The sequence below is a fragment of the Podarcis raffonei genome, chromosome 7, assembly GCF_027172205.1.
Source record: "Podarcis raffonei isolate rPodRaf1 chromosome 7, rPodRaf1.pri, whole genome shotgun sequence".
NCBI classification, from domain to species: Eukaryota; Metazoa; Chordata; class Lepidosauria; order Squamata; family Lacertidae; genus Podarcis; species Podarcis raffonei.
The window spans coordinates 92,218,903-92,507,260 of NC_070608.1; positions in this window are offsets into that span (position 1 = coordinate 92,218,903).

Genomic DNA, 288,358 nt, shown 5'->3' on the forward strand with positions numbered 1-288,358 from the left:
TCCTAACTCACTGAGGGTTTGAGACCCATTGGCTACCTTCACCTGGTTTATCCAGCCAGGGTGTTGCCAGGGTGTGGCCACCGTCGCATGCTGACAGCTTCTAGGAACCACAAGTGAGAGCTGTTTGCAGGGTGGAGACCAAAGATGGAGAAACTACCCCTAAAGGAGCATGACACGTCCCTCACCAAAGGTACTACCCTTCTCTAACACTCTTCATTGTATCACATACAATCACTGAAAAATCTAAAAATCTTGAACTTACCGGTAATTAGGGTTGCTTAAAGTTGGGTTCTGAAACTGTGCTGCATTCTGCAGTTTTTCAAAGTAATCTTTCACTCACCAAGTAATTGCAAATATTGTATGATAGCCCCATATTTTGAAACATACATCATCAGTAATCATTGCAGAGTGCTTTTCCCATGAATGGAAACCAAAGTGAAATACACATTCAGTGAACTTAACACTTGATATCACAAAACAAGTGGGCAGCTTGTTTAAATCAAGCTAACAAGGCCCGCTAATTTAAATATTATTAATAATAATAATTTATTATTTATACCCCACCCATCTGGCTGAGTTTCCCCAGCCACTCTGGGCAGCTCCCAATCAAGTGTTAAAAAATTCACTGCGTGTTTTCAGGCTCCAATGATTCTTAATTAACTTTCAATGACAGTTCCCTTAAATCAAGACTAAGCCTATACAGGAAACAATTAATTGAAGCAAAACTGAACTAGAACAGGCTTGATGGCTGATGGGATTACTAAAGAAGTAGAAAACATTAATACGGCATTTAAAGGATGCTTGTTCAAATCTGGATCTTGTCTGAAGTCGTTAGCAATTATTATCAATTGCCCTGCACAATTGCAGTGGAATGGATTGGTGGTTCAAGGACCTGAAGACTCTTGTTTCATTTTGACGATTCCAAATTCTAGGGTTGAAAATTTCAGCTTCTCATAATAATTTCTGATATAGTTCAGAAAAGGGCAACCGAAATAATCAAGGGACAGGAATTAGAAAAGGATGCTGAGATTACTAAAATCCAGCAGAGTTCTGGTAAAATGGCTGGGTGAGGTAACTATTAGGTGGGTTTGTAGCTGGTTGACTGAACCCAAAGTGTACTCATTAATGGAAAAAAGTGACAAGTGGGGTGCTGCAGGGTCCTGTCCTGGGCCTGTTGTTGTTTAATGTCTTTATAAATGACATGGGTGAAGGAATTGAGGGGATGCTGATCCAATTTGCAGATGACACCAAAATGAGAGGTGCAGCCAATGCCTCAGAAGACAGAATCAGAATTCAAAAAGATATTAACAGATTGGAAAACTGAGACCCAGCTAACAAAATTAATTTGAATTGGGACCAATGTAAGGTTCTACGCTTAGGCAGGAAGAGCTAGCTGCACAAATATAAGTTAGGGGACATCTGGCTTGTCATGTGAAATGTGAGAAGGACATGTGAAAAGGATCAAGGGGTCTTAGTGGACCACAAGCTTAACATGAGTCAATACGGTGATGCAGTAGTAAAAAAAGAAAGAAAAACTAATGCTATTCTAGGCTGCACCAACAGAAGTATGGTATCCTGATCAAGGGAAGTAATTGTACAATTTCTAGTCTAGTTGTGAGCGCCACAATTTAAGAAATATATTGATAAACTGGAACTGGTGCAGAGGAATATTTGAGGGAGTAAGGTATATTTAGTCTGGTATAGAGGAGACTAAGAGTAGATATGATATGCATCTTCCAATATCAAAAGGGCTGTCACATGGAAGAGGGTAGGACCTGAACCAATGGCTTCAAGTTACAGGAAATGAGATTCCGACTACACATCAGGAACAACTTTCTGATTCTATTTTTTTATATATATATAAAATTTTTATTGGCTTTTCAACATATATTATAAAACATTACAAACAACAAACACAAACAAACAAACATATAAACATGTATAATTTCATGAATTTTTTTCCTTGTACCCAATTTCAACGACTTCCCCATGCCTCCCTTTACTGCATCCCTGTTTTAAACTTTTTCAGCAACCCCTGATCTAAATTACTTATAAAATCCTTTCTTTAACCCTTTTCTTTCCACTTGTCCAATCATTTATCACTGCAAATCTGCTATGCTTTACCCATGACATTTTAACACTCACTAATTTTGCAACAATTTTAAAGATAAAATTTAAATTTCTTCCAATCTTCTTCCACCGTCTCTTTCCCTTGATCACGGATTCTGCCCGTCATCTCTGCCAGTCCCATGTAGTCAATCACCTTCGTCTGCCACTCTTCCAGCGTGGGTAGTTCTTGTGTCTTCCAATACTTTGCTAGTAGAACTCTTGCTGCTGTTGTAGCATACATAAAAAACGTCCTATCTTTCTTTGACACCAATTGGCCTACCATGCCCAGGAGAAAAGCCTCTGGTTTTTTATGAAAGGTACACTTAAGCACCTTCTTAATTTCATTATAGATCATTTCCCAGAAGACCTTAATCCTTGGGCACGTCCACCAAAGATGATAGAAAGTACCTTCAGTTTCATTACATTTCCAGCATTTATTATTGGGCAGATGGTAAACTTTTGCTAGCTTGACTGGGGTCATGTACCACCTATAAATCATTTTCATAATATTCTCTCTTAAGGCATTACATGCCGTAAACTTCATTCCGGTGGTCCATAACTGTTCCCAGTCAGCAAATATAATGTCATGTCCAATGTCCTGTGCCCATTTAATCATAGCTGATTTAACCATTTCATCCTGTGTATTCCATTTCAACAGCAAGTTGTACATTCTTGACAGATTCTTAGTATTGGGTTCTAACAATTCTGTTTCTAACTTTGACTTTTCCACCTGGAAGCCAATTTTCCTGTCCTGTTTAAATACTTCATTTATCTGGTAATAATGAAGCCAATCTCTTACTTTAGACTTCAGTTTCTCATAACTCTGTAATTTCACATTTCCACCTTCTTGTTCTATAATTTCCCAATATTTTGGCCATTTAGATTCCATATTAAGTTTTTTGACTCCCTTAGCCTCCATTGGTGACAACCACCTAGGGGTTTTATTTTCCAACAGATCTTTATACCGAATCCAAACATTATATAGTGCTTTCCTAACAATATGGTTTTTGAAACCTTTGTGAGTTTTTACCTTGTCATACCATATATATGCATGCCAACCAAACCTATTATTGAACCCTTCGAAGTCCAAAATGTCTGTGTTCTCAAGAAGTAGCCAGTCTTTCAGCCAGCAAAAAGCTGCTGCTTCATAGTACAGTTTTAAGTCCGGCAGGGCAAACCCCCCTCTTTCTTTTGCATCAGTTAATATCTTAAATTTTATTCTGGGCTTTTTGCCCTGCCAGACAAATCTAGATATATCTTTCTGCCACTTCTTGAAACAGTCCATCTTGTCCACAATCTGCAATGTTTGAAACAAAAACAGCATTCTTGGCAAAACATTCATCTTAATAACAGCAATTCAGCCTAACAAGGAAAGTCTCAGATTTGACCATATTTCTAAATCTTTCTTAATTTCTGTCCAACATTTCTCATAATTATCTTTAAATAGGTTCACATTCTTAGGTGTTAAGTTAACCCCCAGATATTTCACTTTGTTTGCTACCATTAATCCAGTTTCACTCTGAAACTTCTCTTTTTCCACCACTGTTAGATTTTTCCCCAGTACCTTTGTTTTTTGTTTGTTTAGCTTAAAACCTGCTACTCGACCAAAAACTTGTATTATCTCCAAGACTCTTTTAGTACTAGTGTCTGGCTCTTGCAAAGTTAGTACTAAATCATCTGCGAACGCTCTCAACTTATATTGTTTAGCTCCGACCTGAATCCCTTTAACCAGCTGGTCCCCTCTAATCATATTTAATAGCACCTCCAGAACAGATATGAAAAGTAATGGGGATATTGGGCACCCCTGTCGTGTCCCTTTTTCAATAGCAATTTCTTCAGTAACCACGTCATTTACAATTAGTTTTGCTTTTTGTTCAGAATAGATTGCACCTATACCATTCTCAAAACCTTGGCCTACCCCCATTCCTTTGAGATTCTTTTTCATAAAACTCCAAGAGATATTGTCAAAGGCTTTCTCAGCGTCCACAAATATTAATACTGCCTTAGTATTAATATTATTTTCAAGCAACTCCATAATGTCTATTATATTTCTCACATTATCAGATAAATGTCTTCCTGGGAGAAAGCCAGCCTGGTCTTTATGAATCTCACCCACCAAAACCCTCTTCAATCTTTTTGCCAAAATGTCTGCAAAAATTTTGTAATCCACATTGAGCAATGATATAGGGCGGTAGTTCTTAATCTGGTTCTTTTCAGTCTCAGATTTTGGTATAAGTGTAATATATGCTTCTTTCCACGATTCAGGTGCCTTCTTCCCCTCTAAAATTTCATTGCAGACTTCCTTAAACGGTTGAATCAACCAATCTTTCAAGACTTTGTAATATCTGGAAGTCAGACCATCTGGTCCTGGAGATTTTCCCAATTTCATGTTTTGAATGGCTCCCTCTATTTCTTGCTCAGTTATTTTCTGGTTTAGAATCACTTTACTTTGATCAGATATTTTTTGTAGTCCATGTTTTTCAAGAAATTCTTCTATCTCTTTTTCATCCGCCGGCCCTTGTGCATAAAGTTTTCTGAAATAACTCTGGAAACAGTTTCTAATTTCATTTGGCCTAAAAATGTTCCTTCCTTCAACCTCTAAGCTTGTAACCATATTCAGCTTTTGTCTTTTCTTCAATTGCCATGCCAGAAGTTTCCCACATTTATCTGCCGATTCAAAAGTTTTTTGTCTCATTTGCCTTATTTTCCATTCTATCTCCTGGTTCATCAATTCCATATACTGTCTCTGGTAAAACTTTATTTCTCTTAGAATTTCATGAGACTTTGGCTTTGATCTCAATTTCTTTTCACCTTCTTTTATTCTTTCCAAAATCTTATCTTTCTTTTCATTCTGTCTCTTCTTTTTTAAAGTATTCTGCTGTATCAAAAATCCTCTCATAACGGCTTTACTTGCGTCCCAAATTGTTCTTTTCTCCACCTCTGTTTTCAGATTTATCTCAAAATAGTCCTTCATAGTTTTCTGGGCCTTTCTGTACACCTCTTCATCTCTAAATAGGGAGTCATTCATCCTCCATCTGAAGGAACCAGCTGTTGTTATGTTCATTTCCATCTTTACAGCGTTATGGTCGGAGCAAGTCTTTGGGCAGATTTCCACTTTTTTTATCTTAGGTGCCATCCCACTAGTTACCCAGATTTGGTCGATTTTGGTCCAGGTCATTTTTGCTTCTGAGAAGAAAGTTCCCTCTCTCTCCAGAGGGTTTCTTGTTCTCCAAATGTCAATCAAGTCCATATTATCTGTCATTTCAAAAAAAGTCTTAGGTAGTCTCCCATCCTTAGAAACCACCTGTCTCAGTGCTTTGTCCATATTTGTAGAGACCACTCCATTCATATCTCCCATCATAATTACATTGTAATCCAAATAGTCCATTAATGTCCCATGTAATTTCTTAAAGAACTCTGACTTCCCTTCATTCGGAGCATAAATCCCAATTATCAATAATTTTTCTCCTTGGACTTGTATTTCAATTGCCAAATATCTTCCTTGTTCATCTTTAAAAATCAACTTAGGGGCCAATTTTTCCTTAGCATAGATCACCACTCCTCTTTTTTTCACTTTGTCTGATGAGATAAATTCCTGTCCCAGTCTTTTATTAACAAGTAATTTTCTATGTATTCTAGTCACGTGGGTTTCTTGTAAACAAATCAAGTCCAATTGTTCCTTTTTTAAAATATGAAAAACCTCACGTCTTTTTCTGGGGAGGTTCAATCCGTTACAATTCCAACTTAAAAATTGTAAAGCCATCTTGTTGTTTACTTAGTTGCTCCTCCAACTGCCCCCAACAGTTGTTCTTCCTTTGTCGGAGTTTTAAGTCCAAATGTCAAGTTCGAAATGTCAGCTAAATCCTTTACCTCAGTAGTCAGGTCCACCACTTCCTTCACGAGGTCCTCTTCGTTTCTTTCCAGAAATTGTTCTTTGTCTTGCACTGTTTTTATTTTAATTTTTTTCCCTTTGTAATTAAAAGACAGGCCTTGTGGGAACTCCCATCTATATATTATATTGTTTTTCTTCAACAAAGTGGTCAGGTCCTTGTAGTAAGTTCTCGCTTCCAAGATGTATTTAGGAATATCCTTGTAAATCTGCACAAAGGAATTTTCAATCTCAAGAGATCTTTGATATTGTAAACTTAATATTTTGTCTCTCTCCTCCTTAGATCTCAAAGTTATCAGGCAGTCCCTTGGATTCTTTCTGTTTTGTCTTCTGCCCAGTCTAAAGGCCGTAACTATCTTGAATTCCTCCTCTTTCAAATTTACTTGCCAAAATTCCGAAAATTCTTTTGTGAGGAACTCTGCCAAATTGTCCTGTTCGCTTTCTGGGACTGATCTCAATCTCAAATTCCTCTCCTTTCTCTGAAGTTCCAATAAAGACAGGGCCGCCTCATGCTCCTCCAGTTTTTTACAAACTGGTGCTAACTTTACTTGTGTGGATTCCGCAATGGTTTTTGCCTCTTCAGCAGTCTTACGAATTGCAACATTTTCTTCAATTAGTTTATTTATAGTCTCTGTATTAGATGTAACACTTTTGGTATTTAGATCTAACTTCTCTGATAACTCTGTCAACTGTTTAGAATTTTCTGTACCTTGCGCGGTCAGAGCTTCTAAGGCCTCATTAATTTTTATTAATGCTTGTGTCACTGGATCCATCACTTTTTCCTGCCCATCTACACCTGCAGGGGCTGAGCCTGATATAGAACCTCTTTTCCTTTGTGCAGTTTTTGTTTTAGCTCTTGTTTTTATCTCATCTTCTTGGCCTCTCATGTCCCAAGGTCGTTCCCACAGGAATTATTTCCAGATGGAAAACTCCACTGACTTGCTCTTTACACACTTGTCTTTATGGCTATTTCCCCACAACCCTCTAGAGGGAGCAGCTCACAGTTCAAAGTACAAAGAAGAAGTCAAAAGAAAAATGGCTACAAATCTTCCAGTAAATTTCCACTAAAAAGGCTGTCAGTTTGTATCTTCAACCAAACTCTTAACAGTAGCAAATAAAGTCCCAACTTCGTATCAAACAAGCAGTACACCAACTTTGTATCTAGTTTCAAATGACAGTTTCCAGTCCCGGTGACTTACTCTTCTTTTAAAGCAGTCCTTTCCCAAGGGTTTAAAACGGCAGAGAAATCTTTTTCCTTTCCCCTCTTTCAAACAGGTAATACAAGTTCAAACAGGTAGTACAAGTTCAAACAGGTAGTACAAGTTCAAATTCTAAGAACTATTTGATTGTGGGACAGACTCCCTTGGAAGGTGGTGGACTCTGCTTTCTTGGATGAGTTTAAGCAGAGGTGAGATGGCCATATGTCATGAATGCTTTAGTTAAGAGTCCTGCATTGCAAGGTGTTGGAATAGATGATCCTTGAGTTTCCTTCCAGCTCCAGAAGTCTTTGATTCTATGATTCTGTGATTCCTTGTAAAGGACCCCTGGATGGTTAAGTCCAGTCAAAGACGACTATGGGGTTGCGGTGTTCATCTCACTTTCAGCGAGACAGCTTTCCGGGTCATGTGGCCAGCATGACTAAACCGCTTCTGGCGTAACAGAACACTGTGATGGAAACCAGAGCGCATAGCAATGCCCTTTACCTTCCCGCTGCAGCAGTACCTATTTATCTACTCACACTGGTGTGCTTTCGAACTGCTAGGTTGGCAGAAGCTTGGAAAGAGCAATGGGAGCTCACCCCATCATGGGGATTCAAACCACCAACCTGATCAGCAAGCAACACCCCTCCGAGTAAAGGTTACAATATTTGGGGCTTCTTAGTTTGGAGGTGGAGGAATTGCACAAGGAAGGACATGACAGAAGTGTATAAAATAAATATTTCCTTCCACTTTCTCCACACCATTCACAATTTCTTCATAATATTCTCTCATAATACTAGAACTTACAGACATCCAATGAAGCAAACATTGGAAGTTTCAGGACAGACAAAAGTACTGCATGCATAGTTAAACCAAGGAATCTGCTCCCACAAGAGTTAGTGATGGCCCCCAATGTGATTGGTTTTAAAAGAAGATCAGACAAATCCATGTGGTATAAGACTATTGATATCTTCTACCCACAATGTCAGTTTTGTCTCCACTGTTACACTTTGTAGGAAACAAAGCGATGATAAAAATGTATTTTGCATTACAGAATTTGATTGTGATCCAGTTTAGGATGGGGGTAGAACTATGTACATTTATAAAACTGACAAAAGATACATTGGAGAGTGCAGGATATAAATAAAACTAATCAATCAATCAATAGAATAGTAATCAAAAAAGAAAGCCAGAGGGAGGGGCCCTGACTCATGTCAGTGGGGAGGAGGAATGATTTTGGGTTAAATGATTTTGAGGGAATCAGTAGCTACAAATAGCTACAAGTAGCTACAAATAAGGCTGGGAAATAATTTGTTTTTGAACAATGAGGTGTAAAATTACGGAATCAGAGTCTCATTAAGTTATATTTCTCCCTTTTACTTTCTTGCCTGATTCTAGAGAAGAAACTTGTGCCACTTGATGCTGTCAGGCTTTGATTTGATCTCAGCTACTGAAGAACAAATTCAGGACGCGGGTGGCGCTGTGGTCTAAACCATTGAGCCTAGGGCTTGCTGATCAGAAGGTCGGCAGTTCGAATCCCCACACAGGGTGAGCTCCTGTTGCTTGATCCCTGCTCCTGCCAACCTAGCAGTTCGAAAGCACATCAAAGTACCGGCGGGAAGGTAAATGGTGTTTCCGTGCACTTCTCTGGTTCGCCAGAAGTGACTTAGTCTTGCTGGCCACATGACCCGGTAGTTTTGTTCTGACTTGTTCAGCTTCCTTGAGAAAAAGGCGCACGGCTTCCACTCCCCCCGCTTTCCCTGCTGGAGCAATACCGCTCCCACCGCTCTGTCTGACGCGTCTGTCTCCAGCCTCATCGGTTTCTGCAGATCCACATGTAAGAGTTGCTCTTCCGAAGCGAACGCCCTCTTTAGCTTTTCGAAGGATTGCTGAGCCTCTTCCGTCCACTCAAACTTCTTCTTGCTGCTGAGGCAATCGGTTATGGGTGCTGTTAAGTGGGCGAAGTTCCTGATGAACTTCCTATAGAAGTTGCCAAACCCCAGGAACCTCTGCACGTCCTTCCGGTTCTTGGGGGTCCTCCATTCTAGCACCGCTTGCACCTTGCCTGGGTCCATGGCTAAGCCTTTGTCAGACAACCTGTAACCCAGGAACTCCACCTCTCGGGCATGGAATTGGCATTTCTCTAATTTGACCCACAACTGGTGCTCCTGCAGCCTTTTCAGGACTTCCCTGACGTCCTTTATATGCTGCTCTTCGTTCTCCGAGTAGATTAGCACGTCGTCCAAGAAAGCTATGCAATTCTTGTACAGTAGGGACCCCAGCACGTGGTGCATGAAGGCTTGAAATGTGCTTGAGCCTGATTGTAATCCGAAGGGCATAACTAAGTACTCAAAGGCCCCCAGAGGGGTGAACATGGTGGTTTTCCATTCATCCCCCTCCCTCATCCTTATCAAATTGTATGCCCCCCGAAGGTCCAACTTGGTAAAGACCTTCCCTTTCCTTACTCTGGCCAAAATGTCGTCAATTCTGGGCATTGGAAATGTCACTGGTTCCGACACCAGGTTCAACCGCCGATAGTCTACGACCAGCCTGGGCTCTTTAGAGTCCTTCTTGTCCACAAAGAACACTGGACTGCCCCCCACCGCCCTTGATTCTCGTATGAAACCCCTCTTCAGGTTCTTGTCAACAAAGTTCCGCAACTCCTGCATCTCCCTGTCCGACATGGCATATAGCTTACCCACAGGCAGCTGAGCTCCAGGGAGTAGGTTGATTTGACAGTCAAAGGGCCTGTGAGGGGGTAGTTTATCAGCCTCCTTCTCACTGAAGACTTCTTCCAGATCTGCGTACTGAACTGGTATTCTACCCTTTTCTCCTACCGCCATCCCTGCCACCCTTGCTACTGCCATCCTTTGGGTCTCTCCCCCCTGGCAGTGCTCCACGCAGTAAGCAGATCCAAAGGTGACTGTCCGCTGGTGCCATCCCACCACTGGGTCGTGCAGTGCCAGCCAACTCATTCCCAGTATGATTGGTGGTCCTGCTAGTGTGGCTACATGAAAGGCAATTGTCTCACTGTGTCTGGCAACCCTCATTTTCATGGGGGGGTCTGGTGGGTCACTTCCCCCCCCCGAAGTTCTCTACCATCAATGGTCGTTACTTGCAGGGGGTGTTCTAGAGGCACTACTTGGAGCTGGTGCTCTAGTGCAAAATCCCTGCTAAAAAAGTTACAAGAGCTGCCAGAGTCCAGCAACGCCTTCACCTTCATAGGATGTCCGTTAGGGAGTTCTAGTATCACCTCTATGGCTATGGCAGCTCGGGGAGGGTCAGGTTTGGGCACCTTTACTGGTTGCTCGCCTGGCTGCTGTGCCCACTCTCGGGCAGACAGGCATTCCCGTTTCCCTGCTCTTTATTTCTTTCCTCCTCCCCCTCCACTGCCCCCACCATTCCTTGCCACGCCTTCTTCTGAGGGCAGACTCTGGCAAAATGTCCCGGCTGCTGGCAGAGAAAGCATTTCTTTGTCGTTTTCCCCTCCTTCTTGCAAGCCTCGCTGGAGTTTGAAACCCCGCGCGCGCGCGCTCCTCCAATCTCCATTGGTTCCGCGGGCGGCGCTGGTTGCTCAGGCACGTCCGGAATGTGGTTGTCATACCAACGCTCTGCTCTCCCTTCCCGTCTTTCTAGAGCGCGCGCCTCTTGGCGTACTCCCACCGCCAACGCCATCTTGGTCAGCTGGTCCATCGATTCCGGACGGGGCGCGCGGGAGAGTTCATCTTTAACCCAAGGGGATAATCCTTCCTCAAATAGCATTTGCACTGGCGCAGAACTAAGTTCCCACCCAAGTCTATGAATCAGCATCGCAAATCGTGACCAGTACTCTCTCACTGATTGGTTCCCTTGTTTGCACCCCATCAGTTCTTTGCACGTCACGCTCTGCTCCACATCACTCGAGAACATATGGTCCATGGCGCTAAAAAACCTTCTCAAATCCTTCAAGGCAGCATTCTCTGACGCCATCAAGGGTCTGACCCAATCTCTGGCGCGCCCTTCCAGATGCCCCACCACGAAGGCTACCCTCTCTGCATCGTCTACAAAGTCCCCGTATTGCAGGTCCAGCGCATACTGCACATCTGTCTTAAATGCATTATAGTCTCTGGGATTGCCCCCAAACTTCTGCACTAGTCCCGGTACCTTCCTTGCGATGGGTGTGGGCTTCCCCTGGGCATCCTGAGTGTGCCTTTCGTCCAGCCGCGCCACTAGTAGGGCGAGTTGCTGCTCCAACTCTCTGTTTCTCTCCTCGAGAGTAGGTCCTCCTCTGCCCCCCAGTTCTCCGGCCCCGGCTCCTCCAGTTTGACTCATGATGCTGCCCCTGTTTCTCTGTGCACGAGCAACTCAGAGGACTGACGGATTGCTGTAATGGGAAATGGTGTTGCTCATGCGTAAAACTCCAAACTGCCCCCAAGCAGGTTATATAGCTCAAACTTTCCCTGGTTTGACAGCGCCTTGCAAACGCGACTGTCTTAATCACTGCTAGAATCCGTCAGTGGGTGTTTCCTGAACTTCTTCCAACATAAGAATTCCTTGACAGCCAGTCTCCGCCTAGCTTCTCTGCGCGGAAGCCTTCTGCGCAGAGTAGGCGTACCAAGTGGAGGTCCTGCGCTCTCCCCACTGGTCTCACTGGCAGAGTCTCTGAGCCTTCCCTCCGAAGTACTCTCAGCCTCCCCTTTCTTCCTGGTGTCACCTTGGTTTCCTTCCCCAGCGGAAGCTCTCCCTCTCTCCTTGCTGGTTCCCTCCCCTGCATCCTCGGAGCGTCTTCCCTCTCCGTTGATCTCTGATGTCAGTTCCCTGACAGGGACATAATTATTGAATGGCCAAAATCTTGTGACCACCTCACCATGGCCGCTGTTACCTCCTCCTCCTTGACTTTCCAGTCAAGGAGGTGTTGGTAAGTGTCAGAGGCTCAGGAGCAGAAGAGCAGGGGAGAGAGCAAATAGAGAGCGGAGGAGAGGAATCAGAGGGGAGCGTAGGGGAATATGAGTTTTTCTTTTAGAATTTACATGATCAGATTCAAATCGGGAAATTTCTGTTGAGATGTTTGAGGCATCCATTCCCTGTTTGTGGAGTAATGAAACCGTCCATCCAAGTTTTCGGTAGCTTTCCATTTATCAAACTATTATTCATTAGATCTTTCATGGGAAGAAATAATGATTGTTCTAACTTTTTATAGTAAATAGCCAGAAGACCATCTGGGCCCAATGTCTGTCCTAGGTTTGATCTTAGTATAGCTTGTTGCACCTCCATTGCTGTTATTGGCAAATTCAAGATTTCAGTTTTTTCCTTGGGAATTATTGGTAGTTTATTTTTGCCCAAATATTCAACTATTTTTTTCTAGATTCTCTGGACCTTCTTTATATAAATTTCCAAAAAAAAAACAGGTAAATTTTTTACTGATTTCCTTCGGTTCTTGAATCCATTTATATTCAACTTTAATTTTATTGATAATTCTATCATCCTATTTCTTCTTTATTTGCCAGACCAGAAGTTTGCGTGGTTTGTTTGCAAACTCAAAATTTCTATGTCTCAGCCATTTTATCTTCCACACTATCTCTTCATTTATTATCATGGAGAATTGTGTCTGTAGTATCTTTATACTTTGCTTGATTAATTCATCGTCTGGTTTTTGGAATAGTATCCTTTCCTTTTTTCTAATTTTCTCCCAGATCTCCATTTTCTTCTCCTTTATTTTCCTTTGGAATGTTTTTTGTTTTATGAAGAAGCCTCTTATACCTTTTAGCCTTTTCTTCTTTTCCTTTAAACTTAACCCAAACCGCATTATGATCTGAGATTGTCCTTGGATGGATTTCACCTTTTATAATATTATTTAATAAATCCTTTGTAGTCCAAATTGCATCGATTTGTCCCACTGATTTATGTGGCTCCAAATAATGTGTAAATTCTTTCTCTTTTGGATTCTTAAACCTCCAAGCATCGTACAAATTCAGGAGTTCTATTAATTGGAAAAATGTAGTTGGGAGTTTATTCTGTCTCCTTTCTTCTTTACTGTTCTATCCATATTCAGATTGACTACTCCATTAAAATCTCCTAATAATATTCCCCCCCTAAATACTCTATAACTTTTTCTTCCAAAAATTGATAAAATTCAGATTTTCTTTCATTTGGTGCATAAACTCCAGTAACTATCACTTTTTCAATATTGAATTTAACTTCTATAATCACTATTCGACCTTCTTCATCATTGTAAAGCAATTTTGGCTACAACTGAGGTTTTACATAGATTACCACTCCTCTCTTTTATTCTTTACTTGATGTGATAAACTCAAGCCCCAATCTTTTATTATTTAATACTCTTTTATGTTTTTCCACCACATGGGTTTCTTGCAGACAGATTAGATCATATTTTTGCTTAACCAGAATATGTTCAACCTTATTCCTTTTTTATTTTTCATTTCAATCATTTACATTCCAGGTAATAAATTTATAATTCATACTTTATTCCAAATGAAAAGTCAACAGGTTTTTTTTAAAAAAAAAGGTTTGTACATTCAAGGTCTCAATACATTTTTAATAATTTTTTTAAGTAAATTCCTTTCTTAGGTCTGTCTCCTTAACTCTCAGCTGTTTGTTCAATTTCCTCTGATTCTCCCATCAATTGCCTTTTCCCTCCAAGCTCTTTCCAGCACTTTCTCCAGAACTTGTCTGCATCTAATGCAGAGAAGCACTTTCTGCATTTCCCTTTGAAGAAAAAGAAGATGCCTTCAGGATACTCCCACCAATAGTCCACTGCCTTTGCCTTTAGTGCCTTGGCCAAAGGTTTATAGGTGTCTCTCTTTTTTATCAGTTGGTTTGGGATAATCTTGTGGTAGATAATATCATTTCCTTCCGTTTTTAATTTCTTCTTGTTACTAACTTGTAAGATTTTATTTCTGAAATCCATAGAATTAAAAGAGACTAAACAATCAGCCAGCCAGTTATTTGCTTTTGCTGCATTAGATTTGACTCTAAAAGCTTTTTCTATTTTTTGTGCTACTTCTGCTTCCTCTAGATCTAACCATGCTGCTAGTTCTTTTGAGATTTTTTGTTCAGTTATTTCCTCTGTGCCCTCCGATAGTCCTCTGAATCTTAAGGTATTCTCCCTTCTCTGCATTTGCAGCATCAAAATAGAGTCCAGAGTTGATTCCTGCTGCACTTTCAAATCTGCTGTTTCTTTCTTTATCTTATCGCATTCCCTTTTCAACTCTCTGTTTTCATTCTGTAATTTTTTTTGAGCTTCCTCTAGATTCTGTTTTTTACCTTTAAGGTACTGCACTATTTTCCTCAGTTCTGAATTTTTTTGTACTAAATTGTTGACCTGAGTTGATAACTCTGCTGTTATTTTCACATTTTCATCTATTTTAACTCCCATTGAAATAAGTTTTTCTTCTGTTGCTTTTGCATTCTTATTTACATGATTTTTAAAATCTTGGATGTCTTTCTTCAAACTTAAAATTAATTCTCTCATATCTAGTGGCTGGTCCATATCAATATCAGAATTTCTCCCAATTTGTGAAGCAGATGTCAAGGCAATAAACAACTATTTTACATTTAAAAGACAACTGAATGTCTGATGCTGTATTGTTTTATGTATTCGGTTGAAAGCTGCCCAGAGTGGCTGGGGAAACCCAGTCAGATGGGCGGGGTATAAATATTATATTATTATTATTATTATTATTATTATTATTATTATTAAAGCTGAAACTGCCGCAGAACCTGACATCACTATCAAATTCAATTATTTCACAAAGTAATTTGTCCTTTTTCTTTCTGTCTTACAGACTGGATATCAATTAAATGTAGCCTTTCTTTAATGCGATCACAACAATAAAACCAATCTGATAATTAATTCTACTAAATTCCGGCCTATATATTCACTGGTTCTTTATATCACCAATTCTAATTAACTTCACTGTATATGTTTAAAATTAATTATAAACAATTATCTAATTAATTACAGCCTATCTTCAATACAACAATATCACAAATTCATAGAATCAAATAAATATAATAAATAATTCCAATCTTTGCATTCATTTTCTCATTCAGGGTAATAGATCACACACACACACACACACACACACACACACACACACACATATATGTAAAAACAGGTTGGCAGCTTAATTAATCAGGCACCTAGCAACAATACTAATGACATCCAATGGTAATATCAACTGCAGCGGCAACTGAAGAAGAAAGAAAACAAACAAACCAAACAAACCGAAAACAGAACAAAAACACAAGCAAAAGGATAATGAAATAGGATTAAACCAACTTAAGAAGAAAAAGAGGGAGGAGAGAAAGGGAAAAAGAGGGAAAAGGGAGGGGGAAGAAGAGGGAAGAGAGAAAAATTAATAATGATGATGTTTATATATTGTAAAGGAATGAAAAAAGGGGGTGAAAATACAAAAAAAATAGACAGTAAAGGAAAAGCTGGGGAATACTTTCATTTAATAATGCACAGTGCAGTACTATTAAGATCTCGCTGGATATTACTCTTCCAGAGGTAACAGGAATGCTATTCCAGTAATGGGATATAAAGTCTATAAAACCATGTCGCTTTCAGCAGGTTATGGTGCAGCACTTTGGGATTTTCACTAGTTGCTGTCCTTGCAGTAATCACAGTAATTTGTCTAAGGAGTCTTATTGGAGGAGTGAATTTTTATTCACCAGCGGGTGTCGCTGTTTGGGAACCAATCGTTCATTCTCTGCAATTTTTGCTCCCCCTTTCAATCTCTTTCAGTTCTGTTCATTTCATTTCCATTCCTCAAACCAGGAAAATGTCGGACCAAGAAAATGTCAGATCGCATGAGTCAGCAGAGGCACTTTTAGACGCTGTTAGACTGATTTATACACCATTAACCATCAGTAGCTATCCGCAGCAAAAGTCAAACAGCAACAGGGGAAAATAGCAACGCTCTGTGGGGGGGGCAGGGAGAGATGTTTAACAGTCTTATAACAGTTTTATAACTTTGTAGCCAGTCTCCTCTCAATCACCACAGTTATCTGGGAGTCCCTGGTTCTTATGCCCCTTTTGCCAGAGTAAGTCTGCGGACAAACGCCGGCTCCCTCGGCCAGTAAAGCGAGATGAGTGCCGCAACCCCAGAGTCATCTGCAACTGGACTTAATGGTCAGGGGTCCCTTTACCTTAGTGAAGAACAGTAAAGTTTTCCAGGTTTCCATTAAGTTTTCTGGAGCTTCAAGATGTCTTTATCTCTGGGCTTTCATTTACAGTCTGCAAGCAGAATCTAATGTGGTAAAGGAGGATGTGATTTTTTCCCCCAGAGAAAAAGGAGAGGAAAGAACCTTGAGTTTAATTTTTTGGATATAAAAGAATTGAGTGTTTATTCAAGAAGGGATTTGAAGCCTTTTGTTGCTTCCTTTTTAAAAACCAAGATAAAGGCAATCCACACTGCTGTTCAATAGTGGTTTTACAAGCAAGCTCTCTCAGGAACCAAGAGCTGCTCCCCAATGGTTTGGCATTATTCTGTATAATTAAGGATATTTTTTCTCCTTCCAAAAATATTTTTTTCCAGAAGCTGATATTTCAAAGGCTTTCAATTCTGTGTGTCATTATCAAATAATCTGTTTTTGTACTTGGCTGTTTTTTATTGGATTGCAACAACGATAAAGCTGGGAGTGGGGGTTGTCTCCTTTGGTATGTTAATTAGCCACTTTTTCTTTGATCTTTCTCTTACTGAAAACAGTGAAAAGCTATCTCGGCAGGGAATCTTACTCATCTCCATAATCTGAGGATCAGAGAGAGAGAACTTTTTTTACTTGCTTTATCGTGGTGCCTGAGTCTAAATAATCCCCATCACTATTTATAAATGGAATATTGGAAAGGGTTTTGGTGAGAAAACAGTCTGAGCAAGATATGAAAGAATGACTAGACCACCCTTTACCAAGTTTAAACTAATAAATATACCACAAACTGTTTGCTCTTATTGTCAATTGGGTTTGGCTTCTGTTGTTCATCTCTTTTCTCCTCCTTTCTGCTGTTTTTTCATCATATGTTAATTCAAGAATACTAAAAATGAATTATAGGCCAGATTTGTAGGAAGCAAAGTGATGATAAAAATATATTTTGTATTACAGTTTGTGAGCCAGTTTAGGATGGGGAGGAACTATGTTCATTTATAAAACTGACAAAAGATACATTGGAAAGTGCAGGATATAAATCAATAGAATAGTAATCCAAAAAGAAAGCCAGATGGAGTGGCCCTGACTCATGTTGGTGAGGAGGGGTGAATAGTTTGGGGTTGAATAATGATTTGGAGGGAACCAATAGCTGCAAATTCATCAATAAAATTAGGCTGGGAAATAATTGGTTTTTGAACAAGGAGATATTAAATTATGGAATCAGAGTCTCATTAAGTTACATTTCTCCCTTTTTCTTTCTATATACAGTTTCCTGAAATGTAGGAAATGAGAAAGCAACCATTGTAAATGTGGTTTTTACATTGTAAATGTAAAAGGTGGCTTTTTGTTGCCACCTTTGCAAGCTGCAAGACAACTACAGCTGTTTCAAAAATAACATTAGTCACTCTAAACCAACCTCCTGCAATGCAAAAATTTCAGCTAAAGCATCCATGACCGATGGCCATCCAACCTCTGCTTAAAAACATCAAAGGAAGGTGTTGTAAACAAAACCTGCCTTTGTTCCCTTATGGGGGACACAAGAGCCCTTATAGAGTCCTTTGTAGGTTCTCCATTGGTAGGAGAAAATAACAGAGGCCAAACCAGAGCATATTGAGAAGCAAAGCAGCTAGTAAGCCTGATCTTTATCGAACTGTTGCAACAGGATGCTCCTCTCACATGCAGGAGAAGGAGGAGGACCCAGAACAAAGGTGTGCCTGCCCTTATATAGACATTTTAAATTGCCTTCCCTGGAGCGCAAGACCACCCCTCTATACATCATACATAAATCACAAAAGGGGTGTAACCCCAAACCACCGCCCACAAACATCATACCTACATCAGAGAAAAGGTGGTCTACAACAGAAATTTGAATGTTGTTGTTTTTCCTGTCTGTCAGGTTATCTGATAATGCCTTATCTGATTGCCTTTCCTGGTAGTCTGGCCATTCCTTTGAGATGGTGATTTCCCAATTCCTGAGACAATGGGAAGGTTCCCTCACCCCCTCCCTCCTTGCAGAGAAAACATTTGGTCAGTTTGTGAGTCTAAATTGTTTCAGGACAGTCTTCCTGTGCTGCTTCAGACATGTGGTCCACATATCTATGTACGTGCTTGGTTGGTACATTTATGAACATTATATATTTACATTACATTTACATTACATTTTTTTATTTTAAAGGAGAGTCCACCACTTCTTGTGGGAGTCTGTTTCACTGCTGAACAGCTCTGTTTTTCTGAATGTTTAGTTTGAATCTCCTTTCTTGTAACTTGAAGCCATTGGTTTGTGTCCTACCCTCCAGATCAGGAGAAAACAAGCATGCTCCCTCTTCCATGTGACAGCCCTTCAGATATTTGAAGATGGCTATCATATCTCCTCTCAGTCTCCTCTTTTCCAGATTAAACATACCCAGCTTCCTTCAAGCACTCCTCACAAGGCTTGGTTTCCAGACCCTTGATCATGTAGGTTGCCCTCCTCTGCTCACCTTCCAGCTTGTCAACATTAAATCGTGGTGCCCAGAATTGGACACAGTATTCCAAGTATGGTCTGATCAAGACATATTAGAGGGGGCCATTACTTCCCTTGACCTGGACACTATATTTCTGTTGATGCAGCCAAGAATAGCATTAGTTTTTCTTTTTCTTTTTTACTGCTGCATCACACTGTTGACTCATGTTAAGTTTGTAGTCCACCAAGACCCCTAGATCCTTTTCACATGCACTGCTAGTAAGCCAGATGTCCCCCGTCTTATATTTATGCATCTGGTTCTTCCTGCCCAAGTGCAAAATCTTACATTCATCCCTATTGAACAGCATTTTGTTAACTTGGGCCAGGTCTTGAATCTGTTAAGGTCATTTTGAATTCTAATTCTGTCTTCTGGGGCATTAGCTACCCCTCCCAGTCTGGTGTCATCTGCAGATTTGATGAGCATCCCCTCAATTACTTCATCCAATCATTTATAAAGATGTTGCACAACAACGAGCCCAGCACAGAACCCTGTAGCACCCCACTTGTCACTTTGCGATAATTAGGGTGCACATGAGATTTGATGGCGCATTAAACTTCAGTAAATACGGTAGTTGGAAGCCCCTCAGAGTGTCTGGGACAACCCAGTCAGATGGGTGGGGTATAAATAATTAAATTTTATTATTGTTGTTCAGTGTTCATTTCAGTGAGGTTGACATAGAGTGTTTTATACCACAGCAATATTTATCAAAGGAACTAATTGTATGCTCTGGGTAAGGTCACCTGTGTTCCTGGCTGGATCTAGACACATCAAAGAAGTGTTTCAGTTAACTGTGTTGTAAACTTTGTGTGGGAAATCGGGTTGGCAAAAACGGAACTCCACAGCGCCATCTGGTGTCACAATGTAATAATGCGTATACAATGCATATACAGTGGTACCTCGAATTACAGGCACTTCAGGTTACAGACACTTCAGGTTACAGACTCTGCTAACCCAGAACTTTAAGAACTTTGGTTAAGAACTTTGCTTCAGGATGAGAACAGAAATCGTGCTCCGGCGGCGCGGCGGCAGCAGCAGGAGGCCCCATTAGTTAAAGTGGTACCTCAGGTTAAGAACGGACCTCCAGAATGAATTAAGTTCTTAACCCAAGGTACCACTGTATAGCTGAATCCCCGTTCCAACATGGAACACATCATCTGAATCCTTTCAGAGTAAGCCTGGACAATTTATGATCTCTCAAGCTGTTTTTTCAAATAATTGCAGGTGCAGTAAGGTCCGCATTTGTTTCATTTTGGAACTATGATTTGCTAAACTCTTATGCTCTGTATTTTCAATGAATTGCAGCCAGAGAGGGAGGTACAACATGATAAGATCATGCCGGGCCAGCTGGCAGATGTTCCTGTTATCTGAGGGGCTGCCAGAGTATCTCAGGCCTTTATGATAAAGAAGTGCTAATGCACTTCCTTCCAGTTTATCATCCACCAATTGGCTTCATTTACTGCAGCACCTTTCCATTTGTTCTCAAGCAGATGGAGCAAAAATTGCTGATTTTGGATGCTGCTCTTCACCCCCACCCCCACCCGTGTTTTATTGAAGATTTTATTAGACAAACAGATTCTTAAAATACACACAATACCAACTAAATAACATTTTGGAAGCTGCTCTTAGGCATTTTGACAAGCTCTCAAAAGCTAGACTTTAAATGGGGTTGTTTGTTGTGATAGCAAATGTAGTCGCTTCTTTAGGTCACATCAAAAGCAATGGGATTGGATGTTGTTAATGGCATGTAGAGCTGAGTCTTTGTTACATTTCTAGCAGCAGAAAGATATGATGCATCATTCAATATAAGTGATGCTCAAGGCCACTGTTCCACTGTTCTATCAATTGTATTACATGTGGTAAATTGTGAGTCTTTGTAAGCTACTCTGCAAACTGATTGAAGGGCAGGTAATCAACATCTCTCAAAATGGAAATAAATAAAAATAAATTTGTGACCCAGCAAGCTGAACCACCAAGCATGTATGATGGTCCATCAGGGACTTAGGAAAACTTCTTGCTTCCTGGAACTTTACAGATTCTAATACTGGGCAGACTGCATTCTGTGGTTGATGTCATACATTCAGCATGGTATGCCAAACAAATTTTTCAGGCTTGATATAAAGACTGAGTTTACACACAGCGTAAAGGCAGAGATCCTCTCAGTGTGATGGACTGCACATTCAAGTACTGAGCTCCCATACTCTCCTCTCTTCTGCATATGCACCATATACGTAATACATTCCAGTTTTAATCTGGATGAGAGTGCCATTGCTTATGCAGTCCAAACATACCAAATGAAGGTATCAGTAGATGTGGGAGAACCCCAAGTCAGCAGAAATATAGAAAAAGATAAGAAAAAAAAGTCTAATGGTGCAACATCCAAAGCCATATAATGAGTACTGAGCATGCTCAGTAGTCACAAAACACTGAATCAGTTGGAAAATGGTGAGTGTGGAATTTTCTTGTAGTCTACTGGCCTCTCTTCAAGAGGAGCTGGAAGCCCTTATGGAAAAGTGAGTCCGGCTCTGGCACACCAAGCAGTGCAGCTGTGATGCCAACTGAAAAGCTCCAGAGTCTGTGTTTTGTCCTGGGGCCCTTTTAAATTAACCAGGGTTAGATGGATTGGGTTTCATGACTGAAAAGCAAATCTCTATCAGTTTTAGAGGTCTTGTTTGTCCAAAGACTAATGTTTTGAGTTCTCTGGGACATGCACCCATGGTCTGTCTCCTGATGAAGATAGAAAAGTCTTCATTACAGTCTTGGTCCTTAAAATTTGTTTTAATTTGTTAGAGTGGCTTGGCAGCATATAAATATATTTGTTGTTGTTGTTGTTGTTGTTGTTGTTGTTGTTGTTGTTGTTGTTGTTAATATTAATCTTCAAGGCCAGAGAAGGGTCTGAGGCTGGTTTGGATTTACAATTTTTAAAAAATTCCCCATACTGTGCAGGTTGCAGCAAATTGCCTCCTCTCAGGCCAAATTCAACAGTTAAAGGAAAGGTAAAGGGACCCCTGACCATTAGGTCCAGTCATGACCGACTCTGGGGTTGCGGCGCTCATCTCACTTTATGGGCCGAGGGAGCCGGCATACAGCTTCCGGGTCATGTGGCCAGCATAACTAAGCCGCTTCTGGCGAACCAGAGCAGCGCACGGAAACGCCGTTTACCTTCCCACCAGAGCGGTACCTATTTATCTACTTGCACTTCTTTGATGTGCTTTCAAACTGCTAGGTGGGCAGGAGCAGGGACCGAGCAACAGGAGCTCACCCCATCGCAGGGATTCGAACCGCCGACCTTCTAATCGGTAAGTCCTAGGCTCTAACCACAGCGCCACCCGCGTCCCTTAATTCAACAGTTAGTTGCAGCCAAAAGCCTCTTCTCTGTTGACTTGTATGCAGACTAGATGCACTTTTAAAAGTTTAAAACAACAACAATGAAATAACCCAAATTAGAGCCAGGATTCCTATCTTTGATGCTAACTTTTCCTTTTTTAGCTTCCTTCAGGGTCAGGTAGTATGTATACCCTTTCTCCTGGTTGAGGCTGCAGAAGAAACCTTGGCTGCAGAATCCTGCACTCTATCCTTATCAAATCTTGCCATAGTTCTTGTCACAGTCATACGATGGTGGCCACACAAACATAAACTACTTGCTTTCATTGGCAACTTTATAGTGAATTTTTCTGTCTGTCAGCTTGTCATGCTGTGTAATTAGCCATTGATATTCATGGATCACAAAGTCTTCTCTGCTTCTACTGGAGGCAGCTTGTCAGCTTTGAAACAAGCTTTTTTCATCCATACATCCATACAGCGTGGTGTTAAGAGCAGTGGACTCGCAATCTGGTGAACCAGGTTCGATTCTCCGCTCCTCCACATGCAACTGCTGGGTGACCTTGGGCTAGTCACACTTCTCTGAAGTCTATCAGCCTCACTCTCCTCACAGAGTGTTTGTTGTGGGGGAGGAAGGGAAAAGGAGATTGTTAGCCGCTTTGAGACTCCTTAGGGTAGTGATAAAGCGGGATATCAAATCCAAACTCTTCTTCTTCTTCTCCAAAGCTAAGTTTTAAGTGCAGAGGAGAATCCACATATTGTCATCAAGATGGGACAGAATCTGACTTATTTATGAGCATCATCTGCTTTCTCCAGCTGCTATAACCTTTGTGTAAAGGCGGGGGGGCAGAATACAACCAGATACCTATTTTGGAATAAAACAAAGTTGATATGCATTCAGTGATATGGTTGAAATGCAAAGTGTTGCCCTTGTTAGGGGATTAGGGAGGGGATATAGTTATGATATGGCAGTCACAAAACAAAGCATATTCATTTCATAGTAATTGACTTCCTTCCTGTCAGGGGTTCTGAGGCAAGTTTGACATGTTCGTCTAGAACTCTGTAGTTATCTTATGTTTACCCATAAAAGATAGGGTAGGTTGACTTCTGGCAATTAAAGCCTCTCTCGCAATTAAATTCTGAATGTGTAAGCATGTGTTTCTTTATGGTTTATTTCTTCTGATTCTATTTATTTTTAAATTTTCCATCTTACCACATGGTATAGAAGAAGCCTCACAATGGCTTGCAGAAGATAAAACAGTAAAACCACCTTCCAACCAGGAAAAGAAGAAGAAAATCCTCCACAGTATCCACCCAAGCAAAAATTGCCAGAAATTTACCATTACAGCAGGAAGCTCTTCTCACTATAAAAAATTAGTTAGATCTTTAAAACTCAGAGCTTTCCAGAACAAATATGGTTGCCCCAGGACTCAGCTACACTCATCATTTTATAATGTTATAACTGTATTATAAACATGTGAGACCAGATGACACTCTAGAGCACTGAAAATCACCTATGGGATTTTCCATTCAGAACTTTTTTCTTCTTATATATATTTTTTAAAAAATATATTTTTATTAATTTTACAATAAAAAACATCCAATTAATATATCCAATCATAATCCAATTAAAATAAAAAACTAAAACTAAAAAAACCAGATTATAATCTGATTTATAACTATTAATTTTTCGGGGCTCTCCATAGTCTGGACCTCTGAAGCATATCTCCAAATCTCAGTCCTGCCTCTCCTTGTTGTTTCCATATTTTCCACATCCCGATTTTAACACTTTAAAGATCTCTGTCCCTGGCACTGTGATTCTCAATCATGTCAGACATGATATATCTTTTTGTCCATCAAATACAGCTTTATTTGTGTATATATATTTTTCCAACTGTCTTTTTACCAGCACAGCTTCCCCTGACTCCATTCCAGTTCGGGCTGTTATCCAAGTCTGTTATCTGAAGTTTAATGACGCAGCAACTCCAAAGTCGTTAATCCTTCCACTCCGGGCTGTTGTCCAAACCTTCCTTTTGAGATTTAATAACACAGTACCTTCCACGTTGTTGAGTTATTATTATAAATTGTTGGGCAAACTGTTTGCAATATTACAATGTAAATAAACTGTATTCCATAGATATCAGTCATTTGGCAATCGGTCAACATTCCTGGAGACCACACAATCCCCCCTCCGGGCCCTAGAGGGGGGGCTGCTAGAAATCCATTTAGCCTTCTCTCTCACTCATAATGAAAAACGGCAAACAGCTGCACTGTGTATTGTCCCAAATTGTTATCTCAAATCATTGCAAAGTCAGTCAGCAAATAGCTCCTGTTTCCCTCGAAGAAGGGGGGAATTCACATTTTTCCATGCTGTGTCATATTAACAAGCACCATCTTGCCTCCTCTTCCATCTTTGTCAAGTCTTTCTAGTCTTAAGTAAAGCTGCACAATTGACAAATCGAAATGCAGCAAATTCAGCTTATATACTACTTTGGATACTTGACAGAAAAGTAGTTTATATTTGTCAGAGCTGCCCTAGGTCCCAGCTCACAAAGGACCAATGCCGCTTCGTTGTTAAGTATAAAAGTCTTTATTGAAGTTCAGTTTCACTTCCACAGCCGCAGCGCGCAGCCCTATGTCTCAAACTCTAGACCGCCGAAGCTCCGTCTGAATCTCCTCCCCCCTGACACCAGTTTAAGACTCTAGCCTTGCTCCACCTCTTCCTTTGTTCTTTCCTCCTCTGGGTCCGCCTGTCTGTCGGGGTCTCGCCCTTCCTAGACTCTTCTGACGCTGAGTCCCCTGAATCTTCCCCCTCCCTCCGGCGGGCTTTAGGACCTGGTTCCCAATCCGGGTTTCCTGCTGTCCCACGCGCGTGTACATTTAAACTTGGCGCGCGCGCCCAGCCTGCCACCTGCCCAGCCTGCTCGCGGCAAGCCGTGAGCTTTGAACACGTGGTCTATGAACAGCTTGGCGGTCTGTTCTGCTGTGGCCACCTTCGCGCAAGGAATAAAGTGCGCCATCTTGGTGAACAGGTCTACGACCACGAGTACCGCTGTTTTGCCTCGCGAGCTGGGCAGATCTGTGACAAAGTCCAGGGCCACTTTCTCCCACGGTTCGAGCGGCGTCTGCAGCGGTTCCAGCAGACCCGCCGGCTTCCTGTGTACTGGTTTGGTCCTTTGGCAGGTGTCACACCTGGAGACGTAATCCGTGACTTCTCCCCTCACCTTGGGCCACCAAAAGTCCCTGGTGACTAATTCCACCGTCTTGTCCTTGCCAAAGTGCCCAGCGCTGGGCGCGTCGTATAACTGCTGCAGGACTTTCGCGAGGAGTTCGTCTCCCGGTACGTAGAGAGCCCCTTTGCGGATGAGCAGTCCGTCGCTTATCTGGAACTCGTCGTCCTTCGCTGTGCCGCTGCGCACCTCCTTCATCTTGGATTGTGCAAACGAATCCGTCTGCAGCGCGCGACGCACCGTGTCCAGGTCCACGGCGGCTGAAGCGCACGCCCACGCTTTCGGTGTGAAAATGTGTTTGGCCGCCACCGGTGCCGCTTCCTCGAGATACTGCGGCTTCCTGGATAGTGCATCCGCCATGACGTTGTTCTTCGGACGCGAAGAGACGCTTGAGTCTCCGAAAGGACTGCTCCGCCTGGTCCGTCCAGGTGAACTTCTTCTTCTTGGAGCTGAGGGTGTCCGTGATGGCCGCCGTCTCCTTCGCGAACCCCTTGATGAACTTGCGATAAAAGTTGGCGAAGCCGACGAACTTCTGGACCTCCTTCCGATTGCGCGGGCTCTTCCAGTCCAACACCGAGCGGACCTTGGCGCTGTCCATGGCGAGTCCCTTGTCGGACAGCTTGTAGCCCAGGAAATCCACCTCCGTCATGTCGAACTGGCACTTCTCCAGTTTGGCGTAAAGTCTGTGCTCCCGTAGTCTCTGCAGGACCTCCTTGACGTCCTCCTCGTGAGCCTCCTGCGATTCCGAGAAGATCAGGATGTCGTCTACGAAGCAGACGCACTTCTTGTAGAGGAGTCCCGCTAACACGTGGTGCATGAAAGCTTGGAAACAATGGGAGCCATTTTGCAGACCAAACGGCATGACTCGATATTCATAGGTGCCTAAAGGCGTAAACATGGCTGTCTTCCACTCATCGCCCTCCCGCATGCGTATAAGGTTGTACGCCCCTCGTAGATCCAACTTGGTGAAGATCCGTCCCTTCCTCACCGTCGCGAGCAGGTCGTCGATCTTGGGCATGGGGAATGCTGTGGGCTTTGTCCTGGAATTGATGATTCTATAATCCACTACGAGCCTCCGTTCGGGCGTGTCCTTCTTCTTCACGAAAAACACGGGACTGCCCCCCACTGCTTTGGGTTCTTGGATGAATCCCCGCTTCAAGTTGTGATCTATGAACTCCCTGAGTTCTTGCATTTCGTCTTCAGACATGGAATACAGTTTTCCAGTCGGCAGCGTCGCCCCCGGCAGGAGGTCAATCTTGCAGTCGTAGGGCCTGTGGGGAGGCAGCTTGTCCGCTTCCTTCTCGCAGAAGACCTCCAAAAAGGCCTTGTACTTGTTGGGTACCGCCTGCACCATGCCTAGGTGTAGCTGCGGTTCATCCCCTTGCCCCTCTTCTTCCTGGCGGGTCCGGACGCAGTGTTCTGCTCAGTAGGAAGAGCAGAAGGTCAATTGCCGCTGGTACCATGCTAATGCCGGGCTGTGCCTATCCAGCCAACTCATGCCCAACACTATGGGCGTGTCTGACAGGTGGGTGACGTTGAAGCTGATGACTTCGTGGTGATTTCCAATTTGCATCACCATAGGCGGTGTTTGCTGCACCACCTCTCCTCCCAGTATCTTCCTGCCATCGACCGTGACGACGTTCAGGGGCATCGTGGCTGGCAGGAGTGCTATGCGATGCTGCTTGACGAAGTCCACTCCTACAAAGTCTGCATTGCTACCAGAGTCAATGGTAATAGGGACCTCCAAGAGGAGCCCATCGGGCAGCTGGAGAGATGCTGTGAGTTGCACCACTGGTTTGGGTGGGAGGGGGTCTGTGGGCTGCAAAATCTCTGGGGACTGCTTCACTGACTCGCCTGGTTGAGCCCCAGTGCTTCTGCTTCCAACCAGGCTCCGTCGTTTCCCTGCAGCTGTTCCCCTTGTTGAAGTGCTCCCCTTACTGTTGCTGAGGCTGCAGTGTGCTTCTGGATCCTCTGGGGACACTCTTTGGCCATGTGCTGTGCACTGTCGCAGATGTAACACTTCCTGCTCCCTCTAGGAGCCTTCGTCTTGACTGCTCCTGGTGTTTGGGCTCTGCTTGCTGTCTGAGCCCTGGCACCACCTATCTCCATCGGCTCTTCTCCCCTCCCCAGTGGAGGTGTGGATTGAGCGCGCTCTGTCTCTCTGGGTAGGAAGGGAGTTGTTCTGGCTAGCGTGTTTGCCCTACGTCCCTCCTCCCTGCTCCAAGGGCGGTCTTCCAGGCGCACCCCTACTGCGAGCGCTCTTTGGACTACTTCTGCGGTGCTTTTGGGTCTCTCTCCCCTTGCCAACTCATCTTTCACGGCCCCATTCAGCCCCTCCCAGAACAGATCCCTGATGGCAGCGGAGTCCTTCTGCCAGCCCAGCACATTTACTAACGCAAAAAAGCAGGAGTGATATTGTCGCACCGTTGCTTTCCCTTGCCTCAGCCCGTGCATTTCCCTCCTGGCCACGTCCACATCTACCGTTGATTTAAAACAAGCGTCCATAGCTTCGATAAATGCTTTTGAATTTGGAGGGCGGGATCATTTTCGCGCCATAAAGTGCGCAGCCACGATTTAGCTTCCCCATGCAGATGAGTTATTATGAAGCCCACTTTCTCCTCCTCATCTCTAAAGTCCTTCCGAAGCAAATTGAGCGCGAAAACTATGTCTGCTCTGAAGTTAGGATACTGCTGCAGGTTCCCATCGAAGTGGGCTACTATGCTGGCCCCCCTCTTCCCGAGGCCAACTCCCTCCGGCTTGGGTCCTGACAACCCCTCCTTGTCCCAACGGTCCCACCTGGTCTGCAGATCCCGGCAGAGCGCTGCTGCTTCTTCTTCTCTTTTCTTTGACGCTGCTAATTCTGCGTAAAGCGTTGAGACTGCATCCTGCAGTTGTGTCACCTTCTCCTCTGTAGTCATCTTTGCCTATCTTCGTGAGCTTGCAAAACACCAAGTTTTGCCCCTCGCTGCGCCAACTCACGCTGCGAGGGTTGAATACTTTTGTGAGACGGAGCTTACTGTCAGCGCTGCCCGAGGTCCCAGCTCACAGAAGACCAACGCTGCTTCGTTGTTTGGTATAAAAGTCTTTATTGAAGTTCAGTTTCACTTCCACAGCCGCAGCGTGCAACACTACGTCTCAAACTTTAGACCGCCGAAGCTCCGTCTGAATCTCCTCCCCCCTGACACCAGTTTAAGACTCTAGCCTTACTCCACCTCTTCCTCTGTTCCTTCCTCCTCTGGGTCCGCCTGCCCGTCGGGGTCTCGCCCTTCCTAGACTCTTCTGACGCTGAGTCCCCTGACTCTTCCCCCTCCCTCCTTCGGGCTTTAGGACCTGGCTCCCAATCCGGGTTTTCTGCTGTCCCGCGCGCCTGCACATTTGAACTTGGCGCGCGCGCCCAGCCTCCCACTTTCCTTCTGACCGTTACACTGCTGCTGTCACTGCTCCCCCCTTCGGGGAGGCTAGCTGGACCTGACCTCCCCTCCGTTTCCCCACTTTCCGATGGGGGCGTGGTCAGCCCTGACTCATCTTCTCTCCCCGCTGGAGGAGAGGCTGGTCCTGACACATGTGACTCTTCCCCCCCACTGCGCTCTGGTGGGGGAGCTGGTCCTGATCCTCCGCTGCTGCCTTTGGAGTCCCCGCTGGCCCCTTGCTTCTGGTGCGTCCCCCCTGGGACCCCCCTTGCCCTTACCATAGGTGCCCCCTTCTGGGAATCTTCTGATTCGCTGGAGAAGCTCATGGAATCTCTCCGGTCACTGTCATACTCCCCTACGCTCCCCTCGGATTCCTCTCCTTCGCTCTCTATTTGCTCTCTCCCCTGTGCTTCTGCTCCTGAGCCCCTGACAATACTGAAATTAATGAATAGCTGTTGGAAATCAATATGAAAGAGTGGAAGGATGAAAGCAAGCAACCTTGATATAGGGGGGGAATGGATTTCCCAACAACTAACCCTGCCTGCTTGGTGATCAACTCCCACCCGGAAACCTATGTCCCCACTGTGGGAGGATGTGCAGATCCAGAATTGGCCTGCACAGCCACTTACAGACACACTGTTAAGACCACATTCATGGAAGTGATTGCCAAAGAAGAAGAAGGATCATTTGAATGAATAGCTAGGCATATTCCAATTGTCAAGGCTCAGGGAATACTATCCCCTCCCCTGGTGGCAGCCCCCAAGAAGCAGATAACACAAAGAGTCCTTACCACATAACTTAAGTCCCCGGAGAAATTCCATCCCCAGAATGTCCCCGGATTTCATCTTATATCCCCGGGAAATGTAGCAGCAGCAGTCTCAGGAGCCCGGAGCAGTTGGCTCTAGCTGGCTTCAGGAGCTGCTCAGAAGTCCCCATTTGATGGTGGTGCAGGGGCTCTAAGATGCAGCTTCCGGGCTGCCTCCACCTTCCCTGACCCCAGCAACTAAGCTGTGAAGGGAGGCTTCATGCTGTCTATCGGAGCAGCCTCCTAACTCCTACTTGCATGCAAGCAGGAGCGGCGCGGGGATCTCTCAGCTCTGAAGGGAGACGTCACACTGTATCAGAGCTTGGTTGCAAGCAGGAGGGAGCAGGGATCTCTCTCTTTTTTTTAATGTAATTTTTATTAACAAACCAATCAAATCACATTAATTCCAAATTACAGAGCCAAATTTTTAAATTTTTGTTGGGGGTACCCATGCTTCGAGCTCAGAAAGGGATCCAATCATCTCTATTGCTGCTGCTTTGATGTTCACAGTTCTATCCAAATAATATTCACAGTTCTATCCATTCTTCTCTTTATTATTTTCCTCATCTTCTTGTTGCTATCGTATATTTTTCCTTTCTTTGTGACCTCTGATAGTCTCCACAAGCGAGTTGAAAACAAACGTTATTATAGTCCTGTGTGGATTTTTCATTCCTCCAAGAGCCATATTCAGACAGACAGACGCCATTTAAACACTTCCGTACAAAACAATCTTAACGTCTGCCCATTAATCCTCGCAGGCCTGTCACTCCCTCCTCGATCTTTTTAGGGGGTTCTGCCAGGTCAAACTCAGAGTCCAATATGATAACAAAGCCGTTGGCCTCCTCCCCCTCAATCGTAAATCCTGCAACAAAGCCTGCCTCATGTCGAGTCTCTTTTTATAACTACGTCATTCCAAAAGCCTTTCATTCCTTTCCAGATATTCCACAAAACCATGTCTTTGGTTAGTAATTCTTTTCCACACAGCTCTTAATCATCCCGCTTATAATCAATTGTTGCAATGGTTCTTCTTGGGGGGGGGATTGTTAGGTAATCACATAAGGGGGGGAGAAAAGTTCCCCACCCTTTCCGTCCCGTTCCGACATACCAACGTCTTCTTGATATATTTTCCTGTTGAATCCAGCCCGTCGCTCAACTTCACAGAGGTCACTTCACATAGCAGTCTAAACTCCCGTTCTTCACTCGAAACATGTGCATTTGCTGCTCTCTAATTGTTTATTTTGAGCTGCTGCAACCAGGCGCACTATCAGAGACAGCGTCCGGGAGAGCCAAAAACCCACACAAGGGCTGTGCACCTAGTGCCCTCACCCCCTGCATCTTTCGAACTCGGGGGTGATTTATCGGCAACCGCAGGCGAAGGCAGTGTTTCCCCATTCCCTGGGGTAACAAGGGAGGCTGCATACTCCCATATCTTTTGGGCATTAAAACCTGTCGTCCAGTCAGCGCTTCCCCTGCGCAGCTCTGCTTGGGGCTTGAGGCTGACCTGGGCAGGAAAACAGAGTTGCAGCGGTCCTGCCGTCCGTGTGAGATAGAGGGATAAATCAAGTCCAGAGACAGTTCGTTGCTATCTCTAAAGCGTTTATTTATACAGCAATAAATCCATCAGAACTTTCTGACATCTCTCCGTGCTAAAAGCACACACAGTCTCTCTCCTGCTTCTTTCAGTCAAAAGTGAAAGCAACTCTCACAGACAAAGCCTGTGACGTACGGCCCTGCGTCAGGCCCCTCCCCAGATACAGGACACCAAGGAGTTTTAATCCTGTAAACTCCAAACTCCACAATATCAGCCTCTTAATTACCTCGTGTGAGCCGGAGAGATGGTATTGTCGGCCATCTTCCAATGCGCCCCTAGCGGCCCCCTGGAGCAGGGATCTCTCAGATAGGTAATGGGAAGCCTCCCTTCCCAGCTGAGAGATCCCCGCCCCCTCCTGCTTACACACAAATTGGGATGGGGCTGCTCCAAAAGGCAGTGTGAAACATCCCTTCCCTCTGCCACTGCCATCGCTGCAGCATCAACGTCCCAAACGTTATTTATTTATTTATTTATTTATTTATTTATTTATTTATTTATTGTGTCCCCAGATTCATTGAAAAAAATCTGGTAACCTTAATGTAGTCTCTATGCAATGATGGCGTTGCTCCAAGTAAAGTCCCACCCACCCCCTTTGTCTTCCCTAATCTATGTCAGTCCTGCACTGGCTAATCTGAGCTTTTTGCCTCTGAGCTCTCTGTTCTACTACTCTCAACGCCTGTCTGGTCCTGGGAGAAGGGAGGTCAGGAATGCCTTCCAAGGACACTGAGTCTGTCAGCTGTCTCTCCCCTGGTGCTGCTTCTTCTTTCTGCTGTTCCTCTTCCAAAATTTCCCAGCTTCTGCCCACTGCTGCCTCCGAATTATGCCCTTCTGTAAACCACTGATCTAAATCTATACTGTTCTTCCTGTTCTTGGAAAGGGTCAGGAGAAGGGTCAGGAGAATGCCCCACCATTCCTCCTCAGTCCAGCCCCTGACACCAATGCAGGAAGATTTAAGACTTTTTCAGTGGATATATCAGGTTTTCTTGGTAAACACTGAAATTATTCAACAATTATAAACAAAGCATTCAATATGTCCATCAAATGCGTCTGAAACAGTATTGGATCCCAAGAACTATGCACCAGTTGAACGCATTCCTCTTCTCCCAGGTCTTTGGCTAAGTAAACAATCTATGGTTTTTAAAGCTGTGTGTGTGTTGTTGTTGTTGTTTGTTACTATGGTATGTATTTTTGGTATTTTGGTATTTTTATATCTAAGCCACCCTGTGATTCTTGGAAGAAGAGCAGTATAGAAATTTAATAAGAATGAAGGGAAAAGAAAATAAATTGAAAATAATCCAAAATACGGTTTTTTTGATGAGCATTTTGCTTCACTTCTATTTGTATTATTTTTAGCCATATGGAAAAGCTGAGTATTTGGTTTAAATAAAAATTAAACCAGTGGGTTTTAATATATTTACGGCGCATTATACAATATATATTGTTATAGATTTGGGAGGGGGGCCCACTTAAACCCTAGAAATTAATAAATGGTAGGTAATAAATGGTAGGGTTTTTATTATTTGGGGTGTTTGGGAATTGGCAATGGGCAATGCAGGAGAACTGTTCTTCCTCCGTGCCCTGAGGTTTGAACAGAGACTGGGTTTGGAAGGTTGCAGGGTAACTGAGAATGAGGTGACAAAAAGAGTCTTGAGCAAGAGTTGTTGGGATAAAGGTCTAGGATCAATCTTGGGCAATCTTTTTCAGCTGTGGGCCAGTCCACCATCCCTCAGAGCATGTAGTGGGCCGGATTATATTTTGAAGGGGGGAAATGAACGAATTCCTATGCCCCATAAATAACCCTGAGATGCATTTTAAATAAAAGAACACATTCTACTCATGTAAAAACACCCTGATTCCCAGACCATCCGTGGGCCGGATTTAGAAGGCCCACAGGCCTTAGGTTGCCTACCCCTGGGTGCAGACTGACTTCAAGAGATGCCTTGGACTCCAGGGCTGCACTGCTGTGGGGTACAAGCCCTTCTTCAAATGACCATGCTGTAAGACTCCCTCCATGCAGACTAAAGGCATAAATAGGTGAATAAACCATATTTCTTAAAGCTACTACAGTCTCCACCATGTCTCAATTATCCATAAGACCACAGACCCTGGATGAATGCCCAGAACCTCATGGGTTCTTGTCACCACTCATCAGAGAGGGGGGGAGGCACCCAACTTTTGTAACTATATACACACAAACACATATGTGGAGTCAATGGCTGCGCTCGTTTCTCTCTGGTCGGGGACAGAGGGTGGCGCTTGGGGGGGAATTGTCATCGCGCCACTCCTTGGTGTGTGGAGTACCTCAGGGTGCGATACTCTCCCCGATGCTTTTCAACATCTTTATGCGCCCCCTCGCCCAGCTTGTCTGGAGTTTTGGGCTGGGTTGCCATCAATATGCTGATGACACCCAACTCTATCTGTTGATGGATGGCCATCCTGACTCGGCCCCGGACACACTGACCAGATGTTTGGAAGCTGTGGCTGGATAGTTACGTGGGAGCCGGTTGAAGCTAAATCCTTTGAAGACAGAGGTCCTGCAGCTGGGACGGGACGATATGGGATTGGGGGGGCAACTCCCATCTCTTGCGGGGGCGCAATTAGTGCCAGCACCGTCCATTAAGAGTTTGGGTGTAATCTTCGACACCTCCCTTTCCATGGAGGCGCAGATTGCAGCTATAACAAAGGCGCCATTTTTCCATCTCCGCCAAGCTAAGCAGTTGGCTCCTTACCTCTCTCGCCCTGACCTAGCCACTGTGATCCACACGACGGTCACCTCCAGACTGGATTATTGTAACTCGCTCTACGTGGGGCTGCCCTTGAGACTGACCCAGAAACTCCAGCGGGTGCAGCATGCTGCAGCGAGACACCTTACGGGGTCTTCGCTGCGAGATCACATTCACCCGGTGCTATACCAGCTGCACTGGCTCCCGGTGGAGTACAGGATCAGGTTTAAGGCGCTGGTTTTAACCTTTAAAGCCCTATACGGCCTAGGACCCTTGTACCTACGGGACCGCCTCTCCTGGTATGTCCCACAGAGAAACTTACGGTCTTCAAATAAAAACATCTTGAAGGTCCCAGGCCACAGAGAGGTTAGGCCTCAACTAGAGCCAGGGCTTTTTCGGCTGTGGCTCCGATCTGGTGGAACACTCTGTCACAAGAGACTAGGGCCCTGCGGGACTTGACATCTTTCCGCAGGGCCTGCAAGACAGTAGGCTGTTCCACCAGGCCTTTGGCCAGGGCACAGCCTGACTCACTCCCTCGGCAATCTTCGCGGAGCTCTGGCCCAGTGGTTGCCAGTGGCTTGATTTGAATTAATTTTATAATGAATGATTTTAGAGTGTTGTTTGTGTTGTACTTTTGTACTGTTTTATTGTTGTTAGCCGCCCTGAGCCCGGCTTCGGCTGGGGAGGGCGGGGTATAAATAAAAATTACTATTATTATTATTATTATTTGTCAGCGCTGCCCAAGGTCCCAGCTCACACAAGACCAACGCTGCTTCTTGCTCAAGTTTAAAAGTCTTTATTGAAGTTCAGTCTCATTTCCAGACGTGCAGCGCGCAACGCTACATCAATCCGTCAGACCGTAGAAGTCCCATCTGAATCTCCGCCCCCCTGACACCAGCTTAAGATTCTAGCTTTACTCCACCTCTTCCTCTGTTCCTTCTTTCTCTGGGTCCTTCTGCTAGTCGGAGTCTCTGCCCTCCGAGATTCTTCTGACGCTGATTCTCCCGACTCCTCCCCCCCCCCCTCTTTCGGGCTTTAGGACCTGGCTCCCAATCCGGGTTTTCTGCTGTCCCGCGCTCCTCCACATTTGAACTTGGCGCGCGCGCGCAGCCTCCCACTTTCCTTCTGACCGTTACACTTGTGTCACTGCTCCCCCTTTCGGGGAGGCTAGCTGGACCTGGCCTTCCCTCCGTCTCCCCACTCCCCGATGGAGGAGAAGCTGGTCCTGACTCACGTGACTCTTCCCCCCCACTGTGCTCTGGTGGGGGAACTGGCCCTACTCCTCCGCTGCTCCTTTGGGACTCCCCTCTGGTTCCTTGTTTATGGATCGTCCCCTCTGGGATTCGCCTCGCCCTTACCATAGGCGCCCTCTCCTGGGAATCTTCTGATTCGCTGGAGAAGCTCATGGAATCTCTCGGTCCACTGTCATATTCCCCTACGCTCCCCTCTGATTCCTCTCCTCCGCTCTCTATCTGCTCTCTCCCCTGCTCTTCTGCTCCTGAGCCTCTGACATTATTATTATTATTATTATTATTATTATTATTATTATTATTATATACATACTGTTAGCTTCCTTGGGTTCTCATGTAAGCAAGGACAGGGGATAAGCAACCATTAACATTATTATATTGAATTTAGTAGTCTACATCTGTGACTTTTTGAGCAGTACTATTCAAATTAAAAACAAAAACACAAAAACTGACTTAAAATATGATATAATACACAGAAAACCAAACGATATATATTAAGATCATCACAATAAATTTAATGTCTACATTCCCTTAATGTCTACATCACCTGGAGTACTGTGTCCAGTTCTGGGTACCACAGTTCAAGAAGGACACTGACAAACCGGAACGTGTCCAGAGGAGGGCAACCAAAATGGTCAAAGGCCTGGAAACGATGCCTTATGAGGAACGGCTAAGGGAGCTGGGCATGTTTAGCCTGGAGAAGAGGAGGTTAAGGGGTGATATGATAGCCATGTTCAAATATATAAAAGGATGTCACATAGAGGAGGAAGTAAGGTTGTTTTCTGTTGCTCCAGAGAAGCGGACACGGAGCAATGGATCCAAACTACAAGAAAGAAGATTCCACCTAAACATTAGGAAGAACTTCCTGACAGTAAGAGCTGTTTGACAGTGGAATTTGCTGCCGAGGAGTGTGGTGGAGTCTCCTTCTTTGGAGGTCTTTAAGCAGAGGCTTGACAACCATATGTCAGGAGTGCTCTGATGGTGTTTCCTGCTTGGCAGGGGGTTGGACTTGATGGCCCTTGTGGTCTCTTCCAACTCTATGATTCTATGATTCCCTTTCTAAATTGTTCTTCACCCAATCCACTGTTCCACACCAATACTAAACCAAAGTTATTTGAATCAAAGCTGTTTTAATATAATTGAAGCCAGTGACACAAATGTGAACAAATGACTTCAAACAGTATTTACATTGCCCTATGTTTGCAATGCAACCATATAACTTGCATGCTATGAATGTAAATTCAGTTTAAAATTAGCTCTCTTTTATCCAAAAGACAGAACATTTAAAAGTGACTCATTCTAGACCGAGATGAAATGTTGGCTGGAAACAGATGGTCATTTTCTGAGCAGTGGAAGTGATAAGATAGAGTCATCCTTGCTTGGAGAGTGTCCACTTTTCTCTCATCTCTGCCAAACACTCTGTAGTTTATAGGACTGGAAAAACCTATTTTTTTATAGGACTGCAAAAACCTATTTTACCAGAGACAGTAGGAGGGCAAAATTAATAAGCAAATTCACACTAACCTAACATTTTGAAAACTTACTGCCTTGTGTGTCCTTTGTGAAATATTTCTTACAAATGAACATCTTTATAACAATCCCTATCTAAGGTTTGAACGGACGTGGGTGGCGCTGTGGGTTAAACCACAGAGCCTAGGACTTGCCGATCAGAAGGTCGGCGGTTCGAATCCCTGCGATGGGGTAAGCTCCTGTTGCTCGGTCCCTGCTCCTGCCCGCCTAGCAGTTTGAAAGCAAGTCAAAGAAATGCAAGTAGACAAATAGGTACCGCTACGGCAGGAAGGTAAATGGCGTTTCCGTGTGCTGCTCTGGTTTGCCAGAAGCGGCTTAGTCATGCTGCCCACATGACCCAGAAGCTGTACACCGGCTCCCTCGGCCCATAAAGCGAGATGAGCGCTGCAACCCCAGAGTCGGCCACGACTGGGCCTAATGGTCAGGGGTCCCTTTACCTTTACCTTTATCCAGGGTTTATGTCTATGGCTTCTGTGAAAGTCTTTTCCCACGTCAGTGTGTGTGAGTCCAAGTAAGGCCAGGCACGGTTTGGCTAGAAACCTGATTCTTTAATCATGTTGCAATGTCAGTGTTCCCACACAGCCACACAAAGCTGGTTTGTTTGATGAAATAATGAATAATAAACATGAGGCAAAAGAACCCACTGATAATCACACTTGCTTGATGGAGTAGAAAACCTCTACAACCTGTGACTCATGTGACCCAAATGCAGGCCATCTGCAATGTATCGACTTGTCATAGGCTTGACAATCCTCTTTCTCTTAGTCCCAGACAGGCAGCAAAAAACTGTTTTATAAAGTCCTTGGTAGACTATCATTTTGAAAGTGTGCTGTCTTTGGGTTGGTGTGCCAAAGGTTCTGCAGGCTTGTTTGAAATGTCATCCACATGTTCAGGTCATACTCTGGTTATTGTGAGAGATGGAATGGCTGAACACTGTCTGCGTATTTGGGAGGATGCTTGCTGCAGAGCAGTATGCTGAGCAAAAGTAGGCTGTCCCTATGAAGTGCAACTCAAATGCATGGAGAGCATTGGGGAAGACACAGCACAGGATGTGATCAGGCCGCAGGGGCAGGGGTGGTGAGCAAGCATGCAATTATCTTCATGCCATTATTGTGTGCCCTGAAAGGGCTTCAGACCAGGGGTCAGCAAGGTTTACCCTGCCTGGACCAGTTTACTCCCGCAGACATCGCTCTGTGGGCCAGGTCGTGCATGCGCCCACGATTTCCGGCTTCTGCCTCTGCACAGACGCGATTTCCGGCATTTGCCTCCACACAGACACGATTTCTGGTGCTGTGGAAGCGAGTCCCCCACCACTCTGTGCCAGTCTACGGCCCCGTGGGCCACTTGTGGCCCATGAACCATAAATTGCTGACCCCTGGCTTCAGACAGTTTCAAATCCAGGAAGAGTTAACATCTGTAATGAAGCTACTACCAACTCTAAACTAGCATTTAACTGCATGGCTCCATGGCCTGGCACCACCTACTAATTCCTTAAAGATTACAAAATGTCTTTCACGCCTAAATTCAGGTCACTATTGCTAATTTGAGATGGATTCCAATTAGTGACCTACGACAATGGTGAAATAATCTCTATCACATCCCTAATTCTCTAAGACATTCAGTTTCCCCAAAGCAATTTGATTTTGATTGATGCCCTATTCTCCCAACTCAGTGAATTTATATTCTAGCTGAGTAGCAGCAGGATTTTATAACTGAGTGTAGGTAATGGGTTTGTCTCCCTCTTCCCCCACTTTTCCTGACTGAAATTTAAACTGAGCAGTCCTCAGGAGAAATAATAATGACGACAATAAATGATGAATTCAGTCACAAGATTCAGACATGGAACAAAGCAACTTCCTCTGTTCTATTCAAAATTAAGCAGACAAAACATATAGTTACAAAATGGATTCTGCTTCTGAAAAAAATGTAGACTTTTGTGGAAGACCTGATTAACCATTATACCAAAAAGCCAATAGCAAAGTACCATAGTTAAAAAAGAACCCCAACAGTTGGTTTAATAGTATGGAATATTTTGTATAATGTTTGGAACCCTCCTTTTTCCTGTACCAGGTTCCATCAAAATTCCCTTGTAGTAATAATAATAATAATTTATTATTTATACCCCGCCTATCTGGCTAGGTTTCCCCAGCCACTCTGGGCGGCTTCCAGCAAAATATTAAAATACAATAATTAATCAAATATTAAAAGCTTCCCTAGTATGATATCTTCTAAAAGTCAGATAGTTGTTTATTTCTTTGACATCTGGTGGGAGGGCATTCCACAGGGTGGGTGCCACTACAAAGAAGACCCTCTGCCTGGTTCCCTGTAACTTCACTTCTCACAGAGAGGGAACCACCAGAAGGCCCTCAGCACTGGACCTCAGTGTCTGGGCAGAACGATGGGGGTGGAGATGCTCCTTCAGGTATACTGGGCTGAGGCCATTTAGGGCTTTAAAGGTCAGCACCACACCTTGAATTGTGCCTGGAAACGTATTGGGAGCCATTTTAGGCCTTTCAGAACTGGTGTTATGTGGTCCGGTGGCCACTCCCAGTCACCAGTCTAGCTGCCATGTCCTGGATTAGTTGTAATTTCTGGGTCACCTTCAAAGGTAGGCCCTCATAGAGCCCCGCATTGCAGTAGTCCAAGCGGGAGATAACCAGAGCATGCACCACAGGGTCCATACCCACCCGCCCCCTTTCTCCCCAAAACAGTACTTCTGTCTTGTCAGGATTCAGCCTCAATCTGTTAGCTGCCATCCATCCACCAACTGCCTCCAGACACTCACACAAGACTTTTATTGCCTTCACTGGTTCTGATTTAGAAGAGAGGTAGAGCTGGGTATCATCCGCATACTGATGAACACCCAGCCCAAACCCCCTGATGATCTCTCCCAGTGGCTTCATGTAGATGTTAAAAAGCATGGAGGAGAGGACAGAACCCTGAGGCACCCCTGAGGTGTAGAATCTGCAAATACTTTTTTTATTCATGTACTTATTAGGTCTTATTAAAGGTACCCCTGACTGTTAGGTCCAGTTGCAGACAACTCTGGGGTTGCGCGCTCATCTCGCTCTATAGGCCAAGGGAGCCAGCTTTGTCCGCAGACAACTTCCAGGTCAAGTGGCCAGCATGACTAAGCCTCTTCTGGTGAACCAGAGAAGTGCACAGATACGCCGTTCACCTTTCTGCCGGGGCGGTACCTATTTATCTACTTGCACTTGACGTGCTTTCGAACTGCTAGGTGGGCAGGAGCTGGGACTGAACAACGGGAGCTCACCCCATTGCGGGGATTCAAACTGCCGACCTTCCAATCAGCAAGCCCTAGGCTCTGTGGTTTAGACCACAGTGCCACCTGCACCCCATTATTAGGTCATTAGGTACCATCTAAATTTGAAATCACCTGAAGGCATGGGCGTAGCCAGGGTTTTTGTTTGGGGGGGCAAGCTTTTGTTAGGTTAGGGGGGCAGAACCTCAGATTTGTATTGATTTAGGGGGCAGCTACCCCCTGTCCCCTACCCCCCTTAACTACACCCATGCCTGAAGGACTCCAGCCCACACACTCCTGTATGAGCGTCTCCCCAACCAAGGGCTCTTGAACACCCTCCATTCTAGGCTGTGACACACTTTCGTTTACTCTGCGTGCAATGTGATCCCACCACTTCTTTGGGAAGCGGTGTACACACAATGCCAGCTTCAATCCATATCCACCCTGTATCTACCCTGTCATGTCTCCAGCCCTTCCCTCAAGATAAGCCAGTATCTTTGACTTCTCACTCAAGCAGCTGGATGCTCCCATTTGAGTTTATTTCTGGTGGCCAGCAGCTGCTAAAGCAAAGACTCAGTATGTCCCCCGGGAAGAAAACTGCTCATGATCACAGCCCTGTGAAGAACATGCAGGGAGTCTTAACATAGGAGTAGAACTCCTGTTTATTCAGTGGAGAGCCACACATGGTGACTTTTACATTCTCCCCAAAGGAGACTGTGTTTCACATGCACCTTGGTTCATGTAGAGATGACTTCTCCCAAGGAACAGTATGTGAGAACATCCACTTAGTGAGACAGGGTGAAATAGGAATAATCGTAGTCCCTCCAAAAGGGTTCAGTTTCTTAAGGAAGACTAGACCTTCAGAAGCAGCATGCTTTGAGGCTCAAACTGGTTGGGACATAAACAGAGACCAGAACAGGATTTACGGAAAGCAAAGCGGCTATCAGCCTGATCTTTATTAAAAATTGAACTGTTGGCAACAGGGTTCCCACTCACGTAGCAGGCGATTAAAATACCTTTTAATTTCCATAGACATGAATGACAGCAGAAGACATCAGACAAGGCGTGGTGAGAGGATTAGAACATGTGTTGGAAGGGGAAGAATCATGTTAATGGTTGTGTCATTGTTTGTGCTTGGTGTACACAAAGGGGTGTTTGGGCTGGTTCCTGTTTTCCAGCGATCCTGCTAATGGCTATGTTTTCCTTTATTTACAGGGAAACTGTAGAACTGCCCCAGTGGACTGACAAAGGAGATCGTTGACAGGATTTTATTTTGGGAGTTGCTTATCTCAGTGGGTGTGATGCCCTAGTCTGCATTTCTTTATTTGAATAAAATATATAGACTGGTATATGTGTGTGTTTCATTTCAGGCACAGTAGATGGCGCTGGATGTTTTACACTTAGTTTACATAGCAATATAAGGTTCGACACAAAGTTATAAAAACATAGTAAATAGCGATACAAAGTTATACAAAACTATATTTAAAATGCTTAGACGTTTTAACTATGTTCAAAGAGATAATATACACAAAACTAACTGTTTAAAGATACAGTGGTGCCCCGCAAGACGAATGCCTCGCAAAACGAAAAACGCACAAGACGAAAGGGTTTTTCGGTTTTTGCGTCGCTTCGCTAGATGATTTTCCCTATGGGCTTGCTTCGCAAGACGGAACGTCTTGCGAGTTCTTGCGAGTTTGTTTCCTTTTTCTTAAAGCCGCTAAGCCGTTAATAGCCGCTAAGCCGCTAAGCCGTTAATAGCCGCTAAGCCGCTAATAGCCGCTAAGCCGCTAATAGCCGTGCTTCGCAAGACGAAAAAACCACAAGACTCGCGGGACGGATTAATTTCGTCTTGCGAGGCACCACTGTACAGTAACATAGCGAATGGTAAAAGGCAATAGGCATAAGAATACAGTCTGGTCTGTATATAAATTTACTTAAAGATCCCCGCTCTGATCGTTGATTTTTCTTGCAACAAGGGCCTACCCTTAAAGAAGAGACAGGAAGAGAGGGAAATGCTGGAAGGAAATAAATGGCTGCTGAGATGGTGTCAAAGGAAAATACAGACAACCTGCATTTTAGGTGCCACGTATATGTGTGCAAATACTCACACGTGCACAGCACCAAACCTGGAAGTGTTTCCACCGAAAAACCTTTCAGGGGAGCATTTGCAACAGTTTGGCTCCATTTTTGAGTGAATTGCAGAACGTCAGATTTTGGGTGAAATTGTGACCGCACGGCTTAGACATTTTTTCAAAAAAATGTTTTTCCGCAAGTTAAGACGTCGAGGACTAATTGTTTGTCCGATGATAAAAACCCTTCTGTTTCCAACGAAAAACATTTCAGGGGAGCATTTGCAACAGTTTAGCACCATTTTTGAGTGAATTGCAGAACATCAGATTTTGGGTGAAATTGTGACCACGCGGCTTAGGGATTTTTTTAAAAAAAATGCTTTTCCCACAGCTTAAGTCATCGAGGGCAAATTGTTTGTCCGATGATAAAAACCCTTCTGTTTCCACCGAAAAACCTTTCAGGTGAGCATTTTCAACAGGTTGGCACCATTTTTGAGTGAATTTCATAACGTCAGATTTTTTGTGAAATTTTGACCCCACGGGTTAGGGATTTTTTAAAAAAAATATTTTCTGCAGCTTAAGGCGTTGAGGCCTGATTTCTTAGCCTAGGATAAAAACCCTTCTGTTTTTACCACCAAACCTTTCAGGAGAGCATTTTCAACAGGTTGGCACCAATTTTGAGTGAATTGCATAATGTGAGATTTTTGGTGAAATTCTGACCCTGTGGGTTAGAGATTTTTTCAAAAAAATATTTTCCGCACCTTAAGGCTTCGAGGCCTGATTTCTTAGCCTAGGATAATAACCCTTTTGTTTTCACCAACAAACCCACATTCTCAAACACAAACGTCATTGTAGAATGATTAGCTTTATGTCTTGCCCATCCACCTTCTTAGGAAGGCTGCCCCCACTCCATAAGCACCTCTACAACATTCCAAACCAAACATTCCAAACCAAACTATGACAAGCTCAGGGATGAGGAAGCACTGCTGATGGAGATATTTAGTGATCTCAACGGAATTTACCTCACCAGATTGTTATCCCCAAGATGGATGACCAGAATATCAGGGTTAGGCTTAGGGCAGGGGATAGGTCGATGTTCAGGGTTAGAGTTAGTGCCTGGATTTTTTTTCATGCTTTTTAAGCTTCTAATGATATTGCTTCATTTTTATGAGACTGGATAATTCCAAAAAGTAAGCAAACTACCTGAAACGTAGCAAAACTAAGAGAAATGCGAAAACCAAAAGTGAGATACCAGAAACCCAACAAGGAAGGAATTTGTGAAAAATGAAAATTGCCAGACAGAGACTTCAATCAAATCATTACCAAATTCACCAGAATCCCAAAACCAATTGAAAAGAAGTAGAAATGTGAGAAGCAGAAGAAATACCACCAGAAACCCCCAACAAGAGGGAAAAAGTAAATTGCGCAGAAACCCCAAAGCCAGTTAAACCTTAGTTTTACATGGTGTGGGGGTGATTTTGCTTTTCCCTGAGATGTTTACTGCGTGGGTTTCTTGGGGTTCTATTCAATTGGTTTTCTCATCTTTGGTGGATGTGGTTTGTTTCTGTTGTTTCTGGTTCATTTTTGGGATTATGTTGAATTTGTTTCTTTTGGGGTGGTTTTCGTTTCATGGATTCTTTTATATAAGTTACGACTGTGAAATATACTCGGAGTCCTGTATGTATTTCATGCTCTTTATTGCCCACCCAAACCTCAGGCTTTTATATACATTATTTACACAATGAGTCCCGTCTGACTGGCTAACTCTGCTTCCCTCCTGGAGCCTGATTGGCCAGGAGGAAAAGACCAATCAGTTGTTGCATTCTAGGATCCTACTTGCCTATTTTTCTAGGATCCAAGGTTAGTACATAACAGATTGGGTGCTGGATTTATGGTGAGTTTGCTTCATTTCTAGGTTTTTTGGGTTTTGCACCTTTGAGTATATTAATTTTTATGAGATCTGATAATCCCAAGAAAAAAAGGAAAACCACCCGAAATGAAGCAAAACCACCAGAAATGTCTAATCACCATTCCAACAATGAAGTCAACCACTAAAAACACAAAAACCTATTGAAAAGAAGCAGAAGAAACATGTAAAAGCAACATCAATGGAAACTGACAAAGAAGCCAACCAACCCCAAACAAAGCAGATTCTCCAGAAACCCAAGCATTCAAAAGTATTACCACCAGAATGCAAAAACAAGAAAACTTCTCAAAAGAAGCAATAAAGCAAAAGTCCAAAAAACAAGCGAAACCCATTGGAAGAGAAATGAAGCCAGCCACAAAGCACATTCACCAGAAACCCAAGACTAAGTGAAAACTAGTATGCTATGTTGGTTAATTTCTGTTGCTTGAAGTGCTTTTGGACTCTGTGATAGGAATTCTATGGTCTTAGATATATGGTAATGTTCATAACTGCACATACATAGATCAAGACAGGAAGACCAACCTGGAACCATTTTGATTCCTAAACTGACCAAATGTTTTCTCTGCAAGGTCAAACTGGAAAAGTCTCCCTATTGCCATAAAGTGCATGCTTGTTGAGTTTCTGGTTTTGCTTTTTAAAAATTGCCTTCCAGTTTCTTGTGGCATTGCTTTGTTATTGGTGGCTTTACTGCTTCTTTTTTGTTTTCTGCTGATTTGTTTAATTTGGGGTGGTTTTGCTTGTTTTTTGCATCTAATTGTTTTGCTTCTTTTACTTTGAATGGTTCTGCGGTTTTGGGTGAGATTGTTTCTTTTCCATTGATTTGGCTTGGTTTTCATTGGTTTTTGTGCTTCTGGTGGTATTTCTTCCATTTTATGCCCAAACACCAGAACACCAGAACTCAAACACCAGAAACACAGAAACAAATCACAAACAAAACACGAGAAACACAGAAACAAATCACAAAGAAGCAGAGCTACCAGAAACCCAAAGAAATACAAACCCATGGAAAGGCAAAATCATTGAGAACTGGCAAAAAAGCAAATTAATCAGAAATCCAAACAACCTATGAAGATGATGCAAATACCAAAAGAAACACAAAGGCCGATTAAAAAACTGCTAAATGAAGCAACACCACAAGAAACAAAGAAAGCATCATGACCTACAAAATGAAGCAATAACACAAAACAACACAAAAATAAGCAAAGTGTTTAGGATTAGGGTTGGGTAAAGGTTAGGGTTACAGTGAGAGTTGGGTTTGAGTTGGGTTTGAGTTGGATTAGGGTTAGGAGTTAGAGTTAGAGTTGGGTTTGAGTTACGGTAAGAGAAGAACAGCAGCAGGAGAAATATAATTCTATTACTTAGGGTTAGGGTTAAATTAGGTTTAGGTTTAGACTGAGGCTTAGGTTTGGGTTAAGGTGAGGGTGAGTTTTAGGTTTGAGTTAGGGTGAGCATTAGGGTTAAGGTTTGGTATTGGGTTGGATTTGAGTTAGGCTAAGAGAACAACAGCAGCAGGAGCAATATAATTTTATTATTTATACTCCACCCAAGTCACTTGTGGCCACTTTCAATAAAAGGTAAAAACATGAGCGCACTCTAAGTGAATGCTCATGAAGGTAGAAACTCTCAATTCCCATAGAATTCCCAAAGACGACCTTGGAATTGTAGCTCTGAGCTTCTTTGCAGAGGGTTGGACTAGATGACCCTTGGGTTCCCTTCCATCTCTACCATTCTAGGATGCTCTCTGTCTTTCTCTCACACACACTCACTCACTCCTCCTCTTCTTTTCATGGCAGGCTCATCTTTTTCTGCACGCCTAGCTCGGAAGAGCGGAAGAGGCTGTGCTGCCGCCATGTTGGGCGAGGGCACGGGTACCGGAAGGAGGTGCCGCCGGAGGCGAGGCAAGAGGACAGGAAGGGGAGGGAAACGGGCGGAAGAGGCTGTGCTGCCGCCATGTTGGGCGAGGGCAGGGGGTACCGGAAGGAGGTGCCACGGGAGGCGAGGCAAGAGGACAGGAAGGGGAGGGAAATGGGCGGAAGAGGCTGTGCTGCCGCCATGTTGGGCGAGGGCAGAGGGTACCGGAAGGAGGTGCCACCGGAGGCGAGGCAAGAGGACAGGAAGGGGAGGGAAATGGGCGGAAGAGGCTGTGCTGCCGCCATGTTGGGCGAGGGCACGGGTACCGGAAGGAGGTGCCGCCGGAGGCGAGGCAAGAGGACAGGAAGAGGAGGGAAATGGGCGGAAGAGGCTGTGCTGCCGCCATGTTGGGCGAGGGTAGGATTACCGGAAGGAGGTGCCAGCGGAGGAGAAGCAAGAGGACAGGAAGAGGAGGGGAAAGAGGTGCTGCGACGTTGGGCCAGCAGAGACGTGCCAAGCCAGGCTAGCTCTCTCTCTTTCTCCCACCCACTCTCTCTCGACCCCGCTCTCCCCAGGGTGCAGCTCTGCCCCCCGCCCCGCCCTCACCTGCCTTTCTCCCCCAGTGGCCTTCCTCTCGTGCCCCTTGGCGGAGGGATGGTGGGCCGCGGAAGTTTATATACAAGAATATACATGCCTAGATATAGGTGTGCGTTTGTAAATAGATATAAATAAAATGGATATATGCATATGTGTGTGTATATATGCAGTGCTTCTTTTCTAAAAATAATGTTTGGGGGTACTCTCATTTTGACTCAAGAAAATCACCATTTTATAGTTCTAACCGGGAAAAATAAATACAGTAAATGGACAAAAGTACATTCACAAAATGGTTAGGGGTATTCATTCCCCTGCGTCCTCCCAGAAAAAAGCACTGTATATGTTCTGCCAAGGGCAGGGTTATTTCTGGATCTGGAGCCACTAAGCACGCCAGTGGATGAAGAATAAGCAGTGCTTTAGTTGCATAAGGTTAAAAGATAGCAGCAGGCATACAAAACACAAATTACAGCATACCAGAGAGGAATGCTGTGTCAGTGCATATACAGTGGTGCCTCGCAAGACGAAAATAATCCGTTCCGCGAGTCTCTTTGTCTAGCGGTTTTTTCGTCTTGTGAAGCAACCCTATTAGCGACTTAGCGGATTAGCGCTATTAGCGGTTTAGCGGCTTAGCGGCTATTAAAGGCTTAGCGGCTTAGCGGCTAAAAGGCTATTAGCGGCTTAGAAAAAGAGGGTGGAGCGAAAAAAATCGCAAGACTCGCAAGACGTTTTCGTCTTGCAAAGCAAGCCCATAGGGAAATTCGTCTTGCGAAGCGCATCGAAAAACGGAAAACCCTTTCGTCTAGCGGGTTTTTCGTCTTGCGAGGCATTCGTCTTGCGGGGCACCACTGTACAGTCAAACCTCAGTTCCCAAACGGCTCCGTTTTGGAATGTTTCGGCTCCAGAATGCTGAAAACCTGGAAGTAAATGCTCCAGTTTTTGGAAGCCAAACTTCCAACGCAGCCTCTGCTTGAGTGCAAGAAGCTCTTGCAGCCAATTGAAAGCCATGTTGTCTAATGTTTTGGAAGCCGAACAGGCTTCTGGAATGGATTATGTTTGACAACCAAGGTTTGACTGTGTGTGTGTGTGTGTGTGTGTGTGTGTGTACACACATAAAATGGATTTGTGGATATATGTATGTGTATGTGTATCTATCTATATATATGAATGGATATATATATATAGATATATTGATATAGATATGCATGGACGCGGGTGACGCTGTGGGTAAAACCTCAGCGCCTAGGACTTGCCGATCGCATGGTCGGCGGTTCGAATCCCCACGGTGGGGTGAGCTCCCGTCGTTCAGTCCCAGCTCCTGACCACCTAGCGGTTCGAAAGCACCCTTAAGTGCAAGTAGATAAATAGGTACCGCTGTATATCAGGAAGGTAAACGGCGTTTCCGTGTGCTGCTCTGGTGCCGGTTCTCCAGAGCAGCTTCGTCACACTAGCCACGTGACCCAGAAGTGTCTGCGGACAGCGCTGGCTCCCGGCCTCTAGAGTGAGATGAGCGCACAACCCTAGAGTCTGTCAAGACTGGCCCGTACGGGCAGGGGTACCTTTACCTTTTTATGTATATAAATAAAATGGATGTGTGTGTGTGTATGCATATATATATATGTGTGTGTGTGTGTGTGTATGTATGTATATGTGTGTGTCCATAGATAGATAGATAATTTATATTGATCAACCATCTTCGGATGAAGGGCACTCTATATACAATGTATAGAGTGTCACAACAAGCCATTTGGAAAGCTCTGGTGTAAATATATATATTTACACCATCGGGCAGCTGGAGCGATGCAGTGAGTTGCACCACTGGTTTGGGTGGGAGGGGGTCTGTGGGCTGCAAAATCTCTGGGGACTGCTTCACTGACTCGCCTGGTTGAGCCCCAGTGCCTCCATCTCCAACCAGGCGTCGCCTTTTCCCTGCTGCTCTACTCCCTGCTGAATTGCTCCTTTAACAGTTGCTGAGGCTGCAGTGTGCTTCTGGAGCCTCTGGGGACACTCTTTGGCCATGTGCTGTGCACTGTCGCAGATGTAACACTTCCTGCTCCCTCTAGGAGCCTTCGCCTTGACTGCTCCTGGTGTTTGGGCTCTGCTTGCTGTCTGAGCCCTTGCACCTCCGATTTCCATTGGCTCCTCTCCACTCATCAGAGCAGGCGTGGACTGAGCGCGCTCTGTCTCTCTGGGTAGGAAGGGAGTCGTTCTAACTGACGTGTTTGCTCTTCGCCCCTCCTCCCTGCTCCACGGGCGTTCTTCCAGGCGCACCCCAATTGCTAGTGCCCTTTGGACTACTTCTGCTGTATTTTAGGGTCTCTCTCCCCTGGCCAGCTCATCTTTCACGGCTCCATTCAGCCCCTCCCAGAACAGATCCCTGACGGCAGCTGAGTCCTTCTGCCAGCCCAGCACATTTACTAACCCAAAAAAGCGGGAATGATACTGGCGCACCGTCGCTCTTCCTTGCCGCAATCCATGCATTTCCCTTCTAGCGACATCCACATCCACCGTTGATTTAAAGCAAGCGTCCATGGCTTCAATAAAAGCGCTTGAATCTTTGAGGGCGGGGTCATTTTCGCGTAACAAGGTCCGCAGCCACGACTTAGCTTCCCCATGCAGATGAGTGATTATGAAACCCACTTTCTCCTCCTCATCTCTAAAATCTTTCCGAAGCAAATTGAGCGCGAAAACTTCTTCTGCTCTGAAGTTAGGGTACTGCTGCAGGTTCCCGTCAAAATGGGTCACAAGGCTCGCTCCCCTTTTCCCGAGGCCAACTCCCTCCGGCTTGGCTCCCAGCTGCCCCTCCTTTCCCCATTTGTCCCACCTGGCTTGCAGATCCTGGCAGAGCGCAGCTGTGTCTTCTTCTTTTTTCTTAGACGCAGCCAATTCTGCGTAGAGCGTTGAAACCGCTTCCTGCAATTGCTTGACTTTTTCCTCTGTCTTCTCTATCTTCGTGAGCTTGCAGAGTTTTTTTGAGATGGGACTTACTGTCAGCGCTGCCCAAGGTCCCAGCTCACACAAGACCAACGCTGCTTCTTGCTCAAGTTTAAAAGTCTTTATTGAAGTTCAGTCTCATTTCCAGACGCGCAGCGCGCAATGCTACATCTATCCATCAGACCGTAGAAGTCCCATCTGAATCTCCTCCCCCCTGACACCAGCTTAAGATTCTCGCCTTACTCCACCTCTTCCTCTGTTCCTTCTTTCTCTGGGTCCTTCTGCTAGTCGGAGTCTCAGCCCTCCGAGATTCTTCTGACGCTGATTCTCCCGACTCCTCCCCCCCCCCCTCTTTCGGGCTTTAGGACCTGGCTCCCAATCCGGGTTTTCTGCTGTCCCGCGCTCCTCCACATTTGAACTTGGCGCGCGCGCGCAGCCTCCCACTTTCCTTCTGACCGTTACACTTGTGTCACTGCTCCCCCTTTCGGGGAGGCTAGCTGGACCTGGCCTTCCCTCCGTCTCCCCTCTCCCCGATGGAGGAGAAGCTGGTCCTGACTCACGTGACTCTTCCCCCCCACTGTGCTCTGGTGGGGGAACTGGCCCTACTCCTCCGCTACTCCTTTGGGACTCCCCTCTGGTTCCTTGTTTATGGATCGTCCCCTCTGGGATTCGCCTCGCCCTTACCATGGGCGCCCCCTCCTGGGAATCTTCTGATTCGCTGGAGAAGCTCATGGAATCTCTCGGTCCACTGTCATATTCCCCTACGCTCCCCTCTGATTCCTCTCCTCCGCTCTCTATCTGCTCTCTCCCCTGCTCTTCTGCTCCTGAGCCTCTGACAGCAATCAAAGCTTATTCGTCTTCTTTCTAGGCATATGGAAGCGAAAAGAGGGCGTTGTGTTACTTTGGTCTCATTACACACACTTTGCGATTTCTGGGTAAATTTGCAATAACACCAAAGAACACGAAATAAGCGAAATCAAAGCTTATTCGTTTCCTTTCCATGCATATAGAAGCAAAAAGAAGGTGTTGTTTTATATTGGTCATTTCACACACTTTGCGATTTCTGGGTCAATGTGCATTAACACCAAAGAACACGAAATAAGCGAAATCCAAGATTCTTCTTTCTATGTAGCTGGAACCAAAACAATCTGTATGGCTTTGTTTCGGCTTATTACACTTTGCTTTGCTATTTGTGGGGAATGAACACCGAAAGAACAATCCAAGGTTATTCGTCCTCTTTCTATTGAGATGGAACCAAAACACCTATGCTTGATTTGGGCTGATAACAAACATGTCACTCTGAGATTTTTCGGTGAATATGCATTCTAACCCCAGAAACACTAATTTGAAATTAGCGCAATCAGAGCTTTATCATCTTCTTTTTATGTAAATGGAACCCAAAACACCTTTTGGCTTTGGTTGGGGGTGATTCTGGTGCACACCAAAAAACACCATGCGGATAGAAATATGCGCAATCAAAGCTTATTCATCTTCTTTCTTCGCATATGGAAGCGAAAAGACAGCGCTGTGTTACTTTGGTCTCATTACACACACTTTGCGATTTCTGGGTAAATTTGCAATAACACCAAAGAACACGAAATAAGCGAAATCAAAGCTTATTCGTTTTCGTTCCATGCATATAGAAGCGAAAAGACGGTGTTGTTTTATGTTGGTCTCATTTCACACACTTTGCGATTTCTGGGTCAATGTGCATTAACACCAAAGAACACGAAATAAGCGAAATCAAAGCTTATTCGTTTTCTTTCCATGCATATAGAAGCGAAAAGACGGTGTTGTTTTATGTTGGTCTCATTTCACACACTTTGCGATTTCTGGGTCAATGTGCATTAACACCAAAGAACACGAAATAAGCGAAATCCAAGATTCTTCTTTCTATGTAGCTGGAACCAAAACAATCTGTATGGCTTTGTTTATTCTTATTACTTTGCTTTGCTATTTGTGGGGAATGAACACCGAAAGAACAATCCAAGGTTATTCGTCCTCTTTCTATTGAGATGGAACCAAAACACCTATGCTTGATTTGGGCTGATAACAAACATGTCACTCTGAGATTTTTCGGTGAATGTGCATTCTAGCCCCAGAAACACTAATTTGAAATTAGCGCAATCAGAGCTTTATCATCTTCTTTTTATGTAAATGGAACCCAAAACACCTTTTGGCTTTGGTTGGGGGTGATTCTGGTGACACCAAAAAAAACCATGCGGATTGAAATATGCGCAATCAAAGCTTATTCGTCTTCTTTCTTCGCATATGGAAGCGAAAAGACGGCGTTGTGTTACTTTGGTCTCATTACAGACACTTTGCGATTTCTGGGTAAATTTGCAATAACACCAAAGAACACGAAATAAGCGAAATCAGAGCTTATTCGTTTTCTTTCCATGCATATAGAAGCGAAAAGACGGTGTTGTGTTATACTGGTCTCATTTCGCACACTTTGCGATTTCTGGGTCAATGTGCATTAACACCAAAGAACACGAAATAAGCGAAATCCAAGATTCTTCTTTCTATGTAGCTGGAACCAAAACAACCTGTATGGCTTTGTTTAGGCTTATCAAACTTTGCTTTGCTATTTGTGGGGAATGAACACCGAAAGAACAATCCAAGGTTATTCGTCCTCTTTCTATTGAGATGGAACCAAAACACCTATGCTTGATTTGGGCTGATAACAAACATGTCACTCTGAGATTTTTCGGTGAATGTGCATTCTAACCCCAGAAACACTAATTTGAAATTAGCCCAATCAGAGCTTAATCATCTTCTTTTTATGTAAATGGAACCCAAAAGACCTTTTGGCTTTGGTTGGGGCTGATTCTGGTGACACCAAAAAAAACCATGCGGATTGAAATATGCGCAATCAAAGCTTATTCGTCTTCTTTCTTCGCATATGGAAGCGAAAAGACGGCGTTGTGTTACTTTGGTCTCATTACAGACACTTTGCGATTTCTGGGTAAATTTGCAATAACACCAAAGAACACGAAATAAGCGAAATCAGAGCTTATTCGTTTTCTTTCCATGCATATAGAAGCGAAAAGACGGTGTTGTGTTATATTGGTCTCATTTCACACACTTTGCGATTTCTGGGTCAATGTGCATTAACACCAAAGAACACGAAATAAGCGAAATCAAAGCTTATTCGTTTTCTTTCCATGCATATAGAAGCGAAAAGACGGTGTTGTTTTATGTTGGTCTCATTTCACACACTTTGCGATTTCTGGGTCAATGTGCATTAACACCAAACAACACGAAATAAGCGAAATCCAAGATTCTTCTTTCTATGTAGCTGGAACCAAAACAATCTGTATGGCTTTGTTTAGGCTTATTACACTTTGCTTTGCTTTTTGTGGGGAATGAACACCGAAAGAACAATCCAAGGTTATTCGTCCTCTTTCTATTGAGATGGAACCAAAACACCTATGCTTGATTTGGGCTGATAACAAACATGTCACTCTGAGATTTTTCGGTGAATGTGCATTCTAACCCCAGAAACACTAATTTGAAATTAGCCCAATCAGAGCTTAATCATCTTCTTTTTATGTAAATGGAACCCAAAAGACCTTTTGGCTTTGGTTGGGGATGATTCTGGTGACACCAAAAAAAACCATGCGGATTGAAATATGCGCAATCAAAGCTTATTCGTCTTCTTTCTTCGCATATGGAAGCGAAAAGACGGCGTTGTGTTACTTTGGTCTCATTACAGACACTTTGCGATTTCTGGGTCAATGTGCATTAACACCAAAGAACACGAAATAAGCGAAATCAAAGCTTATTCGTTTTCTTTCCATGCATATAGAAGCGAAAAGACGGTGTGTTATATTGGTCTCATTTCACACACTTTGCGATTTCTGGGTCAATGTGCATTAACACCAAAGAACACGAAATAAGCGAAAGCAAAGCTTATTCGTTTTCTTTCCATGCATATAGAAGCGAAAAGACGGTGTTGTTTTATGTTGGTCTCATTTCACACACTTTGCGATTTCTGGGTCAATGTGCATTAACACCAAAGAACACGAAATAAGCGAAATCCAAGATTCTTCTTTCTATGTAGCTGGAACCAAAACAATCTGTATGGCTTTGTTTAGGCTTATTACACTTTGCTTTGCTATTTGTGGGGAATGAACACCGAAAGAACAATCCAAGGTTATTCGTCCTCTTTCTATTGAGATGGAACCAAAACACCTATGCTTGATTTGGGCTGATAACAAACATGTCACTCTGAGATTTTTCGGTGAATGTGCATTCTAACCCCAGAAACAGTAATTTGAAATTAGCGCAATCGGAGCTTAATCATCTTCTTTTTATGTAAATGGATCCCAAAAGACCTTTTGGCTTTGGTTGGGGGTGATTCTGGTGCACACCAAAAAACACCATGAGGATAGAAATATGCGCAATCAAAGCTTATTCGTCTTCTTTCTTCGCATATGGAAGCGAAAAGACGGCGTTGTGTTACTTTGGTCTCATTACACACACTTTGCGATTTCTGGGTCAATGTGCATTAACACCAAAGAACACGAAATAAGCGAAATCAGAGCTTATTCGTTTTCTTTCCATGCATATAGAAGCGAAAAGACGGTGTTGTGTTATACTGGTCTCATTTCGCACACTTTGCGATTTCTGGGTCAATGTGCATTAACACCAAAGAACACGAAATAAGCGAAATCCAAGATTCTTCTTTCTATGTAGCTGGAACCAAAACAACCTGTATGGCTTTGTTTAGGCTTATTACACTTTGCTTTGCTATTTGTGGGGAATGAACACCGAAAGAACAATCCAAGGTTATTCGTCCTCTTTCTATTGAGATGGAACCAAAACACCTATGCTTGATTTGGGCTGATAACAAACATGTCACTCTGAGATTTTTCGGTGAATGTGCATTCTAACCCCAGAAACACTAATTTGAAATTAGCGCAATCAGAGCTTTATCATCTTCTTTTTATGTAAATGGAACCCAAAACACCTTTTGGCTTTGGTTGGGGGTGATTCTGGTGCACACCAAAAAACACCATGCGGATAGAAATATGCGCAATCAAAGCTTATTCGTCTTCTTTCTAGGCATATGGAAGCGAAAAGACAGCGTTGTGTTACTTTGCAATCATTACACACACACTGCGATTTCTGGGTAAATTTGCAATAACACCAAAGAACACGAAATAAGCGAAATCAAAGCTTATTCGTTTTCTTTCCATGCATATAGAAGCGAAAAGACGGTGTTGTTTTATGTTGGTCTCATTTCACACACTTTGCGATTTCTGGGTCAATGTGCATTAACACCAAAGAACACGAAATAAGCAAAATCCAAGATTCTTCTTTCTATGTAGCTGGAACCAAAACAATCTGTATGGCTTTGTTTAGGCTTATTACACTTTGCTTTGCTTTTTGTGGGGAATGAACACCGAAAGAACAATCCAAGGTTATTCGTCCTCTTTCTATTGAGATGGAACCAAAACACCTATGCTTGATTTGGGCTGATAACAAACATGTCACTCTGAGATTTTTCGGTGAATGTGCATTCTAACCCCAGAAACACTAATTTGAAATTAGTGCAATCAGAGCTTAATCATCTTCTTTTTATGTAAATGGAACCCAAAAGACCTTTTGGCTTTGGTTGGGGGTGATTCTGGTGACACCAAAAAACACCATGCGGATAGAAATATGCGCAATCAAAGCTTATTCGTCTTCTTTCTTCGCATATGGAAGCGAAAAGACGGCGTTGTGTTACTTTGGTCTCATTTCACACACTTTGCGATTTCTGGGTCAATGTGCATTAACACCAAAGAACACGAAATAAGCAAAATCCAAGATTCTTCTTTCTATGTAGCTGGAACCAAAACAATCTGTATGGCTTTGTTTAGGCTTATTACACTTTGCTTTGCTATTTGTGGGGAATGAACACCGAAAGAACAATCCAAGGTTATTCGTCCTCTTTCTACTGAGATGGAACCAAAACACCTATGCTTGATTTGGGCTGATAACAAACATGTCACTCTGAGATTTTTCGGTGAATGTGCATTCTAACCCCAGAAACACTAATTTGAAATTAGCCCAATCAGAGCTTAATCATCTTCTTTTTATGTAAATGGAACCCAAAAGACCTTTTGGCTTTGGTTGGGGGTGATTCTGGTGACACCAAAAAAAACCATGCGGATTGAAATATGCGCAATCAAAGCTTATTCGTCTTCTTTCTTCGCATATGGAAGCGAAAAGACGGCGTTGTGTTACTTTGGTCTCATTACAGACACTTTGCGATTTCTGGGTAAATATGCAATAACACCAAAGAACACGAAATAAGCGAAATCAGAGCTTATTCGTTTTCTTTCCATGCATATAGAAGCGAAAAGACGGTGTTGTGTTATATTGGTCTCATGTCACACACTTTGCGATTTCTGGGTCAATGTGCATTAACACCAAAGAACACGAAATAAGCGAAATCAAAGCTTATTCGTTTTCTTTCCATGCATATAGAAGCGAAAAGACGGTGTTGTTTTATGTTGGTCTCATTTCACACACTTTGCGATTTCTGGGTCAATGTGCATTAACACCAAAGAACACGAAATAAGCGAAATCCAAGATTCTTCTTTCTATGTAGCTGGAACCAAAACAATCTGTATGGCTTTGTTTAGGCTTATTACACTTTGCTTTGCTTTTTGTGGGGAATGAACACCGAAAGAACAATCCAAGGTTATTCGTCCTCTTTCTATTGAGATGGAACCAAAACACCTATGCTTGATTTGGGCTGATAACAAACATGTCACTCTGAGATTTTTCGGTGAATGTGCATTCTAACCCCAGAAACAGTAATTTGAAATTAGCGCAATCGGAGCTTAATCATCTTCTTTTTATGTAAATGGATCCCAAAAGACCTTTTCGCTTTGGTTGGGGGTGATTCTGGTGCACACCAAAAAACACCATGAGGATAGAAATATGCGCAATCAAAGCTTATTCGTCTTCTTTCTTCGCATATGGAAGCGAAAAGACGGCGTTGTGTTACTTTGGTCTCATTACACACACTTTGCGATTTCTGGGTCAATGTGCATTAACACCAAAGAACACGAAATAAGCAAAATCCAAGATTCTTCCTTCTATGTAGCTGGAACCAAAACAATCTGTATGGCTTTGTTTAGGCTTATTACACTTTGCTTTGCTATTTGTGTGGAATGAACACCGAAAGAACAATCCAAGGTTATTCGTCCTCTTTCTACTGAGATGGAACCAAAACACCTATGCTTGATTTGGGCTGATAACAAACATGTCACTCTGAGATTTTTCGGTGAATGTGCATTCTAACCCCAGAAACACTAATTTGAAATTAGCCCAATCAGAGCTTAATCATCTTCTTTTTATGTAAATGGAACCCAAAAGACCTTTTGGCTTTGGTTGGGGGTGATTCTGGTGACACCAAAAAAAACCATGCGGATTGAAATATGCGCAATCAAAGCTTATTCGTCTTCTTTCTTCGCATATGGAAGCGAGAAGACGGCGTTGTGTTACTTTGGTCTCATTACAGACACTTTGCGATTTCTGGGTAAATATGCAATAACACCAAAGAACACGAAATAAGCGAAATCAGAGCTTATTCGTTTTCTTTCCATGCATATAGAAGCGAAAAGACGGTGTTGTGTTATATTGGTCTCATGTCACACACTTTGCGATTTCTGGGTCAATGTGCATTAACACCAAAGAACACGAAATAAGCGAAATCAAAGCTTATTCGTTTTCTTTCCATGCATATAGAAGCGAAAAGACGGTGTTGTTTTATGTTGGTCTCATTTCACACACTTTGCGATTTCTGGGTCAATGTGCATTAACACCAAAGAACACGAAATAAGCGAAATCCAAGATTCTTCTTTCTATGTAGCTGGAACCAAAACAATCTGTATGGCTTTGTTTAGGCTTATTACACTTTGCTTTGCTTTTTGTGGGGAATGAACACCGAAAGAACAATCCAAGGTTATTCGTCCTCTTTCTATTGAGATGGAACCAAAACACCTATGCTTGATTTGGGCTGATAACAAACATGTCACTCTGAGATTTTTCGGTGAATGTGCATTCTAACCCCAGAAACACTAATTTGAAATTAGCCCAATCAGAGCTTAATCATCTTCTTTTTATGTAAATGGAACCGAAAAGACCTTTTGGCTTTGGTTGGGGGTGATTCTGGTGACACCAAAAAAAACCATGCGGATTGAAATATGCGCAATCAAAGCTTATTCGTCTTCTTTCTTCGCATATGGAAGCGAAAAGACGGCGTTGTGTTACTTTGGTCTCATTACAGACACTTTGCGATTTCTGGGTCAATGTGCATTAACACCAAAGAACACGAAATAAGCGAAATCAAAGCTTATTCGTTTTCTTTCCATGCATATAGAAGCGAAAAGACGGTGTGTTATATTGGTCTCATTTCACACACTTTGCGATTTCTGGGTCAATGTGCATTAACACCAAAGAACACGAAATAAGCGAAAGCAAAGCTTATTCGTTTTCTTTCCATGCATATAGAAGCGAAAAGACGGTGTTGTTTTATGTTGGTCTCATTTCACACACTTTGCGATTTCTGGGTCAATGTGCATTAACACCAAAGAACACGAAATAAGCGAAATCCAAGATTCTTCTTTCTATGTAGCTGGAACCAAAACAATCTGTATGGCTTTGTTTAGGCTTATTACACTTTGCTTTGCTATTTGTGGGGAATGAACACCGAAAGAACAATCCAAGGTTATTCGTCCTCTTTCTATTGACATGGAACCAAAACACCTATGCTTGATTTGGGCTGATAACAAACATGTCACTCTGAGATTTTTCGGTGAATGTGCATTCTAACCCCAGAAACAGTAATTTGAAATTAGCGCAATCGGAGCTTAATCATCTTCTTTTTATGTAAATGGATCCCAAAAGACCTTTTGGCTTTGGTTGGGGGTGATTCTGGTGCACACCAAAAAACACCATGAGGATAGAAATATGCGCAATCAAAGCTTATTCGTCTTCTTTCTTCGCATATGGAAGCGAAAAGACGGCGTTGTGTTACTTTGGTCTCATTACACACACTTTGCGATTTCTGGGTCAATGTGCATTAACACCAAAGAACACGAAATAAGCGAAATCAAAGCTTATTCGTTTTCTTTCCATGCATATAGAAGCGAAAAGACGGTGTTGTGTTATACTGGTCTCATTTCGCACACTTTGCGATTTCTGGGTCAATGTGCATTAACACCAAAGAACACGAAATAAGCGAAATCCAAGATTCTTCTTTCTATGTAGCTGGAACCAAAACAACCTGTATGGCTTTGTTTAGGCTTATTACACTTTGCTTTGCTATTTGTGGGGAATGAACACCGAAAGAACAATCCAAGGTTATTCGTCCTCTTTCTATTGAGATGGAACCAAAACACCTATGCTTGATTTGGGCTGATAACAAACATGTCACTCTGAGATTTTTCGGTGAATGTGCATTCTAACCCCAGAAACACTAATTTGAAATTAGCGCAATCAGAGCTTTATCATCTTCTTTTTATGTAAATGGAACCCAAAACACCTTTTGGCTTTGGTTGGGGGTGATTCTGGTGCACACCAAAAAACACCATGCGGATAGAAATATGCGCAATCAAAGCTTATTCGTCTTCTTTCTAGGCATATGGAAGCGAAAAGACAGCGTTGTGTTACTTTGCAATCATTACACACACACTGCGATTTCTGGGTAAATTTGCAATAACACCAAAGAACACGAAATAAGCGAAATCAAAGCTTATTCGTTTTCTTTCCATGCATATAGAAGCGAAAAGAGGGTTTTGTTTTATGTTGGTCTCATTTCACACACTTTGCGATTTCTGGGTCAATGTGCATTAACACCAAAGAACACGAAATAAGCGAAATCCAAGATTCTTCTTTCTATGTAGCTGGAACCAAAACAACCTGTATGGCTTTGTTTAGGCTTATTAAACTTTGCTTTGCTATTTGTGGGGAATGAACACCGAAAGAACAATCCAAGGTTATTCGTCCTCTTTCTATTGAGATGGAACCAAAACACCTATGCTTGATTTGGGCTGATAACAAACATGTCACTCTGAGATTTTTCGGTGAATGTGCATTCTAACCCCAGAAACACTAATTTGAAATTAGCGCAATCAGAGCTTTATCATCTTCTTTTTATGTAAATGGAACCCAAAAGACCTTTTGGCTTTGGTTGGGGGTGATTCTGGTGCACACCAAAAAACACCATGCGGATAGAAATATGCGCAATCAAAGCTTATTCGTCTTCTTTCTAGGCATATGGAAGCGAAAAGACGGCGTTGTGTTACTTTGGTCTCATTACACAAACTTTGCGATTTCTGGGTCAATGTGCATTAACACCAAAGAACACGAAATAAACGAAATCAAAGCTTATTCGTTTTCTTTCCATGCATATAGAAGCGAAAAGACGGTGTTGTTTTATGTTGGTCTCATTTCACACACTTTGCGATTTCTGGGTCAATGTGCATTAACACCAAAGATCACGAAATAAGCAAAATCCAAGATTCTTCTTTCTATGTAGCTGGAACCAAAACAATCTGTATGGCTTTGTTTAGGCTTATTACTTTGCTTTGCTATTTGTGGGGAATGAACACCGAAAGAACAATCCAAGGTTATTCGTCCTCTTTCTATTGAGATGGAACCAAAACACCTATGCTTGATTTGGGCTGATAACAAACATGTCACTCTGAGATTTTTCGGTGAATGTGCATTCTAACCCCAGAAACACTAATTTGAAATTAGTGCAATCAGAGCTTAATCATCTTCTTTTTATGTAAATGGAACCCAAAAGACCTTTTGGCTTTGGTTGGGGGTGATTCTGGTGACACCAAAAAACACCATGCGGATAGAAATATGCGCAATCAAAGCTTATTCGTCTTCTTTCTTCACATATGGAAGCGAAAAGACGGCGTTGTGTTACTTTGGTCTCATTACAGACACTTTGCGATTTCTGGGTAAATATGCAATAACACCAAAGAACACGAAATAAGCGAAATCAGAGCTTATTCGTTTTCTTTCCATGCATATAGAAGCGAAAAGACGGTGTTGTGTTATATTGGTCTCATGTCACACACTTTGCGATTTCTGGGTCAATGTGCATTAACACCAAAGAACACGAAATAAGCGAAATCAAAGCTTATTCGTTTTCTTTCCATGCATATAGAAGCGAAAAGACGGTGTTGTTTTATGTTGGTCTCATTTCACACACTTTGCGATTTCTGGGTAAATGTGCATTAACACCAAAGAACACGAAATAAGCGAAATCCAAGATTCTTCTTTCTATGTAGCTGGAACCAAAACAATCTGTATGGCTTTGTTTAGGCTTATTACACTTTGCTTTGCTTTTTGTGGGGAATGAACACCGAAAGAACAATCCAAGGTTATTCGTCCTCTTTCTATTGAGATGGAACCAAAACACCTATGCTTGATTTGGGCTGATAACAAACATGTCACTCTGAGATTTTTCGGTGAATGTGCATTCTAACCCCAGAAACACTAATTTGAAATTAGCCCAATCAGAGCTTAATCATCTTCTTTTTATGTAAATGGAACCCAAAAGACCTTTTGGCTTTGGTTGGGGGTGATTCTGGTGACACCAAAAAACACCATGCGGATAGAAATATGCGCAATCAAAGCTTATTCGTCTTCTTTCTAGGCATATGGAAGCGAAAAGACGGCGTTGTGTTACTTTGGTCTCATTACACAAACTTTGCGATTTCTGGGTCAATGTGCATTAACACCAAAGAACACGAAATAAACGAAATCAAAGCTTATTCGTTTTCTTTCCATGCATATAGAAGCGAAAAGACGGTGTTGTTTTATGTTGGTCTCATTTCACACACTTTGCGATTTCTGGGTCAATGTGCATTAACACCAAAGATCACGAAATAAGCAAAATCCAAGATTCTTCTTTCTATGTAGCTGGAACCAAAACAATCTGTATGGCTTTGTTTAGGCTTATTACTTTGCTTTGCTATTTGTGGGGAATGAACACCGAAAGAACAATCCAAGGTTATTCGTCCTCTTTCTATTGAGATGGAACCAAAACACCTATGCTTGATTTGGGCTGATAACAAACATGTCACTCTGAGATTTTTCGGTGAATGTGCATTCTAACCCCAGAAACACTAATTTGAAATTAGTGCAATCAGAGCTTAATCATCTTCTTTTTATGTAAATGGAACCCAAAAGACCTTTTGGCTTTGGTTGGGGGTGATTCTGGTGACACCAAAAAACACCATGCGGATAGAAATATGCGCAATCAAAGCTTATTCGTCTTCTTTCTTCGCATATGGAAGCGAAAAGACGGCGTTGTGTTACTTTGGTCTCATTACAGACACTTTGCGATTTCTGGGTAAATATGCAATAACACCAAAGAACACGAAATAAGCGAAATCAGAGCTTATTCGTTTTCTTTCCATGCATATAGAAGCGAAAAGACGGTGTTGTGTTATATTGGTCTCATGTCACACACTTTGCGATTTCTGGGTCAATGTGCATTAACACCAAAGAACACGAAATAAGCGAAATCAAAGCTTATTCGTTTTCTTTCCATGCATATAGAAGCGAAAAGACGGTGTTGTTTTATGTTGGTCTCATTTCACACACTTTGCGATTTCTGGGTAAATGTGCATTAACACCAAAGAACACGAAATAAGCGAAATCCAAGATTCTTCTTTCTATGTAGCTGGAACCAAAACAATCTGTATGGCTTTGTTTAGGCTTATTACACTTTGCTTTGCTTTTTGTGGGGAATGAACACCGAAAGAACAATCCAAGGTTATTCGTCCTCTTTCTATTGAGATGGAACCAAAACACCTATGCTTGATTTGGGCTGATAACAAACATGTCACTCTGAGATTTTTCGGTGAATGTGCATTCTAACCCCAGAAACACTAATTTGAAATTAGCCCAATCAGAGCTTAATCATCTTCTTTTTATGTAAATGGAACCCAAAAGACCTTTTGGCTTTGGTTGGGGGTGATTCTGGTGACACCAAAAAAAACCATGCGGATTGAAATATGCGCAATCACAGCTTATTCGTCTTCTTTCTTCGCATATGGAAGCGAAAAGACGGCGTTGTGTTACTTTCGTCTCATTACAGACACTTTGCGATTTCTGGGTCAATGTGCATTAACACCAAAGAACACGAAATAAGCGAAATCAAAGCTTATTCGTTTTCTTTCCATGCATATAGAAGCGAAAAGACGGTGTGTTATATTGGTCTCATTTCACACACTTTGCGATTTCTGGGTCAATGTGCATTAACACCAAAGAACACGAAATAAGCGAAATCAAAGCTTATTCGTTTTCTTTCCATGCATATAGAAACGAAAAGACGGTGTTGTTTTATGTTGGTCTCATTTCACACACTTTGCGATTTCTGGGTCAATGTGCATTAACACCAAACAACACGAAATAAGCAAAATCCAAGATTCTTCTTTCTATGTAGCTGGAACCAAAACAATCTGTATGGCTTTCTTTAGGCTTATTACACTTTGCTTTGCTATTTGTGGGGAATGAACACCGAAAGAACAATCCAAGGTTATTCGTCCTCTTTCTATTGAGATGGAACCAAAACACCTATGCTTGATTTGGGCTGATAACAAACATGTCACTCTGAGATTTTTCGGTGAATGTGCATTCTAACCCCAGAAACACTAATTTGAAATTAGCCCAATCAGAGCTTTATCATCTTCTTTTTATGTAAATGGAACCCAAAACACCTTTTGGCTTTGGTTGGGGGTGATTCTGGTGCACACCAAAAAACAGCATGCGGATAGAAATATGCGCAATCAAAGCTTATTCGTCTTCTTTCTTCGCATATGGAAGCGAAAAGACGGCGTTGTGTTACTTTGCAATCATTACACACACTTTGCGATTTCTGGGTAAATTTGCAATAACACCAAAGAACACGAAATAAGCGAAAGCAAAGCTTATTCGTTTTCTTTCCATGCATATAGAAACGAAAAGAGGGTTTTGTTTTATGTTGGTCTCATTTCACACACTTTGCGATTTCTGGGTCAATGTGCATTAACACCAAACAACACGAAATAAGCGAAATCCAAGATTCTTCTTTCTATGTAGCTGGAACCAAAACAATCTGTATGGCTTTGTTTAGGCTTATTACACTTTGCTTTGCTATTTGTGGGGAATGAACACCGAAAGAACAATCCAAGGTTATTCGTCCTCTTTCTATTGAGATGGAACCAAAACACCTATGCTTGATTTGGGCTGATAACAAACATGTCACTCTGAGATTTTTCGGTGAATGTGCATTCTAACCCCAGAAACACTAATTTGAAATTAGCGCAATCAGAGCTTTATCATCTTCTTTTTATGTAAATGGAACCCAAAACACCTTTTGGCTTTGGTTGGGGGTGATTCTGGTGCACACCAAAAAACACCATGCGGATAGAAATATGCGCAATCAAAGCTTATTCGTCTTCTTTCTAGGCATATGGAAGCGAAAAGACAGCGTTGTGTTACTTTGCAATCATTACACACACACTGCGATTTCTGGGTAAATTTGCAATAACACCAAAGAACACGAAATAAGCGAAATCAAAGCTTATTCGTTTTCTTTCCATGCATATAGAAACGAAAAGAGGGTTTTGTTTTATGTTGGTCTCATTTCACACACTTTGCGATTTCTGGGTCAATGTGCATTAACACCAAACAACACGAAATAAGCGAAATCCAAGATTCTTCTTTCTATGTAGCTGGAACCAAAACAATCTGTATGGCTTTGTTTAGGCTTATTACACTTTGCTTTGCTATTTGTGGGGAATGAACACCGAAAGAACAATCCAAGGTTATTCGTCCTCTTTCTATTGAGATGGAACCAAAACACCTATGCTTGATTTGGGCTGATAACAAACATGTCACTCTGAGATTTTTCGGTGAATGTGCATTCTAACCCCAGAAACACTAATTTGAAATTAGCGCAATCAGAGCTTTATCATCTTCTTTTTATGTAAATGGAACCCAAAACACCTTTTGGCTTTGGTTGGGGGTGATTCTGGTGCACACCAAAAAACACCATGCGGATAGAAATATGCGCAATCAAAGCTTATTCGTCTTCTTTCTAGGCATATGGAAGCGAAAAGACAGCGTTGTGTTACTTTGCAATCATTACACACACACTGCGATTTCTGGGTAAATTTGCAATAACACCAAAGAACACGAAATAAGCGAAATCAAAGCTTATTCGTTTTCTTTCCATGCATATAGAAGCGAAAAGAGGGTTTTGTTTTATGTTGGTCTCATTTCACACACTTTGCGATTTCTGGGTCAATGTGCATTAACACCAAAGAACACGAAATAAGCGAAATCCAAGATTCTTCTTTCTATGTAGCTGGAACCAAAACAACCTGTATGGCTTTGTTTAGGCTTATTAAACTTTGCTTTGCTATTTGTGGGGAATGAACACCGAAAGAACAATCCAAGGTTATTCGTCCTCTTTCTATTGAGATGGAACCAAAACACCTATGCTTGATTTGGGCTGATAACAAACATGTCACTCTGAGATTTTTCGGTGAATGTGCATTCTAACCCCAGAAACACTAATTTGAAATTAGCGCAATCAGAGCTTTATCATCTTCTTTTTATGTAAATGGAACCCAAAAGACCTTTTGGCTTTGGTTGGGGGTGATTCTGGTGCACACCAAAAAACACCATGCGGATAGAAATATGCGCAATCAAAGCTTATTCGTCTTCTTTCTAGGCATATGGAAGCGAAAAGACGGCGTTGTGTTACTTTGGTCTCATTACACAAACTTTGCGATTTCTGGGTCAATGTGCATTAACACCAAAGAACACGAAATAAACGAAATCAAAGCTTATTCGTTTTCTTTCCATGCATATAGAAGCGAAAAGACGGTGTTGTTTTATGTTGGTCTCATTTCACACACTTTGCGATTTCTGGGTCAATGTGCATTAACACCAAAGATCACGAAATAAGCAAAATCCAAGATTCTTCTTTCTATGTAGCTGGAACCAAAACAATCTGTATGGCTTTGTTTAGGCTTATTACTTTGCTTTGCTATTTGTGGGGAATGAACACCGAAAGAACAATCCAAGGTTATTCGTCCTCTTTCTATTGAGATGGAACCAAAACACCTATGCTTGATTTGGGCTGATAACAAACATGTCACTCTGAGATTTTTCGGTGAATGTGCATTCTAACCCCAGAAACACTAATTTGAAATTAGTGCAATCAGAGCTTAATCATCTTCTTTTTATGTAAATGGAACCCAAAAGACCTTTTGGCTTTGGTTGGGGGTGATTCTGGTGACACCAAAAAACACCATGCGGATAGAAATATGCGCAATCAAAGCTTATTCGTCTTCTTTCTTCACATATGGAAGCGAAAAGACGGCGTTGTGTTACTTTGGTCTCATTACAGACACTTTGCGATTTCTGGGTAAATATGCAATAACACCAAAGAACACGAAATAAGCGAAATCAGAGCTTATTCGTTTTCTTTCCATGCATATAGAAGCGAAAAGACGGTGTTGTGTTATATTGGTCTCATGTCACACACTTTGCGATTTCTGGGTCAATGTGCATTAACACCAAAGAACACGAAATAAGCGAAATCAAAGCTTATTCGTTTTCTTTCCATGCATATAGAAGCGAAAAGACGGTGTTGTTTTATGTTGGTCTCATTTCACACACTTTGCGATTTCTGGGTAAATGTGCATTAACACCAAAGAACACGAAATAAGCGAAATCCAAGATTCTTCTTTCTATGTAGCTGGAACCAAAACAATCTGTATGGCTTTGTTTAGGCTTATTACACTTTGCTTTGCTTTTTGTGGGGAATGAACACCGAAAGAACAATCCAAGGTTATTCGTCCTCTTTCTATTGAGATGGAACCAAAACACCTATGCTTGATTTGGGCTGATAACAAACATGTCACTCTGAGATTTTTCGGTGAATGTGCATTCTAACCCCAGAAACACTAATTTGAAATTAGCCCAATCAGAGCTTAATCATCTTCTTTTTATGTAAATGGAACCCAAAAGACCTTTTGGCTTTGGTTGGGGGTGATTCTGGTGACACCAAAAAACACCATGCGGATAGAAATATGCGCAATCAAAGCTTATTCGTCTTCTTTCTAGGCATATGGAAGCGAAAAGACGGCGTTGTGTTACTTTGGTCTCATTACACAAACTTTGCGATTTCTGGGTCAATGTGCATTAACACCAAAGAACACGAAATAAACGAAATCAAAGCTTATTCGTTTTCTTTCCATGCATATAGAAGCGAAAAGACGGTGTTGTTTTATGTTGGTCTCATTTCACACACTTTGCGATTTCTGGGTCAATGTGCATTAACACCAAAGATCACGAAATAAGCAAAATCCAAGATTCTTCTTTCTATGTAGCTGGAACCAAAACAATCTGTATGGCTTTGTTTAGGCTTATTACTTTGCTTTGCTATTTGTGGGGAATGAACACCGAAAGAACAATCCAAGGTTATTCGTCCTCTTTCTATTGAGATGGAACCAAAACACCTATGCTTGATTTGGGCTGATAACAAACATGTCACTCTGAGATTTTTCGGTGAATGTGCATTCTAACCCCAGAAACACTAATTTGAAATTAGTGCAATCAGAGCTTAATCATCTTCTTTTTATGTAAATGGAACCCAAAAGACCTTTTGGCTTTGGTTGGGGGTGATTCTGGTGACACCAAAAAACACCATGCGGATAGAAATATGCGCAATCAAAGCTTATTCGTCTTCTTTCTTCGCATATGGAAGCGAAAAGACGGCGTTGTGTTACTTTGGTCTCATTACAGACACTTTGCGATTTCTGGGTAAATATGCAATAACACCAAAGAACACGAAATAAGCGAAATCAGAGCTTATTCGTTTTCTTTCCATGCATATAGAAGCGAAAAGACGGTGTTGTGTTATATTGGTCTCATGTCACACACTTTGCGATTTCTGGGTCAATGTGCATTAACACCAAAGAACACGAAATAAGCGAAATCAAAGCTTATTCGTTTTCTTTCCATGCATATAGAAGCGAAAAGACGGTGTTGTTTTATGTTGGTCTCATTTCACACACTTTGCGATTTCTGGGTAAATGTGCTTTAACACCAAAGAACACGAAATAAGCGAAATCCAAGATTCTTCTTTCTATGTAGCTGGAACCAAAACAATCTGTATGGCTTTGTTTAGGCTTATTACACTTTGCTTTGCTTTTTGTGGGGAATGAACACCGAAAGAACAATCCAAGGTTATTCGTCCTCTTTCTATTGAGATGGAACCAAAACACCTATGCTTGATTTGGGCTGATAACAAACATGTCACTCTGAGATTTTTCGGTGAATGTGCATTCTAACCCCAGAAACACTAATTTGAAATTAGCCCAATCAGAGCTTAATCATCTTCTTTTTATGTAAATGGAACCCAAAAGACCTTTTGGCTTTGGTTGGGGGTGATTCTGGTGACACCAAAAAAAACCATGCGGATTGAAATATGCGCAATCACAGCTTATTCGTCTTCTTTCTTCGCATATGGAAGCGAAAAGACGGCGTTGTGTTACTTTCGTCTCATTACAGACACTTTGCGATTTCTGGGTCAATGTGCATTAACACCAAAGAACACGAAATAAGCGAAATCAAAGCTTATTCGTTTTCTTTCCATGCATATAGAAGCGAAAAGACGGTGTGTTATATTGGTCTCATTTCACACACTTTGCGATTTCTGGGTCAATGTGCATTAACACCAAAGAACACGAAATAAGCGAAATCAAAGCTTATTCGTTTTCTTTCCATGCATATAGAAACGAAAAGACGGTGTTGTTTTATGTTGGTCTCATTTCACACACTTTGCGATTTCTGGGTCAATGTGCATTAACACCAAACAACACGAAATAAGCAAAATCCAAGATTCTTCTTTCTATGTAGCTGGAACCAAAACAATCTGTATGGCTTTCTTTAGGCTTATTACACTTTGCTTTGCTATTTGTGGGGAATGAACACCGAAAGAACAATCCAAGGTTATTCGTCCTCTTTCTATTGAGATGGAACCAAAACACCTATGCTTGATTTGGGCTGATAACAAACATGTCACTCTGAGATTTTTCGGTGAATGTGCATTCTAACCCCAGAAACACTAATTTGAAATTAGCCCAATCAGAGCTTTATCATCTTCTTTTTATGTAAATGGAACCCAAAACACCTTTTGGCTTTGGTTGGGGGTGATTCTGGTGCACACCAAAAAACAGCATGCGGATAGAAATATGCGCAATCAAAGCTTATTCGTCTTCTTTCTTCGCATATGGAAGCGAAAAGACGGCGTTGTGTTACTTTGCAATCATTACACACACTTTGCGATTTCTGGGTAAATTTGCAATAACACCAAAGAACACGAAATAAGCGAAAGCAAAGCTTATTCGTTTTCTTTCCATGCATATAGAAACGAAAAGAGGGTTTTGTTTTATGTTGGTCTCATTTCACACACTTTGCGATTTCTGGGTCAATGTGCATTAACACCAAACAACACGAAATAAGCGAAATCCAAGATTCTTCTTTCTATGTAGCTGGAACCAAAACAATCTGTATGGCTTTGTTTAGGCTTATTACACTTTGCTTTGCTATTTGTGGGGAATGAACACCGAAAGAACAATCCAAGGTTATTCGTCCTCTTTCTATTGAGATGGAACCAAAACACCTATGCTTGATTTGGGCTGATAACAAACATGTCACTCTGAGATTTTTCGGTGAATGTGCATTCTAACCCCAGAAACACTAATTTGAAATTAGCGCAATCAGAGCTTTATCATCTTCTTTTTATGTAAATGGAACCCAAAACACCTTTTGGCTTTGGTTGGGGGTGATTCTGGTGCACACCAAAAAACACCATGCGGATAGAAATATGCGCAATCAAAGCTTATTCGTCTTCTTTCTAGGCATATGGAAGCGAAAAGACAGCGTTGTGTTACTTTGCAATCATTACACACACACTGCGATTTCTGGGTAAATTTGCAATAACACCAAAGAACACGAAATAAGCGAAATCAAAGCTTATTCGTTTTCTTTCCATGCATATAGAAACGAAAAGAGGGTTTTGTTTTATGTTGGTCTCATTTCACACACTTTGCGATTTCTGGGTCAATGTGCATTAACACCAAACAACACGAAATAAGCGAAATCCAAGATTCTTCTTTCTATGTAGCTGGAACCAAAACAATCTGTATGGCTTTGTTTAGGCTTATTACACTTTGCTTTGCTATTTGTGGGGAATGAACACCGAAAGAACAATCCAAGGTTATTCGTCCTCTTTCTATTGAGATGGAACCAAAACACCTATGCTTGATTTGGGCTGATAACAAACATGTCACTCTGAGATTTTTCGGTGAATGTGCATTCTAACCCCAGAAACACTAATTTGAAATTAGCGCAATCAGAGCTTTATCATCTTCTTTTTATGTAAATGGAACCCAAAACACCTTTTGGCTTTGGTTGGGGGTGATTCTGGTGCACACCAAAAAACACCATGCGGATAGAAATATGCGCAATCAAAGCTTATTCGTCTTCTTTCTAGGCATATGGAAGCGAAAAGACAGCGTTGTGTTACTTTGCAATCATTACACACACACTGCGATTTCTGGGTAAATTTGCAATAACACCAAAGAACACGAAATAAGCGAAATCAAAGCTTATTCGTTTTCTTTCCATGCATATAGAAACGAAAAGAGGGTTTTGTTTTATGTTGGTCTCATTTCACACACTTTGCGATTTCTGGGTCAATGTGCATTAACACCAAACAACACGAAATAAGCGAAATCCAAGATTCTTCTTTCTATGTAGCTGGAACCAAAACAATCTGTATGGCTTTGTTTAGGCTTATTACACTTTGCTTTGCTATTTGTGGGGAATGAACACCGAAAGAACAATCCAAGGTTATTCGTCCTCTTTCTATTGAGATGGAACCAAAACACCTATGCTTGATTTGGGCTGATAACAAACATGTCACTCTGAGATTTTTCGGTGAATGTGCATTCTAACCCCAGAAACACTAATTTGAAATTAGCCCAATCAGAGCTTTATCATCTTCTTTTTATGTAAATGGAACCCAAAACACCTTTTGGCTTTGGTTGGGGGTGATTCTGGTGCACACCAAAAAACACCATGCGGATAGAAATATGCGCAATCAAAGCTTATTCGTCTTCTTTCTAGGCATATGGAAGCGAAAAGACAGCGTTGTGTTACTTTGCAATCATTACACACACACTGCGATTTCTGGGTAAATTTGCAATAACACCAAAGAACACGAAATAAGCGAAATCAAAGCTTATTCGTTTTCTTTCCATGCATATAGAAACGAAAAGAGGGTTTTGTTTTATGTTGGTCTCATTTCACACACTTTGCGATTTCTGGGTCAATGTGCATTAACACCAAACAACACGAAATAAGCGAAATCCAAGATTCTTCTTTCTATGTAGCTGGAACCAAAACAATCTGTATGGCTTTGTTTAGGCTTATTACACTTTGCTTTGCTATTTGTGGGGAATGAACACCGAAAGAACAATCCAAGGTTATTCGTCCTCTTTCTATTGAGATGGAACCAAAACACCTATGCTTGATTTGGGCTGATAACAAACATGTCACTCTGAGATTTTTCGGTGAATGTGCATTCTAACCCCAGAAACACTAATTTGAAATTAGCGCAATCAGAGCTTTATCATCTTCTTTTTATGTAAATGGAACCCAAAACACCTTTTGGCTTTGGTTGGGGGTGATTCTGGTGCACACCAAAAAACACCATGCGGATAGAAATATGCGCAATCAAAGCTTATTCGTCTTCTTTCTAGGCATATGGAAGCGAAAAGACAGCGTTGTGTTACTTTGCAATCATTACACACACACTGCGATTTCTGGGTAAATTTGCAATAACACCAAAGAACACGAAATAAGCGAAATCAAAGCTTATTCGTTTTCTTTCCATGCATATAGAAGCGAAATGACGGTGTTGTTTTATGTTGGTCTCATTTCACACACTTTGCGATTTCTGGGTCAATGTGCATTAACACCAAAGAACACGAAATAAGCGAAATCCAAGATTCTTCTTTCTATGTAGCTGGAACCAAAACAATCTGTATGGCTTTGTTTAGGCTTATTACACTTTGCTTTGCTATTTGTGGGGAATGAACACCGAAAGAACAATCCAAGGTTATTCGTCCTCTTTCTATTGAGATGGAACCAAAACACCTATGCTTGATTTGGGCTGATAACAAACATGTCACTCTGAGATTTTTCGGTGAATGTGCATTCTAACCCCAGAAACACTAATTTGAAATTAGCCCAATCAGAGCTTAATCATCTTCTTTTTATGTAAATGGAACCCAAAAGACCTTTTGGCTTTGGTTGGGGGTGATTCTGGTGACACCAAAAAAAACCATGCGGATTGAAATATGCGCAATCAAAGCTTATTCGTCTTCTTTCTTCGCATATGGAAGCGAAAAGACGGCGTTGTGTTACTTTCGTCTCATTACAGACACTTTGCGATTTCTGGGTAAATTTGCAATAACACCAAAGAACACGAAATAAGCGAAATCAAAGCTTATTCGTTTTCTTTCCATGCATATAGAAGCGAAAAGACGGTGTTGTGTTATATTGGTCTCATTTCACACACACTGCGATTTCTGGGTCAATGTGCATTAACACCAAAGAACACTAAATAAGCGAAATCAAAGCTTATTCGTTTTCTTTCCATGCATATAGAAGCGAAAAGACGGTGTTGTTTTATGTTGGTCTCATTTCACACACTTTGCGATTTCTGGGTCAATGTGCATTAACACCAAAGAACACGAAATAAGCGAAATCCAAGATTCTTCTTTCTATGTAGCTGGAACCAAAACAATCTGTATGGCTTTGTTTAGGCTTATTACACTTTGCTTTGCTATTTGTGGGGAATGAACACCGAAAGAACAATCCAAGGTTATTCGTCCTCTTTCTATTGAGATGGAACCAAAACACCTATGCTTGATTTGGGCTGATAACAAACATGTCACTCTGAGATTTTTCGGTGAATGTGCATTCTAACCCCAGAAACACTAATTTGAAATTAGCCCAATCAGAGCTTAATCATCTTCTTTTTATGTAAATGGAACCCAAAAGACCTTTTGGCTTTGGTTGGGGGTAATTCTGGTGACACCAAAAAACACCATGCGGATAGAAATATGCGCAATCAAAGCTTATTCGTCTTCTTTCTTCGCATATGGAAGCGAAAAGATGGCGTTGTGTTACTTTGGTCTCATTACACACACTTTGCGATTTCTGGGTCAATGTGCATTAACACCAAAGAACACGAAATAAGCGAAATCAAAGCTTATTCGTTTTCTTCCCAAGCATATAGAAGCGAAAAGACGGTGTTGTGTTATATTGGTCTCATTTCACACACTTTGCGATTTCTGGGTCAAAGTGCATTAACACCAAAGAACACGAAATAAGCGAAATCAAAGTTTATTCGTTTTCTTTCCATGCATATAGAAACGAAAAGAGGGTTTTGTTTTATGTTGGTCTCATTTCACACACTTTGCGATTTCTGGGTCAATGTGCATTAACACCAAACAACACGAAATAAGCGAAATCCAAGATTCTTCTTTCTATGTAGCTGGAACCAAAGCAATCTGTATGGCTTTGTTTAGGCTTATTACACTTTGCTTTGCTATTTGTGGGGAATGAACACCGAAAGAACAATCCAAGGTTATTCGTCCTCTTTCTATTGAGATGGAACCAAAACACCTATGCTTGATTTGGGCTGATAACAAACATGTCACACTGAGATTTTTCGGTGAATGTGCATTCTAACCCCAGAAACACTAATTTGAAATTAGCCCAATCAGAGCTTAATCATCTTCTTTTTATGTAAATGGAACCCAAAAGACCTTTTGGCTTTGGTTGGGGGTGATTCTGGTGACACCAAAAAAAACCATGCGGATTGAAATATGCGCAATCAAAGCTTATTCGTCTTCTTTCTTCGCATATGGAAGCGAAAAGACGGCGTTGTGTTACTTTCGTCTCATTACAGACACTTTGCGATTTCTGGGTAAATTTGCAATAACACCAAAGAACACGAAATAAGCGAAATCAAAGCTTATTCGTTTTCTTTCCATGCATATAGAAGCGAAAAGATGGTGTTGTGTTATATTGGTCTCATTTCACACACACTGCGATTTCTGGGTCAATGTGCATTAACACCAAAGAACACGAAATAAGCGAAATCAAAGCTTATTCGTTTTCTTTCCATGCATATAGAAGCGAAATGACGGTGTTGTTTTATGTTGGTCTCATTTCACACACTTTGCGATTTCTGGGTCAATGTGCATTAACACCAAACAACACGAAATAAGCGAAATCCAAGATTCTTCTTTCTATGTAGCTGGAACCAAAACAATCTGTATGGCTTTGTTTAGGCTTATTACACTTTGCTTTGCTATTTGTGGGGAATGAACACCGAAAGAACAATCCAAGGTTATTCGTCCTCTTTCTATTGAGATGGAACCAAAACACCTATGCTTGATTTGGGCTGATAACAAACATGTCACTCTGAGATTTTTCGGTGAATGTGCATTCTAACCCCAGAAACACTAATTTGAAATTAGCGCAATCAGAGTTTTATCATCTTCTTTTTATGTAAATAGAACCCAAAAGACCTTTTGGCTTTGGTTGGGGGTGATTCTGGTGACACCAAAAAACACCATGCGGATAGAAATATGCGCAATCAAAGCTTATTCGTCTTCTTTCTTCGCATATGGAAGCGAAAAGATGGCGTTGTGTTACTTTGGTCTCATTACACACACTTTGCGATTTCTGGGTCAATGTGCATTAACACCAAAGAACACGAAATAAGCGAAATCAAAGCTTATTCGTTTTCTTCCCAAGCATATAGAAGCGAAAAGACGGTGTTGTGTTATATTGGTCTCATTTCACACACTTTGCGATTTCTGGGTCAATGTGCATTAACACCAAAGAACACGAAATAAGCGAAATCAAAGCTTATTCGTTTTCTTCCCAAGCATATAGAAGCGAAAAGACGGTGTTGTGTTATATTGGTCTCATTTCACACACTTTGCGATTTCTGGGTCAATGTGCATTAACACCAAAGAACACGAAATAAGCGAAATCAAAGTTTATTCGTTTTCTTTCCATGCATATAGAAGCGAAAAGACGGTGTTGTTTTATGTTGGTCTCATTTCACACACTTTGCGATTTCTGGGTCAATGTGCATTAACACCAAAGAACACGAAATAAGCAAAATCCAAGATTCTTCTTTCTATGTAGCTGGAACCAAAACAATCTGTATGGCTTTGTTTAGGCTTATTACTTTGCTTTGCTATTTGTGGGGAATGAACACCGAAAGAACAATCCAAGGTTATTCGTCCTCTTTCTATTGAGATGGAACCAAAACACCTATGCTTGATTTGGGCTGATAACAAACATGTCACTCTGAGATTTTTCGGTGAATGTGCATTCTAACCCCAGAAACACTAATTTGAAATTAGTGCAATCAGAGCTTAATCATCTTCTTTTTATGTAAATGGAACCCAAAAGACCTTTTGGCTTTGGTTGGGGGTGATTCTGGTGACACCAAAAAACACCATGCGGATAGAAATATGCGCAATCAAAGCTTATTCGTCTTCTTTCTTCGCATATGGAAGCGAAAAGACGGCGTTGTGTTACTTTGGTCTCATTTCACACACTTTGCGATTTCTGGGTCAATGTGCATTAACACCAAAGAACACGAAATAAGCAAAATCCAAGATTCTTCTTTCTATGTAGCTGGAACCAAAACAATCTGTATGGCTTTGTTTAGGCTTATTACACTTTGCTTTGCTATTTGTGGGGAATGAACACCGAAAGAACAATCCAAGGTTATTCGTCCTCTTTCTACTGAGATGGAACCAAAACACCTATGCTTGATTTGGGCTGATAACAAACATGTCACTCTGAGATTTTTCGGTGAATGTGCATTCTAACCCCAGAAACACTAATTTGAAATTAGCCCAATCAGAGCTTAATCATCTTCTTTTTATGTAAATGGAACCCAAAAGACCTTTTGGCTTTGGTTGGGGGTGATTCTGGTGACACCAAAAAAAACCATGCGGATTGAAATATGCGCAATCAAAGCTTATTCGTCTTCTTTCTTCGCATATGGAAGCGAAAAGACGGCGTTGTGTTACTTTGGTCTCATTACAGACACTTTGCGATTTCTGGGTAAATATGCAATAACACCAAAGAACACGAAATAAGCGAAATCAGAGCTTATTCGTTTTCTTTCCATGCATATAGAAGCGAAAAGACGGTGTTGTGTTATATTGGTCTCATGTCACACACTTTGCGATTTCTGGGTCAATGTGCATTAACACCAAAGAACACGAAATAAGCGAAATCAAAGCTTATTCGTTTTCTTTCCATGCATATAGAAGCGAAAAGACGGTGTTGTTTTATGTTGGTCTCATTTCACACACTTTGCGATTTCTGGGTCAATGTGCATTAACACCAAAGAACACGAAATAAGCGAAATCCAAGATTCTTCTTTCTATGTAGCTGGAACCAAAACAATCTGTATGGCTTTGTTTAGGCTTATTACACTTTGCTTTGCTATTTGTGGGGAATGAACACCGAAAGAACAATCCAAGGTTATTCGTCCTCTTTCTATTGAGATGGAACCAAAACACCTATGCTTGATTTGGGCTGATAACAAACATGTCACTCTGAGATTTTTCGGTGAATGTGCATTCTAACCCCAGAAACACTAATTTGAAATTAGCCCAATCAGAGCTTAATCATCTTCTTTTTATGTAAATGGAACCCAAAAGACCTTTTGGCTTTGGTTGGGGGTAATTCTGGTGACACCAAAAAACACCATGCGGATAGAAATATGCGCAATCAAAGCTTATTCGTCTTCTTTCTTCGCATATGGAAGCGAAAAGATGGCGTTGTGTTACTTTGGTCTCATTACACACACTTTGCGATTTCTGGGTCAATGTGCATTAACACCAAAGAACACGAAATAAGCGAAATCAAAGCTTATTCGTTTTCTTCCCAAGCATATAGAAGCGAAAAGACGGTGTTGTGTTATATTGGTCTCATTTCACACACTTTGCGATTTCTGGATCAAAGTGCATTAACACCAAAGAACACGAAATAAGCGAAATCAAAGTTTATTCGTTTTCTTTCCATGCATATAGAAACGAAAAGAGGGTTTTGTTTTATGTTGGTCTCATTTCACACACTTTGCGATTTCTGGGTCAATGTGCATTAACACCAAAGAACACGAAATAAGCGAAATCCAAGATTCTTCTTTCTATGTAGCTGGAACCAAAGCAATCTGTATGGCTTTGTTTAGGCTTATTACACTTTGCTTTGCTATTTGTGGGGAATGAACACCGAAAGAACAATCCAAGGTTATTCGTCCTCTTTCTATTGAGATGGAACCAAAACACCTATGCTTGATTTGGGCTGATAACAAACATGTCACACTGAGATTTTTCGGTGAATGTGCATTCTAACCCCAGAAACACTAATTTGAAATTAGCCCAATCAGAGCTTAATCATCTTCTTTTTATGTAAATGGAACCCAAAAGACCTTTTGGCTTTGGTTGGGGGTGATTCTGGTGACACCAAAAAAAACCATGCGGATTGAAATATGCGCAATCAAAGCTTATTCGTCTTCTTTCTTCGCATATGGAAGCGAAAAGACGGCGTTGTGTTACTTTCGTCTCATTACAGACACTTTGCGATTTCTGGGTAAATTTGCAATAACACCAAAGAACACGAAATAAGCGAAATCAAAGCTTATTCGTTTTCTTTCCATGCATATAGAAGCGAAAAGATGGTGTTGTGTTATATTGGTCTCATTTCACACACACTGCGATTTCTGGGTCAATGTGCATTAACACCAAAGAACACGAAATAAGCGAAATCAAAGCTTATTCGTTTTCTTTCCATGCATATAGAAGCGAAATGACGGTGTTGTTTTATGTTGGTCTCATTTCACACACTTTGCGATTTCTGGGTCAATGTGCATTAACACCAAACAACAAGAAATAAGCGAAATCCAAGATTCTTCTTTCTATGTAGCTGGAACCAAAACAATCTGTATGGCTTTGTTTAGGCTTATTACACTTTGCTTTGCTATTTGTGGGGAATGAACACCGAAAGAACAATCCAAGGTTATTCGTCCTCTTTCTATTGAGATGGAACCAAAACACCTATGCTTGATTTGGGCTGATAACAAACATGTCACTCTGAGATTTTTCGGTGAATGTGCATTCTAACCCCAGAAACACTAATTTGAAATTAGCGCAATCAGAGTTTTATCATCTTCTTTTTATGTAAATAGAACCCAAAAGACCTTTTGGCTTTGGTTGGGGGTGATTCTGGTGACACCAAAAAACACCATGCGGATAGAAATATGCGCAATCAAAGCTTATTCGTCTTCTTTCTTCGCATATGGAAGCGAAAAGATGGCGTTGTGTTACTTTGGTCTCATTACACACACTTTGCGATTTCTGGGTCAATGTGCATTAACACCAAAGAACACGAAATAAGCGAAATCAAAGCTTATTCGTTTTCTTCCCAAGCATATAGAAGCGAAAAGACGGTGTTGTGTTATATTGGTCTCATTTCACACACTTTGCGATTTCTGGGTCAATGTGCATTAACACCAAAGAACACGAAATAAGCGAAATCAAAGCTTATTCGTTTTCTTCCCAAGCATATAGAAGCGAAAAGACGGTGTTGTGTTATATTGGTCTCATTTCACACACTTTGCGATTTCTGGGTCAATGTGCATTAACACCAAAGAACACGAAATAAGCGAAATCAAAGTTTATTCGTTTTCTTTCCATGCATATAGAAGCGAAAAGACGGTGTTGTTTTATGTTGGTCTCATTTCACACACTTTGCGATTTCTGGGTCAATGTGCATTAACACCAAAGAACACGAAATAAGCAAAATCCAAGATTCTTCTTTCTATGTAGCTGGAACCAAAACAATCTGTATGGCTTTGTTTAGGCTTATTACTTTGCTTTGCTATTTGTGGGGAATGAACACCGAAAGAACAATCCAAGGTTATTCGTCCTCTTTCTATTGAGATGGAACCAAAACACCTATGCTTGATTTGGGCTGATAACAAACATGTCACTCTGAGATTTTTCGGTGAATGTGCATTCTAACCCCAGAAACACTAATTTGAAATTAGTGCAATCAGAGCTTAATCATCTTCTTTTTATGTAAATGGAACCCAAAAGACCTTTTGGCTTTGGTTGGGGGTGATTCTGGTGACACCAAAAAACACCATGCGGATAGAAATATGCGCAATCAAAGCTTATTCGTCTTCTTTCTTCGCATATGGAAGCGAAAAGACGGCGTTGTGTTACTTTGGTCTCATTTCACACACTTTGCGATTTCTGGGTCAATGTGCATTAACACCAAAGAACACGAAATAAGCAAAATCCAAGATTCTTCTTTCTATGTAGCTGGAACCAAAACAATCTGTATGGCTTTGTTTAGGCTTATTACACTTTGCTTTGCTATTTGTGGGGAATGAACACCGAAAGAACAATCCAAGGTTATTCGTCCTCTTTCTACTGAGATGGAACCAAAACACCTATGCTTGATTTGGGCTGATAACAAACATGTCACTCTGAGATTTTTCGGTGAATGTGCATTCTAACCCCAGAAACACTAATTTGAAATTAGCCCAATCAGAGCTTAATCATCTTCTTTTTATGTAAATGGAACCCAAAAGACCTTTTGGCTTTGGTTGGGGGTGATTCTGGTGACACCAAAAAAAACCATGCGGATTGAAATATGCGCAATCAAAGCTTATTCGTCTTCTTTCTTCGCATATGGAAGCGAAAAGACGGCGTTGTGTTACTTTGGTCTCATTACAGACACTTTGCGATTTCTGGGTAAATATGCAATAACACCAAAGAACACGAAATAAGCGAAATCAGAGCTTATTCGTTTTCTTTCCATGCATATAGAAGCGAAAAGACGGTGTTGTGTTATATTGGTCTCATGTCACACACTTTGCGATTTCTGGGTCAATGTGCATTAACACCAAAGAACACGAAATAAGCGAAATCAAAGCTTATTCGTTTTCTTTCCATGCATATAGAAGCGAAAAGACGGTGTTGTTTTATGTTGGTCTCATTTCACACACTTTGCGATTTCTGGGTCAATGTGCATTAACACCAAAGAACACGAAATAAGCGAAATCCAAGATTCTTCTTTCTATGTAGCTGGAACCAAAACAATCTGTATGGCTTTGTTTAGGCTTATTACACTTTGCTTTGCTTTTTGTGGGGAATGAACACCGAAAGAACAATCCAAGGTTATTCGTCCTCTTTCTATTGAGATGGAACCAAAACACCTATGCTTGATTTGGGCTGATAACAAACATGTCACTCTGAGATTTTTCGGTGAATGTGCATTCTAACCCCAGAAACACTAATTTGAAATTAGCCCAATCAGAGCTTAATCATCTTCTTTTTAGGTAAATGGAACCCAAAAGACCTTTTGGCTTTGGTTGGGGGTGATTCTGGTGACACCAAAAAAAACCATGCGGATTGAAATATGCGCAATCAAAGCTTATTCGTCTTCTTTCTTCGCATATGGAAGCGAAAAGACGGCGTTGTGTTACTTTGGTCTCATTACAGACACTTTGCGATTTCTGGGTCAATGTGCATTAACACCAAAGAACACGAAATAAGCGAAATCAAAGCTTATTCGTTTTCTTTCCATGCATATAGAAGCGAAAAGATGGTGTGTTATATTGGTCTCATTTCACACACTTTGCGATTTCTGGGTCAATGTGCATTAACACCAAAGAACACGAAATAAGCGAAAGCAAAGCTTATTCGTTTTCTTTCCATGCATATAGAAGCGAAAAGACGGTGTTGTTTTATGTTGGTCTCATTTCACACACTTTGCGATTTCTGGGTCAATGTGCATTAACACCAAAGAACACGAAATAAGCGAAATCCAAGATTCTTCTTTCTATGTAGCTGGAACCAAAACAATCTGTATGGCTTTGTTTAGGCTTATTACACTTTGCTTTGCTATTTGTGGGGAATGAACACCGAAAGAACAATCCAAGGTTATTCGTCCTCTTTCTATTGACATGGAACCAAAACACCTATGCTTGATTTGGGCTGATAACAAACATGTCACTCTGAGATTTTTCGGTGAATGTGCATTCTAACCCCAGAAACAGTAATTTGAAATTAGCGCAATCGGAGCTTAATCATCTTCTTTTTATGTAAATGGATCCCAAAAGACCTTTTGGCTTTGGTTGGGGGTGATTCTGGTGCACACCAAAAAACACCATGAGGATAGAAATATGCGCAATCAAAGCTTATTCGTCTTCTTTCTTCGCATATGGAAGCGAAAAGACGGCGTTGTGTTACTTTGGTCTCATTACACACACTTTGCGATTTCTGGGTCAATGTGCATTAACACCAAAGAACACGAAATAAGCGAAATCAAAGCTTATTCGTTTTCTTTCCATGCATATAGAAGCGAAAAGAGGGTTTTGTTTTATGTTGGTCTCATTTCACACACTTTGCGATTTCTGGGTCAATGTGCATTAACACCAAAGAACACGAAATAAGCGAAATCCAAGATTCTTCTTTCTATGTAGCTGGAACCAAAACAACCTGTATGGCTTTGTTTAGGCTTATTAAACTTTGCTTTGCTATTTGTGGGGAATGAACACCGAAAGAACAATCCAAGGTTATTCGTCCTCTTTCTATTGAGATGGAACCAAAACACCTATGCTTGATTTGGGCTGATAACAAACATGTCACTCTGAGATTTTTCGGTGAATGTGCATTCTAACCCCAGAAACACTAATTTGAAATTAGCGCAATCAGAGCTTTATCATCTTCTTTTTATGTAAATGGAACCCAAAAGACCTTTTGGCTTTGGTTGGGGGTGATTCTGGTGCACACCAAAAAACACCATGCGGATAGAAATATGCGCAATCAAAGCTTATTCGTCTTCTTTCTAGGCATATGGAAGCGAAAAGACGGCGTTGTGTTACTTTGGTCTCATTACACAAACTTTGCGATTTCTGGGTCAATGTGCATTAACACCAAAGAACACGAAATAAACGAAATCAAAGCTTATTCGTTTTCTTTCCATGCATATAGAAGCGAAAAGACGGTGTTGTTTTATGTTGGTCTCATTTCACACACTTTGCGATTTCTGGGTCAATGTGCATTAACACCAAACAACACGAAATAAGCGAAATCCAAGATTCTTCTTTCTATGTAGCTGGAACCAAAACAATCTGTATGGCTTTGTTTAGGCTTATTACTTTGCTTTGCTATTTGTGGGGAATGAACACCGAAAGAACAATCCAAGGTTATTCGTCCTCTTTCTATTGAGATGGAACCAAAACACCTATGCTTGATTTGGGCTGATAACAAACATGTCACTCTGAGATTTTTCGGTGAATGTGCATTCTAACCCCAGAAACACTAATTTGAAATTAGTGCAATCAGAGCTTAATCATCTTCTTTTTATGTAAATGGAACCCAAAAGACCTTTTGGCTTTGGTTGGGGGTGATTCTGGTGACACCAAAAAACACCATGCGGATAGAAATATGCGCAATCAAAGCTTATTCGTCTTCTTTCTTCGCATATGGAAGCGAAAAGACGGCGTTGTGTTACTTTGGTCTCATTACAGACACTTTGCGATTTCTGGGTAAATATGCAATAACACCAAAGAACACGAAATAAGCGAAATCAGAGCTTATTCGTTTTCTTTCCATGCATATAGAAGCGAAAAGACGGTGTTGTGTTATATTGGTCTCATGTCACACACTTTGCGATTTCTGGGTCAATGTGCATTAACACCAAAGAACACGAAATAAGCGAAATCAAAGCTTATTCGTTTTCTTTCCATGCATATAGAAGCGAAAAGACGGTGTTGTTTTATGTTGGTCTCATTTCACACACTTTGCGATTTCTGGGTAAATGTGCATTAACACCAAAGAACACGAAATAAGCGAAATCCAAGATTCTTCTTTCTATGTAGCTGGAACCAAAACAATCTGTATGGCTTTGTTTAGGCTTATTACACTTTGCTTTGCTTTTTGTGGGGAATGAACACCGAAAGAACAATCCAAGGTTATTCGTCCTCTTTCTATTGAGATGGAACCAAAACACCTATGCTTGATTTGGGCTGATAACAAACATGTCACTCTGAGATTTTTCGGTGAATGTGCATTCTAACCCCAGAAACACTAATTTGAAATTAGCCCAATCAGAGCTTAATCATCTTCTTTTTATGTAAATGGAACCCAAAAGACCTTTTGGCTTTGGTTGGGGGTGATTCTGGTGACACCAAAAAAAACCATGCGGATTGAAATATGCGCAATCACAGCTTATTCGTCTTCTTTCTTCGCATATGGAAGCGAAAAGACGGCGTTGTGTTACTTTCGTCTCATTACACACACTTTGCGATTTCTGGGTCAATGTGCATTAACACCAAAGAACACGAAATAAGCGAAATCAAAGCTTATTCGTTTTCTTTCCATGCATATAGAAGCGAAAAGACGGTGTGTTATATTGGTCTCATTTCACACACTTTGCGATTTCTGGGTCAATGTGCATTAACACCAAAGAACACGAAATAAGCGAAATCAAAGCTTATTCGTTTTCTTTCCATGCATATAGAAACGAAAAGACGGTGTTGTTTTATGTTGGTCTCATTTCACACACTTTGCGATTTCTGGGTCAATGTGCATTAACACCAAACAACACGAAATAAGCAAAATCCAAGATTCTTCTTTCTATGTAGCTGGAACCAAAACAATCTGTATGGCTTTCTTTAGGCTTATTACACTTTGCTTTGCTATTTGTGGGGAATGAACACCGAAAGAACAATCCAAGGTTATTCGTCCTCTTTCTATTGAGATGGAACCAAAACACCTATGCTTGATTTGGGCTGATAACAAACATGTCACTCTGAGATTTTTCGGTGAATGTGCATTCTAACCCCAGAAACACTAATTTGAAATTAGCCCAATCAGAGCTTAATCATCTTCTTTTTATGTAAATGGAACCCAAAACACCTTTTGGCTTTGGTTGGGGGTGATTCTGGTGCACACCAAAAAACACCATGCGGATAGAAATATGCGCAATCAAAGCTTATTCGTCTTCTTTCTTCGCATATGGAAGCGAAAAGATGGCGTTGTGTTACTTTGGTCTCATTACAGACACTTTGCGATTTCTGGGTCAATGTGCATTAACACCAAAGAACACGAAATAAGCGAAATCAAAGCTTATTCGTTTTCTTTCCATGCATATAGAAGCGAAAAGACGGTGTGTTATATTGGTCTCATTTCACACACTTTGCGATTTCTGGGTCAATGTGCATTAACACCAAAGAACACGAAATAAGCGAAAGCAAAGCTTATTCGTTTTCTTTCCATGCATATAGAAGCGAAAAGACGGTGTTGTTTTATGTTGGTCTCATTTCACACACTTTGCGATTTCTGGGTCAATGTGCATTAACACCAAAGAACACGAAATAAGCGAAATCCAAGATTCTTCTTTCTATGTAGCTGGAACCAAAACAATCTGTATGGCTTTGTTTAGGCTTATTACACTTTGCTTTGCTATTTGTGGGGAATGAACACCGAAAGAACAATCCAAGGTTATTCGTCCTCTTTCTATTGACATGGAACCAAAACACCTATGCTTGATTTGGGCTGATAACAAACATGTCACTCTGAGATTTTTCGGTGAATGTGCATTCTAACCCCAGAAACAGTAATTTGAAATTAGCGCAATCGGAGCTTAATCATCTTCTTTTTATGTAAATGGATCCCAAAAGACCTTTTGGCTTTGGTTGGGGGTGATTCTGGTGCACACCAAAAAACACCATGAGGATAGAAATATGCGCAATCAAAGCTTATTCGTCTTCTTTCTTCGCATATGGAAGCGAAAAGACGGCGTTGTGTTACTTTGGTCTCATTACACACACTTTGCGATTTCTGGGTCAATGTGCATTAACACCAAAGAACACGAAATAAGCGAAATCAAAGCTTATTCGTTTTCTTTCCATGCATATAGAAGCGAAAAGACGGTGTTGTGTTATACTGGTCTCATTTCGCACACTTTGCGATTTCTGGGTCAATGTGCATTAACACCAAAGAACACGAAATAAGCGAAATCCAAGATTCTTCTTTCTATGTAGCTGGAACCAAAACAACCTGTATGGCTTTGTTTAGGCTTATTACACTTTGCTTTGCTATTTGTGGGGAATGAACACCGAAAGAACAATCCAAGGTTATTCGTCCTCTTTCTATTGAGATGGAACCAAAACACCTATGCTTGATTTGGGCTGATAACAAACATGTCACTCTGAGATTTTTCGGTGAATGTGCATTCTAACCCCAGAAACACTAATTTGAAATTAGCGCAATCAGAGCTTTATCATCTTCTTTTTATGTAAATGGAACCCAAAAGACCTTTTGGCTTTGGTTGGGGGTGATTCTGGTGCACACCAAAAAACACCATGCGGATAGAAATATGCGCAATCAAAGCTTATTCGTCTTCTTTCTAGGCATATGGAAGCGAAAAGACAGCGTTGTGTTACTTTGCAATCATTACACACACACTGCGATTTCTGGGTAAATTTGCAATAACACCAAAGAACACGAAATAAGCGAAATCAAAGCTTATTCGTTTTCTTTCCATGCATATAGAAGCGAAAAGAGGGTTTTGTTTTATGTTGGTCTCATTTCACACACTTTGCGATTTCTGGGTCAATGTGCATTAACACCAAAGAACACGAAATAAGCGAAATCCAAGATTCTTCTTTCTATGTAGCTGGAACCAAAACAACCTGTATGGCTTTGTTTAGGCTTATTAAACTTTGCTTTGCTATTTGTGGGGAATGAACACCGAAAGAACAATCCAAGGTTATTCGTCCTCTTTCTATTGAGATGGAACCAAAACACCTATGCTTGATTTGGGCTGATAACAAACATGTCACTCTGAGATTTTTCGGTGAATGTGCATTCTAACCCCAGAAACACTAATTTGAAATTAGCGCAATCAGAGCTTTATCATCTTCTTTTTATGTAAATGGAACCCAAAAGACCTTTTGGCTTTGGTTGGGGGTGATTCTGGTGCACACCAAAAAACACCATGCGGATAGAAATATGCGCAATCAAAGCTTATTCGTCTTCTTTCTAGGCATATGGAAGCGAAAAGACGGCGTTGTGTTACTTTGGTCTCATTACACAAACTTTGCGATTTCTGGGTCAATGTGCATTAACACCAAAGAACACGAAATAAACGAAATCAAAGCTTATTCGTTTTCTTTCCATGCATATAGAAGCGAAAAGACGGTGTTGTTTTATGTTGGTCTCATTTCACACACTTTGCGATTTCTGGGTCAATGTGCATTAACACCAAAGATCACGAAATAAGGAAAATCCAAGATTCTTCTTTCTATGTAGCTGGAACCAAAACAATCTGTATGGCTTTGTTTAGGCTTATTACTTTGCTTTGCTATTTGTGGGGAATGAACACCGAAAGAACAATCCAAGGTTATTCGTCCTCTTTCTATTGAGATGGAACCAAAACACCTATGCTTGATTTGGGCTGATAACAAACATGTCACTCTGAGATTTTTCGGTGAATGTGCATTCTAACCCCAGAAACACTAATTTGAAATTAGTGCAATCAGAGCTTAATCATCTTCTTTTTATGTAAATGGAACCCAAAAGACCTTTTGGCTTTGGTTGGGGGTGATTCTGGTGACACCAAAAAACACCATGCGGATAGAAATATGCGCAATCAAAGCTTATTCGTCTTCTTTCTTCGCATATGGAAGCGAAAAGACGGCGTTGTGTTACTTTGGTCTCATTACAGACACTTTGCGATTTCTGGGTAAATATGCAATAACACCAAAGAACACGAAATAAGCGAAATCAGAGCTTATTCGTTTTCTTTCCATGCATATAGAAGCGAAAAGACGGTGTTGTGTTATATTGGTCTCATGTCACACACTTTGCGATTTCTGGGTCAATGTGCATTAACACCAAAGAACACGAAATAAGCGAAATCCAAGATTCTTCTTTCTATGTAGCTGGAACCAAAACAATCTGTATGGCTTTGTTTAGGCTTATTACACTTTGCTTTGCTTTTTGTGGGGAATGAACACCGAAAGAACAATCCAAGGTTATTCGTCCTCTTTCTATTGAGATGGAACCAAAACACCTATGCTTGATTTGGGCTGATAACAAACATGTCACTCTGAGATTTTTCGGTGAATGTGCATTCTAACCCCAGAAACACTAATTTGAAATTAGCCCAATCAGAGCTTAATCATCTTCTTTTTATGTAAATGGAACCCAAAAGACCTTTTGGCTTTGGTTGGGGGTGATTCTGGTGACACCAAAAAAAACCATGCGGATTGAAATATGCGCAATCAAAGCTTATTCGTCTTCTTTCTTCGCATATGGAAGCGAAAAGACGGCGTTGTGTTACTTTCGTCTCATTACAGACACTTTGCGATTTCTGGGTAAATTTGCAATAACACCAAAGAACACGAAATAAGCGAAATCAAAGCTTATTCGTTTTCTTTCCATGCATATAGAAGCGAAAAGATGGTGTTGTGTTATATTGGTCTCATTTCACACACACTGCGATTTCTGGGTCAATGTGCATTAACACCAAAGAACACGAAATAAGCGAAATCAAAGCTTATTCGTTTTCTTTCCATGCATATAGAAGCGAAATGACGGTGTTGTTTTATGTTGGTCTCATTTCACACACTTTGCGATTTCTGGGTCAATGTGCATTAACACCAAACAACAAGAAATAAGCGAAATCCAAGATTCTTCTTTCTATGTAGCTGGAACCAAAACAATCTGTATGGCTTTGTTTAGGCTTATTACACTTTGCTTTGCTATTTGTGGGGAATGAACACCGAAAGAACAATCCAAGGTTATTCGTCCTCTTTCTATTGAGATGGAACCAAAACACCTATGCTTGATTTGGGCTGATAACAAACATGTCACTCTGAGATTTTTCGGTGAATGTGCATTCTAACCCCAGAAACACTAATTTGAAATTAGCGCAATCAGAGTTTTATCATCTTCTTTTTATGTAAATAGAACCCAAAAGACCTTTTGGCTTTGGTTGGGGGTGATTCTGGTGACACCAAAAAACACCATGCGGATAGAAATATGCGCAATCAAAGCTTATTCGTCTTCTTTCTTCGCATATGGAAGCGAAAAGATGGCGTTGTGTTACTTTGGTCTCATTACACACACTTTGCGATTTCTGGGTCAATGTGCATTAACACCAAAGAACACGAAATAAGCGAAATCAAAGCTTATTCGTTTTCTTCCCAAGCATATAGAAGCGAAAAGACGGTGTTGTGTTATATTGGTCTCATTTCACACACTTTGCGATTTCTGGGTCAATGTGCATTAACACCAAAGAACACGAAATAAGCGAAATCAAAGCTTATTCGTTTTCTTCCCAAGCATATAGAAGCGAAAAGACGGTGTTGTGTTATATTGGTCTCATTTCACACACTTTGCGATTTCTGGGTCAATGTGCATTAACACCAAAGAACACGAAATAAGCGAAATCAAAGTTTATTCGTTTTCTTTCCATGCATATAGAAGCGAAAAGACGGTGTTGTTTTATGTTGGTCTCATTTCACACACTTTGCGATTTCTGGGTCAATGTGCATTAACACCAAAGAACACGAAATAAGCAAAATCCAAGATTCTTCTTTCTATGTAGCTGGAACCAAAACAATCTGTATGGCTTTGTTTAGGCTTATTACTTTGCTTTGCTATTTGTGGGGAATGAACACCGAAAGAACAATCCAAGGTTATTCGTCCTCTTTCTATTGAGATGGAACCAAAACACCTATGCTTGATTTGGGCTGATAACAAACATGTCACTCTGAGATTTTTCGGTGAATGTGCATTCTAACCCCAGAAACACTAATTTGAAATTAGTGCAATCAGAGCTTAATCATCTTCTTTTTATGTAAATGGAACCCAAAAGACCTTTTGGCTTTGGTTGGGGGTGATTCTGGTGACACCAAAAAACACCATGCGGATAGAAATATGCGCAATCAAAGCTTATTCGTCTTCTTTCTTCGCATATGGAAGCGAAAAGACGGCGTTGTGTTACTTTGGTCTCATTTCACACACTTTGCGATTTCTGGGTCAATGTGCATTAACACCAAAGAACACGAAATAAGCAAAATCCAAGATTCTTCTTTCTATGTAGCTGGAACCAAAACAATCTGTATGGCTTTGTTTAGGCTTATTACACTTTGCTTTGCTATTTGTGGGGAATGAACACCGAAAGAACAATCCAAGGTTATTCGTCCTCTTTCTACTGAGATGGAACCAAAACACCTATGCTTGATTTGGGCTGATAACAAACATGTCACTCTGAGATTTTTCGGTGAATGTGCATTCTAACCCCAGAAACACTAATTTGAAATTAGCCCAATCAGAGCTTAATCATCTTCTTTTTATGTAAATGGAACCCAAAAGACCTTTTGGCTTTGGTTGGGGGTGATTCTGGTGACACCAAAAAAAACCATGCGGATTGAAATATGCGCAATCAAAGCTTATTCGTCTTCTTTCTTCGCATATGGAAGCGAAAAGACGGCGTTGTGTTACTTTGGTCTCATTACAGACACTTTGCGATTTCTGGGTAAATATGCAATAACACCAAAGAACACGAAATAAGCGAAATCAGAGCTTATTCGTTTTCTTTCCATGCATATAGAAGCGAAAAGACGGTGTTGTGTTATATTGGTCTCATGTCACACACTTTGCGATTTCTGGGTCAATGTGCATTAACACCAAAGAACACGAAATAAGCGAAATCAAAGCTTATTCGTTTTCTTTCCATGCATATAGAAGCGAAAAGACGGTGTTGTTTTATGTTGGTCTCATTTCACACACTTTGCGATTTCTGGGTCAATGTGCATTAACACCAAAGAACACGAAATAAGCGAAATCCAAGATTCTTCTTTCTATGTAGCTGGAACCAAAACAATCTGTATGGCTTTGTTTAGGCTTATTACACTTTGCTTTGCTTTTTGTGGGGAATGAACACCGAAAGAACAATCCAAGGTTATTCGTCCTCTTTCTATTGAGATGGAACCAAAACACCTATGCTTGATTTGGGCTGATAACAAACATGTCACTCTGAGATTTTTCGGTGAATGTGCATTCTAACCCCAGAAACACTAATTTGAAATTAGCCCAATCAGAGCTTAATCATCTTCTTTTTAGGTAAATGGAACCCAAAAGACCTTTTGGCTTTGGTTGGGGGTGATTCTGGTGACACCAAAAAAAACCATGCGGATTGAAATATGCGCAATCAAAGCTTATTCGTCTTCTTTCTTCGCATATGGAAGCGAAAAGACGGCGTTGTGTTACTTTGGTCTCATTACAGACACTTTGCGATTTCTGGGTCAATGTGCATTAACACCAAAGAACACGAAATAAGCGAAATCAAAGCTTATTCGTTTTCTTTCCATGCATATAGAAGCGAAAAGATGGTGTGTTATATTGGTCTCATTTCACACACTTTGCGATTTCTGGGTCAATGTGCATTAACACCAAAGAACACGAAATAAGCGAAAGCAAAGCTTATTCGTTTTCTTTCCATGCATATAGAAGCGAAAAGACGGTGTTGTTTTATGTTGGTCTCATTTCACACACTTTGCGATTTCTGGGTCAATGTGCATTAACACCAAAGAACACGAAATAAGCGAAATCCAAGATTCTTCTTTCTATGTAGCTGGAACCAAAACAATCTGTATGGCTTTGTTTAGGCTTATTACACTTTGCTTTGCTATTTGTGGGGAATGAACACCGAAAGAACAATCCAAGGTTATTCGTCCTCTTTCTATTGACATGGAACCAAAACACCTATGCTTGATTTGGGCTGATAACAAACATGTCACTCTGAGATTTTTCGGTGAATGTGCATTCTAACCCCAGAAACAGTAATTTGAAATTAGCGCAATCGGAGCTTAATCATCTTCTTTTTATGTAAATGGATCCCAAAAGACCTTTTGGCTTTGGTTGGGGGTGATTCTGGTGCACACCAAAAAACACCATGAGGATAGAAATATGCGCAATCAAAGCTTATTCGTCTTCTTTCTTCGCATATGGAAGCGAAAAGACGGCGTTGTGTTACTTTGGTCTCATTACACACACTTTGCGATTTCTGGGTCAATGTGCATTAACACCAAAGAACACGAAATAAGCGAAATCAAAGCTTATTCGTTTTCTTTCCATGCATATAGAAGCGAAAAGACGGTGTTGTGTTATACTGGTCTCATTTCGCACACTTTGCGATTTCTGGGTCAATGTGCATTAACACCAAAGAACACGAAATAAGCGAAATCCAAGATTCTTCTTTCTATGTAGCTGGAACCAAAACAACCTGTATGGCTTTGTTTAGGCTTATTACACTTTGCTTTGCTATTTGTGGGGAATGAACACCGAAAGAACAATCCAAGGTTATTCGTCCTCTTTCTATTGAGATGGAACCAAAACACCTATGCGTGATTTGGGCTGATAACAAACATGTCACTCTGAGATTTTTCGGTGAATGTGCATTCTAACCCCAGAAACACTAATTTGAAATTAGCGCAATCAGAGCTTTATCATCTTCTTTTTATGTAAATGGAACCCAAAAGACCTTTTGGCTTTGGTTGGGGGTGATTCTGGTGCACACCAAAAAACACCATGCGGATAGAAATATGCGCAATCAAAGCTTATTCGTCTTCTTTCTAGGCATATGGAAGCGAAAAGACAGCGTTGTGTTACTTTGCAATCATTACACACACACTGCGATTTCTGGGTAAATTTGCAATAACACCAAAGAACACGAAATAAGCGAAATCAAAGCTTATTCGTTTTCTTTCCATGCATATAGAAGCGAAAAGAGGGTTTTGTTTTATGTTGGTCTCATTTCACACACTTTGCGATTTCTGGGTCAATGTGCATTAACACCAAAGAACACGAAATAAGCGAAATCCAAGATTCTTCTTTCTATGTAGCTGGAACCAAAACAACCTGTATGGCTTTGTTTAGGCTTATTAAACTTTGCTTTGCTATTTGTGGGGAATGAACACCGAAAGAACAATCCAAGGTTATTCGTCCTCTTTCTATTGAGATGGAACCAAAACACCTATGCTTGATTTGGGCTGATAACAAACATGTCACTCTGAGATTTTTCGGTGAATGTGCATTCTAACCCCAGAAACACTAATTTGAAATTAGCGCAATCAGAGCTTTATCATCTTCTTTTTATGTAAATGGAACCCAAAAGACCTTTTGGCTTTGGTTGGGGGTGATTCTGGTGCACACCAAAAAACACCATGCGGATAGAAATATGCGCAATCAAAGCTTATTCGTCTTCTTTCTAGGCATATGGAAGCGAAAAGACGGCGTTGTGTTACTTTGGTCTCATTACACAAACTTTGCGATTTCTGGGTCAATGTGCATTAACACCAAAGAACACGAAATAAACGAAATCAAAGCTTATTCGTTTTCTTTCCATGCATATAGAAGCGAAAAGACGGTGTTGTTTTATGTTGGTCTCATTTCACACACTTTGCGATTTCTGGGTCAATGTGCATTAACACCAAACAACACGAAATAAGCGAAATCCAAGATTCTTCTTTCTATGTAGCTGGAACCAAAACAATCTGTATGGCTTTGTTTAGGCTTATTACACTTTGCTTTGCTTTTTGTGGGGAATGAACACCGAAAGAACAATCCAAGGTTATTCGTCCTCTTTCTATTGAGATGGAACCAAAACACCTATGCTTGATTTGGGCTGATAACAAACATGTCACTCTGAGATTTTTCGGTGAATGTGCATTCTAACCCCAGAAACACTAATTTGAAATTAGCCCAATCAGAGCTTAATCATCTTCTTTTTATGTAAATGGAACCCAAAAGACCTTTTGGCTTTGGTTGGGGGTGATTCTGGTGACACCAAAAAAAACCATGCGGATTGAAATATGCGCAATCACAGCTTATTCGTCTTCTTTCTTCGCATATGGAAGCGAAAAGACGGCGTTGTGTTACTTTCGTCTCATTACAGACACTTTGCGATTTCTGGGTCAATGTGCATTAACACCAAAGAACACGAAATAAGCGAAATCAAAGCTTATTCGTTTTCTTTCCATGCATATAGAAGCGAAAAGACGGTGTGTTATATTGGTCTCATTTCACACACTTTGCGATTTCTGGGTCAATGTGCATTAACACCAAAGAACACGAAATAAGCGAAATCAAAGCTTATTCGTTTTCTTTCCATGCATATAGAAACGAAAAGACGGTGTTGTTTTATGTTGGTCTCATTTCACACACTTTGCGATTTCTGGGTCAATGTGCATTAACACCAAACAACACGAAATAAGCGAAATCCAAGATTCTTCTTTCTATGTAGCTGGAACCAAAACAATCTGTATGGCTTTCTTTAGGCTTATTACACTTTGCTTTGCTATTTGTGGGGAATGAACACCGAAAGAACAATCCAAGGTTATTCGTCCTCTTTCTATTGAGATGGAACCAAAACACCTATGCTTGATTTGGGCTGATAACAAACATCTTCTTGATTTGGGCTGATAACAAACATCTTCTTGATTTGGGCTGATAACAAACATGATAACAAATCATCTTCTTTTTATGTAAATGGAACCCAAAACACCTTTTGGCTTTGGTTGGGGGTGATTCTGGTGCACACCAAAAAACACCATGCGGATAGAAATATGCGCAATCAAAGCTTATTCGTCTTCTTTCTAGGCATATGGAAGCGAAAAGACAGCGTTGTGTTACTTTGCAATCATTACACACACTTTGCGATTTCTGGGTAAATTTGCAATAACACCAAAGAACACGAAATAAGCGAAAGCAAAGCTTATTCGTTTTCTTTCCATGCATATAGAAACGAAAAGAGGGTTTTGTTTTATGTTGGTCTCATTTCACACACTTTGCGATTTCTGGGTCAATGTGCATTAACACCAAAGAACACGAAATAAGCGAAATCCAAGATTCTTCTTTCTATGTAGCTGGAACCAAAACAATCTGTATGGCTTTGTTTAGGCTTATTACACTTTGCTTTGCTATTTGTGGGGAATGAACACCGAAAGAACAATCCAAGGTTATTCGTCCTCTTTCTATTGAGATGGAACCAAAACACCTATGCTTGATTTGGGCTGATAACAAACATGTCACTCTGAGATTTTTCGGTGAATGTGCATTCTAACCCCAGAAACACTAATTTGAAATTAGCGCAATCAGAGCTTTATCATCTTCTTTTTATGTAAATGGAACCCAAAACACCTTTTGGCTTTGGTTGGGGGTGATTCTGGTGCACACCAAAAAACACCATGCGGATAGAAATATGCGCAATCAAAGCTTATTCGTCTTCTTTCTAGGCATATGGAAGCGAAAAGACAGCGTTGTGTTACTTTGCAATCATTACACACACACTGCGATTTCTGGGTAAATTTGCAATAACACCAAAGAACACGAAATAAGCGAAATCAAAGCTTATTCGTTTTCTTTCCATGCATATAGAAACGAAAAGAGGGTTTTGTTTTATGTTGGTCTCATTTCACACACTTTGCGATTTCTGGGTCAATGTGCATTAACACCAAACAACACGAAATAAGCGAAATCCAAGATTCTTCTTTCTATGTAGCTGGAACCAAAACAATCTGTATGGCTTTGTTTAGGCTTATTACACTTTGCTTTGCTATTTGTGGGGAATGAACACCGAAAGAACAATCCAAGGTTATTCGTCCTCTTTCTATTGAGATGGAACCAAAACACCTATGCTTGATTTGGGCTGATAACAAACATGTCACTCTGAGATTTTTCGGTGAATGTGCATTCTAACCCCAGAAACACTAATTTGAAATTAGCGCAATCAGAGCTTTATCATCTTCTTTTTATGTAAATGGAACCCAAAACACCTTTTGGCTTTGGTTGGGGGTGATTCTGGTGCACACCAAAAAACACCATGCGGATAGAAATATGCGCAATCAAAGCTTATTCGTCTTCTTTCTAGGCATATGGAAGCGAAAAGACAGCGTTGTGTTACTTTGCAATCATTACACACACACTGCGATTTCTGGGTAAATTTGCAATAACACCAAAGAACACGAAATAAGCGAAATCAAAGCTTATTCGTTTTCTTTCCATGCATATAGAAACGAAAAGAGGGTTTTGTTTTATGTTGGTCTCATTTCACACACTTTGCGATTTCTGGGTCAATGTGCATTAACACCAAACAACACGAAATAAGCGAAATCCAAGATTCTTCTTTCTATGTAGCTGGAACCAAAACAATCTGTATGGCTTTGTTTAGGCTTATTACACTTTGCTTTGCTATTTGTGGGGAATGAACACCGAAAGAACAATCCAAGGTTATTCGTCCTCTTTCTATTGAGATGGAACCAAAACACCTATGCTTGATTTGGGCTGATAACAAACATGTCACTCTGAGATTTTTCGGTGAATGTGCATTCTAACCCCAGAAACACTAATTTGAAATTAGCCCAATCAGAGCTTTATCATCTTCTTTTTATGTAAATGGAACCCAAAACACCTTTTGGCTTTGGTTGGGGGTGATTCTGGTGCACACCAAAAAATACCATGCGGATAGAAATATGCGCAATCAAAGCTTATTCGTCTTCTTTCTAGGCATATGGAAGCGAAAAGACAGCGTTGTGTTACTTTGCAATCATTACACACACACTGCGATTTCTGGGTAAATTTGCAATAACACCAAAGAACACGAAATAAGCGAAATCAAAGCTTATTCGTTTTCTTTCCATGCATATAGAAACGAAAAGAGGGTTTTGTTTTATGTTGGTCTCATTTCACACACTTTGCGATTTCTGGGTCAATGTGCATTAACACCAAACAACACGAAATAAGCGAAATCCAAGATTCTTCTTTCTATGTAGCTGGAACCAAAACAATCTGTATGGCTTTGTTTAGGCTTATTACACTTTGCTTTGCTATTTGTGGGGAATGAACACCGAAAGAACAATCCAAGGTTATTCGTCCTCTTTCTATTGAGATGGAACCAAAACACCTATGCTTGATTTGGGCTGATAACAAACATGTCACTCTGAGATTTTTCGGTGAATGTGCATTCTAACCCCAGAAACACTAATTTGAAATTAGCGCAATCAGAGCTTTATCATCTTCTTTTTATGTAAATGGAACCCAAAACACCTTTTGGCTTTGGTTGGGGGTGATTCTGGTGCACACCAAAAAACACCATGCGGATAGAAATATGCGCAATCAAAGCTTATTCGTCTTCTTTCTAGGCATATGGAAGCGAAAAGACAGCGTTGTGTTACTTTGCAATCATTACACACACACTGCGATTTCTGGGTAAATTTGCAATAACACCAAAGAACACGAAATAAGCGAAATCAAAGCTTATTCGTTTTCTTTCCATGCATATAGAAGCGAAATGACGGTGTTGTTTTATGTTGGTCTCATTTCACACACTTTGCGATTTCTGGGTCAATGTGCATTAACACCAAAGAACACGAAATAAGCGAAATCCAAGATTCTTCTTTCTATGTAGCTGGAACCAAAACAATCTGTATGGCTTTGTTTAGGCTTATTACACTTTGCTTTGCTATTTGTGGGGAATGAACACCGAAAGAACAATCCAAGGTTATTCGTCCTCTTTCTATTGAGATGGAACCAAAACACCTATGCTTGATTTGGGCTGATAACAAACATGTCACTCTGAGATTTTTCGGTGAATGTGCATTCTAACCCCAGAAACACTAATTTGAAATTAGCCCAATCAGAGCTTAATCATCTTCTTTTTATGTAAATGGAACCCAAAAGACCTTTTGGCTTTGGTTGGGGGTGATTCTGGTGACACCAAAAAAAACCATGCGGATTGAAATATGCGCAATCAAAGCTTATTCGTCTTCTTTCTTCGCATATGGAAGCGAAAAGACGGCGTTGTGTTACTTTCGTCTCATTACAGACACTTTGCGATTTCTGGGTAAATTTGCAATAACACCAAAGAACACGAAATAAGCGAAATCAAAGCTTATTCGTTTTCTTTCCATGCATATAGAAGCGAAAAGACGGTGTTGTGTTATATTGGTCTCATTTCACACACACTGCGATTTCTGGGTCAATGTGCATTAACACCAAAGAACACTAAATAAGCGAAATCAAAGCTTATTCGTTTTCTTTCCATGCATATAGAAGCGAAAAGACGGTGTTGTTTTATGTTGGTCTCATTTCACACACTTTGCGATTTCTGGGTCAATGTGCATTAACACCAAAGAACACGAAATAAGCGAAATCCAAGATTCTTCTTTCTATGTAGCTGGAACCAAAACAATCTGTATGGCTTTGTTTAGGCTTATTACACTTTGCTTTGCTATTTGTGGGGAATGAACACCGAAAGAACAATCCAAGGTTATTCGTCCTCTTTCTATTGAGATGGAACCAAAACACCTATGCTTGATTTGGGCTGATAACAAACATGTCACTCTGAGATTTTTCGGTGAATGTGCATTCTAACCCCAGAAACACTAATTTGAAATTAGCCCAATCAGAGCTTAATCATCTTCTTTTTATGTAAATGGAACCCAAAAGACCTTTTGGCTTTGGTTGGGGGTAATTCTGGTGACACCAAAAAACACCATGCGGATAGAAATATGCGCAATCAAAGCTTATTCGTCTTCTTTCTTCGCATATGGAAGCGAAAAGATGGCGTTGTGTTACTTTGGTCTCATTACACACACTTTGCGATTTCTGGGTCAATGTGCATTAACACCAAAGAACACGAAATAAGCGAAATCAAAGCTTATTCGTTTTCTTCCCAAGCATATAGAAGCGAAAAGACGGTGTTGTGTTATATTGGTCTCATTTCACACACTTTGCGATTTCTGGGTCAAAGTGCATTAACACCAAAGAACACGAAATAAGCGAAATCAAAGTTTATTCGTTTTCTTTCCATGCATATAGAAACGAAAAGAGGGTTTTGTTTTATGTTGGTCTCATTTCACACACTTTGCGATTTCTGGGTCAATGTGCATTAACACCAAACAACACGAAATAAGCGAAATCCAAGATTCTTCTTTCTATGTAGCTGGAACCAAAGCAATCTGTATGGCTTTGTTTAGGCTTATTACACTTTGCTTTGCTATTTGTGGGGAATGAACACCGAAAGAACAATCCAAGGTTATTCGTCCTCTTTCTATTGAGATGGAACCAAAACACCTATGCTTGATTTGGGCTGATAACAAACATGTCACACTGAGATTTTTCGGTGAATGTGCATTCTAACCCCAGAAACACTAATTTGAAATTAGCCCAATCAGAGCTTAATCATCTTCTTTTTATGTAAATGGAACCCAAAAGACCTTTTGGCTTTGGTTGGGGGTGATTCTGGTGACACCAAAAAAAACCATGCGGATTGAAATATGCGCAATCAAAGCTTATTCGTCTTCTTTCTTCGCATATGGAAGCGAAAAGACGGCGTTGTGTTACTTTCGTCTCATTACAGACACTTTGCGATTTCTGGGTAAATTTGCAATAACACCAAAGAACACGAAATAAGCGAAATCAAAGCTTATTCGTTTTCTTTCCATGCATATAGAAGCGAAAAGATGGTGTTGTGTTATATTGGTCTCATTTCACACACACTGCGATTTCTGGGTCAATGTGCATTAACACCAAAGAACACGAAATAAGCGAAATCAAAGCTTATTCGTTTTCTTTCCATGCATATAGAAGCGAAATGACGGTGTTGTTTTATGTTGGTCTCATTTCACACACTTTGCGATTTCTGGGTCAATGTGCATTAACACCAAACAACACGAAATAAGCGAAATCCAAGATTCTTCTTTCTATGTAGCTGGAACCAAAACAATCTGTATGGCTTTGTTTAGGCTTATTACACTTTGCTTTGCTATTTGTGGGGAATGAACACCGAAAGAACAATCCAAGGTTATTCGTCCTCTTTCTATTGAGATGGAACCAAAACACCTATGCTTGATTTGGGCTGATAACAAACATGTCACTCTGAGATTTTTCGGTGAATGTGCATTCTAACCCCAGAAACACTAATTTGAAATTAGCGCAATCAGAGTTTTATCATCTTCTTTTTATGTAAATAGAACCCAAAAGACCTTTTGGCTTTGGTTGGGGGTGATTCTGGTGACACCAAAAAACACCATGCGGATAGAAATATGCGCAATCAAAGCTTATTCGTCTTCTTTCTTCGCATATGGAAGCGAAAAGATGGCGTTGTGTTACTTTGGTCTCATTACACACACTTTGCGATTTCTGGGTCAATGTGCATTAACACCAAAGAACACGAAATAAGCGAAATCAAAGCTTATTCGTTTTCTTCCCAAGCATATAGAAGCGAAAAGACGGTGTTGTGTTATATTGGTCTCATTTCACACACTTTGCGATTTCTGGGTCAATGTGCATTAACACCAAAGAACACGAAATAAGCGAAATCAAAGCTTATTCGTTTTCTTCCCAAGCATATAGAAGCGAAAAGACGGTGTTGTGTTATATTGGTCTCATTTCACACACTTTGCGATTTCTGGGTCAATGTGCATTAACACCAAAGAACACGAAATAAGCGAAATCAAAGCTTATTCGTTTTCTTCCCAAGCATATAGAAGCGAAAAGACGGTGTTGTGTTATATTGGTCTCATTTCACACACTTTGCGATTTCTGGGTCAATGTGCATTAACACCAAAGAACACGAAATAAGCGAAATCAAAGTTTATTCGTTTTCTTTCCATGCATATAGAAACGAAAAGAGGGTTTTGTTTTATGTTGGTCTCATTTCACACACTTTGCGATTTCTGGGTCAATGTGCATTAACACCAAACAACACGAAATAAGCGAAATCCAAGATTCTTCTTTCTATGTAGCTGGAACCAAAACAATCTGTATGGCTTTGTTTAGGCTTATTACACTTTGCTTTGCTATTTGTGGGGAATGAACACCGAAAGAACAATCCAAGGTTATTCGTCCTCTTTCTATTGAGATGGAACCAAAACACCTATGCTTGATTTGGGCTGATAACAAACATGTCACTCTGAGATTTTTCGGTGAATGTGCATTCTAACCCCAGAAACACTAATTTGAAATTAGCGCAATCAGAGCTTTATCATCTTCTTTTTATGTAAATGGAACCCAAAAGACCTTTTGGCTTTGGTTGGGGGTGATTCTGGTGCACACCAAAAAACACCAAAGAACACGAAATAAGCGAAATCAAAGCTTATTCGTTTTCTTTCTAGGCATATGGAAGCGAAAAGACGGCGTTGTGTTACTTTGCTCTCATTACACACACGTTGCGATTTCTGGGTAAATTTGCAATAACACCAAAGAACACGAAATAAGCGAAATCAAAGCTTATTCGTTTTCTTTCCATGCATATAGAAGCGAAATGACGGTGTTGTTTTATGTTGGTCTCATTTCACACACTTTGCGATTTCTGGGTCAATGTGCATTAACACCAAAGAACACGAAATAAGCGAAATCCAAGATTCTTCTTTCTATGTAGCTGGAACCAAAACAATCTGTATGGCTTTGTTTATTCTTATTACACTTTGCTTTGCTATTTGTGGGGAATGAACACCGAAAGAACAATCCAAGGTTATTCGTCCTCTTTCTATTGAGATGGAACCAAAACACCTATGCTTGATTTGGGCTGATAACAAACATGTCACTCTGAGATTTTTCGGTGAATGTGCATTCTAACGCCAGAAACAGTAATTTGAAATTAGCGCAATCAGAGCTTAATCATCTTTTTATGTAAATGGAACCCAAAAGACCTTTTGGCTTTGGTTGGGGGTGATTCTGGTGACACCAAAAAACACCATGCGGGTAGAAATATGCGCAATCAAAGCTTATTCGTCTTATTTCTAGGCATATGGAAGCGAAAAGACGGCCTTGTGTTACTTTGGTCTCATTACACACACTTTGCGATTTCTGTGTCAATGTGCATTAACACCAAAGAACACGAAATAAGCGAAATCAAAGCTTATTCGTCTTCTTTCTAGGCATATGGAAGCGAAAAGACGGCATTGTGTTACTTTGGTCTCATTACACACACTTTGCGATTTCTGGGTCAATGTGCATTAACAGCAAAGAACACGAAATAAGCGAAATCAAAGTTTATTCGTTTTCTTTCCATGCATATAGAAACGAAAAAAGGGTTTTGTTTTATGTTGGTCTCATTTCACACACTTTGCGATTTCTGGGTCAATGTGCATTAACACCAAAGACCACGAAATAAGTGAAATCCAAGATTCTTCTTTCTATGTAGCTGGAACCAAAACAATCTGTATGGCTTTGTTTATTCTTATTACACTTTGCTTTGCTATTTGTGGGGAATGAACACCGAAAGAACAATCCAAGGTTATTCGTCCTCTTTCTATTGAGATGGAACCAAAACACCTATGCTTGATTTGGGCTGATAACAAACATGTCACTCTGAGATTTTTCAGTGAATGTGCATTCTAACCCCAGAAACACTAATTTGAAATTAGCGCAATCAGAGCTTTATCATCTTCTTTTTATGTAAATTGAACCCAAAACACCTTTTGGCTTTGGTTGGGGGTGATTCTGGTGACACCAAAAAACACCATGCGGGTAGAAATATGCGCAATCAAAGCTTATTCGTCTTCTTTCTAGGCATATGGAAGCGAAAAGACGGCGTTGTGTTACTTTGGTCTCATTACACACACTTTGCGATTTCTGGGTCAATGTGCATTAACACCAAAGAACACGAAATAAGCGAAATCAAAGCTTATTCGTCTTCTTTCTAGGCATATGGAAGCGAAAAGACGGCATTGTGTTACTTTGGTCTCATTACACACACTTTGCAATTTCTGGGTCAATGTGCATTAACACCAAAGAACACGAAATAAGCGAAATCAAAGCTTATTCGTTTTCTTCCCAAGCATATAGAAGCGAAAAGACGGTGTTGTGTTATATTGGTCTCATTTCACACACTTTGCGATTTCTGGGTCAAAGTGCATTAACACCAAAGAACACGAAATAAGCGAAATCAAAGTTTATTCGTTTTCTTTCCATGCATATAGAAACGAAAAGAGGGTTTTGTTTTATGTTGGTCTCATTTCACACACTTTGCGATTTCTGGGTCAATGTGCATTAACACCAAACAACACGAAATAAGCGAAATCCAAGATTCTTCTTTCTATGTAGCTGGAACCAAAGCAATCTGTATGGCTTTGTTTAGGCTTATTACACTTTGCTTTGCTATTTGTGGGGAATGAACACCGAAAGAACAATCCAAGGTTATTCGTCCTCTTTCTATTGAGATGGAACCAAAACACCTATGCTTGATTTGGGCTGATAACAAACATGTCACTCTGAGATTTTTCGGTGAATGTGCATTCTAACCCCAGAAACACTAATTTGAAATTAGCCCAATCAGAGCTTAATCATCTTCTTTTTATGTAAATGGAACCCAAAAGACCTTTTGGCTTTGGTTGGGGGTGATTCTGGTGACACCAAAAAAAACCATGCGGATTGAAATATGCGCAATCAAAGCTTATTCGTCTTCTTTCTTCGCATATGGAAGCGAAAAGACGGCGTTGTGTTACTTTCGTCTCATTACAGACACTTTGCGATTTCTGGGTAAATTTGCAATAACACCAAAGAACACGAAATAAGCGAAATCAAAGCTTATTCGTTTTCTTTCCATGCATATAGAAGCGAAAAGATGGTGTTGTGTTATATTGGTCTCATTTCACACACACTGCGATTTCTGGGTCAATGTGCATTAACACCAAAGAACACGAAATAAGCGAAATCAAAGCTTATTCGTTTTCTTTCCATGCATATAGAAGCGAAAAGACGGTGTTGTTTTATGTTGGTCTCATTTCACACACTTTGCGATTTCTGGGTCAATGTGCATTAACACCAAAGAACACGAAATAAGCGAAATCCAAGATTCTTCTTTCTATGTAGCTGGAACCAAAACAATCTGTATGGCTTTGTTTAGGCTTATTACACTTTGCTTTGCTATTTGTGGGGAATGAACACCGAAAGAACAATCCAAGGTTATTCGTCCTCTTTCTATTGAGATGGAACCAAAACACCTATGCTTGATTTGGGCTGATAACAAACATGTCACTCTGAGATTTTTCGGTGAATGTGCATTCTAACCCCAGAAACACTAATTTGAAATTAGCCCAATCAGAGCTTAATCATCTTCTTTTTATGTAAATGGAACCCAAAAGACCTTTTGGCTTTGGTTGGGGGTAATTCTGGTGACACCAAAAAACACCATGCGGATAGAAATATGCGCAATCAAAGCTTATTCGTCTTCTTTCTTCGCATATGGAAGCGAAAAGATGGCGTTGTGTTACTTTGGTCTCATTACACACACTTTGCGATTTCTGGGTCAATGTGCATTAACACCAAAGAACACGAAATAAGCGAAATCAAAGCTTATTCGTTTTCTTCCCAAGCATATAGAAGCGAAAAGACGGTGTTGTGTTATATTGGTCTCATTTCACACACTTTGCGATTTCTGGGTCAAAGTGCATTAACACCAAAGAACACGAAATAAGCGAAATCAAAGCTTATTCGTTTTCTTCCCAAGCATATAGAAGCGAAAAGACGGTGTTGTGTTATATTGGTCTCATTTCACACACTTTGCGATTTCTGGGTCAATGTGCATTAACACCAAAGAACACGAAATAAGCGAAATCAAAGCTTATTCGTTTTCTTCCCAAGCATATAGAAGCGAAAAGACGGTGTTGTGTTATATTGGTCTCATTTCACACACTTTGCGATTTCTGGGTCAATGTGCATTAACACCAAAGAACACGAAATAAGCGAAATCAAAGTTTATTCGTTTTCTTTCCATGCATATAGAAACGAAAAGAGGGTTTTGTTTTATGTTGGTCTCATTTCACACACTTTGCGATTTCTGGGTCAATGTGCATTAACACCAAACAACACGAAATAAGCGAAATCCAAGATTCTTCTTTCTATGTAGCTGGAACCAAAACAATCTGTATGGCTTTGTTTAGGCTTATTACACTTTGCTTTGCTATTTGTGGGGAATGAACACCGAAAGAACAATCCAAGGTTATTCGTCCTCTTTCTATTGAGATGGAACCAAAACACCTATGCTTGATTTGGGCTGATAACAAACATGTCACTCTGAGATTTTTCGGTGAATGTGCATTCTAACCCCAGAAACACTAATTTGAAATTAGCGCAATCAGAGCTTTATCATCTTCTTTTTATGTAAATGGAACCCAAAAGACCTTTTGGCTTTGGTTGGGGGTGATTCTGGTGCACACCAAAAAACACCAAAGAACACGAAATAAGCGAAATCAAAGCTTATTCGTTTTCTTTCTAGGCATATGGAAGCGAAAAGACGGCGTTGTGTTACTTTGCTCTCATTACACACACGTTGCGATTTCTGGGTAAATTTGCAATAACACCAAAGAACACGAAATAAGCGAAATCAAAGCTTATTCGTTTTCTTTCCATGCATATAGAAGCGAAATGACGGTGTTGTTTTATGTTGGTCTCATTTCACACACTTTGCGATTTCTGGGTCAATGTGCATTAACACCAAAGAACACGAAATAAGCGAAATCCAAGATTCTTCTTTCTATGTAGCTGGAACCAAAACAATCTGTATGGCTTTGTTTATTCTTATTACACTTTGCTTTGCTATTTGTGGGGAATGAACACCGAAAGAACAATCCAAGGTTATTCGTCCTCTTTCTATTGAGATGGAACCAAAACACCTATGCTTGATTTGGGCTGATAACAAACATGTCACTCTGAGATTTTTCGGTGAATGTGCATTCTAACGCCAGAAACAGTAATTTGAAATTAGCGCAATCAGAGCTTAATCATCTTTTTATGTAAATGGAACCCAAAAGACCTTTTGGCTTTGGTTGGGGGTGATTCTGGTGACACCAAAAAACACCATGCGGGTAGAAATATGCGCAATCAAAGCTTATTCGTCTTATTTCTAGGCATATGGAAGCGAAAAGACGGCCTTGTGTTACTTTGGTCTCATTACACACACTTTGCGATTTCTGTGTCAATGTGCATTAACACCAAAGAACACGAAATAAGCGAAATCAAAGCTTATTCGTCTTCTTTCTAGGCATATGGAAGCGAAAAGACGGCATTGTGTTACTTTGGTCTCATTACACACACTTTGCGATTTCTGGGTCAATGTGCATTAACAGCAAAGAACACGAAATAAGCGAAATCAAAGTTTATTCGTTTTCTTTCCATGCATATAGAAACGAAAAAAGGGTTTTGTTTTATGTTGGTCTCATTTCACACACTTTGCGATTTCTGGGTCAATGTGCATTAACACCAAAGACCACGAAATAAGTGAAATCCAAGATTCTTCTTTCTATGTAGCTGGAACCAAAACAATCTGTATGGCTTTGTTTATTCTTATTACACTTTGCTTTGCTATTTGTGGGGAATGAACACCGAAAGAACAATCCAAGGTTATTCGTCCTCTTTCTATTGAGATGGAACCAAAACACCTATGCTTGATTTGGGCTGATAACAAACATGTCACTCTGAGATTTTTCAGTGAATGTGCATTCTAACCCCAGAAACACTAATTTGAAATTAGCGCAATCAGAGCTTTATCATCTTCTTTTTATGTAAATTGAACCCAAAACACCTTTTGGCTTTGGTTGGGGGTGATTCTGGTGACACCAAAAAACACCATGCGGGTAGAAATATGCGCAATCAAAGCTTATTCGTCTTCTTTCTAGGCATATGGAAGCGAAAAGACGGCGTTGTGTTACTTTGGTCTCATTACACACACTTTGCGATTTCTGGGTCAATGTGCATTAACACCAAAGAACACGAAATAAGCGAAATCAAAGCTTATTCGTCTTCTTTCTAGGCATATGGAAGCGAAAAGACGGCATTGTGTTACTTTGGTCTCATTACACACACTTTGCAATTTCTGGGTCAATGTGCATTAACACCAAAGAACACGAAATAAGCGAAATCAAAGCTTATTCGTTTTCTTCCCAAGCATATAGAAGCGAAAAGACGGTGTTGTGTTATATTGGTCTCATTTCACACACTTTGCGATTTCTGGGTCAAAGTGCATTAACACCAAAGAACACGAAATAAGCGAAATCAAAGTTTATTCGTTTTCTTTCCATGCATATAGAAACGAAAAGAGGGTTTTGTTTTATGTTGGTCTCATTTCACACACTTTGCGATTTCTGGGTCAATGTGCATTAACACCAAACAACACGAAATAAGCGAAATCCAAGATTCTTCTTTCTATGTAGCTGGAACCAAAGCAATCTGTATGGCTTTGTTTAGGCTTATTACACTTTGCTTTGCTATTTGTGGGGAATGAACACCGAAAGAACAATCCAAGGTTATTCGTCCTCTTTCTATTGAGATGGAACCAAAACACCTATGCTTGATTTGGGCTGATAACAAACATGTCACTCTGAGATTTTTCGGTGAATGTGCATTCTAACCCCAGAAACACTAATTTGAAATTAGCCCAATCAGAGCTTAATCATCTTCTTTTTATGTAAATGGAACCCAAAAGACCTTTTGGCTTTGGTTGGGGGTGATTCTGGTGACACCAAAAAAAACCATGCGGATTGAAATATGCGCAATCAAAGCTTATTCGTCTTCTTTCTTCGCATATGGAAGCGAAAAGACGGCGTTGTGTTACTTTCGTCTCATTACAGACACTTTGCGATTTCTGGGTAAATTTGCAATAACACCAAAGAACACGAAATAAGCGAAATCAAAGCTTATTCGTTTTCTTTCCATGCATATAGAAGCGAAAAGATGGTGTTGTGTTATATTGGTCTCATTTCACACACACTGCGATTTCTGGGTCAATGTGCATTAACACCAAAGAACACGAAATAAGCGAAATCAAAGCTTATTCGTTTTCTTTCCATGCATATAGAAGCGAAAAGACGGTGTTGTTTTATGTTGGTCTCATTTCACACACTTTGCGATTTCTGGGTCAATGTGCATTAACACCAAAGAACACGAAATAAGCGAAATCCAAGATTCTTCTTTCTATGTAGCTGGAACCAAAACAATCTGTATGGCTTTGTTTAGGCTTATTACACTTTGCTTTGCTATTTGTGGGGAATGAACACCGAAAGAACAATCCAAGGTTATTCGTCCTCTTTCTATTGAGATGGAACCAAAACACCTATGCTTGATTTGGGCTGATAACAAACATGTCACTCTGAGATTTTTCGGTGAATGTGCATTCTAACCCCAGAAACACTAATTTGAAATTAGCCCAATCAGAGCTTAATCATCTTCTTTTTATGTAAATGGAACCCAAAAGACCTTTTGGCTTTGGTTGGGGGTAATTCTGGTGACACCAAAAAACACCATGCGGATAGAAATATGCGCAATCAAAGCTTATTCGTCTTCTTTCTTCGCATATGGAAGCGAAAAGATGGCGTTGTGTTACTTTGGTCTCATTACACACACTTTGCGATTTCTGGGTCAATGTGCATTAACACCAAAGAACACGAAATAAGCGAAATCAAAGCTTATTCGTTTTCTTCCCAAGCATATAGAAGCGAAAAGACGGTGTTGTGTTATATTGGTCTCATTTCACACACTTTGCGATTTCTGGGTCAAAGTGCATTAACACCAAAGAACACGAAATAAGCGAAATCAAAGTTTATTCGTTTTCTTTCCATGCATATAGAAACGAAAAGAGGGTTTTGTTTTATGTTGGTCTCATTTCACACACTTTGCGATTTCTGGGTCAATGTGCATTAACACCAAACAACACGAAATAAGCGAAATCCAAGATTCTTCTTTCTATGTAGCTGGAACCAAAGCAATCTGTATGGCTTTGTTTAGGCTTATTACACTTTGCTTTGCTATTTGTGGGGAATGAACACCGAAAGAACAATCCAAGGTTATTCGTCCTCTTTCTATTGAGATGGAACCAAAACACCTATGCTTGATTTGGGCTGATAACAAACATGTCACTCTGAGATTTTTCGGTGAATGTGCATTCTAACCCCAGAAACACTAATTTGAAATTAGCCCAATCAGAGCTTAATCATCTTCTTTTTATGTAAATGGAACCCAAAAGACCTTTTGGCTTTGGTTGGGGGTGATTCTGGTGACACCAAAAAAAACCATGCGGATTGAAATATGCGCAATCAAAGCTTATTCGTCTTCTTTCTTCGCATATGGAAGCGAAAAGACGGCGTTGTGTTACTTTCGTCTCATTACAGACACTTTGCGATTTCTGGGTAAATTTGCAATAACACCAAAGAACACGAAATAAGCGAAATCAAAGCTTATTCGTTTTCTTTCCATGCATATAGAAGCGAAAAGATGGTGTTGTGTTATATTGGTCTCATTTCACACACACTGCGATTTCTGGGTCAATGTGCATTAACACCAAAGAACACGAAATAAGCGAAATCAAAGCTTATTCGTTTTCTTTCCATGCATATAGAAGCGAAATGACGGTGTTGTTTTATGTTGGTCTCATTTCACACACTTTGCGATTTCTGGGTCAATGTGCATTAACACCAAACAACACGAAATAAGCGAAATCCAAGATTCTTCTTTCTATGTAGCTGGAACCAAAACAATCTGTATGGCTTTGTTTAGGCTTATTACACTTTGCTTTGCTATTTGTGGGGAATGAACACCGAAAGAACAATCCAAGGTTATTCGTCCTCTTTCTATTGAGATGGAACCAAAACACCTATGCTTGATTTGGGCTGATAACAAACATGTCACTCTGAGATTTTTCGGTGAATGTGCATTCTAACCCCAGAAACACTAATTTGAAATTAGCGCAATCAGAGTTTTATCATCTTCTTTTTATGTAAATAGAACCCAAAAGACCTTTTGGCTTTGGTTGGGGGTGATTCTGGTGACACCAAAAAACACCATGCGGGTAGAAATATGCGCAATCAAAGCTTATTCGTCTTCTTTCTTCGCATATGGAAGCGAAAAGATGGCGTTGTGTTACTTTGGTCTCATTACACACACTTTGCGATTTCTGGGTCAATGTGCATTAACACCAAAGAACACGAAATAAGCGAAATCAAAGCTTATTCGTTTTCTTCCCAAGCATATAGAAGCGAAAAGACGGTGTTGTGTTATATTGGTCTCATTTCACACACTTTGCGATTTCTGGGTCAATGTGCATTAACACCAAAGAACACGAAATAAGCGAAATCAAAGCTTATTCGTTTTCTTCCCAAGCATATAGAAGCGAAAAGACGGTGTTGTGTTATATTGGTCTCATTTCACACACTTTGCGATTTCTGGGTCAATGTGCATTAACACCAAAGAACACGAAATAAGCGAAATCAAAGTTTATTCGTTTTCTTTCCATGCATATAGAAACGAAAAGAGGGTTTTGTTTTATGTTGGTCTCATTTCACACACTTTGCGATTTCTGGGTCAATGTGCATTAACACCAAAGAACACGAAATAAGCGAAATCCAAGATTCTTCTTTCTATGTAGCTGGAACCAAAACAATCTGTATGGCTTTGTTTAGGCTTATTACACTTTGCTTTGCTATTTGTGGGGAATGAACACCGAAAGAACAATCCAAGGTTATTCGTCCTCTTTCTATTGAGATGGAACCAAAACACCTATGCTTGATTTGGGCTGATAACAAACATGTCACTCTGAGATTTTTCGGTGAATGTGCATTCTAACCCCAGAAACACTAATTTGAAATTAGCGCAATCAGAGCTTTATCATCTTCTTTTTATGTAAATGGAACCCAAAAGACCTTTTGGCTTTGGTTGGGGGTGATTCTGGTGCACACCAAAAAACACCAAAGAACACGAAATAAGCGAAATCAAAGCTTATTCGTTTTCTTTCTAGGCATATGGAAGCGAAAAGACGGCGTTGTGTTACTTTGCTCTCATTACACACACATTGCGATTTCTGGGTAAATTTGCAATAACACCAAAGAACACGAAATAAGCGAAATCAAAGCTTATTCGTTTTCTTTCCATGCATATAGAAGCGAAATGACGGTGTTGTTTTATGTTGGTCTCATTTCACACACTTTGCGATTTCTGGGTCAATGTGCATTAACACCAAAGAACACGAAATAAGCGAAATCCAAGATTCTTCTTTCTATGTAGCTGGAACCAAAACAATCTGTATGGCTTTGTTTATTCTTATTACACTTTGCTTTGCTATTTGTGGGGAATGAACACCGAAAGAACAATCCAAGGTTATTCGTCCTCTTTCTATTGAGATGGAACCAAAACACCTATGCTTGATTTGGGCTGATAACAAACATGTCACTCTGAGATTTTTCAGTGAATGTGCATTCTAACCCCAGAAACACTAATTTGGAATTAGCTCAATCAGAGCTTTATCATCTTTTTATGTAAATTGAACCCAAAACACCTTTTGGCTTTGGTTGGGGGTGATTCTGTTGACACCAAAAAACACCATGCGGGTAGAAATATGCGCAATCAAAGCTTATTCGTCTTCTTTCTTCGCATATGGAAGCAAAAAGACGGCCTTGTGTTACTTTGGTCTCATTACACACACTTTGCGATTTCTGTGTCAATGTGCATTAACACCAAAGAACACGAAATAAGCGAAATCAAAGCTTATTCGTCTTCTTTCTAGGCATATGGAAGCGAAAAGACGGCATTGTGTTACTTTGGTCTCATTACACACACTTTGCGATTTCTGGGTCAATGTGCATTAACAGCAAAGAACACGAAATAAGCGAAATCAAAGTTTATTCGTTTTCTTTCCATGCATATAGAAACGAAAAAAGGGTTTTGTTTTATGTTGGTCTCATTTCACACACTTTGCGATTTCTGGGTCAATGTGCATTAACACCAAAGACCACGAAATAAGCGAAATCCAAGATTCTTCTTTCTATGTAGCTGGAACCAAAACAATCTGTATGGCTTTGTTTATTCTTATTACACTTTGCTTTGCTATTTGTGGGGAATGAACACCGAAAGAACAATCCAAGGTTATTCGTCCTCTTTCTATTGAGATGGAACCAAAACACCTATGCTTGATTTGGGCTGATAACAAACATGTCACTCTGAGATTTTTCAGTGAATGTGCATTCTAACCCCAGAAACACTAATTTGAAATTAGCGCAATCAGAGCTTTATCATCTTCTTTTTATGTAAATAGAACCCAAAAGACCTTTTGGCTTTGGTTGGGGGTGATTCTGGTGACACCAAAAAACACCATGCGGGTAGAAATATGCGCAATCAAAGCTTATTCGTCTTCTTTCTAGGCATATGGAAGCGAAAAGACGGCGTTGTGTTACTTTGGTCTCATTACACACACTTTGCGATTTCTGGGTCAATGTGCATTAACACCAAAGAACACGAAATAAGCGAAATCAAAGCTTATTCGTCTTCTTTCTAGGCATATGGAAGCGAAAAGACGGCATTGTGTTACTTTGGTCTCATTACACACACTTTGCGATTTCTGGGTCAATGTGCATTAACACCAAAGAACACGAAATAAGCGAAATCAAAGCTTATTCGTTTTCTTTCCATGCATATAGAAGCGAAAAGACGGTGTTGTTTTATGTTGGTCTCATTTCACACACTTTGCGATTTCTGGGTCAATGTGCATTAACACCAAAGAACACGAAATAAGCAAAATCCAAGATTCTTCTTTCTATGTAGCTGGAACCAAAGCAATCTGTATGGCTTTGTTTAGGCTTATTACACTTTGCTTTGCTATTTGTGGGGAATGAACACCGAAAGAACAATCCAAGGTTATTCGTCCTCTTTCTATTGAGATGGAACCAAAACACCTATGCTTGATTTGGGCTGATAACAAACATGTCACTCTGAGATTTTTCGGTGAATGTGCATTCTAACGCCAGAAACAGTAATTTGAAATTAGCGCAATCAGAGCTTAATCATCTTCTTTTTATGTAAATGGAACCCAAAAGACCTTTTGGCTTTGGTTGGGGGTGATTCTGGTGACACCAAAAAACACCATGCGGGTAGAAATATGCGCAATCAAAGCTTATTCGTCTTCTTTCTAGGCATATGGAAGCGAAAAGACGGCGTTGTGTTACTTTGGTCTCATTACACACACTTTGCGATTTCTGGGTCAATGTGCATTAACACCAAAGAACACGAAATAAGCGAAATCAAAGCTTATTCGTTTTCTTTCCATGCATATAGAAGCGAAAAGACGGTGCTGTGTTATACTGGTCTCATTTCGCACACTTTGCGATTTCTGGGTCAATGTGCATTAACACCAAAGAACACGAAATAAGCGAAATCCAAGATTCTTCTTTCTATGTAGCTGGAACCAAAACAATCTGTATGGCTTTGTTTATTCTTATTCCACTTTGCTTTGCTATTTGTGGGGAATGAACACCGAAAGAACAATCCAAGGTTATTCGTCCTCTTTCTATTCAGATGGAACCAAAACACCTATGCTTGATTTGGGCTGATAACAAACATGTCACTCTGAGATTTTTCGGTGAATGTGCATTCTAACCCCAGAAACACTAATTTGAAATTAGCGCAATCAGAGCTTAATCATCTTCTTTTTATGTAAATGGAACCCAAAAGACCTTTTGGCTTTGGTTGGGGGTGATTCTGGTGACACCAAAAAACACCATGCGGATAGAAATATGCGCAATCAAAGCTTATTCGTCTTCTTTCTTCGCATATGGAAGCAAAAAGACGGCGTTGTGTTACTTTGGTCTCATTACAGACACTTTGCGATTTCTGGGTAAATTTGCAATAACACCAAAGAACACGAAATAAGCGAAATCAAAGCTTATTCGTTTTCTTTCCATGCATATAGAAGCGAAATGACGGTGTTGTGTTATATTGGTCTCATTTCACACACTGCGATTTCTGGGTCAATGTGCATTAACACCAAAGACCACGAAATAAGCGAAATCCAAGATTCTTCTTTCTATGTAGCTGGAACCAAAACAATCTGTATGGCTTTGTTTATTCTTATTACACTTTGCTTTGCTATTTGTGGGGAATGAACACCGAAAGAACAATCCAAGGTTATTCGTCCTCTTTCTATTGAGATGGAACCAAAACACCTATGCTTGATTTGGGCTGATAACAAACATGTCACTCTGAGATTTTTCGGTGAATGTGCATTCTAACGCCAGAAACAGTAATTTGAAATTAGCGCAATCAGAGCTTAATCATCTTTTTATGTAAATGGAACCCAAAAGACCTTTTGGCTTTGGTTGGGGGTGATTCTGGTGACACCAAAAAACACCATGCGGGTAGAAATATGCGCAATCAAAGCTTATTCGTCTTCTTTCTAGGCATATGGAAGCGAAAAGACGGCGTTGTGTTACTTTGGTCTCATTACACACACTTTGCGATTTCTGGGTCAATGTGCATTAACACCAAAGAACACGAAATAAGCGAAATCAAAGCTTATTCGTCTTCTTTCTAGGCATATGGAAGCGAAAAGACGGCATTGTGTTACTTTGGTCTCATTACACACACTTTGCGATTTCTGGGTCAATGTGCATTAACACCAAAGAACACGAAATAAGCGAAATCAAAGCTTATTCGTCTTCTTTCTAGGCATATGGAAGCGAAAAGACGGCATTGTGTTACTTTGGTCTCATTACACACACTTTGCGATTTCTGGGTCAATGTGCATTAACACCAAAGAACACGAAATAAGCGAAATCAAAGCTTATTCGTCTTCTTTCTAGGCATATGGAAGCGAAAAGACGGCATTGTGTTACTTTGGTCTCATTACACACACTTTGCGATTTCTGGGTCAATGTGCATTAACACCAAAGAACACGAAATAAGCGAAATCAAAGTTTATTCGTTTTCTTTCCATGCATATAGAAACGAAAAGACGGTTTTGCTTTATGTTGGTCTCATTTCACACACTTTGCGATTTCTGGGTCAATGTGCATTAACACCAAAGAGCACGAAATAAGCGAAATCAAAGTTTATTCGTTTTCTTTCCATGCATATAGAAACGAAAAGACGGTTTTGTTTTATGTTGGTCTCATTTCACACACTTTGCGATTTCTGGGTCAATGTGTATTAACACCAAAGAACACGAAATAAGCGAAATCCAAGATTCTGCTTTCTATGTAGCTGGAACCAAAACAATCTGTATGGCTTTGTTTATTCTTATTACACTTTGCTTTGCTATTTGTGGGGAATGAACACCGAAAGAACAATCCAAGGTTATTCGTCCTCTTTCTATTGAGATGGAACCAAAACACCTATGCTTGATTTCGGCTGATAACAAACATGTAACTGAGATTTTTCGGTGACTGTGCATTCTAACCCCAGAAACACCAATTTGAAATAAGCGCAATCAGAATTAATCATCTTCTTTTTTTGTAAATGGAACCCAAAAGACCTTTTGGCTTTGGTTGGGGGTGATTCTGGTGACACCAAAAAACACCATGCGGATAGAAATATGTGCAATCAAAGCTTTTTCGTCTTCTTTCTTCGCATATGGAAGCAAAAAGACGGCGTTGTGTTACTTTGGTCTCATTACAGACACTTTGCGATTTCTGGGTAAATTTGCAATAACACCAAAGAACACGAAATAAGCGAAATCAAAGCTTATTCGTTTTCTTTCCATGCATATAGAAACGAAAAGACGGTTTTGCTTTATGTTGGTCTCATTTCACACACTTTGCGATTTCTGGGTCAATGTGCATTAACACCAAAGAGCACGAAATAAGCGAAATCAAAGTTTATTCGTTTTCTTTCCATGCATATAGAAACGAAAAGACGGTTTTGTTTTATGTTGGTCTCATTTCACACACTTTGCGATTTCTGGGTCAATGTGCATTAACACCAAAGAACACGAAATAAGCGAAATCCAAGATTCTGCTTTCTATGTAGCTGGAACGAAAACAATCTGTATGGCTTTGTTTATTCTTATTACACTTTGCTTTGCTATTTGTGGGGAATGAACACCGAAAGAACAATCCAAGGTTATTCGTCCTCTTTCTATTGAGATGGAACCAAAACACCTATGCTTGATTTCGGCTGATAACAAACATGTAACTGAGATTTTTCGGTGACTGTGCATTCTAACCCCAGAAACACCAATTTGAAATAAGCGCAATCAGAGCTTTATCATCTTCTTTTTATGTAAATGGAACCCAAAACACCTTTTGGCTTTGGTTGGGGGTGATTCTGGTGCACACCAAAAAACACCATGCGAATAGAAATATGCACAATCAAAGCTTATTCATCTTCTTTCTTCGCATATGGAAGCGAAAAGACGGCGTTGTGTTACTTTGGTCTCATTACACACACTTTGCGATTTCTGGGTCAATGTGCATTAACACCAAAGAACACGAAATAAGCGAAATCAAAGCTTATTCGTTTTCTTTCCATGCATATAGAAGCGAAAAGACGGCGTTGTGTTACTTTCGTCTCATTACACACACTTTGCGATTTCTGGGTAATTTGCAATAACACCAAAGAACACGAAATAAGCGAAATCAAGGCTTGTTCGTTTTCTTTCCATGCATATAGAAGCGAAAAGACGGTGTTGTGTTATATTGGTCTCATTTCACACACTTTGCGATTTCTGGGTCAATGTGCATTAACACCAAAGAACACGAAATAAGCGAAATGCAAGATGCTTCTTTCTATGTAGCTGGAACCAAAACAATCAGTATGGCTTTGTTTAGGCTTATTACACTTTGCTTTGCTATTTGTGGGAATGAACACCGAAAGAACAATCCAAGGTTATTCGTCCTCTTTCTATTGAGATGGAACCAACACACCTATGCTTGATTTGGGCTGATAACAAACATGTCACTCTGAGATTTTTCGGTGAATGTGCATTCTAACCCCAGAAACACTAATTTGAAATTAGCGCAATCAGAGCTTTATCATCTTCTTTTTATGTAAATGGAACCCAAAACACCTTTTGGCTTTGGTTGGGGGTGATTCTGGTGCACACCAAAAAACGCCATGCGAATAGTAATATGCCCAATCAAAGCTTATTCGTCTTCTTTCTTCGCATATGGAAGCGAAAAGACGGCATTGTGTTACTTTGGTCTCATTACACACACTTTGCGATTTCTGGGTAAATTTGCAATAACACCAAAGAACACGAAATAAGCGAAATCAAAGCTTATTCGTTTTCTTCCCATGCATATAGAAGCGAAAAGACGGTGTTGTGTTATATTGGTCTCATTTCACACACTTTGCGATTTCTGGGTCAATGTGCATTAACACCAAAGAACACGAAATAAGCGAAATCAAAGCTTATTCGTTTTCTTTCCATGCATATAGAAGCGAAAAGACGGCGTTGTGTTACTTTCGTCTCATTACACACACTTTGCGATTTCTGGGTAAATTTGCAATAACACCAAAGAACACGAAATAAGCGAAATCAAGGATTATTCGTTTTCTTTCCATGCATATAGATGCGAAAAGACGGTGTTGTGTTATATTGGTCTCATTTCACACTTTGCGATTTCTGGGTCAATGTGCATTAACACCAAAGAACACGAAATAAGCGAAATCATAGCTTATTCGTTTTCTTCCCATGCATATAGAAGCGAAAAGACGGTGTTGTGTTACTTTGGTCTCATTACACACACTTTGCGATTTCTGGGTCAATGTGCATTAACACCAAAGAACACGAAATAAGCAAAATGCAAGATCCTTCTTTCTATGTAGCTGGAACCAAAACAATCAGTATGGCTTTGTTTAGGCTTATTACACTTTGCTTTGCTATTTGTGGGGAATGAACACTGAAAGAACAATCCAAGGTTATTCGTCCTCTTTCTATTGAGATGGAACCAACACACCTATGCTTGATTTGGGCTGAAAACAAACATGTCACTCTGAGATTTTTCGGTGAATGTGCATTCTAGCCCCAGAAACACTAATTTGAAATTAGCGCAATCAGAGCTTAATCATCTTCTTTTTATGTAAATGGAACCCAAAAGACCTTTTGGCTTTGGTTGGGGGTGATTCTGGTGCACACCAAAAAACACCATGCGGATAGAAATATGCGCAATCAAAGCTTATTCGTCTTCTTTCTAGGCATATGGAAGCGAAAAGACGGCGTTGTGTTACTTTGGTCTCCTTACACAGACTTTGCGATTTCTGGGTCAATGTGCATTAACACCAAAGAACACGAAATAAGCGAAATCAAAGCTTATTCGTTTTCTTTCCATGCATATAGAAGCGAAAAGACGGTTGTCAGCGCTGCCCAAGGTCCCAGCTCACACAAGACCAACGCTGCTTCTTCCTCAAGTTAAAAAGTCTTTATTGAAGTTCAGTTTCATTTCCAGACGTGCAGCTCGCAACGCTACGTCTATGCATCAGACCGTAGAAGTCCCATCTGAATCTCCTCCCCCCTGACACCAGCTTAAGATTCTAGCCTTACTCCACCTCTTCCTCTGTTCCTTCTTTCTCTGGGTCCTCCTGCTAGTCGGAGTCTCAGCCCTCCTAGATTCTTCTGACGCTGATTCTGCCGACTCTTCTCCCCCCCTCCTTCGGGCTTTAGGACCTGGCTCCCAATCCGGGTTTTCTGCTGTCCCGCGCTCCTCCACATTTGAACTTGGCGCGCGCGCGCAGCCTCCCACTTTCCTTCTGACCGTTACACTTGTGTCACTGCTCCTCCTTTCGGGGAGGCTAGCTGGACCTGGCCTTCCCTCCGTTTCCCCACTCCCCGATGGAGGAGAAGCTGGTCCTGACTCACGTGACTCTTCCCCCCCACTGTGCTCTGGTGGGGGAACTGGTCCTAATCCTCCGCTACTCCTTTGGGACTCCCCTCTGGTTTCTTGTTTATGGATCGTCCCCCCTGGGACTCGCCTCGCCCTTACCATAGGCGCCCCCTCCTGGGAATCTTCTGATTCGCTGGAGAAGCTCATGGAATCTCTCGGTCCACTGTCATATTCCCCTACGCTCCCATCTGATACCTCTGCTCCGCTCTCTATTTGCTCTCTCCCCTGCTCTTCTGCTCCTGAGCCTCTGACAACGGTGTTGTGTTATATTGGTCTCATTTCACACACTTTGCGATTTCTGGGTCAATGTGCATTAACACCAAAGAACACGAAATAAGCGAAATCAAAGCTTATTCGTTTTCTTTCCATGCATATAGAAGCGAAAAGACGGCGTTGTGTTACTTTGGTCTCATTACACACACTTTGCGATTTCTGGGTAAATTTGCAATAACACCAAAGAACACGAAATAAGCGAAATCAAAGCTTATTCGTTTTCTTTCCATGCATATAGAAGCGAAAAGACTGTGTTGTTTTATGTTGGTCTCATTTCACACACTTTGCGATTTCTGGGTCAATGTGCATTAACACCTGTCAGGGAATCAGGAGCAGGAGCACTGGGGAGAGAGGATTGGGAGAGCGAAGGGGAAGAATCTGAGGGCAGCGTAGGGGAGTATGACAGTGGCCCGAGAGATTCCATGAGCTTCTCCAGCGAATCAGAAGATTCCCAGAAGGGGGCGCCGATGGTCAGGGCAAGGGGGGTCCCAGGGGGGACGCACCAGAAACAAGGAGCCAGAGGGGAACCCCAAAGCAGCAGTGGAGGATCGGGACCAGTTTCCCCACCAGAGCATAGTGGGGGGGAGGAGTCACATGTGTCAGGGCCAGCGTCTCCTCCAGAGAGGGAGTCAGGGCTGACCACGCCTCCATCGGAGAGTGGGGGAACGGAAGGGAGGTCAGTTGCAGCTAGCCCCCCCGAAGGGGGAAGCAGTGGCAGCAGCAGTGAAACGGTCAGGAGGAAAGCTGCTGACTGGGCGCGCGCGCCAAGTTCAAATGTGCAGGCGCGCGGAACAGCAGGAGACCCGGATGGGGAACCAGCTCCTAAAGCCCGCCGGAGGGAGGGAGAAGGCTCAGGGGAATCAGCGGGAGAAGAGGCTAGAAAGGGCGGAACCCCGGCGGGCAGGCGGACCCAGAGGAGGAAGGAGCAGCGGAGAAGGTGGAGCAAGGCTAGGATCTTAAATTGGTGTCAGGGGGGAGGAGACTCAGACGGAGCATCAGTGGTCTGACACTTTAGACGTGGGGCTGCGCGCTGCGGCTCTGGAAGTGAAACTGAACTTCAATAAAGACTTTTATACTTAACAACGAAGCAGCGTTGGTCCTTTGTGAGCTGGGACCTAGGGTAGCCCTGACACACATTGACCCAGAAATCGCAAAGTGTGTGAAATGAGACCAACATAAAACAAAACGTTGTCAGAGGCTCAGGAGCAGAAGAGCAGGGGAGAGAGCAAATAGAGAGCGGAGGAGAGGAATCAGAGGGGAGCGTAGGGGAATATGACAGTGGACCGAGAGATTCCATGAGCTTCTCCAGCGAATCAGAAGATTCCCAGGAGGGGGCGCCTATGGTAAGGGCGAGGCGAATCCCAGAGGGGACGATCCATAAACAGGGAACCAGAGGGGAGTCCCAAAGGAGTAGCGGAGAAGTAGGGCCAGTTCCCCCACCAGAGCACAGTGGGGGAGAAGTGGCATGGGAGTCAGGACCAGCGTCTCCTCCATCGGGGAGTGGGGAGACGGAGGGAAGGGCAGGTCCAGCTAGCCTCCCCGAAAGGGGGAGCAGTGACACAAGTGTAACGGTCAGAAGGAAAGTGGGAGGCTGCGCGCGCGCGCCAAGTTCAAATGTGGAGGAGCGCGGGACAGCAGAAAACCCGGATTGGGAGCCAGGTCCTAAAGCCCGAAAGAGGGGGGAGGAGGAGTCGGGAGAATCAGCGTCAGAAGAATCTCGGAGGGCAGAGACTCCGACTAGCAGAAGGACCCAGAGAAAGAAGGAACAGAGGAAGAGGTGGAGTAAAGCTAGAATCTTAAGCTGGTGTCAGGGGGGCGGAGATTCAGATGGGACTTCTATGATCTGACGGATAGATGTAGCGTTGCGCGCTGCACGTCTGGAAATGAGACTGAACTTCAATAAAGACTTTTGAACTTGAGCAAGAAGCAGCGTTGGTCTTGTGTGAGCTGGGACCTTGGGCAGCGCTGACAGTAAGTCCCATCTCCGATAAACTCTGCGAGCTCACGGAGATAGGCAAAGATGACGACTGAGGAAAAAGTCAAGCAATTGCAGGAAGCGGTGTCAACGCTCTACGCAGAATTAGCTGCGTCTAGGAAAAAAGAAGAAGACACAGCTGCGCTCTGCCAGGATCTGCAAGCCAGGTGGGACAAATGGGGAAAGGAGGGGCAGCTGGGAGCCAAGCCGGAGGGAGTTAGCCTCGGGAAAAGGGGGGCAAGCCTTGTGACCCATTTTGACGGGAACCTGCAGCAGTACCCTAACTTCAGAGCAGAAGTAGTCTTCGCGCTCAATTTGCTTCGGAAAGATTTTAGAGATGAGGAGGAGAAAGTGGGTTTCATAATCACTCATCTGCATGGGGAAGCTAAGTCGTGGCTGCGAACTTTGCTACGCGGAAATGACCCCGCCCTCAAAGATTCAAGCGCTTTTATTGGAGCCATGGACGCTTGCTTTAAATCAACGGTGGATGTGGATGTCGCTAGAAGGGAAATGCATGGATTGCGACAAGGGAGAGCGACGGTGCGCCAGTATCATTCCCGCTTTTTTGGGTTAGTAAATGTGCTGGGCTGGCAGAAGGACTCAGCTGCCGCCAGGGATCTGTTCTGGGAGGGGCTGAATGGAGCCGTTAAAGATGAACTGGCGAGGGGGGAGAGACCCCAAAATACAACAGAAGTAGTCCAAAGGGCGCTTGCAATTGGGGTGCGCCTGGAAGAACGCCCGTGGAGCAGGGAGGAGGGGCGAAGAGCAAACACGTCAGTTAGAACGACTCCCTTCCTACCCAGAGAGACAGAGCGCGCTCGGTCCACGCCTCCTCTCATAAGTGGAGAGGAGCCAATGGAAATCGGAGGTGCAAGGGCTCAGACAGCAAGCAGAGCCCAGACACCAGGAGCAGTCAAGGCGAAGGCTCCTAGAGGGAGCAGGAAGTGTTACATCTGCGACAGTGCACAGCACATGGCGAAAGAGTGTCCCCAGAGGCTCCAGAAGCACACTGCAGCCTCAGCAACTGTTAAAGGAGGAATTCAGCAGGGAGTTGAGCAGCAGGGAAAAGGCGACGCCTGGTTGGAGATGGAGGCTCTGGGGCTCAACCAGGCGAGTCAGTGAAACAGTCCCCAGAGATTTTGCAGCCCACAGACCCCCTCCCACCCAAACCAGTGGTGCAACTCACTGCATCGCTCCAGCTGCCCGATGGGCTCACCCTGGAGGTCCCTATTACCATTGACTCTGGTAGCAACGCAGACTTTGTAGGGTTGGACTTCGTCAAGCAGCATCGCATAGCACTCCTGCCAGCCACGATGCCCCTAAATGTTGTCACGGTAGATGGCAGGAAGATACTGGGAGGAGAGGTGGTACAGCAAACACCGCCTCTGGTGATGCAAATTGGAAACCACCGCGAAGTCATCAGTTTCAACGTCACCCACCTGTCGGACACGCCCATAGTGTTGGGCATGAGTTGGCTGGATAGGGACAGCCCGGCATTAGCGTGGTACCAGCGGCAATTGACCTTCTGCTCTTCCTACTGCGCAGCGCACTGCATCCAGACCTGCCAGGAAGGAGAGGGGCAAGAGGATGCACCGCAGCTACACCTAGGCGTGGTGCAAGCGGTGCCCAACAAGTACAAGGACTTTTTGGAAGTCTTCTGCGAGAAGGAAGCAGACAAGCTGCCTCCCCACAGACCCTACGACTGCAAGATTGACCTCCTGCCAGGGGCGACGCTGCCAACTGGGAAACTGTACTCCATGTCTGAAGACGAAATGCAAGAACTCAGGGAGTTCATAGATCGCAATTTGAAGCGGGGATTCATCCGGGAATCCAAAGCAGTGGGGGGCAGTCCCGTGTTTTTCGTGAAGAAGAGAGACACGCCCGAACGGAGGCTCATAGTGGATTATAGAATCATCAATTCCAGGACAAAGCCCACAGCATTCCCCATGCCCAAAATTGACGACCTGCTCGCGACGGTGAGGAAGGGACGGATCTTCACCAAGTTGGATTTACGAGGGGCCTACAACCTTATACGCATGCGGGAGGGCGACGAGTGGAAGACAGCCATGTTTACGCCTTTAGGAACCTATGAATACAGAGTCATGCCGTTTGGTCTCCAAAATGGCTCCCATTGTTTCCAAGCTTTCATGCACCACGTGCTAGCGGGACTCCTCTACAAGAAGTGCGTCTGCTTTTTAGATGATATCCTGATCTTTTCGGACTCGCAGGAGGCGCACGAGGAGGACGTCAAGGAGGTCCTGCAGAGACTACGGGAGCACAGACTTTACGCCAAACTGGAGAAGTGCCAGTTCGACACGACAGAGGTGGATTTCCTGGGCTACAAGCTGTCCGACAAGGGACTTGCCATGGACAGCGCCAAGGTCCGCTCAGTGTTGGACTGGAAGAGCCCGCGCAACCGGAAGGAGGTCCAGAAGTTCGTCGGTTTCGCCAACTTTTATCGCAAGTTCATCAAGGGGTTCGCGAAGGAGACAGCGGCCATCACGGACACCCTCAGCTCCAAGAAGAAGAAGTTCACCTGGACGGACCAGGTGGAGCAGTCCTTTCGGAGGCTCAAGCGTCTCTTCGCGTCCGAAGAACAGCTGCTACACGTAAACCCCAGCAAACCGATGAGGGTTGAAACGGACGCCTCGGACAGAGCGGTGGGGGCGGTCCTGTTGCAGCAAGATCCGCAAGGGGACTGGAGACCGTGCGCATTCTACTCCAGGAAGCTCAGCACGTCGGAGCAGAACTACACCATCTGGGACAGGGAGTTGCTGGCCATTCATGCAGCTTTCAAGGCGTGGCGGCACTTCCTCGTCGGAGCCAGACACACGGTGCAGGTTCGCACGGACCACAAGAACCTGGAGTACTGGCGCACGGTGAAATTCCTGAACCAGAGACACATCCGCTGGGCGGAGTTCTTTGCAGATTTCGATTTCCGGATAGAATACATCCCGGGAGACAACAACGTCATGGCGGATGCGCTATCCAGGAAGCCGCAGTATCTCGAGGAAGCGGCACCGGCAGCGGCCAAACACATTTTCGCACCAGAGGTGTGGGCGTGCGCTTCAGCCGCAGTGGACCTGGACGCAGTCCGTCGTGCGCTACAGGCGGATTCGTTTGCGCAAACCAAGATGGAGGAGGTGCGAAACGGCACAGCGAGGGACGACGAATTCCAGATACGCGACGGACTACTCCTCCGCAAAGGGGCTCTCTACGTACCGGGAGAAGACCTTCGCGCGAGAGTCTTGCAGCAGCTGCACGACGCGCCCAGCGCTGGGCACTTCGGCAAGGACAAGACGGCGGAATTAGTCACCAGGGACTTTTGGTGGCCCAAGATGCGGGGAGAAGTTGCGGATTACGTTTCCAGGTGTGACACCTGCCAAAGGGCCAAGCCAGTACACAGGAAGCCGGCGGGTCTGCTGGAACCGCTGCAGACGCCGCTCGAACCATGGGAGAAAGTGGCCCTGGACTTTGTTACAGATCTGCCCAGTTCGCGCGGCAAAACAGCAGTACTCGTGGTCGTAGACCTCTTCACCAAAATGGCGCATTTCATTCCGTGCGCGAAGGTGGCCACAGCGGAACAGACCGCCAAGCTGTTCATAGACCACGTGTTCAAAGCTCACGGCCTGCCGCGGTCCATCCTGTCCGACCGGGGCCGCCAATTCATCTCGAACTTTTGGCAGAAGCTGCTGGGCATCCTGAACGTCAAGATCAACTTAGCGTCGGCACGACACCCGCAGACCAACGGACAAGCGGAGAGGGTCAACGCCATCATGCAGCAGTACCTGCGATGCTACGCCAATCAACAGCCCTCGACCTGGGTGGACTACCTACCGCTAGCCGAGTTTGCCTACAACAACACGAAGCACGGGTCTACAGGGGTGACACCGTTCTTCGCCAACAATGGGCGCCACCCCAGAACCTTCCCGGGGTTGGAGACCGAGGCAGAGGGGGAGCCACGGGGGGCAGAGCACTTAGCCGCAGAGTTACAGGAGGTCCATGAGCAACTCCGAAGGCACTTGGAACTCGCGAAACACGCCTACAAGATGCAGGCAGACAGGCACAGGAGGGTTGGGGAAGACATACAGGTAGGGGACTGGGTCTGGTTAGCAGCTCAGGCAGTGCCGGCCAGAACGCTAGCTAAGAGGAAGCTAGGACACAAGCAGCTGGGACCTTACCAGGTCGCGGCACAAATCAATCCAGTGGCCTACCGGTTGACACTCCCGGAGGGCTCCAGAATGCACCCAGTCTTTCACAGGTCAGTGCTCACACCTTACAAGGCACCCCACAGGTTTCAGGCGCCAGGGACCGCACCAGCCCCACGTAGCCCATCGCCAACAGGGGAGGGACCACAGAGGGCGACGCCACTCAACGAGGTCACAGAGATTTTGGACTCCAGATGGGGGGAAGAGGGAGTTGAATATCTCCTCGCCAGGGAGGGTACTCCGGCCAGCGCCAACGAGTGGGTGCCGTGCTACGCCGTGGAGGAGCACTATCTCAAAGACGAGTTCCATTCGATATTCCCACACAGACCCATGCCGGCGGAGTATTTTGACGACTGGCTTTTCACACCCACACTGTCAGCCAGCACGTTCCAAGGTTTCTCCTCAGATGAGGAGCCGACGCCGGGGATGAGCTCCCCGGAGGGGTCGCTCTCGGGGTTTGCCACGGACCGCTCCTATTGGTGGGACACTCAACCAGAAGTGGGGTGGAGCAGGGAACTGCTGAGGGGGCCCTTGCACACAGCCTCACCCGAGGGACCGGGGGGAGAGGAGGACATGGACGTGTGGGGGGAGGATCTTGGTTTTGAGCACGACAGCAGAGAAATGGAAGCAGAGGAAGTCGACGTCGACGAACCCATCGTGGGGGGGCCTGATCCCGCTGGACGGTTGCACACCAGGGAGAGAGAACGGAAGCCAGCACTCACACCCCCAGCGCTGGAGCACCTGGAACCCACACCCGAAGAGGGGGAGGGGGGAAGGGGGGGCTTCGAGGGGGGGATGGATGTCAGAGGCTCAGGAGCAGAAGAGCAGGGGAGAGAGCAAATAGAGAGCGGAGGAGAGGAATCAGAGGGGAGCGTAGGGGAATATGACAGTGGACCGAGAGATTCCATGAGCTTCTCCAGCGAATCAGAAGATTCCCAGGAGGGGGCGCCTATGGTAAGGGCGAGGCGAATCCCAGAGGGGACGATCCATAAACAGGGAACCAGAGGGGAGTCCCAAAGGAGTAGCGGAGAAGTAGGGCCAGTTCCCCCACCAGAGCACAGTGGGGGAGAAGAGGCATGGGAGTCAGGACCAGCGTCTCCTCCATCGGGGAGTGGGGAGACGGAGGGAAGGGCAGGTCCAGCTAGCCTCCCCGAAAGGGGGAGCAGTGACACAAGTGTAACGGTCAGAAGGAAAGTGGGAGGCTGCGCGCGCGCGCCAAGTTCAAATGTGGAGGAGCGCGGGACAGCAGAAAACCCGGATTGGGAGCCAGGTCCTAAAGCCCGAAAGAGGGGGGAGGAGGAGTCGGGAGAATCAGCGTCAGAAGAATCTCGGAGGGCAGAGACTCCGACTAGCAGAAGGACCCAGAGAAAGAAGGAACAGAGGAAGAGGTGGAGTAAAGCTAGAATCTTAAGCTGGTGTCAGGGGGGCGGAGATTCAGATGGGACTTCTATGATCTGACGGATAGATGTAGCGTTGCGCGCTGCACGTCTGGAAATGAGACTGAACTTCAATAAAGACTTTTGAACTTGAGCAAGAAGCAGCGTTGGTCTTGTGTGAGCTGGGACCTTGGGCAGCGCTGACAACCGTCTTTTCGTTTCTATATGCATGGAAAGAAAACGAATAAACTTTGATTTCGCTTATTTCGTGTTCTTTGGTGTTAATGCACATTGACCCAGAAATCGCAAAGTGTGTGAAATGAGACAAACATAAAACAAAACCGTCTTTTCGTTTCTATATGCATGGAAAGAAAACGAATAAACTTTGATTTCGCTTATTTCGTGTTCTTTGGTGTTAATGCACATTGACCCAGAAATCGCAAAGTGTGTGAAATGAGACCAACATAAAACAACACCGTCTTTTCGCTTCTATATTGTCAGAGGCTCAGGAGCAGAAGAGCAGGGGAGAGAGCAAATAGAGAGCGGAGGAGAGGAATCAGAGGGGAGCGTAGGGGAATATGACAGTGGACCGAGAGATTCCATGAGCTTCTCCAGCGAATCAGAAGATTCCCAGGAGGGGGCGCCTATGGTAAGGGCGAGGCGAATCCCAGAGGGGACGATCCATAAACAGGGAACCAGAGGGGAGTCCCAAAGGAGTAGCGGAGAAGTAGGGCCAGTTCCCCCACCAGAGCACAGTGGGGGAGAAGAGGCATGGGAGTCAGGACCAGCGTCTCCTCCATCGGGGAGTGGGGAGACGGAGGGAAGGCCAGGTCCAGCTAGCCTCCCCGAAAGGGGGAGCAGTGACACAAGTGTAACGGTCAGAAGGAAAGTGGGAGGCTGCGCGCGCGCGCCAAGTTCAAATGTGGAGGAGCGCGGGACAGCAGAAAACCCGGATTGGGAGCCAGGTCCTAAAGCCCGAAAGAGGGGGGAGGAGGAGTCGGGAGAATCAGCGTCAGAAGAATCTCGGAGGGCAGAGACTCCGACTAGCAGAAGGACCCAGAGAAAGAAGGAACAGAGGAAGAGGTGGAGTAAAGCTAGAATCTTAAGCTGGTGTCAGGGGGGCGGAGATTCAGATGGGACTTCTATGATCTGACGGATAGATGTAGCGTTGCGCGCTGCACGTCTGGAAATGAGACTGAACTTCAATAAAGACTTTTGAACTTGAGCAAGAAGCAGCGTTGGTCTTGTGTGAGCTGGGACCTTGGGCAGCGCTGACATATATGCATGGAAAGAAAACGAATAAGCTTTGATTTCGCTTATTTCGTGTTCTTTGGTGTTAATGCAAATTTACCCAGAAATCGCAAAGTGTGTGTAATGAGACCAAAGTAACACAACGCCGTCTTTTCGCTTCCATATGCCTAGAAAGAAGACGAATAAGCTTTGATTGCGCATATTTCTATCCGCATGGTGTTTTTTGGTGTGCACCAGAATCACCCCCAACCAAAGCCAAAAGGTCTTTTGGGATCCATTTACGTAAAAAGAAGATGATAAAGCTCTGATTGCGCTAATTTCAAATTAGTGTTTCTGGGGTTAGAATGCACATTCACCGAAAAATCTCAGAGTGACATGTTTGTTATCAGCCCAAATCAAGCATAGGTGTTTTGGTTCCATCTCAATAGAAAGAGGACGGATAACCTTGGATAGTTCTTTCGGTGTTCATTCCCCACAAATAGCAAAGGAAAGTGTAATAAGCCTAAAAAAACCATACAGATTGTTTTGGTTCCAGCTACATAGAAAGAAGAATCTTGGATTTCGCTTATTTCGTGTTCTTTGGTGTTGTCAGGGCTGCCCTAGGTCCCAGCTCACAAAGGACCAACGCTGCTTCGTTGTTAAGTATAAAAGTCTTTATTGAAGTTCAGTTTCACTTCCAGAGCCGCAGCGCGCAGCCCCACGTCTAAAGTGTCAGACCACTGATGCTCCGTCTGAGTCTCCTCCCCCCTGACACCAATTTAAGATCCTAGCCTTGCTCCACCTTCTCCGCTGCTCCTTCCTCCTCTGGGTCCGCCTGCCCGCCGGGGTTCCGCCCTTTCTAGCCTCTTCTCCCGCTGATTCCCCTGAGCCTTCTCCCTCCCTCCGGCGGGCTTTAGGAGCTGGTTCCCCATCCGGGTCTCCTGCTGTTCCGCGCGCCTGCACATTTGAACTTGGCGCGCGCGCCCAGCCAGCAGCTTTCCTCCTGACCGTTTCACTGCTGCTGCCACTGCTTCCCCCTTCGGGGGGGCTAGCTGCAACTGACCTCCCTTCCGTTCCCCCACTCTCCGATGGAGGCGTGGTCAGCCCTGACTCCCTCTCTGGAGGAGACGCTGGCCCTGACACATGTGACTCCTCCCCCCCACTATGCTCTGGTGGGGAAACTGGTCCCGATCCTCCACTGCTGCTTTGGGGTTCCCCTCTGGCTCCTTGTTTCTGGTGCGTCCCCCCTGGGACCCCCCTTGCCCTGACCATCGGCGCCCCCTTCTGGGAATCTTCTGATTCGCTGGAGAAGCTCATGGAATCTCTCGGGCCACTGTCATACTCCCCTACGCTGCCCTCAGATTCTTCCCCTTCGCTCTCCCAATCCTCTCTCCCCAGTGCTCCTGCTCCTGATTCCCTGACATCCATCCCCCCCTCGAAGGCCCCCCTTCCCCCCTCCCCCTCTTCGGGTGTGGGTTCCGGGTGCTCCAGTCCTGTGGGTGTGAGTGCGGGATACCATTCTTCCCCCCTGGTGTGTAGCCGGTCCACTGGATCCGGCCCAACCGCAACGGGCTCGTCGACGTCGATTTCCTCTGCTTCCATCTCTCTGCTGATGTGCTCGAATCCAGGATCCTCCCCCAACACGTCCATGTCCTCCCCTCCCCCGGGTACCTCTGGTGAGACTGCTTGCAAAGGTCCCCGCAGCAGCTCCCTGTGCCACCCCACCTCCGGTTGAGTGTCCCACCAATAGGAGCGGTCTGTGGCAAACCCCGAGAGAGACCCCTCCGAGGAGCTAGTGTCCGGCGTCATCTCTTCAGCTGATGAAAAACCCTGGAACGTACTGGCTGACAGTGTGGGTGTGAAGAGCCAGTCGTCGAAAAACTCTGCCGGCATAGGTCTGTGTGGGAAGAGTGCATGGAACTCGTCTTTAAGATAGTGCTCCTCCACGGCATAGCACGGTACCCACCTGTTGGCACTGGCTGGGGTACCTTCCCTGGCGAGGAGGTATTCCACCCCCTCTTCCCCCCACCTCGAGTCCAAAATCTCCCTGACCTCGTTGAGTGGCGTCGCCCTCCGTGACCCCTCCCTCTTCGGAGATTCACTAAGTGTGTCTGGCGCGTTCCCTGTCGCCTGAAACCTGTGGGGTTCCCTGTAGGGTGTGAGCACTGACCTATGAAAGACTGGGTGCATTCTGGAGCCCTCCGGGAGTGTCAACCGGAAGGCCACTGGATTGATTTGTGCCGCGACCTGGTAAGGTCCCAGCTGCTTGTGCTTGAGCTTCCTCTTAGCTAGCGTCCTGGCCGGCACTGCCTGGGCTGCTAACCAGACCCAGTCCCCCACCTGGATGTCCTCCCCGACCCTCCTGTGCTTGTCTGCCTGCATTTTGTAGGCGTGTTTCGCCAGTTCCAATTGCCTTCGGAGTTGCTCGTGGACCTCCTGTAACTCTGCTGCTAAGTGCTCTGCTCCCCTTGGCTCCCCCTCCCCCTTCGTCTCTAACCCCGGGAAAGTTCTGGGATGCCGCCCATTATTGGCGAAGAACGGTGTCACTCCCGTAGACCCGTGCTTTGTGTTGTTGTAGGCAAACTTGGCCAGCGGTAGGTAGTCCACCCAGGTCGAGGGTTGTTGATTGGCGTAGCATCGCAGGTACTGCTGCATGATGGCGTTGACCCTCTCCGCTTGTCCGTTGGTCTGCGGGTGTCGTGCCGACGCTAAGTTGATCTTGACGTTCAGGATGCCCAGCAGCTTCTGCCAGAAGCTCGAGACGAATTGGCAACCCCGGTCGGACAGGATGGACCGCGGCAAGCCGTGAGCTTTGAACACGTGGTCTATGAACAGCTTGGCGGTCTGTTCCGCTGTGGCCACCTTCGCGCACGGAATAAAGTGCGCCATCTTGGTGAACATGTCTACGACCACGAGCACCGCTGTTTTGCCTCGCGAGCTGGGCAGATCTGTGACAAAGTCCAGGGCCACTCTCTCCCACGGTTCGAGCGGCGTCTGTAGGGGTTCTAGTAGACCCGCCGGCTTCCTGTGTACTGGCTTGGCCCTTTGGCAGGTGTCACACCTGGAGACGTAATCCGCGACTTCTCCCCTCACCTTGGGCCACCAAAAGTCTCTGGTTACTAATTCCGCCGTTTTGTCCTTGCCGAAGTGCCCAGCGCTGGGCACGTCGTGTAGCTGCTGCAAGACTTTCGCGCGGAGGTCGTCTCCGGGCACGTAGAGAGCCCCTTTGCGGATGAGCAGTCCGTCTCGTATCTGGAACTCGTCGTCCTTCGCTGTGCCTTTTCGCACCTCCTCCATCTTGGATTGTGCGAACGAATCCGTCTGCAGCGCTCGACGCACCGCGTCCAGGTCCACGGCAGCTGAAGCGCACGCCCACGCTTTCGGTGCGAAAATGTGCTTGGCCGCCACCGGCGCCGCTTCCTCGAGATACTGCGGCTTCCTGGATAGTGCATCCGCCATGACGTTGTTGTCTCCCGGGATGTATTCTATCCGGAAATCGAAATCCGCAAAGAACTCCGCCCAGCGGATGTGTCTCTGGTTCAGGAACCGCGCCGTGCGCCAGTACTCCAGGTTCTTATGGTCCGTGCAGACTTGCACTGTGTGTCTGGCTCCAACGAGGAAGTGCCGCCACGCCTTGAAAGCTGCATGAATGGCCAGCAACTCCCTGTCCCAGATGGTGTAGTTCTGTTCCGCCTTGCTGAGTTTCCTGGAGTAGAATGCGCACGGCCTCCATTCCCCTTGCGGATCTTGCTGCAACAGGACGGCCCCCACCGCTCTGTCTGAGGCGTCCGTCTCAACCCTCATTGGTCTGCTGGGGTTTACATGTAGCAGCTGTTCTTCGGACGCGAAGAGACGCTTGAGTCTCTGAAAGGACTGCTCCGCCTGGTCCGTCCAGGTGAACTTCTTCTTCTTGGAGCTGAGGGTGTCCGTGATGGCCGCCGTCTCCTTCGCGAACCCTTTGATGAACTTGCGATAAAAGTTGGCGAAGCCGACGAACTTCTGGACCTCCTTCCGATTGCGCCGGCTCTTCCAGTCCAACACCGCGCGGACCTTGGCGCTGTCCATGGCGAGTCCCTTGTCGGACAGCTTGTAGCCCAGAAAATCCACCTCCGTCATGTCGAACTGGCACTTCTCTAATTTGGCGTAAAGTCTGTGCTCCCGTAGCCTCTGCAGGACCTCCTTGACGTCCCTCTCGTGAGCCTCCTGCGATTCCGAGAAGATCAGGATGTCGTCCAGGAAGCAGACGCACTTCTTGTAGAGGAGTCCCGCTAACACGTGATGCATGAAAGCTTGTAAGGTATGGGAGCCATTTTGCAGACCAAAAGGCATTACGCGATTGTCAGGGAATCAGGAGCAGGAGCTCTGGGGAGAGCGAAGGGGAAGAATCTGAGGGCAGCGTAGGGGAGTATGACAGTGGCCCGAGAGATTCCATGAGCTTCTCCAGCGAATCAGAAGATTCCCAGAAGGGGGCGCCGATGGTCAGGGCAAGGGGGGTCCCAGGGGGGACGCACCAGAAACAAGGAGCCAGAGGGGAACCCCAAAGCAGCAGTGGAGGATCGGGACCAGTTTCCCCACCAGAGCATAGTGGGGGGGAGGAGTCACATGTGTCAGGGCCAGCGTCTCCTCCAGAGAGGGAGTCAGGGCTGACCACGCCTCCATCGGAGAGTGGGGGAACGGAAGGGAGGTCAGTTGCAGCTAGCCCCCCCGAAGGGGGAAGCAGTGGCAGCAGCAGTGAAACGGTCAGGAGGAAAGCTGCTGGCTGGGCGCGCGCGCCAAGTTCAAATGTACAGGCGCGCGGAACAGCAGGAGACCCGGATGGGGAACCAGCTCCTAAAGCCCGCCGGAGGGAGGGAGAAGGCTCAGGGGAATCAGCGGGAGAAGAGGCTAGAAAGGGCGGAACCCCGGCGGGCAGGCGGACCCAGAGGAGGAAGGAGCAGCGGAGAAGGTGGAGCAAGGCTAGGATCTTAAATTGGTGTCAGGGGGGAGGAGACTCAGACGGAGCATCAGTGGTCTGACACTTTAGACGTGGGGCTGCGCGCTGCGGCTCTGGAAGTGAAACTGAACTTCAATAAAGACTTTTATACTTAACAACGAAGCAGCGTTGGTCCTTTGTGAGCTGGGACCTAGGGTAGCCCTGACAGTATGCTCCGTCTCCTATAAAAACCTCGCAGCGTGAGTTGGTGCAGCGAGGGGCAAGACTTGGTGTTTTGCGAGCTCACGAAGATAGGCAAAGATGACTACAGAGAGCCAGGTGAAAGAACTGCAAGAAGCAGTCACGACGCTTTACGCAGAAGTAGCAGCATCCAGGAAAAGAGAAGAAGAAGCAGTAGCGCTCTGCCGGGATCTGCAGGCCAGGTGGGACCGTTGGGGGAAAGAGGGGCTGCCAGGACCCAAACCGGAGGGAGTTGGCCTCGGGAAGAGGGGGGGCAGCCTAGTAGCCCACTTTGATGGGAACCTGCAGCAATACCCTAACTTCAGAGCTGACGTGGTTTACGCGCTCAATTTGCTTCGGAAAGACTTTAGAGATGAGGAAGAGAAGGTGGGCTTCATAATCACTCATTTGCATGGGGAAGCAAAAGCGTGGCTGCGGAATTTGTGGCGCGAAAAAGACCTCGCCCTCAAAGATTCCGATGCATTTATCAAAGCTATGGACGCTTGCTTTAAATCTACGGTAGATGTAGATATTGCTCGGAGGGAAATGCATGGACTACAGCAAGGGAAAGCGACGGTGAGGCAATATCACTCGCGCTTTTTTGCCTTACTGAACGTGCTGGGCTGGGAGAAGGACTCTATTGCTGTCAGAGACCTGTTCTGGGAGGGGCTAAGTGGAGAGGTGAAAGATGAGCTGGCAAGAGGGGAACGGCCCCAAAGTACCCAAGAAGTTGCCCAAAGAGCGTTGGCGATTGGTGTGCGCCTGGAAGGACGCCCTTGGAGCAGGGAGGAAGGACGTAAGGCAAGCACCCCAGCCAGGACAACCCCTTTCTTTCCCAGAGAGGCGGGGCGGGCGCTGTCCATGCCTCCTTTGGGAAGGGGAGAAGAGCCGATGGAGATTGGTGGTGCCAGGGCTCAGACTGCCAGCAGAGCCCAAACACCGGGAGCAGTCAAGGGGAAGGCTCCTAGAGGGACCAGGAAGTGTTACATCTGCGACAGTGCACAGCACATGGCCAAAGAGTGTCCCCAGAGGCTCCAGAAGCACACTGCAGCCTCAGCAACAGTAAAGGGAACAGGTGAGCAGCCGAAACAGCTGCAGGGGGAAGAAGAAGCCTGGTTGGAAACAGAGCCACTGGGGCCCAACCAGGCAAGTCAGTGAAGCAGTCCCCAGAGATTTTACAGCCCACAGACCCCCTCCCACCCAAACCAGTGGTGCAACTCACCGCATCGCTCCAGTTGCCCAATGGGCACACCATGCAAGTACCAATAACCATTGACTCTGGGAGCAACGCAGACTTTATTGGAGTGGACTTTATCAAGCAACATCGCATAGCACTCATGCCAGCCACGATGCCCCTAAACGTCGTCACGGTCGATGGCAGGAAGCTACTGGGAGGAGAGGTGGTACAGCAAACACCACCGATGGTGATGCAAATTGGAAACCACCGCGAAGTCATCAGCTTCAACGTCACCCACCTGTCGGACACGCCCATAGTGTTGGGTATGAGTTGGCTGGATAGGCACAGCCCGGCATTAGCATGGTACCAGCGGCAGTTGACCTTCTGCTCCTCCTACTGCGCAGAACACTGCATCCAGACCCGCCAGGAGGAGGAGGGGCAAGAGGATGAACCGCAGCTACACCTAGGCATGGTGCAAGCGGTACCCAACAAGTACAAGGAGTTTTTGGAGGTCTTCTGCGAGAGGGAAGCGGATAAGCTGCCTCCCCACAGGCCTTACGACTGCAAGATTGACCTCCTGCCGGGAGCAACGCTGCCGACTGGGAAACTGTATTCCATGTCTGAAGATGAACTGCAAGAACTCAGGGAGTTCATAGATCACAACTTGAAGCGGGGGTTCATCCAAGAATCTAAAGCAGTGGGGGGCAGTCCCGTGTTTTTCGTGAAGAAGAAGGACACGCCCCAACGGAGACTCATAGTTGATTATAGGACCATAAATTCCAAAACAGAGCCCGCAGCATTCCCCATGCCCAAGATCGACGACCTGCTCGCGACGGTGAGGAAGGGACGGATCTTCACCAAGTTGGATCTACGAGGGGCGTACAACCTTATACGCATGCGGGAGGGCGATGAGTGGAAGACAGCCATGTTTACACCTTTAGGCACCTATGAATATCGCGTAATGCCTTTTGGTCTGCAAAATGGCTCCCATACCTTCCAAGCTTTCATGCATCACGTGTTAGCGGGACTCCTCTACAAGAAGTGCGTCTGCTTCCTGGACGACATCCTGATCTTCTCGGAATCGCAGGAGGCTCACGAGAGGGACGTCAAGGAGGTCCTGCAGAGGCTACGGGAGCACAGACTTTACGCCAAATTAGAGAAGTGCCAGTTCGACATGACGGAGGTGGATTTTCTGGGCTACAAGCTGTCCGACAAGGGACTCGCCATGGACAGCGCCAAGGTCCGCGCGGTGTTGGACTGGAAGAGCCCGCGCAATCGGAAGGAGGTCCAGAGGTTCGTCGGCTTCGCCAACTTTTATCGCAAGTTCATCAAAGGGTTCGCGAAGGAGACGGCGGCCATCACGGACACCCTCAGCTCCAAGAAGAAGAAGTTCACCTGGACGGACCAGGCGGAGCAGTCCTTTCGGAGACTCAAGCGTCTCTTCGCGTCCGAAGAACAGCTGCTACATGTAAACCCCAGCAGACCAATGAGGGTTGAGACGGACGCCTCAGACAGAGCGGTGGGGGCCGTCCTGTTGCAGCAAGATCCGCAAGGGGAATGGAGGCCGTGCGCATTCTACTCCAGGAAACTCAGCAAGGCGGAACAGAACTACACCATCTGGGACAGGGAGTTGCTGGCCATTCATGCAGCTTTCAAGGCGTGGCGGCACTTCCTCGTTGGAGCCAGACACACAGTGCAAGTCTGCACGGACCATAAGAACCTGGAGTACTGGCGCACGGCGCGGTTCCTGAACCAGAGACACATCCGCTGGGCGGAGTTCTTTGCGGATTTCGATTTCCGGATAGAATACATCCCGGGAGACAACAACGTCATGGTGGATGCACTATCCAGGAAGCCGCAGTATCTCGAGGAAGCGGCGCCGGTGGCGGCCAAGCACATTTTCGCACCGAAAGCGTGGGCGTGCGCTTCAGCTGCCGTGGACCTGGACGCGGTGCGTCGAGCGCTGCAGACGGATTCGTTCGCACAATCCAAGATGGAGGAGGTGCGAAAAGGCACAGCGAAGGACGACGAGTTCCAGATACGAGACGGACTGCTCATCCGCAAAGGGGCTCTCTACGTGCCCGGAGACGACCTCCGCGCGAAAGTCTTGCAGCAGCTACACGACGCGCCCAGCGCTGGGCACTTCGGCAAGGACAAAACGGCGGAATTAGTAACCAGAGACTTTTGGTGGCCCAAGGTGAGGGGAGAAGTCGCGGATTACGTCTCCAGGTGTGACACCTGCCAAAGGGCCAAGCCAGTACACAGGAAGCCGGCGGGTCTACTAGAACCCCTACAGACGCCGCTCGAACCGTGGGAGAGAGTGGCCCTGGACTTTGTCACAGATCTGCCCAGCTCGCGAGGCAAAACAGCGGTGCTCGTGGTCGTAGACATGTTCACCAAGATGGCGCACTTTATTCCGTGCGCGAAGGTGGCCACAGCGGAACAGACCGCCAAGCTGTTCATAGACCACGTGTTCAAAGCTCACGGCTTGCCGCGGTCCATCCTGTCCGACCGGGGTTGCCAATTCGTCTCGAGCTTCTGGCAGAAGCTGCTGGGCATCCTGAACGTCAAGATCAACTTAGCGTCGGCACGACACCCGCAGACCAACGGACAAGCGGAGAGGGTCAACGCCATCATGCAGCAGTACCTGCGATGCTACGCCAATCAACAACCCTCGACCTGGGTGGACTACCTACCGCTGGCCGAGTTTGCCTACAACAACACGAAGCACGGGTCTACGGGAGTGACACCGTTCTTCGCCAATAATGGGCGGCATCCCAGAACTTTCCCGGGGTTAGAGACGAAGGGGGAGGGGGAGCCAAGGGGAGCAGAGCACTTAGCAGCAGAGTTACAGGAGGTCCACGAGCAACTCCGAAGGCAATTGGAACTGGCGAAACACGCCTACAAAATGCAGGCAGACAAGCACAGGAGGGTCGGGGAGGACATCCAGGTGGGGGACTGGGTCTGGTTAGCAGCCCAGGCAGTGCCGGCCAGGACGCTAGCTAAGAGGAAGCTCAAGCACAAGCAGCTGGGACCTTACCAGGTCGCGGCACAAATCAATCCAGTGGCCTTCCGGTTGACACTCCCGGAGGGCTCCAGAATGCACCCAGTCTTTCATAGGTCAGTGCTCACACCCTACAGGGAACCCCACAGGTTTCAGGCGACAGGGAACGCGCCAGACACACTTAGTGAATCTCCGAAGAGGGAGGGGTCACGGAGGGCGACGCCACTCAACGAGGTCAGGGAGATTTTGGACTCGAGGTGGGGGGAAGAGGGGGTGGAATACCTCCTCGCCAGGGAAGGTACCCCAGCCAGTGCCAACAGGTGGGTACCGTGCTATGCCGTGGAGGAGCACTATCTTAAAGACGAGTTCCATGCACTCTTCCCACACAGACCTATGCCGGCAGAGTTTTTCGACGACTGGCTCTTCACACCCACACTGTCAGCCAGTACGTTCCAGGGTTTTTCATCAGCTGAAGAGATGACGCTGGACACTAGCTCCTCGGAGGGGTCTCTCTCGGGGTTTGCCACAGACCGCTCCTATTGGTGGGACACTCAACCGGAGGTGGGGTGGCACAGGGAGCTGCTGCGGGGACCTTTGCAAGCAGTCTCACCAGAGGTACCCGGGGGAGGGGAGGACATGGACGTGTTGGGGGAGGATCCTGGATTCGAGCACATCAGCAGAGAGATGGAAGCAGAGGAAATCGACGTCGACGAGCCCGTTGCGGTTGGGCCGGATCCAGTGGACCGGCTACACACCAGGGGGGAAGAATGGTATCCCGCACTCACACCCACAGGACTGGAGCACCCGGAACCCACACCCGAAGAGGGGGAGGGGGGAAGGGGGGGCTTCGAGGGGGGGATGGATGTCAGGGAATCAGGAGCAGGAGCTCTGGGGAGAGAGGATTGGGAGAGCGAAGGGGAAGAATCTGAGGGCAGCGTAGGGGAGTATGACAGTGGCCCGAGAGATTCCATGAGCTTCTCCAGTGAATCAGAAGATTCCCAGAAGGGGGCGCCGATGGTCAGGGCAAGGGGGGTCCCAGGGGGGACGCACCAGAAACAAGGAGCCAGAGGGGAACCCCAAAGCAGCAGTGGAGGATCGGGACCAGTTTCCCCACCAGAGCATAGTGGGGGGGAGGAGTCACATGTGTCAGGGCCAGCGTCTCCTCCAGAGAGGGAGTCAGGGCTGACCACGCCTCCATCGGAGAGTGGGGGAACGGAAGGGAGGTCAGTTGCAGCTAGCCCCCCCGAAGGGGGAAGCAGTGGCAGCAGCAGTGAAACGGTCAGGAGGAAAGCTGCTGGCTGGGCGCGCGCGCCAAGTTCAAATGTACAGGCGCGCGGAACAGCAGGAGACCCGGATGGGGAACCAGCTCCTAAAGCCCGCCGGAGGGAGGGAGAAGGCTCAGGGGAATCAGCGGGAGAAGAGGCTAGAAAGGGCGGAACCCCGGCGGGCAGGCGGACCCAGAGGAGGAAGGAGCAGCGGAGAAGGTGGAGCAAGGCTAGGATCTTAAATTGGTGTCAGGGGGGAGAAGACTCAGACGGAGCATCAGTGGTCTGACACTTTAGACGTGGGGCTGCGCGCTGCGGCTCTGGAAGTGAAACTGAACTTCAATAAAGACTTTTATACTTAACAACGAAGCAGCGTTGGTCCTTTGTGAGCTGGGACCTAGGGTAGCCCTGACAGCGATATTCATAGGTGCCTAAAGGTGTAAACATGGCTGTCTTCCACTCATCGCCCTCCCGCATGCGTATAAGGTTGTACGCCCCTCGTAGATCCAACTTGGTGAAGATCCGTCCCTTCCTCACCGTCGCGAGCAGGTCGTCGATCTTGGGCATGGGGAATGCTGCGGGCTTTGTTTTGGAATTTATGGTCCTATAATCAACTATGAGTCTCCGTTGGGGCGTGTCCTTCTTCTTCACGAAAAACACGGGACTGCCCCCCACTGCTTTAGATTCTTGGATGTACCGCCGCTTCAAGTTGTGATCTATGAACTCCCTGAATTCTTGCAGTTCATCTTCAGACATGGAATACAGTTTCCCAGTCGGCAGCGTTGCTCCCGGCAGGAGGTCAATCTTGCAGTCGTAAGGCCTGTGGGGAGGCAGCTTATCCGCTTCCCTCTCGCAGAAGACCTCCAAAAACTCCTTGTACTTGTTGGGTACCGCTTGCACCATGCCTAGGTGTAGCTGCGGTTCATCCTCTTGCCCCTCCTCCTCCTGGCGGGTCTGGATACAGTGTTCTGCGCAGTAGGAGGAGCAGAAGGTCAACTGCCGCTGGTACCATGCTAATGCCGGGCTGTGCCTATCCAGCCAACTCATACCCAACACTATGGGCGTGTCCGACAGGTGGGTGACGTTGAAGCTGATGACTTCGCGGTGGTTTCCAATTTGCATCACCATCGGTGGTGTCTGCTGTACCACCTCTCCTCCCAGTAGCTTCCTGCCATCGACCGTGACGACGTTTAGGGGCATCGTGGCCGGCATGAGTGCTATGCGATGTTGCTGGATAAAGTCCACTCCAATAAAGTCTGCGTTGCTCCCAGAGTCAATGGTTATTGGTACTTGCATGGTGTGCCCATTGGGCAACTGGAGCGATGCGGTGAGTTGCACCACTGGTTTGGGTGGGAGGGGGTCTGTGGGCTGTAAAATCTCTGGGGACTGCTTCACTGACTTGCCTGGTTGGGCCCCAGTGGCTCTGTTTCCAACCAGGCTTCTTCTTCCCCCTGCAGCTGTTTCGGCTGCTCACCTGTTCCCTTTACTGTTGCTGAGGCTGCAGTGTGCTTCTGGAGCCTCTGGGGACACTCTTTGGCCATGTGCTGTGCACTGTCGCAGATGTAACACTTCCTGGTCCCTCTAGGAGCCTTCCCCTTGACTGCTCCCGGTGTTTGGGCTCTGCTGGCAGTCTGAGCCCTGGCACCACCAATCTCCATCGGCTCTTCTCCCCTTCCCAAAGGAGGCATGGACAGCGCCCGCCCCGCCTCTCTGGGAAAGAAAGGGGTTGTCCTGGCTGGGGTGCTTGCCTTACGTCCTACCTCCCTGCTCCAAGGGCGTCCTTCCAGGCGCACACCAATTGCCAACGCTCTTTGGGCAACTTCTTGGGTACTTTGGGGTCGTTCCCCTCTTGCCATCTTTCACCTCTCCACTTAGCCCCTCCCAGAACAGGTCTCTGACAGCAATAGAGTCCTTCTCCCAGCCCAGCACGTTCAGTAAGGCAAAAAAGCGCGAGTGATATTGCCTCACCGTCGCTTTCCCTTGCTGTAGTCCATGCATTTCCCTCCGAGCAATATCTACATCTACCGTAGATTTAAAGTAAGCGTCCATAGCTTTGATAAATGCATCGGAATCTTTGAGGGTGGGGTATTTTTCGCGCCACAAATTCCGCAGCCACGCTTTTGCTTCCCCATGCAAATGAGTGATTATGAAGCCCACCTTCTCTTCCTCATCTCTAAAGTCTTTCCGAAGCAAATTGAGCGCGTAAACCACGTCAGCTCTGAAGTTAGGGTATTGCTGCAGGTTCCCATCAAAGTGGGCTACTAGGCTGCCCCCCCTCTTCCCGAGGCCAACTCCCTCCGGTTTGGGTCCTGGCAGCCCCTCTTTCCCCCAACGGTCCCACCTGGCCTGCAGATCCCGGCAGAGCGCTACTGCTTCTTCTTCTCTTTTCCTGGATGCTGCTACTTCTGCGTAAAGCGTCGTGACTGCTTCTTGCAGTTCTTTCACCTGGCTCTCTGTAGTCATCTTTGCCTATCTTCGTGAGCTCGCAAAACACCAAGTCTTGCCCCTCGCTGCACCAACTCACGCTGCGAGGTTTTTATTAGAGACGGAGCATACTGTCAGGGCTGCCCTAGGTCCCAGCTCACAAAGGACCAACGCTGCTTCGTTGTTAAGTATAAAAGTCTTTATTGAAGTTCAGTTTCACTTCCAGAGCCGCAGCGCGCAGCCCCACGTCTAAAGTGTCAGACCACTGATGCTCCGTCTGAGTCTCCTCCCCCCTGACACCAATTTAAGATCCTAGCCTTGCTCCACCTTCTCCGCTGCTCCTTCCTCCTCTGGGTCCGCCTGCCCGCCGGGGTTCCGCCCTTTCTAGCCTCTTCTCCTGCTGATTCCCCTGAACCTTCTCCCTCCCTCCGGCGGGCTTTAGGAGCTGGTTCCCCATCCGGGTCTCCTGCTGTTCCGCGTGCCTGCACATTTGAACTTGGCGCGCGCGCCCAGCCAGCAGCTTTCCTCCTGACCGTTTCACTGCTGCTGCCACTGCTTCCCCCTTCGGGGGGGCTAGCTGCAACTGACCTCCCTTCCGTTCCCCCACTCTCCGATGGAGGCGTGGTCAGCCCTGACTCCCTCTCTGGAGGAGACGCTGGCCCTGACACATGTGACTCCTCCCCCCCACTATGCTCTGGTGGGGAAACTGGTCCCGATCCTCCACTGCTGCTTTGGGGTTCCCCTCTGGCTCCTTGTTTCTGGTGCGTCCCCCCTGGGACCCCCCTTGCCCTGACCATCGGCGCCCCCTTCTGGGAATCTTCTGATTCACTGGAGAAGCTCATGGAATCTCTCGGGCCACTGTCATACTCCCCTACGCTGCCCTCAGATTCTTCCCCTTCGCTCTCCCAATCCTCTCTCCCCAGTGCTCCTGCTCCTGATTCCCTGACAGAAGCGAAAAGACGACGTTGTGTTACTTTGGTCTCATTACACACACTTTGCGATTTCTGGGTAAATTTGCAATAACACCAAAGAACACGAAATAAGCGAAATCAAAGCTTATTCGTTTTCTTCCCATGCATATAGAAGCGAAAAGACGGTTGTCAGCGCTGCCCAAGGTCCCAGCTCACACAAGACCAACGCTGCTTCTTCCTCAAGTTAAAAAGTCTTTATTGAAGTTCAGTTTCATTTCCAGACGCGCAGCGCGCAACGCTACGTCTATGCATCAGACCGTAGAAGTCCCATCTGAATCTCCTCCCCCCTGACACCAGCTTAAGATTCTAGCCTTACTCCACCTCTTCCTCTGTTCCTTCTTTCTCTGGGTCCTCCTGCTAGTCGGAGTCTCAGCCCTCCTAGATTCTTCTGACGCTGATTCTGCCGACTCTTCTCCCCCCCTCCTTCGGGCTTTAGGACCTGGCTCCCAATCCGGGTTTTCTGCTGTCCCGCGCTCCTCCACATTTGAACTTGGCGCGCGCGCGCAGCCTCCCACTTTCCTTCTGACCGTTACACTTGTGTCACTGCTCCCCCTTTCGGGGAGGCTAGCTGGACCTGGCCTTCCCTCCGTTTCCCCACTCCCCGATGGAGGAGAAGCTGGTCCTGACTCACGTGACTCTTCCCCCCCACTGTGCTCTGGTGGGGGAACTGGTCCTAATCCTCCGCTACTCCTTTGGGACTCCCCTCTGGTTTCTTGTTTATGGATCGTCCCCCCTGGGACTCGCCTCGCCCTTACCATAGGCGCCCCCTCCTGGGAATCTTCTGATTCGCTGGAGAAGCTCATGGAATCTCTCGGTCCACTGTCATATTCCCCTACGCTCCCCTCTGATTCCTCTCCTCCGCTCTCTATTTGCTCTCTCCCCTGCTCTTCTGCTCCTGAGCCTCTGACAACGGTGTTGTGTTATATTGGTCTCATTTCACACACTTTGCGATTTCTGGGTCAATGTGCATTAACACCAAAGAACACGAAATAAGCGAAATCAAAGCTTATTCGTTTTCTTTCCATGCATATAGAAGCGAAAAGACGGCGTTGTGTTATATTGGTCTCATTTCACACACTTTGCGATTTCTGGGTCAATGTGCATTAACACCAAAGAACACGAAATAAGCGAAATCAAAGCTTATTCGTTTTCTTTCCATGCATATAGAAGCGAAAAGACGGCGTTGTGTTACTTTGGTCTCATTACACACACTTTGCGATTTCTGGGTCAATGTGCATTAACACCAAAGAACACGAAATAAGCGAAATCCAAGATTCTTCTTTCTATGTAGCTGGAACCAAAACAATCTGTATGGTTTTTTTAGGCTTATTACACTTTGCTTTGCTATTTGTGGGGAATGAACACCGAAAGAACTATCCAAGGTTATTCGTCCTCTTTCTATTGAGATGGAACCAAAACACCTATGCTTGATTTGGGCTGATAACAAACATGTCACTCTGAGATTTTTCGGTGAATGTGCATTCTAACCCCAGAAACACTAATTTGAAATTAGCGCAATCAGAGCTTTATCATCTTCTTTTTATGTAAATGGAACCCAAAACACCTTTTGGCTTTGGTTGGGGGTGATTCTGGTGCACACCAAAAAACACCATGCGAATAGTAATATGCCCAATCAAAGCTTATTCGTCTTCTTTCTTCGCATATGGAAGCGAAAAGACGACGTTGTGTTACTTTGGTCTCATTACACACACTTTGCGATTTCTGGGTAAATTTGCAATAACACCAAAGAACACGAAATAAGCGAAATCAAAGCTTATTCGTTTTCTTCCCATGCATATAGAAGCGAAAAGACGGTTGTCAGCGCTGCCCAAGGTCCCAGCTCACACAAGACCAACGCTGCTTCTTCCTCAAGTTAAAAAGTCTTTATTGAAGTTCAGTTTCATTTCCAGACGCGCAGCGCGCAACGCTACGTCTATGCATCAGACCGTAGAAGTCCCATCTGAATCTCCGCCCCCCTGACACCAGCTTAAGATTCTAGCCTTACTCCACCTCTTCCTCTGTTCCTTCTTTCTCTGGGTCCTCCTACTAGTCGGAGTCTCAGCCCTCCTAGATTCTTCTGACGCTGATTCTGCCGACTCTTCTCCCCCCCTCCTTCGGGCTTTAGGACCTGGCTCCCAATCCGGGTTTTCTGCTGTCCCGCGCTCCTCCACATTTGAACTTGGCGCGCGCGCGCAGCCTCCCACTTTCCTTCTGACCGTTATACTTGTGTCACTGCTCCCCCTTTCGGGGAGGCTAGCTGGACCTGGCCTCCCCTCCGTTTCCCCACTCCCCGATGGAGGAGAAGCTGGTCCTGACTCACGTGACTCTTCCCCCCCACTGTGCTCTGGTGGGGGAACTGGTCCTAATCCTCCGCTACTCCTTTGGGACTCCCCTCTGATTCCTTGTTTATGGATCGTCCCCCCTGGGACTCGCCTCGCCCTTACCATAGGCGCCCCCTCCTGGGAATCTTCTGATTCGCTGGAGAAGCTCATGGAATCTCTCGGTCCACTGTCATATTCCCCTACGCTCCCCTCTGATTCCTCTCCTCCGCTCTCTATTTGCTCTCTCCCCTGCTCTTCTGCTCCTGAGCCTCTGACATCCATCCCCCCCTCGAAGCCCCCCCTTCCCCCCTCCCCCTCTTCGGGTGTGGGTTCCAGGTGCTCCAGCGCTGGGGGGTGTGAGTGCTGGCTTCCGTTCTCTCCCCCTGGTGTGCAACCGGCCAGCGGGATCAGGCCCCCCCACGATGGGTTCGTCGACGTCGACTTCCTCTGCTTCCATTTCTCTGCTGTCGTGCTCAAAACCAAGATCCTCCCCCCACACGTCCATGTCCTCCTCTCCACCCGGTCCCTCGGGTGAGGCTGTGTGCAAGGGCCCCCTCAGCAGTTCCCTGCTCCACCCCACTTCTGGTTGAGTGTCCCACCAATAGGAGCGGTCCGTGGCAAACCCCGAGAGCGACCCCTCCGGGGAGCTCATCCCCGGCGTCGGCTCCTCATCTGAGGAGAAACCCTGGAACGTGCTGGCTGACAGTGTGGGTGTGAAAAGCCAGTCGTCGAAATACTCCGCCGGCATGGGTCTGTGTGGGAAGATCGAATGGAACTCGTCTTTGAGATAGTGCTCCTCCACGGCGTAGCACGGCACCCACTCGTTGGCGCTGGCCGGAGTACCCTCCCTGGCGAGGAGATATTCAACTCCCTCTTCCCCCCATCTAGAGTCCAAAATCTGCGTTACCTCGTTGAGTGGCATCGCCCTCTGTGGTCCCTCCCCTGTTGGCGATGGGCTACGTGGGGCTGGTGCGGTCCCTGGCGCCTGAAACCTGTGGGGTGCCTTGTAAGGCGTGAGCACTGACCTGTGAAAGACTGGGTGCATTCTGGATCCCTCCGGGAGTGTCAACCGGTAGGCCACTGGATTGATTTGTGCCGCGACCTGGTAAGGTCCCAGCTGCTTGTGTCCTAGCTTCCTCTTAGCTAGCGTTCTGGCCGGCACTGCCTGAGCTGCTAACCAGACCCAGTCCCCTACCTGTATGTCTTCCCCAACCCTCCTGTGCCTGTCTGCCTGCATCTTGTAGGCGTGTTTCGCGAGTTCCAAGTGCCTTCGGAGTTGCTCATGGACCTCCTGTAACTCTGCGGCTAAGTGCTCTGCCCCCCGTGGCTCCCCCTCTGCCTCGGTCTCCAACCCCGGGAAGGTTCTGGGGTGGCGCCCATTGTTGGCGAAGAACGGTGTCACCCCTGTAGACCCGTGCTTCGTGTTGTTGTAGGCAAACTCGGCTAGCGGTAGGTAGTCCACCCAGGTCGAGGGCTGTTGATTGGCGTAGCATCGCAGGTACTGCTGCATGATGGCGTTGACCCTCTCCGCTTGTCCGTTGGTCTGCGGGTGTCGTGCCGATGCTAAGTTGATCTTGACGTTCAGGATGCCCAGCAGCTTCTGCCAGAAGTTCGAGATGAATTGGCGGCCCCGGTCGGACAGGATGGACCGCGGCAGGCCGTGAGCTTTGAACACGTGGTCTATGAACAGCTTGGCGGTCTGTTCCGCTGTGGCCACCTTCGCGCACGGAATGAAATGCGCCATCTTGGTGAAGAGGTCTACGACCACGAGTACCGCTGTTTTGCCGCGCGAACTGGGCAGATCTGTAACAAAGTCCAGGGCCACTTTCTCCCATGGTTCGAGCGGCGTCTGCAGCAGTTCCAGCAGACCCGCCGGCTTCCTGTGTACTGGCTTGGCCCTTTGGCAGGTGTCACACCTGGAAACGTAATCCGCAACTTCTCCCCGCACCTTGGGCCACCAAAAGTCCCTGGTGACTAATTCCGCCGTCTTGTCCTTGCCGAAGTGCCCAGCGCTGGGCGCGTCGTATAACTGCTGCAAGACTCTCGCGCGAAGGTCGTCTCCCGGTACGTAGAGAGCCCCTTTGCGGAGGAGTAGTCCGTCGCGTATCTGGAACTCGTCGTCCCTCGCTGTGCCGTTTCGCACCTCCTCCATCTTGGATTGCGCAAACGAATCCGCCTGTAGCGCGCGACGGACTGCGTCCAGGTCCACTGCGGCTGAAGCGCACGCCCACACCTCTGGTGCGAAAATGTGTTTGGCCGCTGCCGGTGCCGCTTCCTCGAGATACTGCGGCTTCCTGGATAGCGCATCCGCCATGACGTTGTTGTCTCCCGGGATGTATTCTATCCGGAAATCGAAATCTGCAAAGAACTCCTCCCAGCGGATGTGTCTCTGGTTCAGGAACTTCGCCGTGCGCCAGTACTCCAGGTTCTTGTGGTCCGTGCGGACCTGCACTGTGTGTCTGGCTCCGACGAGGAAGTGCCGCCACGCCTTGAAGGCTGCATGAATGGCCAGCAACTCCCTGTCCCAGATGGTGTAGTTCTGCTCCGACGTGCTGAGCTTCCTGGAGTAGAATGTGCACGGTCTCCAGTCCCCTTGCGGATCTTGTTGCAACAGGACCGCCCCCACCGCTCTGTCCGAGGCGTCCGTTTCAACCCTCATCGGTTTGCTGGGGTTTACGTGTAGCAGCTGTTCTTTGGACGCGAAGAGACGCTTGAGCCTCCGAAAGGACTGCTCCACCTGGTCCGTCCAGGTGAACTTCTTCTTCTTGGAGCTGAGGGTGTCCGTGATGGCCGCCGTCTCCTTCGCGAATCCCTTGATGAACTTGCGATAAAAGTTGGCGAAACCGACGAACTTCTGGACCTCCTTCCGGTTGCGCGGGCTCTTCCAGTCCAACACTGAGCGGACCTTGGCGCTGTCCATGGCAAGTCCCTTGTCGGACAGCTTGTAGCCCAGGAAATCCACCTCTGTCGTGTCGAACTGGTACTTCTCCAGTTTGGCGTAAAGTCTGTGCTCCCGTAGTCTCTGCAGGACCTCCTTGACATCCTCCTCGTGCGCCTCCTGCGAGTCCGAAAAGATCAGGATGTCATCTAAGAAGCAGACGCACTTCTTGTAGAGGAGTCCCGCTAGCACGTGGTGCATGAAAGCTTGGAAACAATGGGAGCCATTTTGGAGACCAAACGGCATGACTCTGTATTCATAGGTTCCTAAAGGCGTAAACATGGCTGTCTTCCACTCGTCGCCCTCCCGCATGCGTATAAGGTTGTAGGCCCCTCGTAGATCCAACTTGGTGAAGATCCGTCCCTTCCTCACCGTCGCGAGCAGGTCGTCAATTTTGGGCATGGGGAATGCTGTGGGCTTTGTCCTGGAATTGATGATTCTATAATCCACTATGAGCCTCCGTTCGGGCGTGTCTCTCTTCTTCACGAAAAACACGGGACTGCCCCCCACTGCTTTGGATTCCCGGATGAATCCCCGCTTCAAATTGCGATCTATGAACTCCCTGAGTTCTTGCATTTCGTCTTCAGACATGGAGTACAGTCTCCCAGTCGGCAGCGTCGCCCCCGGCAGGAGGTCAATCTTGCAGTCGTAGGGTCTGTGGGGAGGCAGCTTGTCTGCTTCCTTCTCGCAGAAGACTTCCAAAAAGGCCTTGTACTTGTTGGGCACCGCTTGCACCATGCCTAGGTGTAGCTGCGGTGCATCCTCTTGCCCCTCTTCTTCCTGGCAGGTCTGGATGCAGTGCGCTGCGCAGTAGGAAGAGCAGAAGGTCAATTGCCGCTGGTACCACGCTAATGCCGGGCTGTGCCTATCCAGCCAACTCATGCCCAACACTATGGGCGTGTCCGACAGGTGGGTGACGTTGAAACTGATGACTTCACGGTGGTTCCCAATTTGCATCACCAGAGGCGGTGTCTGCTGTACCACCTCTCCTCCCAGTATCTTCCTGCCATCTACCGTGACAACATTTAGGGGCGTCGTGGCTGGCAGGAGTGCTATGCGATGCTGCTTGACGAAGTCCAACCCTACAAAGTCTGCGTTGCTACCAGAGTCAATGGTAATAGGGACCTCCAGGGTGAGCCCATCGGGCAACTGGAGCGATGCAGTGAGTTGCACCACTGGTTTGGGTGGGAGGGGGTCTGTGGGCTGCAAAATCTCTGGGGACTGCTTCACTGACTCGCCTGGTTGAGCCCCAGTGCCTCCGTCTCCAACCAGGCTTCGCCGTTTCCCTGCTGCTGTTCTCCCTGCTGAATTGCTCCTTTTACAGTTGCTGAGGCTGCAGTGTGCTTCTGGAGCCTCTGGGGACACTCTTTGGCCATGTGCAGTGCACTGTCGCAGATGTAACACTTCCTGCTCCCTCTAGGAGCCTTCGCCTTGACTGCTCCTGGTGTTTGGGCTCTGCTTGCTGTCTGAGCCCTTGCACCTCCGATTTCCATTGGCTCCTCTCCCCTCATCAGCGGAGGCGTGGACTGAGCGCGCTCTGTCTCTCTGGGTAGGAAGGGAGTCGTTCTAACTGACGTGTTTGCTCTTCGCCCCTCCTCCCTGCTCCACGGGCGTTCTTCCAGGCGCACCCCAATTGCGAGCGCCCTTTGGACTACTTCTGTGGTATTTTGGGGTCTCTCCCCCCTGGCCAGCTCATCTTTCACGGCTCCATTCAGCCCCTCCCAGAACAGATCCCTGACGGCAGCTGAGTCCTTCTGCCAGCCCAGCACATTTACTAACCCAAAAAAGCGGGAATGATACTGGTGCACCGTCGCTTTTCCTTGCCGCAATCCATGCATTTCCCTTCTAGCGACATCCACATCCACCGTTGATTTAAAGCAAGCGTCCATGGCTTCAATAAAGGTGCTTGAATCTTTGAGGGCGGGGTCATTTTCGCGTAACAAGGTTCGCAGCCGGAATGGCATACAAAAGATGAAGAAGTTAAATCAGTTATGATAAAATGGGCCAGGGATATTGGACATAATATACAATTTGATGATTGGATAAAACTTTGGAAGGATGGTATTAAATTTACTGCATGCACTGCATTAAAGGAAAATGTTATGAAAATGATATATAGATGGTACATTACACCAGTAAAATTAGCAAAAATGTACAAAACATGTAAGAAATGTTGGAAATGTAAAGAAAAGGACGGTACATTTTTTCATATGTGGTGGGAATGTAAGAAAGTGAAAAGCTTCTGGGAGATGATATATAACGAGTTGAAAAAAATGTTGAAATATACATTTGTTAAAAAACCAGAGGCTTTTCTTTTAGGACTAATAGGAAATGAAATAAATAGAAAGGACTACAAAATTTTCCTGTATGCAGTGACAGCGGCAAGAATATTATTGGCCCAGAATTGGAAACAAGAACAAATACCAACGTTGGAGGAATGGAGAACAAAGCTGATGGACTACGCAGAACTTGATAAGCTGACAGGGAAGATTAGATATCAGCGGGATCAAAGTTTCATCGAGGATTGGAAAAAATTAACAGATTATTGGGAAAGTATAAGTGATAACGAAATAACATTAGTGGCATTTAAAGAAGCTCTGTAATAGATTAAGAAATATTGCAAAAAAGCAGAATATAAGATGGGGGTAAGCATAAAGGTAATATAAAATTGGGAAATGTGTATTAAAAAATTAGAATTCGAATGATTATCAGAGAAGCTGCAGGAAGTCAAAAAATTGGAAATGTATTACAATTTGTTAATGTGAAATGATTGTATGGAAAAACTAATAAAATATATTAAAAAAAAAAAAACAAGGTTCGCAGCCACGACTTAGCTTCCCCATGCAGATGAGTGATTATGAACCCCACTTTCTCCTCCTCATCTCTAAAGTCTTTCCGAAGCAATTTGAGCGCGAAAACTACTTCTGCTCTGAAGTTAGGGTACTGCTGCAGGTTCCCGTCAAAATGGGTCACAATACTCGCCCCCCTTTTCCCGAGGCCAACTCCCTCCGGCTTGGCTCCCAGCTGCCCCTCCTGTCCCCATCTGTCCCACCTGGCTTGCAGATCCTGGCAGAGCGCAGCTGTTTCTCCTTCCTTTTTCTTAGACGCAGCCAATTCTGCGTAGAGCGTTGAGACCGCTTCCTGCAGTTGCTTGACTTTCTCCTCTGTAGTCATCTTTGCCTATCTTCGTGAGCTTGCAGAGTTTTTATTGAGATGGGACTTACTGTCAGCGCTGCCCAAGGTCCCAGCTCACACAAGACCAACGCTGCTTCTTCCTCAAGTTAAAAAGTCTTTATTGAAGTTCAGTTTCATTTCCAGACGAGCAGCGCGCAACGCTATGTCTATGCATCAGACCGTAGAAGTCCCATCTGAATCTCCTCCCCCCTGACACCAGCTTAAGATTCTAGCCTTACTCCACCTCTTCCTCTGTTCCTTCTTTCTCTGGGTCCTCCTACTAGTCGGAGTCTCAGCCCTCCTAGATTCTTCTGACGCTGATTCTGCCGACTCTTCTCCCTCCCTCTTTCGGGCTTTAGGACCTGGCTCCCAATCCGGGTTTTGTGCTGTCCCGCGCTCCTCCACATTTGAACTTGGCGCGCGCGCGCAGCCTCCCACTTTCCTTCTGACCGTTACACTTGTGTCACTGCTCCCCCTTTCGGGGAGGCTAGCTGGACCTGGCCTCCCCTCCGTTTCCCCACTCCCCGATGGAGGAGAAGCTGGTCCTGACTCACGTGACTCTTCCCCCCCACTGTGCTCTGGTGGGGGAACTGGTCCTAATCCTCCGCTACTCCTTTGGGACTCCCCTCTGGTTCCTTGTTTATGGATCGTCCCCCCTGGGACTCGCCTCGCCCTTACCATGGGCGCCCCCTCCTGGGAATCTTCTGATTCGCTGGAGAAGCTCATGGAATCTCTCGGTCCACTGTCATATTCCCCTACGCTCCCCTCTGATTCCTCTCCTCCGCTCTCTATTTGCTCTCTCCCCTGCTCTTCTGCTCCTGAGCCTCTGACAACGAAATAAGCGAAATCAAGGCTTCTTCATTTTCTTTCCATGCATATAGAAGCGAAAAGACGGTGTTGTTTTATATTGGTCTCATTTCACACACTTTGCGATTTCTGGGTCAATGTGCATTAACACCAAAGAACACGAAAAAAGCGAAATCCAAGATTCTTCTTTCTATGTAGCTGGAACCAAAACAATCTGTATGGCTTTGTTTAGGCTTATTACACTTTGCTTTGCTATTTGTGGGGAATGAACACCGAAAGAACAATCCAAGGTTATTCGTCCTCTTTCTACTGAGATGGAACCAAAACACCTATGCTTGATTTGGGCTGATAACAAACATGTCACTCTGAGATTTTTTGGTGAATGTGCATTCTAACCCCAGAAACACTAATTTGAAATCAGCGCTATTAGAGCTTTATCATCTTTTTATGTAAATGGAACCCAAAACACCTTTTGGCTTTGGTTGGGGGTGATTCTGGTGCACACCAAAAAACACCATGCGAATAGTAACATGCCCAATCAAAGCTTATTCGTCTTCTTTCTTCGCATATGGAAGCGAAAAGACGGTGTTGTGTTACTTTGGTCTCATTACACACACTTTGCGATTTCTGGGTAAATTTGCTATAACACCAAAGAACACGAAGTAAACGAAATCAAAGCTTATTCGTTTTCTTCCCATGCATATAGAAGCGAAAAGACGGTGTTGTGTTATATTGGTCTCATTTTACACATTTTGCGATTTCTGGGTCAATGTGCATTAACACCAAAGAACACGAAATAAGTGAAATCAAGGCTTATTCGTTTTCTTTCCATGCATATAGAAGCGAAAAGACGGTGTTATATTGGTCTCATTTCACACACTTTGCGATTTCTGGGTCAATGTGCATTAACACCAAAGAACACGAAATAAGCGAAATCAAACTTATTCGTTTTCTTTCCATGCATATAGAACGAAAAGACGGTGTTGTGTTATATTGGTCTCATTTCACACACTTTGCGATTTCTGGGTCAATGTGCATTAACACCAAAGAACACGAAATAAGCGAAATGCAAGATGCTTCTTTCTATGTAGCTGGAACCAAAACAATCAGTATGGCTTTGTTTAGGCTTATTACACTTTGCTTTGCTATTTGTGGGGAATGAACACCGAAAGAACAATCCAAGGTTATTCGTCCTCTTTCTATTGAGATGGAACCAACACACCTATGCTTGATTTGGGCTGATAACAAACATGTCACTCTGAGATTTTTTGGTGAATGTGCATTCTAACCCCAGAAACACTAATTTGAAATCAGCGCAATCAGAGCTTTATCATCTTCTTTTTATGTAAATGGAACCCAAAACACCTTTTGGCTTTGGTTGGGGGTGATTCTGGTGCACACCAAAAAACACCATGCGAATAGTAATATGCCCAATCAAAGCTTATTTGTCTTCTTTCTTCGCATATGGAAGCGAAAAGACGGCGTTGTGTTACTTTGGTCTCATTACACACACTTTGCGATTTCTGGGTAAATTTGCAATAACACCAAAGAACACGAAATAAGCGAAATCAAAGCTTATTCGTTTTCTTCCCATGCATATAGAAGCGAAAAGACGGTTGTCAGCGCTGCCCAAGGTCCCAGCTCACACAAGACCAACGCTGCTTCTTGCTCAAGTTTAAAAGTCTTTATTGAAGTTCAGTCTCATTTCCAGACGCGCAGCGCGCATCGCTACATCTATCCATCAGACCGTAGAAGTCCCATCTGAATCTCCTCCCCCCTGACACCAGCTTAAGATTCTAGCCTTACTCCACCTCTTCCTCTGTTCCTTCTTTCTCTGGGTCCTTCTGCTAGTCGGAGTCTCAGCCCTCCGAGATTCTTCTGACGCTGATTCTCCCGACTCCTCCCCCCCCCCCCCTTTCGGGCTTTAGGACCTGGCTCCCAATCCGGGTTTTCTGCTGTCCCGCGCTCCTCCACATTTGAACTTGGCGCGCGCGCGCAGCCTCCCACTTTCCTTCTGACCGTTACACTTGTGTCACTGCTCCCCCTTTCGGGGAGGCTAGCTGGACCTGGCCTTCCCTCCGTCTCCCCACTCCCCGATGGAGGAGAAGCTGGTCCTGACTCACGTGACTCTTCCCCCCCACTGTGCTCTGGTGGGGGAACTGGCCCTACTCCTCCGCTACTCCTTTGGGACTCCCCTCTGGTTCCTTGTTTATGGATCGTCCCCTCTGGGATTCGCCTCGCCCTTACCATGGGCGCCCCCTCCTGGGAATCTTCTGATTCGCTGGAGAAGCTCATGGAATCTCTCGGTCCACTGTCATATTCCCCTACGCTCCCCTCTGATTCCTCTCCTCCGCTCTCTATCTGCTCTCTCCCCTGCTTTTCTGCTCCTGAGCCTCTGACATCGGTGTTGTGTTATATTGGTCTCATTTCACACACTTTGCGATTTCTGGGTCAATGTGCATTAACACCAAAGAACACGAAATAAGCGAAATCAAAGCTTATTCGTTTTCTTTCCATGCATATAGAAGCGAAAAGACGGCGTTGTGTTACTTTGGTCTCATTACACACACTTTGCGATTTCTGGGTAAATTTGCTATAACACCAAAGAACACGAAATAAGCGAAATCAAGGCTTATTCGTTTTCTTTCCATGCATATAGAAGTGAAAAGACGGTGTTGTGTTATATTGCTCTCATTTTACACATTTTGCGATTTCTGGGTCAATGTGCATTAACACCAAAGAACACGAAATAAGCGAAATCAAACTTATTCGTTTTCTTTCCATGCATATAGAAGCGAAAAGACGGTGTTGTGTTATATTGGTCTCATTTCACACACTTTGCGATTTCTGGGTCAATGTGCATTAACACCAAAGAACACGAAATAAGCGAAATGCAAGATGCTTCTTTCTATGTAGCTGGAACCAAAACAATCAGTATGGCTTTGTTTAGGCTTATTACACTTTGCTTTGCTATTTGTGGGGAATGAACACCGAAAGAACAATCCAAGGTTATTCGTCCTCTTTCTACTGAGATGGAACCAAAACACCTATGCTTGATTTGGGCTGATAACAAACATGTCACTCTGAGATTTTTTGGTGAATGTGCATTCTAACCCCAGAAACACTAATTTGAAATCAGCGCAATCAGAGCTTTATCATCTTCTTTTTATGTAAATGGAACCCAAAACACCTTTTGGCTTTGGTTGGGGGTGATTCTGGTGCACACCAAAAAACACCATGCGAATAGTAACATGCCCAATCAAAGCTTATTCGTCTTCTTTCTTCGCATATGGAAGCGAAAAGACGGCGTTGTGTTACTGTCAGGGCTGCCCTAGGTCCCAGCTCACAAAGGACCAACGCTGCTTCGTTGTTAAGTATAAAAGTCTTTATTGAAGTTCAGTTTCACTTCCAGAGCCGCAGCGCGCAGCCCCACGTCTAAAGTGTCAGACCACTGATGCTCCGTCTGAGTCTCCTCCCCCCTGACACCAATTTAAGATCCTAGCCTTGCTCCACCTTCTCCGCTGCTCCTTCCTCCTCTGGGTCCGCCTGCCCGCCGGGGTTCCGCCCTTTCTAGCCTCTTCTCCCGCTGATTCCCCTGAGCCTTCTCCCTCCCTCCGGCGGGCTTTAGGAGCTGGTTCCCCATCCGGGTCTCCTGCTGTTCCGCGCGCCTGCACATTTGAACTTGGCGCGCGCGCCCAGCCAGCAGCTTTCCTCCTGACCGTTTCACTGCTGCTGCCACTGCTTCCCCCTTCGGGGGGGCTAGCTGCAACTGACCTCCCTTCCGTTCCCCCACTCTCCGATGGAGGCGTGGTCAGCCCTGACTCCCTCTCTGGAGGAGACGCTGGCCCTGACACATGTGACTCCTCCCCCCCACTATGCTCTGGTGGGGAAACTGGTCCCGATCCTCCACTGCTGCTTTGGGGTTCCCCTCTGGCTCCTTGTTTCTGGTGCGTCCCCCCTGGGACCCCCCTTGCCCTGACCATCGGCGCCCCCTTCTGGGAATCTTCTGATTCGCTGGAGAAGCTCATGGAATCTCTCGGGCCACTGTCATACTCCCCTACGCTGCCCTCAGATTCTTCCCCTTCGCTCTCCCAATCCTCTCTCCCCAGTGCTCCTGCTCCTGATTCCCTGACAGTTACTTTGGTCTCATTACACACACTTTGCGATTTCTGGGTAAATTTGCTATAACACCAAAGAACACGAAGTAAACGAAATCAAAGCTTATTCGTTTTCTTCCCATGCATATAGAAGCGAAAAGACGGTGTTGTGTTATATTGGTCTCATTTTACACATTTTGCGATTTCTGGGTCAATGTGCATTAACACCAAAGAACACGAAATAAGCGAAATCCAAGATTCTTCTTTCTATGTAGCTGGAACCAAAACAATCTCTATGGCTTTGTTTAGGCTTATTACACTTTGCTTTGCTATTTGTGGTGAATGAACACCGAAAGAACAATCCAAGGTTATTCGTCTTTCTATTGAGATGGAACCAAAACACCTATGCTTGATTTGGGCTGATAACAAACATGTCACTCTGAGATTTTTCGGTGAATGTGCATTCTAACCGCAGAAACACTAATTTGAAATTAGCGCAATCAGAGCTTTATCATCTTCTTTTTATGTAAATGGAACCCAAAACACCTTTTGGATTTGGTTGGGGGTGATTCTGGTGCACACCAAAAAACACCATGCGAATAGTAATATGCCCAATCAAAGCTTATTCGTCTTCTTTCTTCGCATATGGAAGCGAAAAGACGGCATTGTGTTACTTTGGTCTCATTACACACACTTTGCGATTTCTGGGTAAATTTGCAATAACACCAAAGAACACGAAATAAGCGAAATCAAAGCTTATTCGTTTTCTTCCCATGCATATAGAAGCGAAAAGACGGTGTTGTGTTATATTGGTCTCATTTCACACTGTCAGCGCTGCCCAAGGTCCCAGCTCACACAAGACCAACGCTGCTTCTTGCTCAAGTTCAAAAGTCTTTATTGAAGTTCAGTCTCATTTCCAGACGTGCAGCGCGCAACGCTACATCTATCCGTCAGATCATAGAAGTCCCATCTGAATCTCCGCCCCCCTGACACCAGCTTAAGATTCTAGCTTTACTCCACCTCTTCCTCTGTTCCTTCTTTCTCTGGGTCCTTCTGCTAGTCGGAGTCTCTGCCTTCCGAGATTCTTCTGACGCTGATTCTCCCGACTCCTCCTCCCCCCTCTTTCGGGCTTTAGGACCTGGCTCCCAATCCGGGTTTTCTGCTGTCCCGCGCTCCTCCACATTTGAACTTGGCGCGCGCGCGCAGCCTCCCACTTTCCTTCTGACCGTTACACTTGTGTCACTGCTCCCCCTTTCGGGGAGGCTAGCTGGACCTGCCCTTCCCTCCGTCTCCCCACTCCCCGATGGAGGAGACGCTGGTCCTGACTCCCATGCCTCTTCTCCCCCACTGTGCTCTGGTGGGGGAACTGGCCCTACTTCTCCGCTACTCCTTTGGGACTCCCCTCTGGTTCCCTGTTTATGGATCGTCCCCTCTGGGATTCGCCTCGCCCTTACCATAGGCGCCCCCTCCTGGGAATCTTCTGATTCGCTGGAGAAGCTCATGGAATCTCTCGGTCCACTGTCATATTCCCCTACGCTCCCCTCTGATTCCTCTCCTCCGCTCTCTATTTGCTCTCTCCCCTGCTCTTCTGCTCCTGAGCCTCTGACATCCATCCCCCCCTCGAAGCCCCCCCTTCCCCCCTCCCCCTCTTCGGGTGTGGGTTCCAGGTGCTCCAGCGCTGGGGGTGTGAGTGCTGGCTTCCGTTCTCTCTCCCTGGTGTGCAACCGTCCAGCGGGATCAGGCCCCCCCACGATGGGTTCGTCGACGTCGACTTCCTCTGCTTCCATTTCTCTGCTGTCGTGCTCAAAACCAAGATCCTCCCCCCACACGTCCATGTCCTCCTCTCCCCCCGGTCCCTCGGGTGAGGCTGTGTGCAAGGGCCCCCTCAGCAGTTCCCTGCTCCACCCCACTTCTGGTTGAGTGTCCCACCAATAGGAGCGGTCCGTGGCAAACCCCGAGAGCGACCCCTCCGGGGAGCTCATCCCCGGCGTCGGCTCCTCATCTGAGGAGAAACCTTGGAACGTGCTGGCTGACAGTGTGGGTGTGAAAAGCCAGTCGTCAAAATACTCCGCCGGCATGGGTCTGTGTGGGAAGATCGAATGGAACTCGTCTTTGAGATAGTGCTCCTCCACGGCGTAGCACGGCACCCACTCGTTGGCGCTGGCCGGAGTACCCTCCCTGGCGAGGAGATATTCAACTCCCTCTTCCCCCCATCTGGAGTCCAAAATCTCTGTGACCTCGTTGAGTGGCGTCGCCCTCTGTGGTCCCTCCCCTGCTGGCGATGGGCTACGTGGAGCTGGTGCGGTCCCTGGCGCCTGAAACCTGTGGGGCGCCTTGTAAGGCGTGAGCACTGACCTGTGAAAGACTGGGTGCATTCTGGAGCCCTCCGGGAGTGTCAACCGGTAGGCCACTGGATTGATTTGTGCCGCGACCTGGTAAGGTCCCAGCTGCTTGTGTCCTAGCTTCCTCTTAGCTAGCGTTCTGGCCGGCACTGCCTGAGCTGCTAACCAGACCCAGTCCCCTACCTGTATGTCTTCCCCAACCCTCCTGTGCCTGTCTGCCTGCATCTTGTAGGCGTGTTTCGCGAGTTCCAAGTGCCTTCGGAGTTGCTCATGGACCTCCTGTAACTCTGCGGCTAAGTGCTCTGCCCCCCGTGGCTCCCCCTCTGCCTCGGTCTCCAACCCCGGGAAGGTTCTGGGGTGGCGCCCATTGTTGGCGAAGAACGGTGTCACCCCTGTAGACCCGTGCTTCGTGTTGTTGTAGGCAAACTCGGCTAGCGGTAGGTAGTCCACCCAGGTCGAGGGCTGTTGATTGGCGTAGCATCGCAGGTACTGCTGCATGATGGCGTTGACCCTCTCCGCTTGTCCGTTGGTCTGCGGGTGTCGTGCCGACGCTAAGTTGATCTTGACGTTCAGGATGCCCAGCAGCTTCTGCCAAAAGTTCGAGATGAATTGGCGGCCCCGGTCGGACAGGATGGACCGCGGCAGGCCGTGAGCTTTGAACACGTGGTCTATGAACAGCTTGGCGGTCTGTTCCGCTGTGGCCACCTTCGCGCACGGAATGAAATGCGCCATTTTGGTGAAGAGGTCTACGACCACGAGTACTGCTGTTTTGCCGCGCGAACTGGGCAGATCTGTAACAAAGTCCAGGGCCACTTTCTCCCATGGTTCGAGCGGCGTCTGCAGCGGTTCCAGCAGACCCGCCGGCTTCCTGTGTACTGGCTTGGCCCTTTGGCAGGTGTCACACCTGGAAACGTAATCCGCAACTTCTCCCCGCACCTTGGGCCACCAAAAGTCCCTGGTGACTAATTCCGCCGTCTTGTCCTTGCCGAAGTGCCCAGCGCTGGGCGCGTCGTGCAGCTGCTGCAAGACTCTCGCGCGAAGGTCTTCTCCCGGTACGTAGAGAGCCCCTTTGCGGAGGAGTAGTCCGTCGCGTATCTGGAACTCGTCGTCCCTCGCTGTGCCGTTTCGCACCTCCTCCATCTTGGTTTGCGCAAACGAATCCGCCTGTAGCGCACGACGGACTGCGTCCAGGTCCACTGCGGCTGAAGCGCACGCCCACACCTCTGGTGCGAAAATGTGTTTGGCCGCTGCCGGTGCCGCTTCCTCGAGATACTGCGGCTTCCTGGATAGCGCATCCGCCATGACGTTGTTGTCTCCCGGGATGTATTCTATCCGGAAATCGAAATCTGCAAAGAACTCCGCCCAGCGGATGTGTCTCTGGTTCAGGAATTTCGCCGTGCGCCAGTACTCCAGGTTCTTGTGGTCCGTGCGAACCTGCACCGTGTGTCTGGCTCCGACGAGGAAGTGCCGCCACGCCTTGAAAGCTGCATGAATGGCCAGCAACTCCCTGTCCCAGATGGTGTAGTTCTGCTCCGACGTGCTGAGCTTCCTGGAGTAGAATGCGCACGGTCTCCAGTCCCCTTGCGGATCTTGCTGCAACAGGACCGCCCCCACCGCTCTGTCCGAGGCGTCCGTTTCAACCCTCATCGGTTTGCTGGGGTTTACGTGTAGCAGCTGTTCTTCGGACGCGAAGAGACGCTTGAGCCTCCGAAAGGACTGCTCCGCCTGGTCCGTCCAGGTGAACTTCTTCTTCTTGGAGCTGAGGGTGTCCGTGATGGCCGCTGTCTCCTTCGCGAACCCCTTGATGAACTTGCGATAAAAGTTGGCGAAACCGACGAACTTCTGGACCTCCTTCCGGTTGCGCGGGCTCTTCCAGTCCAACACTGAGCGGACCTTGGCGCTGTCCATGGCAAGTCCCTTGTCGGACAGCTTGTAGCCCAGGAAATCCACCTCTGTCGTGTCGAACTGGCACTTCTCCAGTTTGGCGTAAAGTCTGTGCTCCCGTAGTCTCTGCAGGACCTCCTTGACGTCCTCCTCGTGCGCCTCCTGCGAGTCCGAAAAGATCAGGATATCATCTAAAAAGCAGACGCACTTCTTGTAGAGGAGTCCCGCTAGCACGTGGTGCATGAAAGCTTGGAAACAATGGGAGCCATTTTGGAGACCAAACGGCATGACTCTGTATTCATAGGTTCCTAAAGGCGTAAACATGGCTGTCTTCCACTCGTCGCCCTCCCGCATGCGTATAAGGTTGTAGGCCCCTCGTAAATCCAACTTGGTGAAGATCCGTCCCTTCCTCACCGTCGCGAGCAGGTCGTCAATTTTGGGCATGGGGAATGCTGTGGGCTTTGTCCTGGAATTGATGATTCTATAATCCACTATGAGCCTCCGTTCGGGCGTGTCTCTCTTCTTCACGAAAAACACGGGACTGCCCCCCACTGCTTTGGATTCCCGGATGAATCCCCGCTTCAAATTGCGATCTATGAACTCCCTGAGTTCTTGCATTTCGTCTTCAGACATGGAGTACAGTTTCCCAGTTGGCAGCGTCGCCCCTGGCAGGAGGTCAATCTTGCAGTCGTAGGGTCTGTGGGGAGGCAGCTTGTCTGCTTCCTTCTCGCAGAAGACTTCCAAAAAGTCCTTGTACTTGTTGGGCACCGCTTGCACCACGCCTAGGTGTAGCTGCGGTGCATCCTCTTGCCCCTCTCCTTCCTGGCAGGTCTGGATGCAGTGCGCTGCGCAGTAGGAAGAGCAGAAGGTCAATTGCCGCTGGTACCACGCTAATGCCGGGCTGTGCCTATCCAGCCAACTCATGCCCAACACTATGGGCGTGTCCGACAGGTGGGTGACGTTGAAACTGATGACTTCGCGGTGGTTTCCAATTTGCATCACCAGAGGCGGTGTTTGCTGTACCACCTCTCCTCCCAGTATCTTCCTGCCATCTACCGTGACAACATTTAGGGGCATCGTGGCTGGCAGGAGTGCTATGCGATGCTGCTTGACGAAGTCCAACCCTACAAAGTCTGCGTTGCTACCCGAGTCAATGGTAATAGGGACCTCCAGGGTGAGCCCATCGGGCAGCTGGAGCGATGCAGTGAGTTGCACCACTGGTTTGGGTGGGAGGGGGTCTGTGGGCTGCAAAATCTCTGGGGACTGTTTCACTGACTCGCCTGGTTGAGCCCCAGAGCCTCCATCTCCAACCAGGCGTCGCCTTTTCCCTGCTGCTCAACTCCCTGCTGAATTCCTCCTTTAACAGTTGCTGAGGCTGCAGTGTGCTTCTGGAGCCTCTGGGGACACTCTTTCGCCATGTGCTGTGCACTGTCGCAGATGTAACACTTCCTGCTCCCTCTAGGAGCCTTCGCCTTGACTGCTCCTGGTGTCTGGGCTCTGCTTGCTGTCTGAGCCCTTGCACCTCCGATTTCCATTGGCTCCTCTCCACTTATGAGAGGAGGCGTGGACTGAGCGCGCTCTGTCTCTCTGGGTAGGAAGGGAGTCGTTCTAACTGACGTGTTTGCTCTTCGCCCCTCCTCCCTGCTCCACGGGCGTTCTTCCAGGCGCACCCCAATTGCAAGCGCCCTTTGGACTACTTCTGTTGTATTTTGGGGTCTCTCCCCCCTCGCCAGTTCATCTTTAACGGCTCCATTCAGCCCCTCCCAGAACAGATCCCTGACGGCAGCTGAGTCCTTCTGCCAGCCCAGCACATTTACTAACCCAAAAAAGCGGGAATGATACTGGCGCACCGTCGCTCTCCCTTGTCGCAATCCATGCATTTCCCTTCTAGCGACATCCACATCCACCGTTGATTTAAAGCAAGCGTCCATGGCTCCAATAAAAGCGCTTGAATCTTTGAGGGCGGGGTCATTTTCGCGTAGCAAAGTTCGCAGCCACGACTTAGCTTCCCCATGCAGATGAGTGATTATGAAACCCACTTTCTCCTCCTCATCTCTAAAATCTTTCCGAAGCAAATTGAGCGCGAAGACTACTTCTGCTCTGAAGTTAGGGTACTGCTGCAGGTTCCCGTCAAAATAGGTCACAAGGCTTGCCCCCCTTTTCCCGAGGCTAACTCCCTCCGGCTTGGCTCCCAGCTGCCCCTCCTTTCCCCATTTGTCCCACCTGGCTTGCAGATCCTGGCAGAGCGCAGCTGTGTCTTCTTCTTTTTTCCTAGACGCAGCTAATTCTGCGTAGAGCGTTGACACCGCTTCCTGCAATTGCTTGACTTTTTCCTCAGTCGTCATCTTTGCCTATCTCCGTGAGCTCGCAGAGTTTATTTGAGATGGGACTTACTGTCAGCGCTGCCCAAGGTCCCAGCTCACACAAGACCAACGCTGCTTCTTGCTCAAGTTCAAAAGTCTTTATTGAAGTTCAGTCTCATTTCCAGACGTGCAGCGCGCAACGCTACATCTATCCGTCAGATCATAGAAGTCCCATCTGAATCTCCGCCCCCCTGACACCAGCTTAAGATTCTAGCTTTACTCCACCTCTTCCTCTGTTCCTTCTTTCTCTGGGTCCTTCTGCTAGTCGGAGTCTCTGCCTTCCGAGATTCTTCTGACGCTGATTCTCCCGACTCCTCCTCCCCCCTCTTTCGGGCTTTAGGACCTGGCTCCCAATCCGGGTTTTCTGCTGTCCCGCGCTCCTCCACATTTGAACTTGGCGCGCGCGCGCAGCCTCCCACTTTCCTTCTGACCGTTACACTTGTGTCACTGCTCCCCCTTTCGGGGAGGCTAGCTGGACCTGCCCTTCCCTCCGTCTCCCCACTCCCCGATGGAGGAGACGCTGGTCCTGACTCCCATGCCTCTTCTCCCCCACTGTGCTCTGGTGGGGGAACTGGCCCTACTTCTCCGCTACTCCTTTGGGACTCCCCTCTGGTTCCCTGTTTATGGATCGTCCCCTCTGGGATTCGCCTCGCCCTTACCATAGGCGCCCCCTCCTGGGAATCTTCTGATTCGCTGGAGAAGCTCATGGAATCTCTCGGTCCACTGTCATATTCCCCTACGCTCCCCTCTGATTCCTCTCCTCCGCTCTCTATTTGCTCTCTCCCCTGCTCTTCTGCTCCTGAGCCTCTGACACACACACTTTGCGATTTCTGCGTCAATGTGCATTATCACCAAAGAACACGAAATAAGCGAAATCAAAGCTTATTCGTTTTCTTTCCATGCATATAGAAGCGAAAAGACGGTGTTGTTTTATATTGGTCTCATTTCACACACTTTGCGATTTCTGGGTCAATGTGCATTAACACCAAGGAACACGAAATAAGCGAAATCAAGGCTTATTCGTTTTCTTTCCATGCATATAGAAGCGAAAAGACGGTGTTGTTTTATATTGGTCTCATTTCACACACTTTGCGATTTCTGGGTCAATGTGCATTAACACCAAAGAACACGAAAAAAGCGAAATCCAAGATTCTTCTTTCTATGTAGCTGGAACCAAAACAATCTGTATGGCTTTGTTTAGGCTTATTACACTTTGCTTTGCTATTTGTGGGGAATGAACACCGAAAGAACAATCCAAGGTTATTCGTCCTCTTTCTACTGAGATGGAACCAAAACACCTATGCTTGATTTGGGCTGATAACAAACATGTCACTCTGAGATTTTTTGGTGAATGTGCATTCTAACCCCAGAAACACTAATTTGAAATCAGCGCTATTAGAGCTTTATCATCTTTTTATGTAAATGGAACCCAAAACACCTTTTGGCTTTGGTTGGGGGTGATTCTGGTGCACACCAAAAAACACCATGCGAATAGTAACATGCCCAATCAAAGCTTATTCGTCTTCTTTCTTCGCATATGGAAGCGAAAAGACGGTGTTGTGTTACTTTGGTCTCATTACACACACTTTGCGATTTCTGGGTAAATTTGCTATAACACCAAAGAACACGAAGTAAACGAAATCAAAGCTTATTCGTTTTCTTCCCATGCATATAGAAGCGAAAAGACGGTGTTGTGTTATATTGGTCTCATTTTACACATTTTGCGATTTCTGGGTCAATGTGCATTAACACCAAAGAACACGAAATAAGTGAAATCAAGGCTTATTCGTTTTCTTTCCATGCATATAGAAGCGAAAAGACGGTGTTATATTGGTCTCATTTCACACACTTTGCGATTTCTGGGTCAATGTGCATTAACACCAAAGAACACGAAATAAGCGAAATCAAACTTATTCGTTTTCTTTCCATGCATATAGAACGAAAAGACGGTGTTGTGTTATATTGGTCTCATTTCACACACTTTGCGATTTCTGGGTCAATGTGCATTAACACCAAAGAACACGAAATAAGCGAAATGCAAGATGCTTCTTTCTATGTAGCTGGAACCAAAACAATCAGTATGGCTTTGTTTAGGCTTATTATACTTTGCTTTGCTATTTGTGGGGAATGAACACCGAAAGAACAATCCAAGGTTATTCGTCCTCTTTCTATTGAGATGGAACCAAAACACCTATGCTTGATTTGGGCTGATAACAAACATGTCACTCTGAGATTTTTCGGTGAATGTGCATTCTAACCCCAGAAACACTAATTTGAAATTATCGCAATCAGAGCTTTATCATCTTCTTTTTATGTAAACGGAACCCAGAACACCTTTTGGCTTTGGTTGGGGGTGATTCTGGTGCACACCAAAAAACACCATGCGAATAGTAATATGCCCAATCAAAGCTTATTCGTCTTCTTTCTTCGCATATGGAAGCGAAAAGACAGCATTGTGTTACTTTGGTCTCATTACACACACTTTGCGATTTCTGGGTAAATTTGCAATAACACCAAAGAACACGAAATAAGCGAAATCAAAGCTTATTCGTTTTCTTCCCATGCATATAGAAGCGAAAAGACGGTGTTGTGTTATATTGGTCTCATTTCACACACTTTGCGATTTCTGCGTCAATGTGCATTATCACCAAAGAACACGAAATAAGCGAAATCAAAGCTTATTCGTTTTCTTTCCATGCATATAGAAGCGAAAAGACGGTGTTGTTTTATATTGGTCTCATTTCACACACTTTGCGATTTCTGGGTCAATGTGCATTAACACCAAGGAACACGAAATAAGCGAAATCAAGGCTTATTCGTTTTCTTTCCATGCATATAGAAGCGAAAAGACGGTGTTGTTTTATATTGGTCTCATTTCACACACTTTGCGATTTCTGGGTCAATGTGCATTAACACCAAAGAACACGAAAAAAGCGAAATCCAAGATTCTTCTTTCTATGTAGCTGGAACCAAAACAATCTGTATGGCTTTGTTTAGGCTTATTACACTTTGCTTTGCTATTTGTGGGGAATGAACACCGAAAGAACAATCCAAGGTTATTCGTCCTCTTTCTACTGAGATGGAACCAAAACACCTATGCTTGATTTGGGCTGATAACAAACATGTCACTCTGAGATTTTTTGGTGAATGTGCATTCTAACCCCAGAAACACTAATTTGAAATCAGCGCTATTAGAGCTTTATCATCTTTTTATGTAAATGGAACCCAAAACACCTTTTGGCTTTGGTTGGGGGTGATTCTGGTGCACACCAAAAAACACCATGCGAATAGTAACATGCCCAATCAAAGCTTATTCGTCTTCTTTCTTCGCATATGGAAGCGAAAAGACGGTGTTGTGTTACTTTGGTCTCATTACACACACTTTGCGATTTCTGGGTAAATTTGCTATAACACCAAAGAACACGAAGTAAACGAAATCAAAGCTTATTCGTTTTCTTCCCATGCATATAGAAGCGAAAAGACGGTGTTGTGTTATATTGGTCTCATTTCACACACTTTGCGATTTCTGGGTCAATGTGCATTAACACCAAAGAACACGAAATAAGTGAAATCAAGGCTTATTCGTTTTCTTTCCATGCATATAGAAGCGAAAAGACGGTGTTATATTGGTCTCATTTCACACACTTTGCGATTTCTGGGTCAATGTGCATTAACACCAAAGAACACGAAATAAGCGAAATCAAACTTATTCGTTTTCTTTCCATGCATATAGAACGAAAAGACGGTGTTGTGTTATATTGGTCTCATTTCACACACTTTGCGATTTCTGGGTCAATGTGCATTAACACCAAAGAACACGAAATAAGCGAAATGCAAGATGCTTCTTTCTATGTAGCTGGAACCAAAACAATCAGTATGGCTTTGTTTAGGCTTATTATACTTTGCTTTGCTATTTGTGGGGAATGAACACCGAAAGAACAATCCAAGGTTATTCGTCCTCTTTCTATTGAGATGGAACCAAAACACCTATGCTTGATTTGGGCTGATAACAAACATGTCACTCTGAGATTTTTCGGTGAATGTGCATTCTAACCCCAGAAACACTAATTTGAAATTATCGCAATCAGAGCTTTATCATCTTCTTTTTATGTAAACGGAACCCAGAACACCTTTTGGCTTTGGTTGGGGGTGATTCTGGTGCACACCAAAAAACACCATGCGAATAGTAATATGCCCAATCAAAGCTTATTCGTCTTCTTTCTTCGCATATGGAAGCGAAAAGACAGCATTGTGTTACTTTGGTCTCATTACACACACTTTGCGATTTCTGGGTAAATTTGCAATAACACCAAAGAACACGAAATAAGCGAAATCAAAGCTTATTCGTTTTCTTCCCATGCATATAGAAGCGAAAAGACGGTGTTGTGTTATATTGGTCTCATTTCACACACTTTGCGATTTCTGCGTCAATGTGCATTATCACCAAAGAACACGAAATAAGCGAAATCAAAGCTTATTCGTTTTCTTTCCATGCATATAGAAGCGAAAAGACGGTGTTGTTTTATATTGGTCTCATTTCACACACTTTGCGATTTCTGGGTCAATGTGCATTAACACCAAGGAACACGAAATAAGCGAAATCAAGGCTTATTCGTTTTCTTTCCATGCATATAGAAGCGAAAAGACGGTGTTGTTTTATATTGGTCTCATTTCACACACTTTGCGATTTCTGGGTCAATGTGCATTAACACCAAAGAACACGAAAAAAGCGAAATCCAAGATTCTTCTTTCTATGTAGCTGGAACCAAAACAATCTGTATGGCTTTGTTTAGGCTTATTACACTTTGCTTTGCTATTTGTGGGGAATGAACACCGAAAGAACAATCCAAGGTTATTCGTCCTCTTTCTACTGAGATGGAACCAAAACACCTATGCTTGATTTGGGCTGATAACAAACATGTCACTCTGAGATTTTTTGGTGAATGTGCATTCTAACCCCAGAAACACTAATTTGAAATCAGCGCTATTAGAGCTTTATCATCTTTTTATGTAAATGGAACCCAAAACACCTTTTGGCTTTGGTTGGGGGTGATTCTGGTGCACACCAAAAAACACCATGCGAATAGTAACATGCCCAATCAAAGCTTATTCGTCTTCTTTCTTCGCATATGGAAGCGAAAAGACGGTGTTGTGTTACTTTGGTCTCATTACACACACTTTGCGATTTCTGGGTAAATTTGCTATAACACCAAAGAACACGAAGTAAACGAAATCAAAGCTTATTCGTTTTCTTCCCATGCATATAGAAGCGAAAAGACGGTGTTGTGTTATATTGGTCTCATTTCACACACTTTGCGATTTCTGGGTCAATGTGCATTAACACCAAAGAACACGAAATAAGCGAAATCAAACTTATTCGTTTTCTTTCCATGCATATAGAACGAAAAGACGGTGTTGTGTTATATTGGTCTCATTTCACACACTTTGCGATTTCTGGGTCAATGTGCATTAACACCAAAGAACACGAAATAAGCGAAATGCAAGATGCTTCTTTCTATGTAGCTGGAACCAAAACAATCTGTATGGCTTTGTTTAGGCTTATTACACTTTGCTTTGCTATTTGTGGGGAATGAACACCGAAAGAACAATCCAAGGTTATTCGTCCTCTTTCTTCTGAGATGGAACGAAAACACCTATGCTTGATTTGGGCTGATAACAAACATGTCACTCTGAGATTTTTCGGTGAATGTGCATTCTAACCCCAGAAACACTAATTTGAAATTAGCGCAATCAGAGCTTTATCATCTTCTTTTTATGTAAATGGAACCCAAAACACCTTTTGGCTTTGGTTGGGGGTGATTCTGGTGCACACCAAAAAACACCATGCGAATAGTAATATGCCCAATCAAAGCTTATTCGTCTTCTTTCTTCGCATATGGAAACGAAAAGACGGCTTTGTGTTACTTTGGTCTCATTACACACACTTTGCGATGTCTGGGTAAATTTGCAATAACACCAAAGAACACGAAATAAGCGAAATCAAAGCTTATTCGTTTACTTTCCATGCATATAGAAGCGAAAAGACGGTGTTGTGTTATATTGGTCTCATTTTACACATTTTGCGATTTCTGGGTCAATGTGCATTAACACCAAAGAACACGAAATAAGCGAAATGCAAGATGCTTCTTTCTATGTAGCTGGAACCAAAACAATCAGTATGGCTTTGTTTAGGCTTAGTATACTTTGCTTTGCTATTTGTGGGCAATGAACACCGAAAGAACAATCCAAGGTTATTCGTCCTCTTTCTATTGAGATGGAACCAAAACACCTATGCTTGATTTGGGCTGATAACAAACATGTCACTCTGAGATTTTTCGGTGAATGTGCATTCTAACCCCAGAAACACTAATTTGAAATTATCGCAATCAGAGCTTTATCATCTTCTTTTTATGTAAACGGAACCCAAAACACCTTTTGGCTTTGGTTGGGGGTGATTCTGGTGCACACCAAAAAACACCATGCGAATAGTAATATGCCCAATCAAAGCTTATTCGTCTTCTTTCTTCGCATATGGAAGCGAAAAGACGGCATTGTGTTACTTTGGTCTCATTACACACACACTGCGATTTCTGGGTAAATTTGCAATAACACCAAAGAACACGAAATAAGCGAAATCAAAGCTTATTCGTTTTCTTCCCATGCATATAGAAGCGAAAAGACGGTGTTGTGTTATATTGGTCTCATTTCACACACTTTGCGATTTCTGCGTCAATGTGCATTAACACCAAAGAACACGAAATAAGCGAAATCAAAGCTTATTCGTTTTCTTCCCATGCATATAGAAGCGAAAAGACGGTGTTGTGTTATATTGGTCTCATTTCACACACTTTGCGATTTCTGCGTCAATGTGCATTATCACCAAAGAACACGAAAGAAGCGAAATCAAAGCTTATTCGTTTTCTTTCCATGCATATAGAAGCGAAAAGACGGTGTTGTTTTATATTGGTCTCATTTCACACACTTTGCGATTTCTGGGTAAATTTGCAATAACACCAAAGAACACGAAATAAGCGAAATCAAGGCTTATTCGGTTTCTTTCCATGCATATAGAAGCGAAAAGACGGTGTTGTTTTATATTGGTCTCATTTCACACACTTTGCGATTTCTGGGTCAATGTGCATTAACACCAAAGAACACGAAATAAGCGAAATCCAAGATTCTTCTTTCTATGTAGCTGGAACCAAAACAATCTGTATGGCTTTGTTTAGGCTTATTACACTTTGCTTTGCTATTTGTGGGGAATGAACACCGAAAGAACAATCCAAGGTTATTCGTCCTCTTTCTACTGAGATGGAACCAAAACACCTATGCTTGATTTGGGCTGATAACAAACATGTCACTCTGAGATTTTTTGGTGAATGTGCATTCTAACCCAGAAACACTAATTTGAAATTAGCGCAATCAGAGCTTTATCATCTTCTTTTTATGTAAATGGAACCCAAAACACCTTTTGGCTTTGGTTGGGGGTGATTCTGGTGCACACCAAAAAACACCATGCGAATAGTAACATGCCCAATCAAAGCTTATTCGTCTTCTTTCTTCGCATATGGAAGCGAAAAGACGGCGTTGTGTTACTTTGGTCTCATTACACACACTTTGCGATTTCTGGGTAAATTTGCTATAACACCAAAGAACACGAAGTAAACGAAATCAAAGCTTATTCGTTTTCTTCCCATGCATATAGAAGCGAAAAGACGGTGTTGTGTTATATTGGTCTCATTTTACACATTTTGCGATTTCTGGGTCAATGTGCATTATAACACCAAAGAACACGAAATAAGCGAAATCCAAGATTCTTCTTTCTATGTAGCTGGAACCAAAACAATCTGTATGGCTTTGTTTAGGCTTATTACACTTCGCTTTGCTATTTGTGGTGAATGAACACCGAAAGAACAATCCAAGGTTATTCGTCCTCTTTCTATTGAGATGGAACCAAAACACCTATGCTTGATTTGGGCTGATAACAAACATGTCACTGAGATTTTTCGGTGAATGTGCATTCTAACCCCAGAAACACTAATTTGAAATTAGCGCAATCAGAGCTTTATCATCTTCTTTTTATGTAAATGGAACCCAAAACACCTTTTGGCTTTGGTTGGGGGTGATTCTGGTGCACACCAAAAAACACCATGCGAATAGTAATATGCCCAATCAAAGCTTATTCGTCTTCTTTCTTCGCATATGGAAGCGAAAAGACGGCATTGTGTTACTTTGGTCTCATTACACACTCTTTGCGATTTCTGGGTAAATTTGCAATAACACCAAAGAACACGAAATAAGCGAAATCAAAGCTTATTCGTTTTCTTCCCATGCATATAGAAGCGAAAAGACGGTGTTGTGTTATATTGGTCTCATTTCACACACTTTGCGATTTCTGCGTCAATGTGCATTAACACCAAGGAACACGAAATAAGCGAAATCAAGGCTTATTCGTTTTCTTTCCATGCATATAGAAGCGAAAAGACGGTGTTGTTTTATATTGGTCTCATTTCACACACTTTGCGATTTCTGGGTCAATGTGCATTAACACCAAAGAACACGAAAAAAGCGAAATCCAAGATTCTTCTTTCTATGTAGCTGGAACCAAAACAATCTGTATGGCTTTGTTTAGGCTTATTACACTTTGCTTTGCTATTTGTGGGGAATGAACACCGAAAGAACAATCCAAGGTTATTCGTCCTCTTTCTACTGAGATGGAACCAAAACACCTATGCTTGATTTGGGCTGATAACAAACATGTCACTCTGAGATTTTTCGGTGAATGTGCATTCTAACCCCAGAAACACTAATTTGAAATCAGCGCAATCAGAGCTTTATCATCTTCTTTTTATGTAAATGGAACCCAAAACACCTTTTGGCTTTGGTTGGGGGTGATTCTGGTGCACACCAAAAAACACCATGCGAATAGTAACATGCCCAATCAAAGCTTATTCGTCTTCTTTCTTCGCATATGGAAGCGAAAAGACGGCGTTGTGTTACTGTCAGGGCTGCCCTAGGTCCCAGCTCACAAAGGACCAACGCTGCTTCGTTGTTAAGTATAAAAGTCTTTATTGAAGTTCAGTTTCACTTCCAGAGCCGCAGCGCGCAGCCCCACGTCTAAAGTGTCAGACCACTGATGCTCCGTCTGAGTCTCCTCCCCCCTGACACCAATTTAAGATCCTAGCCTTGCTCCACCTTCTCCGCTGCTCCTTCCTCCTCTGGGTCCGCCTGCCCGCCGGGGTTCCGCCCTTTCTAGCCTCTTCTCCCGCTGATTCCCCTGAGCCTTCTCCCTCCCTCCGGCGGGCTTTAGGAGCTGGTTCCCCATCCGGGTCTCCTGCTGTTCCGCGCGCCTGCACATTTGAACTTGGCGCGCGCGCCCAGCCAGCAGCTTTCCTCCTGACCGTTTCACTGCTGCTGCCACTGCTTCCCCCTTCGGGGGGGCTAGCTGCAACTGACCTCCCTTCCGTTCCCCCACTCTCCGATGGAGGCGTGGTCAGCCCTGACTCCCTCTCTGGAGGAGACGCTGGCCCTGACACATGTGACTCCTCCCCCCCACTATGCTCTGGTGGGGAAACTGGTCCCGATCCTCCACTGCTGCTTTGGGGTTCCCCTCTGGCTCCTTGTTTCTGGTGCGTCCCCCCTGGGACCCCCCTTGCCCTGACCATCGGCGCCCCCTTCTGGGAATCTTCTGATTCGCTGGAGAAGCTCATGGAATCTCTCGGGCCACTGTCATACTCCCCTACGCTGCCCTCAGATTCTTCCCCTTCGCTCTCCCAATCCTCTCTCCCCAGTGCTCCTGCTCCTGATTCCCTGACAGTTACTTTGGTCTCATTACACACACTTTGCGATTTCTGGGTAAATTTGCTATAACACCAAAGAACACGAAGTAAACGAAATCAAAGCTTATTCGTTTTCTTCCCATGCATATAGAAGCGAAGAGACGGTGTTGTGTTATATTGGTCTCATTTTACACATTTTGCGATTTCTGGGTCAATGTGCATTAACACCAAAGAACACGAAATAAGCGAAATCCAAGATTCTTCTTTCTATGTAGCTGGAACCAAAACAATCAGTATGGCTTTGTTTAGGCTTATTATACTTTGCTTTGCTATTTGTGGGGAATGAACACCGAAAGAACAATCCAAGGTTATTCGTCCTCTTTCTATTGAGATGGAACCAAAACACCTATGCTTGATTTGGGCTGATAACAAACATGTCACTCTGAGATTTTTCGGTGAATGTGCATTCTAACCCCAGAAACACTAATTTGAAATTATCGCAATCAGAGCTTTATCATCTTCTTTTTATGTAAACGGAACCCAGAACACCTTTTGGCTTTGGTTGGGGGTGATTCTGGTGCACACCAAAAAACACCATGCGAATAGTAATATGCCCAATCAAAGCTTATTCGTCTTCTTTCTTCGCATATGGAAGCGAAAAGACGGCATTGTGTTACTTTGGTCTCATTACACACACTTTGCGATTTCTGGGTAAATTTGCAATAACACCAAAGAACACGAAATAAGCGAAATCAAAGCTTATTCGTTTTCTTCCCATGCATATAGAAGCGAAAAGACGGTGTTGTGTTATATTGGTCTCATTTCACACACTTTGCGATTTCTGCGTCAATGTGCATTATCACCAAAGAACACGAAATAAGCGAAATCAAAGCTTATTCGTTTTCTTTCCATGCATATAGAAGCGAAAAGACGGTGTTGTTTTATATTGGTCTCATTTCACACACTTTGCGATTTCTGGGTCAATGTGCATTAACACCAAGGAACACGAAATAAGCGAAATCAAAGCTTATTCGTTTTCTTTCCATGCATATAGAAGCGAAAAGACGGTGTTGTTTTATATTGGTCTCATTTCACACACTTTGCGATTTCTGGGTCAATGTGCATTAACACCAAAGAACACGAAAAAAGCGAAATCCAAGATTCTTCTTTCTATGTAGCTGGAACCAAAACAATCTGTATGGCTTTGTTTAGGCTTATTACACTTTGCTTTGCTATTTGTGGGGAATGAACACCGAAAGAACAATCCAAGGTTATTCGTCCTCTTTCTACTGAGATGGAACCAAAACACCTATGCTTGATTTGGGCTGATAACAAACATGTCACTCTGAGATTTTTTGGTGAATGTGCATTCTAACCCCAGAAACACTAATTTGAAATCAGCGCTATTAGAGCTTTATCATCTTTTTATGTAAATGGAACCCAAAACACCTTTTGGCTTTGGTTGGGGGTGATTCTGGTGCACACCAAAAAACACCATGCGAATAGTAACATGCCCAATCAAAGCTTATTCGTCTTCTTTCTTCGCATATGGAAGCGAAAAGACGGTGTTGTGTTACTTTGGTCTCATTACACACACTTTGCGATTTCTGGGTAAATTTGCTATAACACCAAAGAACACGAAGTAAACGAAATCAAAGCTTATTCGTTTTCTTCCCATGCATATAGAAGCGAAAAGACGGTGTTGTGTTATATTGGTCTCATTTCACACACTTTGCGATTTCTGGGTCAATGTGCATTAACACCAAAGAACACGAAATAAGCGAAATGCAAGATGCTTCTTTCTATGTAGCTGGAACCAAAACAATCTGTATGGCTTTGTTTAGGCTTATTACACTTTGCTTTGCTATTTGTGGGGAATGAACACCGAAAGAACAATCCAAGGTTATTCGTCCTCTTTCTTCTGAGATGGAACGAAAACACCTATGCTTGATTTGGGCTGATAACAAACATGTCACTCTGAGATTTTTCGGTGAATGTGCATTCTAACCCCAGAAACACTAATTTGAAATTAGCGCAATCAGAGCTTTATCATCTTCTTTTTATGTAAATGGAACCCAAAACACCTTTTGGCTTTGGTTGGGGGTGATTCTGGTGCACACCAAAAAACACCATGCGAATAGTAATATGCCCAATCAAAGCTTATTCGTCTTCTTTCTTCGCATATGGAAACGAAAAGACGGCTTTGTGTTACTTTGGTCTCATTACACACACTTTGCGATGTCTGGGTAAATTTGCAATAACACCAAAGAACACGAAATAAGCGAAATCAAAGCTTATTCGTTTACTTTCCATGCATATAGAAGCGAAAAGACGGTGTTGTGTTATATTGGTCTCATTTTACACATTTTGCGATTTCTGGGTCAATGTGCATTAACACCAAAGAACACGAAATAAGCGAAATGCAAGATGCTTCTTTCTATGTAGCTGGAACCAAAACAATCAGTATGGCTTTGTTTAGGCTTATTACACTTTGCTTTGCTATTTGTGGTGAATGAACACCGAAAGAACAATCCAAGGTTATTCGTCCTCTTTCTATTGAGATGGAACCAAAACACCTATGCTTGATTTGGGCTGATAACAAACATGTCACTCTGAGATTTTTCGGTGAATGTGCATTCTAACCCCAGAAACACTAATTTGAAATTATCGCAATCAGAGCTTTATCATCTTCTTTTTATGTAAACGGAACCCAAAACACCTTTTGGCTTTGGTTGGGGGTGATTCTGGTGCACACCAAAAAACACCATGCGAATAGTAATATGCCCAATCAAAGCTTATTCGTCTTCTTTCTTCGCATATGGAAGCGAAAAGACGGCATTGTGTTACTTTGGTCTCATTACACACACACTGCGATTTCTGGGTAAATTTGCAATAACACCAAAGAACACGAAATAAGCGAAATCAAAGCTTATTCGTTTTCTTCCCATGCATATAGAAGCGAAAAGACGGTGTTGTGTTATATTGGTCTCATTTCACACACTTTGCGATTTCTGCGTCAATGTGCATTAACACCAAAGAACACGAAATAAGCGAAATCAAGGCTTATTCGTTTTCTTCCCATGCATATAGAAGCGAAAAGACGGTGTTGTGTTATATTGGTCTCATTTCACACACTTTGCGATTTCTGCGTCAATGTGCATTATCACCAAAGAACACGAAATAAGCGAAATCAAAGCTTATTCGTTTTCTTTCCATGCATATAGAAGCGAAAAGACGGTGTTGTTTTATATTGGTCTCATTTCACACACTTTGCGATTTCTGGGTAAATTTGCAATAACACCAAAGAACACAAAATAAGCGAAATCAAGGCTTATTCGGTTTCTTTCCATGCATATAGAAGCGAAAAGACGGTGTTGTTTTATATTGGTCTCATTTCACACACTTTGCGATTTCTGGGTCAATGTGCATTAACACCAAAGAACACGAAATAAGCGAAATCCAAGATTCTTCTTTCTATGTAGCTGGAACCAAAACAATCTGTATGGCTTTGTTTAGGCTTATTACACTTTGCTTTGCTATTTGTGGGGAATGAACACCGAAAGAACAATCCAAGGTTATTCGTCCTCTTTCTACTGAGATGGAACCAAAACACCTATGCTTGATTTGGGCTGATAACAAACATGTCACTCTGAGATTTTTTGGTGAATGTGCATTCTAACCCAGAAACACTAATTTGAAATTAGCGCAATCAGAGCTTTATCATCTTCTTTTTATGTAAATGGAACCCAAAACACCTTTTGGCTTTGGTTGGGGGTGATTCTGGTGCACACCAAAAAACACCATGCGAATAGTAACATGCCCAATCAAAGCTTATTCGTCTTCTTTCTTCGCATATGGAAGCGAAAAGACGGCGTTGTGTTACTTTGGTCTCATTACACACACTTTGCGATTTCTGGGTAAATTTGCTATAACACCAAAGAACACGAAGTAAACGAAATCAAAGCTTATTCGTTTTCTTCCCATGCATATAGAAGCGAAAAGACGGTGTTGTGTTATATTGGTCTCATTTTACACATTTTGCGATTTCTGGGTCAATGTGCATTATAACACCAAAGAACACGAAATAAGCGAAATCCAAGATTCTTCTTTCTATGTAGCTGGAACCAAAACAATCTGTATGGCTTTGTTTAGGCTTATTACACTTCGCTTTGCTATTTGTGGTGAATGAACACCGAAAGAACAATCCAAGGTTATTCGTCCTCTTTCTATTGAGATGGAACCAAAACACCTATGCTTGATTTGGGCTGATAACAAACATGTCACTGAGATTTTTCGGTGAATGTGCATTCTAACCCCAGAAACACTAATTTGAAATTAGCGCAATCAGAGCTTTATCATCTTCTTTTTATGTAAATGGAACCCAAAACACCTTTTGGCTTTGGTTGGGGGTGATTCTGGTGCACACCAAAAAACACCATGCGAATAGTAATATGCCCAATCAAAGCTTATTCGTCTTCTTTCTTCGCATATGGAAGCGAAAAGACGGCATTGTGTTACTTTGGTCTCATTACACACTCTTTGCGATTTCTGGGTAAATTTGCAATAACACCAAAGAACACGAAATAAGCGAAATCAAAGCTTATTCGTTTTCTTCCCATGCATATAGAAGCGAAAAGACGGTGTTGTGTTATATTGGTCTCATTTCACACACTTTGCGATTTCTGCGTCAATGTGCATTATCACCAAAGAACACGAAATAAGCGAAATCAAAGCTTATTCGTTTTCTTTCCATGCATATAGAAGCGAAAAGACGGTGTTGTTTTATATTGGTCTCATTTCACACACTTTGCGATTTCTGGGTCAATGTGCATTAACACCAAGGAACACGAAATAAGCGAAATCAAGGCTTATTCGTTTTCTTTCCATGCATATAGAAGCGAAAAGACGGTGTTGTTTTATATTGGTCTCATTTCACACACTTTGCGATTTCTGGGTCAATGTGCATTAACACCAAAGAACACGAAAAAAGCGAAATCCAAGATTCTTCTTTCTATGTAGCTGGAACCAAAACAATCTGTATGGCTTTGTTTAGGCTTATTACACTTTGCTTTGCTATTTGTGGGGAATGAACACCGAAAGAACAATCCAAGGTTATTCGTCCTCTTTCTACTGAGATGGAACCAAAACACCTATGCTTGATTTGGGCTGATAACAAACATGTCACTCTGAGATTTTTTGGTGAATGTGCATTCTAACCCAGAAACACTAATTTGAAATTAGCGCAATCAGAGCTTTATCATCTTCTTTTTATGTAAATGGAACCCAAAACACCTTTTGGCTTTGGTTGGGGGTGATTCTGGTGCACACCAAAAAACACCATGCGAATAGTAACATGCCCAATCAAAGCTTATTCGTCTTCTTTCTTCGCATATGGAAGCGAAAAGACGGCGTTGTGTTACTTTGGTCTCATTACACACACTTTGCGATTTCTGGGTAAATTTGCTATAACACCAAAGAACACGAAGTAAACGAAATCAAAGCTTATTCGTTTTCTTCCCATGCATATAGAAGCGAAAAGACGGTGTTGTGTTATATTGGTCTCATTTTACACATTTTGCGATTTCTGGGTCAATGTGCATTATAACACCAAAGAACACGAAATAAGCGAAATCCAAGATTCTTCTTTCTATGTAGCTGGAACCAAAACAATCTGTATGGCTTTGTTTAGGCTTATTACACTTCGCTTTGCTATTTGTGGTGAATGAACACCGAAAGAACAATCCAAGGTTATTCGTCCTCTTTCTATTGAGATGGAACCAAAACACCTATGCTTGATTTGGGCTGATAACAAACATGTCACTGAGATTTTTCGGTGAATGTGCATTCTAACCCCAGAAACACTAATTTGAAATTAGCGCAATCAGAGCTTTATCATCTTCTTTTTATGTAAATGGAACCCAAAACACCTTTTGGCTTTGGTTGGGGGTGATTCTGGTGCACACCAAAAAACACCATGCGAATAGTAATATGCCCAATCAAAGCTTATTCGTCTTCTTTCTTCGCATATGGAAGCGAAAAGACGGCATTGTGTTACTTTGGTCTCATTACACACTCTTTGCGATTTCTGGGTAAATTTGCAATAACACCAAAGAACACGAAATAAGCGAAATCAAAGCTTATTCGTTTTCTTCCCATGCATATAGAAGCGAAAAGACGGTGTTGTGTTATATTGGTCTCATTTCACACACTTTGCGATTTCTGCGTCAATGTGCATTATCACCAAAAAACACGAAATAAGCGAAATCAAAGCTTATTCGTTTTCTTTCCATGCATATAGAAGCGAAAAGACGGTGTTGTTTTATATTGGTCTCATTTCACACACTTTGCGATTTCTGGGTCAATGTGCATTAACACCAAGGAACACGAAATAAGCGAAATCAAGGCTTATTCGTTTTCTTTCCATGCATATAGAAGCGAAAAGACGGTGTTGTTTTATATTGGTCTCATTTCACACACTTTGCGATTTCTGGGTCAATGTGCATTAACACCAAAGAACACGAAAAAAGCGAAATCCAAGATTCTTCTTTCTATGTAGCTGGAACCAAAACAATCTGTATGGCTTTGTTTAGGCTTATTACACTTTGCTTTGCTATTTGTGGGGAATGAACACCGAAAGAACAATCCAAGGTTATTCGTCCTCTTTCTACTGAGATGGAACCAAAACACCTATGCTTGATTTGGGCTGATAACAAACATGTCACTCTGAGATTTTTCGGTGAATGTGCATTCTAACCCCAGAAACACTAATTTGAAATCAGCGCAATCAGAGCTTTATCATCTTCTTTTTATGTAAATGGAACCCAAAACACCTTTTGGCTTTGGTTGGGGGTGATTCTGGTGCACACCAAAAAACACCATGCGAATAGTAACATGCCCAATCAAAGCTTATTCGTCTTCTTTCTTCGCATATGGAAGCGAAAAGACGGCGTTGTGTTACTGTCAGGGCTGCCCTAGGTCCCAGCTCACAAAGGACCAACGCTGCTTCGTTGTTAAGTATAAAAGTCTTTATTGAAGTTCAGTTTCACTTCCAGAGCCGCAGCGCGCAGCCCCACGTCTAAAGTGTCAGACCACTGATGCTCCGTCTGAGTCTCCTCCCCCCTGACACCAATTTAAGATCCTAGCCTTGCTCCACCTTCTCCGCTGCTCCTTCCTCCTCTGGGTCCGCCTGCCCGCCGGGGTTCCGCCCTTTCTAGCCTCTTCTCCCGCTGATTCCCCTGAGCCTTCTCCCTCCCTCCGGCGGGCTTTAGGAGCTGGTTCCCCATCCGGGTCTCCTGCTGTTCCGCGCGCCTGCACATTTGAACTTGGCGCGCGCGCCCAGCCAGCAGCTTTCCTCCTGACCGTTTCACTGCTGCTGCCACTGCTTCCCCCTTCGGGGGGGCTAGCTGCAACTGACCTCCCTTCCGTTCCCCCACTCTCCGATGGAGGCGTGGTCAGCCCTGACTCCCTCTCTGGAGGAGACGCTGGCCCTGACACATGTGACTCCTCCCCCCCACTATGCTCTGGTGGGGAAACTGGTCCCGATCCTCCACTGCTGCTTTGGGGTTCCCCTCTGGCTCCTTGTTTCTGGTGCGTCCCCCCTGGGACCCCCCTTGCCCTGACCATCGGCGCCCCCTTCTGGGAATCTTCTGATTCGCTGGAGAAGCTCATGGAATCTCTCGGGCCACTGTCATACTCCCCTACGCTGCCCTCAGATTCTTCCCCTTCGCTCTCCCAATCCTCTCTCCCCAGTGCTCCTGCTCCTGATTCCCTGACAGTTACTTTGGTCTCATTACACACACTTTGCGATTTCTGGGTAAATTTGCTATAACACCAAAGAACACGAAGTAAACGAAATCAAAGCTTATTCGTTTTCTTCCCATGCATATAGAAGCGAAGAGACGGTGTTGTGTTATATTGGTCTCATTTTACACATTTTGCGATTTCTGGGTCAATGTGCATTAACACCAAAGAACACGAAATAAGCGAAATCCAAGATTCTTCTTTCTATGTAGCTGGAACCAAAACAATCTCTATGGCTTTGTTTAGGCTTATTACACTTTGCTTTGCTATTTGTGGTGAATGAACACCGAAAGAACAATCCAAGGTTATTCGTCCTCTTTCTATTGAGATGGAACCAAAACACCTATGCTTGATTTGGGCTGATAACAAACATGTCACTCTGAGATTTTTCGGTGAATGTGCATTCTAACCCCAGAAACACTAATTTGAAATTATCGCAATCAGAGCTTTATCATCTTCTTTTTATGTAAACGGAACCCAAAACACCTTTTGGCTTTGGTTGGGGGTGATTCTGGTGCACACCAAAAAACACCATGCGAATAGTAATATGCCCAATCAAAGCTTATTCGTCTTCTTTCTTCGCATATGGAAGCGAAAAGACGGCATTGTGTTACTTTGGTCTCATTACACACTCTTTGCGATTTCTGGGTAAATTTGCAATAACACCAAAGAACACGAAATAAGCGAAATCAAAGCTTATTCGTTTTCTTCCCATGCATATAGAAGCGAAAAGACGGTGTTGTGTTATATTGGTCTCATTTCACACACTTTGCGATTTCTGCGTCAATGTGCATTATCACCAAAGAACACGAAATAAGCGAAATCAAAGCTTATTCGTTTTCTTTCCATGCATATAGAAGCGAAAAGACGGTGTTGTTTTATATTGGTCTCATTTCACACACTTTGCGATTTCTGGGTCAATGTGCATTAACACCAAGGAACACGAAATAAGCGAAATCAAGACTTATTCGTTTTCTTTCCATGCATATAGAAGCGAAAAGACGGTGTTGTTTTATATTGGTCTCATTTCACACACTTTGCGATTTCTGGGTCAATGTGCATTAACACCAAAGAACACGAAATAAGCGAAATGCAAGATGCTTCTTTCTATGTAGCTGGAACCAAAACAATCAGTATGGCTTTGTTTAGGCTTATTACACTTTGCTTTGCTATTTGTGGGGAATGAACACCGAAAGAACAATCCAAGGTTATTCGTCCTCTTTCTACTGAGATGGAACCAAAACACCTATGCTTGATTTGGGCTGATAACAAACATGTCACTCTGAGATTTTTTGGTGAATGTGCATTCTAACCCCAGAAACACTAATTTGAAATCAGCGCTATTAGAGCTTTATCATCTTTTTATGTAAATGGAACCCAAAACACCTTTTGGCTTTGGTTGGGGGTGATTCTGGTGCACACCAAAAAACACCATGCGAATAGTAACATGCCCAATCAAAGCTTATTCGTCTTCTTTCTTCGCATATGGAAGCGAAAAGACGGTGTTGTGTTACTTTGGTCTCATTACACACACTTTGCGATTTCTGGGTAAATTTGCTATAACACCAAAGAACACGAAGTAAACGAAATCAAAGCTTATTCGTTTTCTTCCCATGCATATAGAAGCGAAAAGACGGTGTTGTGTTATATTGGTCTCATTTTACACATTTTGCGATTTCTGGGTCAATGTGCATTAACACCAAAGAACACGAAATAAGTGAAATCAAGGCTTATTCGTTTTCTTTCCATGCATATAGAAGCGAAAAGACGGTGTTATATTGGTCTCATTTCACACACTTTGCGATTTCTGGGTCAATGTGCATTAACACCAAAGAACACGAAATAAGCGAAATCAAACTTATTCGTTTTCTTTCCATGCATATAGAACGAAAAGACGGTGTTGTGTTATATTGGTCTCATTTCACACACTTTGCGATTTCTGGGTCAATGTGCATTAACACCAAAGAACACGAAATAAGCGAAATGCAAGATGCTTCTTTCTATGTAGCTGGAACCAAAACAATCTGTATGGCTTTGTTTAGGCTTATTACACTTTGCTTTGCTATTTGTGGGGAATGAACACCGAAAGAACAATCCAAGGTTATTCGTCCTCTTTCTTCTGAGATGGAACCAAAACACCTATGCTTGATTTGGGCTGATAACAAACATGTCACTCTGAGATTTTTCGGTGAATGTGCATTCTAACCCCAGAAACACTAATTTGAAATTAGCGCAATCAGAGCTTTATCATCTTCTTTTTATGTAAATGGAACCCAAAACACCTTTTGGCTTTGGTTGGGGGTGATTCTGGTGCACACCAAAAAACACCATGCGAATAGTAATATGCCCAATCAAAGCTTATTCGTCTTCTTTCTTCGCATATGGAAACGAAAAGACGGCTTTGTGTTACTTTGGTCTCATTACACACACTTTGCGATGTCTGGGTAAATTTGCAATAACACCAAAGAACACGAAATAAGCGAAATCAAAGCTTATTCGTTTACTTTCCATGCATATAGAAGCGAAAAGACGGTGTTGTGTTATATTGGTCTCATTTCACACACTTTGCGATTTCTGGGTCAATGTGCATTAACACCAAAGAACACGAAATAAGCGAAATCCAAGATTCTTCTTTCTATGTAGCTGGAACCAAAACAATCTGTATGGCTTTGTTTAGGCTTATTACACTTTGCTTTGCTATTTGTGGGGAATGAACACCGAAAGAACAATCCAAGGTTATTCGTCCTCTTTCTACTGAGATGGAACCAAAACACCTATGCTTGATTTGGGCTGATAACAAACATGTCACTCTGAGATTTTTTGGTGAATGTGCATTCTAACCCCAGAAACACTAATTTGAAATCAGCGCAATCAGAGCTTTATCATCTTCTTTTTATGTAAATGGAACCCAAAACACCTTTTGGCTTTGGTTGGGGGTGATTCTGGTGCACACCAAAAAACACCATGCGAATAGTAACATGCCCAATCAAAGCTTATTCGTCTTCTTTCTTCGCATATGGAAGCGAAAAGACGGCGTTGTGTTACTTTCGTCTCATTACACACACTTTGCGATTTCTGGGTAAATTTGCTATAACACCAAAGAACACGAAGTAAACGAAATCAAAGCTTATTCGTTTTCTTCCCATGCATATAGAAGCGAAAAGACGGTGTTGTGTTATATTGGTCTCATTTTACACATTTTGCGATTTCTGGGTCAATGTGCATTAACACCAAAGAACACGAAATAAGCGAAATCCAAGATTCTTCTTTCTATGTAGCTGGAACCAAAACAATCTGTATGGCTTTGTTTAGGCTTATTACACTTTGCTTTGCTATTTGTGGGGAATGAACACCGAAAGAACAATCCAAGGTTATTCGTCCTCTTTCTACTGAGATGGAACCAAAACACCTATGCTTGATTTGGGCTGATAACAAACATGTCACTGAGATTTTTTGGTGAATGTGCATTCTAACCCCAGAAACACTAATTTGAAATCAGCGCAATCAGAGCTTTATCATCTTTTTATGTAAATGGAACCCAAAACACCTTTTGGCTTTGGTTGGGGGTGATGCTGGTGCACACCAAAAAACACCATGCGAATAGTAACATGCCCAATCAAAGCTTATTCGTCTTCTTTCTTCGCATATGGAAGCGAAAAGACGGCGTTGTGTTACTTTGGTCTCATTACACACACTTTGCGATTTCTGGGTAAATTTGCTATAACACCAAAGAACACGAAGTAAACGAAATCAAAGCTTATTCGTTTTCTTCCCATGCATATAGAAGCGAAAAGACGGTGTTGTGTTATATTGGTCTCATTTTACACATTTTGCGATTTCTGGGTCAATGTGCATTAACACCAAGGAACACGAAATAAGCGAAATCAAGGCTTATTCGTTTTCTTTCCATGCATATAGAAGCGAAAAGACGGTGTTGTGTTATATTGGTCTCATTTCACACACTTTGCGATTTCTGGGTCAATGTGCATTAACACCAAAGAACACGAAATAAGCGAAATCAAACTTATTCGTTTTCTTTCCATGCATATAGAACGAAAAGACGGTGTTGTGTTATATTGGTCTCATTTCACACACTTTGCGATTTCTGGGTCAATGTGCATTAACACCAAAGAACACGAAATAAGCGAAATGCAAGATGCTTCTTTCTATGTAGCTGGAACCAAAACAATCAGTATGGCTTTGTTTAGGCTTATTACACTTTGCTTTGCTATTTGTGGGGAATGAACACCGAAAGAACAATCCAAGGTTATTCGTCCTCTTTCTATTGAGATGGAACCAACACACCTATGCTTGATTTGGGCTGATAACAAACATGTCACTCTGAGATTTTTCGGTGAATGTGCATTCTAACCCCAGAAACACTAATTTGAAATTAGCGCAATCAGAGCTTTATCATCTTCTTTTTATGTAAATGGAACCCAAAACACCTTTTGGCTTTGGTTGGGGGTGATTCTGGTGCACACCAAAAAACACCATGCGAATAGTAATATGCCCAATCAAAGCTTATTTGTCTTCTTTCTTCGCATATGGAAGCAAAAAGACGGCGTTGTGTTACTTTGGTCTCATTACACACACTTTGCGATTTCTGGGTAAATTTGCTATAACACCAAAGAACACGAAATAAGCGAAATCAAAGCTTATTCGTTTTCTTCCCATGCATATAGAAGCGAAAAGACGGTTGTCAGCGCTGCCCAAGGTCCCAGCTCACACAAGACCAACGCTGCTTCTTGCTCAAGTTTAAAAGTCTTTATTGAAGTTCAGTCTCATTTCCAGACGCGCAGCGCGCATCGCTACATCTATCCATCAGACCGTAGAAGTCCCATCTGAATCTCCTCCCCCCTGACACCAGCTTAAGATTCTAGCCTTACTCCACCTCTTCCTCTGTTCCTTCTTTCTCTGGGTCCTTCTGCTAGTCGGAGTCTCAGCCCTCCGAGATTCTTCTGACGCTGATTCTCCCGACTCCTCCCCCCCCTCTTTCGGGCTTTAGGACCTGGCTCCCAATCCGGGTTTTCTGCTGTCCCGCGCTCCTCCACATTTGAACTTGGCGCGCGCGCGCAGCCTCCCACTTTCCTTCTGACCGTTACACTTGTATCACTGCTCCCCCTTTCGGGGAGGCTAGCTGGACCTGGCCTTCCCTCCGTCTCCCCACTCCCCGATGGAGGAGAAGCTGGTCCTGACTCACGTGACTCTTTCCCCCCACTGTGCTCTGGTGGGGGAACTGGCCCTACTCCTCCGCTACTCCTTTGGGACTCCCCTCTGGTTCCTTGTTTATGGATCGTCCCCTCTGGGATTCGCCTCGCCCTTACCATGGGCGCCCCCTCCTGGGAATCTTCTGGTTCGCTGGAGAAGCTCATGGAATCTCTCGGTCCACTCTCATATTCCCCTACGCTCCCCTCTGATTCCTCTCCTCCGCTCTCTATCTGCTCTCTCCCCTGCTCTTCTGCTCCTGAGCCTCTGACATCCATCCCCCCCTCGAAGCCCCCCTTCCCCCCTCCCCCTCTTCGGGTGTGGGTTCCAGGTGCTCCAGCGCTGGGGGTGTGAGTGCTGGCTTCCGTTCTCTCCCCCTGGTGTGCAACCGTCCAGCGGGATCAGGCCCCCCCACGATGGGTTCGTCGACGTCGACTTCCTCTGCTTCCATTTCTCTGCTGTCGTGCTCAAAACCAAGATCCTCCCCCCACACGTCCATGTCCACTTCTCCACCCGGTCCCTCGGGTGAGTCTGTGTGCAAGGGCCCCCTCAGCAGTTCCCTGCTCCACCCCACTTCTGGTTGAGTGTCCCACCAATAGGAGCGGTCCGTGGCAAACCCCGAGAACGACCCCTCTGGGGAGCTCATCCCCGGCGTCGGCTCCTCATCTGAGGAGAAACCTTGGAACGTGCTGGCTGACAGTGTGGGTGTGAAAAGCCAGTCGTCGAAATACTCCGCCGGCATGGGTCTGTGTGGGAAGATCGAATGGAACTCGTCTTTGAGATAGTGCTCCTCCACGGCGTAGCACGGCACCCACTCGTTGGCGCTGGCCGGAGTACCCTCCCTGGCGAGGAGATATTCAACTCCCTCTTCCCCCCATCTGGAGTCCAAAATCTCTGTGACCTCGTTGAGTGGCGTCGCCCTCTGTGGTCCCTCCCCTGTTGGCGATGGGCTACGTGGAGCTGGTGCGGTCCCTGGCGCCTGAAACCTGTGGGGCGCCTTGTAAGGCGTGAGCACTGACCTGTGAAAGACTGGGTGCATTCTGGAGCCCTCTGGGAGTGTCAACCGGTAGGCCACTGGATTGATTTGTGCCGCGACCTGGTAAGGTCCCAGCTGCTTGTGTCCTAGCTTCCTCTTAGCTAGCGTTCTGGCCGGCACTGCCTGAGCTGCTAACCAGACCCAGTCCCCTACCTGTATGTCTTCCCCAACCCTCCTGTGCCTGTCTGCCTGCATCTTGTAGGCGTGTTTCGCGAGTTCCAAGTGCCTTCGGAGTTGCTCATGGACCTCCTGTAACTCTGCGGCTAAGTGCTCTGCCCCCCGTGGCTCCCCCTCTGCCTCGGTCTCCAACCCCGGGAAGGTTCTGGGGTGGCGCCCATTGTTGGCGAAGAACGGTGTCACCCCTGTAGACCCGTGCTTCGTGTTGTTGTAGGCAAACTCGGCTAGCGGTAGGTAGTCCACCCAGGTCGAGGGCTGTTGATTGGCGTAGCATCGCAGGTACTGCTGCATGATGGCGTTGACCCTTTCCGCTTGTCCGTTGGTCTGCGGGTGTCGTGCCGACGCTAAGTTGATCTTGACGTTCAGGATGCCCAGCAGCTTCTGCCAGAAGTTCGAGATGAATTGGCGGCCCCGGTCGGACAGGATGGACCGTGGCAGGCCGTGAGCTTTGAAAACGTGGTCTATGAACAGCTTGGCGGTCTGTTCCGCTGTGGCCACCTTCGCGCACGGAATGAAATGCGCCATCTTGGTGAAGAGGTCTACGACCACGAGTACCGCTGTTTTGCCGCGCGAACTGGGCAGATCTGTAACAAAGTCCAGGGCCACTTTCTCCCATGGTTCGAGCGGCGTCTGCAGCGGTTCCAGCAGACCCGCCGGCTTCCTGTGTACTGGCTTGGCCCTTTGGCAGGTGTCACACCTGGAAACGTAATCCGCAACTTCTCCCCGCACCTTGGGCCACCAAAAGTCCCTGGTGACTAATTCCGCCGTCTTGTCCTTGCCGAAGTGCCCAGCGCTGGGCGCGTCGTGCAGCTGCTGCAAGACTCTCGCGCGAAGGTCGTCTCCCGGTACGTAGAGAGCCCCTTTGCGGAGGAGTAGTCCGTCGCGTATCTGGAACTCGTCGTCCCTCGCTGTGCCGTTTCGCACCTCCTCCATCTTGGATTGCGCAAACGAATCCGCCTGTAGCGCGCGACGGACTGCGTCCAGGTCCACTGCGGCTGAAGCGCACGCCCACACCTCTGGTGCGAAAATGTGTTTGGCCGCTGCCAGTGCCGCTTCCTCGAGATACTGCGGCTTCCTGGATAGTGCATCCGCCATGACGTTGTTGTCTCCCGGGATGTATTCTATCCGGAAATCGAAATCTGCAAAGAACTCCTCCCAGCGGATGTGTCTCTGGTTCAGGAACTTCGCCGTGCGCCAGTACTCCAGGTTCTTGTGGTCCGTGCGAACCTGCACTGTGTGTCTGGCTCCGACGAGGAAGTGCCGCCACGCCTTGAAGGCTGCATGAATGGCCAGCAACTCCCTGTCCCAGATGGTGTAGTTCTGCTCCGACGTGCTGAGCTTCCTGGAGTAGAATGCGCACGGTCTCCAGTCCCCTTGCGGATCTTGTTGCAACAGGACCGCCCCCACCGCTCTGTCCGAGGCGTCCGTTTCAACCCTCATCGGTTTGCTGGGGTTTACGTGTAGCAGCTGTTCTTCGGACGCGAAGAGACGCTTGAGCCTCCGAAAGGACTGCTCCGCCTGGTCCGTCCAGGTGAACTTCTTCTTCTTGGAGCTGAGGGTGTCCGTGATGGCCGCCATCTCCTTCGCGAACCCCTTGATGAACTTGCGATAAAAGTTGGCGAAACCGACGAACTTCTGGACCTCCTTCCGGTTGCGCGGGCTCTTCCAGTCCAACACTGAGCGGACCTTGGCGCTGTCCATGGCAAGTCCCTTGTCGGACAGCTTGTAGCCCAGGAAATCCACCTCTGTCGTGTCGAACTGGCACTTCTCCAGTTTGGCGTAAAGTCTGTGCTCCCGTAGCCTCTGCAGGACCTCCTTGACGTCCTCCTCGTGCGCCTCCTGCGAGTCCGAAAAGATCAGGATATCATCTAAGAAGCAGACACACTTCTTGTAGAGGAGTCCCGCTAGCACGTGGTGCATGAAAGCTTGGAAACAATGGGAGCCATTTTGGAGACCAAACGGCATGACTCTGTATTCATAGGTTCCTAAAGGCGTAAACATGGCTGTCTTCCACTCGTCGCCCTCCCGCATGCGTATAAGGTTGTAGGCCCCTCGTAGATCCAACTTGGTGAAGATCCGTCCCTTCCTCACCGTTGCGAGCAGGTCGTCAATTTTGGGCATGGGGAATGCTGTGGGCTTTGTCCTGGAATTGATGATTCTATAATCCACTATGAGCCTCCGTTCGGGCGTGTCCCTCTTCTTCACGAAAAACACGGGACTGCCCCCCACTGCTTTGGATTCCCGGATGAATCCCCGCTTCAAATTGCGATCTATGAACTCCCTGAGTTCTTGCATTTCGTCTTCAGACATGGAGTACAGTCTCCCAGTCGGTAGCGTCGCCCCTGGCAGGAGGTCAATCTTGCAGTCGTAGGGTCTGTGGGGAGGCAGCTTGTCTGCTTCCTTCTCGCAGAAGACTTCCAAAAAGGCCTTGTACTTGTTGGGCACCGCTTGCACCATGCCTAGGTGTAGCTGCGGTGCATCCTCTTGCCCCTCTTCTTCCTGGCAGGTCTGGATGCAGTGCGCTGCGCAGTAGGAAGAGCAGAAGGTCAATTGCCGCTGGTACCACGCTAATGCCGGGCTGTGCCTATCCAGCCAACTCATGCCCAACACTATGGGCGTGTCCGACAGGTGGGTGACGTTGAAACTGATGACTTCGCGGTGGTTCCCAATTTGCATCACCAGAGGCGGTGTCTGCTGTACCACCTCTCCTCCCAGTATCTTCCTGCCATCTACCGTGACAACATTTAGGGGCGTCGTGGCTGGCAGGAGTGCTATGCGATGCTGCTTGACGAAGTCCAACCCTACAAAGTCTGCGTTGCTACCAGAGTCAATGGTAATAGGGACCTCCAGGGTGAGCCCATCGGGCAGCTGGAGCGATGCAGTGAGTTGCACCACTGGTTTGGGTGGGAGGGGGTCTGTGGGCTGCAAAATCTCTGGGGACTGCTTCACTGACTCGCCTTTTCCCTGCTGCTCTACTCCCTGCTGAATTGCTCCTTTAACAGTTGCTGAGGCTGCAGTGTGCTTCTGGAGCCTCTGGGGACACTCTTTGGCCATGTGCTGTGCACTGTTGCAGATGTAACACTTCCTGCTCCCTCTAGGAGCCTTCGCCTTGACTGCTCCTGGTGTTTGGGCTCTGCTTGCTGTCTGAGCCCTTGCACCTCCGATTTCCATTGGCTCCTCTCCACTCATCAGAGCAGGCGTGGACTGAGCGCGCTCTGTCTCTCTGGGTAGGAAGGGAGTCGTTCTAACTGACGTGTTTGCTCTTCGCCCCTCCTCCCTGCTCCACGGGCGTTCTTCCAGGCGCACCCCAATTGCTAGCGCCCTTTGGACTACTTCTGCTGTATTTTGGGGTCTCTCTCCCCTGGCCAGCTCATCTTTCACGGCTCCATTCAGCCCCTCCCAGAACAGATCCCTGACGGCAGCTGAGTCCTTCTGCCAGCCCAGCACATTTACTAACCCAAAAAAGCGGGAATGATACTGGCGCACCGTCGCTCTTCCTTGCCGCAATCCATGCATTTCCCTTCTAGCGACATCCACATCCACCGTTGATTTAAAGCAAGCGTCCATGGCTTCAATAAAAGCGCTTGAATCTTTGAGGGCGGGGTCATTTTCGCGTAACAAGGTTCGCAGCCACGACTTAGCTTCCCCATGCAGATGAGTGATTATGAAACCCACTTTCTCCTCCTCATCTCTAAAATCTTTCCGAAGCAAATTGAGCGCGAAAACTACTTCTGCTCTGAAGTTAGGGTACTGCTGCAGGTTCCCGTCAAAATGGGTCACAAGGCTCGCTCCCATTTTCCCGAGGCCAACTCCCTCCGGCTTGGCTCCCAGCTGCCCCTCCTTTCCCCATTTGTCCCACCTGGCTTGCAGATCCTGGCAGAGCGCAGCTGTGTCTTCTTCTTTTTTCTTAGACGCAGCCAATTCTGCGTAGAGCGTTGAAACCGCTTCCTGCAATTGCTTGACTTTTTCCTCTGTAGTCATCTTTGCCTATCTTCGTGAGCTTGCAGAGTTTTTTGAGATGGGACTTACTGTCAGCGCTGCCCAAGGTCCCAGCTCACACAAGACCAACGCTGCTTCTTGCTCAAGTTTAAAAGTCTTTATTGAAGTTCAGTCTCATTTCCAGACGCGCAGCGCGCAACGCTACATCTATCCATCAGACCGTAGAAGTCCCATCTGAATCTCCTCCCCCCTGACACCAGCTTAAGATTCTAGCCTTACTCCACCTCTTCCTCTGTTCCTTCTTTCTCTGGGTCCTTCTGCTAGTCGGAGTCTCAGCCCTCCGAGATTCTTCTGACGCTGATTCTCCCGACTCCTCCCCCCCCTCTTTCGGGCTTTAGGACCTGGCTCCCAATCCGGGTTTTCTGCTGTCCCGCGCTCCTCCACATTTGAACTTGGTGTGCGCGCGCAGCCTCCCACTTTCCTTCTGACCGTTACACTTGTGTCACTGCTCCCCCTTTCGGGGAGGCTAGCTGGACCTGGCCTTCCCTCCGTCTCCCCACTCCCCGATGGAGGAGAAGCTGGTCCTGACTCACGTGACTCTTCCCCCCCACTGTGCTCTGGTGGGGGAACTGGCCCTACTCCTCCGCTACTCCTTTGGGACTCCCCTCTGGTTCCTTGTTTATGGATCGTCCCCTCTGGGATTCGCCTCGCCCTTACCATGGGCGCCCCCTCCTGGGAATCTTCTGATTCGCTGGAGAAGCTCATGGAATCTCTCGGTCCACTGTCATATTCCCCTACGCTCCCCTCTGATTCCTCTCCTCCGCTCTCTATCTGCTCTCTCCCCTGCTCTTCTGCTCCTGAGCCTCTGACATCGGTGTTGTGTTATATTGGTCTCATTTCACACACTTTGCGATTTCTGGGTCAATGTGCATTAACACCAAAGAACACGAAATAAGCGAAATCAAAGCTTATTCGTTTTCTTTCCATGCATATAGAAGCGAAAAGACGGCGTTGTGTTACTTTGGTCTCATTACACACACTTTGCGATTTCTGGGTAAATTTGCAATAACACCAAAGAACACGAAATAAGCGAAATCAAGGCTTATTCGTTTTCTTTCCATGCATATAGAAGCGAAAAGACGGTGTTGTGTTATATTGCTCTCATTTTACACATTTTGCGATTTCTGGGTCAATGTGCATTAACACCAAAGAACACGAAATAAGCGAAATCAAGGCTTATTCGTTTTCTTTCCATGCATATAGAAGCGAAAAGACGGTGTTGTTTTATATTGGTCTCATTTCACACACTTTGCGATTTCTGGGTCAATGTGCATTAACACCAAAGAACACGAAATAAGCGAAATCCAAGATTCTTCTTTCTATGTAGCTGGAACCAAAACAATCTGTATGGCTTTGTTTAGGCTTATTACACTTTGCTTTGCTATTTGTGGGGAATGAACACCGAAAGAACAATCCAAGGTTATTCGTCCTCTTTCTTCTGAGATGGAACCAAAACACCTATGCTTGATTTGGGCTGATAACAAACATGTCACTCTGAGATTTTTCGGTGAATGTGCATTCTAACCCCAGAAACACTAATTTGAAATTAGCGCAATCAGAGCTTTATCATCTTCTTTTTATGTAAATGGAACCCAAAACACCTTTTGGCTTTGGTTGGGGGTGATTCTGGTGCACACCAAAAAACACCATGCGAATAGTAATATGCCCAATCAAAGCTTATTCGTCTTCTTTCTTCGCATATGGAAGCGAAAAGACGGCTTTGTGTTACTTTGGTCTCATTACACACACTTTGCGATGTCTGGGTAAATTTGCAATAACACCAAAGAACACGAAATAAGCGAAATCAAAGCTTATTCGTTTTCTTTCCATGCATATAGAAGCGAAAAGACGGTGTTGTGTTATATTGGTCTCATTTCACACACTTTGCGATTTCTGGGTCAATGTGCATTAACACCAAAGAACACGAAATAAGCGAAATCCAAGATTCTTCTTTCTATGTAGCTGGAACCAAAACAATCTCTATGGCTTTGTTTAGGCTTATTACACTTTGCTTTGCTATTTGTGGGGAATGAACCCCGAAAGAACAATACAAGGTTATTCGTCCTCTTTCTATTGAGATGGAACCAAAACACCTACGCTTGATTTGGGCTGATAACAAACATGTTACTGAGATTTTTCGGTGACTGTGCATTCTAACCCCAGAAACACCAATTTGAAATAAGCGCAATCAGAGCTTTATCATCTTCTTTTTATGTAAATGGAACCCGAAAACATCTTTTGGCTTTGGTTGAGGGTGATTCTGGTGCACACCAAAAAACACCATGCGAATAGAAATATGCGCAATCACAGCTTATTCGTCTTCGTTTTGCGCATATGGAAGTGAAAAGACGGCGTTGTGTTACTTTGGTCTCATTACACACACTTTGCGATTTCTGGGTAAATTTGCAATAACACCAAAGAACACGAAATAAGCGATATCAAAGCTTATTCGTTTTCTTTCCATGCATATAGAAGCGAAAAGACGGTGTTGTGTTATATTGGTCTCATTTCACACACTTTGCGATTTCTGGGTCAATGTGCATTAACACCAAAGAACACGAAATAAGCGAAATCAAAGCTTATTCGTTTTCTTTCCATGCATATAGAAGCGAAAAGACGGTGTTGTTTTATATTGGTCTTATTTCACACACTTTGCGATTTCTGGGTCAATGTGCATTAACACCAAAGAACACGAAATAAGCGAAATCCAAGATTCTTCTTTCTATGTAGCTGGAACCAAAACAATCTGTATGGCTTTGTTTAGGCTTATTACACTTTGCTTTGCTATTTGTGAGGAATGAACACCGAAAGAACAATACAAGGTTATTCGTCCTCTTTCTATTGAGATGGAACCAAAACACCTACGCTTGATTTGGGCTGATAACAAACATGTCACTGAGATTTTTCGGTGACTGTGCATTCTAACCGCAGAAACACTAATTTGAAATTAGCGCAATCAGAGCTTTATCATCTTCTTTTTATGTAAATGGAACCCAAAATACCTTTTGGCTTTGGTTGGGGGTGATTCTGGTGCACACCAAAAAACACCACAGAGGAAGCAAGCAATGTTTCTGGATATAGTTGCTGGAAGCCACAGGCGGGGAGAGGGCTCTTGGGCTCATGGTCTGCTCCCTGGTTTCTCACAGACGTCTGGTTGGCCACTGTGAGAATGCTGTGAGGATGCTGGACTAGATGGGCCCTTGGCCTGGTCCAGAAGGCTGATCTTATGCTGTTCTTATGTGGTAGAGCTCTGCCCAGGAGAAAAAGGGAACTTATTACCAGATCCAGGAAGCCCACTCTCCTCCCCTAGGAGGACCCACTTGCCAATTGCAAAGAAGTTGTCAAGTGGGCTGGATAGAGAGCACAGCTCAGGGCTTGGTGTGGTGGTGGCCTCCAGTTCCCTGACATGCTGTGTGCTTCCCCACCACAGGAGGTTATCAAAGAGGAGCCGATGGCATCGCTCACCATATTACACCCAGCGATGGAAACCATAATTCGCATGACGTAAGTACGGCCAGACACAGTACATATTTCTTCACCAGGTTTATGGACTGCTGGGTGCTGATCCTTTCCTCTCCCCTTCTTTTTCTTTTCAGTGCCTTGAGACCACGCATGGACCCCCTGCTCCGGTCTCTGCTGCTACAGAAAACCATCAGAAAGATCTTCCAATTGCCATCATTGCAGGTTATGAAGGTCAAAGCCGGGAGCTCTGTGCCAGCAACACAGAGACAGGTGACTGGACCTTCTGCTTCTGGAGGAAAATGGGGTTGCCAGGTTAAAGGATTTGAGGGCAAAGAGTCTGAGCCGTGTAAGCTGCAAAGAATGCTGCCCGAGACACTTGACCCATCACAATGATGTAACAGCCAGAGACTTGGGGTGTATATTTTTGATTTTAATCATGTGTCAGAGGCTCAGGAGCAGAAGAGCAGGGGAGAGAGCAAATAGAGAGCGGAGGAGAGGAATCAGAGGGGAGCGTAGGGGAATATGACAGTGGACCGAGAGATTCCATGAGCTTCTCCAGCGAATCAGAAGATTCCCAGGAGGGGGCGCCTATGGTAAGGGCGAGGCGAATCCCAGAGGGGACGATCCATAAACAGGGAACCAGAGGGGAGTCCCAAAGGAGTAGCGGAGAAGTAGGGCCAGTTCCCCCACCAGAGCACAGTGGGGGAGAAGAGGCATGGGAGTCAGGACCAGCGTCTCCTCCATCGGGGAGTGGGGAGACGGAGGGAAGGGCAGGTCCAGCTAGCCTCCCCGAAAGGGGGAGCAGTGACACAAGTGTAACGGTCAGAAGGAAAGTGGGAGGCTGCGCGCGCGCGCCAAGTTCAAATGTGGAGGAGCGCGGGACAGCAGAAAACCCGGATTGGGAGCCAGGTCCTAAAGCCCGAAAGAGGGGGGAGGAGGAGTCGGGAGAATCAGCGTCAGAAGAATCTCGGAGGGCAGAGACTCCGACTAGCAGAAGGACCCAGAGAAAGAAGGAACAGAGGAAGAGGTGGAGTAAAGCTAGAATCTTAAGCTGGTGTCAGGGGGGCGGAGATTCAGATGGGACTTCTATGATCTGACGGATAGATGTAGCGTTGCGCGCTGCACGTCTGGAAATGAGACTGAACTTCAATAAAGACTTTTGAACTTGAGCAAGAAGCAGCGTTGGTCTTGTGTGAGCTGGGACCTTGGGCAGCGCTGACATCATGTTTCCATATTTATTGCATTTCACCTTTGGCTAGAATGCATCCACGAATGATTCCTGCATGCCTGCATTTTGTGATTCTCATGCCTCCCTCCTACGCTGCATTTAATTTTATTTGTTTATATGCTGCCCATCTGACTGGGTTACTCTAGCCACTCTGGGCGGCTTCCAACAAATTAAAACACAGCCAGACATCAAATATTTAAAACTTCTCTATGCAGGGCTGCCTTCAGATGTCTTCAGACGGAAGTATAATGATGTATCTCTCTGACATCTGATAGGAGGGTGTTCCACGGGGTGGGCCCCCCACCAAGAAGGCCCTCTGCCTTGGAACACCCCAAGGAAGTTGAGCCCAGTGTGGAGTCCTGTATCTTTATATCGCATGACCTGTAACCTTACATACATCAAGAAACGTTTGATGTTTATGACTCTTTGTGTGCCGTGCTTGAACCCCTGCATAAGCTTTGTTACGAATTTGGACTAGAAGGCTCCAGAGCATATGGGATTTCCATGGGGGTCTTCAGCTTCTAACTGCTTTTGCTTCTCTCCTTCCAGGACTGTTATCAAGAGACTATCTACATCTGGCTCAACATGCTCACCAGCTTGCTGTCGGAGGCCCCCTCTCTGGAGACGCTGCAGGAGATATTAGTGGTAAGGGAGCCCCCAAGGTGTCAGAGCAGGGGGAAGCAGCAGCTCCCATGCCGGAGGACAGACCCTCTTGAAATGATTGCACGGGGGGCATCTGCGGCCAACTCGCTGGTTGTGGGTGCTGATGGTCAAGTGGGCCTCTGTTCTGCTAGCAATGCTTGTGCAAGGCACACAAGATATGTCCTCTGCTGATGGCGTATGGGGAAGGGCCGTGGCTCGGGGCAGAGCATCTGTCTTGCATGCCCAAGGTCCCCGGTTCAGTCCTCAGCATCTCCAGGTGGGGCTGGGAAAAGGCTCTGTGCCTGAAAGGCCAAAGGGCCAACTGCCAGTGCTCATTACCTGTGGATCAATGGGTGGGCTTGGTCTAAGGATGCTTCCTGCATTCCATTGCTATGGCTGTGGTGAGGTGTATGTTGTATTGTTGTAATTATCACACACACAAACACACCAATGACAGGTCGCAGGGTGGTTCACAACATAAAAATACAAAATCAGAACAGAAAATGCATAATAAAACAAAAGCAACCCAAGAGCCAATAAATATCTAATTCTACTAATGCTTTTTTAAAAATGGCTTCTTTTTTCTGTGTCTTTAGTTCTTCTTGTTTTGTTTGTAAGCTGCCTCGAGTCCCTGTCTGGGAAAAAAGTGGGGTATTATTATTATTATTATTATTATTATTATTATTATTATTATTGTCAGCGCTGCCCAAGGTCCCAGCTCACACAAGACCAACGCTGCTTCTTGCTCAAGTTAAAAGGTCTTTATTGAAGTTCAGTCTCATTTCCAGACGCGCAGCGCGCAACGCTACATCTATCCATCAGACAGTAGAAGTCCCATCTGAATCTCCTCCCCCCTGACACCAGCTTAAGATTCTAGCCTTACTCCACCTCTTCCTCTGTTCCTTCTTTCTCTGGGTCCTTCTGCTAGTCGGAGTCTCAGCCCTCCGAGATTCTTCTGACGCTGATTCTCCCGACTCTTCCCCCCCCCCTCTTTCGGGCTTTAGGACCTGGCTCCCAATCCGGGTTTTCTGCTGTCCCGCGCTCCTCCACATTTGAACTTGGCGCGCGCGCGCAGCCTCCCACTTTCCTTCTGACCGTTACACTTGTGTCACTGCTCCCCCTTTCGGGGAGGCTAGCTGGACCTGCCCTTCCCTCCGTCTCCCCACTCCCCGATGGAGGAGAAGCTGGTCCTGACTCACGTGACTCTTTCCCCCCACTGTGCTCTGGTGGGGGAACTGGCCCTACTCCTCCGCTACTCCTTTGGGACTCCCCTCTGGTTCCTTGTTTATGGATCGTCCCCTCTGGGATTCGCCTCGCCCTTACCATAGGCGCCCCCTCCTGGGAATCTTCCGATTCGCTGGAGAAGCTCATGGAATCTCTCGGTCCACTCTCATATTCCCCTACGCTCCCCTCTGATTCCTCTCCTCCGCTCTCTATTTGCTCTCTCCCCTGCTCTTCTGCTCCTGAGCCTCTGACATCCATCCCCCCCTCGAAGCCCCCCCTTCCCCCCTCCCCCTCTTCGGGTGTGGGTTCCAGGTGCTCCAGCGCTGGGGGTGTGAGTGCTGGCTTCCGTTCTCTCCCCCTGGTGTGCAACCGTCCAGCGGGATCAGGCCCCCCCACGATGGGTTCGTCGACGTCGACTTCCTCTGCTTCCATTTCTCTGCTGTCGTGCTCAAAACCAAGATCCTCCCCCCACACGTCCATGTCCACTTCTCCACCCGGTCCCTCGGGTGAGTCTGTGTGCAAGGGCCCCCTCAGCAGTTCCCTGCTCCACCCCACTTCTGGTTGAGTGTCCCACCAATAGGAGCGGTCCGTGGCAAACCCCGAGAGCGACCCCTCCGGGGAGCTCATCCCCGGCGTCGGCTCCTCATCTGAGGAGAAACCTTGGAACGTGCTGGCTGACAGTGTGGGTGTGAAAAGCCAGTCGTCGAAATACTCCGCCGGCATGGGTCTGTGTGGGAAGATCGAATGGAACTCGTCTTTGAGATAGTGCTCCTCCACGGCGTAGCACGGCACCCACTCGTTGGCGCTGGCCGGAGTACCCTCCCTGGCGAGGAGATATTCAACTCCCTCTTCCCCCCATCTGGAGTCCAAAATCTCTGTGACCTCGTTGAGTGGCGTCGCCCTCTGTGGTCCCTCCCCTGTTGGCGATGGGCTACGTGGAGCTGGTGCGGTCCCTGGCGCCTGAAACCTGTGGGGCGCCTTGTAAGGCGTGAGCACTGACCTGTGGAAGACTGGGTGCATTCTGGAGCCCTCTGGGAGTGTCAACCGGTAGGCCACTGGATTGATTTGTGCCGCGACCTGGTAAGGTCCCAGCTGCTTGTGTCCTAGCTTCCTCTTAGCTAGCGTTCTGGCCGGCACTGCCTGAGCTGCTAACCAGACCCAGTCCCCTACCTGTATGTCTTCCCCAACCCTCCTGTGCCTGTCTGCCTGCATCTTGTAGGCGTGTTTCGCGAGTTCCAAGTGCCTTCGGAGTTGCTCATGGACCTCCTGTAACTCTGCGGCTAAGTGCTCTGCCCCCCGTGGCTCCCCCTCTGCCTCGGTCTCCAACCCCGGGAAGGTTCTGGGGTGGCGCCCATTGTTGGCGAAGAACGGTGTCACCCCTGTAGACCCGTGCTTCGTGTTGTTGTAGGCAAACTCGGCTAGCGGTAGGTAGTCCACCCAGGTCGAGGGCTGTTGATTGGCGTAGCATCGCAGGTACTGCTGCATGATGGCGTTGACCCTTTCCGCTTGTCCGTTGGTCTGCGGGTGTCATGCCGACGCTAAGTTGATCTTGACGTTCAGGATGCCCAGCAGCTTCTGCCAGAAGTTCGAGATGAATTGGCGGCCCCGGTCGGACAGGATGGACCGCGGCAGGCCGTGAGCTTTGAAAACGTGGTCTATGAACAGCTTGGCGGTCTGTTCCGCTGTGGCCACCTTCGCGCACGGAATGAAATGCGCCATCTTGGTGAAGAGGTCTACGACCACGAGTACCGCTGTTTTGCCGCGCGAACTGGGCAGATCTGTAACAAAGTCCAGGGCCACTTTCTCCCATGGTTCGAGCGGCGTCTGCAGCGGTTCCAGCAGACCCGCCGGCTTCCTGTGTACTGGCTTGGCCCTTTGGCAGGTGTCACACCTGGAAACGTAATCCGCAACTTCTCCCCGCACCTTGGGCCACCAAAAGTCCCTGGTGACTAATTCCGCCGTCTTGTCCTTGCCGAAGTGCCCAGCGCTGGGCGCGTCGTGCAGCTGCTGCAAGACTCTCGCGCGAAGGTCGTCTCCCGGTACGTAGAGAGCCCCTTTGCGGAGGAGTAGTCCGTCGCGTATCTGGAACTCGTCGTCCCTCGCTGTGCCGTTTCGCACCTCCTCCATCTTGGATTGCGCAAACGAATCCGCCTGTAGCGCGCGACGGACTGCGTCCAGGTCCACTGCGGCTGAAGCGCACGCCCACACCTCTGGTGCGAAAATGTGTTTGGCCGCTGCCAGTGCCGCTTCCTCGAGATACTGCGGCTTCCTGGATAGCGCATCCGCCATGACATTGTTGTCTCCCGGGATGTATTCTATCCGGAAATCGAAATCTGCAAAGAACTCCTCCCAGCGGATGTGTCTCTGGTTCAGGAACTTCGCCGTGCGCCAGTACTCCAGGTTCTTGTGGTCCGTGAGAACCTGCACTGTGTGTCTGGCTCCGACGAGGAAGTGCCGCCACGCCTTGAAGGCTGCATGAATGGCCAGCAACTCCCTGTCCCAGATGGTGTAGTTCTGCTCTGACGTGCTGAGCTTCCTGGAGTAGAATGCGCACGGTCTCCAGTCCCCTTGCGGATCTTGCTGCAACAGGACCGCCCCCACCGCTCTGTCCGAGGTGTCCGTTTCAACCCTCATCGGTTTGCTGGGGTTTACGTGTAGCAGCTGTTCTTCGGACGCGAAGAGACGCTTGAGCCTCCGAAAGGACTGCTCCGCCTGGTCCGTCCAGGTGAACTTCTTCTTCTTGGAGCTGAGGGTGTCCGTGATGGCCGCCGTCTCCTTCGCGAACCCCTTGATGAACTTGCGATAAAAGTTGGCGAAACCGACGAACTTCTGGACCTCCTTCCGGTTGCGCGGGCTCTTCCAGTCCAACACTGAGCGGACCTTGGCGCTGTCCATGGCAAGTCCCTTGTCGGACAGCTTGTAGCCCAGGAAATCCACCTCTGTCGTGTCGAACTGGCATTTCTCCAGTTTGGCGTAAAGTCTGTGCTCCCGTAGTCTCTGCAGGACCTCCTTGACGTCCTCCTCGTGCGCCTCCTGCGAGTCCGAAAAGATCAGGATATCATCTAAGAAGCAGACGCACTTCTTGTAGAGGAGTCCCGCTAGCACGTGGTGCATGAAAGCTTGGAAACAATGGGAGCCATTTTGGAGACCAAACGGCATGACTCTGTATTCATAGGTTCCTAAAGGCGTAAACATGGCTGTCTTCCACTCGTCGCCCTCCCGCATGCGTATAAGGTTGTAGGCCCCTCGTAGATCCAACTTGGTGAAGATCCGTCCCTTCCTCACCGTCGCTAGCAGGTCGTCAATTTTGGGCATGGGGAATGCTGTGGGCTTTGTCCTGGAATTGATGATTCTATAATCCACTATGAGCCTCCGTTCGGGCGTGTCTCTCTTCTTCACGAAAAACACGGGACTGCCCCCCACTGCTTTGGATTCCCGGATGAATCCCCGCTTCAAATTGCGATCTATGAACTCCCTGAGTTCTTGCATTTCGTCTTCAGACATGGAGTACAGTCTCCCAGTCGGCAGCGTCGCCCCTGGCAGGAGGTCAATCTTGCAGTCGTAGGGTCTGTGGGGAGGCAGCTTGTCTGCTTCCTTCTCGCAGAAGACTTCCAAAAAGGCCTTGTACTTGTTGGGCACCGCTTGCACCATGCCTAGGTGTAGCTGCGGTGCATCCTCTTGCCCCTCCTCTTCCTGGCAGGTCTGGATGCAGTGCGCTGCGCAGTAGGAAGAGCAGAAGGTCAATTGCCGCTGGTACCACGCTAATGCCGGGCTGTGCCTATCCAGCCAACTCATGCCCAACACTATGGGCGTGTCCGACAGGTGGGTGACGTTGAAACTGATGACTTCGCGGTGGTTCCCAATTTGCATCACCAGAGGCGGTGTCTGCTGTACCACCTCTCCTCCCAGTATCTTCCTGCCATCTACCGTGACAACATTTAGGGGCGTCGTGGCTGGCAGGAGTGCTATGCGATGCTGCTTGACGAAGTCCAACCCTACAAAGTCTGCGTTGCTACCAGAGTCAATGGTAATAGGGACCTCCAGGGTGAGCCCATCGGGCAGCTGGAGCGATGCAGTGAGTTGCACCACTGGTTTGGGTGGGAGGGGGTCCGTGGGCTGCAAAATCTCTGGGGACTGCTTCACTGACTCGCCTGGTTGAGCCCCAGTGCCGCCATCTCCAACCAGGCTTCGCCGTTTCCCTGCTGCTCTACTCCCTGCTGAATTGCTCCTTTAACAGTTGCTGAGGCTGCAGTGTGCTTCTGGAGCCTCTGGGGACACTCTTTGGCCATGTGCAGTGCACTGTCGCAGATGTAACACTTCCTGCTCCCTCTAGGAGCCTTCGCCTTGACTGCTCCTGGTGTTTGGGCTCTGCTTGCTGTCTGAGCCCTTGCACCTCCGATTTCCATTGGCTCCTCTCCCCTCATCAGAGGAGGCGTGGACTGAGCGCGCTCTGTCTCTCTGGGTAGGAAGGGAGTCGTTCTAACTGACGTGTTTGCTCTTCGCCCCTCCTCCCTGCTCCACGGGCGTTCTTCCAGGCGCACCCCAATTGCGAGCGCCCTTTGGACTACTTCTGCTGTATTTTGGGGTCTCTCCCCCCTCGCCAGCTCATCTTTCACGGCTCCATTCAGCCCCTCCCAGAACAGATCCCTGACGGCAGCTGAGTCCTTCTGCCAGCCCAGCACATTTACTAACCCAAAAAAGCGGGAATGATACTGGCGCACCGTCGCTTTTCCTTGCCGCAATCCATGCATTTCCCTTCTAGCAACATCCACATCCACCGTTGATTTAAAGCAAGCGTCCATGGCTTCAATAAAAGCGCTTGAATCTTTGAGGGCGGGGTCATTTTCGCGTAACAAGGTTCGCAGCCACGACTTAGCTTCCCCATGCAGATGAGTGATTATGAAACCCACTTTCTCCTCCTCATCTCTAAAATCTTTCCGAAGCAAATTGAGCGCGAAAACTACTTCTGCTCTGAAGTTAGGGTACTGCTGCAGGTTCCCGTCAAAATGGGTCACAATACTCGCCCCCCTTTTCCCGAGGCCAACTCCCTCCGGCTTGGCTCCCAGCTGCCCCTCCTTTCCCCATCTGTCCCACCTGGCTTGCAGATCCTGGCAGAGCGCAGCTGTTTCTCCTTCTTTTTTCTTAGACACAGCCAATTCTGCGTAGAGCGTTGAGACCGCTTCCTGCAATTGCTTGACTTTTTCCTCTGTAGTCATCTTTGCCTATCTTCGTGAGCTTGCAGAGTTTTTTTTTGGAGATGGGACTTACTGTCAGCGCTGCCCAAGGTCCCAGCTCACACAAGACCAACGCTGCTTCTTGCTCAAGTTAAAAGGTCTTTATTGAAGTTCAGTCTCATTTCCAGACGAGCAGCGCGCAACGCTACGTCTATCCATCAGACCGTAGAAGTCCCATCTGAATCTCCTCCCCCCTGACACCAGCTTAAGATTCTAGCCTTACTCCACCTCTTCCTCTGTTCCTTCTTTCTCTGGGTCCTTCTGCTAGTCGGAGTCTCAGCCCTCCGAGATTCTTCTGACGCTGATTCTCCCGACTCCTCCCCCCCCTCTTTCGGGCTTTAGGACCTGGCTCCCAATCCGGGTTTTCTGCTGTCCCGCGCTCCTCCACATTTGAACTTGGCGCGCGTGCGCAGCCTCCCACTTTCCTTCTGACCGTTACACTTGTGTCACTGCTCCCCCTTTCGGGGAGGCTAGCTGGACCTGGCCTTCCCTCCGTCTCCCCACTCCCCGATGGAGGAGAAGCTGGTCCTGACTCACGTGACTCTTCCCCCCCACTGTGCTCTGGTGGGGGAACTGGCCCTACTCCTCCGCTACTCCTTTGGGACTCCCCTCTGGTTCCTTGTTTATGGATCGTCCCCCCTGGGATTCGCCTCGCCCTTACCATAGGCGCCCCCTCCTGGGAATCTTCTGATTCGCTGGAGAAGCTTATGGAATCTCTCGGTCCACTGTCATATTCCCCTACGCTCCCCTCTGATTCCTCTCCTCCGCTCTCTATTTGCTCTCTCCCCTGCTCTTCTGCTCCTGAGCCTCTGACAATTATTATTATTATTAATAATAATAATCAAATTGCAGCAAACTTTCTCCTTTACAAAACAACCCCTTTTTGCAATTTGTCCCCTCTATGAAGCTTTATGAATTTGCAAACCTGGATTAAGGGTTGTCCTTCCATGTGATGACGATGATTTCTCTCTCGCAGCACACAAATGGCTGGATTGACTCCACAAAAATCAGTGAGAGGCAAAGAGCAGTCAAGACCACCAACGTACTCATGAAATATGTCTCCGAGCATTTGGACTTTGATGTGAGTGACCAAGGCTTAACGCTGCAATTTCAAATCGTATTGCGTTGCCAGTGCTATTTTTCTAGAAAAAGAGGTGCCAGGACTCACCATGAACTCACCTCCCTCGTTCTCTTATAATGGCAATAGCGCCCACCTGAGAGGTGCCAGTGTTAGCTATTTGCAGTATAGTAGCACTGCAGAGAGCTTGCTGGGGAGACCATGCATTAAAAAGGGACTCAAAAATAACTTAAACAAGGTTTTAATAACAAAAACAAAAACTCCTTATACACTAAATACACCAACAACAAACCAGACCCAACCACAACCCATCCCCCAGGGTAATGGGAGAGCTAGGTGCTGCTCCTTATATACTACACCCAAATCCTGACACAGCCATTCAACATTCAACCATTCAACAGCCAGAACTGAGTTCCAGTGAGTTCTGGTCGGGGAAAAAGCCCTGGGGCAAGCCTAGGGTGGGCCACCTAAGCACAGCTCTCTTGCCCTCGTCCCTCTGCCACCTTTGCCGACTGATAGCATGCCAGACGGTTTTCTCTTGCTGGGCTCTGTGGGACGAGGGCTGATTGTGCATCTCTCTCTCTCCACCTCCTAGGTATCCCAGGATTTCCCCCTTCTTGGACAGCTGGTGGCGCTCTTGTCCCTTCACCTCGCAGACAACGTGAAGGAGATTGGCCTGCAGTCAGCGGAGGCCTTGTAACATCTCCATTACGTCATGATAGCCAAAATGGGTGAGGGCGATGCTGGGAAATGGCTTGTTTCTTGTAAGCCGCAGGGTGGGAGATCTGTAGCCCAACAGAGGCTGCTCCACTCCCATCATCCCTGAGTGTTGCCCATGCTGGCTGCTGCTGGGGTTGATCAGGGAGTTCAGGAGGGCCAGAATTCGTGCCAGCACTGGCCTAACGCCAACACCCCGTTGGCCAGAGACGAGAGGGCAGTCTTGAGGGAGGGATTCACTGCTGAAGAACATCAGAAAAGCCTTCTGGACCTGACCAGTGGCCCAGCCCAGTCCAGCATCCTGTTCCCACAAGGGTTGACCAGATGCCTGTGGGAATCCAGCAAGCAGAATTCAAGCTCTTTCTACTCCTGTACTTTGCTGCCTCTGACCATGGAGGCAGAGCATAGCCATCCTGGCTAATAGCCATGGGTAGCCTTCTCTTCCATGAATTTGCCTCATCTTCTTTGAAAGCCATCTTGGTCCGTGGCCATCAGTGCCTCCTGTGGCAGGGAGTTCCAGAGTTTAGCTCTGCACTGCAAGAAGAAGGATCATCCTGAAACTTCAGTTTCATTGGAGGTCCAGTTGTTCTTGTGTTATGAGGGCGAGAGAGAAAGCTTTCTCTCTCCACTTTCTCAATGCCATACATTGGGTCTCCTCTTCCTCACCATTTTTCTAAACGGAAAACCCCCCAAATGCTGCAACCAGCATTTGCTCCACAAGCACCCCAGTCCTTTTGGTTGCCCCCTTCTGAACCTTTTTTCCAGTTCTGAATTATAATTTTTGAGGTGAAATCGATAATTGTTTTTGTTGGTCCCAGTGGGAAAACTGGAGGTTTTGAGCAGGGAGCAGTAATGCTGGGTTCTTTTGCATGCATATTCCAAAACCCAACCCTGCTTAGGTAAGGAACTGGAGAAGAGGAGGAATAAAAATAAGAAAGGCAACATGGTCAGATGGGTCCGAGAAGACTTCTTCATCCCTGGGCCCTCCCTCTTCCACTACAACATCGCAAAAGTGGCCAAGGTAGGGGTGGCCTTTTGTACTCTTTATTGCTAAGACCGCAGCCACTCCCAGTTAGCAGAGATTTGCTCATTCGGGCCAATGGGGCCCTGCCCCACCAACTTCAGTCTGCCCTCAGGCAGCCCACGCCTTCTAGGGATGAGGGAGAGATTCAGAGCAGTTCACATTGGAAGCCAAAGCTATCAAATCGAGGCTTTCAGAAACAACAGGAGAACTGAAACACAACCCGCGTTTGAAATTCACATGTCCTTGAATTTCGCAATGCCAAACAGTGTGTAAAAAAATCCATGCGTGAGCTATTAGTGTAAATAACATTCAGAAATGCATTGTATTAGACTAAATTGCTCAAAGACAAGTGCCCGGTAGCCTAAACTGCATGCAGAATTCTACTTATTGAAATTCTACCAGGTGCTGGGAGACCTAGGGTTCAGATCCCCACTCAGCCCTGAAACTCACGAGTCAGTCACAGTCTCTCAGTCTAACCTACCTCATGAGACTAAAATGGGGAGGAGAACCATGCATTGCCACCTTGGGCTCCTCAGGGCGGAAAAAGAATAGGAAAAGTTGACTCATTCGATACATCTTTCACAAGGCACTGCCAAGCCAATGAACTATGCCAACCTTGTGGTGGGTGTTTTTGTTGTATATTAAGAACTAAACACACAGCCGGCAGGTTCCCACCCAGTACGTTTGGCATTGGTTATATAACGGATAGCCACTATTATTCACCCTCTCTGTTCCTGCGAGAATTTTTTTTAAATTTTCTAGTCTGATTTTAGATTGAACCTCTTCATGTTCCAATGTCATAACAAATTTAAGATGTGGATCGAAAATAGCAAGGCGTCACTTGACTTTTAGTTTTGTTTGTTGTAAAATCTTTCAGCTACTTAAATAAACACATAAATAGAATCACCGAATTGTAGAGTTGGAAGGGACCCGGGCGTCATTTAGTTCAACCCTCTCAAGGCAGAGTGGAGATGTCTTTCACTTGGTTTGTGAAGGCACCCTTGGACTACTGAAACGTGGTCAGAGTGTGGAGCAGAAGAAAACCCCCTCTTCTTTTTTCTTTGTGCCAGGCTTTTGGGGAGCACCTCACGCCCAGCCAGATCAACGAAGTCGTGTTGAAGGCAATTGACAACCTGACAGTGGAAGACAGAGCCATCTCTCAGGCTGCAGGAAAGCTCCTGAGGTCCTTCCTTGAGGAATGCGGGATGGAAATGGAAAACGTAAGGCTCAAAACCAAGGCGGGGGAGCAGGTTTCCTCTAAATCAAACATTCTCTTCGGACTTAGAATTAGCTTGTTTCTTGGAAGTAAGAAGGCATTGTGTGGGAAGTAAGAAGAGCCAGTGTGGTGTAGTGGTTAAGAGCGGTAGTCCCGTAATCTGGGGAACCGGGTTCGCGTCTCCGCTCCTCCACATGCAGCTGCTGGGTGACCTTGGACCAGTCACACTTCTCTGAAGTCTCTCAGCCTCACTCACCTCACAGTGTGTTTGTTGTGGGGGAGGAAGGGAAAGGAGAATGTTAGCCGCTTTGAGACTCCTTCGGGTAGTGATAAAGCGGGATATCAAATCCAAACTCTTCTTCTTCTTCTTCAATTTCCATGTCTGTGGCTCGCGCCTCTGTTTCCATCCTGCTGCAGTTCGGCTTCCAAAAATCAACCACCCTGTTTTTCATCTCGCTGTCTGCTTTGGCAGTATTTTAATTACATTATTCCATCCTGTTCATTTCAGTGCAAAGGAAACACAATATGGACAACACTGAGGTCAATTAATAAAACTTTGCTATGATCAAAATGATCACCCTCCCAAAACTAACCTACCTATTCCAAACCCTCCCAATCTGGATTCCCCCAACACAACTTTCCTGCTTGGCAGGGGGTTGGACTCAGTGGCCCTTGTGGTCTCTTCCAACTCTATGATTCTATGATTCTAACTCCGCAGGTGGCAGAGAAAACTACACTCTTTTATTTTCTCACATAAAAAACCAAAAATAAGCCCCAAATACCTGCACCTCCCCACCTCAGAAGGAGGATGGGGAATCCCCAACATAGAAGCATATTACATTGCCAGCCAAATACTCCATATAATCCCATATATACTAGAAGATGAGACAAAACAGTCAGTTGAAGAAAAATGGGATCCTATATAGATGGGAGTTCCCAGAGGGCATTTCATTCTATTTCAAGGAAAAAAGATTTAAACTGTCCACCACCTCAGAACTTGAAAAATTTGAAAGGAGATACGAGAAGGATTTTGGAAAGATAGTGGGGGGGGAGGAGATGGAGGAACGGCAGGGGGAGGGGACGAGGGGGAGGGGTCGGAAGAAGAAGAAAGAGGGTTAAATCCAACAGAAGAAAGGGAAGAAGTAGAGAGAGAAGACAAGGAAAAGTAGTTTTCATATAGATTTGACAACTTATAAACACTTTATAACAGATGGCTTTAAAAATTTTGACTTGGAACGTGAATGGATTGAACAACAAAAATAAAAGGAATCAGATTGCTCATACGTTATTGAAAAAGAACCTTGACCTAATCTGTCTACAAGAGACTCATGTAATAAATAAACACAGGAGAATCCTGAGTAATAAGAGATTAGGGATGGATTTTGTGAGTGCTGATAGGGTTAAAAAAAGAGGTGTGGTATTATATATAAAAGAAAAATTTGATCCTCAGCTATTGTATAAAGATGATCAAGGGAGAGTGATTGTAGTACAGATGGTGTTTCAAGGAGAAAAAATAATTGTGGTTGGAATATATGCACCTAACGATAAAAAGTCAGCCTTTTTCTTTGAATTAGGTAATAAGTTAATGGAATGGATGGATCATAAAATGATATTAATGGGTGATTTCAACGGTGTGGTATCACCAAATTTGGACAATTCAACAAAAAAGGAAGAGACTAAGGAAGGAAAACTACCCCGATCCTTTTTCGAGTTAGTCAATAATATAGGATTAATTGATGCTTGGAGATTTAAAAACCCCACTACAAAACAGTATACGTTTTTCTCAAACCCTAATCAGAGCTGGGGGAGAATAGATAGTATTTGGCTATCGAAGGAATTGATGCAGAATTTAAGTAAATCCGAAATTCTGGCACAAACTATTTCTGACCATAATTCGGTATTTATAGAGATAAAAGGTAAAGATGCTAGAGTAGGTAGATGGAGAATGAATGAATCTCTATTTAATGACCAAAGAATAGTAACTAAAGCTAAGGAAACAATTGAAGAGTACTTTAAATGGAATTTAAATGGGGAAACAGCTTTAGAGGTAGTGTGGGATGCAGGAAAGGCAGTCATGAGGGGCTTCCTGATCCAGAAAAACAGTCAATTAAGAAAAGAAAAAGAGAAAAAGAAAGAGCAGATTCTAACTCAGATTATGGAAAATGAAAGAAAATTAACTATAAATCCCGGTGATGAGAATGTAAAACAAAATATAAAGATATTACAAGTCAAATTTTCTGCGATAATTAACCAGGAGATTGAATGGAAAATAAAAATGATGAAACAGAAGAATTTTGAATCAGCTAATAGGATAGGGAAATATTTGGCATGGCAAATAAGAGAAAGGAGGAAACAAAACATGATCAGTAAGATAAAGGATGGAGAAAGGATTGTAGAAGAACCAAAAGAAATAAAAAGGATTTTCCAGAAGTATTATAAAGATCTATATAAAAGAGGCAAAGAAACAGATTATGAAATAGACTGCTTTCTGCAAGAACATCAGATGTTACAGATCTCAAAAGAAGAAAAAGAATTATTAGACCAGATGATTACACAAGAAGAGATAAAGAGGGCTACAAAAAGGATGAAAATTGGAAAAGCACCGGGGCCGGATGGCTTATCGGCCAAGTATTACAAGATATTAAGCGATCAAATATCCCCAATTTTATGTGAAGTGATGAATGGTATCTTAAAAGAGGGGAGAGTCCCGAACACCTGGAAGGAAGCATATATTACATTGATTCCTAAAAAAGAGGTTGATATGTTAGAGGTGAAGAACTACAGACCAATTTCATTATTAAACAACGATTACAAGTTGTTCGCAGATGTAATGGCAGAAAGATTAAAAAAGGTATTAAATAATACAATCCATAAAGACCAAACGGGCTTTCTTCCAGGGAGACAACTGAGGGACAATGTAAGAAATGTGATAAATATTATTGAATATTTGGATACGAGAATAGATAAACAGGCCGCCCTGGTATTTATAGATGCCGAAAAGGCATTTGATAATGTTTCATGGGGGTTCATGATGAAAAGTTTGAAAATGATGGGGATGGGAGAAAAATTTAGAAAAGGTATTGAAGCAATCTACCATGAACAAAAGGCAAAACTCATAATAAATAAAACTACATCAGAATCCTTTGATATATTTAAAGGGACTAGGCAAGGCTGTCCTCTGTCTCCCTTATTATTTATAATAGTTTTGGAAATATTTAATAAGAGATTGAGGGAAACAACAGAGGTAAAAGGAGTCAGAGTAGGAAAGAAGGAACATAAAATTAAAGCTTTTGCCGATGATATTGTACTAACACTGGAAGATCCAAAACATAGTGTAAAAGAAGCTTTAAAAAAATTTGAAGAGTTTGGTGCAGTGTCAGGACTTAAGATCAATAAGAACAAAACTAAAATGCTGGTTAAAAATTTGACAAAGGAAGAAACGTTAGATTTAGAGCAAAGGGCGGGACTTATGACAGCTAAGAAAGTGAAATACCTTGGAGTGTGGATTACGGCAAAGAATATTAATCTATACAAAGATAATTATGAGGTCACTTGGAGGAATATTAAGAAAGATCTTGAAATCTGGGGGAGAATGAGACTATCCTTCTTGGGGAGGATAGCGGTGGTGAAAATGAATGTTCTGCCCAGAATGCTGTTTTTATTTCAAACTATACCCGTACTCAAAGGTTTAAGACAATGCAAAGAATGGCAGAGAGCCCTGGGGAAATATGTTTGGCAGGGAAAAAGACCGCGAATAAAAATGAAAATATTGGTAGATAGAAAGGAAAGAGGGGGCTTTGCTCTACCGGATTTGAGCATATATTATGAAGCGGCATGTCTACTGTGGCTAAGAGATTGGATTAGATTGGAAAATAGAGATATATTGGATTTGGAGGGCTTTGATAATAGGTACGGGTGGCACTCGTACCTATGGTACGAAAAGGTGAAGGTGCACAGGGGCTTTCTAAATCACATTTTCAGGGGACCAATATTTCAGGTATGGGAAAGAAATAAAAATTTATTGGAAAGGAAGACCCCCTGGTGGATCTCACCAATAGAGGTGTTAACTATCAAGAAAACTAATATGGAAGAGAAAAATGCCACCTATGAAGATCTTATAAGCAAAACAGAACAAGGTATTAAACTTAGATCGTATGAAGAAATAAAAAACTTATTCACTGGTTGGTTGCAATACCACCAGGTGAATGATTTGTTAAAAGAAGATAAAAAGAAAGCAGGTTTTGAGGATAAAAAATCTAAGTTTAATGTGGAGGTTGTTGAAGGCAAGAGTAAAATACTGTCTAGAATATATGATATATTACTTGAGTGGTATACAAAAGACGAGGAGGTGAAGGAGGCAATGACCAAATGGGCGATAGATATCGGCTATAATATTGATTTTGAAAGATGGCTGGAACTATGGAATAAAAACATAAAGTTTACAGCGTGTACGGCACTGAGGGAAAACATATGGAAAATGATATATAGGTGGTACCATACACCGGTGAAATTGGCCAAAATGTATAGATTAAAGAACAAAAGTTGCTGGAAATGTGGTGAGGCGGAGGGTGATCTTTATCACCTGTGGTGGTCATGCAATAAAGTGAAAGGCTTTTGGGAACTAATTTATAACGAGCTTAAAAAAATTTTCAAATATACTTTTCCCAAAAGACCTGAAGCTTTTTTGCTAGGAATTTTGGATAAAGAAATTAAAAAAGAAGATAGGATAATATTTCTCTATGCCACTACAGCCGCAAGAATTATGTTGGCTCAAAATTGGAAAACGGAAGTTATACCTAATATAAATGAATGGCAGGTTAAAATGGTAAATTATGCCGAGCTTGCCAGGATAACAGGAAGAATACGAGATCAAGAAGAACAGGAATTTCATAAAAACTGGAATAAATATTGGAAATACATTGGAAATAATTTGTAGATGATATTAGCGGGGATGGAGCAACGCTAACAGCAGTTAATATATAAGATTAAAAACAGAATACGTGATTAAAGAATTTTTATTTGATACTTACCAAAAGGGTAGAGGGGAGTTCAAAGGTTTTTTTTCTTTTTCTTTTGTTGTTTGTTTGTAGGTTTGTTTGTTTGTTTGTTTGGGGAAGGGATATAATAAATTATGTAAATGAAATATATGTATATATTGTAATATTTATTGGTATGTATCAGCGCTGCCCAAGGTCCCAGCTCACACAAGACCAACGCTGCTTCCTCCTCAAGTAAAAAAGTCTTTATTGAAGTTCAGTTTCATTTCCAGACGCGCAGTGCGCAACGCTACGTCTATGCCTTAGACCGTAGAAGTTCCATCTGAATCTCCTCCCCCCTGACACCAGCTTAAGATTCTAGCCTTACTCCACCTCTTCCTCTGTTCCTTCTTTCTCTGGGTCCTCCTGCTAGTCGGAGTCTCAGCCCTCCTAGATTCCTCTGACGCTGAGTCCCCTGACTCTTCCCCCCCCCTCCTTCGGGCTTTAGGACCTGGCTCCCAATCCGGGTTTTCTGCTGTCCCGTGCTCCTCCACATTTGAACTTGGCGCGCGCGCGCAGCCTCCCACTTTCCTTCTGACCGTTACACTTGTGTCACTGCTCCCTCTTTCGGGGAGGCTAGCTGGACCTGGCCTTCCCTCCGTTTCCCCACTTCCCGATGGGGGCGTGGTTACCCCTGACTCATCTTCTCTCCCCGCTGGAGGAGAAGCTGGTCCTGACTCATGTGACTCTTCCCCCCCACTGTGCTCTGGTGGGGGAACTGGTCCTGATCCTCCGCTGCTCCCTTGGGAGTCCCCTCTGGTCCCTTGTTTATGGAGCGTCCCCCCTGGGACCCCCCTCGCCCTTACCATAGGTGCCCCCTTCTGGGAATCTTCAGATTCGCTGGAGAAGCTCATGGAATCTCTCGGGTCACTGTCATATTCCCCTACGCTCCCCTCTGATTCCTCTCCTCCGCTCTCTATTTGCTCTCTCCCCTGCTCTTCTGCTCCTGAGCCTCTGACAGTATGTTTATTTGTGTACCTTACATTTATAAGAAATTGTTTATTTACAAAAATTTGAATAAAAATGTATTGAGAAAAAAAGAAAAGAAGATGAGACAAAACAATGGGTACACCTAGAGAGGGACATAATTGAAAATACCAACCCCATCCCCACTAATCCCCCTGCCGTACCACCCATTATTCCACCATGCAGCACAAAACCTCCAGATAAAAACCTGGCAAACCAAAGGCTTATATCGCCTAATAGACTTCTGTAAAAATAACAAACCTTTGTCAACACAAGAAATACAAGACAAACTAGAAGACACCCAAATGCCCTAGTTAACACAACACCAATTACATGCCCTCTTAAACAATTCAACAGTAAAATCAGCAGCAACTAGGCCCCTGACAACCTTTGAAAACCTCCTCCTAACAACAAATGGAAACGGTAAATGATGGTATCTGCAATATACAAAATACTACTCCAAAATCCCACAAACCCCCTAGACGCAATCAAAAAACAATGGGAGAATGACATAGGCTATGAGATTAACCCCACTCAATGGATCAGAATGTGGTCTAAACCCCCCTTTAAATCCATATCAACGAACTCACTCTGAAACTCACCTACAGGTGGTACCTAAGACCAAGAAAACTAGCGCTAATACGCCCAGGAACCTCACCAAATTGCTGGAGAGGGTGCACCTCCACAGGCACATACCTCCACATGTGGTGGGAGTGCCCCAAAATCCAACTATTCTGGACAACAGCCATACGAGAAATATGTAAAATAACTAAGCAAGTATTAGACATCACCCCAGAACTGGCCCTACTAAACATCTTCCAAGACAACAATGCCCACTTACACCACAAAGAACTCATAACCCACCTACTTTCAGCAGCCAGAAACACCATAACCAGACACTGGAGAGACCTGTCAGGAGTAAGCATGGACAAATGGTACCAAATAGTATGGGAAACAGCCCTACTAGAAAAATTAACCAATAAACTGAAACTGACACAGGGACAAACAGAAGAAGACGCCTTCACCCCGTTATGGCTCCCCTTTATCACGTACACAGCCCAACAAGACAATGACAATAATCCACCAACAGCATACAAATCAATATGGCTAACCTGATCCAAAACACCCACCCACACCACCCTCACACGAAAACAAAGATCACCACAGCCAATCACAAACAAACAACCACACCCTAGGCCAACCCCAACCTCTCTCACCACCAAAGGAACACAAGTGAACAGCAGAGAACCGGCACAAGTAACGCTGACACCAAACCCTACATACATTAAGCAAAATAGAAACAGGTTCGCCACACTTTCTCATCCTGGTCTTCTTTTATCTTCTTCCAGCTGCCTATGGTTGTGAAGGAGATTTACAACCATCTCCACTGCATCCCCGACACCCGCACTAAGCAAGAGACGCTTTTCTCTCTCCTGGATTGTTTTGAATGGGAGCTGGATGGGGCTGGGGGCTCCTTGCTGGGAGGGGGGTGCATCTTAATAAGTGGTCCATCCTGTGAGCACCTGCTTTGTATGCAGAAGGGCCCCAGCATCTCCATGTTGGGGAGTCCCTCGCCTGAAACCCTGGGCAGCCACTGCTAGTCAGTGTAGACAACACTGAGGGAGATGGACCGGGGCTCTGAGTCGCGTCTGAGTCTGAGATCGTGATCTGACGATGACCTCTGCTGAATGCCGTTCTCCTGTCCTTGTCCCTCCAGGCTACCAACGCTCTGTGTCATATCCTGTCGTTCCCTGAGGCTGCAGGTATCCTGAAGAGCAAGTTCCACCACCTGCTGTTTGCACTTAGCACTCAGATCTGTTTTGTCCATGAGGCGAGAAGAAGAGGTTCGAGGGCGACAAGTCTAATCCCAGAGCCCTCTTCGCATCTCGATCCGCTGACATAAGGGACCTGCTAATGCCTTGGGGGGGGGGGCTCCCTTCTCTCTCTGACCCATAGCGGTGATGGCTCAGCCCTCCCCCAAGAGATAGGCTTCATTTGGACATGGAGATTCTGCTTAGGTTAGATAGCTAGGAGACCCAGGCTTCCCCAACCCCTGTGCTCTTCAGTCGCTTTGGACCAAAACTCCCACCAGCCCCAGCCAGCACAACTGGGCTGAAGATGGGAGTTGTAGTCCAAAACATCAGAAGGACACTAGGATGGGAGAGGATGTTGGAGACTCTCCCGCACGATGGGCTGATTTGGGTGTGGTGGGACTCACGTGTCATGAAACCTTAAGTCTCCATCACAGCCGAAAGGTTGCCGCTTGTGCTGGAAACATGGGGGAGGCTGCAGGGGGTGATGGTTGGGGTTGGACTGCAAGATGTCAAGTACCTAAAACTCCCCAGATGAACCTACCCAGACCTTGCGCTCATCATCGGAAGCCCCTCTTCACGTGCCTCCTCCACACAAGAAGGGGCCTTTTCTGTGGTGGCTCCCCATTAGTGGGTTGCTCTCCCCAGGGAGGCTTGCCTGGTGCCTTTAGATGCCAGGCAAAAATGGTCCTCTTCAATCAGGCCATTGGCTGATTAATCTCCTATGCTTGTTGGAGGGAGAGGAGTTATTGGTTTGCTTTGGTTCTTGTTTTGATTCTGTATTTTGTGCTTTTTAACTTGCATTTTTATGTTGTGAACTGCCCGGAGATCTACGGGTGAAGGGCAGTATACAAATTTTTAAAATATAATATTCTTAATTCCTTCACTTGACTCAGGACCGCTGTGCAGGCCCTGAAACAACTGATTGGGCGTGTTGAATACCTTGACGAACTTGAGGTTTTGGGGTTGCAAAGCTGCTGGGATATGCTGTCAAGTCCAGAAAGCTTTTTCAAAGGCATTCGTCTTCTGGCAAGGTAAGAAGGTGAAAAGGACTGGCAGGTGAGGCATGAAGAGCAAGGCCTGCTTTCTGAGGAAATGGGGATAAAATTCTTATTTATTTCAGAAAGTGTACCATATTGTTCACTCTATAAGACGCAATTTTCCCCTCCTAAAAAGTAAGGGGAAATGTGTGTGCGTCTTATGGAGTGAATGCAGGCGGGAGGCTCTGCTCAGCGTTCAAGTAACCTGGTGGTGGTTGTTGTTGTGCAGGAACGCTGAGCGGTTCTTCCTGCCAGCTTCAGGCTTGTGAATCCTTTGTCTCTTACTCTTATGTTTCAGGACCTTGTTCACCTCCTCGACAGAACAGTACAAGAGGATTGCCCGATTGGCACGGGAATATATGTGCTGTCCAAACAATAAGAAGAGAGCCATCGGCATGGCGTTTTACTTGGAGGTAGGAACTGGAAACAGGGAATGCCTGTTCTAATGTTTCTAATGGTTTCTTTATTCCTCGCAATTCAACTGTCAAATGTTCTTTAGCATTTACACATTTTTTATTTAATTGTACAACTTCAGCTGCATTCACTGCTATCATGTCTAATATATATGGACAATATTTTTTTGATAGAAGATGAATGTATACATAATAAAAGATGCACTTACAGTGGCTTTGCTCCAACTTAGGGGATGTCCGACTCTGATACAGACACTTCCATGACCTAGCGCGCAAGTTACTGCAGGCAGCAATCATACAGGTATTCCGTTAATGGATGGACCTTTGGAAGGCTAAGATTTTTATTAAAATTACATTTTTATATGTACTATTGGAAACACCTTAAAGCTGGTATAAGTTCACATGTATTTATTTTTGCCTGCTTTAAAGATTGATTTTTGTGTGTCTACTGGTTTATTATATATCTTTTTTTCTCTTTGTTCCGCTATGTATCGGGGTGGGGAGACATAATAATAATAATAATAATAATAATAATAATAATAATAATAATCCTTTGCTCGTCCAAATAAGCTTTTTTTCGTTTATTTATTGAGGCCACTAAGTCTTTGAACTGAAGAGATTTCTCCAGTTTCAAGCCCCATCTTATGCTCTTTATGAGCCAAGTCCAAACCCTCCTGCAGTTCAGACCCAGCTTACGATGTGTTTGGTTCAGCATGATTCCAACCAGCTAATACTCCTTCCTTCCCTTTCCCACCAAAATGTACCTGACTGTGAGAGCAGAGGCGAATTAGATTGGGAGGGCCATGCCCAGCCCTAGAGGTTGGAAGGCGGGGTCCAGGCCAACCAGAAACCAGTGGAGAACTCCATAGTTCCAAATGGAAGCACCAGCCTAGCTTCTGCTGCGGCCAGATTGGGATGAGAAGGGGCAGGAGGGGTCATGCGTGGCTGGGTGCTTCTTGCTGGAGACCATTGAACTGAAGTGAGCTGCTTTGGGGGCCAACCTGAATCAATCCCAAAATAACCCGTTCAAAAGGTGCTTTTTAGAAACTGAGCTCACACTCCAACTGTAAAACGATGACATTATATGCTTATGAAATACATGATATTTGTTGTCTGATAAGGGGGGGACGGCAGCTCTATACCTTCCATGGGTCACAACAAGCCAGGGGATCAAAACAAGACACCACCTTCTCAGATGAATATCAGGCTTGAGTCCATAAATGTTGCTCGACTTTATCTGGTGTCACTTAGGCTCTGCGGGTGAGACCACCTGTGCTGCTGCCGCAGCCCCTTCTGGCTGCCAAAGCCTCGACGACCTGCGCTGCTGCCACAGCCCCTTCTGGCGGTCAAAGCCTCGATGACCTGCACTCCTGCCGCTGCCCCGTCTGCTTGTCAAAGCCTCGGCAATCTGCGCTGCTGCCTCCGCCTCTTCTGGCTTTCAAAACCATGACGACCTGCGCTGCTGCCGCAGCCCCTTCTGGCTGTCAAAGCCTCGACGACCTGTGCTGCTGCCTCTGCCTCTTCTGGCTGTCAAAGCCTCGACGACCTGCGCTGCTGCCGCTGCCCCTTCTGGCTGTCAAAGCCTCAACGACCTACGCTGCTGCCTCCGCCTCTTCTGGCTGTCAAAGCCTCGATGACCTTCACTGCTGCGTCTGCCTCTTCTGGCTGTCAAAGCCTCGACGATCTGCACTGCTGCGTCTGCCTCTTCTGGCTGTCAAAGCCTTGAAGACCTGCGCTGCTGCCTCCGCCCATCTGGCTGTCAAAGCCTCGACGACCTGCGCTGCTGCCGCTGCCCCTTATGGCTGTCAAAGCCTTGACGATCTGCACGGCTGCCTCTGCCTCTTCTGGCTGTCAAAGCCTCGGTGACCTGCGCTGCTGCCGCAGCCCTTCTGGCTGTCAAAGCCTCAACTACCTGCGCTGCTGCCTCCGCCTCTTCTGGCTGCCAAAGCCTCGACAACCTGTGCTGCTGCCGCTGCCCCTTCTGGCTGTCAAAGCCTTGAGGATCTGTGCTGCTGCGTCTGCTTCTTCTGGCTGTCAAAGCCTCAATGACCCGTGATGCTGCCGCAGCCCCTTCTGGCTGTCAAAGCGTCAATGACCTGCGCTGCTGCCTATACCTCTTCTGGCTGTCAAAGCCTCGATGACCTGCTCTGCTGCCGCAGCCCCTTCTGGCTGCCAAAGCCTCGACGACCTGCGCTGCTGCCACAGCCCCTTCTGGCGGTCAAAGCCTCGATGACCTGCACTCCTGCCGCTGCCCCGTCTGCTTGTCAAAGCCTCGGCAATCTGCGCTGCTGCCTCCGCCTCTTCTGGCTTTCAAAACCATGACGACCTGCGCTGCTGCCGCAGCCCCTTCTGGCTGTCAAAGCCTCGACGACCTGTGCTGCTGCCTCTGCCTCTTCTGGCTGTCAAAGCCTCGAAGACCTGTGCTGCTGCTGCTGCCCCTTCTGGCTGTCAAAGCCTCGACGACCTGTGCTGCTGCCGCTGCCCCTTCTGGCTGTCAAAGCCTCAACGACCTACGCTGCTGCCTCCGCCCCTTCTGGCGGTCAAAGCCTCGATGACCTGCACTCCTGCCGCTGCCCCGTCTGCTTGTCAAAGCCTCGGCAATCTGCGCTGCTGCCTCCGCCTCTTCTGGCTTTCAAAACCATGACGACCTGCGCTGCTGCCGCAGCCCCTTCTGGCTGTCAAAGCCTCGACGACCTGTGCTGCTGCCTCTGCCTCTTCTGGCTGTCAAAGCCTCGAAGACCTGTGCTGCTGCTGCTGCCCCTTCTGGCTGTCAAAGCCTCGACGACCTGTGCTGCTGCCGCTGCCCCTTCTGGCTGTCAAAGCCTCAACGACCTACGCTGCTGCCTCCGCCTCTTCTGGCTGTCAAAGCCTCGATGACCTTCACTGCTGCCTCTGCCTCTTCTGGCTGTCAAAGCCTCGACGATCTGCACTGCTGCGTCTGCCTCTTCTGGCTGTCAAAGCCTCGAAGACCTGCGCTGCTGCCTCCGCCCATCTGGCTGTCAAAGCCTCGACGACCTGCGCTGCTGCCGCTGCCCCTTATGGCTGTCAAAGCCTTGACGATCTGCACGGCTGCCTCTGCCTCTTCTGGCTGTCAAAGCCTCGGTGACCTGCGCTGCTGCCGCAGCCCTTCTGGCTGTCAAAGCCTCAACGACCTACGCTGCTGCCTCCGCCTCTTCTGGCTGTCAAAGCCTCGATGACCTTCACTGCTGCCTCTGCCTCTTCTGGCTGTCAAAGCCTCGACGATCTGCACTGCTGCGTCTGCCTCTTCTGGCTGTCAAAGCCTCGAAGACCTGCGCTGCTGCCTCCGCCCATCTGGCTGTCAAAGCCTCGACGACCTGCGCTGCTGCCGCTGCCCCTTATGGCTGTCAAAGCCTTGACGATCTGCACGGCTGCCTCTGCCTCTTCTGGCTGTCAAAGCCTCGGTGACCTGCGCTGCTGCCGCAGCCCTTCTGGCTGTCAAAGCCTCAACTACCTGCGCTGCTGCCTCCGCCTCTTCTGGCTGCCAAAGCCTCGACAACCTGTGCTGCTGCCGCTGCCCCTTCTGGCTGTCAAAGCCTTGAGGATCTGTGCTGCTGCGTCTGCTTCTTCTGGCTGTCAAAGCCTCAATGACCCGTGATGCTGCCGCAGCCCCTTCTGGCTGTCAAAGCGTCAATGACCTGCGCTGCTGCCTATACCTCTTCTGGCTGTCAAAGCCTCGATGACCTGCTCTGCTGCCGCAGCCCCTTCTGGCTGCCAAAGCCTCGACGACCTGCGCTGCTGCCACAGCCCCTTCTGGCGGTCAAAGCCTCGATGACCTGCACTCCTGCCGCTGCCCCGTCTGCTTGTCAAAGCCTCGGCAATCTGCGCTGCTGCCTCCGCCTCTTCTGGCTTTCAAAACCATGACGACCTGCGCTGCTGCCGCAGCCCCTTCTGGCTGTCAAAGCCTCGACGACCTGTGCTGCTGCCTCTGCCTCTTCTGGCTGTCAAAGCCTCGAAGACCTGTGCTGCTGCTGCTGCCCCTTCTGGCTGTCAAAGCCTCGACGACCTGTGCTGCTGCCGCTGCCCCTTCTGGCTGTCAAAGCCTCAACGACCTACGCTGCTGCCTCCGCCCCTTCTGGCGGTCAAAGCCTCGATGACCTGCACTGCTGCCGCTGCCCCGTCTGCTTGTCAAAGCCTCGGCAATCTGCGCTGCTGCCTCCGCCTCTTCTGGCTTTCAAAACCATGACGACCTGCGCTGCTGCCGCAGCCCCTTCTGGCTGTCAAAGCCTCGAAGACCTGTGCTGCTGCTGCTGCCCCTTCTGGCTGTCAAAGCCTCGACGACCTGTGCTGCTGCCGCTGCCCCTTCTGGCTGTCAAAGCCTCGACGACCTGTGCTGCTGCCGCTGCCCCTTCTGGCTGTCAAAGCCTCAACGACCTACGCTGCTGCCTCCGCCTCTTCTGGCTGTCAAAGCCTCGATGACCTTCACTGCTGCCTCTGCCTCTTCTGGCTGTCAAAGCCTCGACGATCTGCACTGCTGCGTCTGCCTCTTCTGGCTGTCAAAGCCTCGAAGACCTGCGCTGCTGCCTCCGCCCATCTGGCTGTCAAAGCCTCGACGACCTGCGCTGCTGCCGCTGCCCCTTATGGCTGTCAAAGCCTTGACGATCTGCACGGCTGCCTCTGCCTCTTCTGGCTGTCAAAGCCTCGGTGACCTGCGCTGCTGCCTCCGCCTCTTCTGGCTTTCAAAACCATGACGACCTGCGCTGCTGCCGCAGCCCCTTCTGGCTGTCAAAGCCTCGACGACCTGTGCTGCTGCCGCTGCCCCTTCTGGCTGTCAAAGCCTCAACGACCTACGCTGCTGCCTCCGCCTCTTCTGGTTGTCAAAGCCTCGATGACCTTCACTGCTGCGTCTGCCTCTTCTGGCTGTCAAAGCCTCGACGATCTGCACTGCTGCGTCTGCCTCTTCTGGCTGTCAAAGCCTCGAAGACCTGCGCTGCTGCCTCCGCCCATCTGGCTGTCAAAGCCTCGACGACCTGCGCTGCTGCCGCTGCCCCTTATGGCTGTCAAAGCCTTGACGATCTGCACGGCTGCCTCTGCCTCTTCTGGCTGTCAAAGCCTCGGTGACCTGCGCTGCTGCCGCAGCCCTTCTGGCTGTCAAAGCCTCAACTACCTGCGCTGCTGCCTCCGCCTCTTCTGGCTGCCAAAGCCTCGACGACCTGTGCTGCTGCCGCTGCCCCTTCTGGCTGTCAAAGCCTTGAGGATCTGTGCTGCTGCGTCTTCTTCTTCTGGCTGTCAAAGCCTCAATGACCCGTGATGCTGCCGCAGCCCCTTCTGGCTGTCAAAGCGTCAATGACCTGCGCTGCTGCCTATACCTCTTCTGGCTGTCAAAGCCTCGATGACCTGCTCTGCTGCCGCAGCGCCTTCTGGCTGTCAAAGCCTTGACGACCTGCACTGCTGCCTCTGCCTCTTCTGCCTGTCAAATGCTCGATGACCTGCGCTGCTGCCGCTGCCCCTTCTGGCTGTCAAAGCCTCGACGACCTGCACTGCTGCCTCTGCCTCTTCTGGCTGTTAAAGCCTCGATGACCTGCGCTGCTGCCGCAGCCCCTTCTCACCGTCAAAGCCTCGACGACCTGCGCTGCTGCCTCTGCCTCTTCTGGCTGTCAAAGCCTCAACGACCTGCGCTGCTGCCTCTTCCTTATCTAGCTGTCAAAGCCTCTATGACCTGCGCTGATGTCTCTGCCCCTTCTGGCTGTCAAAGCCTCTATGACCTACGCTCCTGCCTCTGCCTCTTCTGGCTGTCAAAGCCTCGACGACCTGCGCTGCTGCCTCTTCCTTTTCTGGCTGTCAAAGACTCGATGACCTGCTCTGCTGCCGCAGCCCCTTCTAGCTGTCAAAGCGTCAATGACCTGCGCTGCTGCCTCTACCTCTTCTGGCTGTCAAAGCCTCGATGACCTGCTCTGCTGCTGCAGCGCCTTCTGGCTGTCAAAGCCTTGACGACCTGCACTGCTGCCTCTGCCTCTTCTGGCTGTCAAATGCTCGACGACCTGCGTTGCTGCCGCTGCCCCTTCTGGCTGTCAAAGCCTCAACGATCTGCGCTGCTGCTGCTTCCCTTTGTGGCTGTTAAAGCCTTGACGATCTGCACTGCTGACTCTGCCTCTTCTGGCTGTCAAAGCCTCGATGATCTGCACTGCTTCCTCTGCCTCTTCTGGTTGTCAAAGCCTCGATAACCTGCGCTGCTGCTGCAAACCCTTCTGGCTGTCAAAGCCTCGACGACCTACGCTGCTGCCTCTGCCTCTTCTGGCTGTTAAAGCCTCGATGACCTGCGCTGCTGCCGCAGCCCCTTCTGACCGTCAAAGCCTCGATGACCTGCACTGCTGCCTCTGCCTCTTCTGGCTGTCAAAGCCTCAACGACCTGCGCTGCTGCCTCTGCCTCTTCTGGCTGTTAAAGCCTCGATGACCTGCGCTGCTGCCGCAGCCCCTTCTGGCTTTCAAAGCCTCGACGACCTGCGCTGCTTCCTCTGCCTCTTCTGGCTGTCAAAGCCTCGACGACCTGCGCTGCTACCGCAACCCTTTCTGACTGTCAAAGCCTCGATGACCTGCGCTGCTGCCGCTGCCCCTTCTTGCTGTCAAAGCCTCGATGATCTGCACTGCTTCCTCTGCCTCTTCTGGCTGTCAAAGCCTTGATGACCTGCGCTGCTGCGGCAACCCCTTCTGGCTTTCAAAGCCTCGACGACCTGCGCTGCTTCCTCTGCCTCTTCTGGCTGTCAAAGCCTCGATGACCTGCTCTGCTGCCGCAGCCCCTTCTGGCTGTCAAAGCCTCGACGACCTGTGCTGCCGCCGCTGCACCTTCTGGCTGTCAAAGCCTTGACGATCTGCACTGCTGACTCTGCCTCTTCTGGCTGTCAAAGCCTTGATGACCTGCGCTGCTGCCGCAGCCCCTTCTGGCTGTCAAAGCCTCGACGACCTCTGCTGCCGCCGCTGCCCCTTCTGGCTGTCAAAGCCTCAACGATCTGCGCTGCTGCCGCTTCCCTTTGTGGCTGTCAAAGCCTTGACGATCTGCACTGCTGACTCTGCCTCTTCTGGCTGTCAAAGCCTTGATAACCTGCGCTGCTGCTGCAACCCCTTCTGGCTGTCAAAGCCTCGATGACCTGCGCTGCTCCCTCCGCCTCTTCTGGCTGTCAAAGCGTCGATGACCTGCGCTGCTGCCGCTGCCCCTTATGGCTGTCAAAGCCTCGACGACCTGCGCTGCTGCCTCCGCCTCTTCTGGCTGCCAAAGCCTCGACGACCTGTGCTGCTGCCGCTGCCCCTTCTGGCTGTCAAAGCCTTGAGGATCTGCGCTGCTGCATCTGCTTCTTCTGGCTGTCAAAGCCTCAATGACCCGTGATGCTGCCTCAGCCCCTTCTGGCTTTCAAAGCGTCAATGACCTGCGCTGCTGCCTCTACCTCTTCTGGCTGTCAAAGCCTCGATGACCAGCTCTGCTGCCGCAGCCCCTTCTGGCTTTCAAAGCCTCGACAACCTGCGCTGCTGCCGCTGCCCCTTTTGGTTGTCAAAGCCTCGACGACCTGCGCTGCTGCCGCTGCCCCTTCTGGCTGTCAAAGCTTCAACGATCTGCGCTGCTGCCGGTTCCCTTTGTGGCTGTCAAAGCCTTGACGATCTGCACTGCTGACTCTGCCTCTTCTGGCTGTCAAAGCCTCGATGATCTGCACTGCTTCCTCTGCCTCTTCTGGTTGTCAAAGCCTTGATAACCTGCGCTGCTGCTGCAACCCCTTCTGGCTGTCAAAGCCTCGACGACCTGCGCTGCTGCCTCTGCCTCTTCTGGCTGTCAAAGCCTCGACGACGTGCGCTGCTGCCGCAGCCCCTTCTGGCTGTCAAAGCCTCGATGACCTGCGCTGCTGCATCTGCTTCTTCTGGCTGTCAAAGCCTCAATGACCCGTGATGCTGCCTCAGCCCCTTCTGGCTGTCAAAGCGTCAATGACCTGCGCTGCTGCCTCTACCTCTTCTGGCTGTCAAAGCCTCGATGACCAGCTCTGCTGCCGCAGCGCCTTCTGGCTGTCAAAGCCTTGACGACCTGCACTGCTGACTCTGCCTCTTCTGGCTGTCAAATGCTCGACGACCTGCGTTGCTGCCGCTGCCCCCTCTGGCTGTCAAAGCCTCGACAACCTGTGCTGCTGCCTCTGCCTCTTCTGGCTGTCAAAGCCTCGAAGACCTGCGCTGCTGCTGCTGCCCCTTCTGGCTGTCAAAGCCTCGACGACCTGCGCTGCTGCCGCAGCGCCTTCTCTCTGTCAAAGCCTTGACGATCTGTACTGCTGCCTCTGCCACTTCTGCCTGTCAAAGCCTCGATGACATGCGCTGCTGCCGCAGCCCCTTCTGGCTTTCAAAGCCTCGACAACCTGCGCTGCTGCCGCTGCCCCTTTTCGTTGTCAAAGCCTCGACGACCTGCGCTGCCGCCGCTGCCCCTTCTGGCTGTCAAAGCCTCAACGATCTGCGCTGCTGCCGCTTCCCTTTGTGGCTGTCAAAGCCTTGACGATCTGCACTGCTGACTCTGCCTCTTCTGGCTGTCAAAGCCTCGATGATCTGCACTGCTTCCTCTGCCTCTTCTGGTTGTCAAAGCCTTGATAACCTGCGCTGCTGCTGCAACCCCTTCTGGCTGTCAAAGCCTCGACGACCTGCGCTGCTGCCTCTGCCTCTTCTGGCTGTCAAAGCCTCAATGACGTGCCCTGCTGCCGCAGCCCCTTCTGGCTGTCAAAGCCTCGATGACCTGCGCTGCTGCCTCTGCCTCTTCTGGCTGTTAAAGCCTCGATGACCTGCGCTGCTGCCGCAGCCCCTTCTGACCGTCAAAGCCTCGATGACTTGCACTGCTGCCTCTGCCTCTTCTGGCTGTCAAAGCCTCAACGACCTGCGCTGCTGCCTCTTCCTTTTCTGGCTGTCAAAGACTCGATGACCTGCCCTGCTGCCGCAGCCCCTTCTGGCTTTCAAAGACTTGATGACCTGCGCTGCTTCCTCTGCCTCTTCTGGCTGTCAAAGCCTTGACGACCTGCGCTGCTGCCGCTGACCCTTTTGGTTGTCAAAGCCTCGACGACCTGCGCTACTGCCTCTTCCTTATCTAGCTGTCAAAGCCTCGATGACCTGCGCTGATGTCTCTGCCCCTTCTGGCTGTCAAAGCCTCTATGACCTGCGCTGCTGCATCTGCCTCTTCTGGCTGTCAAAGCCTCAACGACCTACGCTGCTGCCTCTTCCTTATCTAGCTGTCAAAGCCTTGATGACCTGCGCTGCTGCCGCAACCCCTTCTGACTGTCAAAGCCTCGATGACCTGTGCTGCTGCCGCTGCCCCTTCTGACTGTCAAAGCCTCGATGACCTGCGCTGCTGCCGCTGCCCCTTCTTGCTGTCAAAGCCTCAACGACCTGCGCTGCTGCCTCTTCCTTATCTAGCTGTCAAAGCCTTGATGACCTGCGCTGCTACCGCAACCCCTTCTGACTGTCAAAGCCTCGATGACCTGCGCTGCTGCCGCTGCCCCTTCTGACTGTCAAAGCCTCGATGACCTGCGCTGCTGCCGCTGCCCCTTCTTGCTGTCAAAGCCTCGACGTCCTGCGCTGCTGCCTCTTCCTTTTCTGGCTGTCAAAGACTCAATGACCTGCGCTGCTGCCGCAGCCCCTTCTGGCTTTCAAAAACTTGATGACCTGCGCTGCTGCCTCTGCCTCTTCTGGCTGTCAAAGCCTCGACGACCTGCGCTGCTGCCTCTGCCCCTTTTGGTTGTCAAAGCCTCGACGACCTGCGCTACTGCCTCTTCCTTATCTAGCTGTCAAAGCCTCGATGACCTGCGCTGATGTCTCTGCCCCTTCTGGCTGTCAAAGCCTCTATGAACTGCGCTGCTGCATCTGCCTCTTCTGGCTGTCAAAGCCTTGACGACCAGGGCTGCTGCCGCAGCCCCTTCGCTCTGTCAAAGCCTCGACGATCTGTACTGCTGCCTCTGCCACTTCTGCCTGTCAAAGCCTCGATGACATGCGCTGCTGCGTCTGCCTCTTCTGGCTGTCAAAGCCTCAACGACCTACGCTGCTGCCTCTTCCTTATCTAGCTGTCACAGCCTTGATGACCTGCGCTGCTGCCGCAACCCCTTCTGACTGTCAAAGCCTCGATGACCTGCGCTGCTGCCGCTGCCCCTTCTGACTGTCAAAGCCTCGATGACCTGCGCTGCTGCCGCTGCCCCTTCTTGCTGTCAAAGCCTCGACGTCCTGCGCTGCTGCCTCTTCCTTATCGAGCTGTCAAAGCCTTGATGACCTGCGCTGCTGCCGCAACCTTTTCTGACTGTCAAAGCCTCGACGACCTGCGCTGCTCCCGCAGCCCCTTCTGGCTGTCAAAGCCTCAAAGACCTGCGCTGCTGCCTCTACCTCTTCTGGCTGTCAAAGCCTCGATGACCTGCTCTTCTGCCGCAGCGCCTTCTGGCTGTCAAAGCCTTGACGACCTGCACTTCTGCCTCTGCCTCTTCTGGCTGTCAAATGCTCGACGACCTGCGCTGCTGCCGCTTCCCTTTGTGGCTATCAAAGCCTTGACGATCTGCACTGCTGACTCTGCCTCTTCTGGCTGTCAAAGCCGCGATGACCTGCGCTGCTGCCGCTGCCCCTTCTGGCTGTCAAAGCCTCGATGATCTGCACTGCTTCCTCTGCCTCTTCTGGCTGTCAAAGCCTTGATAACCTGCGCTGCTGCTGCAACCCCTTCTGGCTGTCAAAGCCTCGATGACCTGCGCTGCTCCCTCCACCTCTTCTGGCTGTCAAAGCGTCGATGACCTGCGCTGCTGCCGCAACCCCTTCTGACTGCCAAAGTCTCAACGACCTGCGCTGCATCCTCTGCCTCTTCTGGCTTTCAAAGCCTCAACGACCTGCGCTGCTGCCGCAGGCCTTCTGGTTGTCAAAGCCTCGACTACCTGCGCTGCTGCCTCCGCCTCTTTTGGCTGTCAAAGCCTCGACGACCTGCGCTGCTGCCTCTGCCTCTTCTCGCTGTCAAAGCCTCGACGACCTGCGCTGCCGCCGCAGCTCCTTCTGGCTGTCAAAGCCTCGATGACCTGCGCTGCTGCCTCTGCCTCTTTTGGCTGTTAAAGCCTTGATGACCTGCGCTGCTGCCGCTTCCCCTTGTGTCTGTCAAAGCCTTGACGGTCTGCACTGCTGACTCTGCCTCTTCTGGCTGTCAAAGCCTCGATGACCTGAGCTGCTGCCGCTGCCCCTTCTTGCTGTCAAAGCCTCGATGATCTGCACTGCTTCCTCTGCCTCTTCTGGCTGTCAAAGCCTCGACGACCTGCGCTGCTGCCGCAACCCCTTCTGGCTGTCAAAGCCTCGATGATCTGCGCTGCTGCCTCTGCCTCTTCTGGCTGTCAAAGCCTCGACGACCTGCGCTGCTGCCGCAGCCCCTTCTGGCTGTCAAAGCCTCAGTGACCTGCGCTGCTGCCTCTACCTCTTCTGGCTGTCAAAGCCTCGATGACCTGCTCTGCTGCCGCAGTGCCTTCTGACTGTCAAAGCCTTGACGACCTGCACTCCTGCCTCTGCCTCTTCTGGCTGTCAAATGCTCGAGGACCTGCGCTGCTGCCGCTGCCCGTTCTGGCTGTCAAAGCCTCGACGACCTATGCTGCTGCCGCTTCCCTTTTCGTTGTCAAAGCCTCGACGACCTGCGCTGCCGCCGCTGCCCCTTCTGGCTGTCAAAGCCTCAACGATCTGCGCTGCTGCCGCTTCCCTTTGTGGCTGTCAAAGCCTTGACGATCTGCACTGCTGACTCTGCCTCTTCTGGCTGTCAAAGCCTCGATGATCTGCACTGCTTCCTCTGCCTCTTCTGGTTGTCAAAGCCTTGATAACCTGCGCTGCTGCTGCAACCCCTTCTGGCTGTCAAAGCCTCGACGACCTGCGCTGCTGCCTCTGCCTCTTCTGGCTGTCAAAGCCTCAATGACGTGCCCTGCTGCCGCAGCCCCTTCTGGCTGTCAAAGCCTCGATGACCTGCGCTGCTGCCTCTGCCTCTTCTGGCTGTTAAAGCCTCGATGACCTGCGCTGCTGCCGCAGCCCCTTCTGACCGTCAAAGCCTCGATGACTTGCACTGCTGCCTCTGCCTCTTCTGGCTGTCAAAGCCTCAACGACCTGCGCTGCTGCCTCTTCCTTTTCTGGCTGTCAAAGACTCGATGACCTGCCCTGCTGCCGCAGCCCCTTCTGGCTTTCAAAGACTTGATGACCTGCGCTGCTTCCTCTGCCTCTTCTGGCTGTCAAAGCCTTGACGACCTGCGCTGCTGCCGCTGACCCTTTTGGTTGTCAAAGCCTCGACGACCTGCGCTACTGCCTCTTCCTTATCTAGCTGTCAAAGCCTCGATGACCTGCGCTGATGTCTCTGCCCCTTCTGGCTGTCAAAGCCTCTATGACCTGCGCTGCTGCATCTGCCTCTTCTGGCTGTCAAAGCCTCGACGACCAGGGCTGCTGCCTCTTCCTTATCTAGCTGTCAAAGCCTTGATGACCTGCGCTGCTGCCGCAACCCCTTCTGACTGTCAAAGCCTCGATGACCTGTGCTGCTGCCGCTGCCCCTTCTGACTGTCAAAGCCTCGATGACCTGCGCTGCTGCCGCTGCCCCTTCTTGCTGTCAAAGCCTCAACGACCTGCGCTGCTGCCTCTTCCTTATCTAGCTGTCAAAGCCTTGATGACCTGCGCTGCTGCTGCAACCCCTTCTGACTGTCAAAGCCTCGATGACCTGCGCTGCTGCCGCTGCCCCTTCTGACTGTCAAAGCCTCGATGACCTGCGCTGCTGCCGCTGCCCCTTCTTGCTGTCAAAGCCTCGACGTCCTGCGCTGCTGCCTCTTCCTTTTCTGGCTGTCAAAGACTCAATGACCTGCGCTGCTGCCGCAGCCCCTTCTGGCTTTCAAAAACTTGATGACCTGCGCTGCTGCCTCTGCCTCTTCTGGCTGTCAAAGCCTCGACGACCTGCGCTGCTGCCTCTGCCCCTTTTGGTTGTCAAAGCCTCGACGACCTGCGCTACTGCCTCTTCCTTATCTAGCTGTCAAAGCCTCGATGACCTGCGCTGATGTCTCTGCCCCTTCTGGCTGTCAAAGCCTCTATGAACTGCGCTGCTGCATCTGCCTCTTCTGGCTGTCAAAGCCTTGACGACCAGGGCTGCTGCCGCAGCCCCTTCGCTCTGTCAAAGCCTCGACGATCTGTACTGCTGCCTCTGCCACTTCTGCCTGTCAAAGCCTCGATGACATGCGCTGCTGCGTCTGCCTCTTCTGGCTGTCAAAGCCTCAACGACCTACGCTGCTGCCTCTTCCTTATCTAGCTGTCACAGCCTTGATGACCTGCGCTGCTGCCGCAACCCCTTCTGACTGTCAAAGCCTCGATGACCTGCGCTGCTGCCGCTGCCCCTTCTGACTGTCAAAGCCTCGATGACCTGCGCTGCTGCCGCTGCCCCTTCTTGCTGTCAAAGCCTCGACGTCCTGCGCTGCTGCCTCTTCCTTATCGAGCTGTCAAAGCCTTGATGACCTGCGCTGCTGCCGCAACCTTTTCTGACTGTCAAAGCCTCGACGACCTGCGCTGCTCCCGCAGCCCCTTCTGGCTGTCAAAGCCTCAAAGACCTGCGCTGCTGCCTCTACCTCTTCTGGCTGTCAAAGCCTCGATGACCTGCTCTTCTGCCGCAGCGCCTTCTGGCTGTCAAAGCCTTGACGACCTGCACTTCTGCCTCTGCCTCTTCTGGCTGTCAAATGCTCGACGACCTGCGCTGCTGCCGCTTCCCTTTGTGGCTATCAAAGCCTTGACGATCTGCACTGCTGACTCTGCCTCTTCTGGCTGTCAAAGCCGCGATGACCTGCGCTGCTGCCGCTGCCCCTTCTGGCTGTCAAAGCCTCGATGATCTGCACTGCTTCCTCTGCCTCTTCTGGCTGTCAAAGCCTTGATAACCTGCGCTGCTGCTGCAACCCCTTCTGGCTGTCAAAGCCTCGATGACCTGCGCTGCTCCCTCCACCTCTTCTGGCTGTCAAAGCGTCGATGACCTGCGCTGCTGCCGCAACCCCTTCTGACTGCCAAAGTCTCAACGACCTGCGCTGCATCCTCTGCCTCTTCTGGCTTTCAAAGCCTCAACGACCTGCGCTGCTGCCGCAGGCCTTCTGGTTGTCAAAGCCTCGACTACCTGCGCTGCTGCCTCCGCCTCTTTTGGCTGTCAAAGCCTCGACGACCTGCGCTGCTGCCTCTGCCTCTTCTCGCTGTCAAAGCCTCGACGACCTGCGCTGCCGCCGCAGCTCCTTCTGGCTGTCAAAGCCTCGATGACCTGCGCTGCTGCCTCTGCCTCTTTTGGCTGTTAAAGCCTTGATGACCTGCGCTGCTGCCGCTTCCCCTTGTGTCTGTCAAAGCCTTGACGGTCTGCACTGCTGACTCTGCCTCTTCTGGCTGTCAAAGCCTCGATGACCTGAGCTGCTGCCGCTGCCCCTTCTTGCTGTCAAAGCCTCGATGATCTGCACTGCTTCCTCTGCCTCTTCTGGCTGTCAAAGCCTCGATGACCTGCGCTGCTGCCTCCGCCTCTTCTGGCTGTCAAAGCCTCGACGACCTGCGCTGCTGCCGCAACCCCTTCTGGCTGTCAAAGCCTCGATGATCTGCGCTGCTGCCTCTGCCTCTTCTGGCTGTCAAAGCCTCGACGACCTGCGCTGCTGCCGCAGCCCCTTCTGGCTGTCAAAGCCTCAGTGACCTGCGCTGCTGCCTCTACCTCTTCTGGCTGTCAAAGCCTCGATGACCTGCTCTGCTGCCGCAGTGCCTTCTGACTGTCAAAGCCTTGACGACCTGCACTCCTGCCTCTGCCTCTTCTGGCTGTCAAATGCTCGAGGACCTGCGCTGCTGCCGCTGCCCGTTCTGGCTGTCAAAGCCTCGACGACCTATGCTGCTGCCGCTTCCCTTTGTGGCTGTCAAAGCCTCGATGACCTGTGCTGATGCCGCTTCCCTTTGTGGCTGTCAAAGCCTCGATGATCTGCGCTGCTTCCTCTGCCTCTTCTGACTGTCAAAGCCTTGATAACCTGCGCTGCTGCTGCAACCCCTTCTGGCTGTCAAAGCCTCGATGACCTGCGCTGCTCCCTCCGCCTCTTCTGGCTGTCAAAGCCTCGAAGACCTGCGCTGCGGCCACAACCCCTTCTGATTGCCAAAGCCTCGACGACCTGCGCTGCTAACTCTGCCTCTTCTGGCTGTCAAAGCCTCGATGACCTGCGCTGCTGCCTCCGCCTCTTCTGGCTGTCAAAGCCTCAACGACCTGCGCTGCTGCCGCTGCCCCTTATGGCGGTCTAAGCCTCGACGATCTGCGCTGTTGCGTCTGCCTCTTCTGGCTGTCAAAGCCTCGAAGACCTGCGCTGCTGCCTCCTCCCATCTGGCTGTCAAAGCCTCGACGACCTGCGCTGCTGCCGCTGCCCCTTCTGGCTGTCAAAGCCTCGACGATCTGCACGGCTGCCTCTGCCTCTTCTGGCTGTCAAAGCCTCGGTGACCTGCGCTGCTGCCGCAACCCCTTCTGACTGCCAAAGCCTCAACGACCTGTGCTGCTGCCGCTGCCCCTTCTGGCTGTCAAAGCCTTTAGGATCTGCGCTCCTGCGTCTGCTTCTTCTGGCTGTCAAAGCCTCAATGACCCGTGATGCTGCCGCAGCCCCTTCTGGCTGTCAAAGCGTCAATGACCTACGCTGCTGCCTATACCTCTTCTGGCTGTCAAAGCCTCGATGACCTGCTCTGCTGCCACAGCGCCTTCTGGCTATCAAAGCCTTGACGACCTGCACTGCTGCCTCTGCCTCTTCTGGCTGTCAAATGCTCGATGACCTGCGCTGCTGCCACTGCCCCTTCTGGCTGTCAAAGCCTCAACGACCTACGCTGCTGCCTCCGCCTCTTCTGGCTGTCAAAGCCTCGATGACCTTCACTGCTGCCTCTGCCTCTTCTGGCTGTCAAAGCCTCGACGATCTGCACTGCTGCGTCTGCCTCTTCTGGCTGTCAAAGCCTCGAAGACCTGCGCTGCTGCCTCCGCCCATCTGGCTGTCAAAGCCTCGACGACCTGCGCTGCTGCCGCTGCCCCTTATGGCTGTCAAAGCCTTGACGATCTGCACGGCTGCCTCTGCCTCTTCTGGCTGTCAAAGCCTCGGTGACCTGCGCTGCTGCCGCAGCCCTTCTGGCTGTCAAAGCCTCAACGACCTACGCTGCTGCCTCCGCCTCTTCTGGCTGTCAAAGCCTCGATGACCTTCACTGCTGCCTCTGCCTCTTCTGGCTGTCAAAGCCTCGACGATCTGCACTGCTGCGTCTGCCTCTTCTGGCTGTCAAAGCCTCGAAGACCTGCGCTGCTGCCTCCGCCCATCTGGCTGTCAAAGCCTCGACGACCTGCGCTGCTGCCGCTGCCCCTTATGGCTGTCAAAGCCTTGACGATCTGCACGGCTGCCTCTGCCTCTTCTGGCTGTCAAAGCCTCGGTGACCTGCGCTGCTGCCGCAGCCCTTCTGGCTGTCAAAGCCTCAACTACCTGCGCTGCTGCCTCCGCCTCTTCTGGCTGCCAAAGCCTCGACAACCTGTGCTGCTGCCGCTGCCCCTTCTGGCTGTCAAAGCCTTGAGGATCTGTGCTGCTGCGTCTGCTTCTTCTGGCTGTCAAAGCCTCAATGACCCGTGATGCTGCCGCAGCCCCTTCTGGCTGTCAAAGCGTCAATGACCTGCGCTGCTGCCTATACCTCTTCTGGCTGTCAAAGCCTCGATGACCTGCTCTGCTGCCGCAGCCCCTTCTGGCTGCCAAAGCCTCGACGACCTGCGCTGCTGCCACAGCCCCTTCTGGCGGTCAAAGCCTCGATGACCTGCACTCCTGCCGCTGCCCCGTCTGCTTGTCAAAGCCTCGGCAATCTGCGCTGCTGCCTCCGCCTCTTCTGGCTTTCAAAACCATGACGACCTGCGCTGCTGCCGCAGCCCCTTCTGGCTGTCAAAGCCTCGACGACCTGTGCTGCTGCCTCTGCCTCTTCTGGCTGTCAAAGCCTCGAAGACCTGTGCTGCTGCCGCTGCCCCTTCTGGCTGTCAAAGCCTCAACGACCTACGCTGCTGCCTCCGCCCCTTCTGGCGGTCAAAGCCTCGATGACCTGCACTCCTGCCGCTGCCCCGTCTGCTTGTCAAAGCCTCGGCAATCTGCGCTGCTGCCTCCGCCTCTTCTGGCTTTCAAAACCATGACGACCTGCGCTGCTGCCGCAGCCCCTTCTGGCTGTCAAAGCCTCGACGACCTGTGCTGCTGCCTCTGCCTCTTCTGGCTGTCAAAGCCTCGAAGACCTGTGCTGCTGCTGCTGCCCCTTCTGGCTGTCAAAGCCTCGACGACCTGTGCTGCTGCCGCTGCCCCTTCTGGCTGTCAAAGCCTCAACGACCTACGCTGCTGCCTCCGCCTCTTCTGGCTGTCAAAGCCTCGATGACCTTCACTGCTTCCTCTGCCTCTTCTGGCTGTCAAAGCCTCGATGACCTGCGCTGCTGCCTCCGCCTCTTCTGGCTGTCAAAGCCTCGACGACCTGCGCTGCTGCCGCAACCCCTTCTGGCTGTCAAAGCCTCGATGATCTGCGCTGCTGCCTCTGCCTCTTCTGGCTGTCAAAGCCTCGACGACCTGCGCTGCTGCCGCAGCCCCTTCTGGCTGTCAAAGCCTCAGTGACCTGCGCTGCTGCCTCTACCTCTTCTGGCTGTCAAAGCCTCGATGACCTGCTCTGCTGCCGCAGTGCCTTCTGACTGTCAAAGCCTTGACGACCTGCACTCCTGCCTCTGCCTCTTCTGGCTGTCAAATGCTCGAGGACCTGCGCTGCTGCCGCTGCCCGTTCTGGCTGTCAAAGCCTCGACGACCTATGCTGCTGCCGCTTCCCTTTGTGGCTGTCAAAGCCTCGATGACCTGTGCTGATGCCGCTGCCCCTTCTGGCTGTCAAAGCCTCGATGATCTGCGCTGCTTCCTCTGCCTCTTCTGACTGTCAAAGCCTTGATAACCTGCGCTGCTGCTGCAACCCCTTCTGGCTGTCAAAGCCTCGATGACCTGCGCTGCTCCCTCCGCCTCTTCTGGCTGTCAAAGCCTCGAAGACCTGCGCTGCGGCCACAACCCCTTCTGATTGCCAAAGCCTCGACGACCTGCGCTGCTAACTCTGCCTCTTCTGGCTGTCAAAGCCTCGATGACCTGCGCTGCTGCCTCCGCCTCTTCTGGCTGTCAAAGCCTCAACGACCTGCGCTGCTGCCGCTGCCCCTTATGGCGGTCTAAGCCTCGACGATCTGCGCTGTTGCGTCTGCCTCTTCTGGCTGTCAAAGCCTCGAAGACCTGCGCTGCTGCCTCCTCCCATCTGGCTGTCAAAGCCTCGACGACCTGCGCTGCTGCCGCTGCCCCTTCTGGCTGTCAAAGCCTCGACGATCTGCACGGCTGCCTCTGCCTCTTCTGGCTGTCAAAGCCTCGGTGACCTGCGCTGCTGCCGCAACCCCTTCTGACTGCCAAAGCCTCAACGACCTGTGCTGCTGCCGCTGCCCCTTCTGGCTGTCAAAGCCTTTAGGATCTGCGCTCCTGCGTCTGCTTCTTCTGGCTGTCAAAGCCTCAATGACCCGTGATGCTGCCGCAGCCCCTTCTGGCTGTCAAAGCGTCAATGACCTACGCTGCTGCCTATACCTCTTCTGGCTGTCAAAGCCTCGATGACCTGCTCTGCTGCCACAGCGCCTTCTGGCTATCAAAGCCTTGACGACCTGCACTGCTGCCTCTGCCTCTTCTGGCTGTCAAATGCTCGATGACCTGCGCTGCTGCCACTGCCCCTTCTGGCTGTCAAAGCCTCAACGACCTACGCTGCTGCCTCCGCCTCTTCTGGCTGTCAAAGCCTCGATGACCTTCACTGCTGCCTCTGCCTCTTCTGGCTGTCAAAGCCTCGACGATCTGCACTGCTGCGTCTGCCTCTTCTGGCTGTCAAAGCCTCGAAGACCTGCGCTGCTGCCTCCGCCCATCTGGCTGTCAAAGCCTCGACGACCTGCGCTGCTGCCGCTGCCCCTTATGGCTGTCAAAGCCTTGACGATCTGCACGGCTGCCTCTGCCTCTTCTGGCTGTCAAAGCCTCGGTGACCTGCGCTGCTGCCGCAGCCCTTCTGGCTGTCAAAGCCTCAACGACCTACGCTGCTGCCTCCGCCTCTTCTGGCTGTCAAAGCCTCGATGACCTTCACTACTGCCTCTGCCTCTTCTGGCTGTCAAAGCCTCGACGATCTGCACTGCTGCGTCTGCCTCTTCTGGCTGTCAAAGCCTCGAAGACCTGCGCTGCTGCCTCCGCCCATCTGGCTGTCAAAGCCTCGACGACCTGCGCTGCTGCCGCTGCCCCTTATGGCTGTCAAAGCCTTGACGATCTGCACGGCTGCCTCTGCCTCTTCTGGCTGTCAAAGCCTCGGTGACCTGCGCTGCTGCCGCAGCCCTTCTGGCTGTCAAAGCCTCAACTACCTGCGCTGCTGCCTCCGCCTCTTCTGGCTGCCAAAGCCTCGACAACCTGTGCTGCTGCCGCTGCCCCTTCTGGCTGTCAAAGCCTTGAGGATCTGTGCTGCTGCGTCTGCTTCTTCTGGCTGTCAAAGCCTCAATGACCCGTGATGCTGCCGCAGCCCCTTCTGGCTGTCAAAGCGTCAATGACCTGCGCTGCTGCCTATACCTCTTCTGGCTGTCAAAGCCTCGATGACCTGCTCTGCTGCCGCAGCCCCTTCTGGCTGCCAAAGCCTCGACGACCTGCGCTGCTGCCACAGCCCCTTCTGGCGGTCAAAGCCTCGATGACCTGCACTCCTGCCGCTGCCCCGTCTGCTTGTCAAAGCCTCGGCAATCTGCGCTGCTGCCTCCGCCTCTTCTGGCTTTCAAAACCATGACGACCTGCGCTGCTGCCGCAGCCCCTTCTGGCTGTCAAAGCCTCGACGACCTGTGCTGCTGCCTCTGCCTCTTCTGGCTGTCAAAGCCTCGAAGACCTGTGCTGCTGCCGCTGCCCCTTCTGGCTGTCAAAGCCTCAACGACCTACGCTGCTGCCTCCGCCCCTTCTGGCGGTCAAAGCCTCGATGACCTGCACTCCTGCCGCTGCCCCGTCTGCTTGTCAAAGCCTCGGCAATCTGCGCTGCTGCCTCCGCCTCTTCTGGCTTTCAAAACCATGACGACCTGCGCTGCTGCCGCAGCCCCTTCTGGCTGTCAAAGCCTCGACGACCTGTGCTGCTGCCTCTGCCTCTTCTGGCTGTCAAAGCCTCGAAGACCTGTGCTGCTGCTGCTGCCCCTTCTGGCTGTCAAAGCCTCGACGACCTGTGCTGCTGCCGCTGCCCCTTCTGGCTGTCAAAGCCTCAACGACCTACGCTGCTGCCTCCGCCTCTTCTGGCTGTCAAAGCCTCGATGACCTTCACTGCTGCCTCTGCCTCTTCTGGCTGTCAAAGCCTCGACGATCTGCACTGCTGCGTCTGCCTCTTCTGGCTGTCAAAGCCTCGAAGACCTGCGCTGCTGCCTCCGCCCATCTGGCTGTCAAAGCCTCGACGACCTGCGCTGCTGCCGCTGCCCCTTATGGCTGTCAAAGCCTTGACGATCTGCACGGCTGCCTCTGCCTCTTCTGGCTGTCAAAGCCTCGGTGACCTGCGCTGCTGCCTCCGCCTCTTCTGGCTTTCAAAACCATGACGACCTGCGCTGCTGCCGCAGCCCCTTCTGGCTGTCAAAGCCTTGACGACCTGTGCTGCTGCCTCTGCCTCTTCTGGCTGTCAAAGCCTCGACGACCTGCGCTGCTGCCGCTGCCCCTTCTGGCTGTCAAAGCCTCAACGACCTACGCTGCTGCCTCCGCCTCTTCTGGCTGTCAAAGCCTCGATGACCTTCACTGCTGCGTCTGCCTCTTCTGGCTGTCAAAGCCTCGACGATCTGCACTGCTGCGTCTGCCTCTTCTGGCTGTCAAAGCCTCGAAGACCTGCGCTGCTGCCTCCGCCCATCTGGCTGTCAAAGCCTCGACGACCTGCGCTGCTGCCGCTGCCCCTTATGGCTGTCAAAGCCTTGACGATCTGCACGGCTGCCTCTGCCTCTTCTGGCTGTCAAAGCCTCGGTGACCTGCGCTGCTGCCGCAGCCCTTCTGGCTGTCAAAGCCTCAACTACCTGTGCTGCTGCCTCCGCCTCTTCTGGCTGCCAAAGCCTCGACGACCTGTGCTGCTGCCGCTGCCCCTTCTGGCTGTCAAAGCCTTGAGGATCTGTGCTGCTGCGTCTTCTTCTTCTGGCTGTCAAAGCCTCAATGACCCGTGATGCTGCCGCAGCCCCTTCTGGCTGTCAAAGCGTCAATGACCTGCGCTGCTGCCTATACCTCTTCTGGCTGTCAAAGCCTCGATGACCTGCTCTGCTGCCGCAGCGCCTTCTGGCTGTCAAAGCCTTGACGACCTGCACTGCTGCCTCTGCCTCTTCTGCCTGTCAAATGCTCGATGACCTGCGCTGCTGCCGCTGCCCCTTCTGGCTGTCAAAGCCTCGACGACCTGCACTGCTGCCTCTGCCTCTTCTGGCTGTTAAAGCCTCGATGACCTGCGCTGCTGCCGCAGCCCCTTCTCACCGTCAAAGCCTCGACGACCTGCGCTGCTGCCTCTGCCTCTTCTGGCTGTCAAAGCCTCAACGACCTGCGCTGCTGCCTCTTCCTTATCTAGCTGTCAAAGCCTCTATGACCTGCGCTGATGTCTCTGCCCCTTCTGGCTGTCAAAGCCTCTATGACCTACGCTCCTGCCTCTGCCTCTTCTGGCTGTCAAAGCCTCGACGACCTGCGCTGCTGCCTCTTCCTTTTCTGGCTGTCAAAGACTCGATGACCTGCTCTGCTGCCGCAGCCCCTTCTAGCTGTCAAAGCGTCAATGACCTGCGCTGCTGCCTCTACCTCTTCTGGCTGTCAAAGCCTCGATGACCTGCTCTGCTGCTGCAGCGCCTTCTGGCTGTCAAAGCCTTGACGACCTGCACTGCTGCCTCTGCCTCTTCTGGCTGTCAAATGCTCGACGACCTGCGTTGCTGCCGCTGCCCCTTCTGGCTGTCAAAGCCTCAACGATCTGCGCTGCTGCTGCTTCCCTTTGTGGCTGTTAAAGCCTTGACGATCTGCACTGCTGACTCTGCCTCTTCTGGCTGTCAAAGCCTCGATGATCTGCACTGCTTCCTCTGCCTCTTCTGGTTGTCAAAGCCTCGATAACCTGCGCTGCTGCTGCAAACCCTTCTGGCTGTCAAAGCCTCGACGACCTACGCTGCTGCCTCTGCCTCTTCTGGCTGTTAAAGCCTCGATGACCTGCGCTGCTGCCGCAGCCCCTTCTGACCGTCAAAGCCTCGATGACCTGCACTGCTGCCTCTGCCTCTTCTGGCTGTCAAAGCCTCAACGACCTGCGCTGCTGCCTCTGCCTCTTCTGGCTGTTAAAGCCTCGATGACCTGCGCTGCTGCCGCAGCCCCTTCTGGCTTTCAAAGCCTCGACGACCTGCGCTGCTTCCTCTGCCTCTTCTGGCTGTCAAAGCCTCGACGACCTGCGCTGCTACCGCAACCCTTTCTGACTGTCAAAGCCTCGATGACCTGCGCTGCTGCCGCTGCCCCTTCTTGCTGTCAAAGCCTCGATGATCTGCACTGCTTCCTCTGCCTCTTCTGGCTGTCAAAGCCTTGATGACCTGCGCTGCTGCGGCAACCCCTTCTGGCTTTCAAAGCCTCGACGACCTGCGCTGCTTCCTCTGCCTCTTCTGGCTGTCAAAGCCTCGATGACCTGCTCTGCTGCCGCAGCCCCTTCTGGCTGTCAAAGCCTCGACGACCTGTGCTGCCGCCGCTGCACCTTCTGGCTGTCAAAGCCTTGACGATCTGCACTGCTGACTCTGCCTCTTCTGGCTGTCAAAGCCTTGATGACCTGCGCTGCTGCCGCAGCCCCTTCTGGCTGTCAAAGCCTCGACGACCTCTGCTGCCGCCGCTGCCCCTTCTGGCTGTCAAAGCCTCAACGATCTGCGCTGCTGCCGCTTCCCTTTGTGGCTGTCAAAGCCTTGACGATCTGCACTGCTGACTCTGCCTCTTCTGGCTGTCAAAGCCTTGATAACCTGCGCTGCTGCTGCAACCCCTTCTGGCTGTCAAAGCCTCGATGACCTGCGCTGCTCCCTCCGCCTCTTCTGGCTGTCAAAGCGTCGATGACCTGCGCTGCTGCCGCTGCCTCTTATGGCTGTCAAAGCCTCGACGACCTGCGCTGCTGCCTCCGCCTCTTCTGGCTGCCAAAGCCTCGACGACCTGTGCTGCTGCCGCTGCCCCTTCTGGCTGTCAAAGCCTTGAGGATCTGCGCTGCTGCATCTGCTTCTTCTGGCTGTCAAAGCCTCAATGACCCGTGATGCTGCCTCAGCCCCTTCTGGCTTTCAAAGCGTCAATGACCTGCGCTGCTGCCTCTACCTCTTCTGGCTGTCAAAGCCTCGATGACCAGCTCTGCTGCCGCAGCCCCTTCTGGCTTTCAAAGCCTCGACAACCTGCGCTGCTGCCGCTGCCCCTTTTGGTTGTCAAAGCCTCGACGACCTGCGCTGCTGCCGCTGCCCCTTCTGGCTGTCAAAGCTTCAACGATCTGCGCTGCTGCCGGTTCCCTTTGTGGCTGTCAAAGCCTTGACGATCTGCACTGCTGACTCTGCCTCTTCTGGCTGTCAAAGCCTCGATGATCTGCACTGCTTCCTCTGCCTCTTCTGGTTGTCAAAGCCTTGATAACCTGCGCTGCTGCTGCAACCCCTTCTGGCTGTCAAAGCCTCGACGACCTGCGCTGCTGCCTCTGCCTCTTCTGGCTGTCAAAGCCTCGACGACGTGCGCTGCTGCCGCAGCCCCTTCTGGCTGTCAAAGCCTCGATGACCTGCGCTGCTGCATCTGCTTCTTCTGGCTGTCAAAGCCTCAATGACCCGTGATGCTGCCTCAGCCCCTTCTGGCTGTCAAAGCGTCAATGACCTGCGCTGCTGCCTCTACCTCTTCTGGCTGTCAAAGCCTCGATGACCAGCTCTGCTGCCGCAGCGCCTTCTGGCTGTCAAAGCCTTGACGACCTGCACTGCTGACTCTGCCTCTTCTGGCTGTCAAATGCTCGACGACCTGCGTTGCTGCCGCTGCCCCCTCTGGCTGTCAAAGCCTCGACAACCTGTGCTGCTGCCTCTGCCTCTTCTGGCTGTCAAAGCCTCGAAGACCTGCGCTGCTGCTGCTGCCCCTTCTGGCTGTCAAAGCCTCGACGACCTGCGCTGCTGCCGCAGCGCCTTCTCTCTGTCAAAGCCTTGACGATCTGTACTGCTGCCTCTGCCACTTCTGCCTGTCAAAGCCTCGATGACATGCGCTGCTGCCGCAGCCCCTTCTGGCTTTCAAAGCCTCGACAACCTGCGCTGCTGCCGCTGCCCCTTTTCGTTGTCAAAGCCTCGACGATCTGCGCTGCCGCCGCTGCCCCTTCTGGCTGTCAAAGCCTCAACGATCTGCGCTGCTGCCGCTTCCCTTTGTGGCTGTCAAAGCCTTGACGATCTGCACTGCTGACTCTGCCTCTTCTGGCTGTCAAAGCCTCGATGATCTGCACTGCTTCCTCTGCCTCTTCTGGTTGTCAAAGCCTTGATAACCTGCGCTGCTGCTGCAACCCCTTCTGGCTGTCAAAGCCTCGACGACCTGCGCTGCTGCCTCTGCCTCTTCTGGCTGTCAAAGCCTCAATGACGTGCCCTGCTGCCGCAGCCCCTTCTGGCTGTCAAAGCCTCGATGACCTGCGCTGCTGCCTCTGCCTCTTCTGGCTGTTAAAGCCTCGATGACCTGCGCAGCTGCCGCAGCCCCTTCTGACCGTCAAAGCCTCGATGACTTGCACTGCTGCCTCTGCCTCTTCTGGCTGTCAAAGCCTCAACGACCTGCGCTGCTGCCTCTTCCTTTTCTGGCTGTCAAAGACTCGATGACCTGCCCTGCTGCCGCAGCCCCTTCTGGCTTTCAAAGACTTGATGACCTGCGCTGCTTCCTCTGCCTCTTCTGGCTGTCAAAGCCTTGACGACCTGCGCTGCTGCCGCTGACCCTTTTGGTTGTCAAAGCCTCGACGACCTGCGCTACTGCCTCTTCCTTATCTAGCTGTCAAAGCCTCGATGACCTGCGCTGATGTCTCTGCCCCTTCTGGCTGTCAAAGCCTCTATGACCTGCGCTGCTGCATCTGCCTCTTCTGGCTGTCAAAGCCTCGACGACCAGGGCTGCTGCCTCTTCCTTATCTAGCTGTCAAAGCCTTGATGACCTGCGCTGCTGCCGCAACCCCTTCTGACTGTCAAAGCCTCGATGACCTGTGCTGCTGCCGCTGCCCCTTCTGACTGTCAAAGCCTCGATGACCTGCGCTGCTGCCGCTGCCCCTTCTTGCTGTCAAAGCCTCAACGACCTGCGCTGCTGCCTCTTCCTTATCTAGCTGTCAAAGCCTTGATGACCTGCGCTGCTGCCGCAACCCCTTCTGACTGTCAAAGCCTCGATGACCTGCGCTGCTGCCGCTGCCCCTTCTGACTGTCAAAGCCTCGATGACCTGCGCTGCTGCCGCTGCCCCTTCTTGCTGTCAAAGCCTCGACGTCCTGCGCTGCTGCCTCTTCCTTTTCTGGCTGTCAAAGACTCAATGACCTGCGCTGCTGCCGCAGCCCCTTCTGGCTTTCAAAAACTTGATGACCTGCGCTGCTGCCTCTGCCTCTTCTGGCTGTCAAAGCCTCGACGACCTGCGCTGCTGCCTCTGCCCCTTTTGGTTGTCAAAGCCTCGACGACCTGCGCTACTGCCTCTTCCTTATCTAGCTGTCAAAGCCTCGATGACCTGCGCTGATGTCTCTGCCCCTTCTGGCTGTCAAAGCCTCTACGAACTGCGCTGCTGCATCTGCCTCTTCTGGCTGTCAAAGCCTTGACGACCAGGGCTGCTGCCGCAGCCCCTTCGCTCTGTCAAAGCCTCGACGATCTGTACTGCTGCCTCTGCCACTTCTGCCTGTCAAAGCCTCGATGACATGCGCTGCTGCGTCTGCCTCTTCTGGCTGTCAAAGCCTCAACGACCTGCGCTGCTGCCTCTTCCTTATCTAGCTGTCACAGCCTTGATGACCTGCGCTGCTGCCGCAACCCCTTCTGACTGTCAAAGGCTCGATGACCTGCGCTGCTGCCGCTGCCCCTTCTGACTGTCAAAGCCTCGATGACCTGCGCTGCTGCCGCTGCCCCTTCTTGCTGTCAAAGCCTCGACGTCCTGCGCTGCTGCCTCTTCCTTATCGAGCTGTCAAAGCCTTGATGACCTGCGCTGCTGCCGCAACCTTTTCTGACTGTCAAAGCCTCGACGACCTGCGCTGCTCCCGCAGCCCCTTCTGGCTGTCAAAGCCTCAAAGACCTGCGCTGCTGCCTCTACCTCTTCTGGCTGTCAAAGCCTCGATGACCTGCTCTTCTGCCGCAGCGCCTTCTGGCTGTCAAAGCCTTGACGACCTGCACTTCTGCCTCTGCCTCTTCTGGCTGTCAAATGCTCGACGACCTGCGCTGCTGCCGCTTCCCTTTGTGGCTATCAAAGCCTTGACGATCTGCACTGCTGACTCTGCCTCTTCTGGCTGTCAAAGCCGCGATGACCTGCGCTGCTGCCGCTGCCCCTTCTGGCTGTCAAAGCCTCGATGATCTGCACTGCTTCCTCTGCCTCTTCTGGCTGTCAAAGCCTTGATAACCTGCGCTGCTGCTGCAACCCCTTCTGGCTGTCAAAGCCTCGATGACCTGCGCTGCTCCCTCCACCTCTTCTGGCTGTCAAAGCGTCGATGACCTGCGCTGCTGCCGCAACCCCTTCTGACTGCCAAAGTCTCAACGACCTGCGCTGCATCCTCTGCCTCTTCTGGCTTTCAAAGCCTCAACGACCTGCGCTGCTGCCGCAGGCCTTCTGGTTGTCAAAGCCTCGACTACCTGCGCTGCTGCCTCCGCCTCTTTTGGCTGTCAAAGCCTCGACGACCTGCGCTGCTGCCTCTGCCTCTTCTCGCTGTCAAAGCCTCGACGACCTGCGCTGCCGCCGCAGCTCCTTCTGGCTGTCAAAGCCTCGATGACCTGCGCTGCTGCCTCTGCCTCTTTTGGCTGTTAAAGCCTTGATGACCTGCGCTGCTGCCGCTTCCCCTTGTGTCTGTCAAAGCCTTGACGGTCTGCACTGCTGACTCTGCCTCTTCTGGCTGTCAAAGCCTCGATGACCTGAGCTGCTGCCGCTGCCCCTTCTTGCTGTCAAAGCCTCGATGATCTGCACTGCTTCCTCTGCCTCTTCTGGCTGTCAAAGCCTCGATGACCTGCGCTGCTGCCTCCGCCTCTTCTGGCTGTCAAAGCCTCGACGACCTGCGCTGCTGCCGCAACCCCTTCTGGCTGTCAAAGCCTCGATGATCTGCGCTGCTGCCTCTGCCTCTTCTGGCTGTCAAAGCCTCGACGACCTGCGCTGCTGCCGCAGCCCCTTCTGGCTGTCAAAGCCTCAGTGACCTGCGCTGCTGCCTCTACCTCTTCTGGCTGTCAAAGCCTCGATGACCTGCTCTGCTGCCGCAGTGCCTTCTGACTGTCAAAGCCTTGACGACCTGCACTCCTGCCTCTGCCTCTTCTGGCTGTCAAATGCTCGAGGACCTGCGCTGCTGCCGCTGCCCGTTCTGGCTGTCAAAGCCTCGACCTATGCTGCTGCCGCTTCCCTTTGTGGCTGTCAAAGCCTCGATGACCTGTGCTGATGCTGCTGCCCCTTCTGGCTGTCAAAGCCTCGATGATCTGCGCTGCTTCCTCTGCCTCTTCTGACTGTCAAAGCCTTGATAACCTGCGCTGCTGCTGCAACCCCTTCTGGCTGTCAAAGCCTCGATGACCTGCGCTGCTCCCTCCGCCTCTTCTGGCTGTCAAAGCCTCGAAGACCTGCGCTGCGGCCGCAACCCCTTCTGATTGCCAAAGCCTCGACGACCTGCACTGCTAACTCTGCCTCTTCTGGCTGTCAAAGCCTCGATGACCTGCGCTGCTGCCTCCGCCTCTTCTGGCTGTCAAAGCCTCAACGACCTGCGCTGCTGCCGCTGCCCCTTATGGCGGTCAAAGCCTCGACGATCTGCGCTGTTGCGTCTGCCTCTTCTGGCTGTCAAAGCCTCGAAGACCTGCGCTGCTGCCTCCTCCCATCTGGCTGTCAAAGCCTCGACGACCTGCGCTGCTGCCGCTGCCCCTTCTGGCTGTCAAAGCCTCGACGATCTGCACGGCTGCCTCTGCCTCTTCTGGCTGTCAAAGCCTCGGTGACCTGCGCTGCTGCCGCAACCCCTTCTGACTGCCAAAGCCTCAACGACCTGTGCTGCTGCCGCTGCCCCTTCTGGCTGTCAAAGCCTTTAGGATCTGCGCTCCTGCGTCTGCTTCTTCTGGCTGTCAAAGCCTCAATGACCCGTGATGCTGCCGCAGCCCCTTCTGGCTGTCAAAGCGTCAATGACCTACGCTGCTGCCTATACCTCTTCTGGCTGTCAAAGCCTCGATGACCTGCTCTGCTGCCACAGCGCCTTCTGGCTATCAAAGCCTTGACGACCTGCACTGCTGCCTCTGCCTCTTCTGGCTGTCAAATGCTCGATGACCTGCGCTGCTGCCACTGCCCCTTCTGGCTGTCAAAGCCTCGACAACCTGCACTGCTGCCTCTGCCTCTTCTGGCTGTCAAATCCTCGATGACCTGCGCTGCTGCCGCTGCCCCTTCTGGCTGTCAAAGCCTCGATGACCTGAGCTGCTGCCGCTGCCCCTTCTTGCTGTCAAAGCCTCGATGATCTGCACTGCTTCCTCTGCCTCTTCTCGCTGTCAAAGCCTCGATGACCTGCGCTGCTGCCTCCGCCTCTTCTGGCTGTCAAAGCCTCGACGACCTGCGCTGCTGCTGCAACCCCTTCTGGCTGTCAAAGCCTCGATGATCTGCACTGCTTCCTCTGCTTCTTCTGGCTGTCAAAGCCTTGATGACCTGCGCTGCTGCTGCAACCCCTTCTGTCTATCAAAGCCTCGATGACCTGCGCTGCTGCCTCTGCCTCTTCTGGCTGTCAAAGCCTCGATGACCTGCTCTGCTGCCGCAGTGCCTTCTGACTCTCAAAGCCTTGACGACCTGCACTCCTGCCTCTGCCTCTTCTGGCTGTCAAATGCTCGACGACCTGCGCTGCTGCCGCTGCCCCTTCTGGCTGTCAAAGCCTCGACGACCTATGCTGCTGCCGCTGCCCCTTCGTGCTGTCAAAGCCTCAACGATCTGCGCTGCTGCCGCTTCCCTTTGTGGCTGTCAAAGCCTCGATGACCTGTGCTGATGCCGCTGCCCCTTCTGGCTGTCAAAGCCTCGATGATCTGCGCTGCTTCCTCTGCCTCTTCTGACTGTCAAAGCCTTGATAACCTGCGCTGCTGCTGCAACCCCTTCTGGCTGTCAAAGCCTCGATGACCTGCGCTGCTCCCTCCGCCTCTTCTGGCTGTCAAAGCGTCGATGACCTGCGCTGCGGCCGCAACCCCTTCTGACTGCCAAAGCCTCGACGACCTGCGCTGCTAACTCTGCCTCTTCTGGCTGTCAAAGCCTCGATGACCTGCACTGCTGCCTCCGCCTCTTCTGGCTGTCAAAGCCTCGACGACCTGCGCTGCTGCCGCTGCCCCTTATGGCGGTCAAAGCCTCGACGATCTGCGCTGTTGCGTCTGCCTCTTCTGGCTGTCAAAGCCTCGAAGACCTGCGCTGCTGCCTCCTCCCATCTGGCTGTCAAAGCCTCGACGACCTGCGCTGCTGCCGCTGCCCCTTCTGGCTGTCAAAGCCTCGACGATCTGCACGGCTGCCTCTGCCTCTTCTGGCTGTCAAAGCCTCGGTGACCTGCGCTGCTGCCGCAACCCCTTCTGACTGCCAAAGCCTCAACGACCTGTGCTGCTGCCGCTGCCCCTTCTGGCTGTCAAAGCCTTTAGGATCTGCGCTCTTGCGTCTGCTTCTTCTGGCTGTCAAAGCCTCAATGACCCGTGATGCTGCCGCAGCCCCTTCTGGCTGTCAAAGCGTCAATGACCTACGCTGCTGCCTATACCTCTTCTGGCTGTCAAAGCCTCGATGACCTGCTCTGCTGCCACAGCGCCTTCTGGCTGTCAAAGCCTTGACGACCTGCACTGCTGCCTCTGCCTCTTCTGGCTGTCAAATGCTCGATGACCTGCGCTGCTGCCACTGCCCCTTCTGGCTGTCAAAGCCTCGACGACCTGCACTGCTGCCTCTGCCTCTTCTGGCTGTCAAATGCTCGATGACCTGCGCTGCTGCCGCTGCCCCTTCTGGCTGTCAAAGCCTCGACGACCTGCGCTGCTGCCGCTGCCCCTTCTGGCTGTCAAAGCCTCAACGATCTGCGCTGCTGCCGCTTCCCTTTGTGGCTGTCAAAGCCTCGATGATCTTTACTGCTTCCTCTGCCTCTTCTGGCTGTCAAAGCCTGGATAACCTGCGCTGCTGCTGAAACCCCTTCTGGCTGTCAAGGCCTCGACGACCTGCGCTGCTGCCACTGCCTCTTCCTTATCTAGCTGTCAAAGCCTCGACGATCTGTACTGCTGCCGCAGCCCCTTCTGCCTATCAAAGCCTCGATGACCTGCGCTGCTGCCTCTGCCTCGTCTGGCTGTCAAAGCCTCAATGACCTGCGCTGCTGCTGCAAAACCTTCTGGCTGTCAAAGCCTTGACGACCTGCGCTGCTGCCTCTGCCTCTTCTGGCTGTCAAAGCCTCGACGACCTGCGCTGCTGCCGCAGCCCCATCTGACTTTCAAAGCCTCAATGACCTGCGCTGCTGCCGCAGCCCTTCTGGCTGCCAAAGCCTCTACTACCTGCGCTGCTGCCTCCGCCTCTTTTGGCTGTCAAAGCCTCGACGACCTGCGCTACTGCCTCTGCCTCTTCTGGCTGTCAAAGCCTTGATGACCTGCGCTGCTGCCTCTGCCTCTTTTGGCTGTTAAAGCCTTGATGACCTGCGCTGCTGCCGCAGCCCCTTCTGACCGTCAAAGCCTCGATGACCTGCGCTGCTGCCTCCTCCTCTTCTTGCTGTCAAAGCCTCGACGACCTGCGCTGCTGCGTCTGCTTCTTCTGGCCGTCAAAGCCTCGACGACCTGCGCTGCTGCCTCTGCCTCTTCTGGCTGTCAAATGCTCGATGACCTGCGCTGCTGCCTCTTCCTTTTCTGGCTGTCAAAGCCTCAATGACCTGCGCTGCTGCCACAGCCCCTTCTGGCGGTCAAAGCCTCGATGACCTGCACTGCTGCCGCAGCCCCGTCTACTTGTCAAAGCCTCGGCAATCTGCGCTGCTGCCTCCGCCTCTTCTGGCTGTCAAAGCCTCGATGACCTGCGCTGCTGCCTCTGCCTCTTTTGGCTGTTAAAGCCTTGATGACCTGCGCTGCTGCCGCAGCCCCTTCTGACCGTCAAAGCCTCGACGACCTGCGCTGCTGCCGCAGCCCCTTCTGACCGTCAAAGCCTCGACGACCTGCGCTGCTGCCTCTGCCTCTTCTGGCTGTCAAAGCCTCGACGACCTGCGCTGCTGCGTCTGCTTCTTCTGGCTGTCAAAGCCTCAACGACCTGCGCTGCTGCCGCAGCGCCTTCTGGCTTTCAAAGCCTCAATGACCTGCGCTACTGCCGCAGCCCCTTCTGACTGTCAAAGCCTCGATGACCTGCGCTGCTGCCTCTGCCTCTTTTGGCTGTTAAAGCCTTGATGACCTGTGCTGCTGCCGCAGCCCCTTCTGACCGTCAAAGCCTCGACGACCTGCGCTGCTGCCTCTGCCTCTTCTGGCTGTCAAATGCTCGATGACCTGCGCTGCTGCCTCTTCCTTTTCTGGCTGTCAAAGCCTCAATGACCTGCGCTGCTGCCACAGCCCCTTCTGGCGGTCAAAGCCTCGATGACCTGCACTGCTGCCGCAGCCCCGTCTACTTGTCAAAGCCTCGGCAATCTGCGCTGCTGCCTCCGCCTCTTCTGGCTGTCAAAGCCTCGATGACCTGCGCTGCTGCCTCTGCCTCTTTTGGCTGTTAAAGCCTTGATGACCTGCGCTGCTGCCGCAGCCCCTTCTGACCGTCAAAGCCTCGACGACCTGCGCTGCTGCCTCTTCCTCTTCTGGCTGTCAAAGCCTCGACGACCTGCGCTGCTGCCTCTTCCTCTTCTGGCTGTCAAAGCCTCAACGACCTGCGCTGCTGCCGCAGCCCCTTCTGGCTGTCAAAGCCTCAACGACCTGCGCTGCTGCCGCAGCCCCTTCTGGCTTTCAAAGCCTCAATGACCTGCGCTACTGCCGCAGCCCCTTCTGACTGTCAAAGCCTCGATGACCTGCGCTGCTGCCTCTGCCTCTTTTGGCTGTTAAAGCCTTGATGACCTGTGCTGCTGCCGCAGCCCCTTCTGACCGTCAAAGCCTCGACGACCTGCACTGCTGCCTCTGCCTCTTCTGGCTGTCAAAGCCTCAACGACCTGCGCTGCTGCCTCTTCCTTTTCTGGCTGTCAAAGCCTCAATGACCTGCGCTGCTGCCGCAGCCCCTTCTGGCTTTCAAAGCCTCGACGACCTGCGCTGCTGCCACTGCCTCTTCTGGCTGTCAAAGCCTCGATGACCTGCGCTGCTGCCTCCGCCTCTTCTTGCTGTCAAAGCCTCGACGACCTGCGCTGCTGCGTCTGCTTCTTCTGGCCGTCAAAGCCTCGACGACCTGCGCTGCTGCCTCTGCCTCTTCTGGCTGTCAAATGCTCGATGACCTGCGCTGCTGCCTCTTCCTTTTCTGGCTGTCAAAGCCTCAATGACCTGCGCTGCTGCCACAGCCCCTTCTGGCGGTCAAAGCCTCGATGACCTGCACTGCTGCCGCAGCCCCGTCTACTTGTCAAAGCCTCGGCAATCTGCGCTGCTGCCTCCGCCTCTTCTGGCTGTCAAAGCCTCGATGACCTGCGCTGCTGCCTCTGCCTCTTTTGGCTGTTAAAGCCTTGATGACCTGCGCTGCTGCCGCAGCCCCTTCTGACCGTCAAAGCCTCGACGACCTGCGCTGCTGCCTCTTCCTCTTCTGGCTGTCAAAGCCTCGACGACCTGCGCTGCTGCCTCTTCCTCTTCTGGCTGTCAAAGCCTCAACGACCTGCGCTGCTGCCGCAGCCCCTTCTGACCGTCAAAGCCTCGACGACCTGCGCTGCTGCCTCTGCCTCTTCTGGCTGTCAAAGCCTCGACGACCTGCGCTGCTGCGTCTGCTTCTTCTGGCTGTCAAAGCCTCAACGACCTGCGCTGCTGCCGCAGCGCCTTCTGGCTTTCAAAGCCTCAATGACCTGCGCTACTGCCGCAGCCCCTTCTGACTGTCAAAGCCTCGATGACCTGCGCTGCTGCCTCTGCCTCTTTTGGCTGTTAAAGCCTTGATGACCTGTGCTGCTGCCGCAGCCCCTTCTGACCGTCAAAGCCTCGACGACCTGCGCTGCTGCCTCTGCCTCTTCTGGCTGTCAAATGCTCGATGACCTGCGCTGCTGCCTCTTCCTTTTCTGGCTGTCAAAGCCTCAATGACCTGCGCTGCTGCCACAGCCCCTTCTGGCGGTCAAAGCCTCGATGACCTGCACTGCTGCCGCAGCCCCGTCTACTTGTCAAAGCCTCGGCAATCTGCGCTGCTGCCTCCGCCTCTTCTGGCTGTCAAAGCCTCGATGACCTGCGCTGCTGCCTCTGCCTCTTTTGGCTGTTAAAGCCTTGATGACCTGCGCTGCTGCCGCAGCCCCTTCTGACCGTCAAAGCCTCGACGACCTGCGCTGCTGCCTCTTCCTCTTCTGGCTGTCAAAGCCTCGACGACCTGCGCTGCTGCCTCTTCCTCTTCTGGCTGTCAAAGCCTCAACGACCTGCGCTGCTGCCGCAGCCCCTTCTGGCTGTCAAAGCCTCAACGACCTGCGCTGCTGCCGCAGCCCCTTCTGGCTTTCAAAGCCTCAATGACCTGCGCTACTGCCGCAGCCCCTTCTGACTGTCAAAGCCTCGATGACCTGCGCTGCTGCCTCTGCCTCTTTTGGCTGTTAAAGCCTTGATGACCTGTGCTGCTGCCGCAGCCCCTTCTGACCGTCAAAGCCTCGACGACCTGCACTGCTGCCTCTGCCTCTTCTGGCTGTCAAAGCCTCAACGACCTGCGCTGCTGCCTCTTCCTTTTCTGGCTGTCAAAGCCTCAATGACCTGCGCTGCTGCCGCAGCCCCTTCTGGCTTTCAAAGCCTCGACGACCTGCGCTGCTGCCACTGCCTCTTCTGGCTGTCAAAGCCTCGATGACCTGCGCTGCTGCCTCTGCCTCTTCTGGCTGTCAAAGCCTCGACCACCTGCGCTGCTGCCGCTGCCCCTTCTGGTTGTCAAAGCCTCGACGACCTGCGCTGATGTCTCTGCCCCTTCTGGCTGTCAAAGCCTCTATGACCTACGCTGCTCCCTCTGCCTCTTCTGGCTGTCAAAGCCTCGACGACCTGCGCTGCTGCCTCTTCCTTTTCTGGCTGTCAAAGACTCGATGACCTGCGCTGCTGCCGCAGCCCCTTCTGGCTTTCAAAGACTCGATGACCTGCGCTGCTGCCTCTGCCTCTTCTGGCTGTCAAAGCCTCGACGACCTGCGCTGCTGCCTCTGCCTCTTCTGGCTGTCAAAGCCTCGACGATGTGCGCTGCTGCCGCAGCCCCTTCTGGCTGTCAAAGCCTCGATGACCTGCGCTGCTGCCTCTGCCTCTTCTGGCTGTTAAAGCCTCAATGACCTGCGTTGCTGTCGCAAAACCTTCTGGCTGTCAAAGCCTTGACGACCTGCACTGCTGCCGCAGCCCCTTCTGGCTTTCAAAGCCTCGAGGACCTGCGCTGCTGCCCCATCCCCTTCTGCCTATCAATGCCTTGATGACCTGTGCTGCTGCCTCTGACTCTTCTGGCTGTCAAAGCCTCAATGACCTGCGCGGCTGCCGCAGACCCTTCTGAATGTCAAAGCCTCAACGACCTGCGCTGCTGCCTCTGCCTCTTCTGGCTGTCAAAGGCTCGATGACGTGCGCTGCTGCCGCTGCCTCTTCTGGCTGTCAAAGCCTCGATGACCTGTTCTACTGCCTCTGCCTCTTCTGGCTGTCAAAGCCTCGACGACCTGCGCTGCTGCCGCTGCCCCTTCTGGTTGTCAAAGCCTCGACGACCTGCGCTGCTTCCTCTTCCTTATCTGGCTGTCAAAGCCTTGACGACCTGCGCTGCTGCCACAGCCCCTTCTGGCTGTCAAAGCCTCGATGACCTGTGCTGCTGCCTCTGCCTCTTCTGGCTGTCAAAGCCTTGATGACCTGCGCTTCTGCCGCAGCCCCTTCTGCCTCTCAAAGCCTCAACGACGTGCGCTGCTGCCGCGGCCCCTTCTGGCTGTCAAAGCCTCGATGACCTGCGCTGCTGCCTCTGCCTCTTCTGGCTGTTAAAGCCTCGATGACCTGTGCTGCTGCCGCAGCCCCTTCTGACCGTCAAAGCCTCGACGACCTGCGCTGCTGCCTCTGCCTCTTGTGGCTGTCAAAGCCTCAACGATCTGCGCTGCTGCCGCTTCCCCTTGTGGCTGTCAAAGCCTTGACGATCTGCAGTGCTGACTCTGCCTCTTCTGGCTGTCAAAGCCTCGATGACCTGCGCTGCTGCCGCTGCCCCTTCTTGCTGTCAAAGCCTCGATGATCTGCACTGCTTCCTCTGCCTCTTCTGGCTGTCAAAGCCTCGATGACCTGCGCTGCTGCCTCCGCCTCTTCTGGCTGTCAAAGCCTCGATGATCTGCACTGCTTCCTCTGCCTCTTCTGGCTGTCAAAGCCTCGATGACCTGCGCTGCTGCCTCCGCCTCTTCTGGCTGTCAAAGCCTCGACGACCTGCGCTGCTGCCACAACCCCTTCTGGCTGTCAAAGCCTCGATGATCTGCACTGCTTCCTCTGCCTCTTCTGGCTGTCAAAGCCTTGATGACCTGCGCTGCTGCTGCAACCCCTTCTGGCTGTCAAAGCCTCGATGACCTGCGCTGCTGCCTCTGCCTCTTCTGGCTGTTAAAGCCTCGATGACCTGCGCTGCTGCCGCAGCCCCTTCTGACCGTCAAAGCCTCGATGACTTGCACTGCTGCCTCTGCCTCTTCTGGCTGTCAAAGCCTCAACGACCTGCGCTGCTGCCTCTTCCTTTTCTGGCTGTCAAAGACTCGATGACCTGCCCTGCTGCCGCAGCCCCTTCTGGCTTTCAAAGACTTGATGACCTGCGCTGCTTCCTCTGCCTCTTCTGGCTGTCAAAGCCTTGACGACCTGCGCTGCTGCCGCTGACCCTTTTGGTTGTCAAAGCCTCGACGACCTGCGCTACTGCCTCTTCCTTATCTAGCTGTCAAAGCCTCGATGACCTGCGCTGATGTCTCTGCCCCTTCTGGCTGTCAAAGCCTCTATGACCTGCGCTGCTGCATCTGCCTCTTCTGGCTGTCAAAGCCTCGACGACCAGGGCTGCTGCCTCTTCCTTATCTAGCTGTCAAAGCCTTGATGACCTGCGCTGCTGCCGCAACCCCTTCTGACTGTCAAAGCCTCGATGACCTGTGCTGCTGCCGCTGCCCCTTCTGACTGTCAAAGCCTCGATGACCTGCGCTGCTGCCGCTGCCCCTTCTTGCTGTCAAAGCCTCAACGACCTGCGCTGCTGCCTCTTCCTTATCTAGCTGTCAAAGCCTTGATGACCTGCGCTGCTGCCGCAACCCCTTCTGACTGTCAAAGCCTCGATGACCTGCGCTGCTGCCGCTGCCCCTTCTGACTGTCAAAGCCTCGATGACCTGCGCTGCTGCCGCTGCCCCTTCTTGCTGTCAAAGCCTCGACGTCCTGCGCTGCTGCCTCTTCCTTTTCTGGCTGTCAAAGACTCAATGACCTGCGCTGCTGCTGCAGCCCCTTCTGGCTTTCAAAAACTTGATGACCTGCGCTGCTGCCTCTGCCTCTTCTGGCTGTCAAAGCCTCGACGACCTGCGCTGCTGCCTCTGCCCCTTTTGGTTGTCAAAGCCTCGACGACCTGCGCTACTGCCTCTTCCTTATCTAGCTGTCAAAGCCTCGATGACCTGCGCTGATGTCTCTGCCCCTTCTGGCTGTCAAAGCCTCTATGAACTGCGCTGCTGCATCTGCCTCTTCTGGCTGTCAAAGCCTTGACGACCAGGGCTGCTGCCGCAGCCCCTTCGCTCTGTCAAAGCCTCGACGATCTGTACTGCTGCCTCTGCCACTTCTGCCTGTCAAAGCCTTGATGACATGCGCTGCTGCGTCTGCCTCTTCTGGCTGTCAAAGCCTCAACGACCTGCGCTGCTGCCTCTTCCTTATCTAGCTGTCACAGCCTTGATGACCTGCGCTGCTGCCGCAACCCCTTCTGACTGTCAAAGCCTCGATGACCTGCGCTGCTGCCGCTGCCCCTTCTGACTGTCAAAGCCTCGATGACCTGCGCTGCTGCCGCTGCCCCTTCTTGCTGTCAAAGCCTCGACGTCCTGCGCTGCTGCCTCTTCCTTATCGAGCTGTCAAAGCCTTGATGACCTGCGCTGCTGCCGCAACCTTTTCTGACTGTCAAAGCCTCGACGACCTGCGCTGCTCCCGCAGCCCCTTCTGGCTGTCAAAGCCTCAAAGACCTGCGCTGCTGCCTCTACCTCTTCTGGCTGTCAAAGCCTCGATGACCTGCTCTTCTGCCGCAGCGCCTTCTGGCTGTCAAAGCCTTGACGACCTGCACTTCTGCCTCTGCCTCTTCTGGCTGTCAAATGCTCGACGACCTGCGCTGCTGCCGCTTCCCTTTGTGGCTATCAAAGCCTTGACGATCTGCACTGCTGACTCTGCCTCTTCTGGCTGTCAAAGCCGCGATGACCTGCGCTGCTGCCGCTGCCCCTTCTGGCTGTCAAAGCCTCGATGATCTGCACTGCTTCCTCTGCCTCTTCTGGCTGTCAAAGCGTCGATGACCTGCGCTGCTGCCGCAACCCCTTCTGACTGCCAAAGTCTCAACGACCTGCGCTGCATCCTCTGCCTCTTCTGGCTTTCAAAGCCTCAACGACCTGCGCTGCTGCCGCAGGCCTTCTGGTTGTCAAAGCCTCGACTACCTGCGCTGCTGCCTCCGCCTCTTTTGGCTGTCAAAGCCTCGACGACCTGCGCTGCTGCCTCTGCCTCTTCTCGCTGTCAAAGCCTCGACGACCTGCGCTGCCGCCGCAGCTCCTTCTGGCTGTCAAAGCCTCGATGACCTGCGCTGCTGCCTCTGCCTCTTTTGGCTGTTAAAGCCTTGATGACCTGCGCTGCTACCGCAACCCTTTCTGACTGTCAAAGCCTCGATGACCTGCGCTGCTGCCGCTGCCCCTTCTTGCTGTCAAAGCCTCGATGATCTGCACTGCTTCCTCTGCCTCTTCTGGCTGTCAAAGCCTTGATGACCTGCGCTGCTGCGGCAACCCCTTCTGGCTTTCAAAGCCTCGACGACCTGCGCTGCTTCCTCTGCCTCTTCTGGCTGTCAAAGCCTCGATGACCTGCTCTGCTGCCGCAGCCCCTTCTGGCTGTCAAAGCCTCGACGACCTGTGCTGCCGCCGCTGCACCTTCTGGCTGTCAAAGCCTTGACGATCTGCACTGCTGACTCTGCCTCTTCTGGCTGTCAAAGCCTTGATGACCTGCGCTGCTGCCGCAGCCCCTTCTGGCTGTCAAAGCCTCGACGACCTCTGCTGCCGCCGCTGCCCCTTCTGGCTGTCAAAGCCTCAACGATCTGCGCTGCTGCCGCTTCCCTTTGTGGCTGTCAAAGCCTTGACGATCTGCACTGCTGACTCTGCCTCTTCTGGCTGTCAAAGCCTTGATAACCTGCGCTGCTGCTGCAACCCCTTCTGGCTGTCAAAGCCTCGATGACCTGCGCTGCTCCCTCCGCCTCTTCTGGCTGTCAAAGCGTCGATGACCTGCGCTGCTGCCGCTGCCCCTTATGGCTGTCAAAGCCTCGACGACCTGCGCTGCTGCCTCCGCCTCTTCTGGCTGCCAAAGCCTCGACGACCTGTGCTGCTGCCGCTGCCCCTTCTGGCTGTCAAAGCCTTGAGGATCTGCGCTGCTGCATCTGCTTCTTCTGGCTGTCAAAGCCTCAATGACCCGTGATGCTGCCTCAGCCCCTTCTGGCTTTCAAAGCGTCAATGACCTGCGCTGCTGCCTCTACCTCTTCTGGCTGTCAAAGCCTCGATGACCAGCTCTGCTGCCGCAGCCCCTTCTGGCTTTCAAAGCCTCGACAACCTGCGCTGCTGCCGCTGCCCCTTTTGGTTGTCAAAGCCTCGACGACCTGCGCTGCTGCCGCTGCCCCTTCTGGCTGTCAAAGCTTCAACGATCTGCGCTGCTGCCGGTTCCCTTTGTGGCTGTCAAAGCCTTGACGATCTGCACTGCTGACTCTGCCTCTTCTGGCTGTCAAAGCCTCGATGATCTGCACTGCTTCCTCTGCCTCTTCTGGTTGTCAAAGCCTTGATAACCTGCGCTGCTGCTGCAACCCCTTCTGGCTGTCAAAGCCTCGACGACCTGCGCTGCTGCCTCTGCCTCTTCTGGCTGTCAAAGCCTCGACGACGTGCGCTGCTGCCGCAGCCCCTTCTGGCTGTCAAAGCCTCGATGACCTGCGCTGCTGCATCTGCTTCTTCTGGCTGTCAAAGCCTCAATGACCCGTGATGCTGCCTCAGCCCCTTCTGGCTGTCAAAGCGTCAATGACCTGCGCTGCTGCCTCTACCTCTTCTGGCTGTCAAAGCCTCGATGACCAGCTCTGCTGCCGCAGCGCCTTCTGGCTGTCAAAGCCTTGACGACCTGCACTGCTGACTCTGCCTCTTCTGGCTGTCAAATGCTCGACGACCTGCGTTGCTGCCGCTGCCCCCTCTGGCTGTCAAAGCCTCGACAACCTGTGCTGCTGCCTCTGCCTCTTCTGGCTGTCAAAGCCTCGAAGACCTGCGCTGCTGCTGCTGCCCCTTCTGGCTGTCAAAGCCTCGACGACCTGCGCTGCTGCCGCAGCGCCTTCTCTCTGTCAAAGCCTTGACGATCTGTACTGCTGCCTCTGCCACTTCTGCCTGTCAAAGCCTCGATGACATGCGCTGCTGCCGCAGCCCCTTCTGGCTTTCAAAGCCTCGACAACCTGCGCTGCTGCCGCTGCCCCTTTTCGTTGTCAAAGCCTCGACGACCTGCGCTGCCGCCGCTGCCCCTTCTGGCTGTCAAAGCCTCAACGATCTGCGCTGCTGCCGCTTCCCTTTGTGGCTGTCAAAGCCTTGACGATCTGCACTGCTGACTCTGCCTCTTCTGGCTGTCAAAGCCTCGATGATCTGCACTGCTTCCTCTGCCTCTTCTGGTTGTCAAAGCCTTGATAACCTGCGCTGCTGCTGCAACCCCTTCTGGCTGTCAAAGCCTCGACGACCTGCGCTGCTGCCTCTGCCTCTTCTGGCTGTCAAAGCCTCAATGACGTGCCCTGCTGCCGCAGCCCCTTCTGGCTGTCAAAGCCTCGATGACCTGCGCTGCTGCCTCTGCCTCTTCTGGCTGTTAAAGCCTCGATGACCTGCGCAGCTGCCGCAGCCCCTTCTGACCGTCAAAGCCTCGATGACTTGCACTGCTGCCTCTGCCTCTTCTGGCTGTCAAAGCCTCAACGACCTGCGCTGCTGCCTCTTCCTTTTCTGGCTGTCAAAGCCTCGATGACCTGCGCTGCTGCCTCTGCCTCTTCTGGCTGTTAAAGCCTCGATGACCTGCGCAGCTGCCGCAGCCCCTTCTGACCGTCAAAGCCTCGATGACTTGCACTGCTGCCTCTGCCTCTTCTGGCTGTCAAAGCCTCAACGACCTGCGCTGCTGCCTCTTCCTTTTCTGGCTGTCAAAGACTCGATGACCTGCCCTGCTGCCGCAGCCCCTTCTGGCTTTCAAAGACTTGATGACCTGCGCTGCTTCCTCTGCCTCTTCTGGCTGTCAAAGCCTTGACGACCTGCGCTGCTGCCGCTGACCCTTTTGGTTGTCAAAGCCTCGACGACCTGCGCTACTGCCTCTTCCTTATCTAGCTGTCAAAGCCTCGATGACCTGCGCTGATGTCTCTGCCCCTTCTGGCTGTCAAAGCCTCTATGACCTGCGCTGCTGCATCTGCCTCTTCTGGCTGTCAAAGCCTCGACGACCAGGGCTGCTGCCTCTTCCTTATCTAGCTGTCAAAGCCTTGATGACCTGCGCTGCTGCCGCAACCCCTTCTGACTGTCAAAGCCTCGATGACCTGTGCTGCTGCCGCTGCCCCTTCTGACTGTCAAAGCCTCGATGACCTGCGCTGCTGCCGCTGCCCCTTCTTGCTGTCAAAGCCTCAACGACCTGCGCTGCTGCCTCTTCCTTATCTAGCTGTCAAAGCCTTGATGACCTGCGCTGCTGCCGCAACCCCTTCTGACTGTCAAAGCCTCGATGACCTGCGCTGCTGCCGCTGCCCCTTCTGACTGTCAAAGCCTCGATGACCTGCGCTGCTGCCGCTGCCCCTTCTTGCTGTCAAAGCCTCGACGTCCTGCGCTGCTGCCTCTTCCTTTTCTGGCTGTCAAAGACTCAATGACCTGCGCTGCTGCCGCAGCCCCTTCTGGCTTTCAAAAACTTGATGACCTGCGCTGCTGCCTCTGCCTCTTCTGGCTGTCAAAGCCTCGACGACCTGCGCTGCTGCCTCTGCCCCTTTTGGTTGTCAAAGCCTCGACGACCTGCGCTACTGCCTCTTCCTTATCTAGCTGTCAAAGCCTCGATGACCTGCGCTGATGTCTCTGCCCCTTCTGGCTGTCAAAGCCTCTATGAACTGCGCTGCTGCATTTGCCTCTTCTGGCTGTCAAAGCCTTGACGACCAGGGCTGCTGCCGCAGCCCCTTCGCTCTGTCAAAGCCTCGACGATCTGTACTGCTGCCTCTGCCACTTCTGCCTGTCAAAGCCTCGATGACATGCGCTGCTGCGTCTGCCTCTTCTGGCTGTCAAAGCCTCAACGACCTGCGCTGCTGCCTCTTCCTTATCTAGCTGTCACAGCCTTGATGACCTGCGCTGCTGCCGCAACCCCTTCTGACTGTCAAAGCCTCGATGACCTGCGCTGCTGCCGCTGCCCCTTCTGACTGTCAAAGCCTCGATGACCTGCGCTGCTGCCGCTGCCCCTTCTTGCTGTCAAAGCCTCGACGTCCTGCGCTGCTGCCTCTTCCTTATCGAGCTGTCAAAGCCTTGATGACCTGCGCTGCTGCCGCAACCTTTTCTGACTGTCAAAGCCTCGACGACCTGCGCTGCTCCCGCAGCCCCTTCTGGCTGTCAAAGCCTCAAAGACCTGCGCTGCTGCCTCTACCTCTTCTGGCTGTCAAAGCCTCGATGACCTGCTCTTCTGCCGCAGCGCCTTCTGGCTGTCAAAGCCTTGACGACCTGCACCTCTGCCTCTGCCTCTTCTGGCTGTCAAATGCTCGACGACCTGCGCTGCTGCCGCTTCCCTTTGTGGCTATCAAAGCCTTGACGATCTGCACTGCTGACTCTGCCTCTTCTGGCTGTCAAAGCCGCGATGACCTGCGCTGCTGCCGCTGCCCCTTCTGGCTGTCAAAGCCTCGATGATCTGCACTGCTTCCTCTGCCTCTTCTGGCTGTCAAAGCCTTGATAACCTGCGCTGCTGCTGCAACCCCTTCTGGCTGTCAAAGCCTCGATGACCTGCGCTGCTCCCTCCACCTCTTCTGGCTGTCAAAGCGTCGATGACCTGCGCTGCTGCCGCAACCCCTTCTGACTGCCAAAGTCTCAACGACCTGCGCTGCATCCTCTGCCTCTTCTGGCTTTCAAAGCCTCAACGACCTGCGCTGCTGCCGCAGGCCTTCTGGTTGTCAAAGCCTCGACTACCTGCGCTGCTGCCTCCGCCTCTTTTGGCTGTCAAAGCCTCGACGACCTGCGCTGCTGCCTCTGCCTCTTCTCGCTGTCAAAGCCTCGACGACCTGCGCTGCCGCCGCAGCTCCTTCTGGCTGTCAAAGCCTCGATGACCTGCGCTGCTGCCTCTGCCTCTTTTGGCTGTTAAAGCCTTGATGACCTGCGCTGCTGCCACTTCCCCTTGTGTCTGTCAAAGCCTTGACGGTCTGCACTGCTGACTCTGCCTCTTCTGGCTGTCAAAGCCTCGATGACCTGAGCTGCTGCCGCTGCCCCTTCTTGCTGTCAAAGCCTCGATGATCTGCACTGCTTCCTCTGCCTCTTCTGGCTGTCAAAGCCTCGATGACCTGCGCTGCTGCCTCCGCCTCTTCTGGCTGTCAAAGCCTCGACGACCTGCGCTGCTGCCGCAACCCCTTCTGGCTGTCAAAGCCTCGATGATCTGCGCTGCTGCCTCTGCCTCTTCTGGCTGTCAAAGCCTCGACGACCTGCGCTGCTGCCGCAGCCCCTTCTGGCTGTCAAAGCCTCAGTGACCTGCGCTGCTGCCTCTACCTCTTCTGGCTGTCAAAGCCTCGATGACCTGCTCTGCTGCCGCAGTGCCTTCTGACTGTCAAAGCCTTGACGACCTGCACTCCTGCCTCTGCCTCTTCTGGCTGTCAAATGCTCGAGGACCTGCGCTGCTGCCGCTGCCCGTTCTGGCTGTCAAAGCCTCGACGACCTATGCTGCTGCCGCTTCCCTTTGTGGCTGTCAAAGCCTCGATGACCTGTGCTGATGCCGCTGCCCCTTCTGGCTGTCAAAGCCTCGATGATCTGCGCTGCTTCCTCTGCCTCTTCTGACTGTCAAAGCCTTGATAACCTGCGCTGCTGCTGCAACCCCTTCTGGCTGTCAAAGCCTCGATGACCTGCGCTGCTCCCTCCGCCTCTTCTGGCTGTCAAAGCCTCGAAGACCTGCGCTGCGGCCGCAACCCCTTCTGATTGCCAAAGCCTCGACGACCTGCGCTGCTAACTCTGCCTCTTCTGGCTGTCAAAGCCTCGATGACCTGCGCTGCTGCCTCCGCCTCTTCTGGCTGTCAAAGCCTCAACGACCTGCGCTGCTGCCGCTGCCCCTTATGGCGGTCAAAGCCTCGACGATCTGCGCTGTTGCGTCTGCCTCTTCTGGCTGTCAAAGCCTCGAAGACCTGCGCTGCTGCCTCCTCCCATCTGGCTGTCAAAGCCTCGACGACCTGCGCTGCTGCCGCTGCCCCTTCTGGCTGTCAAAGCCTCGACGATCTGCACGGCTGCCTCTGCCTCTTCTGGCTGTCAAAGCCTCGGTGACCTGCGCTGCTGCCGCAACCCCTTCTGACTGCCAAAGCCTCAACGACCTGTGCTGCTGCCGCTGCCCCTTCTGGCTGTCAAAGCCTTTAGGATCTGCGCTCCTGCGTCTGCTTCTTCTGGCTGTCAAAGCCTCAATGACCCGTGATGCTGCCGCAGCCCCTTCTGGCTGTCAAAGCGTCAATGACCTACGCTGCTGCCTATACCTCTTCTGGCTGTCAAAGCCTCGATGACCTGCTCTGCTGCCACAGCGCCTTCTGGCTATCAAAGCCTTGACGACCTGCACTGCTGCCTCTGCCTCTTCTGGCTGTCAAATGCTCGATGACCTGCGCTGCTGCCACTGCCCCTTCTGGCTGTCAAAGCCTCGACAACCTGCACTGCTGCCTCTGCCTCTTCTGGCTGTCAAATCCTCGATGACCTGCGCTGCTGCCGCTGCCCCTTCTGGCTGTCAAAGCCTCGATGACCTGAGCTGCTGCCGCTGCCCCTTCTTGCTGTCAAAGCCTCGATGATCTGCACTGCTTCCTCTGCCTCTTCTGGCTGTCAAAGCCTCGATGACCTGCGCTGCTGCTGCAACCCCTTCTGGCTGTCAAAGCCTCGATGATCTGCACTGCTTCCTCTGCTTCTTCTGGCTGTCAAAGCCTTGATGACCTGCGCTGCTGCTGCAACCCCTTCTGTCTATCAAAGCCTCGATGACCTGCGCTGCTGCCTCTGCCTCTTCTGGCTGTCAAAGCCTCGATGACCTGCTCTGCTGCCGCAGTGCCTTCTGACTCTCAAAGCCTTGACGACCTGCACTCCTGCCTCTGCCTCTTCTGGCTGTCAAATGCTCGACGACCTGCGCTGCTGCCGCTGCCCCTTCTGGCTGTCAAAGCCTCGACGACCTATGCTGCTGCCGCTGCCCCTTCGTGCTGTCAAAGCCTCAACGATCTGCGCTGCTGCCGCTTCCCTTTGTGGCTGTCAAAGCCTCGATGACCTGTGCTGATGCCGCTGCCCCTTCTGGCTGTCAAAGCCTCGATGATCTGCGCTGCTTCCTCTGCCTCTTCTGACTGTCAAAGCCTTGATAACCTGCGCTGCTGCTGCAACCCCTTCTGGCTGTCAAAGCCTCGATGACCTGCGCTGCTCCCTCCGCCTCTTCTGGCTGTCAAAGCGTCGATGACCTGCGCTGCGGCCGCAACCCCTTCTGACTGCCAAAGCCTCGACGACCTGCGCTGCTAACTCTGCCTCTTCTGGCTGTCAAAGCCTCGATGACCTGCACTGCTGCCTCCGCCTCTTCTGGCTGTCAAAGCCTCGACGACCTGCGCTGCTGCCGCTGCCCCTTATGGCGGTCAAAGCCTCGACGATCTGCGCTGTTGCGTCTGCCTCTTCTGGCTGTCAAAGCCTCGAAGACCTGCGCTGCTGCCTCCTCCCATCTGGCTGTCAAAGCCTCGACGACCTGCGCTGCTGCCGCTGCCCCTTCTGGCTGTCAAAGCCTCGACGATCTGCACGGCTGCCTCTGCCTCTTCTGGCTGTCAAAGCCTCGGTGACCTGCGCTGCTGCCGCAACCCCTTCTGACTGCCAAAGCCTCAACGACCTGTGCTGCTGCCGCTGCCCCTTCTGGCTGTCAAAGCCTTTAGGATCTGCGCTCTTGCGTCTGCTTCTTCTGGCTGTCAAAGCCTCAATGACCCGTGATGCTGCCGCAGCCCCTTCTGGCTGTCAAAGCGTCAATGACCTACGCTGCTGCCTATACCTCTTCTGGCTGTCAAAGCCTCGATGACCTGCTCTGCTACCACAGCGCCTTCTGGCTGTCAAAGCCTTGACGACCTGCACTGCTGCCTCTGCCTCTTCTGGCTGTCAAATGCTCGATGACCTGCGCTGCTGCCACTGCCCCTTCTGGCTGTCAAAGCCTCGACGACCTGCACTGCTGCCTCTGCCTCTTCTGGCTGTCAAATGCTCGATGACCTGCGCTGCTGCCGCTGCCCCTTCTGGCTGTCAAAGCCTCGACGACCTGCGCTGCTGCCGCTGCCCCTTCTGGCTGTCAAAGCCTCAACGATCTGCGCTGCTGCCGCTTCCCTTTGTGGCTGTCAAAGCCTCGATGATCTTTACTGCTTCCTCTGCCTCTTCTGGCTGTCAAAGCCTGGATAACCTGCGCTGCTGCTGAAACCCCTTCTGGCTGTCAAGGCCTCGACGACCTGCGCTGCTGCCACTGCCTCTTCCTTATCTAGCTGTCAAAGCCTCGGCGATCTGTACTGCTGCCGCAGCCCCTTCTGCCTATCAAAGCCTCGATGACCTGCGCTGCTGCCTCTGCCTCGTCTGGCTGTCAAAGCCTCAATGACCTGCGCTGCTGCTGCAAAACCTTCTGGCTGTCAAAGCCTTGACGACCTGCGCTGCTGCCTCTGCCTCTTCTGGCTGTCAAAGCCTCGACGACCTGCACTGCTGCCGCAGCCCCATCTGACTTTCAAAGCCTCAATGACCTGCGCTGCTGCCGCAGCCCTTCTGGCTGCCAAAGCCTCTACTACCTGCGCTGCTGCCTCCGCCTCTTTTGGCTGTCAAAGCCTCGACGACCTGCGCTACTGCCTCTGCCTCTTCTGGCTGTCAAAGCCTTGATGACCTGCGCTGCTGCCTCTGCCTCTTTTGGCTGTTAAAGCCTTGATGACCTGCGCTGCTGCCGCAGCCCCTTCTGACCGTCAAAGCCTCGATGACCTGCGCTGCTGCCTCCTCCTCTTCTTGCTGTCAAAGCCTCGACGACCTGCGCTGCTGCGTCTGCTTCTTCTGACCGTCAAAGCCTCGACGACCTGCGCTGCTGCCTCTGCCTCTTCTGGCTGTCAAATGCTCGATGACCTGCGCTGCTGCCTCTTCCTTTTCTGGCTGTCAAAGCCTCAATGACCTGCGCTGCTGCCACAGCCCCTTCTGGCGGTCAAAGCCTCGATGACCTGCACTGCTGCCGCAGCCCCGTCTACTTGTCAAAGCCTCGGCAATCTGCGCTGCTGCCTCCGCCTCTTCTGGCTGTCAAAGCCTCGATGACCTGCGCTGCTGCCTCTGCCTCTTTTGGCTGTTAAAGCCTTGATGACCTGCGCTGCTGCCGCAGCCCCTTCTGACCGTCAAAGCCTCGACGACCTGCGCTGCTGCCTCTGCCTCTTCTGGCTGTCAAAGCCTCGACGACCTGCGCTGCTGCCTCTGCCTCTTCTGGCTGTCAAAGCCTCAACGACCTGCGCTGCTGCCGCAGCGCCTTCTGGCTTTCAAAGCCTCAATGACCTGCGCTACTGCCGCAGCCCCTTCTGACTGTCAAAGCCTCGATGACCTGCGCTGCTGCCTCTGCCTCTTTTGGCTGTTAAAGCCTTGATGACCTGTGCTGCTGCCGCAGCCCCTTCTGACCGTCAAAGCCTCGACGACCTGCGCTGCTGCCTCTGCCTCTTCTGGCTGTCAAATGCTCGATGACCTGCGCTGCTGCCTCTTCCTTTTCTGGCTGTCAAAGCCTCAATGACCTGCGCTGCTGCCACAGCCCCTTCTGGCGGTCAAAGCCTCGATGACCTGCACTGCTGCCGCAGCCCCGTCTACTTGTCAAAGCCTCGGCAATCTGCGCTGCTGCCTCCGCCTCTTCTGGCTGTCAAAGCCTCGATGACCTGCGCTGCTGCCTCTGCCTCTTTTGGCTGTTAAAGCCTTGATGACCTGCGCTGCTGCCGCAGCCCCTTCTGACCGTCAAAGCCTCGACGACCTGCGCTGCTGCCTCTTCCTCTTCTGGCTGTCAAAGCCTCGACGACCTGCGCTGCTGCCTCTTCCTCTTCTGGCTGTCAAAGCCTCAACGACCTGCGCTGCTGCCGCAGCCCCTTCTGGCTGTCAAAGCCTCAACGACCTGCGCTGCTGCCGCAGCCCCTTCTGGCTTTCAAAGCCTCAATGACCTGCGCTACTGCCGCAGCCCCTTCTGACTGTCAAAGCCTCGATGACCTGCGCTGCTGCCTCTGCCTCTTTTGGCTGTTAAAGCCTTGATGACCTGTGCTGCTGCCGCAGCCCCTTCTGACCGTCAAAGCCTCGACGACCTGCACTGCTGCCTCTGCCTCTTCTGGCTGTCAAAGCCTCAACGACCTGCGCTGCTGCCTCTTCCTTTTCTGGCTGTCAAAGCCTCAATGACCTGCGCTGCTGCCGCAGCCCCTTCTGGCTTTCAAAGCCTCGACGACCTGCGCTGCTGCCACTGCCTCTTCTGGCTGTCAAAGCCTCGATGACCTGCGCTGCTGCCTCTGCCTCTTCTGGCTGTCAAAGCCTCGACCACCTGCGCTGCTGCCGCTGCCCCTTCTGGTTGTCAAAGCCTCGACGACCTGCGCTGATGTCTCTGCCCCTTCTGGCTGTCAAAGCCTTGATGACCTACGCTGCTCCCTCTGCCTCTTCTGGCTGTCAAAGCCTCGACGACCTGCGCTGCTGCCTCTTCCTTTTCTGGCTGTCAAAGACTCGATGACCTGCGCTGCTGCCGCAGCCCCTTCTGGCTTTCAAAGACTCGATGACCTGCGCTGCTGCCTCTGCCTCTTCTGGCTGTCAAAGCCTCGACGACCTGCGCTGCTGCCTCTGCCTCTTCTGGCTGTCAAAGCCTCAACGATGTGCGCTGCTGCCGCAGCCCCTTCCGGCTGTCAAAGCCTCGATGACCTGCGCTGCTGCCTCTGCCTCTTCTGGCTGTTAAAGCCTCAATGACCTGCGCTGCTGTCGCAAAACCTTCTGGCTGTCAAAGCCTTGACGACCTGCACTGCTGCCGCTGCCCCTTCTGGCTTTCAAAGCCTCGAGGACCTGCGCTGCTGCCCCATCCCCTTCTGCCTATCAATGCCTTGATGACCTGTGCTGCTGCCTCTGACTCTTCTGGCTGTCAAAGCCTCAATGACCTGCGCGGCTGCCGCAGACCCTTCTGAATGTCAAAGCCTCAACGACCTGCGCTGCTGCCTCTGCCTCTTCTGGCTGTCAAAGGCTCGATGACGTGCGCTGCTGCCGCTGCCTCTTCTGGCTGTCAAAGCCTTGATGACCTGCGCTTCTGCCGCAGCCCCTTCTGCCTCTCAAAGCCTCGACGACGTGCGCTGCTGCCGCGGCCCCTTCTGGCTGTCAAAGCCTCGATGACCTGCGCTGCTGCCTCTGCCTCTTCTGGCTGTTAAAGCCTCGATGACCTGTGCTGCTGCCGCAGCCCCTTCTGACCGTCAAAGCCTCGACGACCTGCGCTGCTGCCTCTGCCTCTTGTGGCTGTCAAAGCCTCAACGATCTGCGCTGCTGCCGCTTCCCCTTGTGGCTGTCAAAGCCTTGACGATCTGCAGTGCTGACTCTGCCTCTTCTGGCTGTCAAAGCCTCGATGACCTGCGCTGCTGCCGCTGCCCCTTCTTGCTGTCAAAGCCTCGATGATCTGCACTGCTTCCTCTGCCTCTTCTGGCTGTCAAAGCCTCGATGACCTGCGCTGCTGCCTCCGCCTCTTCTGGCTGTCAAAGCCTCGACGACCTGCGCTGCTGCCACAACCCCTTCTGGCTGTCAAAGCCTCGATGATCTGCACTGCTTCCTCTGCCTCTTCTGGCTGTCAAAGCCTTGATGACCTGCGCTGCTGCTGCAACCCCTTCTGGCTGTCAAAGCCTCGATGACCTGCGCTGCTGCCTCTGCCTCTTCTGGCTGTTAAAGCCTCGATGACCTGCGCTGCTGCCGCAGCCCCTTCTGACCGTCAAAGCCTCGATGACTTGCACTGCTGCCTCTGCCTCTTCTGGCTGTCAAAGCCTCAACGACCTGCGCTGCTGCCTCTTCCTTTTCTGGCTGTCAAAGACTCGATGACCTGCCCTGCTGCCGCAGCCCCTTCTGGCTTTCAAAGACTTGATGACCTGCGCTGCTTCCTCTGCCTCTTCTGGCTGTCAAAGCCTTGACGACCTGCGCTGCTGCCTCTGCCCCTTTTGGTTGTCAAAGCCTCGACGACCTGCGCTACTGCCTCTTCCTTATCTAGCTGTCAAAGCCTCGATGACCTGCGCTGATGTCTCTGCCCCTTCTGGCTGTCAAAGCCTCTATGACCTGCGCTGCTGCATCTGCCTCTTCTGGCTGTCAAAGCCTCGACGACCAGGGCTGCTGCCTGTTCCTTATCTAGCTGTCAAAGCCTTGATGACCTGCGCTGCTGCCACAACCCCTTCTGACTGTCAAAGCCTCGATGACCTGCGCTGCTGCCGCTGCCCCTTCTTGCTGTCAAAGCCTCAACGACCTGCGCTGCTGCCTCTTCCTTATCTAGCTGTCAAAGCCTTGATGACCTGCGCTGCTGCCGCAACCCCTTCTGACTGTCAAAGCCTCGATGACCTGCGCTGCTGCCGCTGCCCCTTCTGACTGTCAAAGCCTCGATGACCTGCGCTGCTGCCGCTGCCCCTTCTTGCTGTCAAAGCCTCGACGTCCTGCGCTGCTGCCTCTTCCTTTTCTGGCTGTCAAAGACTCAATGACCTGCGCTGCTGCCGCAGCCCCTTCTGGCTTTCAAAAACTTGATGACCTGCGCTGCTGCCTCTGCCTCTTCTGGCTGTCAAAGCCTCGACGACCTGCGCTGCTGCCTCTGCCCCTTTTGGTTGTCAAAGCCTCGACGACCTGCGCTACTGCCTCTTCCTTATCTAGCTGTCAAAGCCTCGATGACCTGCGCTGATGTCTCTGCCCCTTCTGGCTGTCAAAGCCTCTATGAACTGCGCTGCTGCATCTGCCTCTTCTGGCTGTCAAAGCCTTGACGACCAGGGCTGCTGCCGCAGCCCCTTCTGACCGTCAAAGCCTCGATGACTTGCACTGCTGCCTCTGCCTCTTCTGGCTGTCAAAGCCTCAACGACCTGCGCTGCTGCCTCTTCCTTTTCTGGCTGTCAAAGACTCGATGACCTGCCCTGCTGCCGCAGCCCCTTCTGGCTTTCAAAGACTTGATGACCTGCGCTGCTTCCTCTGCCTCTTCTGGCTGTCAAAGCCTTGACGACCTGCGCTGCTGCCGCTGACCCTTTTGGTTGTCAAAGCCTCGACGACCTGCGCTACTGCCTCTTCCTTATCTAGCTGTCAAAGCCTCGATGACCTGCGCTGATGTCTCTGCCCCTTCTGGCTGTCAAAGCCTCTATGACCTGCGCTGCTGCATCTGCCTCTTCTGGCTGTCAAAGCCTCGACGACCAGGGCTGCTGCCTCTTCCTTATCTAGCTGTCAAAGCCTTGATGACCTGCGCTGCTGCCGCAACCCCTTCTGACTGTCAAAGCCTCGATGACCTGTGCTGCTGCCGCTGCCCCTTCTGACTGTCAAAGCCTCGATGACCTGCGCTGCTGCCGCTGCCCCTTCTTGCTGTCAAAGCCTCAACGACCTGCGCTGCTGCCTCTTCCTTATCTAGCTGTCAAAGCCTTGATGACCTGCGCTGCTGCCGCAACCCCTTCTGACTGTCAAAGCCTCGATGACCTGCGCTGCTGCCGCTGCCCCTTCTGACTGTCAAAGCCTCGATGACCTGCGCTGCTGCCGCTGCCCCTTCTTGCTGTCAAAGCCTCGACGTCCTGCGCTGCTGCCTCTTCCTTTTCTGGCTGTCAAAGACTCAATGACCTGCGCTGCTGCCGCAGCCCCTTCTGGCTTTCAAAAACTTGATGACCTGCGCTGCTGCCTCTGCCTCTTCTGGCTGTCAAAGCCTCGACGACCTGCGCTGCTGCCTCTGCCCCTTTTGGTTGTCAAAGCCTCGACGACCTGCGCTACTGCCTCTTCCTTATCTAGCTGTCAAAGCCTCGATGACCTGCGCTGATGTCTCTGCCCCTTCTGGCTGTCAAAGCCTCTATGAACTGCGCTGCTGCATCTGCCTCTTCTGGCTGTCAAAGCCTTGACGACCAGGGCTGCTGCCGCAGCCCCTTCGCTCTGTCAAAGCCTCGACGATCTGTACTGCTGCCTCTGCCACTTCTGCCTGTCAAAGCCTCGATGACATGCGCTGCTGCGTCTGCCTCTTCTGGCTGTCAAAGCCTCAACGACCTGCGCTGCTGCCTCTTCCTTATCTAGCTGTCACAGCCTTGATGACCTGCGCTGCTGCCGCAACCCCTTCTGACTGTCAAAGCCTCGATGACCTGCGCTGCTGCCGCTGCCCCTTCTGACTGTCAAAGCCTCGATGACCTGCGCTGCTGCCGCTGCCCCTTCTTGCTGTCAAAGCCTCGACGTCCTGCGCTGCTGCCTCTTCCTTATCGAGCTGTCAAAGCCTTGATGACCTGCGCTGCTGCCGCAACCTTTTCTGACTGTCAAAGCCTCGACGACCTGCGCTGCTCCCGCAGCCCCTTCTGGCTGTCAAAGCCTCAAAGACCTGCGCTGCTGCCTCTACCTCTTCTGGCTGTCAAAGCCTCGATGACCTGCTCTTCTGCCGCAGCGCCTTCTGGCTGTCAAAGCCTTGACGACCTGCACTTCTGCCTCTGCCTCTTCTGGCTGTCAAATGCTCGACGACCTGCGCTGCTGCCGCTTCCCTTTGTGGCTATCAAAGCCTTGACGATCTGCACTGCTGACTCTGCCTCTTCTGGCTGTCAAAGCCGCGATGACCTGCGCTGCTGCCGCTGCCCCTTCTGGCTGTCAAAGCCTCGATGATCTGCACTGCTTCCTCTGCCTCTTCTGGCTGTCAAAGCCTTGATAACCTGCGCTGCTGCTGCAACCCCTTCTGGCTGTCAAAGCCTCGATGACCTGCGCTGCTCCCTCCACCTCTTCTGGCTGTCAAAGCGTCGATGACCTGCGCTGCTGCCGCAACCCCTTCTGACTGCCAAAGTCTCAACGACCTGCGCTGCATCCTCTGCCTCTTCTGGCTTTCAAAGCCTCAACGACCTGCGCTGCTGCCGCAGGCCTTCTGGTTGTCAAAGCCTCGACTACCTGCGCTGCTGCCTCCGCCTCTTTTGGCTGTCAAAGCCTCGACGACCTGCGCTGCTGCCTCTGCCTCTTCTCGCTGTCAAAGCCTCGACGACCTGCGCTGCCGCCGCAGCTCCTTCTGGCTGTCAAAGCCTCGATGACCTGCGCTGCTGCCTCTGCCTCTTTTGGCTGTTAAAGCCTTGATGACCTGCGCTGCTGCCACTTCCCCTTGTGTCTGTCAAAGCCTTGACGGTCTGCACTGCTGACTCTGCCTCTTCTGGCTGTCAAAGCCTCGATGACCTGAGCTGCTGCCGCTGCCCCTTCTTGCTGTCAAAGCCTCGATGATCTGCACTGCTTCCTCTGCCTCTTCTGGCTGTCAAAGCCTCGATGACCTGCGCTGCTGCCTCCGCCTCTTCTGGCTGTCAAAGCCTCGACGACCTGCGCTGCTGCCGCAACCCCTTCTGGCTGTCAAAGCCTCGATGATCTGCGCTGCTGCCTCTGCCTCTTCTGGCTGTCAAAGCCTCGACGACCTGCGCTGCTGCCGCAGCCCCTTCTGGCTGTCAAAGCCTCAGTGACCTGCGCTGCTGCCTCTACCTCTTCTGGCTGTCAAAGCCTCGATGACCTGCTCTGCTGCCGCAGTGCCTTCTGACTGTCAAAGCCTTGACGACCTGCACTCCTGCCTCTGCCTCTTCTGGCTGTCAAATGCTCGAGGACCTGCGCTGCTGCCGCTGCCCGTTCTGGCTGTCAAAGCCTCGACGACCTATGCTGCTGCCGCTTCCCTTTGTGGCTGTCAAAGCCTCGATGACCTGTGCTGATGCCGCTGCCCCTTCTGGCTGTCAAAGCCTCGATGATCTGCGCTGCTTCCTCTGCCTCTTCTGACTGTCAAAGCCTTGATAACCTGCGCTGCTGCTGCAACCCCTTCTGGCTGTCAAAGCCTCGATGACCTGCGCTGCTCCCTCCGCCTCTTCTGGCTGTCAAAGCCTCGAAGACCTGCGCTGCGGCCGCAACCCCTTCTGATTGCCAAAGCCTCGACGACCTGCGCTGCTAACTCTGCCTCTTCTGGCTGTCAAAGCCTCGATGACCTGCGCTGCTGCCTCCGCCTCTTCTGGCTGTCAAAGCCTCAACGACCTGCGCTGCTGCCGCTGCCCCTTATGGCGGTCAAAGCCTCGACGATCTGCGCTGTTGCGTCTGCCTCTTCTGGCTGTCAAAGCCTCGAAGACCTGCGCTGCTGCCTCCTCCCATCTGGCTGTCAAAGCCTCGACGACCTGCGCTGCTGCCGCTGCCCCTTCTGGCTGTCAAAGCCTCGACGATCTGCACGGCTGCCTCTGCCTCTTCTGGCTGTCAAAGCCTCGGTGACCTGCGCTGCTGCCGCAACCCCTTCTGACTGCCAAAGCCTCAACGACCTGTGCTGCTGCCGCTGCCCCTTCTGGCTGTCAAAGCCTTTAGGATCTGCGCTCCTGCGTCTGCTTCTTCTGGCTGTCAAAGCCTCAATGACCCGTGATGCTGCCGCAGCCCCTTCTGGCTGTCAAAGCGTCAATGACCTACGCTGCTGCCTATACCTCTTCTGGCTGTCAAAGCCTCGATGACCTGCTCTGCTGCCACAGCGCCTTCTGGCTATCAAAGCCTTGACGACCTGCACTGCTGCCTCTGCCTCTTCTGGCTGTCAAATGCTCGATGACCTGCGCTGCTGCCACTGCCCCTTCTGGCTGTCAAAGCCTCGACAACCTGCACTGCTGCCTCTGCCTCTTCTGGCTGTCAAATCCTCGATGACCTGCGCTGCTGCCGCTGCCCCTTCTGGCTGTCAAAGCCTCGATGACCTGAGCTGCTGCCGCTGCCCCTTCTTGCTGTCAAAGCCTCGATGATCTGCACTGCTTCCTCTGCCTCTTCTGGCTGTCAAAGCCTCGATGACCTGCGCTGCTGCCTCCGCCTCTTCTGGCTGTCAAAGCCTCGACGACCTGCGCTGCTGCTGCAACCCCTTCTGGCTGTCAAAGCCTCGATGATCTGCACTGCTTCCTCTGCTTCTTCTGGCTGTCAAAGCCTTGATGACCTGCGCTGCTGCTGCAACCCCTTCTGTCTATCAAAGCCTCGATGACCTGCGCTGCTGCCTCTGCCTCTTCTGGCTGTCAAAGCCTCGATGACCTGCTCTGCTGCCGCAGTGCCTTCTGACTCTCAAAGCCTTGACGACCTGCACTCCTGCCTCTGCCTCTTCTGGCTGTCAAATGCTCGACGACCTGCGCTGCTGCCGCTGCCCCTTCTGGCTGTCAAAGCCTCGACGACCTATGCTGCTGCCGCTGCCCCTTCGTGCTGTCAAAGCCTCAACGATCTGCGCTGCTGCCGCTTCCCTTTGTGGCTGTCAAAGCCTCGATGACCTGTGCTGATGCCGCTGCCCCTTCTGGCTGTCAAAGCCTCGATGATCTGCGCTGCTTCCTCTGCCTCTTCTGACTGTCAAAGCCTTGATAACCTGCGCTGCTGCTGCAACCCCTTCTGGCTGTCAAAGCCTCGATGACCTGCGCTGCTCCCTCCGCCTCTTCTGGCTGTCAAAGCGTCGATGACCTGCGCTGCGGCCGCAACCCCTTCTGACTGCCAAAGCCTCGACGACCTGCGCTGCTAACTCTGCCTCTTCTGGCTGTCAAAGCCTCGATGACCTGCACTGCTGCCTCCGCCTCTTCTGGCTGTCAAAGCCTCGACGACCTGCGCTGCTGCCGCTGCCCCTTATGGCGGTCAAAGCCTCGACGATCTGCGCTGTTGCGTCTGCCTCTTCTGGCTGTCAAAGCCTCGAAGACCTGCGCTGCTGCCTCCTCCCATCTGGCTGTCAAAGCCTCGACGACCTGCGCTGCTGCCGCTGCCCCTTCTGGCTGTCAAAGCCTCGACGATCTGCACGGCTGCCTCTGCCTCTTCTGGCTGTCAAAGCCTCGGTGACCTGCGCTGCTGCCGCAACCCCTTCTGACTGCCAAAGCCTCAACGACCTGTGCTGCTGCCGCTGCCCCTTCTGGCTGTCAAAGCCTTTAGGATCTGCGCTCTTGCGTCTGCTTCTTCTGGCTGTCAAAGCCTCAATGACCCGTGATGCTGCCGCAGCCCCTTCTGGCTGTCAAAGCGTCAATGACCTACGCTGCTGCCTATACCTCTTCTGGCTGTCAAAGCCTCGATGACCTGCTCTGCTGCCACAGCGCCTTCTGGCTGTCAAAGCCTTGACGACCTGCACTGCTGCCTCTGCCTCTTCTGGCTGTCAAATGCTCGATGACCTGCGCTGCTGCCACTGCCCCTTCTGGCTGTCAAAGCCTCGACGACCTGCACTGCTGCCTCTGCCTCTTCTGGCTGTCAAATGCTCGATGACCTGCGCTGCTGCCGCTGCCCCTTCTGGCTGTCAAAGCCTCGACGACCTGCGCTGCTGCCGCTGCCCCTTCTGGCTGTCAAAGCCTCAACGATCTGCGCTGCTGCCGCTTCCCTTTGTGGCTGTCAAAGCCTCGATGATCTTCACTGCTTCCTCTGCCTCTTCTGGCTGTCAAAGCCTGGATAACCTGCGCTGCTGCTGAAACCCCTTCTGGCTGTCAAGGCCTCGACGACCTGCGCTGCTGCCACTGCCTCTTCCTTATCTAGCTGTCAAAGCCTCGACGATCTGTACTGCTGCCGCAGCCCCTTCTGCCTATCAAAGCCTCGATGACCTGCGCTGCTGCCTCTGCCTCGTCTGGCTGTCAAAGCCTCAATGACCTGCGCTGCTGCTGCAAAACCTTCTGGCTGTCAAAGCCTTGACGACCTGCGCTGCTGCCTCTGCCTCTTCTGGCTGTCAAAGCCTCGACGACCTGCGCTGCTGCCGCAGCCCCATCTGACTTTCAAAGCCTCAATGACCTGCGCTGCTGCCGCAGCCCTTCTGGCTGCCAAAGCCTCTACTACCTGCGCTGCTGCCTCCGCCTCTTTTGGCTGTCAAAGCCTCGACGACCTGCGCTACTGCCTCTGCCTCTTCTGGCTGTCAAAGCCTTGATGACCTGCGCTGCTGCCTCTGCCTCTTTTGGCTGTTAAAGCCTTGATGACCTGCGCTGCTGCCGCAGCCCCTTCTGACCGTCAAAGCCTCGATGACCTGCGCTGCTGCCTCCTCCTCTTCTTGCTGTCAAAGCCTCGACGACCTGCGCTGCTGCGTCTGCTTCTTCTGGCTGTCAAAGCCTCAACGACCTGCGCTGCTGCCGCAGCCCCTTCTGCCTTTCAAAGCCTCAATGACCTGCGCTACTGCCGCAGCCCCTTCTGACTGTCAAAGCCTCGATGACCTGCGCTGCTGCCTCTGCCTCTTTTGGCTGTTAAAGTATTGATGACCTGTGCTGCTGCCGCAGCCCCTTCTGACCGTCAAAGCCTCGACGACCTGTGCTGCTGCCTCTGCCTCTTCTGGCTGTCAAATGCTCGATGACCTGCGCTGCTGCCTCTTCCTTTTCTGGCTGTCAAAGCCTCAATGACCTGCGCTGCTGCCACAGCCCCTTCTGGCGGTCAAAGCCTCGATGATCTGCACTGCTGCCGCAGCCCCGTCTACTTGTCAAAGCCTCGGCAATCTGCGCTGCTGCCTCCGCCTCTTCTGGCTGTCAAAGCCTCGATGACCTGCGCTGCTGCCTCTGCCTCTTTTGGCTGTTAAAGCCTTGATGACCTGCGCTGCTGCCGCAGCCCCTTCTGACCGTCAAAGCCTCGACGACCTGCGCTGCTGCCTCTGCCTCTTCTGGCTGTCAAAGCCTCGACGACCTGCGCTGCTGCGTCTGCTTCTTCTGGCTGTCAAAGCCTCAACGACCTGCGCTGCTGCCGCAGCGCCTTCTGGCTTTCAAAGCCTCAATGACCTGCGCTACTGCCGCAGCCCCTTCTGACTGTCAAAGCCTCGATGACCTGCGCTGCTGCCTCTGCCTCTTTTGGCTGTTAAAGCCTTGATGACCTGTGCTGCTGCCGCAGCCCCTTCTGACCGTCAAAGCCTCGACGACCTGCGCTGCTGACTCTGCCTCTTCTGGCTGTCAAATGCTCGATGACCTGCGCTGCTGCCTCTTCCTTTTCTGGCTGTCAAAGCCTCAATGACCTGCGCTGCTGCCACAGCCCCTTCTGGCGGTCAAAGCCTCGATGACCTGCACTGCTGCCGCAGCCCCGTCTACTTGTCAAAGCCTCGGCAATCTGCGCTGCTGCCTCCGCCTCTTCTGGCTGTCAAAGCCTCGATGACCTGCGCTGCTGCCTCTGCCTCTTTTGGCTGTTAAAGCCTTGATGACCTGCGCTGCTGCCGCAGCCCCTTCTGACCGTCAAAGCCTCGACGACCTGCGCTGCTGCCTCTTCCTCTTCTGGCTGTCAAAGCCTCGACGACCTGCGCTGCTGCCTCTTCCTCTTCTGGCTGTCAAAGCCTCAACGACCTGCGCTGCTGCCGCAGCCCCTTCTGGCTGTCAAAGCCTCAACGACCTGTGCTGCTGCCGCAGCCCCTTCTGGCTTTCAAAGCCTCAATGACCTGCGCTACTGCCGCAGCCCCTTCTGACTGTCAAAGCCTCGATGACCTGCGCTGCTGCCTCTGCCTCTTTTGGCTGTTAAAGCCTTGATGACCTGTGCTGCTGCCGCAGCCCCTTCTGACCGTCAAAGCCTCGACGACCTGCACTGCTGCCTCTGCCTCTTCTGGCTGTCAAAGCCTCAACGACCTGCGCTGCTGCCTCTTCCTTTTCTGGCTGTCAAAGCCTCAATGACCTGCGCTGCTGCCGCAGCCCCTTCTGGCTTTCAAAGCCTCGACGACCTGCGCTGCTGCCACTGCCTCTTCTGGCTGTCAAAGCCTCGATGACCTGCGCTGCTGCCTCTGCCTCTTCTGGCTGTCAAAGCCTCGACGACCTGCGCTGCTGCCGCTGCCCCTTCTGGTTGTCAAAGCCTCGACGACCTGCGCTGATGTCTCTGCCCCTTCTGGCTGTCAAAGCCTCTATGACCTACGCTGCTCCCTCTGCCTCTTCTGGCTGTCAAAGCCTCGACGACCTGCGCTGCTGCCTCTTCCTTTTCTGGCTGTCAAAGACTCGATGACCTGCGCTGCTGCCGCAGCCCCTTCTGGCTTTCAAAGACTCGATGACCTGCGCTGCTGCCTCTGCCTCTTCTGGCTGTCAAAGCCTCGACGACCTGCGCTGCTGCCTCTGCCTCTTCTGGCTGTCAAAGCCTCAACGATGTGCGCTGCTGCCGCAGCCCCTTCTGGCTGTCAAAGCCTCGATGACCTGCGCTGCTGCCTCTGCCTCTTCTGGCTGTTAAAGCCTCAATGACCTGCGCTGCTGTCGCAAAACCTTCTGGCTGTCAAAGCCTTGACGACCTGCACTGCTGCCGCTGCCCCTTCTGGCTTTCAAAGCCTCGAGGACCTGCGCTGCTGCCCCATCCCCTTCTGCCTATCAATGCCTTGATGACCTGTGCTGCTGCCTCTGCCTCTTCTGGCTGTCAAAGCCTCAATGACCTGCGCGGCTGCCGCAGACCCTTCTGAATGTCAAAGCCTCAACGACCTGCGCTGCTGCCTCTGCCTCTTCTGGCTGTCAAAGGCTCGATGACGTGCGCTGCTGCCGCTGCCTCTTCTGGCTGTCAAAGCCTCGATGACCTGTTCTACTGCCTCTGCCTCTTCTGGCTGTCAAAGCCTCGACGACCTGCGCTGCTGCCGCTGCCCCTTCTGGTTGTCAAAGCCTCGACGACCTGCGCTGCTTCCTCTTCCTTATCTGGCTGTCAAAGCCTTGACGACCTGCGCTGCTGCCACAGCCCCTTCTGGCTGTCAAAGCCTCGATGACCTGTGCTGCTGCCTCTGCCTCTTCTGGCTGTCAAAGCCTTGATGACCTGCGCTTCTGCCGCAGCCCCTTCTGCCTCTCAAAGCCTCGACGACGTGCGCTGCTGCCGCGGCCCCTTCTGGCTGTCAAAGCCTCGATGACCTGCGCTGCTGCCTCTGCCTCTTCTGGCTGTTAAAGCCTCGATGACCTGTGCTGCTGCCGCAGCCCCTTCTGACCGTCAAAGCCTCGACGACCTGCGCTGCTGCCTCTGCCTCTTGTGGCTGTCAAAGCCTCAACGATCTGCGCTGCTGCCGCTTCCCCTTGTGGCTGTCAAAGCCTTGACGATCTGCAGTGCTGACTCTGCCTCTTCTGGCTGTCAAAGCCTCGATGACCTGCGCTGCTGCCGCTGCCCCTTCTTGCTGTCAAAGCCTCGATGATCTGCACTGCTTCCTCTGCCTCTTCTGGCTGTCAAAGCCTCGATGACCTGCGCTGCTGCCTCCGCCTCTTCTGGCTGTCAAAGCCTCGACGACCTGCGCTGCTGCCACAACCCCTTCTGGCTGTCAAAGCCTCGATGATCTGCACTGCTTCCTCTGCCTCTTCTGGCTGTCAAAGCCTTGATGACCTGCGCTGCTGCTGCAACCCCTTCTGGCTGTCAAAGCCTCGATGACCTGCGCTGCTGCCTCTGCCTCTTCTGGCTGTCAAAGCCTCGATGACCTGCTCTGCTGCCACTGCGCCTTCTGGCTGTCAAAGCCTTGACGACCTGCACTCCTGCCTCTGCCTCTTCTGGCTGTCAAATGCTCGACGACCTGCGCTGCTGCCGCTGCCCCTTCTGGCTGTCAAAGCCTCGACGACCTGCACTGCTGCCGCTGCCCCTTCTGGCTTTCAAAGCCTCGACGACCTGCGCTGCTGCCCCATCCCCTTCTGCCTGTCAATGCCTTGATGACCTGTGCTGCTGCCTCTGCCTCTTCTGGCTGTCAAAGCCTCAATGACCTGCGCGGCTGCCGCAGACCCTTCTGAATGTCAAAGCCTCGACGACCTGCGCTGCTGCCTCTGCCTCTTCTGGCTGTCAAAGGCTCGATGACGTGCGCTGCTGCCGCTGCCTCTTCTGGCTGTCAAAGCCTCTACGACCTGCGCTGCTGCCGCTGCCTCTTCTGGTTGTCAAAGCCTCTACGACCTGCGCTGCTTCCTCTTCCTTATCTGGCTGTCAAAGCCTTGATGACCTGCGCTTCTGCCGCAGCCCCTTCTGCCTCTCAAAGCCTCGACGACCTGCGCTGCTCTCACAGCCCCTTCTGGCTGTCAAAGCCTCGATGACTTGCACTGCTGCCTCTGCCCCACACCTGATGTCGCATATTATAGGACAGGTGGGTGTGGTTTGGAGAAAACAGCCTTACATGTCAAATTGAGACCTGTGCGGGACTAAATTTGGCTCACAGGCCAAAGGTTCGCAACCCCTGTTTTGAAGACAAATGGATGTTTGTTGTTTAGTCATTTAGTCATGTCCGATTGTTCGTGACCCTATGGACCAGAGCACGCCAGGCCCTCCTGTCTTCCACTGCCTCCCGCAGTTTGGTCAAACTCATGCTGGTAGCTTCAAGAACACTGTCCCACCATCTCGTCCTGTTGTCCCCTTCTCCTTGCATCCTCCATCTTTCCCAACATCAGGGTGTTTTCCAGGGAGTCTTCTCTTCTCATGAGGTGGCCAAAGTGTTGGAGTCTCAGCTTCAGGATCTGTCCTTCCAGTGAGCACTCAGGGCTGATTTCCTTCAGAATGGAGAGGTTTGATCTTCTTGCAGTCCATGGGACTCTCAAGAGTCTCCTCCAGCACCAGAATTCAAAAGCATCAATTCTTCAGCAATCTGCCTTCTTTATGGTCCAGCTCTCACTTCCATACATCACTACTGGGAAAACCATAGCTTTAACTATACTGATCTTTGTCGGCAAGGCGATGTCTCTGCTTTTTAAGATGCTGTCTAGGTTTGTCATTGCTTTTCTCCCAAGAAGCAGGCGTCTTTTAATTTCGTGGCTGCTGTCACCATCTGCAGTGATCATGGAGCTCAAGAAAGTAAAATCTCTCACTGCCTCCATTTCTTCCCCTTCTATTTGCCAGGAGGTGATGGGACCAGTGGCCATGATCTTCGTTTTTTTGATGTTGAGCTTCAGACCATATTTTGCGCTCTCCTCTTTCACCCTCATTAAAAGGTTCTTTAATTCCTGCACACTTTCTGCCATCAATGTTGTGTCATCTGCATATCTGAGGTTGTTGATATTTCTTCCGGCAATCTTAATTCCGGCTAGGGATTGATCCAGCCCAGCCTTTCGCATGATGAATTCTGCATATAAGTTAAATAAGCAGGGAGACAATATACAGCCTTGTCGTACTCCTTTCCCAATTTTGAACCAATCGGTTGTTCCATATCCAGTTCTAATTGTAGCTTCTTGTCCCACATAGAGATTTCTCAGGAGATAGATGAGGTGATCAGGCACTCCCATTTCTTTAAGAACTTGCCATAGTTTGCTGTGGTCGACACAGTCAAAGGCTTTTGCATAGTCAATGAAGCAGAAGTAGATGTCTTTCTGGAACTCTCTAGCTTTCTCCATAATCCAGCGCATGTTTGCAATTTGGTCTCTGGTTCCTCTGCCTCTTCTAAATCCAGCTTGCACTTCTGGGAGTTCTAGGTTCACATACTGCTTGAGTCTTCCTTGTAGAATTTTAAGCATAACCTTGCTAGCGTGTGAAATGAGTGCAGTTGTGTGGTAGTTGGAGCATTCTTTGGCACTGCTATTCTTTGGGATTGGGACGTAGACTGATCTTCTCCAATCCTCTGGCCACTGCTGAGTTTTCCAAATTTGCTGGCATATTGAGTGTAGCACCTTAACAGCATCATCTTTTAAAATTTTAAATAGTTCAGCTGGAATACCATCACTTCCACTGGCCTTGTTATTTGCAGTGCTTTCTAAGGCCCATTTGACTTCACTCTCCAGGATGTCTGGCTCAAGGTCAGCAACCACACTACCTGGGGTGTATGAGCCATCCATATCTTTCTGGTATAATTCCTCTGTGTATTCTTGCCACCTCTTTTTCATGTCTTCTGCTTCTGTTAGGTCCTTACCACTTTTGTCTTTTATTATGGTAATCTTTGGACGAAATGTTACTTTCATATCTCCAATTTTCTTGAACAAATCTCTGGTTCTTCCCATTCTGTTGTTTTCCTCTATTTCTTTGCATTGCTCGTTTAAGTAGGCCTTCTTGTCTCTCCTTGCTATTTTTTGGAAATCTGCATTCAATTTCCTGTATCTTTCACTATCTCCCTCACATTTTGCTTGCCTTCTCTCCCCCGCTATTTGTAAGGCCTTGTTGGACAGCCACTTTGCTTTCTTGCATTTCCTTTTCATTAGGATGTTTTTCGTTGCTGCCTCCTGTATAATGTTGTGAGCCTCCATCCATAGTTCTTCAGGCACTCTGTCCAGCAAATCTAAATCCTTAAACCTGTTCCTCACTTCCACTGTGTATTCATAAGGGATTTGATTTAGATTGTATCTTACCGGCCCAGTGGTTTTTCCTACTTTCTTCATTTTAAGCTTGAATTTTGCTATAAGAAGCTGATGATCTGAGCCACAGTCAGCTCCAGGTCTTGTTTTTGCTGACTGTATAGAGCTTCTCCATCTTTGGCTGCAGAGAATATAATCAATCTGATTTTGATGCTGCCCATCTGGTGATGTCCATGTGTAGAGTCGTCTCTTGTGTCGTTGGAAAAGAGTGTTTGTGATGACCAGCTTGTTCTCTTGGCAGAACTCTATTAGCCTTTGCCCTGCTTCGTTTTGAACTCCAAGGCCAAACTTGCCAGTTGTTCCTTTTATCTCTTGCCTCCCTACTTTAGCATTCCAATCCCCTATAATGAGAAGAACATCCTTCTTTGGTGTCACTTCTATAAGGTGTTGTAAGTCTTCATAGAATTGGTCAATTACAGTTTCTTCAGCACCAGTAGTTGGTGCATAAACTTAGATTACTGTGGTGTTAAAAGGTCTGCCTTGGATTTGTATCAAGATCATTCTATCATTTTTGAGATTGCATCCCAGTACAGCTTTCACCACTCTTTTGTTGACTATGAGGGCCACTCCATTTCTTTTACGGGTTTCTTGCCCACAGTAGTAGATATGGTGGTCATCCGAACTGAATTCGCCCATTCCCGTCTGTCAGGGAATCAGGAGCAGGAGCACTGGGGAGAGAGGATTGGGAGAGCGAAGGGGAAGAATCTGAGGGCAGCGTAGGGGAGTATGACAGTGGCCCGAGAGATTCCATGAGCTTCTCCAGCGAATCAGAAGATTCCCAGAAGGGGGCGCCGATGGTCAGGGCAAGGGGGGTCCCAGGGGGGACGCACCAGAAACAAGGAGCCAGAGGGGAACCCCAAAGCAGCAGTGGAGGATCGGGACCAGTTTCCCCACCAGAGCATAGTGGGGGGGAGGAGTCACATGTGTCAGGGCCAGCGTCTCCTCCAGAGAGGGAGTCAGGGCTGACCACGCCTCCATCGGAGAGTGGGGGAACGGAAGGGAGGTCAGTTGCAGCTAGCCCCCCCGAAGGGGGAAGCAGTGGCAGCAGCAGTGAAACGGTCAGGAGGAAAGCTGCTGGCTGGGCGCGCGCGCCAAGTTCAAATGTGCAGGCGCGCGGAACAGCAGGAGACCCGGATGGGGAACCAGCTCCTAAAGCCCGCCGGAGGGAGGGAGAAGGCTCAGGGGAATCAGCGGGAGAAGAGGCTAGAAAGGGCGGAACCCCGGCGGGCAGGCGGACCCAGAGGAGGAAGGAGCAGCGGAGAAGGTGGAGCAAGGCTAGGATCTTAAATTGGTGTCAGGGGGGAGGAGACTCAGACGGAGCATCAGTGGTCTGACACTTTAGACGTGGGGCTGCGCGCTGCGGCTCTGGAAGTGAAACTGAACTTCAATAAAGACTTTTATACTTAACAACGAAGCAGCGTTGGTCCTTTGTGAGCTGGGACCTAGGGCAGCCCTGACAGTATGCTCCGTCTCCAATAAAAACCTCGCAGCGTGAGTTGGTGCAGCGAGGGGCAAGACTTGGTGTTTTGCGAGCTCACGAAGATAGGCAAAGATGACTACAGAGAGCCAGGTGAAAGAACTGCAAGAAGCAGTCGCGACGCTTTACGCAGAAGTAGCAGCATCCAGGAAAAGAGAAGAAGAAGCAGTAGCGCTCTGCCGGGATCTGCAGGCCAGGTGGGACCGTTGGGGGAAAGAGGGGCTGCCAGGACCCAAACCGGAGGGAGTTGGCCTCGGGAAGAGGGGGGGCAGCCTAGTAGCCCACTTTGATGGGAACCTGCAGCAATACCCTAACTTCAGAGCTGACGTGGTTTACGCGCTCAATTTGCTTCGGAAAGACTTTAGAGATGAGGAAGAGAAGGTGGGCTTCATAATCACTCATTTGCATGGGGAAGCAAAAGCGTGGCTGCGGAATTTGTGGCGCGAAAAAGACCCCGCCCTCAAAGATTCCGATGCATTTATCAAAGCTATGGACGCTTGCTTTAAATCTACGGTAGATGTAGATATTGCTCGGAGGGAAATGCATGGACTACAGCAAGGGAAAGCGACGGTGAGGCAATATCACTCGCGCTTTTTTGCCTTACTGAACGTGCTGGGCTGGGAGAAGGACTCTATTGCTGTCAGAGACCTGTTCTGGGAGGGGCTAAGTGGAGAGGTGAAAGATGAGCTGGCAAGAGGGGAACGACCCCAAAGTACCCAAGAAGTTGCCCAAAGAGCGTTGGCAATTGGTGTGCGCCTGGAAGGACGCCCTTGGAGCAGGGAGGAAGGACGTAAGGCAAGCACCCCAGCCAGGACAACCCCTTTCTTTCCCAGAGAGGCGGGGCGGGCGCTGTCCATGCCTCCTTTGGGAAGGGGAGAAGAGCCGATGGAGATTGGTGGGGCCAGGGCTCAGACTGCCAGCAGAGCCCAAACACCGGGAGCAGTCAAGGGGAAGGCTCCTAGAGGGACCAGGAAGTGTTACATCTGCGACAGTGCACAGCACATGGCCAAAGAGTGTCCCCAGAGGCTCCAAAAGCACACTGCAGCCTCAGCAACAGTAAAGGGAACAGGTGAGCAGCCGAAACAGCTGCAGGGGGAAGAAGAAGCCTGGTTGGAAACAGAGCCACTGGGGCCCAACCAGGCGAGTCAGTGAAGCAGTCCCCAGAGATTTTACAGCCCACAGACCCCCTCCCACCCAAACCAGTGGTGCAACTCACCGCATCGCTCCAGTTGCCCAATGGGCACACCATGCAAGTACCAATAACCATTGACTCTGGGAGCAACGCAGACTTTATTGGAGTGGACTTTATCAAGCAACATCGCATAGCACTCCTGCCAGCCACGATGCCCCTAAACGTCGTCACGGTCGATGGCAGGAAGCTACTGGGAGGAGAGGTGGTACAGCAAACACCACCAATGGTGATGCAAATTGGAAACCACCGCGAAGTCATCAGCTTCAACGTCACCCACCTGTCGGACACGCCCATAGTGTTGGGTATGAGTTGGCTGGATAGGCACAGCCCGGCATTAGCATGGTACCAGCGGCAGTTGACCTTCTGCTCCTCCTACTGCGCAGAACACTGCATCCAGACCCGCCAGGAGGAGGAGGGGCAAGAGGATGAACCGCAGCTACACCTAGGCATGGTGCAAGCGGTACCCAACAAGTACAAGGAGTTTTTGGAGGTCTTCTGCGAGAGGGAAGCGGATAAGCTGCCTCCCCACAGGCCTTACGACTGCAAGATTGACCTCCTGCCGGGAGCGACGCTGCCGACTGGGAAACTGTATTCCATGTCTGAAGATGAACTGCAAGAACTCAGGGAGTTCATAGATCACAACTTGAAGCGGGGGTTCATCCAAGAATCTAAAGCAGTGGGGGGCAGTCCCGTGTTTTTCGTGAAGAAGAAGGACACGCCCCAACGGAGACTCATAGTTGATTATAGGACCATAAATTCCAAAACAAAGCCCGCAGCATTCCCCATGCCCAAGATCGACGACCTGCTCGCGACGGTGAGGAAGGGACGGATCTTCACCAAGTTGGATCTACGAGGGGTGTACAACCTTATACGCATGCGGGAGGGCGATGAGTGGAAGACAGCCATGTTTACACCTTTAGGCACCTATGAATATCGCGTAATGCCTTTTGGTCTGCAAAATGGCTCCCATACCTTCCAAGCTTTCATGCATCACGTGTTAGCGGGACTCCTCTACAAGAAGTGCGTCTGCTTCCTGGACGACATCCTGATCTTCTCGGAATCGCAGGAGGCTCACGAGAGGGACGTCAAGGAGGTCCTGCAGAGGCTACGGGAGCACAGACTTTACGCCAAATTAGAGAAGTGCCAGTTCGACATGACGGAGGTGGATTTTCTGGGCTACAAGCTGTCCGACAAGGGACTCGCCATGGACAGCGCCAAGGTCCGCGCGGTGTTGGACTGGAAGAGCCCGCGCAATCGGAAGGAGGTCCAGAGGTTCGTCGGCTTCGCCAACTTTTATCGCAAGTTCATCAAAGGGTTCGCGAAGGAGACGGCGGCCATCACGGACACCCTCAGCTCCAAGAAGAAGAAGTTCACCTGGACGGACCAGGCGGAGCAGTCCTTTCGGAGACTCAAGCGTCTCTTCGCGTCCGAAGAACAGCTGCTACATGTAAACCCCAGCAGACCAATGAGGGTTGAGACGGACGCCTCAGACAGAGCGGTGGGGGCCGTCCTGTTGCAGCAAGATCCGCAAGGGGAATGGAGGCCGTGCGCATTCTACTCCAGGAAACTCAGCAAGGCGGAACAGAACTACACCATCTGGGACAGGGAGTTGCTGGCCATTCATGCAGCTTTCAAGGCGTGGCGGCACTTCCTCGTTGGAGCCAGACACACAGTGCAAGTCCGCACGGACCATAAGAACCTGGAGTACTGGCGCACGGCGCGGTTCCTGAACCAGAGACACATCCGCTGGGCGGAGTTCTTTGCGGATTTCGATTTCCGGATAGAATACATCCCGGGAGACAACAACGTCATGGCGGATGCACTATCCAGGAAGCCGCAGTATCTCGAGGAAGCGGCGCCGGTGGCGGCCAAGCACATTTTCGCACCGAAAGCGTGGGCGTGCGCTTCAGCTGCCGTGGACCTGGACGCGGTGCGTCGAGCGCTGCAGACGGATTCGTTCACACAATCCAAGATGGAGGAGGTGCGAAAAGGCACAGCGAAGGACGACGAGTTCCAGATACGAGACGGACTGCTCATCCGCAAAGGGGCTCTCTACGTGCCCGGAGACGACCTCCGCGCGAAAGTCTTGCAGCAGCTACACGACGCGCCCAGCGCTGGGCATTTCGGCAAGGACAAAACGGCGGAATTAGTAACCAGAGACTTTTGGTGGCCCAAGGTGAGGGGAGAAGTCGCGGATTACGTCTCCAGGTGTGACACCTGCCAAAGGGCCAAGCCAGTACACAGGAAGCCGGCGGGTCTACTAGAACCCCTACAGACGCCGCTCGAACCGTGGGAGAGCCCTGGACTTTGTCACAGATCTGCCCAGCTCGCGAGGCAAAACAGCGGTGCTCGTGGTCGTAGACATGTTCACCAAGATGGCGCACTTTATTCCGTGCGCGAAGGTGGCCACAGCGGAACAGACCGCCAAGCTGTTCATAGACCACGTGTTCAAAGCTCACGGCTTGCCGCGGTCCATCCTGTCCGACCGGGGTCGCCAATTCGTCTCGAGCTTCTGGCAGAAGCTGCTGGGCATCCTGAACGTCAAGATCAACTTAGCGTCGGCACGACACCCGCAGACCAACGGACAAGCGGAGAGGGTCAACGCCATCATGCAGCAGTACCTGCGATGCTACGCCAATCAACAACCCTCGACCTGGGTGGACTACCTACCGCTGGCCGAGTTTGCCTACAACAACACAAAGCACGGGTCTACGGGAGTGACACCGTTCTTCGCCAATAATGGGCGGCATCCCAGAACTTTCCCGGGGTTAGAGACGAAGGGGGAGGGGGAGCCAAGGGGAGCAGAGCACTTAGCAGCAGAGTTACAGGAGGTCCACGAGCAACTCCGAAGGCAATTGGAACTGGCGAAACACGCCTACAAAATGCAGGCAGACAAGCACAGGAGGGTCGGGGAGGACATCCAGGTGGGGGACTGGGTCTGGTTAGCAGCCCAGGCAGTGCCGGCCAGGACGCTAGCTAAGAGGAAGCTCAAGCACAAGCAGCTGGGACCTTACCAGGTCGCGGCACAAATCAATCCAGTGGCCTTCCGGTTGACACTCCCGGAGGGCTCCAGAATGCACCCAGTCTTTCATAGGTCAGTGCTCACACCCTACAGGGAACCCCACAGGTTTCAGGCGACAGGGAACGCGCCAGACACACTTAGTGAATCTCCGAAGAGGGAGGGGTCACGGAGGGCGACGCCACTCAACGAGGTCACGGAGATTTTGGACTCGAGGTGGGGGGAAGAGGGGGTGGAATACCTCCTCGCCAGGGAAGGTACCCCAGCCAGTGCCAACAGGTGGGTACCGTGCTATGCCGTGGAGGAGCACTATCTTAAAGACGAGTTCCATGCACTCTTCCCACACAGACCTATGCCGGCAGAGTTTTTCGACGACTGGCTCTTCACACCCACACTGTCAGCCAGTACGTTCCAGGGTTTTTCATCAGCTGAAGAGATGACGCCGGACACTAGCTCCTCGGAGGGGTCTCTCTCGGGGTTTGCCACAGACCGCTCCTATTGGTGGGACACTCAACCGGAGGTGGGGTGGCACAGGGAGCTGCTGCGGGGACCTTTGCAAGCAGTCTCACCAGAGGTACCCGGGGGAGGGGAGGACATGGACGTGTTGGGGGAGGATCCTGGATTCGAGCACATCAGCAGAGAGATGGAAGCAGAGGAAATCGACGTCGACGAGCCCGTTGCGGTTGGGCCGGATCCAGTGGACCGGCTACACACCAGGGGGGAAGAATGGTATCCCGCACTCACACCCACAGGACTGGAGCACCCGGAACCCACACCCGAAGAGGGGGAGGGGGGAAGGGGGGGCTTCGAGGGGGGGATGGATGTCAGGGAATCAGGAGCAGGAGCACTGAGGAGAGAGGATTGGGAGAGCGAAGGGGAAGAATCTGAGGGCAGCGTAGGGGAGTATGACAGTGGCCCGAGAGATTCCATGAGCTTCTCCAGCGAATCAGAAGATTCCCAGAAGGGGGCGCCGATGGTCAGGGCAAGGGGGGTCCCAGGGGGGACGCACCAGAAACAAGGAGCCAGAGGGGAACCCCAAAGCAGCAGTGGAGGATCGGGACCAGTTTCCCCACCAGAGCATAGTGGGGGGGAGGAGTCACATGTGTCAGGGCCAGCGTCTCCTCCAGAGAGGGAGTCAGGGCTGACCACGCCTCCATCGGAGAGTGGGGGAACGGAAGGGAGGTCAGTTGCAGCTAGCCCCCCCGAAGGGGGAAGCAGTGGCAGCAGCAGTGAAACGGTCAGGAGGAAAGCTGCTGGCTGGGCGCGCGCGCCAAGTTCAAATGTGCAGGCGCGCGGAACAGCAGGAGACCCGGATGGGGAACCAGCTCCTAAAGCCCGCCGGAGGGAGGGAGAAGGCTCAGGGGAATCAGCGGGAGAAGAGGCTAGAAAGGGCGGAACCCCGGCGGGCAGGCGGACCCAGAGGAGGAAGGAGCAGCGGAGAAGGTGGAGCAAGGCTAGGATCTTAAATTGGTGTCAGGGGGGAGGAGACTCAGACGGAGCATCAGTGGTCTGACACTTTAGACGTGGGGCTGCGCGCTGCGGCTCTGGAAGTGAAACTGAACTTCAATAAAGACTTTTATACTTAACAACGAAGCAGCGTTGGTCCTTTGTGAGCTGGGACCTAGGGCAGCCCTGACACCGTCCATTTTAGTTCACTGATGCCCAGGATGTCAATATTTATTCTTGCCATCTCATTTTTGACCACCTCCAACTTACCCAGGTTCATGGTTCTTACATTCCAGGTTCCTATGTAATATTTTTCTTTACAGCATTGGACTTTCCTTTCGCTTCCAGGCATATCCGCAACTGAGCGTCCTTTCGGCTTTGGCCCAGCCGCTTCATCAGCTCTGAATCTACTTGTACTTGTCCTCCACTCTTCCTCAGTAGCATGTTAGATGCCTTCCGACCTGAGGGGCTCATCTTCCAGCATCATAACTTTTATATGCCTGTTGTCTTTGTCCATGGAGTTTTCTTGGCAGGGATACTGGAGTGGCTTGCCGGTTCCTCCTCCAGATGGATCACGTTTGGTCCAAACTCTCCACTATGACCTGTCCATCTTGGGTGCCCTGCTAGGCATAGTTCATAGCTTCTCTGAGTTATTCAAGCCCCTTTGCCAGGCAAGGCAGTGATCCATGAAGGGGAATTCTAACAGTAAATTCAGCCAAAGGCCAAATGGTGGGTGACTGACAGCATGTGCCCCTAAACTGTAGTTCTAACTTGGAGGTAGACAATGGCTTCAGTTGAAGACAGTCCTTTCTTTCTTTATTTTTATTACTGTAATTATTTTATTTATTACTGTAATTATTTTATTACTGTAATTAATTAATATACTAATACTATTAATTACATTCCCTCCAAGGAGCTCAAGGTGGTTTCTATCTTCTCCTCCTCACCCGCTGCATTTCTGAGTGAGGGATTTGAACCCTGGTCTCTCCCCAGGTCACAGCCAGATCCTTGATCCACAGTGGTTCTCGTCTTTATAAAAAGCCTCCACCTAAAGGAGCAATGGGTTTGTTGCCTGGGATCCTGTAAGGCAGGGAAGTGATTTTGCCGCAACGGAGCATGGACCCGTGTGTGAATCCAGTCCCAGCAAAACATCTTTGGGTGTCGTTGCAAAGCCCCCTAGATTCTCCCACTCGGTCTGAATTAATTCCCTAACAATCCGAAGTAACAATCTGGGTGACAATCTGTCCACAAGCGGCACGACTGAGAGCCCTCCGTGAACTCATTCTCTCTCTCTCTCTGCCCCACTTTTAGCAAATACAGATCTTTGGGAATATCCAGTACCTCCTTCAAGATGTCGGCATTGTGTGCCTAACAAGTAAGCAGATCACTGTGTTATGGGGTCGTGTATTTAGCAGGCGAGTTCCCTTGGGGATTTGGGTTTGGGGCCACTGCTACAAGGAAGGTCTCATATATATAAATCATATGTTCCTAAATTTACAAGGCAAACACATACATAAGTATGTAAACTACGTATCTGAAATAGTACAGGAGAGAAATCCTGAAGCCATTTTGACTCTTCCAAATGGACCTCAAATGTTTCTCTGCAAGGAGGAAGGAAATGGGAAAGCCTCCCCACTGCCTCTTTGCTCACAAATCCTGTCTTAAGGGCGTATCTGTGTATGAATAGGGTGAGCCTGTGACCTGGAGTCAGGACGCTAAGGGTGCGGGGCACTTGGGGGCTGGGCTGTCATGGGCGCCAGGCCAAGAGTCTGGGGTCCGAGAGTTGAGTCTGGGGAAGAGCCCGCCCATCAGTCAGAGCGCTGTGGTGGGCTCTTCTGCTGCGGGTGGCTTTGCGCCGCCAGTTCGGGGGCAACTGAACCAGCGAGACACTGAGGAGGCCAACTGGCTCTGACTTCCTGTGCGCCTGGGACTGACTGGGCAACAGGGGTGGGGCTGGGTGGATCTTTGCACCCCGGTGCCGCATATGCTTAAGACAGCCCTGGAACTGAGTATTTACCATCACAAAAGAATGGCCAGGATGTCCAGGTAAAAGCAATCAGTGACCATTATCAGGTATCCTTGCAGGCAGGTTTTCTGCTGTACACCAGCCCTTCAGTGATGTATGTATGATGTTCGGGGGGGGGGGTAGTCTTGAGCTACAGGGGAGGCAATTTTCAAATGTCCATATAAGGCCTTGCACACCATTGTTCTAGGTTCTCCCCTCCCTCCCTGCGTGGGGTGAGCGGGGGACCCAGTTGCAACAGATGAGACTTATTAGCTGCTTTGCTTCTCAATATTCTCGGGTTGGCCTCTATTGTTTTCTCCTACTGATAGGGAACCTACTTAAAGACTCTATAGGGCTCTTAGATACCCCATAAGGGAAAGGGAGCAGTATTTTTCTTATAACGTAAATGTGGATGAGCCTCACTGGCAGCCAGCGGCATAGTGGGGGACGACTTCATAGAGGACTCTCTGTGGGGCCGGCCACCTCAAGGCCGTGCCCCAGAGCAGCCCCCAGGCCTCTCTGGGTCCAGCAGCTGCTCTGGGCCTCTTCAGAAGCCCCTCACTCTCCCCTCTTGCCTCCCAGAGACAAGATGGAGCCTGACCTTCTTGGGTCTCCTGGTCATGGAGAATCGGCTGAAGATGGAGACTCAGGCTGTCCTGGAAGAACTCAGCTCTGCTCGCATCCGCAGTGTCATGGTCACAGGTACCTACTCAGCTCTGCTCGCATCCGCAGTGTCATGGTCACAGGTTGTGGTTGTGTGGTTGTGCGTTTGTGAAGGGTTTGCAAGGGGTTCTCCCTCGCTGGGGTTTCCCAAAGGCTTTAACTGGTGGGGGGGGCGGGAGACCAAGCCTTTATTGATGCTGTCAGAGCTGCCCGAGGTCCCAGCTCACAAAGGACCAACGCCGTTTCGTTGTTAAGTACGAAAGTCTTTATTGAAGTTCAGTTTCACTTTCACAGCTGCAGCGTGCAGCTCTACGTCTCAAACTCTAGACCGCTGAAGCTCCGTCTGAATCTCCTCCCCCCAGACACCAGTTTAAGACTCTAGCCTTGCTCCACCTCTTCCTTTGCTCTCTCCTCCTCTGGTTCCGCCTGTCCGTCGGGGTCTCGCCCTTCCTAGACTCTTCTGACGCTGAGTCCCCTGAGTCTTCCCCCTCCCTCCGGCGGGCTTTAGGACCTGGTTCCCAATCCGGGTTTCCTGCTGTCCCGCGCGCCTGTACATTTGAACTTGGCGCGCGCGCCCAGCCGGCAACCTTCCTCCTGACCGTTGTACTGCTGCTGTCACTGCTTCCCCCTTCGGGGAGGCTAGCTGGAACTGACCTCCCCTCCGTTCCCCCACTCTCCGATGGAGGCGTGGTCAGCCCTGACTCATCTTCTCTCCCCGCTGGAGGAGACGCTGGTCCTGACACATGTGACTCTTCCCCCCCACTACGCTCTGGTGGGGAAGCTGGTCCTGATCCCCCGCTGCTGCTTTGGGAGTCCCCGCTGGCCCCTTGTTTCTGGTCCCCCCTGGGACCCCCCTTGCCCTGACCATCGGCGCCCCCTTCTGGGAATCTTCTGATTCGCTGGAGAAGCTCATGGAATCTCTCGGGTCACTGTCATACTCCCCTACGCTGCCCTCGGATTCTTCCCCTTCGCTCTCCATTTCCTCTCTCCCCTGTGCTTCGGCTCCTGAGCCCCTGACAGATGCAAACATACGTGGGGCTCAGTCTCTCTAAAAATCATAGGCGGGGGTGGAGGCAGACTGAAACTGCATTGTGGTTGACAGATTTCCCAAGAAACGTAGCTTTTCTTTTGTGGTCGCATACTGGCATTTGCAAACCTTTGGCTAAATGCATGCAGCGTTTGAGCTTTCGAGTCCGATTCTCCCAACCGATTAAGCCGTTCTGGATGGTGTCGAATAGAAACAAGATGGTGGTCCAAAAGGGGGGGGTTCAAGTGGTTTCGGCCACCTGCAGACTGCCAGTATTTTGTGGGATGCTGGTGTGCACATTTCAAGCCCAGGAAAGTTCTCTCTTGGCCCAGAGCCACAAAGAAACACACTTTTCTTCCCGTTTGGAAAGTGACCACGAAACCCATTGAAAAATGTGGGCTGAATGGATGATGAATGGCGAGACGTGTCAACACCCTATCAGAGAATCAGGATGAGAGAAGTCCCAGCGGCCTTTGGGCCTTCAAGAGGAGACCTTCATATTTTTTTTAATAAATATTTATTGAAATTTTCAAAAAATAAAGAAAAAACAAAAAAACAATTTAAAACACATAAAATTTACATTTCTTACTATCAATAACCAATTTCCTTGACTTCCCCACACCTCCCCTTCTTGTATTCCAGTTCCAATTTTTAGTTCAGCAAGTTCTTGTCCCCAAACTTTACCTTATTTTCTTTAATTCATTTTAGTTAACCAATTTTAACTTATAAATCTCAATCTTTATACATCAGTACTTATTCTTAAAAATCTTTTTCTAAGGTCAACCCCAATTCCCTTCCACAAATTCCCCATTTTTATGTTAGTGGCAAAACAAAATTAAATGAAACAGAATATAATTGTACACCCTTTGGATTCCCAAAGCCCCACCCCCCCTTTCCCGGTTTCGAACCCCAACAAAAGTCCATCAGTCCATCTGCTGTCAGCCTGGCGACCTCACGTCCGAGGCTCTTAATTCTCTCTCAATTCCTCTCTGCCGGTTTTTTTGATAGTCCTTTATATTGAACACCAAATCTCGAAGAAGCTCTGTCCCAATAAGGTCCATGTTTCTTCCAGCCAGGCCTCCATATTTAAAAGTGGAGCCAAAATCTTGTTTCTTGCTTCTCTTAAGTCCAAATGTCCCAAAAGCTCCAGTTTCCACTTTAGCCAGGTTTGTATTCCATAGGTCTTCAGGTCTCCACATAAGGAGATCTCTCCATTCTTCAGTTCAAACCAGATTTTCATCATTCTGATCTTATTTTCCTTTATATCCATCTTAACCGGCCTCTGGCTCTCCTCAATCATCTGTGGCATTATAGCTCCTCCTTCCTT